This window comes from Nannobrachium achirus (assembly GCF_963921795.1).
Source record: "Nannobrachium achirus genome assembly, chromosome: 17".
Classification (NCBI taxonomy): Eukaryota; Metazoa; Chordata; class Actinopteri; order Myctophiformes; family Myctophidae; genus Nannobrachium; species Nannobrachium achirus.
Genome location: NC_137824.1, coordinates 8,267,614 through 8,555,971, shown reverse-complemented (window position 1 = coordinate 8,555,971; position 288,358 = coordinate 8,267,614). Strand labels below are relative to the sequence as shown.

Genomic DNA, 288,358 nt, shown 5'->3' with positions numbered 1-288,358 from the left:
TTCAAAACTTTTCAGTCAGACAAAGAATCAACAGTTGCAACAACATGGAAAATAATAAATGGGGGGCCCTTTAAAGGTTTTGTTCATGGGGAGAGAGGTCAGTTCAGTTCATTGGGATTGGGGCATTGGGATTGGGCTCAGTGTCTCAGTGAGAGAGAACTCAAGGGGAACACAACTTCCTACCAAACACCTTGGGAGGAGGGGTTCAAGGTCCAGCAGGTTCAATGGGAGGCTCGCCAGAGCTCCTCAGCTCGTGTCACAAAAAACCTGACCTGAAAAGGCCAGGTGAAATAAATATAATCAGTCTATTGTACAATACAATTCAATTAATTCAACATGAATGTTTACTTTTCATTTCATGGTTTCCATTAAAGTCAATATGTCAAGCTCATTATAGCATGCATGCATTAAGAAAAGAAAATATACATTTTCCTCAAATAAATCATTACTTTATAAAGAAACAAAAGTCATTACTTCAAAACTCAAAATCTTTCAAACTCAAAATCAGATACTTCAAAACCCAAATCAAATACTTCAAAACTCAAATCAAAATACAATTCACTTTAGTGAAATCAAATTTCAAGCAGTTTGAGCTTGTACATCATTTGTTTGGTCTGCTAGCAGTTTAGCACAGTCAACCCCATGATACAGTTAGCATTTGTGCCAAATCACCAACAGCTAGCAGACCCATTTAAACACACTTTAGCAAAACCAATCAACCAGCCAAGCCATTGACAAAAAAACAGTTGCAGTACTATTTAACTCACCGCTGAGTAGGTATGGAAAGGCACAGAAAGTACACAGCATGAGGGCAGCTGCAGCAGCATAGCATGAACCATGCTGCTTCCAAACACTCTGGGTTGGGAGGGAGTGGCAATCTAGGAAGTGACATCACCTCAACCTTTATTTATACTCCTTGCTTGACAAGGTTGCCATGTCTGGTTGGGTTGCCATGTTTGGTTGCAATAAGTAACCAGGGTTACATAGTAGTCGAACTTCAGGCCTTATCTTCAAAAGGTTTGAGTTGGGAGGCGGTCAGCCTGGCTGAGGGAAGACACCAAGAATGAAAGCAGGCCAGAAGAGCATCAGGCTATCAAACTAAAGATCTGCTGACCTGGCGAACGAAATTGCACTCTGTTGAGGTGGCAACTTGCACCGTGGTCCCATAGCCATTAGTGGCCATATACTCTATGGGGCCACGAGACCTGTGGCCATACATGGCACCCCTGTCATCTGTTGCTATAACATGATAACACACTTCAAATGATAAATTCATACATTATGGATGCTGTGATTGATTGATTGATTGATTGATTGATTGATTGATTGATTGATTGATTGATTGATTGATTGATTTCTTTCTTTCTTTCTTTCTTTCTTTCTTTCTTTCTTTCTCAGATCTCATAACAAATGATGAAGAAATTCGTATTGTGATGGTGGGGAAGACTGGAGCTGGAAAGAGTGCCACAGGAAACACCATCCTGGGTCGTAAAGCATTTACATCCGAGTTTACATTCGAATCAGTGACAAAGACCTGTGATATGGCCAGTGATAAAGTGGCTGGTATAAAGGTTTCTGTTATTGACACTCCAGGCCTGTTTGACACTGGGTTCAGTAATACTGAAACCATTAAAGAGGTCAGCAAGTGTATTACTTGTGCTGCTCCTGGTCCCCAAGTGTTCCTGGCTGTGATCAAACTAGGGAGATACACAGACGAGGAGAGGAAGGTTGTGGAAATGATTCAGAAAGCATTTGGAAAAAGTTCAGACAAATACACCATGATTCTCTTCACTCATGGTGACCAGCTTAAAGGTTCATTTGAAGAAATGGTGAAAAAATCTCCTAAGATACAAAAATTAATAAAAACATATCACGGCCTTTATCATGTCTTTAACAACGAAAGCAAGGATCCCTCTCAGGTCACTGAGCTGCTGGAGAAAATCAAGAAGATGGTGGAGAAGAACGGTGGCCACTACACCAACCAGATGTTCCAAGAAGAAGTAAGGAGACAAGGTGAGAGAAACAAGTCATTCCTCTTTAATGGAGATGTCAATTGAGGACTAACTGGATCTTGTCACAATACGATTTGATTAGATTTATATGTGTCTGTTTTGATTCTATGATGCATCTTAATTTTCTATATTACTGCACAAGTGTCTACTAGCCGGGGAGCCACTGTGCCAAAATGAGAGAAGACCTGTGATGTCAAGACATACTCCAAATTTTAGTTTTTCTTATTAATTTGGTCAATAAGGTACACAGAATGAGAGGCCTGCACTGCCGGAAACATTGCGGAAAAAAGTTTCCCATTGACTTCACTATACTGGAAAAAACACACCAAAAAAATATGCTTTAAGTAGCATGTGAGGGGTCAAACTAGGGGTTCTTTATCATTCTGAACCCATTGCAAGCATTTGTTTTGCATGAAAAACATTCCTTGGGCTAGATTTAAGCCTCTCAAACCTGTGAAAAGTGATGAGTCATCACTTTTCACTGTTATTTTGGTCCGTTTTCTAGCCCAAGGAATGTTTTTCATGCAAAACAAATGCTTGCAATGGATTCAGAATCATCAAGAACCCCTCACATGCTACTTAAAGCATATGTATTTTGGTGTGTTTCTTTCCTGTATAGTGAAGTCGATGGGACAGTGAATACAAATGGCCATAACTTTTTTTCATATGTTTCCGACAGAGCAGGCCTCTCATTCTGTGTACCTTATAATAATAATATATAATAATAATTTCAAACTTTTCAACATTCTTTAAATTGGCTCAAAACGTGACATGCAAAAGTGGTTATAGCAATGATTGAATACATTACAAATATTGTATCAATAAAAGTGTCTGTTTCAGAGCTGGTTTTACTCTAATATGAATTGTCTCATGTTTCAGAGCTGGTGACATTGATGGAATTGAACCTGACTGCAGCATCTTCAGGTGGGTCCTTTGTGTATTGAATTAACTGATATTCAGACAGACTTAGAATAAACTTTACTGTTTACTAGTGCAGGCCAACACCCAACCCATATGCCTGTTTCATTACTATTGTGCTGATTAGTGGTGCACGGATGGGCTCTGAGCGTCATCCGAATCCACCCGCAAAATTCATTATCCACCCATTATCCAACCGCATTAATTATATTATCCAATTTACAGATCCGCACCAACCGCAATCCGCGTCCTCCATAATGTCAAATTATTATCATTATTATCTGGTATTCAGAATGTTCTTAGTTGTGCCTACGGAATGTCCGTTTGTCTTTTTTTATTTTTTTATGAATCGGCGATGGTGCTGCTCTGCTCTTCTTCTTCTTTCGTGTATCATGATCATCGTCCTTGGTGATTGGTTGGCGACATTTTATTTCACAAGATTTCTGAACATACAGAGGTCGCTCTAATACCTGCACAACCTAATGAACCTAACCTATGCATTAGCATTCTATAAGCAGCAGTAAACACTAGTTGCCAACTAAGCCTTATATATGAACTAGTAAGCCGCCTCAGGGCGGCGAGCGCAGTTTTCCCAGTGAACCTGTGCGCAACGGTGGGGGCCGATGGGCAAGGAAGGTCGCAAGCTTATGAGAAACAACTAAAACAAGACCTTAAAATCTGGTGAAAACAGCTGTGTACATTAGCGCAAGATGACTATAAAGGAAGTCATTAAATGGAAAACATGAACTTCTGAAAAGCCTACTAGGCCCTAAAACCTGGCGAAAACAGTTGCGTGCATTAGCACAAGATTAGAGGAGGATAAAGGAAATCATTACCCCATTCTGGACGGGTACACAACACATTTAAATGTATTACCCCCAATATTACCCCCATATTATAATTTTCAGATTTTTTTTCTATGAAAGCCAAAGGTGTAAGCTATCAAATGGTTTTGGAATTGTGTTTCTAGCTGCTACAGAGGCTGAGTAATGTTTTCCAGAAAAACAGTGGGTAATTTTCAAATCGGACTTAAAGTTATACTATGTAATCTTAACACCTTGACGTCCGAAATAGAATGGTGGTTGGTAGATTAGCCGTGAAATTTCTATTATTGTATTGTGATCTGAGACATAATATTATGTTTATAAACATGACCCCGCAGCCCCTCCATCTTGAACAGCGCCGCTGTTTTTTCTTTTTTTTTTTTCCCCAGGCCAGTAACTCACCATGATTTTCTCGATTTCCGTTGGGATAGAATGGGGGTTTTGGCCGATCGTCGATGTCCCCGTGCGTTTCGCGTGCGCGATCTTTTCACGTAAATGTCCCCGCAAATAGTCCATGTGTGACTGAAGAACAGAACTGAAAAGTTTCGCTAGCATAGCCCCAAGCATGGCTGCTGTAGGAGCTCGAGTGTGCAGACAGCAAACGGATGGCTGGGAGTAGCCTTGGAGAAGGAGAGGCGCTGACGTCACCTCTGCTTCATGCACGGTCTGCATGAGCTATCAGTGCACGAGTGGTGACTAGGGAAGGTTAGACGATCGCCGATTTTCGGATCAAAAGCTTTTATTCCGGTTTTAAAGACAAAGTCCGGGAATGTACGGCGTGGCTGAGAGTCCCTGGGGGGATGTGCGATATAGTACGGTTTTAACATTAAGGGGCTCCCCGTGGCTTAGAAGGTGTTAAGTTAACTATATTAACTATTAAATCGCTAAAGTTTTAGAACACCCACTCCGTTAATTTCAGCCCCTAAAGCCTTCTGTAAATATGTTTTCCATGATCCTGGCCGGGGTCCGGATTTCGCGGCAAAATGACGTCATCTGCATCATCTGTATACGTTGTGTGTACGTTGGCCAATCACATCGCTGATCATACACACATGATACACTACCGGCCAATCACAGCGTGTCTTGCCGTCTCTTCAGGAAGTAGCCTCCCTCAGCAGCAGTGTTTACGATGGTGAAGGATTGTTGCCTCTTACTCCCCAAATCCTGGTCAGAAAATTACGTTCTACCCCTCTACGGATTCGTATCGGTCGCGGTGGGTCCCGCGGTGGTTTGCGGCCCCGCCTCGGTGGTCCGCGGCGACACCGGGCGAAAAACGTCCGAAAAAAGCAATACCGCTACTGACCACTAGTTTAGCAACTTACACAGTATAGCTTTAAGGTTTTTAAGGCTTTTTTTCTAATCGGACTTAGGCCTAAATGGGTTAAATAGAAAACATTAAATTAACTTCTGAAAAGGCTTCTAAGCCTACACTAGCCTACTAGTAAAACTAGTGGAACCGCGATCTTGCCACACGTGAATAATCGTGGTTGTTATCAATAACACAGACAATATACATTTCTAATAGTGAGTGTGATCTGAGAATGCCCATATATGGGCATGTCAGAACATGCCCATATATGGACATTACCAAATATGGGCATTCCCAGATATGCCCTTAATATTGATTGACACTGGGACAGGGTTCTCCATATATTGGCATAAAACGGACAAGGATGTAATACATTTGCAAGTGTCATCTGGGAATGCCCATATATAGGCATGTTCATGGGCATAACATATATGGGCATATAAGGGACATCAAGCGTGATGTCAGAGCAGCAAACACATTCTGTTAAGAGTGGTTCCCCTAAAATCACAGTGACATCAGAGCATGATGTCAGAGTGATGTCACAGTGACAAGGGAACCATAGACTGTAAAAATGTGTACAGACTGACTGAACAGATGGACGGAGACAAGCTGCAACATTTCTCATGGTATACTGCGACCTTCGGTCGCAATTAATGAGTTCTCACACAAAGACAGACATGAACGGGCAGGCAGGTATGCACGCAGGCAGGCAGGCACACGCGCGCTAGTGATGCGCGGGCCGGCCCGAACCCGCGGTCCCCCGCGGTCAGCCCGCAGGCCGGGTTGAGCTGGGCCAAGAAATGTACACTTTATTGGCGGGGCGGGTTGAGACGGTCTCGTTCAAATAATATAGGTCCATAATGCGCACCAAGTGTCCTTCCCTATGCTTGTCAGCCAAACTGGTCCGTGTCATGTAACTCTAATTAAGTCCATTACTTCCTGTAAGTAGACTTAAAAATAAAACCAGTTGCCTAATCATATTACGGGAGTAGCCAATCTTATTTTGAAATCCACCATTTGGAAAGGAAGTGCTTCTGCTTATATTGATTGGCTACTTGGTGCAGCCGCATGCAGCTCAATGTAAACAGAACTCACGTGTGGACCAGTGTGGATTACAAGCTTTTGTCCCTTTCTCTTTATAGTTGTTTATTTTGTCTTGCGCGGTGCGCCAGCGACTAGGCTTTACTGATCCTCATCTCTCTGTGATACAGTAGTAGTTGTGCTCCGTGTGTCATATACAGGAGTGTTATCAATTAAAATAAGCATGACATGCATGCTCACTCGCCATGCCGTCATGTAATTAACCCTAATTGTGCCTATCCCGTGCAAGTCCGGGATATAATTCAATCCAATACAATATTTTATTTGCTATTTTACTTACCCTGAGCTGCTTGGACCAACGTGGGTGGTCCTGGCTCGTCCAGCGCTAACCAACGAGAGACGCTAGATGGTCCGACAATTTATTCCACTGAAAATGGTTTAAAATAAAATTTAGAGCCCCCCAAAATAAACTCAATCTATACTGTCGGCGGCGCGACGTATTCCGGCGTGCCTATCCCGATCTAGTCCGGGATATTTAATAAAATGAATTAATTAATCGGAGGCCTCAACAAAGCCCCGGTCTAAATTTCCATCCATGGCCGGGGCCGAGACTCGGCCATCCACGGGCCGTAATCGCGCAACGGCGCCGCATCGCGCCGCCCACTCCAGTAATAAGTCACATCTTTAGAGAGGATTTTCTCTGAATTGTGTTCCCAGACCAAAGGGAACGTTTTTTTGCGACTGAAATAGCTTTAGATCGGGCTTCTAAAAAATAAAACAGTGAATAGCTAAGTGTTAGCTAACTTCCTCCTCTCGTCCCCCATAGCAGTGGCTGCAGTGAGAACACAAGGCAGTACTGTCTTCTTCTACGGCAGCTAGAGCGAAGGCCTATACAGATATTTCTGGCACTCTAGCGGCCACTTGTGGCCCGGGGCACTGTATGAGTTAAAGGACCAGGTCACCTCTGGGACAACCAGATCTTATTTTATTGTTGTGTGGGACACGATCAACACAATCCTGAGTTATTTTTTGTGTTCAATCTGTGTTTTTAGATATTTTAGTATTTCAGCCGATTTAACTGGTCATATGATGCAAAATGCATCATATGACCAGTTGTACCATGCTGAAATACTAACATATCTAAAAACACAGATTGAACACAAAAAATAATTCAGGATTGTGTTGATCGTGTCCCAAACAACAATAAAATAAGATCTGGTTGTCCCAGAGGTGACCTGGTCCTTTAACGGTTCATTGCTTTTAAATGCTTTTTAAATTGCACTGCACTGTTAAGCTATGTGCTCTAAATCAGAGCTGAAAGTGTCCCCTCCATTCTGTTTTTGCACAGTTGAAATTGGCTGCCCTAAAAATCCACATTCAAAGACGTATTTGACATGTATTTAATGACGACGGGCTGGGCTGTGAAAATTGATGCTGTGTTGCAGGGCAGAAAATGTAAATGTGTGGGGGTCCATAAAAGCCCTGACCCACGCATCACTAACGCACACACACACACACACACACATAGAGACAGCAACGTGAGGCAGAGAGAGAGAGAGAGAGGAATGAACACACACATGTTGCTAGTGAGAAGTTTAACTCTTACCGACTGTGCAAATATGTGCAATGGAGCTATGAGAGGTTTAACTTTTTAGCACGGTTTGGCAATGTGAAACACAGCGCAAGGCATGCTGATGGCTTAGGTGGACACAGCTGTAAGTTTAATCATGGACATTGCCTCTTGAAAAATGACGTTACGTTACACATTTCATCCGCAAATATTAATAATAATTATATTTGATTTACCCAAATCCGCCTGAACGGCAGTTAACCTTGGCAACAACGGCTAAAACCGGCATCCGCGCACCTCTAGTGCTGGGTAGTTTTGTTGCTGTTTTGTTAATTTTATAGATAGATAGATGCTTTATTTGTCCTTGCGGAAATTCTTTTTGCACCAAGCAGTCATCAGGACACAAAATCACAACAAATAATACACGATACATGAATGACAAGACAAAACTCATAATTCACTGACAACATGGTACACACCACAATACATGAATAACAAGACAAACTCACAGTTCACTAACAACATGATACAAAACAGGCTACCAGTCATAACACTTTATGCATGGAACTGAGCTGGGGCTTGTTTGTTCAGAAGCCCTATACTAGTGGGGACAAATGTCCTAGAGGCCCTCGCCTTCAACGCAGGTACTGTGTACCGTCGTCCTGAGGGCATAAGGTCGTATTGACTGTATAATGGGTGTGTTCTATCCCTAGAAATGGCTTTGCCCTTCCTGAGCACACGGGTCTCATACATAGAGGTCATACTCTCCAGCCGTACCCCAGCTATCTTGCTGGATACATTTATGATTTTATGGAGCCTGTTCTTGTTGACCAACGATAAGGAGCCATACCAGGCAATAAAACAAAAAGTTAATGCACTTTCCACAAAGGAGCGATGGAAAAGTAACATTAAACTTTTATCCACATTATACTTTCTCAGTCTGCGCATAAAATGCAGCCTCTGCTGGCCTTTCTTATAGATGGCATCGGTGTTCGAATTCCACGTATGTATTTGTGATGTTATGCATTTGTGTTGGTGTGTGGATGTGTGTATTTGTGGAGTGTCGTCCAGGGCGTTTTAGGGAAGGGAGAAGAGTCTGGGACGTGTGGAGCGTCGTCCAGGGTGTTTTAGGGAAGGGAGAAGAGTCTGGGATGTGTGGAGCGTCGTCCAGTGTGTTTTAGGGAAGCGTCGTCCAGGGTGTTTTAGGGAAGGGAGAAGAGTCTGGGACGTGTGGAGCGTTGTCAGGTTGTTTTAGGGAAGGGAGAAGAGTCTGGGACGTGTGGAGCGTTGTCAGGGTGTTTTAGGGAAGGAGAAGAGTCTGGGACGCGTGGAGCGTCGTCCAGGGTGTTTTAGGGAAGGGAGAAGAGTCTGGGACGTGTGGAGCGTGTTTTAGGGGAGGTTCAGACAGCTTCCCTGTGTTAGCTGATCTGAGTTGCAGGAGTGGTTGTAGGGTTGGATCAGGCTTTGAAGGTATGGTGGTCTCATACCTTTGATTGCCTTGTAGAACATCTACTGTAAGGGTATATTCACACTGCGGTCCGATTGATTCGAACTGTTCCCAAAAGGGTTGCCCTGGCCAGCATTCACATTGGCCAAGATTCTTCAGTGCCTGGAGTACACTTCATTCAACTGTAATTGTATTTATGTGACTCTTGACTATGGGGCTTTGGAAGCCATAGAATGTCATTTCAATAAAGAAGAGTATCACGTTGATGAAGAATGATTTATTACAGATTGAATAGAAAAATGAAATACATTTTGGCGATTAGACTCCATTAACATAAAACATATTATTAGCTTTTAATTAACATTATGCACATAGGATTAGATTTAATAGGGAGAGCCCCCCAATGGAGTCTAGACGCTGGTGGTGGCAGTACAGGTGAACCTCCGCCTTAACTCTTGACGGAGACAAGGAGGAGTTGGGGATGGAGGTGGGTTGCTTGTTGCATGCTGAAAAGAGAATGACATGGTTCAGAGGCAGTGGAGATATTTAAAGGCGGAGTCCAATCGCCTGATAGGCAGACTGCAGTTGACTGCAGATTGGCTAGAGGTGCACACCCTTTGAGCTGAGTGTCAACTTAGATCTTTTTTATTGAATTTACGCCGAAGCTACATTTCAATAAAGAAGAGTATCACGTTGATGAAGAATGATTTATTACAGATTGAATAGAAAAATGAAATACATTTTGGCGATTAGACTCCATTAACATAAAACATATTATTAGCTTTTAATTAACATTATGCACATAGGATTAGATTTAATAGGGAGAGCCCCCCAAAACTAAGTCTTGCCAATGCAGGCAAGACATGAAAATAAAGAATATGCTAATTATGCTTCGATTTAGCCAGCATGAAATGCCATACTGCTGACGAAGCTGATGCTTTAATTTAGTTAGGATGAGATGCATTAACCAACATATTGTTGAATGTTTCACACAGATACATAAACGTCTTATCTTGAATGGCTGACACGGGCTGATGCGTTAGAATAGAGGTCATCGTCTGAGGCCAGAAGAGATATGCCGTAGAAGACCTGTAGTGGGTTACAAATAGAATAAGGGCCTTCGAGGCCTTCAATTACTTTGAGTTCTCAAGCCATGATAAAAGCAGAACAGGATTGACAAGTAATGAGTTAGAAATATAGCAAGTTAGAATTAAGCTGGCATTGGAAGGTAATAAGAGGCATTCAAGCCGACAGTTTGAAATTAAGGTACGAACCACCACCAGCTATATGTAGGTGTATGAGTAACAGTTTTTAAGACATGAGATTGATTAAGCAGGATATATCGGAATAAGGGTAAGTAAACAAGAATGGGCACCACAAGGAAGACCATCAATCCATGAAGGAGAGGTATGATCATGATCAATATGAAAACGCTGGATGACGAATGTAATTAGCCAGGGATGAAAATGGAGAAATGCAACCTGTAGAGGAAGCTGCATATCAGCTGAGGTCTGTTGACTAAAACAAAGTATAATAACATTACTTCCCTACGCCATCGGCCACTAGAAAGCAAACGAGCCCACGTGAGCTTCAAAGCATGATGTGAGCTATCTGTAGCATAATAGCGACAATGGTGAAGCCGAAGACAATCGCTGCGATTGGGCCTTTTTCTGAGGCAAAGTTGAGCAAGAACAAGCAAAGCTTTTTGCTGGAACACCATAACCGACAGCCCACAACATGCCTTAACAAAGTATAGCAGCAGGTTGAAGAATTTGATTGGTTAGTAGATTTCCCGAATACAGTAATTAGTGAACGAGGGGATTCTGACAGCGAGGGACAATGGAAGTGATGTGGGCTATAGCAAAATGTGATTTAGAACCTCTCATTGAACTTATGCTTAAACTACATGACAATAGAGAGATCACACCAATTAGAACAAGCAAACATTGAATTAGAACAAACAAAATATAAATTAGACAATACTGAATGCGATTAACTCCATTAGCAAATATAATAGGAATAGGAGAGACCCCCAAAAGAAAGTGATTTAGCCATATGGTGATGACTAGCATTTAATTACCATTCAGCAAAAGATAGAGAATGACCATGCTAGGCCAGAGCAGAAATTAATTAATATGCAATGCAGAAATATAGAAAAAGCCACGATAGACCAGAGCAGAATACAATGTAGAAATGAAGGGAACGGCCAGGGCAGAATTAATTTGTTTGCAATGCAGACATATACGGAAAGGCATGCTAGACCAGAGAAAAAAATAATTTGCCATGCTAGGTAAAAGCAGAAATGTATAGGAAAGGGCCATGATAGGCCAGCGCAGAATTGAATAGGTTTGAAATGCCGAAAATGAGAAAGGCCATGCTAGGCCGGCACGGAATTGAATAGGTTTGCAATGCCGAAAAATGAGAAAGGCCATGCTAGGCCGGCACGGAATTGAATAGGTTTGCAATGCCGAAAATTTGAAAGGCCATGCTAGGCCGGCACGGAATTGAATAATTGAATAGGTTTGCAATGCCAAAAATGACAAAGGCTGTGTTAGGCCGGCGCAGAATTTAATGCAGAAATATAGAGAAGGCCATGATAGGCCAGCACAGAAAATAACTATTTGCCATGCTAGGCACAAGCAGAATGTAGCAAACGGCAATGCTCAAAATAGGAAAAATGCTCAATAGCAAAAATGCTCAAAATAGCATAAATGCTCAAAATAGCATAAATGCTCAATAGCGAAAACACTCAAAGCGAAAATACTCAAAGCGAAAATACTCAATACTCACCTCAAAAATACTAAAGAGAAAAAAAAAACTCAGGCAAAAATGGCAAAATACTCAATGGACAAGGCTCATGACTGACCTTGTGGTAAGCATGAGAAAGGCCATGATAGGCCAGCGCAGAAATTAGATATGCAATGCAGAAATATAGAGAAAGGCCATGATAGGCCAGCACAGAATAAATATTTGCAGATGCAGAAATATAGAGAAAGGCCATGATAGGCCAGCACAGAATAAATATTTGCCATGCAGGGCATAAGTAGAGATGTAGCAAACTGCATTGCTCAAAATGGCAAAAATGCAAAAAATACACAGGCAAAGGCAAACTACTCAATGGACAAGGCTCATGACTGACCTCATGGTATCACCAGTGGCAGCTGAAGCTGTAGTATCAATGCAATCTGCTGTGCTAGCAGTGTGCAATTCAACTGGCTGAAGTATTAGCTGTAATTAAGCAGCTGAAGCATGAGCTGAAAAAAAAAATGTTAGCAAAGCATAAAGCCGTAATGATAAAAGATGATAGCAGCAGCCATGAAGCAGCTTTAATATGATGCTGAAATGATAAAACATGTTAGCAGCAGCCATGAAGCAGCTTTAGCATGATGCTGTAATGATACACATCATGTTAGCAGCAGCCATGAAGCAGCTTTAGCATGATGCTGTAATGATATACATCATGTTAGCAGCAGCCATGAAGCAGCTTTAGCATGGAACTGAAATGACAAACATGATTTTAGCACCAGCCATGAAGCCGCTTTAGCATGAAGCTGAAATGATAAAACATGTTAGCAGCAACCATAAAGCAGCTTTGGCATGAAGCTGAAATGTGAACATGTTAGCAGCACCCATGAAGCAGCTTTAGCATGAAGCTGAAATGCTAAACATGTTAGCAGCACCCATAACGCAGCTTTAGCATGAAGCTGAGATGTTAAACATGTTAGCAGCAGCCATGAAGCAGCTTTAGCATGAAGCTGAAATGATAAAAATGTTAGCAGCAGCCATGAAGCAGCTTTAGCATGAAGCTGAAATGATAAAAACATGTTAGCAGCAGCCATGAAGCAGGTTTAGCATGAAGCTGAAATGTTAAACATGTTAGCAGCACCCATAAAGCAGCTTTAGCATGAAGCTGAAACGATAAGCATGTTAGCAGCAGCCATGAAGCAGCTTATAGCATGAAACTGAACTGATAAACATGTTAGCAGCAGACATAGCAGCGTTAGCATGATTAACATGCTAGCAGCAGACATAGCAGCTGTAGCATGATGGTAAACATGATGTTAGCAGCAGACATAGCAGCTTTAGCTTGATAAACATGATATTAGCAACATACAAAGCAGCTGAACTGATAAACATGTTATTAGCAGTAGACAAGTAGACAAAGGGGTGTAGTAAAAACAAACCCTCTGGCAAAACCAAACCCATAGGTGCCTTTGAGGACAAAGTCACCAGGAGACCACTGTAGCAGCTGTAGCATGAAGCTGTACATATAAACAAGCTGATAGCAGCAGACATAGCAGCTTTAGCATGGAGCTGTATAGACAACATGGTGTTAGCAGCAGGCATGTTGCAGCTTTAGCGAGGAGCTGAAATGATAAAACATGATGTTAGCAGCAGGCATGAGCAGCTTCAGCATGAAGCTGTAATGGGTAATGAAAAACATGATTTTAGCAGCAGGCATGTAGCAGCTTTAGCATGGAGCTATAATGATAAACATGTTAGCAGCAGCAGCATAAACATGTTAGCAGCAGGCATTTAGCATGAGCTGTAAAGATATAACATGATCTCAGCATTTTACTAGCAGTAGCATTAGCTGTAATTATTAGCAGTTATGATGGCAGGCAGCAGTAGTTTGAGTAGATCTAGCATTAGCTGAAATTATTGGAGAAATGAGACTGTAGCAGCAGCAACAAGAGCCACTATTATTAGATGAATCATTATAGCATTCAAGATGGCAGCACAAACTGATGAAAGTGGGTTAGACTGAAAGCCTGGAAATGAAGTCAGCCATGCGTCTGGAGCTTGATCCTGGGTGCTGAACCAGCTGCATGGTGTTTTGATGAGAGCAGGCCTAACCATGAAGAGTGAGGTAAAAGTCTTCACACAAAACATCAGTTTGGAACTTATCAAGCCCTAACTAAAATGATTAAGAAGAAAAGGCTGATGAGCTGCCTGCAGCTTGCAGACTCTGTGTGAAAGCTAGAGAGCACAGAGAGAGCACACCTTGCTTGTTGCATGCTGAAAAGAGAATGACATGGTTCAGAGGCAGTGGAGATATTTAAAGGCGGAGTCCAATCGCCTGATAGGCCGACTGCAGTTGACTGCAGATTGGCTAGAGGTGCACACCCTTTGAGCTGAGTGTCAACTTAGATATTTTTTATTGAATTTACGCCGAAGCTACATGTTGCAGAAGAAGAGGCTATTGTCAGAATTTAAAGCAAATAATAAAGTTTGACTGTGATCCTGACGTTATCTTGAGTTGTAATAATAACAGAACAATACACAACCAAAGCAGTGTGTGCTGACTGTCTTTGAAACATCACAATGTAACGCCGTCTGTAATCTTATAACAGTAACGCCACTGGTGCATCCTTGGTATCGTAATAGTGAGGTCAAAGACCAATCCTTGTTATTTTAGTTATTTTATCATAGTTACACAATGGTCAGAAATGGGACTTTGTGAGGATAGAAAGTGCTATTAGGACCCCAAAAAAGGTGAAAAAGTGAAAAGTCATGGTGTATCACCTTTAAGATTCAAAAAGAATATCAGCTCATTTAATTATTCTTACATGTGTTTTTGTTTTGTTATATATTTCATATCATCACATGATGACCCAACAACATCTTTCCTGAAACAGATGAAGAAAAAGGTGAGCTTTTCTGTCCTGTTCAATACTAGAGTCAACATTGAATGCATTAAAGTACATAAATGAATCCCTAGAGGTAACCAGTGAGTAGGTTGTTGGCTGCTGCTACATTTGGTTTACCAGGATGTACATCCTCTATATCTGGTTCCAAACCCATAAATTTACCAGTTGTTACACTTAGTGTGGGGATTTAAGGGGAGCAAATGCTAATTTCGTGCAAATTTGTCTTAAAGCGCAAAATTTTGCACAGATGTAGCCCAGGGCTTGCTCTAATGATTTAGCTAGGGCGCCCGAGCCGACGACCTTCGGGGTCGCCACAGCGGCCAAATCAAGTTGGGCTCCCATTGACTTTCTATATAGGAGGAAAATACCCAGAAAAACATTTTTTTTCTGGGTATTTAAGTAGGATCTGAGGGGTCTAACTTGGGGTTTGTCATGATGCTGAATCCATTGCAGGCATTTGTTTTGCACAAAAACATTCCTTGGGCTAGAAATGGCCTCAGAAAACGATGCATGTATGGGTGAGCATTCCTGTTAGTCGGAGGCCTTAGGGTTTTTTTTCTCGTGCTAATCAGTCTAAAAGTGCAAAATCTTGCACAGATGTAGCTCAGGGCATGCTCTAATGATTTAGCTAGGGCGCCCAAGTCTGCGACCTTCGGGGTCGCCACAGCGGCCAAATCAAGTTGGGCTCCCATCGACTTTAGTGATGAAAAGTGATGAGTCATCACTTTTCAGAGTTTTGTGGGTGTTTTCTGGAGCTGTGGTGACCCCGAAGGTCGCCGACTCGGGCGCCCCAGCTAAATCATTAGAGCAAGCCCTGGGCTACATCTGTGCAAAGTTTTGCGCTTTAAGATAAATTTGCACAAAATTAGCATTTGCTCCCCTTAAATCCCCACACTGACTAGTATTAGTGTGTGGATGTAGAGATGCAGGAGCTTTATTTTCTGTGATGTATTTATCTCAACCACTCTTATTTTTCTCTTCCTAACAGAACACTTTGTGACGCAGCACATGGAAAAGTTGGTTCAACTGGTTCCACCTTCCTCAGTCATGTCTCTAGTAGACAGACTAGGAGACAGGGTCTCTACTGAGCTCCATGATGAGATCCAAGCTGCAGAGAAGAGCGAGGACCAGATGGACCTCCTATACACATCACTGCTAGAACCAGGAGGAACATCTGTTAGAGCAGCCTTTTGCAATGCTCTTATACACTGCCTCTCTGAGACGCCTGGTAAGATCTGCATGTATTACTAAAGAATTCTTATGTATTTATTTTTCCAGGCACATATCACTTTAATTTTAAATAAAAAAGACAATACCATCTTATATCTTCTACTATAATTGGAGTGGCCAAGCATTGTTTTCTGTCGGGATGGCCAATGCAGGAGCACTAAAATTCAACTGGGTTTTGAATCCTATGGTCTGGACATAGGATAGGCTTCCTTCCCCACCTTGAATGGACTTACAGAATGTTTCTACCACTTTTTCGAGTCACGTGTTCAAATACTGGATTCTGATTGGCTAAATTCCGGAGGTTATGAGAGGACCACTGCCGCAAAGTTGTGTGTCCGAGATCAATGCGCCTCAGTGTACATCCGGGGACTTTCCCCCAACCAACAAATGAAGGTCGCAGCGGTCCTATGTTTACTAACGTGCGTACTATCGTCGCCGATTTATTTGGATCCAATGCAATCCGCCAACTTTAAAGCCCCTTTTCTCTGAACCTATGCCTTTCTGGAAGCGAACAGCCTCTATTTACGGCCGGAACGGTCCTTCTAACTGACGTTAGCTTAGCTGTATGCTAGACATCTTTCTCTGCATGGAGTTGGCGTCATCTGGTGGTGAGTAGAAGATGTTGTTTGTGGAACTATTTGCTGTCGTCGCGGAAGTTTTATAGGCAATAATGATTGTAACTTAAGATCCTTGCAAGTTACAACTATGTGTTTTCTTTCATGTATACGGGAAAAAGTGGTAGAAAAGCTATTTACCACTCGGGGTCGGACATTATGCTCTCATAATGTCCTGAGTGCGGGTGTTATCGGACTCGGCTGCGCCTCGTCAGATAACACCCGCACTCAGGACATTATGAGAGCATAATGTCCTCTCACTCGGGGTAAATTGCTTACATAGTGTAACCTTTGGCATCCTTATTTTATTTTAGCCCATATCAAAAGGTCAAATTGCCGCAGCACATTTTAGCAGTTAATTCAATAGACTTTTTCTGTAACCCCAAAAGTCCATTGAGTTTGATGGACTTTTTCCTGTAACCTTTTTTCTAAACCCAAAACCCCAAAAGGATGTGTCCAGGGTGTTTTAGGGAAGGGAGAAGAGTCTGGGACGTGCGCAACGTTGTCCAGGGTGTTTTAGGGAAGGGAGAAGAGTCTGGGACGTGTGGAGTGTCGTCCAGGGTGTTTTAGGGAAGGGAGAAGAGTCTGGGACGCGTGAAGCGTCGTCCAGGGTGTTTTAGGGAAGGGAGAAGAGTCTGGGACGCGTGGAGCGTCGTCCAGGGTGTTTTAGGGAAGGGAGAAGAGTCTGGGACGCGTGGAGCGTCGTCCAGGGTGTTTTAGGGAAGGGAGAAGAGTCTGGGACGCGTGGAGGGTCGTCCAGGGTGTTTTAGGGAAGGGAGAAGAGTCTGGGACGTGTGGAGTGTTGTCCAGGGTGTTTTAGGGAAGGGAGAAGAGTCTGGGACGCGTGGAGCGTTGTCCAGGGTGTTTTAGGGAAGGGAGAATAGTCTGGGACGCGTGGAGCGTTGTCCAGGGTGTTTTAGGGAAGGGAGAAGAGTCTGGGACGCGTGGAGCGTCGTCCAGGGTGTTTTAGGGAAGGGAAAAGAGTCTGGGACGCGTGGAGCGTCGTCCAGGGTGTTTTAGGGAAGGGAGAAGAGTCTGGGACGCGTGGAGCGTCGTCCAGGGTGTTTTAGGGAAGGTAGAAGAGTCTGGGACGTGTGAAGTCCTTGGTGCTTAGCGTTGTTCTGACATGCATTACTCCTATGTTGCGTTTGTCTGAATTACCCCATTACTAACCCTTCTCAAATATGGAGATGACTGATGTCTGACATCATAGATGTCTGACACAATATGTCCATAAATGGGCACTCCCATATATGATCACTCCCAGTCTGGTATATTGCCCATATGGACATATTGTGTCAGGCTCGTGTGGTCTATGACATCAGAGATCTATGTCAATTTGCAAGTGTCTTGGCCATATATGGAGCATGAGGTGTGACAGACAGACTGTCACAGACAGACAGACAGACAGACAGACAGACAGGCAGACAGACAGACAGACAGACATGAGCTGCAAGTTTTAATACTGAATAGCCACAGAAAATCTGGAGAAAAAAAAAACAATAGGAAAGATACATGGCAGTTAATCTACATTCGTTATGGCAAAACTATGGCAGCCCAAAGGGGACTTGACAGGCAGTGTGACATCACAAGTACAGTAGAAGCTGATCATACCTGGACACCACCATGTATTTATTGTCCTTTTATTGTCCTTTATTATCAATGGAATGATTACAAAATGAAAAGAAACACCCACAAAATGTTCCATGTGTCATTTTGTTATAGAGGGTATGCACATGCATAAAGTGAATGGTAAATCGAGTGGCAAAGTGGGTTTAATGTTGTTTAACATCGTTTAATGCAATCAGATAGGACTTTTCTGTTTGGATGTATGGGCTGTCAAGGCCATGAATTCGTTTTTGCCACTCAGTAGGTGTTCCTGCATAACTTCTGGGTATGATGATGATGTCACGCGCATACCCTCTATTGAGTTTGTCTTGTATTCATTTCTTACATTTCTTTTATTTGTGTTTTATTTCATACAACCATGTGATGACTGAACATCCCTCCATTCAGAGTCCCTGCCGACCGAGGTAAGAGTCTGTAGAACATAAATATTGTGATGGAGAGACACACATGTGACTCTCAGGAATGGTCATTTGGTGGACAGTGAGTTTATGGTTTCAGGTTGAAAACAAATACTGTAGTGCAAACAATACTGTACAAGACATACAGTAATGTATACTGTACAAGACATAATGTTGTTCAATAGCACGTATAACGATGACTGTGTTCTACAGGATGATGATGATGATGATGGAGATGATGGTGATGATGATGATGAAGTTGATGGTGAAGAAGATAAACACCAACTTGGTAAGATCCAAATGCACTATTATTATTTTTGAGCGGTGCAAACCGCTCCTATATTTCACTTTCGGTTTATTTAGTTAAAACATATTAGCACGGGACGATTCTTTCATTCTTCATCGATTGGCTAGTTGAGTAACTAAACATTAGAATCGACCAATCAGAAACCGTTCTACTCATGACGACATGTGTTAGCCAAACAGAACAGACCAATCAAATGCTGTGTTGTTCATGTTAATTTAGATCTGTCTTGGCCATTACACTTGCACTTGAGACCGGTTTAAAGTTCATGAAAGGTCCAGGCGTAATGGCCAGTTTGTTTCATATCCTGGACCTCTCCTAAACCTTAAACTAACAGATTGAACACCACACAGGATTTGAAACAGCAACCACGCTACATTACCCTTGCAGGCTATGATTACTGTTTCGAATCCTGTGTGTTGTTCAATCTGCCAGTTTAAGGTTTAGGAAAGGTCTGGGTTGCCCTCCTGTCTGTTTTCCCTCTGTCTTCTAATTGCTTTATAACCCTCAAGAAGATTTATTTGGCTCTATGCATACAAACTCATTCAAGACAGCGGCCACACTACATTACACTTGCAGATTATGGCCAGGCTGTTTGTCTGAACCTTAAACAGCAGAGATCCGACACCAACCAGGATTTAAGACAGTTTGTATGAGGCATTTAGGAGTTTTCCTGCATCTGGGTTCCATATTCTCGGTAAAGCTTATTCTCATCAGTTTGTTGTGTGTAATGGCCAGGCTGTTTTTCTGAACGCTAAACAGGCACAGTTGTTTGTCTGACCTCCTGTCTGTTTTCCCTCTGTCTCCTAATTGCTTTATAACCCTCTCTTCAGTTGCACTTCTTCTATAATATGTCTCTGTCTTGTAAGTGGAATAATATAACCTAAATTTCCCCATTTTATATACTGACCAGGGGTTCTGGTCTGACGTAACATATAAACATTCTTTTTTCGTTACGCTATTAAGGATCATGCATAATGAAAATCGCATTTGCACCGCTCACTTCGCACGGGTGTGATTTTTTGGAGCTGTGTGAAGCACAGGCTCCCTATACGTGGCCGTGTGGGTCTGTCTGTCTGTGTGTGTGTCTGTATGTAGCCTGAACTTCCTAAACTTCGGCACGCTACTAGTCCCACAGTTTTGCCACCACACACTCGCGCCATATGTCAAATCGACAGGCTTACTCGGGAATCGTGGGCTAGTAACTTGCTAAGAGAAAGGTTCAATAGTTTAATTGATATTAATTTATTAGTGAATTAATTTTCCCCATTGACTTATAATGGGAATCGCAAAAACTCACATTCAATTATTTGTCTCTCGCAAACCATAGGGGCTAGAGTTTCAAGACTTGGAGAGGAGGTTCATAATGATTTCAAGGATTAAATAAAAAATAATTGTGTCATTTGGCCGCATGGTGGCGCCATAACACCCCACTTTACGTTTTGGCCTGTAACTCTTGAACCGTAGGTCGGAAAATTAAAAATATTTTTTCCCTGGATTCCTTGGGTCATGACGCATCTCCCCATATAGGCCACGCCCATTTGCGCCATGATAGATTTTCCGCCATCTTGAATTTTCTCCAAAACACACTTTTTGCTCCTTTTCCTACATATTTTCTTCAAATGTCACAAAAATCGGTACACATGATCCACACACACACACACACACACACACACACACACACACACACACACACACACACACACACAGCTCCACTTCACACGGGTGTGATTTTATAGATATAGATAGATAGATAGATAGATAGATAATTTATTGATGTATTTACTTATTAAAAGCATGTATGACTTTAATTCAAAAGAAAAATATTAAAAGCATGTATGACTTTAATTCAAAAGAAAGATTTTAGTCTCATAGAGTGGACGTGTTTCTTCTTCAGCTGCCATCACGTTCATTACTAGACACACCTGCTATCAATTCCCCCATTAGAACAATACTCCTAAACAACATACATTATACTGAATAAATATGGAAAACTATGAAATACAATCAAGAAATTGTGTCCCAAGTTTTCCTTTGTGTTGTGTCTTTGTTGCATGACACAGTTTGTGTTGCTAGTGTTAATGCTATCAATTCTGTCCAAACTTCACCCAAATTGGTACACATTATCCCTGAAGTCAAGATATCAAGATTCATCTGGAAGTAAATCGTAGGAATTTGAAAACCTGACAAAGTGTTCAGGAGGGCAACGTTTGCACAGAATGCCACAAGCATTGCTGGACCCAGAGGTGAGAAACGCTCCCAGTAGGCCAAGGAAGAACCTCAATTCAAAAGTATTCACATTGTCAATGAGGTCCATTTTAGCTACCTGGCCTGGTGGAGACTGGTGCTCCGGGGAGCACTTTTCTAGTTTTATACTCAATTCATCCTATCTTACAATCCCAAAGGCCCATCCACGCTGCATGGATGCCGGGCCTGTCTCCAGTCTTGCACTCTTGCAGTTCATTGACTAGGCCACTAGAGGGGGCAAAGGTCTCTTAGTTACACACACACACACACACACACACACACACATGCACACACACGGGCACGCACACGATGGCTTGGAGCAGTCGTGCATGCAGAGCATACGAGCGGAGTGGAGTGCGAGCGGCGCGGGGAGCGGAGCGGGCCGTTTTTGACGTGAGCGAGCGACTTTTCAAATGGGTCTGAGCGGCTTTGGAGCGAGGATTTTCCTCCGCTCCTTGGAGCGCCAACCTCCTCCGCTCCTAGCCGATCCTGTTTGGGCCGCGCGCCACATGTTGCCAACAAACAGTTGGGGCACCGCGTAGAGGAGAGGAGACAGAGAATTCCCTTTATCAAGATTTCACAAAATGTATCTATATCATCCACACAAGTAGGCTAGGCTATGTTATAATAAGTAGCCTACCTTGTGTCAGTTAAGCCAGTCAAAGGATACGATTTGAAATGCAAGTGAGACTGGTTTGGCTGAATGAAAAACACACGCCGCAAGTCTCCTCCCTCTCTCGGTTGTAGTGATTACTGATTAGCCTAATCAATAACCAACAGGATTTAATATTGCCTGTCTTAAAATACAATGCCTTAGATTGCCTCTAAAGACAGATCTCCGTCAAGCCGAGGCTCACATTACCGCAGGCGTTTGTGTTGGGAACACACTGGCGAAGGAGAAAGTGTTTCGGACATGGTAGCAAACTTTTTCTTTTTTCCTTTTCTTTTTTTTATTTCTTTTTTTGCTGCTTTTTGACGACCCTGAGCGGAGTGCGGAGTGCGCGGTGAGCGAGCGATACGCAAATCAATGTGAGCGGCGGAGCGGGGGGGAGCGGAGCGGCGGGGGGCGGGCGACATGAGCGAAGAGTGAACGGTACCATAGTAGTCCAGTAAAAATAAAGCTGAGGTTGGAAAAAATTGTGTTATTTAGTTTCTCAACTGATTCTGACAGGAAATTAGGTCTACTAGCCAGGATAAAAAATCTACCATAATCTGCTCACTGCAAATACCCACAGTGGCCAAATCAAGTTGGGCTCCCATCGACTTTCTATACAGGAGGAAAATACCCAGAAAAAAATCTGCTTTAAGTAGGATGTGAGGGGTCTAACTAGGGGTTTGTCATGATGCTGAATCCATTGCAAGCATTTGTTTTGCACAAAAAACATTCATTGGCCCCAGAAAACGCCCACAGAACTGATGAAAAGTGATGACTCATCACTTTTCATCACTAAACCATCATTTTCTGGGGCCATTTTTAGCCCAAGGAATGTTTTTTGTGCAAAACAAATGCTTGCAATGGATTCAGCATCATGACAAACCCCTAGTTAGACCCCTCACATCCTACTTAAAGCAGATTTTTTTCTGGGTATTTTCCTCCTGTATAGAAAGTCGATGGGAGCCCAACTTGATTTGGCCACTGTGGGTATTTGCAGTGAGCAGATTATGGTAGATTTTTTATCCTGGCTAGTAGACCTAATTTCCTGTCAGAATCAGTTGAGAAACTAAATAACACAATTTTTTCCAACCTGAGTGGATTTTTTTCCTAGAATTACTAGACTAAGACCCCTGGAGCGCGGAGCGGCTTTCCGTCCCGCTCCTCTCCGCTCGTGTGCTCTGCGTGCATGTGAGCGTGCGTGTACGCACACTATATATAACACTATATATAATGTACTAATACATTTCTCTTGGTTTTGTTTGCCAGATCCTAACATCCAGCACAATAAAATCTGTGACGGCTGTCAGATGTTTCCTATAGTGGGGACCAGGTATCAGTGTACAGTGTGTCCTGACTATGACCTGTGCTCTGCCTGTCAGTCCACTGGCCTTCATAAGGAACACCCTCTGAGGTCCATCCAGCTCCCTGGGGTGCAATGTGACTGCTGTAAGAGGGATATCGTGGGGACCAGGTATAGGTGTGCAGTGTGTTTTGACTATAACCTGTGCTCTGCCTGTCAGTCCACTGGGCGTCACCAGTTTCACCCTCTGAGGTCCATCCAGCACCCAGTCCAGGTCAGAATATAATCATTGCTGTTGGCAGAAACCTCATTATTATGTAATTATGTAAATTCTTATGTTTCACCCCCACCGCCCACCCCTCCCGTAAATGAATGTCCTACTTTGCCATACTAGTGCACACAAAGATAGCATAAATAGACAATCTGCAAGCTCACAACACACAGCGTTGCAATGTGTTGTGAGTTTGTAGCTCTGCTATTTTTGCTTTTTTGTTTGTGTGTGAAAGTCTGTCTGTGGATTTTATAAATATTCAACCAATGAAAAGTATTAATATGAGCTTGGGTGAAAATAATAGCTATACTGGATCCATTGGAACACATTTATTCTTCTTCTTCTATGTCATTTCATTTTATTTTTTCATTTCCTGAAAAATAATGGTTTCAGACATCGAGGTATACACCTGACAGCAACAATAAACGTTTTCATCCAAAAACTGTGATGTATGTTGTAACCTTTAAATACCTTAGGGAATGTAGAAAAGGAACTAAAGGAACTAATGTTGAAAATAAAAAAGCAGTCACTGGCATTTCATCCTGTAATGTGGAAGCTGCTATACTGCAGCTGATGATGATGTATCTGTAGGCTACTTGTAACTGCCCTAGTTGCTGATGATATTTATATTTGACTGTCCCCCCAAAATGCACAGAAAACTACATTTGGCACAAACAAACACAACAGGTTACAAACACAACAGGTCCACAGATGGATACGGTAATGGCATTTGTCTGTATAACGGCATCAACAAAGAAAGAAATACTGATAGTCAATTCTCTCTCTCTTTTGTCTTTAAGAAAGCAGACACGTATGCAAGACCCCAGAAGGGAGGTGAAGGTATGTATCTTGCCAGAAGACATTAGGGTCTGCGTACTGCACCAGTGCGACGCCCTATTCAATATTTTTCCCCGGATTCCTTTGGTCATGAGGCATCTCCACATATAGGCCCGCCCATTTGCGTCAGGATAGATTTTCCACCATTTAGAATTTTGTTGGGCAACCACACTCGCAATTTCCCAAAATTTACATGTTCTAGTTAGTGTGGTTGACCTAACGCGGTAACCACACTATAGTACTTGTCCGACTTTATTAGTGTGGTGTAGAGCTGGGATCGGGCCCATTTTTTCAGTCTGGCCCGGATCGACGTCCAATCATTAATCATTAAAATGTGTCCGACCCGTGCCCCGACCCTTATATTTCCCACCGCTTTTTCCCCTCCTTTCTTTTTCATTGAGGAAGCCACTGATTAACACTGCTGATTGACTATCAAACTTGTTCTAATGTGCAGTGCATACAGCTTGCCTGCTTGTTACGATTATTATGAATATTAAGCCACGCTGTGGCTTGTGAAGTGTTTAAATTGGACGTCGATTATTAAATAATATAAATAATATACGTCTGACTGGAGTACTATAGTACTTGTCTGACTTTAATTTATTTATAATATTTTTCGTTCTGAAATGGAGGTTTCATGTCACTGCAGTGCAGACAGGCTCTGCTACTGTGGAGTGGAGTACTAAACTACAAGTGAACACACCTGTGTGGGATTGCATCATGGCCTCTCTGTCCTATTGGTTGGCAGTTGAACCCTGCCCTTCTGTCTCATCAAGTGCAGCTGGTCTGCCCTCTAATGCTTGCCTACAACAGTCCCTGTGCTTGTGTGCTTGTGCTTGAGTGCTTGTGTGCTTGTGCTTAAGCAACACCACAGGACTCTCACAAGCACTCAAACCATGTGACTTCCATCCGGAATGCATTGTGCTGTCTCTGCCCCCCGCTCCCCCCACACAACTCTCACTAGACTTTGTGCCTTTAGGTCTGTAGCCGGCCTAAGAGTTGGCGGGCTGAGAGGGGGATTATGGGATACGCTTGGCGCGGTGTGGTTGTTTTTGTCAGGGAGAGAACAGCGTGTGACGGATGTTACAAGCAGTGATCTATTTTGTTTTGTTACGAGTGATACTAAGTTAGAACCTTGGCTGTTCACTTTTCTTACTGGAATATATTTTGTTTATTAAACCACAAGTTCTCCAGCACGGACTCCTTGCTTCTTTTAACATAGAAGAACAAGTTAAGGATTACTCTGTCACGAAGTGGAGGACGGTGGTTATATTGGCGCCGGACTTGTGGAAAATGTATCGCTCCGTAATCAACAAAGAAGCCGATGGATGCGGCGACACGAGCCGCCTTGTCCCGTTTCGGGATGAAATGGAACAGAACCGAACGAGTGAGTTTGACCGTTCTTTATCTCAGCTTCTTAACGTGTCGTTTGAGGCACAAAATGTGGAAGGACCCGCTCGAAGGAGATCTTATAATCCATTCAGACTCAGTGATGTAAATGTAGACATGTCCGAGATGGTGGTGCTGGATGAGACAAGTTACACTGGAAATGATGCGCGTTCAGACGAGGATGTCTTTTCGGGGGAACTTGAAACAGGCACCCGTTCATACTGTGCACAGCGTATGGGGCTACAGACTGAGAGAAACTTTTCGGGGGGGCTTGAAACCGTCACCCATACACATGGTGCACCGAGTACGTCATGCACGGGGGCGGGGCTAATGACTGAGAGAAACCTGCCGGGGGGCCTTGAAACTGCTGCCCATACTACGCTATATAACGTGGACAGCTACGCGAGCAGTGACAGTGAATTGGAGCCACTAAAATACACTGCTGCAGAGAATGTGAGTGCTACTCAAATGTTTCACTGCATTTTGGATAAAATGGATGAACAAAACAAACACCTAACTCGCCTACAGTGCACCCTTGTACAGAATCAAAATACATTCAAGGAGGAAGTCAAGGAGCAAATTATGGGAATTAAAGCACACACAAAACAGGTGGAGAAAAGACTTAGTGGTTGTGAGAATACTGCAGCCGGACATGACCTTGAAATTGTTGACCTGAGAAAAGCTGTGTATGATGTCCAGGACTGTTTGACAGTGACACAATCAAACATGCACACATTGAATCAAGCTATTAAGTCTTGCAAAATGGACTGTGAGGATATTAAATATTCTCACCTGAGCGCCATCGACAGGGAAATGTCGATACTCAAGCACCGTGTGCATGACATTCAGCAGACTGAAAGTCAGGGAATGGCATCTGACATGAATAAACTCAAACCTCACCACCTGCATGGAGACAACCGTCGCACACCTACCCACCTTACTGTCCACACCGAGCCAGACCCCATAACTGAAAACTATATGACACCAACCGAGTCCATTCAACAGCTGCACAGTGACTACCTACATGCTCCACGGCACACCAGTAATCCTACATCCTTCCTTAAAGGCCCAACAACTGTACAAAACCCAGGTCCGCAGAGAATGGGGGCCGTGACTGACACGATTAATCTCCCATCTCACCGACAGCAAGGGGAAATGAGAACCTCTACCACTAATGTTGTTACCCGCACTGTAACCAACGCCATGCCCACTACAAATGTCACAACACCCCGCTACTGTCAACCCCTTCACAGTCCCCTCCCACGACCTCCACAGCACCCCAGTAATGCCACAACACAGACCATGTCCCACCTTAAAGGCAAGATAACCTTGCAAACCCCCGAGCTACAGGAAATGAGGTCTGGTGGAAAAATACACCCTCACGGACAGCATGGGGAGTTCAGAGTCTTCCCAGCCCAAATCATCTCCGGTGAACAAACCTCCGTAACAGCTCATGATTTGGCACTGCACAACGACTCCCAGCCATTCCACAGTACCAACACTCGCCTTCCACTACAACACGGTACTGCCACGGCACTTACTACCCCCTACCCTAGAGGCCCAACTTCCTTGCAAGCACCTGAGTTTGGAGGCAAGGACAACATAAAGCCCCTTGATTTCATATCTGCAACTGAACGCTACTTTGCCACACTCCCTTTGCCAGAACACCAGTGGCTGTTGCAGATTGATTACCACCTCAAGGGCACTGCACGGCAGTGGTGGAACTACAAACGGCCGCAAATACACAACTGGACTGAATTCACCTCTGCCTTCCTGTCATACTATGACAATCTTATCAGCCGGGAGGAACTGCAGCGGGATCTAGAGGTGCGTCAAAAACCACACGAAAATCTGGAAAGATTTGTTTGGAGAAAACATGAACTATATCATCAACTGCATCCTACCAGCACTGACAAACAGATGGCACAGTATGTCATTGGGCTGCTACAGTCCGATTTAAAGGTGCTATTGAGGTCCATGGAAATTTGCAACCTCGAGCAACTGGTGCAAAGGGGGAGAGTTCTACAGCAGGATTTGAAGGAGGCAGACAGCAATCAATATCGTGGGTCTACCACTAATCAGGGAGCCATGGACAAGGTTGGCCCCAACAAGCCACAAGGCAATGCTACCATGCCAAAAACGACAAATGATCAAAAACCAAAAAGCGGACAGGCACCTGTGAAATGCATTATATGCAACAAGAATGGACACACACAGTATCAATGCTACAGAAGAGAAGGTGGACCATTACAGCCTGCTGCAGCTACAGTATGAATTGCACCAGAGGAGAGACTGCCACAGGACAATTTAAATGCCATGGGGAAGGCCCCTTCTTCGGGGCAGGAGCCTTCCTGTTAGAAATCCCAGCCCCGCAAAAGCGTGCTGCATTTACCACAGACATTGAAAACCCTGACACTACGCTTGGTCAGTGGAGACTCAAACATGCTGCTGCCAAACTTGGAATACACCCTACCACGCTGAACCTTACAGCTTGGTCACGTTTTGGGGGTTTGCCTCTGATCGACATCCAGGTCAACAATGTCAGTACGCGTGCCCTTCTAGACTCGGGGGCCACAAACTGCTTACTCTCAAAGGCACTGTACGATAAAATGACGCAATGTACTATAGAGCCGTGGTCGGGCAGTGATGTGACTCTTGCAGCAGATATTAAATGCAGCCCTATGGGAACCGTTGCCATTGTACTGGACACAGGAAACCGGTCGTGGCAAGGCAGGGCTGCTATCATGGCGAACTTAGCTTCTGACTTTATTGTAGGGGCTGACTTCATTGAAGCTTCTCACCTTGTGATTGATCTGAAAAACAGGAGGGCATGGTACCAAGACGGCCTGATGGAGACAGGCAAAGTGAACGCAAACAATAACTCTAGTTCCTACCTGGGAGTCAACGACGAAACTATGCCTTCAACAAGCTCCCCGGTTCCACAAACAGAACGTACAGATCATGACAAGGTACCCGACTTGGCTGCCCTGGAGATGGCACAAACCATACCTACTCAAGGGGATGCAGAGAATGTCTGTGCTCTTGACTCCAGTAAGAAAGAACAACTGGATAATGTATTACATGGCTTCTCGGACATCTTCAATGAAGTCATTGGGAGGACTTCTACTATTCACCATGCCATCCGGGCCGAAGGGGCGAGGCCTACAAGACAGAGGCCATACCCTTATAGCCCAGCAAAGAAAGCTGTGGAGCAGGTGGAGGACATGTTGAGCCAGGGCATTATTGAACCATTATTGAACCATTATTGAACCATCAACCTCGCCTTGTATTGTTGATTGGAACAGCCAGGGTATTTGTATGTTGTTGTTAGGCCACCATTGTATTGTGACCTTAGTGGGGGGGATGTGTAACCCTATGCTATATACAGTATACACAGGGCCAGGGGTATGTACCTTTAATTTACCTTTAAGAGTTGGCGGGCTGAGAGGGGGATTATGGGATACGCTTGGCGCGGTGTGGTTGTTTTTGTCAGGGAGAGAACAGCGTGTGACGGATGTTACAAGCAGTGATCTATTTTGTTTTGTTACGAGTGATACTAAGTTAGAACCTTGGCTGTTCACTTTTCTTACTGGAATATATTTTGTTTATTAAACCACAAGTTCTCCAGCACGGACTCCTTGCTTCTTTTAACATAGAAGAACAAGTTAAGGATTACTCTGTCACGAAGTGGAGGACGGTGGTTATAGCGTGGAGACACTGGGTTTGGATTGGAGAGAGCCTGGAAGAGAGCAGAAAACAGTATTAGCATGGAACACACGGTAGCAAGGTTAGCCTTTAGTAACACTCAAGGAAACACTAGATAAATAACAAACAGCCGTCTATACTAACCACAGTAGTTAACGTTCAAGCGTCGGGCGCCGGCTCTCTGCGGTTTATGTAGGGCAGCCTCTGATGACGGTGACGAAGAGCAGCTGGGCTGATTGGGATCAGTCACACCTGCGCTGGCTGCTGGCTGAGAGAGACGCCCGGCCCTTGCCCTTGTATGGCGTGCAGGGGAGGGACTAGGAACGTGGGGCACAACACAGGGTAACCAAAAGTTTGGCACGCTACTCCTCCCAGTTTTTGTGCCACACACTCGAGCCTTTCCTTTTCATTTCCTGTAGAGAGAAGTTGTATAGTTTAATTGATATTAATTTATTAAGTGTGCCTGCCATGCAATGGCAAAACACTTATTGTAATCCGCCATACTTAATTAATTAATGACGATCCCACAAATTTGGTGCGCTAATAACTGCCGCACAATTTACGCCACCGCCGCAATATATACATCAAAACGTGGGGCTCGGCCGGGAATCGTGTGCTATTACTTTTCTAAGAAGAGAAAAGTTGTATCGTTTAATTGATATTAATTTATTAGTGAATTAATTTTACCCATTGACTTATAATGGGAATCGCAAAAACTCACATTCAATATTTCTTTTCTCGCAAACCATAGGGGCTACAGTTAAAGTAAAATTCCTTTTTCCCTGGATTCCTTGGGTCATGACGCATCTCCTCATATAGGCCACGCCCATTTGCGTCAGGATAGATTTTCCGCCATTTTGAATTTTCTTCAAAACACACTTTTTGCTCCTTTTCCTACATATTTTCTCCAAATGTCACAAAAATCGATACACACGATCTATGACTCATGCGATAAACATATTTAAACGATATTTTGATAGTCCATACCGTTCTTCCGTAACAGGGTTCCAAAGTTAGCGGGAGGAGCCCGTTTTGTAAGAAGTAGCCATAAATCACAAACGAAACATCCAGTCAACACCAAATTTTAACCACAAGTGGGGGGTGCTATACTGAACATATACCCAAAAGCATTTCCACTTCGACCCATAGGGGGCACCACAAACGCGCAGAACGTAACCGTTTCATGCCAAAACGTGTTTTTCAGGGGGAACGACCCTCTCAAAACGAAACACTAACACCAACCGCTACACAAGGTTGCACAGACTTAGCGAGCTGCAGGCACACTTAAAATTTCTTAGAAATTTTCTTTTCTAGTTAATTAATTAATTAATGATCCCACAAATTTGGTGCGGTAATAACTGCCGCACAATTTACGCCACCGCCGCAATATATACATCAAAACATGCGGCTCGGCCGGGAATGGTGTGCTATTACTTTTCTTTCCGATCCGCGTTACCATGGCGACGTAATTCGCAAAAAATGACACCCAAAAACCCCATTGACTTAGAATGGGGGAAATTTCGGCACGTAATAACTGCCGCACAATTTACGCCACCCCCGCAATATATACATCAAAATGTGCGGCTCGGCCGGGAGTGGTGTGCTATTACTTTTCTTTCCGATCAGTGTTACCATGGTGACGTAATTCGCAAAAAACTACGCCCAAAAACCCCATTGACTTTGAATGGGGGACTGAAAAAAACCCAGAAACTTTGGCGCAACATTACTCTGCCATACTTTTGCCTAGCAACGTCATTTAAAATGTAAAATGCTCACACAACTTTGGTCTTTTTCCGGCCAATAGGGATGAGCTGGAATTGATTAAGCCCCGCCCCCTCTGTATTCCTATTGGCTGGGCTTTAAACAGCCAATACTCCAGTTCACAGCATGGTATTGACTTGAAACTTGGTGTCTGGACTTAAACGGCCAATAGGGACGTATTACTTAAGCCCCGCCCCTATTAAGCCCCACCCCTATCTTCCTATTGGCTGAGCTTTAAACGGCTATATCTCCAGTTTGCAGCATGGTACCGTCTCGAAACTTGCTGTGTGTACTTAGATGACCAATAGGAATGACCTGTAATTGTTTAAGCCCCTCTGTCTTCCAATTGGCTGGGCTTTAAACAGCCATAACTCCACTTCCCAACACATTACTGGTCTCAAACTCAGTGGGTGGTCCCACAGTCCCAACCGCTACACAATGTTGCACACAAATAGCGAGCTGCAGGCACACTTAAAATTTCTTCGAAATTTTCTTTTCTAGTGTTTTATTTGAACTCTATCTTCTAATTATTATCAGCTTTCCCTCACAAATAGTCGCCCTGTCCGGCTGTCCCCTATTTATCTTAATTTGTCATGATGATTTGTCCCATGAACGGGAAAGAAAAGCTCCATAAGAATTCACCGAGTCACACAAGGCTTGTTCGTCCCGCACATGAAGCTCTCATCACGGCATGAACAGCGGACAGTGGCTGCTGTCCGCCTGGAGCGAAGTCAAGACCCGCCACTCGCGACTGTAGAAAGTATGCTCGTGCGAGCTCTGTTTCAGAATGAATACAGCGAAATCAGTCTGTTCAATTACAAAAAATAACCCAACGTGTGATAGCATTCATATCGTTGGTCATGGTCGCTGACAAAGTTATGTATTTACTTTATTATTAGAGTACATAATATCGTAATTCCAACAGCCAATTCTCCATTGACTTGCATAGGGTCACCTGACGAAGATTCTATAAGTGACGCGCTGTTTTGGCTCGTGGCTCTCCGAGCTCGTTGGGCGGTGCTTCGGGAGTTGGGACCTTCTTCATACAGCTCCCAATATTAACCCTTTCAGGGTATAGTTGCATTGGCAAATATTTTCACAATTATGTCACAGTTCTTTTGACACAAAGTAGAGCCCGTTCTGTTACCTTTCCTTTAAGTTCTGACGAGACCCCAAACCCAGCAGAGTGTGAGTTCATCTTGTTGTTTGGCTTCCGTTTGAAGCCTAAGAAGCTTGGCTCACCCTCTCCTGCCCAGGGAACTTTACGCCGTTTCATATCAAGGAATAATGAAGATCGTGCAAGTTCCCTGACAGTCCAGTCATCACTGTTCAGCATGTTGGTCAGATGGGACAGTGTGGTGGCGTTATAAATCCACTCCACGTGTGGAACACCCAGACCTCCCTCCTGCTTGGACTGGAAAATAATGTCCCTGGTGGAGTGTGTGTTCAGTCCAAACCACTTCCTCACTACGGAAACCACTTTGTTGTTCAGTTCCCGCAGTGTTTTGCTCATGAGGTGTACGTTGGAGAAGAGATGTTGAATTCTCGACAGGGCCACCTGTCTGATGGCCTCCAACTTCATGAGCAATGGAAGGGGTGAAGCATCGATCAGTTCCAGCTTGGTGGTGAATTCTGTGACCATATACTCAACCTGCTCCTTCCACTCACCTGCTACATTGAATTTGTGCCCAACGTAGTTGTACGTCTCATGTAGGTCGTACACACAGATCGGTTCCGAGTTGATTGAACTCTGGATTTCTATCCATTTTAGATTAATACCAGCGACTCCCGCCACTCCTTCTCTGGTACAGAACTGCACATTTAGATTGTTTTATCTCCAGACCGGACCAGTCCAGGAATGTGTCAGTTCTAGAGAGCATGTCCTTGATAACGCTCTCCTCCCGAGAAGCAAGCTGCACATAATCTGCATAGCCTTGAATAGGATTGGGGGAAATCACATAACCACCTAATCCACTGGTTGATGGCGAGGACAAAAGTTATAGCGCTCCACGGGCAGCCAGTCTTAATGCCCACCTGGAGGGGGACGGGATCTGTGAGTTCTTTCCCACAGATAACCTGAATGAAGGAAGAGCTGTAGACATCCTTGATAATGTCAATGAACACCCGAGGTAGCTGGATTTCCTCAAGGGCGTGGATCATGACATTGTGGGGCAGGGTCCCCTTGCAAGATTCGTGTTTGAAATCATCAATCCCAGTTTTCAGGCAAAATATGTGTTCGTTCATGCCCTGTCTGTTAATGTAAGCTTTCTGTTTAGATGACAGGATGTTATTGTCCACTAGCCAGGGTAACGCGAGACAGGATACACTTCATAAACACTTTGTAGATGGTCGGAAGGAGAGAGATGTCCCTCCAGGTGGATGGATCATCTGGTATATTGTCTTTTTTGGGGTTTCGATGAATCGGTGTTTACTTGAGCCTGTGTGAAGTAGGAGGTGTCTGGAAAGTCACTAGGTTGAATTGGTGGAAGGCTACTCCAAGGGGTTAATGGGAGAGGATCATTGATTGACGTTTGGCTTTGACATTTATTTTCGTAGTAGTGCTGCACAGCTGTGACGTCACTGGGACAGGGGGGAGTGTCCGGGAATTCACTGTTGTTAAGGATTATCTGGATTGCCTTTGATCTTCTATACAGCCACAGAGAAGCAAGCTTATTCCTGCTCACCTTATTACTGTGGCGCTCCTGCGTTCTAATGCAGAGCTGGGGCTGCACTGTATCTCAGATGAAACACAGTTGCCCCTTGATCCAGACAGCAGCAGAGGATGCCGTCATCGGCTCAGGGAGCGGCTGATACAGGGGAAACTTTTTCAGGATCCGCGTAACATATTTCATGAACAGGAACCCGAGCTGTTTTCCCCGGTGACTCACTGTTGTAAAAACACCATTCTTAAAGAATACTCCGTACAGCACTCTGATCAGACGTATCCACTCTCCTGGGTCTCCGGAACAAGCGAATCGCTTCTCCTGCCGTGGCCTGGTGTTGAGTCCGGCTCTGAAGGCTCTCTCGCTGTCCTGGAAAGCAGCCCAAAGCTGCGGAGACAGCGGGCGATGATACACAGAGAAATCTGTGTTAAAAGACAATGCGCCCGGCAGGGCTGAGTCGGCACACTCCGGTAGTCGATAGACTCTCCCACTGAGCAGCGCTTGTTTGAAAGAGAGTTTCAGTAGAGTGATCAACAACATGATCAAAATGAGTTTTCTAAACTGTTGATGCATCATCTACATTAACGATGGTAGTTACAACGGGTGTGCGCGTGGGGCTAGATGTTCATCTGAGACCGTCTAGGTTTTTATATTACAAAAAACTGTGAAAAAGCTCCCGCAGTTTACCTGCGGCCAACCTGACGCCACCAGGGACACACAAACGCGATAATTTGTACAACATTAATATATATATATATATATATATATATATATATATATATATATATATATATATATATATATATATATATATATATATCACAGATCGCGGTTTTGACCGTTTTTTTATGGCCAAGACCGGAAAATAAAATTCCTCCCGGACATTCTGACCGATTGAAAAACCAATGGTCATTTATCATTATCGCCGTCTGCTCCTCATGCGCAGGCTGCCTCTATCTCTCTCTCTCTCTCTCTCCCTCTCGCTCGCCCGCCCTCCCTCTCTCTCTCTCTCGCTCTCTCGCTCGCTCGCTCGCCCGTCCGCTCTCCCCCTCTCTCTCTCTCTCTCTCTCGCTCACTCGCTCGCTCATTTCAGTGTCAGTTTGCGACACGCACGGCATGTAAAGCCATGGGAATTAAGGAATGCACGCACGGTCAGCAATCAACCCATATGAACAAACATTATACACTTGTTTGAAGTTCTTTATGAGGAGATGGAATGGAGACAGTAGGAAGAGCCTTTTCAACTCTCCTAAAGTTGCATAACATGCGCACGGACGCACTGTCTGTCTGTGTCACCACTCGACAGTGAGTATTGGATTCATTGCTGGTCAGATCAGATGAATCTATCAACCTTTCCTTATGAAGCAAATGAATATTCTTAAGTCAAGACATGGTATTGTAGGCCTACTGTTGGCATGAAAGATGATGACAGAAAGACCTTGTTGTGAAAGCAGTGTGCCACATGCAGACAGCCTGCGCGATTAGTCCAATAATGAATTCCCTTATGCGAGATTGAAGCGTTTTTTTTTCTTTCTTTCTTTTTAGCCTACTTTTTCATTCAATTCGTTTTCAGTCCCAACTATGCAGTGAGTAGGCCTAATAGACTACTTTAACTGTTGCTATTGGCTGTTTGTACACCTGCTTGTAATGTATGCATTAAAATGATTATGTCCGGTATTTTCTTCAGATGTCCGGTAAATTTGTATCATGCCGGTCGCGGTGACCGGCTGTTAAAAATCCTAGCGCGACCTCTGATATATATATATATATATATATATATATATATATATATATATACATATATATAAACACTCATCTTGTAGTTGCTATTAAAGGTGATACACCATGCATTTAAAAAGTATTTATGTCATATTGTTTATGTCCCAAAAACGTTTTTCAAAAGGTTTGAGGCTAAATTACCACTCCTGAATAGAGAGCCTCTCATTTTTGAATGGCTCTCAGAGCATTTTCAGCTACAGTACCACCTTTGGCCTGAACTGCACGATCACGCCTGCACGAAGCATGAATGTTGCATAACAAGGAAGCGAATGTGTTGCGCAACAGGATACAGGGTTTTTGTCCCGCCCCCTGTTTCCGGTTCCAGAACATCAACAAATAATGGCGGATTGGCGATCATACTTTAATTGTTTTATAGTATAGCGATTAAAGCATATTGACAACTCATCATACTCGTCATTAGCATAAAGGACACACTTATATAACTAATTTAACTTGTCATTAGCAGTCAGTGAGTTAAAAAAAAAGGTTGTTGTCCTTGTTGGTGACAACATGTTGTGGGGCTTCAACGTTGATTTGTTTTAAGTGGTGATTGTAATGAAATATTACATTTCTTCTTTGCTTGTCAGCTGTGCCTCATCCAGAGAAGACCATGGCATCAGACCAGGTAGGTGTACTGGCTAATAGCAACTCAAAATACGGTGTCATTATAACAATTTTTGCATATTGAAAAACATAATAATACGTGCTACTCATGTCTATAGGGCTCGTCTGTGTACATATTGGTCGCCAACAAGGTGAAACTTGTCAAGTGGTTTGGCTCAGATAAACACATTGTACAGCACGCCTGGGCTGATGAAATTCTTGAAAGAAGAGTCTATGCACAACTGATGAATACAGCACAGCCAGAAGATGTTATGATTAAACTTATTGACACTGTGACTAATAAAGGAGAGGAAATTTCATCTCAGTTCCTAAAACTTCTTAGAAAAACAGAGATTCTCGACACATATCCACAACTCAAGGAATGGAATTCTTCTTTTGCGCTGCCAGGTAAAAAAAAAAAAAAATCATAATAATAAAAAATGGCTGATTCTTTATGCCGGATGGGTGTAATGTCTACTTACTTTGATTGCACAATTCATTGAAAGTATGAAAAGTTTTGATTTTAGTCTCATTTGGTCAGCTATTGCACCTTTCAACATTAAAAACGGACATTAACAAAATTAAAATGAGTACACTGCATTCTCTCTTCCACAGGACCATCTGAACCAAAGATCACAAACAGCCTTTCTGTTCGAGGTACAGACTCACTCTCTTTACAAAATATCCATAATTCCAGATATAGTATTATTATCATCAACATTGGCCATCTTCTTCAGTTTCAAAGTGCTTTATTGGTAAAGCACAATACAAAAGTGTTTTTCACACTTATACAAGCTTAAATTAATAGCCTAAGTATGTTTTCAATATAAACCCTGTAGCAACTCAATGTAATAAGGGCTCCTAATGTAATAAGGGCTCATAATGTAATAAGACAATTTTAATAAAAACTCATAATGTAATAATCATCTCATAATGTAATAAAAAACGAGCGCATAACGTAATAATGGATTTTTCAATAATGTAATAATGTGTTACATCAAGAACCTCCAAATAGGAGGCTCATAATGTAATAAAACTTCATAATGTAATAATGTATTTTTTATTACATTATGAGCTGATTATTACATTATGAGCTTTTATTACATTTTAATTATTACATTATGTGCTTGTTCTTATTACATTATGAGCTGATTATTACATTATGAGTTTTTATTACATGTTTTTATTACATTATGAGCCCTTATTAAATTATGAGTTGCTATACACCCTGCCAACTTTGTTGATGAAGAATGGAGCAACTATCTGCTAAACATGCAGCTAATGAATACATATGGGGATCATTTAGCTGTACAAATAGCATCCACAATGTTCAGCATACAGTTCGTGATTGTATCGACACTGGGTGTTGATGCAACATCGATAATATCCCCATGTGGTCAGTATGACGATAGTCTGCCATTGCTAGTTCTGGGCCACTTTGCCGAACAGGCATTGACACTACCTGCCCCCGGCAGGTAAATACAACTTTGGGGCAGGGGAAGTTTGCTTTCAGGTTGCCCAACCGTGTGAGTGCTCATTTGAGAGGGGACACGACCGTCTATAAACACAACACGAGATAGCTGTCTAAACACCTGAACGTGGCCATAAAAAAATATATAAAATGTGCCTCTTAGACCTTAGTGTCAACCCGACCGTGTCAAATCGACCGGCTTCATCGAGAATCATATGCTTGCATTTCCTGTAGAGAGAAGTTGTATAGTTTAATTGATATTAATTTATTGAACTTATAATGGGAATCGAAAAGTCTCCCGCTCAAGTATCTTTTTCTCTGAAACTGTAAGGCTTACAGTTACAACACTTGGAGGGGCGATTCATAATAATTACGAGAATTAAGTAACAAATAATTATATCAGTCGGCCTCATGGTGGCGCTATAAAAGCCCACTTTATGTTTCGGCCTATAACTCTTGAACCTTAGGTCGGAAAATGTAAATGTATTTTTGATGGAAAGATTTTTATATTCCATATGAATAGACAGTTTCCCCAAAATTATTGAATTCACTCCCACACGATAAATGAGACCACACAGTGTAAGTCAGTTTTTTCTCTTACTGCATATTAAATCAATGAGCATACAAAATAGATGTCCAGTGGTACAGTACAATAAACATGTTTCTCTTTTCTTTCTCAATCTGAATCTCCATACAATGTAACATCATTTCACAAATATACTTCAGTAGGCACAGGGAAAATAGATTTGTCAAGCCTTCATTGGACAGTTAAACATAACAATGGATCATGAGATGGTGTCGTGATCAGAAGCCAAGGATGTAGAATGTTTTGGCTTTTCATTATGCAGTGTCCTGGACACTTTGACATTTCTCTGGTCATTCTCTCTGTCCCTGTAGTGGGGCAGATTCTCGTCACGTGCATTAGTTAGTTGATCAAACCAAAATAACCTTGTCACTTTTAACACTGAAGTTGGTGTTTTAAATATAATAGATATTAAGATGTAATTTCACTATCAATTTTGCCCGGCATCTCCCCATATAGCGGACCATTTGCGTCAAGATAGATTTTCCGCCATTTTGAATTGTCTTCAAAACACTTTTTGTGTCTAGATCTACAAACATGTCACATTGCAACGTATTGTGAGCTTGTAAATCTGCTATTTTCAAATAATCAATGCATAAATGGTTTAAACCGGTCACACTGATTATGCTATTTTCTGTTTTCAAAACATCTTAAAGAATAAAAGTATTTGTTTAATTATAACTACATTTTAATTTGTGGGTACTTGACATGACATGAAAAGGTTTGAGAACAACTGGTCTAGAACAGATAAAAAGGATGCCACGTGACATCACTTCCTGTACTGACAGTCAGACAAGCTACGAGATTTCTCAGGGTATAAAAGTCCATATATGGTCATTCCCAGAAAAAGAAAAAAACCTTTTATGCCCATATATGGAGATTTCTGATGTCATAAATCCCAGGCTGAAAATGAGAATGTTAAGGTACACCATTATGCCCATATATGGAGATCCACAGGCATCAAACCAAGGCCATAACTCCCCAAGGCCCTGCTTGGCATTACTAATTAACGTACGTTTTATGCCCATATATGGAGATTCCTATATTGTCAATATTAAGGACATTATTAAGGATATTATGTTATCAATATTAAGGACATATATGGGAATGCCCATATTTGGCAATGTCCATATATGGGCATGTTTTGACATAACATAACATGAAGGGGTCTCCATATATGAGTAACTCGTCCCATATACATCACTGGCCAGATGGCCAAGAATTGGCACGACCTCGAGGTCGCATGTCACCCTGAGGTTGCAAGTCACCCTGAGGTGTCTTACTAGTAAGGCACTCAATCAACAACACCTACACCAGCAACGCTTGGAAAGAGAATGCACATTTTAGAGGGAAATAGTAGACTATTTCTCATCCACTGACTACTACAGTGATATATTATTACAGCATCACTGCACACCTTTTACTATTGTTACAGTATGTAGGCCAGGGCATATCTTCAACCTTATTTTCTCATTGAACTATAATTACTTGTTAATAGAATGTAAACTATAAAACTCTCATAGCATTTTTCACAGCCTTTATGCATTAATGCTGTTTCAAATGATACAACAATGCAGGGGTTCCATACAGAAGCTATAATGTTAGATTACTGTATATGTAGCCTATGGGATATAGGCTTTATAAAACATCTGGCTGTGCTCTCATCTTGCACATTCATTGGAGCCATCTCCACCATTCTATTTCCTTGAGAATATACTTATTTTCACCTAGAAGTACTTCATGTCCATATCTAACAAGTGTTGTGTTAGGTAGGCAATTCAAAAACATGTTGTCCCATCAACTAGCTCTGATGCCCATACTGTATGACTCCAGGGGGTCCTGTGTTGGCAGTGTCTGATTTTCTTCTTCTGAACATCGTATGAAAATGTAAAGAGACTTGTGGTATCCTACATATGTCTGAGTTCCAACGGTATCTAGAACAATGAATGGATGTGTTGAAACAACCAGGGTTTTATGCCAAAGGAACTAGCCTCCATGTTAATTCACTGCATGCTGACAAAAATAACCTGGTTGTTACAACCCATCAATGCATTTTGTCACAGCATCAGAACAATAGACATCTGTAGGTTACCATTACTGCCTTTACATTTTTCATACAATACCGAAAAAAATATCTTTGTATATTCTTGATACGGGGTGTGTGTGTGTGTGTGTGTGTGTGTGTGTGTGTGTGTGTGTGTGTGTGTGTGTGTGTGTGTGTGTGTGTGTGTGCGCGTGCGTGCGTGCGTATAAATATTGAACAAATGGAAAGTACTGTATAAACAACAGCTTTTTTTTTTTTTATTAGTAACCGTAACAGTTTGGGACATCTGTCTGTCTTTCTGTTATTCTCTCTCTCTCTCTCTCTCTCTCTCTCTCTCTCTCTCTCTCTCTCTGTATGAATGATGTTTTTGTTTTATCATTTTAATGTTCTTAATGTTTACTGTCTTCTTTTCTCATCATCAGATTTCCATCGTCCCAAACACATCATGGACCCCACTACAGCAAGCAGTTCAACAGAAAGGTGATATTAGTGTGGTTGCAACCAGACTATTAATAGCCATATGTCAATCAACCGGCTTCATCGGGGATATTGTGTGCTTGCATTTTGCTAAGACATAATGTTGTATACTTGCATTTATATGAATGTATTAGTGAATACATTTCCTCCATTGACTTGAATGGGAAAATGCAAAAACAATTTTGTATTCTCTCTGTTTCAATTCTCAGGAATCTGTCTCTATTCATTCCCTGTAAGTTTAAACATTTTAGATAAATTATATAATAGACAAATAGAATAATTATACCAAATAGAATTACAGGGAATGAATTAAGACCCCCATAGGGGATGTAGAAACAAAGCCTACAGGTGGATGCTGGGGAGGTGGTGGGATTACAAAACATCAGCAGCAGATAACAGCAGACAGTGAGCAACAGCGAGCAGAACAGAGCGACCGCACACAGCCAGGAGAGAAGCCAGATTGAGCAGTAGGCAGAGGGATTTAAATACCCGCCCTGATCAGGTGAAAAGATCATGTGACTGATCACCTGATCAGGGAGGCATGCCCCCTGCATGAAATAAGCTACGCAAGCTCTACCTCATTAATGATAATGAATGACATTCATATTTTCCCACTTGGGTCCCCCTCACACGCCCAACCCCCCTCGACCTACCGTAAATGGATTTTATAAGTATCAATGTTGTTGTCATCTTTCACCAGAACCATTAGAAGAAGCAGCAAGGAAGACCTAAAGATTTGGAACCTACTGTCACGCAAAGTATGTTTATTTACACACCACACTAACTGAAGACCAGAGTTCAGTGTTTAAATACATTAGTATTGTTTGGTGTCAGGCTTAATCGCCTACGTTTTTTTCGCCTACATGGATTTGGTCTTTTCGCGTGGCACTTTCGCCGTGGAGGAGAGTGTTTTCACCTAACCTGTCTGGCCATTTCGCCGCCGTTGAAGAGCCATTTCGCCTACGCTCAATTCTGCTGTCAGACTGTCCATGGTTCCATTACCCCTTTGTCATTTACATATTATATTGACTGTGACAGTGGTGTCAAACGGCAGGGGCGTCATTTGGGCCTCCAGGGTGTTACCTTGGCAACATCTTAGCATTTCTGAGCATTTAGAAAAAGAAAGTAAGTCTCTAGCTCATTCCTGTCAAGAGTTATGATTTTTTAAAGAATTAATACTGCTCACTGGAGTCTAGGTTTTACACAGTGACCAGGTGGCGAAAATTTAGTTGATTGATTGGAATGTTAAGTGATCAGCTCTTTCTCTCTGGTTGTCTGGCTATGAATATACCTGTACATACCTGCAATATCCAAACTGTACTCAAAGATTACTTGTATTAGGCTTGAAAATTAATGATGTTAAGAAAATAACTATTTTTTCAAGATTTTGAAAAATAATAATTAAAAAGGGGTTTAAAATGTAAAAATATAAATGTTAAGTATTATTAGGCTATTCACTGATATTCCCGTATTGCTATTAAAATAATTATTGTCCTGCATCAAACATAATGTTTTGTAGCCATTTAGAAATTATAGCAGAGATTATCAAATGGTTTATTCTTATTGGCACTTCTTAAACAAATATCTCTCGTACCAAACTGTGATACCAATAATGAAAGGGCAAATGTCAAACTAAGCCTATGGGAGTATTGTTTTTAATAATAAAACATTATATAAAAACTGTATGTGTGTGCATACCAAATAGTAACTATACAGTTATCTGCATCTCCTTGTTAAGACTGTTGTTTGGGGAATAAACACCCAAAACTGAAATAAAAAACATCCAAAACAGGATAAAACCCGACATTTTTCACACGCGTGGACAAACTCCATTCCTTGCAACACCCTAGATATTGGTCAAATTACGCCTCTGTCAAACAGTCACCATTACACACGGCTATCCTATGAACTCCATAGGACTCAGTCAGTCCCTCAGAATGTCCATGTTTGCCTCACCTGTCTGCTGTCGGTGACCATTACACTATCCTATGCACCGCTCTCCCCCCCCCCCCCCCCCCCCCCTCTCTCTTTCTGCGTCTTTTGTGTGAGGGACGCTGCGTGCATATACGTACACAGCTGCAGGGATGCATTTATTTTAACAAGCGCATGTCATCTCTGGTCGAATCCCGCACCAATTGACAAATATTAGAGGCAGAAATTGTGAAAATAGCTGATCTACATGCTCACCCCAGTTAAAATATGCACTGCACCTGCATAGGGCATATAACCATGCAACCATGCGCTTCACACTGCATATTTCCCATATGGCTAATTAATTCTTTGGACGCACCTGACCTGATTCCAATAACTATATGTATTGATGTGATTACTATGGAGTGTATTATGTGCATAGCCGTGTAATGGTCACCGTTTAACAGGTAACACCTGTCACAATCAATATAATATTTAAATGACAAAGGGATAATATGCAAACATGGACAGTCTGACAGCAGAATTGAGCGTAGACATACAGATTACAGCTTTGGAATCAGGTGCGTCCAAATAATAATTAGGCTAATTAATTGATACGTGCACTGCGCAAATAGGCAGTGTTGGGTAGCGTTACTTTTTTGAGCGGTGGTCACAACGCTCCTATACGTGGCCGTGTGTGTGGGTATGTATGTCTGTCTGTATGCGTCCGTCCGTGTCTGTAGCCTGCAGTAACCTTTTCTGACCACACATGTTAAGGGAGGGGCGCAGTTGTTCAGACTCACATTCACACACACACGCACGCACGCACGCACGCACGCACGCACGCACGCACACACACACACACACACAGCCTCCACCACTCAGTTCACACAAGTGTGATTTTTTGGTAATATATACTGATTACATGTTACCTTGATTTTAAAGTTACATTTCGTTACACATTTCGTTATATACTTTTTGGTAAAAAAAAATTAAACTGAGATAGATTGAGATATAAACCAGGCATTTGATAGTTCTCAGTATTGCATACATTTTAGTGTGTGTTTTCCCTTCAGTTGTTGAAATGTTGTGGAATTTAGTAGCTTACTAGGCTAATAATCATTCTAAACACCTGGGCACGCTGACTCGCTGTGCGCAATGGTTTCCAGGCACTCCAATCCACCCGACAGTGCCTGGCTCAGGCATGTACATACACGCGTAGACATCAAAGGGGGCTTGAGCCCTGCCTCAGCCCCTGCCTCTCTAACATGTCAGCCCCCTGCCTCTCTAACATTCTCTGCACGTCCTGCGTATATGTGCCGTTCTGTGCGGGGAAGCAGCAGCGCGCAGCCACAGAACTTGATAGGAAGGCTGAAGGCACAGGAGGTAAACCTGGGTCCCACGACAAAAATCCGTACCATATTGGCTTAAAACGAGACGATGGGACCCTGGTTGGTAACGCGGAAAGTAACGCAGTAATGAAGTTATCATTATAATAATATATTACCGATTCTTTTTCAGTAAAGCGTTATATTAGTGATTACCGCATTTCGGTAATATGTTAGTAATATGCGTTATGTTACTAACGTGCGTTACCCAACACTGCAAATAGGTCATGAGTCATGATGTCCCGATATACATCATAGCATTTGATTTTGAAGATTATAGGCCTACTGCTGTTACAGTATGCTTTATGGTGAAGAAGGTTTGTAAAATATAGTCTATAGGATATGCAGCAAAATTGTTCTGGAGGGAGGCGCGCAGATCAACCCCGCAAGCATAAACTTTCTGTGTCTGGTTCTGGTGCGCTCTCCTCTGCTCTGTGCCAAATTCTGTCTGTCTGTCTACCTGTCTGTCTGTCTGACACACAGACAGACATGTGGCAGCCCGGCCAGATAACCCCTATTGTGACAGAACATTTTTTTTTTCTTCATAATAAAATAAATAAAAAAAATTGGCTAAATATAGTTGAACAGGATAAACTTTCATTCTACATTTCTGGACAAATAGCCAATGTAATAGTAACACATTTATATAGCACCTTGCATAAGTTACAAAGTGCTGTACAACAATAAAAAAAAATATAGCATAACCTACAGGAGGGGGGAAATGCGTGGTGAAAATGGCTGATCTACAAGCTCACAACGTGACGCAAATGCGACGTGGTGTGAGCTTGTAGATCAGCTAGTTTCTGAGTTTTAGTCCCTTTTTGCCGGTCTTTTAGTCTGCGTATCAAGAACGCACTATAGGTGTGTTTTTTATATAGGCCTATAAATAAACAGTGACTGACGGGGGCTGTAGGTGGGTAAAACGGCATTCATTAGCTTTTATCAAACTACAATACAAGCCCAGCATTTGTTCTGTCTTTGCTGCCTGTATCAACGCGAGTGAGTGTGCGCTCTGCAGAGGTGTCAATTGGGTATGGCAAGCTATGGCAGCTGCCATACCTTGGCTACAGGGGGACATAATAAAATGTACTTTTCATCGTGCCTTTTGCTAAGGTATGGCAACATGACTGGTGTCACACCAGTCATGTTGCCATACCTTAGCTTTTTCTGAACTGACGCCACTGGCGCTCTGAGCTGCCCAGTCTGTGCTCTGCATGCGCCTCAAAGAGAGGACGCATCAGAGAGAAATTACATTGTGCTTTAGGAGGACCGGGTTGTGGACTTTTTGCCCAGTGCAAGGCCCTAATGATTCCAATAGTTCTAACTTCTAATCTGTATTAATGTGATTTCTATGGAGTGGCAGTGCATAGGATAGCCGTCACCGTTGTTTGACAGGTAACACCACTGGCATGCAGACATGGACAGTCTGAGGGTAGGCGAAATAGCTCTTCAACAGCGGTGAATTGACCAGACAGGCCTGGTGAAAAGGCTCTCCTCCACGGTGAAAGTGCCACGCGAAAAGACCAAATGTGTTGTGGCGAAAATGTTATAGGCGAAGACCGTATTGTTTATGAATCAGGGTTGGGACTAGATAAGCAAATCATAACTCTCGGACAGAGACCAGCTATCTAGATTGTTTTTTATAAATCAGTGCTATTGAACACCCTTTACTATTTATGTTTTACAAATATTGAACCAATGAAAAGTATTAAACCTCTTAACTCCACTTGAACTACATGTGCCTATATGTAAATACAGGTAATGAATCCAAATATGTTTTAGAAACGGTGCATGTATAATTGTACATTAGATTTAGGGAGTCTTACTGGTACTATTCGCTAATGAATATGGTTAAACTTGTGTTCAGTCTCTTCACAACCAAAACATTAAGAGAATGAAGCTGAGATGTTATCATCCTCTGTTTGTACCAGGCCTCAACCTTGGGGCCACTTGAGGAACGCATCTTGAAAACTCTCGATAAGCTCAAAGACTTTGAGTTTGAGGGCTTCAAGTTTCATCTGCGATGCCCCGAGGTCCTTGAAGGCCTTGATCCAATCCCAAAGAGAAAGAAGGAGGACAGGAGGACCATTGCTTGTCTGATGGTGCGGAGCTACTCCAGTGATGAAGCTCAGAAGATCATATGGATCATTCTGAACAACATCCACAGGATTGATCTACTGGACCAAGGTAGGAGGAGACAAGTTAACAATATATTAAACACAATTACAGGATATTGTAATTGGAGACGAGAAGAGGTACGTAGCGTTGTTCTGACGTCCCATTAATCCGACGGTACCTAAGCCTAAACCTAACCTTAACCCTAACCTCAGTAAAACTACTAAACCTAACCTTAAAGGTCTTATGACATCAATTTCATTATTTTTTATTTTGAGTGTTTCCTGACCTCAATTATTATTATTATTATTATTATTTTCTAGGCTAGTGAGTTCATTTGCCTCTGGACGTACGCATCATCATCCAGGGGAGGGTTTAGTTGTAGGGGAGGGTGAATTCCCCTACCACATCAACCCATCAACAACAAAAGTGATGCATGGTAAATGGTGCATTGGACTGATACCAACACAATGTAAAGTAACAGCAAAGGTGATACACCCTCCCCAGTGGTGTGATCTGGATTTTTGAAGTGGCCCTCTAAATTCATGACGTCACGTGCACGTCACGTGCGCGCGCATGTGTGCACGCATGCCTGCCGCTCAGTGCTAGTTGAAATACTGTATTCAACACACAACATTTTTAATGTAATTATATTTCTTATTATTTAGTTACATTTTTAATTTGTTGTTTTTATTTTAGTTTAAATTTTCCTTTAAGTTTTATATAAAATAACTTTACATAGACTCACCCACACAGTATGCTAGCTCCTTTCTCTCCCTCCGCTCTAAGCAGCTCTGACAAAATTAGTGATTAAAACTCTTTATTTCAACACACTGCTTCGATTTTCTTCCACGCTTGAGAAGTAAACAGATGAGGGACCTTTACTCTTTGGATAGGATGTTCACAAAAGGTAAGTTCGCAAATGGTGGAGCTTCCCCGCAACGGACCAATTGTGGATTGACAAGAGTGAGGAACCTCATCTCTGAGCCTTTTCTCTTCGCAGAAGAGTAAGCCTGGCTACGCGAGGCTATCTCGGAGCTGCATAGCGGAGGGAGAGGTTCCTAAGGGAGCTTAAAGTCTGCAAAGAATGCTAGGCGAACGACCCGAACGTCCTACTGGCCGTAAATACAAGTGTAAATGAGGACGTAGGTGAGAACTGCCTACCCAAGTAGGCCTAGTGTTATGCAAAACAGCCAGGTATAGTCAGGTTCAGTATGTTACTAAAGGTTTATTCGTTGGATTTTTTTGGAGATTTGTAAAACTATACATTTTTGGAATCTTCAGAGCATGGGGAATCCAAAAATCTTTGTTGGCATTTGCACGGACATGTGCAAAGCCGCCAATTTGGACGTTCAAAATGGCCGACATAAAATACATAATTTGTGCTATCTTGGCTTCTAGACAACCTAGAAACGTAATTAAACATGCCAATCCTATGTTTTCTGGGTCAAGGAATCGAATGAGTGAATGGTGGATGTAAAATGTTCTGGACCCCCACCCCCTTTCTGGGGGTTATCTATTTTGGGACCTCCCAGAACAGTACGCCAGCCAGTTAATGTCCGATTTTCATAATATTAGAGTTGTTTTGTAGGTTTTAAAACATCCTGAGTTCATTTATTAGACTTTTAAAGCAGCCAGAATAACCTTTCTGACTTTTGGTTGGGGTCTTTCCTCACCTGGGACCCCCGAGACAGACCCCTGAGCCTATCTCAGTAATCACTCTGCTCCTGCTCCAGAACAATGTTAAATTAGATAATCATTTAAGCATAAAAGCTGTTGTAGCTGGGCTCTGAAAACAAAAATGAGTAGTAGCAAATACCTCGGGGGGGTCCGGGACCCCGGGGGGTCCTCAGAGTTACTACAGGGGGCCCGCCAAATATTGATGGGATCTTTTTTTTCTTTTTTCTTTTTATATTTGAAACTGAAAATTTGAATGTTTTTATGTGTCCTGGGTTTATTGCAACCATAGGTCGCAGTTTATTATCAGAACCGTCACATCTTGACCGTATCTGTCGCTCTGTCTGGACGGGTAACACTTGTCTTTTTTGCTGATTGACTCTCACACTCTGACATCCCACTCTGACAACACTCACTGTGATGTCAGGGGAACCAAATCCCCTTTATGCCCATATATGGAGATCCCTGTGATGCCAGGGGAACCAAATCCCTTTTATGGACAACTAGGTAGTCCATAATCCGGCAACAGCTCACAGCTGTGAAGCCGGGAGGAGTTCAGATTGACAATCAGGTTCACAGGAGGGGAGGTTGGCGATCAAAGTGTGGTAGAACAGGGGAAGGGCAAGGGCCAGACCCAGAATTTGACATAATGAAGGTATGCAGAACAACATGTCCATTTATTGCACAGCACTCACACTGACAACACAACACACACACACGCAGACGCACACACACACACACACACACACACACACACACACACACACACACACACACACACACACACACACACACACACACACACACACACACACACACACACACACCTCTTTGTTATTGTCACCCCAAAACCCTCACCCTATGCTCTTGAAGAGCCCATGGTCAATTATGCCCAAAAGGATTCACTATAATGGAGTCATTTCAGACATGCAGGATCTATTTGTCTTCATCACTGTCATCTTCAATGTCCAACCTAATAGTGTTGACAGTGTCTCCACCATAGCATAGAGTGAAAGGCAGGTTATTTGAGCAGCTGCACCGTCCCTTGCAAACTGCTTTGCAGCCATATTTGATGAACTCAAGTACTGCGTTTGGAGCAGGGAGGGCAAGACACCTGACTGGAACATACCCTCCACTCTCTGAATTCCATCTATTTTCTTTGATTGGTGGAAGCTCAAAGCAATTTATCAGGTATGATTTATCCCACATTGTGACATAGTTGGCACAGAGGATTCTGTGGTAGCAGTGCAGCACAAGTTGGAGGTAGCCTCTCACCCTTCAAGTTCTTTGACAGAAATAGTTCCCATCTGAGTAATCGCAGGGTTGTTGGATCTTTTGAACCGTAAACATGGCATGCAAAATGCTCCAAAGACTGCAATGTTGAATAAGCTTGGGAGGAATAGAAACCTTGCCTAGGTCCTTGAAGTGGTTAATGGCTTGTATTGGTCAACATCATCAGGCTTCAAGTAGGCATTGACCCATGTCTTTTTGGAGATTCCAACAAATGCTCTTCCCCAGCCAGCACCAGAAAAATTGTGTAGGCCAAGGAACCCTTGACATTTGTGACACTTGAAATCGCTCGAATATATCTATTTCCTTTTTTTCAGTAACAGCAGGAGGACATAGGTGTTGGGTCACCAAACACATACTGTCTTGCAAAGCACCATAAGCTGCAGAGGCAAGGACTTGATGAGGAATCAGGGTATCAGCCTCTTCATGTGTGTGCACTTCCACAAAATCATGTCCCTTGATGAAGGTATCGTATTATGATGACTACTTTGTCATACTTGACAAATTGCCCCAAGCTTCGATCAATTGAAGAATAGATGGCATTTAGAGAGTGGAGGGTATGTTCCAGTCAGGTGTCTTGCCCTCCCTGCTCCAAAGTCAGTACTTGAGCTCATCAAATGTTGCTGCAAAGCAGGCTGCACTCCTCCCTGCACATGCTATGGTGGAGACTGTCAACACAATTTAGGGAGGACATGTAGTGAATCTCTTTGGGCATAATTTACCATGAGCTCTTTAAGAGGATAGGTTGCGGGTTTTGGGGTGATGATTAACAAAGAGGTGTGTGTGTGTGTGTGTGTGTGTGTGTGTGTGTGTGTGTGTGTGTGTGTGTGTGTGTGTGTGTGTGTGTGTGTGTGTGTGTGTGTGTGTGTGTGCGTGCGTGCGTGCGTGTGCGTGTGTTGTGTTGTCAGTGTGAGTGCAGTGCAATAAATGCGCACGTTAGTCTGCACGCCCAAAGTGAGAAGTTGCAAAACCTTAATTCTTGCAATCCCTGCAGTAACACCTGTCAACCATAACTGTCTAACACAAAAATGTTATAAATAATACTGAGAATAATAATAAATCATCGAAGTACAATACATAAACCCAGGATACATAAAAACAAAGTTTCAAATGTAAAAAAGAAAATCCTTCCCCATCAAGATTTGGCGGCCCCCTGTAGTAACTCTGAGGACCCCCCAGGGGTCCCGGACCCTCTGAGGAAGACCCCTGGTATTTTGCTAACCCATTTTTGTTTTCAGAGCCCAGCTACAACAACTTGTATGCTTAAATTATTATCTAATTTAACATTGTTCTGGAGCAGGAGCAGAGTGATTACTGAGATACTGTAGGCACAGGGGTCTGTCTGGGGGTCCCAGGTGAGGAAAGACCCCAACCAAAAGTCAGAAAGGTTATTCTGGCTGCTTTAAAAGTCTACTGAATGACCTCAGGATGTTTTAAAACCTACAAAACAACTCTAATATTATGAAAATCAGACATTAACTCTTTGAGTGCCACCCCGTTCACCACTAGAGGGCGCCCAGTGGCCATAGAAAATCCCATAGAGATATGCTGGTATATGCAGAAGCCCTGCAGCCATGACTTGCCTGAACACTTTCCTTTGTGCATGTACAGGAAGAGGATGAAGTTAGCTTGAAGTTAGCTATTGGTTACCAAGCATTTTAGAAGCCTTATTTTCGTCAACTTAGCCATGATTAAACCTTGCACACCTCATGCATGGGAAAAAAACAGAGAAGAATGAGCTCTAAAAAATCCAATGCAATCCTGGATTGCATTGAAGTGGATTTGTGCAGTTTGTTCACAGCTTTCAAACAAAAAAATCCGATTGGAAATCCGTTCAGGCATTCTTGAGATAATCGCCATTATGTTTTACATGTTATGTAAACAAACATGGCTGCCCTGTATGTTAGATGGGGTTGTATGGGGGTGGAACATGCAAAATCGCGATTGAAATCATGTTCACTAGATTTGATGGGGTCCAAAAAAAAATTAAAAAAAAATTTTTTTTTCAATTTTTTTTTTTTTTTTTTAATATCCCGAACATGTTCGGGATAGGCACTCTGGTATGCGATAATATATCCCGAACATATTCGGGATAGGCACTCAATGAGTTAATTGACTGGTACTGTTTTGGGAGGTCCCAAACTAGATAACCCACAGAAAGGGGGTGGGGGTCTGGAATATTTTACACCCATCATTTACTCAGTCGATTCCTTGACCCAGAAAACATAGGATTGGCATGTTTAATTAGGTTTTTAGGTTGTCTAGAAGCCAAGATAGCACAAATTATGTATTTTATGTCGGCCATTTTGAACGTCCAAAATGGCGGCTTTGCACATGTCTGTGCAAATGCCAACAAAGATTTTTGGATTCCCCATGCTCTGAAGATTCCAGAAATGTATAGTTTTACTAATCTCCAAAAAAAGCCAACAAAAATACATAGTGGACCTGACTAGTAGGGGATTGAAGTGTTGACTGCACCGTCACACACTGTCTGATGCACCTGCATCTTTTATTGTCAGTGTTGTGTTTTCTACTGCTCTTTTTACTGCATTGTATGTTTTGTTGCTTTTTTGTATCTTAGCCTTTAGTGTATTTAGCTGTGATTCTCTGTACAGCACTTTGTAAACTCTGTTTTTAAAAATGTGCTATATAAATAAAGTGGATTGGATTGGACACATAGACATACAAATATCTGTGGTCACACAACTTGACGACGTGCTTGCACGCACATGTGCGTACATGTGGGGCGTGCGTGTGTGCAGCTTGATAAGTCTGGGCTCGCCGAGCCCGATCTCACCCCTGACCCTCCCTTACAACCACAACCTCCCCTGGATGATGATGCGTACATCCATAGTAAAATTTCTAACCCTAACCCTAATCAAAGCCAAGTTTGAAGTGAGCGGTGGTGTGCGTGTGCGAGCGAGCGAGTGAGTGTGTAAGAGTATGTGTGCATGCATGCGTGTACATTTCAAGGCTGCTCAACAGCACCTCTCTGGTCACCCAGCGGTACTCAGGCTACATACAGACATACAGACAGACAGGCATACAAGCACGCACGCATGCATACACACACGGCCACGTGTAGGAGACGGTGTGACCACCGCTCCAAAACACTGAATGTTGAAAAGGTCAGATTTTTTGGAGTAATAGAGGTCAGGAAACATGAAAAAACCCTAAGAATAAAAAAATAAAAAATCTGATTTCACAAGACCTTTAACTCTAATCAGTGGTGTGATATGATCTGCATGCAGCTTGAAAAGAATGGGGACGTCGTACCTCTGCACTCCTATGGCATCTCACCCCTGACTCTAACCCTAACCTCAGTAAAACTATGCCTAAACCTAACCCTAATCTCAGTAAACCATGCCTAACCCTAAACTCAGTAAAACTTTGCCTAAACCTAACCTTAACCCTAACCTCAGTAAAATTATGCCTAATCCTAACCCTAACCCTTTACTGGTCCTACATCATATTGAAACATTTATAAGATAACTTTCCAACTGATGTCCAATTTTTAATACTGGAATAGACTAGGCATGATTTCTGAAAATGTATAGTGCTGAAGGCAAATCGGGTTAATTTATGACACGTTTTCTATAATTATGTGGTGCTGAATCCAAATGTAAGGAGTACCAATACCTCAGATTTGACTAAATAGGTGGAAAAATATTCAAATCAATATTGTAGTTTAGAAGGTAGAAACTTGCTATTTAGTTCAAAATGTGAGGAAACTTCCTGAAACTCATATGGTGACATTGTTTCATGTCCCCCTAGCACAGGTGTGGGCAACTTTGATGATGGCGAGGGCCGCTATATTTCCACCTTCACTCCAGAGGGCCACATTGCATATTGCTACGTCCTACCTTGTCATTCTAGTATCTCATACTACAAGCTCATGTACAAGCTCAAAACTCATCGCAGCGCGATGTGTTTTGAGCTCGTAGATCGGCTATTTTTGCTTCTCTTGAATTGGATTCCTGAAAAAAAATTGTTCTTTTTTCATTGGAATCCTGAAATGTAACATTTTGATTTAATTTCAAACGCATTTAGTTTTATACTCATGTAACTTTATGAACCTAAATACAAATACATTGGACATGAAAAAAAAAAGTTTAATACTACTATACTAGTAATAAGTAACTACTAATATAGACTGACGGAATTAAAGTTGGTCATGTTTGGAATTATAACAGTTGAAATCAATATCAATATTCTGGTATTAACCTGCAGGCTGCATTTGGCCCCCGGGCCGCCAGTTTCCCATGTATGCCCTAGTAGTTTGGTTAAATATTCTTATTAGTGAACACACACACACACACACACACACACACACACACACACACACACACACACACACACACACACACACACACACACACACACACACACACAGGTCCCGGCCAATCACATGTGCCCCCCCCCCCCCCCTCTTTTAATACCCCATTTGGATAATATGATTAGTACACTTTACTGCCAGCTTTATTTATGTATCTCTCTGTGCCAGGTTTTTAATTACTTTTGAAAAATTATGGAATAAATATTTTTTATCAGATCCAGCCATCGATGGTGCACATTGTTCGATAATCCCAAAATTATGATAAAGTTACATCATGTTGAATCTGGCCTGCTCCAGACATTTTTTTGAGCGGTGCAAACCACTCCTATGTCCTGCTTTTTTACCAAAATTATGATGTCACTAATGATGATGACATGAGTTAGCTAGACCAATGAAACACTTCGATTCTGTTGATTTGTCCATGATGTCACAGGCACACAGACACCCGATTGGTTCACCCTGATTTAGAACGCATTTAGGCTGGAGAAAATACGTCATAAAAAACGATGTCATAGACACGGAGGCACTCGATTGGTTCAGCCTTTAGGCCAGAGAAAATAAACATGGTGACCAATAAAATGCTTACTTGATTATGAATTGACCAAACTGAACAGACCAATGAATTTGAATTAAAAATTTGTATTAAATGATTATCACCCATAAGCAGAGAAAATAACCACACTTTTAGACAGACTGTGGATAATTTCACAGGTTATAAATGATAGGCAGCTAGTAAAATTTAAAATACAAATAAACAGCCTTTGAAAGAAAAATTATGTCACTAATGATGATGACATGAGTTAGCTAGACCAATGAAACACTTCGATTCTGTTGATTTGTCCACGATGTCATAGACACAGAGGCACCCGATTGGTTCACCCTTAGGCCGGAGAAAATAAACATGGTGTCCAATAAAATGCTTACTTGATTATGAATTGACCAAACTGAACAGACCAATGAATTAGAATTTCAAATTTGTATTTAATGAATATCACTCATAAGCAGAGACAATAACCACACTTTTAGACAGACTGGATAATTTCACAGGTTATAAATGATAGGCAGCTAATACAAGTTTAAAATACAAATAAACAGCCTCTTAGGTGTTTTGAGCTCTAGAGGCAAATAAGGTCACATATCGTTGTGACTTGGTTGTCTAACTGACGACAAGGACCACCAGAGTCCTCAGGCTCTGGTAGCAGAGTTGGTCCAAACCTTATAAGGTCTTGGTGTAGATGCGATATTACTAATATATTCATCTTCTGGCCTCTTTGGTTCTCGAATGGTTTTGCCTTCAAATACTTCGGCTTTGCCGAAATAATTAGTATAGTGTCATAAACAAAAATAACTACACTTTTAGATAGACTGTAGATGGGTCAGTGACGTGACGCCCCAAAAAATGTGTTTTAAAAAAACTTTAAATTGCAGGCATAAAAGTCAAAGCAGACTGAAAACATTATGCTTTGACTTTGAAAAGATATAGGCTCACACATAGACATTTTTTTAGCCTAAATTCATTTTCAAATGATTTTTAGCAATTCTTTTTCTTAGTTTTATTCAAGTTCCCACTTTGAGAAACAAGGTCAGGACAGTCACACCATATGAGTTTTGCCATGTTTGGTTGAAAATTCTGAAGAAATGAGGAATGAAATGTTTTAATCTTGAGTAAGTTCACATAAAGCTTAATGTCCTGCACAATATTCAGAAGGTTTTTGACAAATATATTTTTTATTTATACATGTTTGACACCGAGGACAGCGAAAACGTTACGTCACGTCACCCACCCAGATAACTTCACAGGTTATAAATGACAGGCAGCTAATACACGTTTAAAATACAAATAAAGAGCCTTTGAAAAACCTCTTAGGCCTCTTCAACCGTTTATCCGGAATCGGGTCGCGGGGGTAATAGTTCCAACTGTGACTTCCAAAACTGGTCATGTTATAAATTGACCAAACTGAAAGACCATTGAATTTGAATTTCAAATTTGTATTAGATGAATATCACTCATATTTTTTGAGTGTACATGCAGTATGGTGTGTGTGTACATACAGCATGGTGTGTGTGTGTGTGTGTGTGTGTGTGTGTGTGTGTGTGTGTGTGTGTGTGTGTGTGTGTGTGTGTGTGTGTGTGTGTGTGTGTGTGTGTGGGCAACAGTCCGCCATTCCGAAACACCGCTATTCCGAAGCAGGGTTAGGGTTAGGTTTAGGGTTAGGGTTAGGGTTAGGGGTAGGGTTAGGGTTAGTTAGGGTTAGGGTTAGGGTTAGGGTAAGGGTAAGGGTTAGGGTTAGGGTTAGGGGTAGGGTTAGGGTTAGAAGTCAACGTTCGGAATAGCGGTGTTTCGGAATGGCGGGGTGTAACCGTGTGTGTGTGTGTGTACACACAGGGTACAGTATGGTGATGGTGTGTGTGTACATACAGTATGGTGTGTGTGTGTACATACAGTATGGTGTGTGTGTGTGTGTGTACATACAGTATGGTGTGTTTGTACATACAGTATGGTGTGTGTACATACAGTATGGTGTGTGTGTGTACATACAGTATGGTGTGTGTGTGTGTGTGTGTACATACAGTATGGTGTGTGTGTGTACATACAGTATGGTGTGTGTGTGTGTGTGTGTGTGTGTGTACATACAGTATGGTGTGTGTACATACAGTATGGTGTGTGTGTGTACATACAGTATGGTGTGTGTGTGTGTGTGTGTGTGTGTGTGTACATACAGTATGGTGTGTGTACATACAGTATGGTGTGTGTGTGTACATACAGTATGGTGTGTGTGTGTGTACATACAGTATGGTGTGTGTGTGTGTGTGTGTGTGTGTGTGTGTACATACAGTATGGTGTGTGTGTGTACATACAGTATGGTGTGTGTGTGTGTGTGTGTGTGTGTGTACATACAGTATGGTGTGTGTACATACAGTATGGTGTGTGTGTGTGTACATACAGTATGGTGTGTGTGTGTGTGTGTGTGTGTGTGTGTGTGTGTACATACAGTATGGTGTGTTTGTACTACAGTATGGCCAGGGTCACATGGGCCAAGCTTCACTGAATTAAACTAGAAATACAGTTCCTAAATAAACTGCATGGGCTCGCTGAAAACACTCGCAAAGTATATTATCCTCTTAAGCCCCAGGGGGGTCCAGGGGAAAAATTCGCCTAAAATGCATGCCCAAATTGGAACAGTTGTGGACACAAAACTACAATGATTGTGGCTACTCTTGACTCACCAAATGTCAGCTAACCCCTGAAAATTCACAAATGCAGTGTAAAACATCACATTTCTCTTACCAAATTGTCCTAGGAAAATATGATTGAAAAAGACCTCCGCCTATGGAAATGTTGCCTTTTGAATAGTGAATGAGCCTCAAGACCTCATTGAACACTGAATAGAGAAATTGTTCACCAAGGTGTCATCAATTGATAGGCAAAATGTTATGAATATATTCCAAACTATGTAAACTCTACAGATGTTTTAGTGAGATTAGATTAAAATGATAAAAACAAGGATGGATGAAAAGTACAATGGCAGCTGATTACTATGCTGTAGGCCCACTGTAACAATAATCAACAATTAAATTGTAGTTTGATTTGGTCTCTATTGATTTATTGACATTTATTGACAGCTGTTCAGAGGTCAACACCTGTTGCCCCCGCCTGCGGGGGCAGTGGGGTTCAAGAGGCTAAGGGCTGTACAAAAAGTACACATCCACATTCTGTGACAACATTGCAGTAATATAAATGGTAAGACAAAATGTGTTTTTTCACAAAAAGTATAAAATATCATAGCAAGAAAAATAGCTTTACACATAACTGTAAAGCTGAAGTTTGAAAAAGAATGATAATAATAATTGGAGCTCAAAAAACAAAAGACCAAGTGCCCAAAAATGGAGATGATATAACTAAGTGTGCTAAAGCGAGCCATAAATTGCACCGCTCACTTCACACTGGGTGAGATTTATCCCTGATAGTTTGCCACCAAAACTGTGGGAGGAGTAGCGCGGCAAAATAAAGTTTATCTGGAAAGATGGAAGAATAAACTAGACTGCGCTCTTTCGAGGTGGCGACTTGCTCCTTGTGCACTCGTGGCCATATATGGCCTACCTGTGTGCCAGCAGAGTACTGCGATCAGTGCTGTATGTATGTATGTGGGGTGGGCAAGTTCGGTACTCTGTCGAGTAATATATACATTTTATATAGCAGGGCCATGTTTTAACTTTATTTACAACTTAATGCCCATCTCTCTCTCTCTCTCTCTCTCTCTCTCTCTCTCTCTCTCTCTCAGATGTCAGTGATGTTGGAGAGTCTTCAGGTCTCCTCACAGAATCCTCACATTCTTTACAGGAGGGTAATCATTATTTATTTTTGTAGATTAAGGCTAATCAGGCAAGTGTATTTAGTCAGTGAAGTACTCATTTTAATAATTGATAGAGGGAGTATAGGGAGTAATGAATTCAGAACATACCACAGCCTAAGCTCCAGTAAAAGACCCTCCAGTGCAGATCAATACACATGATTTTTTAACTCCAACGTTAAGTGTTCTCTCTGGTGTTTCAGAACTGAAACCATTGATGGATCCACCTGATGAGAGTGCAGCGTCCTCAGGTGAGTGCTCTGCTTTATGGCTGGACTACATATTAAACTGTATAGTATTATAGTAGTATAGTATTATAATGCACAACCTGTACATGTACGTATAAACTTTCTTTCTATATTCTATATTCTATGCCATATTACTTGTGAAAAGGTATTAAACATTGTTTGCAATGTATTTATATATTGTATACAAATTTTAATAATTGTTCCTTTTATGCAAATGTTTCACTGGATGAGGACAAAGTAATTGCATAGCAAACATTACAACAGCGGATCATTTCATATGTACATTTAATTTATAGTTGATAAAAAAGAAAAATAAACAGTATATTGAACAGAAGTTTTTCTTTACACCAGTAAAAGGAACATCAAGAAAAAGAGAAGAAGCCCCCGAGTCAAAAGAGACTGTACCATCTACAAACAAGGCTGCTGCTGGTGGGTTCTTAGTTCTTATACTATAGGCTATCACAGTCAACTCCTCAGTGTTAATGGAACTCAGTGTAAACGTGGATCTGCAAGGTCCCATGTAGAAACATGTTACCATAACTCCCTAACTCTCCCTAACTTTCACAGGCTCTAATATCGTCACAGAGAAGCAGATGATGCAGGTTGCTAACAAAATTGGAAAAACATGGAAGAAGATCGGCACCATGCTGGGCATCGATGACGTTAAGATGCAGCAGATTGAGGAGAACAATCAACGGGACCATGTGGACAGAGTTTATCAAATGCTGCTCTACTGGAGAAGAAGCCAGGGGAAAGATGCCACCGCTCTCTACTTACACTACAAGCTTACAGAAGAGTTAGACGCAGACCTGGTACCTGATGACATAGACTTCCTACTGGAGGAAGACTGAAGCCCTCACTGCCGGATACCAGCTCATTATGGATTTCAATTTTGGACATTCTATATAAGCACAAAAACATGCATTCTAGAGATACTTCCTTCCCCATTTAGGGTAGAAGTATTATACCAGTGTTTTTATGGGTTGTACTTGCGAGTAAATATCCAGTTTTTATTTCTATTGTTTTTTTGTGTGTGTTAATTCACAATTATTACCCGGTTTGGTTGAGTGCTTGATGCTGATTGGTCGAGCGCTGAAATCAGCGTTGGATTATAGACTCTATAATTCACAACACAACGGCTCAGAACACCTGCTGCACTCAAGCTGCGCCATGTGAATTTAGTACCGTATCCAACATGTCAGCCATGTAAACAAACACACAGCGTCATTTTCAACTAAACGTTGCCCTCAAGAATGTTTTTCAAAACATTTGAGACAGGAAATAGACGACGCAGTATCAGAAAATGGATTGTATTTGATCAGCACTTCCTTGTTTTCCAAGGCGACCGTGTTGCGCTGGGGGGACGCCCAGCGCAACACTTGTGGAATACTTTCAGCAGTCTGTAAACAAGGACATACTTTGTTTTGTTTTTAGTTTTGAGTCAAATTATTAATTTTATTTATAAGCCGGGTAATAAGTGCTATAACATCTTGCTGCTTGGTCATTATGGGTTATATATGGACACTTCAGGCTGATAATTATCAGCCTGTCGTGTCCATAGAACCCATAATGACCGCGCAGCAAGATGTTATCGCATACTTAGTAGAATAGGACAAACCTCCCTTTTGCTTCTAGATGTTGGGCCTTGCCCCCTTTTATCCTAACGTGTGTGATATGTTTTGTTTTGTTTAGGCGATGCCACCACTAGTTTGCTTAGACCCATCAGGTCTTACAGTACATCCGGTGGCCCTATTTTTATGCTTGGTTTTATTCTTTTCTTTGATTTGGAGCCCCTGAAATCCCTGGCCAAATCAGCCAGTCCAAAAAAAAAAAACACCTAAGAAATAGGACACACCCTTTTGCTTTCTTCACCCCTATTGTCTCTATTACAGTGACACATACTGTTCAGAACTAGCTAAGAAGTGTTTTGATTTGAGCTGCGATTGTCTTAAAAGTATGCTAGAGGATCAAAGGAGCTGACAGATTTTTTTTTTTACAACAAGGGTTCATATTTTAGATTGTAATTCGAGAAAAGAGTGTTAAAATGTTTTCATTTACTGCTTTCAGTGGGTGGGGGCAAGTGGCTAAATATGTCTTTTTAGAAACTCCAACCACCCAAACACAAACTTAAGAACTAGGGGGGATTTAAGCCGCCACATGGATAACACACTTGAGCTCTATGAACGACACCTTGCTGGCAGGACGCCAGCCCAAAGACTTGATGCTACGGAACCCGCAGAGAGCGCTGGGTTTTATGCTACAGTTAATACTGTAGAATATGTTGCATTGTTTAATCCTTTTTTTTACCTTTTTGTAACATCCCTTTTTTATACTCTGTTTTTATATGCTTTGTTTGGAGCTTTACCAGAACACATCAAAGGTTGGTGACTGTGAGACTGAATGTTTTGGCATTCTAAGAAACACAGTTAAAATTAACTATTAGATAACGCCTAAAGGCCTCTCCATACTTTGACCGAAATGTTTGGCGAGTTGGACTTTCCGACGTGCAAATTTCCGAACTCTCATTCGGTCTAATGCTTTTCAGAAGTCGCGAGTGACGTCATTTTGTAGTCGAACCTTACCTTTTAACCGAAAACAGCGGTTTCGGTCAAAGTATGGACAGGCCTTTACTCTCTCTCTCTCAGGCATGTGCACACATAGACATCAAAGGGGGCTTGAGCCCCTACCCTTTTTATCCTTCTGTAAAAGGTGCCCTTTCCAGACCATAAATGCAGTTTTCACTATGGTGAAAGAATTGCAATTTTCATACCTGAAGGCAACATTCCATTGAATGTCCTTGTCCAAACTCTCCTGAACTTGAATGCAGCATCTTATGTTGAAATAATTGCCCTCTCTGCGTAGAATCCATGCTGTTACGCCACATCTCCAGTATTGACTTGATTATGCTTTGTTCAGTGGTATCAAGCACTGAAAATAGCCGACCTCCAAGCTCACAACGTGTCGCGCTGTGACGCGTTGTGAGCTTGGAGGTCTGCTATTTTCAATATTTTCACCAAAAGGCCCTTTTAGAAATGTCAGCCACTGCCTCTCTAACATTCTCTGCACATCCCTGTTCTCTCTCACGCGCGTGCGCCGCAAAAGCTAATTCAACTGGGAGCTCCTTCCTCTTCCTATGTTCTTTGACTGTAAAGTTGGCCAAAGGGAATCTCCCCCTGTTTTGTTTTAATTATTTAATGCTTTACGGTTTAGTGACTGTGTGGAGTAGTGATTTTCATAGGTGAAAAGCCAGATATTCAGTTAGGCTTTCCACGCAGGATGTAAACTTTAAAGTGTAATATCTATCCCACAGCACTAAACGTTTGGTGAATGTGTCTTTATGCATGGCAATCTCACCTTGACGCGTCTGTTTCTTTACCCCTCGTACTACGAGGGATAAACAAACAGATTACATTCACTATTCAATCTGTGTGTGACTAAATGAACCATATTTTGCATTTGCTTGTACAAGTTTGTAATAAACGCATATATTTTTTTACAACTATAAGCGACTGTTTGGACATTGCTGATTTTTTATATTTCTATCGAATGTGGTGTATTACTGAACATTTAATTAGATCAATTATTTTCACTGTAGCTCGAGTCCTGGGGAGAAATTACATTTCTCTTTTGAGCAGTGGTGGAAAAAGTACTCACTTGTTTTCTTAAGTAAAAGTAGCAATACTGCAGTATAGAAACTGAGTTAAAATGTACTTACAAAAGCTTGGTATCAATATGTATTTAAAGTACTAAAAGTAGAAAGTAGGACTACTCATTATGTAGAATGTCCCATTTTCAAATGGCCAAAATGTAGGCCTATATGGGGGCTTTCAGTAAGCATCATGACCATTGTGAAGTGAGCATTGTGAGCTTGTGGACTGGCTATTTTCAAGAGGGCATGAAGTGGTTAATATGTTTTATAATATCAAAATGTTCAAAGTAGGCTAACTAGTTACTGCAAAATCGCTGCTGCTATATGCCTTGAGTTTGATATGGTAATGTGGATGAAAGAAATTATGAAAACAAGAATGCTTGCTGTGGTTCACAAATACAAGGCAAGTTGAATAGGAGATGGAGTGACGTGCAACCACAGTGCAGGAAACATTATCTGGGCCACGGCTCCTAAAAAGGATGGCAGGAAGTAACCAAGTAGGCCTACAGCACATCACAGACATTTGGTAAACTGCAGATGTCTAGAAAAACAAGTGTCAACAGTCTTTCTGAGAAACATTAGAAAAACATGGAAACTTATTGAGAAACACCGCCTGAACCATGCCACACCAGACAGTAGATGTCTCAGACAGGCCACAGAGATCACAGGAGGTCACAGGAATAAAGCAAGGATTAGAATGAACTGTCTAAGTGAGATTGCATTGTGTCTGATCACAACACTAAAGTTGTCAAATAATTGTAGTGGTCTAGTGGAGTAAAAGTAGGCTATAATATTTGCCTTTGAGATGTACAGTTTGATTGATTGAAGACTTTATTAGAAGTTTTTTATAAGAAAAGGTACAGTTTCATGACGGTACACTGTTACAAGGTCAACTAAAAGGAGATCCTAGTAGCCTAAGCACTTGAAAATTGGAAATATTCCAGTAAATTATAAGTACTTCAAAAGTACAGTAAGCACTTGAGTAAATGTACTTAGTTTGTTACTTTACACACCACTGACGTCACATAATGAGGTTTCCACCCGGACAACAACAACAGCGACGCACCGTTGTGAACTCGTCCCGGAACCATCGTCACTCAAACACCTTTCCTACCCGGAGCCATTTGACGGACGGACCGCAGCAAAAGGAAAAAAATAAAAATCACTTCTTGTTTTTTTTCCAGAGAGAAATGAATAAAATAATAAGTGTATTTCAGTTTAATTCAACCATGTTCTGTAAGAGGAAGGACAGCTGTAACTGTGTGTGAAACAGACAGAGCAGAAATGTCTTCACTGGAGGAATTTACGAGGATTTAAGGTTAGTTTCAATAACATCAATAATCTGCCTGAGCTCAACATGCTACGTGGACACACAGAACCTACCCGACATGTTGGATGACATTATTTATTATCATCTATTCATTAATACTAGTAAGACCCCTCAGGGCGACATGCGACCTTACCCTAAAGGGTGAGTCGGGCGACATACGAGCCAATTCTTGGCCAAATGGACATTGATGTATATCGGACCATTTACCCATATATGGAGACCGCTGGTAGTGGTACCCATATATGGAGATCCATGTACTGTATATGGAGATATGCTGTGAGAGCCCAAACATGCTTAGTCAGTTATTCGTTCATGTGAAAGTCCTGTGACGTCTATGACATCTGACATCATACATAGTAACAATCCCTTTTATGCCCATACAAGGAGATCCCTGTCTTTAGAACCAGCCACACAGACATGAGCTATCTTGACCATATATGGATTCTGTTAGTGTGGTATGTGGCCTCCATATATGGGAATTCCCATATGAAGTCCTGTTAGATATGGGCTTAATATTGATGACATCAGGGATCTCCATATATTGGGCATAAAAGGGATTCTGTTAGTGTGACATCATAGTGATGTCATTGCGTGATGTCAGAGCGGCAAACCCATTCTGTTAAGTTTTCTTTTTTCTTTTTTTTATCGGATGAATCTATGGTTGCAATACCTCAAATAGTTTTTTGCTATCTGATTGTATTAATCAACGACCAATATTGGGGCTGTATGGTATGCTTGGAGTACCATCTTTCTATTCTGCAAAGTGTTTGTTCCCACCGTAGACTTGTTATGAGAGGCGCTCGTCTCCTCTAAGGCCATGTCCCGCTGCCTCCTGCATTAGGCTATGTGAAATTTAGAACTAGCTGGTACACAGGACCGCTGAGTGACTTTCCACGAGCGCTTCCAAACTCCAGCACTTAGAAAAAAATATCACCTGAACTGAATATCTTGATAGAAAGTAGCTCATAACATGTCTACGCTGGGTTTTTATGAAACAAACACTTTGCAGATAGAAAGAGGACACTCCAAGCTTTCCATACAGTCCCAATATGAGTTTGTCGTTGTTTAATACAAACAGATAGGGAAAAAACTGTTTTGATGCATTGGTATTGCAACCCTAGATTCAACATATTAAAAGAAAATCTAGTGTTACAATTTGCGGCTAATAGTAATCATTGCTATAGAGTGTTTGTTCAGTAATAGGACAGACTCCATGTTTCTCCAGCTCTTAAACCAGTAAGACTCCCTAATCCAGAGATAAGCAACCGTCAGATCGCATACACAAACTTTAGAAGGCAATGGTAGGCAATCAGGAGGGAATATGGGAAATGGGACAGATCCATGTTGATGACATGACATTTGCGTGATTGTAGGGCAAAATCTGTAGGAGCAGAAAATGCATTTTCAGTTTTTTATCCAATCAGGACAGAGAACGCAGGCAGTATACCGATTAAGCAAGTGAACAAACAGGCTATTCTAGCAATGATTACTATCAGAATAGTGCTTTTACCTTTTTAACCAAACAACATCAATTGCACTTCAATCAATGTCATCGTTCTGACGTCCCATTAGTCCGACAGTACCTAACCCTAACCTCAGTAAAACTATGCTTAAACCTATCCTTAACCCTAACCGCCGTCGGAGTAATGAGATGTCAGAATTATGTGCAGTCCCCGACCGTTAGAATAGAGGACATTTTGTCAACACTGTTATTAAACATTTGAATAGAAAAATACGAGGATGAAACTAAGAACAGTTGAAATCTCGCAAGAAGACATTTATCTTTTCTTTTGAGGACGCACAGAGTTTTATTTTGAGCTTGTTTTACAGTATTGTTGTTTTCCTTCAGATCTCACCTTTGACTCCATGTGAAGATGATGCATTCATTCAGAAGGAAGCCCATCCTCAACTTCAAAGAGGACAGCAGGTCAGTGATAAAGGACTGTAATTGCTAGGAGTGTCAATGTTTACAGACATCGTCTGTCTACAAAACACTGTCTTATAGAGATTCTGTCTGTCATACTGAATGCAAAGACATTAGTCACGTTTCCATAAATCATCAGAAAGTAAAGAAGAAAATGCACATTTTGCCTGTTTCCAGTCACTAATAAGTGAGACACCTTATTGAACATGCACTCTAACCCAGGGCTCTTCAGCCTAGAGATTTCATATATAAGATAAGAAGAGAGAGAGAGAGAGAGAGAGAGAGAGAGAGAGAGAGAGAGAGAGAAAAGACACTCCACTCCACTCCACATACTGTAGGCTACTTCACCCCCGCAACAGTATTGTGCACGATAACAGCTGATATACAGTACAAGCTCATCACAGCTCGTTGCGGATGGAATGGGAGTTTGGACTTGGAGGTCTGCTGTTCTCGGCCGTTCTGCGGAACGGAGAATAATGACGAATGGTTTTACTTTGGAGCACAACTGCTTTGAACATAAGCAGGGCTGGGGCGGCCGGTGTTGGTAGGCGGCTGACCCCCAGCAGCCCTTCCCGCGAGTTCAATGCATTTTAATTCAAAACATATTCGCTTAATGTTTCCATTGCACTGTTACACATTACGTTTTTTTTTTAAGTGTTTCTATAAAAAGATTTATGCGTTTACGGCTTTATGTAAACGCAACTACTGTCTACAGAGACACTGTAGAGATGGTTACAGAGAGGTAACCGGAACACTTGCCTCAAAACGCACTCGCCCCCATTTTTTTCATCGAATGCTTGTCCAGAGCGACTTAGAATAGGCAAGGTAAACACATACTGCATGTACTGTACATAGAAAGCAGAGAGGCTGCGTAGAACTGGGAAATAATATTCTGTCAAAAATAATAAGATAAGATGTTTATTGTCACTATATTCAACAAACATTGAAAATGTCATTTAGTGAACCCAGCTAAAATCAAATAGCAGCATCAATGTAGAGATGCAGATAGAGCAACATTATGTTAGGTCTGTCTTTTTGTCTGTAAGACAGCCAGCCAGTATCTGTGTAGAGACAGACAGTCTCCATGTAAGACAGACAGGTGTCTCTGCAAGAGAGTTTGTGAACAAAAATAGTGATGTGACACAGCTTGTAGATCTGCTATTTTTCTGCAAATGTTTCCCTCAGAATAGGGATGTTAGGGTTCAAGTGGTTAATGTAAAAAAGAAAAAAAGGTTCCTATCACAGAAAGATTTGGCGGCTCCCACGTAGTAACTCTGAGGACCCCCTAGGGGTCCCGGACCCCTTGTTGAAGCCCACCTGACCTAAACAATTGAACTAATGTGTTTTGTTGTCTCTCAAGAAATGACTCTTCAAAAGTTCTTCATCTGGAGGAGAAGTGAGTCGGAGGTTTGGGAATGTAGACCGAGTGTGTTTGTGCTTGAACTTGATAGTTTATCGATAATATTGTTATTCAGGCTGCAGAATGTGAGAAAAGAAAACATGCCTCTAAAAATCTTAAACCTGCCTGATTTGGGCGGTTGATCATTCTGATAAATACCATGACAGCCCAGTCACACAAAAGTTGCAAAAATAGCAGATTTACAAGCTTCTAGATCTGTGCTGTACTTGATGAGGCTCTCACCTGACTGCTGTTTGTGCCACCTTCTGGAAAAGGGGGGAACTACAGTTATGCACAGAGCCTAGCAGTGATGTTATTTTAATCATAGTCTTTTGAATTGTAATTTTAGTCATATTTTAGTCATCTGAACTAGACTACAAAGAGCCTAACCATAACCCTGTTTGAAGTTGGTTACTGCATGGCCTGACGAAAACTCACCTGCTTGAGTTTGATATCTTTATTAATCATGAAATAAAACATACTGTATGTCACATATAACATATGTACATCTGACCCACCATAATTAAAAAAGGATAACTAACGCAAACCAAAAAAAGCGAGGGGGGGGGGGGGGGGGGGGCAAATGGCTTAACTCTTTCTCAGCCCCCTTAAATCTGGCTCTAAGTCTCTACTGCCGGATTTTTCACTCATTTTGGGGGACGATTACGCATCGTCTGTAGAGTGTATTGCACACCACACCCATATGACTGGAAAGGCCTGCTCGCGCTCTTTCCGATACATCAAACTAGAAAATCTGTATCTTGTTCTATAGTCTAGTAAATGGCAACTTTATAAAGATTGTTTTGCTATCAAAACAGCCTTTTTGCATAGACATTTTGAGATAAACGACTTTTTAGTATAATAAATAGAATATCTATTCATTCTACTGTGAATATACCAACTTCCATATACGTATGGAAAGATCAATTCGCCCTCTTTACAAATCCGCCAAGTAGTAAGTTGCTATCATTTTCTATTGTTTAGAAATAGGGCTGTTTGTAGGCGATGTAATCACCAAAACAGCTTTCTGAATACATGTTTTCGAAAGGATGCTATCAAACATAACTCTTTTCAGCCTTCTATTTTTGGCTTCAATGATGCATCAGGCAGTATGTTTTCAAACAAATGGGTAAACAAATACGTGTTTTACAGACTTTTCAAGTATAAAGGCACATTTCAGCTCAATCCCTCAAGTTATGTGGACAATAGACCTATAAGGGCTCTGGTCCATACTGATAGCAGTGGATGCAGGCACGCCTGTCATCCACACGGCGGCGCTGTCTATCTCAGAATGCAGTCTGATGCATGTCTTGAGTTTACATCAATAAACACACGCAACGTGCATGTGTTTACGTTGTGTCACTGTCTCTCTCTCTCTCTCTCTCTCTCTCTCTCTCTCTCTCTCCCCCCCCCCCCCCCCCCTCTGCAACGTGCAACATGCATGTGCACGCGAACATGGGCATGCGCACGCACACGTGCACTCTTACTGTTTTCTTTTTTGTTTTTCTTTACATATCTACTGCATAGTACTGTGTTCTATTTGTCTGTCATTCAATGTTATATGAGATATATGGTTTACTATGGAAATAAGCCTAGTATTTTCATGGATCTCCTTTTAGTAGACCTTGTACCAGTGAATGAAACTGTACCTTTTCCTATGCAAACTTCTAATAAAGTCTTCAATCAATCAATCAATCAATCAATCAATCAATCAATCAATCAATCAATCAATCTCTCTCTCCCCAACTTTCTCTCTTGTATCACGGCTGTGAGAGAGAGAGAGAGAGAGAGAGAGAGAGAAATTAGAGCAAGAGAGAGAGAGCAGTGTAACAGAGCGAGTGGGTCGAGAGACATAGAGAGTCTGCTACACACTCTCTCTCCCTTTTTTTTCCGCGAGAGGTAGAGAGACATATAGACACGGTGAGAGATTGCCGTCCATCCAGCAAGTCCTCAGTAGTATAGTAAAGCACTAAACTAAACCCCCCCCACCATACACATGGCTGCTGCTACGTGAATGCCGTCCATCCAGCAATCCCAGGCCTGGGGAGGACGGTCATGTACCAAATCACCATGGTAACACAAGGTAACACAAGCTGATTGGCCACACAATGGTAACCATGGTGATTTTAGTCATTCCAGGGCCCAGGACGGCTGAATCCAAGCGTCAGTGATACATATGCTCCTAATCTTGTAAAGACATTCCAGCGTCAACCTTAGCTTTTTCTGAACTGACGCCGCTGAGCTAAACGCCCTGCTCGATCGGCGGTGGTCCGCGGACCACGGCCGATCGAGCAGGGCGTTTAGCTCAGCGAAAAAAAAAGGTATGGCAAAAAAAAGGTATGGCAAAAAAAAAAAAAAAATAGCTGTCTTTCACGCGCGCGAGGCCCGGCGTGCAAGACACCAGTCATGTTGCCATACCTTTCCAACAGGCACGATTACAGTACATTTTATTATATTCCCCCTGTAGCCAAGGTATGTGAGCTGCCATAGCTTGCCATACCCAATTGACGCCTCTCTTTTAGCTTGGCTTGTGAGACCTGGCTCACACTACCAACAACAACACTGGATCTTACTTTTACTACTGTCTGTTACTACTACAAACTATGGATGGACTATACAAAAGGTAAATATAATTATGATGTGTTTTTCTGTGATCTGAGACAGTTTGTTGTGTTTGGGCTGGTGATTTGAGACTTTACTGTGATGATCACCTCAAACAATGTCAGCTGTTGGGGAAAAAAAAGAGAGAGAGAGAGAGAGAGAGAGTGGTCGAGAGACATAGAGACACGGGGAGTGAAAGATTGCTTACTGAGAGAGAGAGAGGGAAATTAGAGCAAGAGAGAGAGAGAGAGGTGTAGCAGAGCAAGTGGTCGAGAGACATAGAGACACGGGGAGTGAAAGACCGCTTACTAAGAAAGAGAGAGAGGGAAATTAGAGCAAGAGAGAGAGAGAGGTGTGGCAGAGCGAGTGGTTGAGAGACATAGAGAGTCTGCTACACTCTCTCTCTCGTCCTGGGCCCTGGAATGACTAAAATCACCATGGTTACCATTGTGTGGCCAATCAGCTTGTGTTACCTTGTGTTACCATGGTGATTTGGGTCCTCCCCAGGCCTGGGATTGCTGGATGTACGGCATTCACGGCAAGGATCAGCCATGTGTTTGGGGGGGGGGGTTTAGTTTAGTGCTTTAGTATACTACTGAGGACTATACTTCTACAGCCGTTACAAAAAGTTTTACTGGATCGTCATGGTTCTTACTTTTACTACTGTCTGTTACTACTACAAACTATGGATGGACTATACAAAAGGTAAATATAATTATGATGTGTTTTTCTGTGATCTGAGACAGTTTGTTGTGTTTGTTGTTGGGGAAGGCTTTGAAGTTGAAAAAAAAAAATACTAGCTCTTTCTCTTTTTTCCTCTCCTCAAACACACACACACACACACACACACACACACACACACACACACACACACACACACACACACACACACACACACACACACACACACACAGTGTCTCTCAGTGTCTCTCTCTCTCTCTCTTTTTATCAATCAGCCATCTCAATTGCTCTCACTCGGCTAGAATGCCAAGACGGTTCCCACAGCTCTTGTGTCTGGTGATTGTTGTGGTAATGTGATGTGATTTTCTCTGATCTGAGACAGCTGGTTTGTGTTTGGGCTGGTGATTTGAGGCTTTCCTTTGATGTGGTTCACTCCAAACAATGTCAGAAGTTGGGGAAGGCTTTGAAGTTTCAAAAAAAAAAAAAAAAAAAAAGTGCGTAAAAGTGCGTGTCGGCTGGGAGGCTCTTGCGCAAAATTGCGTAATAGTGCGTTCAGGCTGAGAAAGAGTTAAAAGAAGCAAATAGCTGATCAACAAGCTGACGTGTCACATCGAGACATGTTCGCAAGCTTGTTGTAGGCCTGCTATTTTCACTATTTCTGAAAGCTTTTGAGGATGTTTGAAAATTGGACGATAACGACGTACCCAAAAATGAGGTATGCATTTCCCCTCTCCGTTACAATTGGCGTCATCCACACTCCACAAACAACATTTCAGTCCACCCATTGAGATACGTTGTGTTTTGTTTCTGTTGTGTCCTACAGGTTCATGTTTAGGAGGTGCAGCGTCTACAAGATGTTTGCTGTGTGTGTGTTCCTGCTGCTCTGCTCTCTGCTCTGGCTGCAGATCAGCTGCTCTGGAGACATGGATGGAAACCAGCAGAGACCTGCACCACAGGTACTGTATGACCAGCAGGTCCTGGTAGGAGATAAAACCACCAGAGACCTGCACAGGTACTGTAGCACCAGCAGGTCCTGGTAGGACATAAAACCACCAGAGACCTGCACAGCAGGTACTGTACCACCAGCAGGTCCTGGTAGGAGATAAAACCATCAGTACTAGAGGTTAAGGCTGGACAATATATCAATATCGAGGTATCAACATGTGAGATATACACATCGACAAAGACAGCTTGAAATGAGGCAGGGGTTGACACTAGAGGTCTTCACGGGTCCAATTTGAACTACCCGAACCCAAAAGGACCCGGGGGAAATGGACCCGGACCCATATGGCCCCGTCTATCATTTGGAATTTGAGAACCGTTACCCGATCAGCCCCGAGACGTGATGGATCCGATCCGAACGGCCCCGCCTGTTATTAGAAAAATTGGATCCGAAACCCGAGCAGAACGGGAGATCCGAGACCCGAACCTGTCGCCCCGAAATGAAAGAATGCCAACGTTATTATATTAAGAGTTGTATCAGACATATTTCTTACCTAACGTCGCCACGGTGCTGCTGTTGCTGTCAGCGGCGCTGTGCCTCTCGCCAAAAGATGATCTTTTCCCAGACCAGTAAGTCAATGCGGACAGTTTGTAAATACAAATAAATCCATGTTTTTATTCCTTCTTCTTTGCCTAGCCAATGCTAATGCTATCGTTTTCTGTCGCATGTGTTGTTCATTATATCTTTCTGCTTTGAGTGTCCATTTTGCTCTGCAGAGCATGACAACACGCAATGACAACTCCATTGTAAACCGTTAACCAAAACGTTACGTTAATATCTTTGATAATAATAACAATCCAACAGTCAGTGTTGTTGTGACTGAGTGAGTTATACTTCTCAGTTCTCACAACCAATGCAACAGATTACATGCTGCATCTTTAGTGCCATCGTGTGGCGTTATCTATTTGGTGCAGTTGTTGCGTTCGCTTTCACTTCAATCTCGGCCTGTCTCGGCTCCACTCGGGTAACAGGAGATACCCGGGGAACCGGGGCAGACGGCCCGGCCCCGGCCCGCCCCGCGGTAAAAGCTCGAAAACGGCCCCGTTACCCGGCTCGGGGCGGTTCGGATCGCGGGTAATTTCGGATCTCGGGCAGGTCCGAAGACCTCTAGTTGACACTAAGGTCTCAGAGGCACTTGCCCATCGGGCAAGTACAGGTCATGTTTTACTTGCCCGAAGGTAATGCCCACTTGCCCGAAAAGTAAATCGTCCATTATAAAATGATAGGTACGATTTTAATTACCGCTCAATTTAACACTGTCTTAATTCTTTACTTTCTGGGGCTGTGCGATAAAATGTCATACCTCAATACCTCCAAATCCAAATACCAAATACTTTAGCTATGATTGAATATGTCTATGGTTTCACACTTGTTATTTTATATTTTTAAATGTAGCAACAGTAAAAACAGCACATTATAGGTAAATGGAGCTCTTATTTTACATTCCACAGACCAGAAGACACAGCGCACTGGCCACGTTCAGGTGTTTAGACAGATATCTGGTGTTGTGTTTATAGCCATTTGTGTCCCCTCTCAAATGAGCACTTGCCCTGTCGGGCAACCTGAAAGCCAACTTCACCTGCCCTGACGTTTTATTTACCTGCCGGGGGCAGGTGGGCAAGCCTTAGTGTCAATGCCTGTGAGGTATTGGCGTATGTGTCCAATTAATTAACAGACACACTATGCATGCAAGAAAGCAGTCCATCTGTAACCAGGTGTGGTTATTTCAATTGTTGGAAAATGGAAATAAGGCATTTACTTTCTTTATTCTATGTGTACTGTACAGTGTGCATGCATGGATATGCTATTCACTATCTGGGTTAGGCAGGCAGTGGACCTAAAGCAGAAAAACATTAAAAACGATATAATATTGTGAGTAATATCGATATATTCAACAACGTTATCAAATATCGAAGGTTTTCCTAATATCGCCCAGCCTTACTAGAGGTCCTGGTAGGAGATAAAACCATCAGTACTAGAGGTCCTGGTAGGAGATAACACCATCAGTACTAGAGGTCCTGGTAGGAGATAAAACCATCAGTCTAGAGGACCTGGTAGGAGATAAAACCATCAGTACTAGAGGTCCTGGTAGGAGATAAAACCATCAGTACTAGAGGTCCCTGGTAGGAGATAAAACCATCAGTACTAGAGGTCCTGGTAGGAGATAAAACCAGCAGTACTAGAGGTCCTGGTAGGACTAGAGGTCCTGGTGGGAGATCAGTACTAGAGAGAAGATAAAACCATCAGTACTAGAGGTCCTGGTAGGAGATAAAACCATCAGTACTAGAGAGGAGATAAAAGCAGCAGTACTAGAGGTCCTGGTAGGAGATACAACCATCAGTACTAGAGGTCCTGGTAGGAGATACAACCATCAGTACTAGAGGTCCTGGTAGGACTAGAGGTCCTGGTAGGAGATCAGTACTAGAGAGAAGATAAAACCATCAGTACTAGAGTTCCTGGTAGGAGATAAAACCATCAGTACTAGAGGTCCTGGTAGGAGATAAAACCATCAGTACTAGAGGTCCTGGTAGGAGATACAACCATCAGTACTAGAGTTCCTGGTAGGAGATAAAACCATCAGTACTAGAGGTCCTGGTAGGAGATAAAACGATCAGTACTAGAGGTCCTGGTAGGAGATAAAACCATCAGTACTAGAGGTCCTGGAGGGAGATAAAACCATCAGTACTAGAGGTCCTGGTAGGAGATACAATTCACAGACATCAAGTGTAATAGGGAGGGACATTCTGTATTCAATTATTTATTCATGCACCATTACTTTTTGCCATAGATTAACATGTTTCCTGCTTATACCTATAAAGCAGCGTATTAAAGATTTAACTCTTTCATCATGATCTCCCCCATAGCCTTGTGGACCTCCTTCCTCCTCTGAGAATCGGGCGTCCTCTGCGGACGACCCCTCCTGGGGTCCTCACAGGCTGGCGCTCATCGTTCCGTTCAGGGAGCGTTTTGACGAGCTGCTGGTGTTCGTTCCCTTCATCCACGCCTTCCTCAACAGGAAACGCATCAGACACAGGATCTACGTCATCAACCAGGTGGACCATTACAGGTACCATCACACACTCAACCAGGTGGACCATTACAGGTACCCTCACCACACACTCAACCAGGTGGACCATTACAGGTACCCTCATCACACACTCAACCAGGTGGACCATTACAGGTACCCTCATCACACACTCAACCAGGTGGACCATTACAGGTACCCTCATCACACACTCAACCAGGTGGACCATTACAGGTACCCTCACCACACACTCAACCAGGTGGACCATTACAGGTAGCCTCACCACACACTTAACCAGGAGTTAGGGGTGAACAGATGGTGAACAGATCGCGAACACAAAAAACACATCCGAGCTACGGTTCCCTAGTTAGCTTCAGCGGCAGGGCAGAAATTTCAGGGAGGCCATGAAGGCCATGGCCGTCGTTGCCCATCAGTTTGGCCTTGTGCCCCTCCAAAAGATGTCAGTGGCCTTAATTAATAACCCAGCCCAGCTGACTGTACTACTGTTGAGTCCCCATTTTTTAAACCAATCCAGTATCTTTGATTTGTGGAGGGCTGAGCAACAGATTGTAAATACCCATTTATTTATTCACAGCAGATATTCTACATATTAAATGTAACCCTTAAATTCAATTAATTATTTGATGGCCTTCCTACCCTGGCATTTGGACAAAGGCAAGTGCCCAAAGTAAGCAAACTGAAACAGAGTACAGAGAACTTAAGCACTACCAGAACTTAAGCACTACCTCTACAGTAGGTTACTTAGTACCCCAGAGTGGCGACCCGATTTTGGTTTATTTTTTATAAATTAGATAAAATTAAACGTTCTGGTTTGGATGGATGGATGGTGTCTATTAACACAGCTCACAAAGATTTTAATTCAGTTTTCCTAAGGGGAATCTGTGACAGCTGCTGAAACTCGGGGTACCATTAACTAATAATGCAGGAAATAAAATAAAAATAAAATCTGCTTTAAGTAGCATGGGGTTAGGGGTCAAACTAGTGTTTTTCATGGTACTGAATCCATTGGAAACTTTTATTTTGCACACTCATTGGGTGGCACAGAGTGCCGTGCTATGAGCTTGTAGATCTGCTATTTAGAAAAATCAAGAAATGTGTGCATATCTTTTGTAAGAATCTGCATCAGGTTGGTTTATTGTCCTGTGGTGTCTCTGTGTCAGGTTAATTAGTATTTTTATTGTCCTGTGGTGTTTTTCTCTCAGGTTTAACCGTGCCTCTCTGGTCAACGTGGGCTTCCTGGAGTCTCACAACGACACAGACTACGTAGCCATGCATGATGTGGACCTGCTGCCCCTCAACGAGGCTCTGGACTACGGCTTCCCCAGCGAGGGACCCTTCCATGTAGCCTCCCCCGACCTGCACCCCCTCTACCACTACAAGACCTATGTAGGAGGCATCCTGCTGCTCACCAAGAAGCACTTCAGTATGGTTAGTTATCAATACATCCTACTGATCACTACACTTCAGTATGGTTAGTTATCAATACATCCTACTGATCACTACACTTCAGCATGGTTAGTTATCAATACATCCTACTGATCACTACACTTCAGTATGGTTAGTTATCAATACATCCTACTGATCACCAAGAAGCACTTCAGTATGGTTAGTTATCAATACATCCTACTGATCACCTAGAAGCACTTCAGTATGGTTAGTTATCAATACATCCTACTGATCACTACACTTCAGTATGGTTAGTTATCAATACATCCTACTGATCACTACACTTCAGTATGGTTAGTTATCAATACATCCTACTGATCACTACACTTCAGTATGGTTAGTTATCAATACATCCTACTGATCACTACACTTCAGTATGGTTAGTTATCAATACATCCTGCTGCTCACCAAGAAGCACTTCAGTATGGTTAGTTATCATTAAATTTAAGGGGCACGATGGCACAGTTGGTAGCGCTGTCGACCTCACAGCTAGAAGGTCCTGGGTTCGATTCCCGCTGTGGGCACTGGGGACGTGTTCTCTCCTCCAAGTCATCAGCACCCACACCCTAGGCGAAAGGGCCTTTCTGTGTGGAGTTTGCATGTTCTCCCCATGTCTCCTAGGGTAGATACCCTCACAAAAAACATGTTGTAATCCTGGTCTATACTGCCAGCCGGGTGCCTGATGGAGGGTAAAGGAACTGGTTGGAATAACATGTTCTTTCCACGCTCTGTTACAGAATCGTGGTATAAAGAAAAATCATTCATTACCCTAGTACTCATCAAGAGACAGTTCAGCATGGTTAGTTAGATCCCAGTTCTTATCATGAGCTTGTAGATCAATTGGGCATTAATTCACTGGGCTTCTAGATCTTCAGGGCATTCGTTAACAGGGATACATGGTATACATATGGAGTATGTATACCAGTACATGATATTTGATGCTCCCCCTGGTGGTGCCTTCGTGTCAGCACCTGTCACACTAACATAATATGCCAAGTTGTGTTTTTAAGGTTTTCAGAAAGAAGAAAAATCATTAACTGCCTATTGAGATGAGAATCATGAGAAGAAAGCTAATTTTCATCAACAGAAGTATTAGAAATTATTATCAATTAAACACCATTTGCATAATTTCCTCAGTCACTTCTGGAATATAACGTTATTTATTCTTTTGTATTTGTTTTGTGCAACATATGCCTAAGGGGCGCGGTCACACCGAATATGAGGGTGTGTTCTGCCCATGCTTTTCAATGGGAACATAGTGATGGTTGCCATTAGTGGATTTCTGCGAAAAAGAACACTCCATTCCCATTGAAAAGCATTGGCAGGACTCACCCTCATATACAGTAGGTAGAACCCATTTAGGCCTAGAATTATTTAATGCTTTAGCCATTTAAAGATAGCAGATATACAAGCTCACAGCGCAGCACCGAGTGCTGCGCTGCGAGCTTGTAGATCTGCTATTTCTTTGGCCACGGACCCCCATCTCAAAATATCTAGTTCCAGGGACCACCCAGTAGCAAAATTTGAGTTACAACCGTTTACTTTGAAAATACATGTATTCAAAGATTTGCACACATTTTCACGACTTTTTCAAAAATAGCAGATTTACAAGCTTGCAGCGCGGCACTCGGTGCCACGCTGTGAGCTTGTATATCTGCTATTTTTCACTGGTTAAAGCATTCAATAATTCTAGGCCTAAATGGGTTTAAACATACTGTAGGTGTTACCGTGCCCTAACTCACCTGTCCTAACACTGCTGCTTCACCGTGCCTTATTTACCTAATGCCCCAGCTTATCAGAATGCTTGTTACATTCCAAAAGCATTTTAAGTCAACTCTTTGACTACTACTTAGGCATGATGTTATTTTGGAATGTAACAAGCATTCTGATAGGCTGAGGGCATTAGGCAATAAGGCTCAATGAAGCAGCAGTGTTAGGAGAGTAGAGTTGGGCAGAAATGTCAATGTGGCAACAAAAAAAGAAAAGAAAACATATTATTATGAGGCTAACGTGTGTGTGTGTGTGTGTGTGTGTGTGTGTGTGTGTGTGTGTGTGTGTGTGTGTGTGTGTGTGTGTGTGTGTGTGTGTGTGTGTGTGTGTGTGTGTGTGTGTGTGTGTGTGTGTGTGTACAGTGTAACGGCATGTCGAACCGTTTCTGGGGCTGGGGCAGAGAGGATGATGAGTTCTACAGACGACTGAGGAAGGCTCAGCTACAGGTAGGAATCTGTCTTACTGAGGTTATGTTTAGGGTTAGAGTTAGGGTTAGTTTTAGTGTCGGTATACCGGCCCGTCGGCACGCTGATGCAGACCCCAGGGTGAGACACAGAGTTTAACCTGTCTGTATAGCTCTGTCTGTCTCTCTGTCTGTGTGTCTAGCTGTTCAGGCCCAGTGGAATATCCACAGGCTACAAGACATTTCGTCACATCCATGACTCTGCTTGGAGGAAAAGAGACACCAAGAGAATCGCTGCTCAGAAACAGGTTTGATTTATTCACATTACAGATTTGTTTGTTTGTTTGTTTGTTTGCAGCAGTTTATTAAGGTTCAGGCCACACTACATCATATATCAGAATGGCTTCTGCTCAGACTGATCCTAGGTTTTGTTACATTTAACAAACATCAACAATATCAAAACACAAACAAAACCATATGAAATGAAAACTCAAAAGACCACAAAAATATAGAAATCATGACGCCAAAGCTAACTAACACATCTTCACATTGACAACAGAGCATTCAATCAGGAAGTGTCTACTCCTTTACCAAGCCTTGGTGATTGTTGTGTATAATGTAAGTTTCTCTGCCCTAGTACCCTTAACACAGTTTCATACCAGTCTGCTAATGAGGCTTGATCCTTAGCTATAACAAATGTACAATTTAGGCTCTTAATCCAGAGCGACTTACAATAGGACAGCACAAGGTTGTACATAAAATGCATTGAAATAGTTATCTAAAAACATAGGTAGAGCATGAATCTATTAAATAAAACCAATACAATCAAAACAGTCAAAACATCAATAAACTGTACATCAAAGCTATACACAGTATAGCTTCAATGTACGATAGGATGTTTTTTGCGAGGGTTCTTCTGTCCGCTTCCCTGTGATCTGAGTAAGCGGGAGGGGTTGATCAGGCTTTGTATAGAGGTACCATACTGTACCTTTGCTGCTTTGAAGGCGAGCATCAGTGTTTTGTACTGGTACCAGGCAGCAACCGGGAGCCAATCGGGTGGAGTTAGCTGGTTTGGCAGAAAGTGTGGAGTTAGGAGGATTTGTCCCAAGCACTTTTTACTACTTTCCATTGGTTCAATATTATGTTAACCAACACTCAGCTGTAAAGGGTGTTCAATAGCACTGATTTATGACACAAAATCTAAAACCTCAAAAATGGTGTTAAGAGGTTTTGGCCAGACAGTGACGTTATGTTTTCTATATTTCCTACATCAGCAGCAATACAGACTTCCTCCTTCACTCCCTCCCTAAAGTATTCAGTTAGTGGGCAACAGCTCCACAACAACCTGGATGGCAGCCAGCTACTCTACGTTCTGTGGATCTGTTTTGTCACTTCGCTTCTCAGGTGCCAGCTACACAGAGCTGGATATTTCTGAAGCTAGACATTTGCTAGACATTTATTTTTTGTGCGGTTGGGGCTTGCAGCCACACAAAGCTGGATATTTTGGCCGCAAAGCTGGATATTTTTGAAACTGGATAAATAAGTGGACAAAAAAGTGACAAAACAAATCCACGGAACGTAGCACAGCAGGCTGGTATCCAGGCTAGCTCCAGAACAAGAAGATGTGATTGATTAGTCATCAATTTAGGTGAACCCAGCAGTAGGGCTCTAAACCTTCACTGTATGTGCGTGCGTGCGTGCGTGCGTGCGTGCGTGTGTGCGTGTAGGAACAGTTTAAGGTGGATCCAGATGGAGGGCTCTCTAACCTGCGTTACGAGGTGGAGTCCAGACAACAGCTGCTCATCAGCGGGGCGCCCTGTGATGTCATCAACACGCGACTGCTCTGCGACCTGGAGCTGACCCCCTGGTGTCAGACAGACAGGTAGACACTCAGACAGACAGACTGATGGACGGACAGAGAGACAGACAGACAGATGGATGGAGAGAGACAGACAGTCCTGTCTCACTGACTTTCTTTTTGAGCCGAAGCCGAATGAAAAACCTGGGTTCCCGAGGCTACACTGGAGACAGAAGACTCTTCTTGTCTGTCTCTCTGATGGACTGCAGACATGAGAGACAGCCTGGACAGACAGAGAGACAGGAGACAACCTGGATGAAGTGAACTGTCTCGTCTCCTCCTCAGTGTTTAAAGGTTCACCTGGATAATAAGACTAATATGCCTGAAAGAGAGTAGATCACTGCAAAATAACGTGTTTCTGTTGATTACTCACCCCATGGAGACTTGAATTCATGGATACTTTTTAGTTTTTTTTCCACCGAGAACCGAGTTGGTTCCGAACCGTAAAAGTTTTTTTGCGGCCGGTTCACAAGAACTACCAAGGTTCCAAGAAAGTTGCCATCCCGAACTGGTTCTTTGCCGGTGGAAAAGGCCCCGATGAGCCTGCTTTGTTCCCTATGGAGACACAAAGAGTCTCCTCAAATTATTGGCTTAGGAATGCGACAAAACCATATCCATGAATTCTCCATGGGATGAGTAATAGAAAAAGAGTCAGTGAGGGTGAACTATCCCTTTAATACATTATAATTTCCCTCCATTACTAAAATATATTTTTTATAAAACACCTTAAAAATGAAAAAGTTCATCTTTTACCCAAGAGGGCAAATGCCTGTCGCAATATGATTCCATGTGGGATCTGTCCAGCTCTGTGGAATTTATAGAATGCATGTGTGGAAAAAAGAAAACAAAAAACATATTTAATATATTGATTTGATGCTCATATTAACATTTGGAAGTATTAATTTAAGTTTATTTAATTTTCACATGCGTTCCATAAATTCCACAGGGCCGGACCAAATGACATCAACTTGTGATGGTCATTCATTGCCCCTAGTGAGTGAAAGATTAACTATTTCTAAAATAAATAAATTATTGAAGGTGTTTTTAATTGTACATTTTAGTGACAGAGCACAGTTATAATGTGTCATATTTGTCTTATTTAATAAACGTGTAATTATTTATTTATGCTGTCAGTCTCCCACAGAGCACTGGTTCCCAAACAGTGGGTCGGGACCCATTTGTGGGTCAAGGAACAATTTCTATGCGTCACGACTCGAGGGGAAAAAAACACAACATTTCTTTTCCTACATATTTCTTTTTAAATATTATTATAATCATTTTTTCTTTTTTGGGTGTCGACCTGAAAGGTTTGGGAACCACTGCCGTTCAGTTTTGTTTTGGCGTGCAGAGAAAGCGTAGTATTTTTTTATTCAGACTTTTTAAGTCTAGAGCTGGGCTACCGCGGCTGTGAGCACAAGGGCTCATCATTGGTACCATAGCATTAAAGATGAATTCCTTCTAATGCTATGGAACAGAACAGCGGTACAAATCGGTACAACTTTACAACATAAAAATCATCTTTCTCTCGGCTACGTCCCAGGCAGGAGTCATCCGACCTGAATACACATTTTATTGTTGCCGAATGTGTGTAGTGTTTCTTCTTGCGAGCGTTAATGTATTTAGGGATGTAGTCAGGTTCCTTATGTATTTTTGTCGGATTTTTGTGAAGATTTGTAAAACTATACATTTTTGGAATCTTCAGAGCATGGGGAATCCAAAAATCAATGTTCCCATTTGCACAGACACCTGCAAAGCCGCCATTTTGGACGTTCAAAATGGCCGACATAAAATACATCATTTGTGCTATCTTGGCTTCTGGACAACCTAGAAACTTAATTAAACATGCCAATCCTATGTTTTCTGGGTCAAGGAATCAAATGAGTAAATGTTGGGTGTAAAATGTTCCGGACCCCCACCCCCTTTCTGGGGGTTATCTATTTTGGGACCTCCCAGAACAGTACGCCAGCCAGTTAATGTCCTAATTTCATAATATTAGAGTTGTTTTGTAGGTTTTAAAACCTCCTGGGTTCATTTATTATACTTTTAAAGCAGACAGAATAATCCTTCTGACCTTTGGTTGGGGTCTTTCCTCACCTGGGACCCCCAGACAGACCCCTGAGTCTGTCTCAGTAATCGCTCTGCTCCAGAACAATGTTAAATTAGATCATAATTGAAGCATAAAAGTTGTTGTAGCTGGGCTCTGAAAACAAAAAGGAGTAGTAGCAAATACCAGGGGTCTTCCACAGAGAGCTACTACAGAGTTACTACAGGGGCCCACCAAATCTTGATGGGATTTGAAACTTGAGTGTTTTATGTATTCAGGGTTTATGTACCGATGTTTCTGGTTGACATTGGCACATTTCACTCAGGTTTTTTCATCTCACTTATGTCACTTTGTCTGCTGACCTCACTCAGCAACGAAATATAAATAAACGAAAATAAAAATAAAACAATTCAGAGGAGGCAAGCAGTGATCACCGCATGATGTGCACTGCAATGTAGTTTCAAATGCACTACATTGCAGGTGCTTTTTGAGAATAAAAAACTAAAAAAGAAGAGGAAGACACGTGTGACATGCATGATCTGGGCAGATTGCCCCAGGAAATGTGCCAATCTCAACCCAAAACAACGGTATTGTACTTTGATGGTTTATTAGTATTCTCAGTATTATTTATACATTCTTTGTGTTGGACAGTTATGGTTGACAGGTGTTACTGCTGGGATTGCAATATTTAAGCTATTGCAACTTCATATTTTGGGACACGCAGACTAACATGTCCATTTATTGCACTGCACTCACTGACAACACAACACACCCACCTCTGTGTTATCGTCACCCCAAAACCCGCACCCATCCTCTTAAAGAGCCCATGGTCAATTATGCCAAAGGAGATTCACTACAATACAGTAATTTCAGACATGCAGGATCTATTCGTCTTTATCATCGTCATCTTCAATGTCCAACCTAATAGTGTTGACACAGTCTCCACCATAGCATAGAGTGGAAGGCAGGTTATTTGAGCAGGGAGGGCAAGACCCCTGACTGGAACATACCCTCCACTCTCTGAATTTCACCCATTTTCTTCGATTGGTGGAAGCTTAGGGCAATTTGTCAGGTATGATTTATCCCGCATTGTGACATAGTTGGCAAGGAGGATATGTGGTAGCAGTGCAGCACGAGTTGGTTGTTGGACCTTTTGAACTGTAAACACGGCATGCAACATGCTCCAATGACTGCAATGTTGATGGAAGCTCACCATTAATAAGCTCAGTAGAAATGGAACTCTTGCTAAGGTCCTTGAAGCGGTTAATGGCTTAATGTCATCATTATCAGGCTTCAAGTAGGCGTTGACCCATGACGAATTGTGTAGGCCAAGGAACCCTTGACATTTGTGACATTCAATAACTTGAACTCGCTCAAATATATCTACTTACTTTTGTTTTGTACCTTGGCTTTGACTGTTGCAAATTTACAGCAGTGTCAGAAAGTGGAGGGTATGTTCCAGTCAAGTGTCTTGCCCTCCCTGCTTCAAAGGCTTTTTTTATTGATTTGATTGAAGTATTTATTAGAAGTTTTGCATAGGATAAATTACAGTTTCATGACAGTACAGTTCACTGATACAAGGTCAACTAAAAGGAAACTAAGGTAAGGCATAAGACGTTGAGATCCTTCGCTTTAACTCATATAAATATAGGCAATACCTGAGCTCATCAAATGTGTCTGCAAAGCAGATTGCAAGGGATGGTGCAGCTGCTTAAACAATACAAACAAAGACTGTCAACATTATTAGGGAGGACATGTAGTGAATCTCTTTGGGCATAATTGACCATGAGCTCTTTAAGAGGATAGGGTATTGGTTTTGGGGTGACGATAACACAGAGGTGTGTATGTTGTGTTGTCAGTGTGAGTGCAGTGCAATAAATGGACATGTTAGTCTGCGCGCCTAAAGTAATACGTTGCAACAGGGACGGCTCCAGGGGGGGGGGGGGCTAGAGGGGGCTTTAGCCCCCCCTAAGCCCGCCCTACCCACAAATTCAATTAACACCTGTCAACCATAACTGTCCAACACAAAAATGTTATAAATAATACTGAGAATACTAATAAACCATCAAAGGTTACAGTTTCAAATCCCATCAAGATTTGGCGGGCCCCCTCCTGTAGTAACTGAGGACCCCCCAGGGGTCCCGGACCCCCTGTGGAAGACCCCTGGTATTTGTTACTACTCCTTTTTGTTTTCAAAGCCCAGCTACAACAACTTTTATGCTTCAGTTATGATCTAATTGGAGCAGAGCGATTACTGAGATAGGCTCAAGGGTCTGTCTGGGGGTCCCAGGTGAGGAAAGACCCCAACCAAAAGTCAGAAGGATTATTCTGGCTACTTTAAAAGTGCAATAAATGAGCCCAGGAGGTTTTAAAACCTACAAAACAACTCTACTATTATGAAAATAGGACATTAATTGGCTGGCGTACTGTTCTGGGAGGTCCCAAAATAGATAACCCCCAGAAAGGGGGTGGGGGTCCGGAACATTTTACTCCCAACATTTACTCATTTGATTCCTTGACCCAGAAAACATAGGATTGGCATGTTTAATTAAGTTTCTAGGTTGTCCAGAAGCCAAGATAGCACAAATGATGTATTTTATGTCGGCCATTTTGAATGTCCAAAATGGCGGCTTTGCAGGTGTCTGTGCAAATGGGAACATTGATTTTTGGATTCCCCATGCTCTGAAGATTCCAAAAATGTATAGTTTTACAAATCTTCACAAAAATCCGACAAACATACATTTCTTAACGTAACAAACCTGACTAATGGGACGATATGAACGTTTCATGTCATGATTATTATGACCAGAATAATAGCGATTTACGATATTAATTCCATAATCAAAATATCCCCAGCATCCATTATCCTGGGGCGGAACGTTTGCCAAAGAATAGCTGATCTACAAGCTCACTCTGTGTCGCAAGCTTGTAGATCTGCTATTTTTGTCAAAGAGACTTGGTAAAGAGTGAAATAAAGACTGTATCAAGCTCAAGTACGTTATTTACAGGTCAGTTTTTACCAATTATAGAGGGTTTAAGTGGTACCGGATATGCAGCTCTGCAAACAAGAGGTGAATTGATCCCAGTGCATGACGGAGGATCATTTCACGATACATTAAATCCCCACGATCATTGTGAGGGTCTTTTATCACGATAAACATAATATCAATTATCGTCCCATCCCTATAATGTAGACTGTACTGTAGCCCTAATATGGTCATCTTGACAGGCACCATATGGGTGGAACTCTGAATGTTGTTTTTCTTGTTTTATCCAGCGATGTTACCAGATATGTTTTTATAATGGCTTCCCTCCATGTGGGGAAGGAGCTGCACACACAATGTTTCATTACATGTCTCCAAATGCTGTTTGATCCATAAATAATATATAGGACAAATACTGTATGTTGCTTTGCAATCTTGGTAATGAGGCACACACACACACACACACACACACACACACACACACACACACAAAACTAGGGGTGGAGCTGGAAACAAGGGTTCGCTACAAAGTCGATAACAAATGTATTGAGTACCCGGTATCAATTATCGAGCATATATAGGGGCCCATGGCGTCGTGTTCGATAAAAGCCCGGCTCAATAAGCAGGACCGATGAGGTGCTCATTATCATCCATCCATCCAGCTTTGGTCGAAAACGTATCTAGTAACTAAAGTTTTCAATTAATTGTAGTGGAGTAAAACTACAGTATTTGCCTCTGAGTTGTCGTGGCGTTGAATTAAAAGTACTGAAAATGGGAAATGCTCTGCAACAATACGAATAAGGGTGCACACTGCACACACATCAAAATATGGTCGCCAGCGGATAAAATCTTTTGGTGCACGGCTGACTAAAAACACACAGAGCGCATTCTGTCCCAAAGCCAGCGACGCGCCCCCTTAAAGGTGGTTCTGGTCTGATGAGGTCCAGGTCTGGCTGTAAGATGCTGAGATTTCTAATCAGAAATAACAACAGAGTCAAGCATTCCCAGACGGTCCCTGACTCCCACCAGTCCTTAATTTCTTTACTGTAACATTTTATGTTAAAAAGGTTTATTTTCCACATATTTATTTTTTCATTGTGAACGTTTGTTTTGTAAAAGTCATGGGTCAAATATCTGAAATAAAGCTCTTTTTATGGTTTGGATTTAAGATCCAAAGAAATGTGTCTGACTTTTTAAACAAAGAGTTTAAATGAACACAGGTTTTACAGTGTAGACTGGGCTTCCAGAGCTAAGAAGGTTTTTAAAATTAAAATGGTTGAGATTTCACCCATAAACATCTTCTCTTATGATTCTTAGTAGTTTGCCAGTTAGTTGGGTTGAGAACCACTGCCTATATAAAACAGATTCTTGTCCCCCCCCCCCCTTTTTTTTTCTTTAAATAGTTTTCTAACTAGCCCCAATAAAGTTGTTTTATTGTTTCTGTAAAGCAATTGAGTACCTACATAATACCTTAAAGTTGTATGTAGGCTATTATTCTACCACAAGGTGGTAGTAGAGAGATGTGTTGAGCATCCTCCTGAAACCTTTGAGCATGAGCACCCTCTATTGGTCAGAGTGGTAATAGCATCACCTATGAAATGCATAGAGGCCATTTGATATGATTTTTATCCTCAGTTTTAATGTAACTCTTTGTCAGTGTACAAACAGAACCAAATGGACCCGTGAGGCTCTAAGCCGGGCAGATGCAAGGATAGTTGCAGACCTTTAAATGGTAAATGGTGATGATTTATATAGCACTTTTCATCCAAAGCACTTTACAATTGTTGTGCATCACATTCACCCATTCACACGGAGGAAACCAACCATAGGGAGCATTTAGGTGTTCAGTTCAGTGTCTTGCTCAAGGACAACTCCCCCAACTCTGGGGGAGCCCGGGATCGAACTGGGAACCTCACTTTTCCCATCCGGTAGCTCTACCTCCTTACTACCTCCTGAGCCATGGCTGCCACCTGACTGATTAAAGTAGTCAGGTCAACAAGGAGTAGAGGTGGTGGAAAGTAATTAAGTATATTTACTCAAGTGCTGTGCTTAAGTAGGCTACTATTCATGAGGTAATTTTACTTAACTTTTGGGGGTCCTTTTCCTTGACATTAAGGTGTTGTAGAGAGAGAGAGAGAGAGAGAGTGTGTGTGTGTGTGTGTGTGTGTGTGTGTGTGTGTGTGTGTGTGTGTGTCTAATCTTCTTGTGAACACACACGCTGTAATTAGAATGTCCTAATAATGCGTGAGGGGGCCTTGATTTTTCCATTACTTTTTCAATGAATCAATTAACTTCAATTTCTGTTTATTCTGTGTGAAAGTGAAATAGGAGGTCTGTCTTATAAACTTCAAACAAATCCCAAAAGGAAAGACATGTCTTTAAAGTTATGTTTGTCCTTTTGGGAATTGTAAACTAACTGTTTGATATTATTTTTATCCATATGATTTAGGGGAAAACTTTCCCCAATTGATTTCTTAGTTGACTTTTTATTTTAACTTTGTATGTATTTATTCGTAGGCTATTTAAGTAATTCGAAAGTAGCTGAACAATCGAATGCAATTGATTTGTTCATTTCATTTCATTCATTCATTCATTCATTCAAAAGGTGTGTGTAATGTCATCTACACGTGTGTCTCAGTAAGGTGTGTGTGGGGGGGGGGTCTCGTATAAATACTACAGGGGAGAAAAAAACTTGCGCTGCTTGCGCGTTGCACGGACATTGGTGACCTGTGGAATTCTGCATCCCGGCATCCATATTGAATGATGTTTAATCCTTCACACATGTGTTCGCAATTAAAGTTGTGTTCCATTTAGTGAGCCAACATGAACACACAGCAGAACACGGCCTTAATTATGTTATCATTGGAAACACCTGTGGAAGAACTATAGCGAGTAGTGATATAACTACACTACACAGTGACAATATATTACACAACTGTTCTTTGTCTTGTCTGATGGTGTCTGGTGATGTGATTTAAATGATGAAATGTTGCAAAGGGGAGGTTTGGAAAGCTAAAATATATGCTTTCTTTAATCTGATGGATTAAAATGTTTAACATAGGCCTAGGCCATACATGGGCAACTGGCAACTGGCAGCCAAAAATAGCAGATCGACAAGCTCGGCGTTGTGAGCTTGCAGATCTGCTATTTTCGGCAAAGAGGTTTGGTGTAGAGGGGGAAACAGAGCAGACTAAGTACAGAGTGAAAGGTCAAGTTTATTAAGTAGGCCTATTGACGGTTCAAGCGGTTAAATATCTGAAAACACAAATTGACATGAATCCAAAATACACTGATGATTGTGCTGTCAAACAATGCAACTATATGGAATCTATGAAAAGGTTGTGGGGGTCCCTGCTTCATCTCTCTCTCAACTAAGGGGTCCTTGGCCTGAAAACATTGAAGACCTCTGATATACAATATAGGCCTACAAGCCCATATGAGCTTGTAGATCTGCTATTTTATGAAAGAAAAAAATCATGAAAATGTGAGCTAATCGTCATACATACATTTGTAGCTCGATTGATTGAATACTGTATTAGTGGTTTGCATAGGAAAGGGTTTCATGACAGTAGCCTACAGTTCACTGGTACAAGGTCACCTAAAAGGATAAGAAAGCATATGGCTTATTTAAATTGAGACCCTTTTTTTACTCATACAGCCTAACACTGAATGACAGACAGATAGAACATAGTCTACTATGGAGAGAATATCATCGAAAAAGAGTGGTAAAATTCCAAAATAAGTGGTATTTACAATAGAAAGGTATGGGGCTAAAGTGGGTGCAACAGCGACACCTAGTGGACGGCAGAATTCTTCGGGTCACCGATGTGGCCGTAACAGCGTTGACGCCATTGACCGACAGTAACCTCCTCCTGTAGCGTGTGTGTGTGTGTGTGTGTGTGAGCGGAAACATTCTGCTACAGCTACTTTATAACAAACTGAGGTTGAGAGGAACGGAAGATTCTGTTCTGTCTGAGGTTGACTGTAGCGGAGCACAAAAAACTAACTGTCTGTAGCCTACAATAAAACCACAGAAAGTGTGTGGAACAACCTGGGGAACAATAGCAGTTTGATGACATGAGAAGGTGCATCTGTTTCTTCACACCACACAGAAGGTATGTCTGCAACTTTTTTTGATTTTCACCGTTTGGTTGTTTTTTGTTTGTTTCAATTTTTTTACGACGCGGACAAAGATTGGCTGTGTCTGTGATATGAGATGGTTTATTGTGTGTCATTTAAGTTAAATATTGACCAACACAACGATCTGTAAACTTTTATTTGCTGCGCGACAATTAAGACTTTTAATTACACTTATCAAAAAATTGACAGCAATACATTTCAGGTGTAGCCTACCCACACACACCACTGTCGGGTTTAATTTGATTTCATTTTGGCGATATATGCGTCGTCTAAAAACACTTGCAGTGCACTTCTGTCTAATATAGGCTATATAATATAAAAATACACCACAAAGACACATATATAACAATATTCTGGTTTTATACGGTTGAGGAAAAAAAACAAACAGATAATGTGGTTGAAATGGAAAAGAATGAGCACAAGCTGTAGAGAATCAATGTGATTTCATTTTATTAGTGTCTGTTTATTCTCGGAGTGATTTTCAGAACGTCAGTGGACACTGAGGTTTAATGATGCACAGATGATGCAGATGTTTCACCTTGTAATGGTGGCTGGCCAGCTGTGTGTGTGTGTGTGTGTGTGTGTGTGTGTGTGTGTGTGGGTGTGGGTGTGTGGGTGTGGGGGGGGGGGGGTTTTAAACATTTAAGCTATTTTCAGCAGTGCTGTCGTTTGGTAGACAACAGCACTGGTTCTCAAACTGTCAAAACCCCTAAATTGACCCGTTATTAGCCCGCGGACCCCCATCTGAAAAGAGATACCAGGGACCCCTGATTTTTAACCATTTTAATTTCAAGAAATGCATTAGGCTACAGACCGTCGGACCCCCATTTAATGCTTATTCTATCTCTGAGACCCCGATTGTTATTGTAAACTCAATATTAACTTCACTCACAGAGTCTATACAAATGGAACCAAATGGGACAATTTTTGGTTCCATTCGTACACTCTTGAGTTAAGGGTCCATTTGGTTCGTAAATATCATTTAGCTGGGGACCACCTAGAACTCCCTCAAGGAACCCTGGGGGTCCCCGGACCCCACTTTGAGAACCAGTGGTCTACAGGTCTACCAGTAGATCACCACAGCTGTGCAGGTATCTAGCCTACATGCCCTTGACAAATATATAATTAAAATATTTATAAACAAAACCCCTCTTTTTAGCGTCTGTCACTTGTATTAAAGTGACTTTATTGATTGACATCAAGAAGGGCCTGTCAGCCACAGTATCTCTACAGTCATGTCATAAACATGGATCTGTCCCATTTCCCATATTCCCTCCTGATTGGCTACCATTGCCTTCTAAAGTCTGTGTGTGTGACGTGACGGTCGCTTATCTCCTGTTTGGGGAGTCTTACCAACCTGCCTGAATGATTTCTACTTGCATCTGAATTCATTATTACCACCAGCCTAGCCGCAAATTGCAACACTAGATTTTTTTATAATCGGATGAATCTAGGGTTGCAATACCTCCCATAGGCAGCCAATGCATCAAAACGTTGTTTTGCTATCTGATTGTATTAAACGACGTCAAACTCACCAATATTGCGGCTCTATGGAAAGCTTGGAGTCAAGAAATCCGAGCAGACATGGTTTATTTTCTAAGTGTTGAACTTCGGAAGCGCTTGTCTTCTATAACGCCATGTCCCGCTGCCTCCTGCATAATGTGACATTTAGAACCAGGTGGTCACAGGACCGTTGAGGGATTTTCCACGAGCGCTTCCAAACTCCAGGACTTAGAAAAAATTATCACCTGAACCAAATTTCTTGGATAGAAAGTAACTCATAACATGTCTACTGTGGATTTTTCTGGAAAAAAAAACACTTTGCAAGAGCTTTCCATAGAGCCGCAATATTGGTGAGTTTGACGTCGTTTAATACAATCAGATAGCAAAATAACGTTTTGATGCATTGGCTGCCTATGGGAGGTATTGCAACCCTAGATTCATCCGATTATAAAAAAATCTAGTGTTGCAATTTGCGGCTACCACCAGCCTATGTATGCTGACCTGGGGGGTGTGGCATACTTTACATTGATTAACCCCCCCCCTGATTTAATCATGGATTGTTTGTGTGTGTGTGTGTGTGTGTGTGTGTGTGTGTGTGTGTGTGTGTGTGTGTGTGTGTGTGTGTGTGTGTGTGTGTGTGTGTGTGTGTGTGTGTGTGTGTGTGTGTGTGTGTGTGTGTGTGTGTGTGTGTGTGTGTGGCGTTTAGGTATCACAGTGTAAGCATTTAGCAGATAGACGGTGTTATCCAGATTCCACAGTGATTTGCAAAATGTGCGATGACGAGTCAGGAACTGAGGTGAGGTAATGAGCAAAGGGCACAAGTTCTATTAGTCAGCCAACAACAACCTGGGTAAATAAACCGTTAGCTAAATAAGAGAAAACAATCAAATGCATGCACTGCTGTGTCAAAAACAATGCAGCGACATTAAAAAAAAACAGTAAAAAGCTCTCAGTTCCTGCAAGTGTTCTGTGTGCGTGTGCACACACAGACACAGAAACATTTTCTCATGGCAATAAAGCCCCTTTGAGCTGTACAGGGTAGAGCACTGCACAATGGATTGAAGTTTGAAAATGTGTAGTCTAAAATCGGCACACACACACACACACACACACACACAGACCCATGTGAGGGAGATAGAGCGTGACCGACGGTATTGGAGTGACTGACAGACGGACATGAGGTGGAGGTTTTCACATTAACTGCGACCTAACGGTTGCAACAATCCTTTGGGGATTTTATCATTTATTTGTTTGCTTATTTTATCAGTGCTAGAGCCTAATTGCTTTTTTTTTACACGTCACCAAATCTAATCTAATCAATAAATCACATGTTTTACTCTCTCTCCGCTGCTATCTCCCCCTCCGTAAACATACTGTAGGTATAGAGCAGGGGTGGCCAACATCTCTTTCCAGGGGGCCATACTGACTTTGATAAAGTGAGTGAAGGGCCACACGTTGGACAATTGAAACCTGAAACACAGTGCTGAATGAAGTTAAAACTGCTTGAATTTGATAGACACGACAGACAATCAGTATTGCCTATTTTGTGTTGTTTCTTTAAGGCTTATGAATTCTTTTATAATTATGGATCCATGGCAGACTGTTTCACTGTTACATTATAAACATTTAACATTTGAGTACATACGGATGGAATATGGAATGCAGTACTACTTTAAATGGTACATATAGGTCTACGTATTAATTACTAATAATGAATTGGAGTTGCGTTGAATTGATTTCCTTAAAAGATCATAATGCTGCCTTTTAACATGTAGATTGTATGGGGGTAATTGTGTTTTTCTTGAGGATTCGAGGGCCGTATTGAGATGGTCGAAGGGCCGGGTCCGTCCCCCCGGCCGTATGTTGCCCATGTGTGGTACAGAGGGTATGCGCGTGACATCATCATCATACCCAGAAGTTATGCAGGAACGCCTACTGAGTGGCAAAAACTACTTTCTGGCCTTGACAGCCCATACATCCAAACAGAAAAGTCCTATCTGATTGCATTAAACTACGTTCAACTCACTCTGCCACTCGATTTGCCACTCACTAGTCACTATATGCATGCGCAGACACATCTCTCTCTGTATTAAAACAAAACAAAAATATTCTCTTTTATGGGCACAGAATATTTTCAAATGTCTGTCTGTCTGTCTGTCTGTCTGTCTGCATTGCGTGTATCAAAACAGCAACCCGGTATTGCCAGTGGAAGCTTGTGATTGGCTGAACCGGAGGTAGGGAGCGCTCCGTTGTGTTCTCCTGGACTGCGCGGAGGTGACAAAATTCAGGGGGATGAAGATTTATTACTCTGTCCATAATGGCAGATGGCACATAAGCCGGTAACGGCGCTGAGTCGGCTCATGCGACCGTCGCAGACTCGCAACGCTCGACTATGCGATGTTTCATAACATATATAATCATAAACATTCTATATTTACATCAAGGTCAAGTATTATACTTAATAATTGGGACTAATTAAGAACCATTATCATAGTTATAATAGGCCTACATTTACAGTAGTTTAGGCATTTTGGTTAGAACAATTTGTCCTTGTTTGTTATTTGACTATTTTTACTTTAATTATAATTAAAGACACTTCATAGTGAATTAGTGATTATAATAAATAGCCTATGTCATGATTGCTAGATCAGATTGTGTTTATAATATAATGCCGGCGTGCCTCCGTCATCTCCACCGAAAACAAGCGCTCCCCCCTTGTTCCATTGTCGAAACCGGGGTGCTGTTTTGATTCACGCGTCTGCATTCAGCAGCCTCATACATATCAATTTGGGGGTCCTTGACATTAAAGTGTTGTAGAGGGGAGGAGCTGGTGGTGGGGGGGGCAACACACAAAGCCACACGTTTCCCCTCCCCTCTCCTCTCCTCCCAGTTGAGTTCAGAGCAGCAGGACAGGTCATCTCGTCTTTAGTTCAGACTCTCGGAGGAACAGAAGCTGCTGGTTCCAGTTTGAGTTCCAGTTGGGATTGATTGAAGACTTTATTGTCAGTTTGCATAGGAAAAGGTACAGTTTTCATGACGGTACATTTCACTGGTACAAGGTCAACTAAAAAGGATACGCTCAGGAAAAGCACATGGCTTATTTATATTGAGATCTTTTATTTTTAACTCGTATTACAAAACAGCTTCTCAGTGGAGAGGAGAGGAGCTGAGAGTCAGTCAGTTCCAGATAGCAGCAGCGCACTGAGCGAGCAGTGAGTCAGTCATTGCAGCAACGCAGCGCAGAGCGCACTGAACGCGCAGCACAACACAGGTGTCAGCGCGCCCTTTAACCCCTTGCTGTACCTTTGAGCTGTGCTGCTGTGCTGGAGGCTGGGAGCCGAGGAGCACTGTGCTTTCTGACTGAGCTGACACCTCAGTCTGTTCTGGTGTAGCACTGAGGAGCACCTTCTGCTTCACTGCAGTCTGACTGAGCTGACAGCCTCCTGCCGTCTTCTGTTTCAGTTGAGGACCAGCGCTACGGGCGGACGGACAGACGGACAGAGGGTCCTGGACACTAGACCATGTCGACTGTCTCCACTCAGCTCCGTCTGCTGCTGTGGAAGAACTTCACCTACAGACGGAGACAGACGGTGAGAGCTTTTATCACTTCTAGGCATTTATACCGTGGTTCAGGCCATTTATACTGTGGTTCAGGCGTCATCGCCACGCTGGCTTGTGGTGGATCCATTTTTTGCCACGGACATACAAAATGAGAAGACAATAATATAACCAGAAACACAAAGAGATGGCCCTGAACGACCATTACAGGAATGCAACACTGAGAGTGAACAAATGGACCCTTATAGGTTCATTTGGTTGCATTCAGTGTTATGGTTGTGGCCTGAAAAGGTTGAGAATCACTGCTCTAGATAAACATCCCTGTCTGCCCTCTAAATAAACCATCGTTAACTAAGCACGCGGACATAATTGATCATATCCTCTCAAACTGCGCTGGGCAGCTACACTTAACTATTCCCTCCTCCCTTAGACACTAAGATTGAACAAATATCACCAATACTAATCCTGTTTACAATGACAAGGACGTGCTAATTGTGGCTCCCTTTGTTTTCAGGCAGACATTTCAGAGAAACATGGAAAAGCTTTAGAGACGCAGAGAGCTCTAGTTTTCCGTTAACTGCAGCTTTTTAAGCTGCTATGGCAGATGTGGTGATCAGCAGCAGCGATGGAAAAAGTACTCACGTTTATTTCTCACTTAAGTAAAATGATCAATACTGCAGTGCAGTAGAGGTTCTCTGTTACAAGTCAAAAGTCAGAAATTCTAAATGTACTCGGGTAAAAGTACCAAAGTATTGGTATCAAAATGTACTTAAAGTACCAAAAGTAGAAACTACTTGTTATGCAGAATGTCCTGTTTCAAAAGTTTGCACATGTGTGAAATGTGTAAAATAGCAGATCTACAAGCTCACAATGTGTTGCATCGCGACACATTGTGAGCTGGTAGATTGGCCGAAATGTACATAGGCCTAGGGCTAAATTAACTAATCAAAATCTACAAAGTAACTAAAGTTTACAAATAATTGTTGTGGAGTAAAAGTACAATATCTGCCTCTGAGATGTAGTGGAGAATAAAAGTATTGGAAATTGGAAATATGCAATAAAATACACCTCAAAATTGTAATTAAGTACAGAACATGAGTAAAAGTTACTTTACACCACTGGTGGTAATCAGACATAGTAAGACAACCACACGTGTTCCAAATCAAATACAGATGTTCTGTTTACTAGAATTAGAGTTTTTTCTCCATCAACCAGAATCCTGGTGCTTGTTGTTGTTTGTTCTGAACCTGGTCTTTTAGTGCAGTGGTTCTCAACCTGTGGGTCGGTAACCCCCGGGGGGGTCCCTGAATTATTTTGGGAGGTCCCCAGACGATGAGCTTAATATGAAAGATTGTTTTCTCACTCAACAGTAAACAAACCAACATAACGTTTAAGTGTATAGAGGGTATCTGCACATTTCTAAAGTGGCAATTTAATGACTTTTTAATACCTCTAAAATGACAAATCAAACACTGGCCAAATTGTCAAATATTAGAGGCAGAAATTGTGAAAATAGCCGATCTACATTCTCTAGCCGAGAAAATAGCTGATCTACGTGCTCACAACGCCTCACAACGATCTACATGCTCACAACGATCTACATGCTGAGCCTGTAGATCTGCTATTTTCACAATAGAACCGTGTTATACAAGATGCAATGCCTCAACTTTTAGTGCTCGTCAGGATAGGGGGGTCCCAACCCAGTTCAAATATGATTATTTTGGGGGTCGCGGCCTGAAAAGGTGTAGAACCACTGTCTTGTTGTAGGAACGTGTTGTTGTTTGTTGTGAACCCTGGTTCTTTAGTGTAGGAACGTGTTGTTGTTTGTTCTGATACCTGGTCCTTTAGTGTAGGAATCTGCTGATGAAGCAGAAGATGCTACAGTATATTGATTCCATCTCCTCTTCCCTTCCATCTATTATGAATGAGTTCCTAATAATAATGTTTAAAAACAGATGAGTGATGTTAGGAGGAGGATGTGCTGCAGACCTTTCTCTACCAGGAAGCTGAGAGTTGGCTTTAAAAGAGAAAAGCTTCCGAGACTGTTGGCCTTCAGTAATATTGAGAGTTGTGTGTTGTTTTACTATACCTGTGCGGACAAAACATGTCCACAAGTATACCGTAGAATTGGGAGTGTAAAATGAAACCAAATTTGGTTTCATTTTACACTCTCAAGAGTTACATTATTGTTAATCTGCAGTTCCCAGAAGATCTTTTTTTGCCACTATAGGGCGGCGAAAATAACTTCGCTTGTAGATCTACTTTTTTTAGGCTTGCAGTAAAAATGCCCACCCAAAAAAGGTACAAAATTGCATTGATGAAGTCTCTGTTCTAAAAGTGTTCCTCACAACTATCGTAATATAAACGTGTGTGTGTGTGTGTGCGTGCGCGCGTGCGTGCGTGTGTATGTATGTGTGTGTGTGGTGGGGGATGGTAAAGTAGGTCTTAATGGTTCCCACTCTGATCTCATGCACCTTTAAGTGCAGACCGTCCTTCACACAGTGGCTCTGTCTGTCTTTAAGTGCAGACCTAAAAGATATATATCAAATATAAATATATTTATATTTTAGGTTTTTACCTATGTTTACAACTGCTCTGTATTGTTGATTCTTCTTTGCTTTGTTTTGTCTCTGTACAACACGGCAGTCCTTTTTTTCTTTTCATACTTCTCTGCAACTTGTAACCTTAACTGCTGTGCTGCCTCTGGAATATTAAAGGTATCTATCTAGTGCAGGGGTCTTCAACAGGGGGTCTGGGATCCCCAGGGGGTCCTCAGAGTTACTACAGGGGGTCCTGCCAAATCTTTGAGTGATAGAAACTTTTTCACCCTTTTTTTATATATGAACCACTTGAACCCTAGTGTCCATATTCTGAGAACTTTAGCCAAAAATAGCAGATCTACAAGCTCACAACACCTTGTGCTGCGAGGCGTTGTGAGCTTGTAGATCAGCTATTTTTGGCAAAGAGCTTTGGTGTAGAGGGGAAAAACAGCAGACTAAGCACAAAGTGAAAGGTCAAGTTTATTAAGTATTGACGGTTCAAGTGGTTAAATATCTGAAAACACAAATTGACGTGAATCCAAAATACACTGATGATTGTGCTGTCAAACAATGAAACTATATTGTGGAATCTATGAACTGGTTGTGGGGGTCCCTGCTTCATCTCTCTCTCAACTAAGGGGTCCTTGGCCTGAAAATGTTGAAGACCCCTGATCTAGAGCGTCCCTCTCACAGTGTCTCTGTCTCTGTGTCTTTCAGCTCCAGCTGCTGATAGAGATCATCTGGCCTCTCTTCATCTTCTTCATCCTCATCGCTGTGAGGACCAACTACCCTCCCTATGAGCAACATGAATGTAAGTAACGCACGCACACAGTTTACCTGACGACGTAGCCATTTAGGCCAGTCAATCTAAGCAAAAAAAGGGCCTGACCCAAAAGAAATTGCAATAGTAATGGTTCAGGGTTTTTTATGATCCTAAGGGTCATAAAAACATATTAAAAGTGGATCAAGGTGAATTCAGGGGGTTCAAGTTTGGGTCCATTCACTTACTATACAGGTAAAAAAGACCCCCCCGAAACATCTTCTTTAAGTAGCATGTGAGGGGTCTAACTAGGGTTTTTTCATGATTCTGAATCCATTGCAAGCATTTGTTTTGCACGAAAAACATTCCTCGGGCTAAAAACGGACACAACAAAACTATGGTTTAGTGATGAGTGATCACTTTTCTGGGGTCAGCTCTGTTTTGTGGTGTCCGTTTTTAACCCGACGAATGTTTTTTGTGCAAAACAAATGCTTGCAATGGATTCAGGATCATGAAAGACCCCTAGTTAGACCCTTCACATGCTACTTAAAGCAGATTTTTGGGGGGCTCTTTTTTTCCTGTATAGTAATGGACCCAAACTTGAACCCCCTGAATTCACCTTGATCCACTAAATATATAATTCACAACTTTTACTATGTTATTTGGATGACCCTAAGGATCATTAAAAACCTTGAACCAGTACTATTGCAATTTCTTTTGGGTCAAACCTTAGATTGACTAGCCTAATTCAGTTGGTTTCTCTCCGTTGTTGAGGCTCAAAGCATACTGTTTCCTCAAGTCCAGGCAGGCGGAGAACTTTTTAGTACCGTACTCTATTTCAGGGGTTCTCAATTTGTGGGTCAAATGAGTCCCCCCCCCCCCACCCCCCCACCAAATGACAGTTGAGTGACAATTTTAGGAATTGTAAAACCTTTTTTAATACCTGTTAAAAAAAAAGGACAGAAAAGAAAAGGACCATTACTGCATCTAAAGTAACCAACAAACTATAGGCTACTATAAAAACTGGTCAAAGGCACGACATTTTCAGACGCCGGCGTCCGCGGTCAAATGCATTATACTTTTGAGGGTCCTTGACATGAAAAAAGCTTGAGAACCACTGACTTGGCTGCCTAATACGCTAGCCTCCTAACTAGGGACGTATTAATGGCACGTGGAGAGACCGCTCAGAAATGCACGTGTTGAGATTCCTAATCGTTATGGTTTATGGTCAGCGATATCTGTGATGCTGAACCCTGGAACCTGATAGGACAGTAGTTTGACACCGAGTTCGTGACAAGTTGGCCAAGGCAGGCAGTGCTTTCTCTGAGGGCATCTTATGTCAGCTTGAGTGGAACAATAATTGAGTACCTGAGACGATTATCAGTCTAAGTCCATATTTAATTTCTTTGAATATAAGATATTTTTTGATTTACCAGACTATAAACCACAAACGAGTCATTTTTAATCTGTTAAATTGTTAATGCACTCCCCCCTCATTTTGTTGAATTGTCTGTTTTAATGTTATCTGCTCCCTTTGTCTGCTGAATATTGCTTGTACGGACTTATACTGTTGTTCCACAAGCTGTTGGAGATATACTGTTTTTCCACTTTCCATAAGTATTATGTCTTATAATTCATAATTATATATACATATATGAGTTACGTAAAAAAAATCGAATTCAACAAAATGAGGGGGGAGTGCATTAAGAATTTAACAGATTAAAAACTTCTAGTTTGTGGTTTACAGTCTGGTAAATCAAAAAAATATCTATACTCAAAATGGTAAAATATGGACTTAGACAGTTTTTCGTCTCAAAGGCCTCAAAGTCTCTTCCAGAGTGGACTGTTGTTGCATTGACCCTGCAATTTCAAGCGATGTAAATGTTTCTTAATGACCTTGGACTAATTCCATGCCAATGCCCTCCGCAACATTGTCTTTACACCTGTTCTCCTCTCTTCCTCTTGATTTATCAGTGGTTTTATTGGTCTTATTGGACTGTTTAGCGCTCATGGTTGTTTTATTGCCGGGTGTAATCTGTCATTTATCAAGGCTGTGTTTGTGAAGAGTGGTTGAAGGGTCAGTGAAGCCCAGGGCAGATTGATAATCTGTGGGATTACGTCACCGGGCGGTTCCCAAGCACTGGGTCAGGGCCCGTTTGTGGGTCGCAGACGGACCAAGGCTCAGGAAGGAGACTGAGTCAATGACCGAAACGTTGCTCTGTATTGATGAAACCAGGGGTCTTAAACGTTTTCAGGCCAAGGACCCCTTAGTTCAGAGAGAGAGAGATGAAGCAGGGAACCCCACAACCTGTTCATAGAATCCATATAGTTTGTGTTTTCAGATACAAATTTAACCACTTGATTCATCAATACATAACTTAAAGGAGCTATAGTCAACTTTTTCTTGAAAAACGGATGCTAAAATAAAAACAATGTTTCGAAAACATTTTATAAAAAACTAAGCTTCATATGTGTTTCTATTCAAAAATGACCACAAAAAGCGTAAAATAATGATAAAATAATCATTTTGGCCATTGTCGGACCGACACTTTGTTTACATTCTAGTAGGATGTAAACAAAGACTATAGCTCCTTTAAATGTCTTTCCACTACAGTGGCTGTGAGTCACAGCCACTGTAGTTGTTCTCCAGTTTGTCCCTATATTGTCTCTTAGCGTCTTTGATCGCTTTTCTCAGATCATATCTGGATTTTTTGTAGCGTTCCTCATCCCCAGATTGAAAGGCGACGCGGCGCTCTCTCAACTTCAGACGAGTATCATTGTTCATCCAGGGCTTCTCGTTGGGATAAGAACGAATGGTATGCGCTGAAGTTTTGGATATGTTATCTGTGGACCAGCACTGTACAGACCTCACCGTGGGCTGCTCGCGCTTTACTCTCTGCTTGTAGGCTGGTAGTAGGAGCTCAGATCGGTGGTGGGACTTCCCAAAGTGAGGGCGCTGGATCGCTCTGTAGGCACTCTTGATAGTGGAGTAACAGTGATCGAGCGTCTTGTTTTCTCTTGTTGGGCACTTAACGTGTTGGTAGCAGGGACATGCTGGCCATTGGGAAAAGCGGGACAACTCCCGAACGTTCGGTTCATTCCCGGCCGGTCCAGGCCGGCCATTAGAAAAAAATAAAAAATAAAATGTCGTCCTTTGTTCCATTTTGGGGGCTGGGCGGCCAACAAAGTAAATCGTCACTGTCGGGCAGAAACCTCATATCTCCAAGTTTCAAATTTGTAATTTTTTTGTAAAACAGCAGATCTACAAGCACAGTGCTAGTAGATCGGCTGTTTTCACTAGTTTAAATCATTTTTGAAATGATAAATACAAAACAAATGTTTTCCAGTCGACAACAGCAAAATATAACTCATGTAATTGGCCCACTGGCTTGTCACTTTGTCACAAATCTTTGAGTAGCAGCAGCGCTATGGAGAGAGATCTCTCTCTATAGCGCGCAATGAGGGCCTCTCCAACTCTTTTTCCTGGGCTGAATCAGAGGCCCAGCATGTCCCTGGTTGGTAGAAATGTGGTAACACAGATTTCAAGTTGCAGTGGTTAAAGTCCCCCGCCATGATTGATATGGCCTCCGGGTACACGTTCTCCTGCTTGCTAATGACTTCACTCAGCTCTTCAAGAGCCTCTGCTGCTCTCACTTCTTGTGGAATGTAGACCGGTGTTAGCAACACGCAGGGGAACTCCATGGGGAGATAGAACGGTCTACACATTCACCCATTCACACACACATTCATACACCGATGGCAGAGGAAACCATGCAAGGCACCCACCTGCGCATCAGGAGCAACAAGGGGTTCAGAGTCTTGCTCAAGGACTCGTCCACACTAACTCTGGGGGAGCCCGGGATCGAACTGGCCACCTGTTTAAAAAGCTTTAATATAAAGCCTTGGCCATCCTTGAACTATTATCAAAAAACCAAGCCAACCATAACCACTTGAACACCAGAACATTCTGCCAACAACAGCTGGTTAAATCAGCTGTTTTCGGTGAGGTAGATATGGTTTATAGATTGGGGGGAAAAAAGGGGTTCAAGTACAGATGCAAAAAACAAGTCCTTGAGAGCTTGCTGCTACATTCACTAGTTTCTCGAGCTAAAGTATCAAGCTGAAAGGTTTGGGAACCACACTGGACTATAGAGGGTTTCAGTGGTAAAATAATAGCATTTAAAGTAACTGTTTACCCTGCTATTTGATACCAATATGGCTGCCGTGAAAAAGCGGTGCTATTTACGAGTTAATTTCATTAAGCGTCCTCGCAAAGCTTGGCCAACGTGTGACCCTGGGCGTACACAACAAACTTTGAGCACACTGTGCCAAGATGTTGTTGAATTCCTCCTAAAAAAAAAACGTGTTGTCATCCTGTTTTAAAGATGTGAAAGCAGAAGTTGTTCTGTCTGTGTGTTGTGTGGATGACGTCAGAACAGAGAGAGGAATAGTCAGAGTGTGATTCAGCCAACATGTGAGCTGAGGCATGTTGTAACCTGGGAGAATATAGAGTCTGTCTGTTTGATACATGTTGTAACCTGGAGCATACAGAGTCCTTCTGTTTGATACAGAAAAGGACCAAGGACAGGGATCTTAAGCCCTTTGCACACAGGACAGTTGCGTTTTTTTCGTTTGCTGCATAATTAAAACGCATTGGATTTGGTGTGCAATGCTGTGCGGAATCGGCGCTGCGGATCCCAAAAGGAGTCATAAAAGGAGTGATGAGTTTTTTACCGCATGCGACAAGACGCACGAATCGAACTGGGTTCGATCGAGAAAAAAACGCACGGCCGCAGCCACTCGTCGCACGGCTAATTCGGATCCGGTGTGCATGAGGTCGTAGAGAATCATTGTTTTCTTTTAAAAAAATGAAATTGTCTGTTTTATCCGTGCGGATAAACGCGCCTGTGTGCAAAGGGCTTAAATCGTGACAATACGGCATCTAGGGATGGGACGATATGAAAATGTCATATCACGATAATCAGAATATCCCCAACATCCATTATCCCTAGCATTGCGACACGTTGTGAGCTTGTAGATCGGCTATTTTTTGGCAAAGAGATTTGGTTGGGACAAAGAGTGAAAAAAAGACTATCAAGTACGAACAGTATATTATAAGTACGTTTTACCAATAGATGGTTTAAGTGGTACCACATATGCAGCTCTGCAAATAAAAGGTGAATTGATCCCAGTGCATGACGGAGGACGATATCACGATGAATCAAATCTCCACGATACGGAACTGTTTTTTATCACGATAAACGATAATATCGCTTATCGTCCCATCCCTACCGGCATCACCAAAACATGACGGGACAGAACGGTAGATGTTGTAAATGAAGCCAACAGGACAAGCATGGGAGAGGTTAACATTCCTGTCCCACTGATCACTGGTTCTCAACCTGTGGGTCGGGGACCCCCTGACATGATCTAGGGTGAGGGGTCCCCCAGATGACAGTGAAAGTGACAATTTAAGGACTTTGGAGACCCATTTAATACCTCCCTCAATAACAACAAAAGAAAAGAAAAAATCGCACCCGTGCGAAGTGAGCGGTGCAAACTAATTTCTGCGCAAATCAGTGTTGATAGGCATGCATGGCAATATTCTTTTTGTTGTGTATGATGTCAGTCTAGAGGTCTGCTCAGACTATATAAGTCTTTATTGTCATTTCTCATCAGTTAGTTGACCAAGCTACGGATTGTAGCGAGAAGAGGCCAGAAGATGAATATTTTAGTTTTTCAAAGTCTGTTCATTTGTATTTTAAACTTGTATTAGCTGCCTATCATTTATAACCTGTAAGATGTTCCACAGTCTGTCTAAAAGTGTGGTTATTTTATCGCTTATAAGTGATATTCAATATAATTTTGAAATTCAAGGTTAGCACCGCTCAATAATTTTTTATGACGTATTTTACGTGGCCTAAACGCGTTATGACGTATTTTATGCGGCCTAAACGCGTTATGACGTATTTTACGCGGCCTAAACACGTTCTAAATCAGGGTGAACCAATCGAGTGCCTCTGTGACTATGACATCATGGACAGATCAACAGAATCGAAGTGTTTCATTGGTCTAGCGAACTCATGTCATCATCATTTGTGACATCATAGTTTTGGTAAAAAAGCGGTCTATAGGAGCGGTTAGCACCGCTCAAAAAAGATCAGTATTGCATCGAAAGTAATCAAGAAAAGTATCCACAACTTTCCAACGTCCTATCTTGCCATTGCGCAGAAGGAGTGCAGCAGCTTCCGGTGCCACAGCCAAGAGTGATCTACAAGCTCACAACGGTTGCATCTGCGACGCGACATGAGCTTGTATGTCTGCTTTCTCCGGAAGTGTCCCGCAGATAATTCTACAGTAAATTCTCACGGAAACAGGTGGATAGGCTACTATAAAAACTTTTGAAACATTGCCCACATTGTCAAATAATATAATAAAGGGCCAAAACATGTGAGAATCGACAAGCAAAGCTAAGCGAGCCGTTAGATCGACTATTTACACAATATTTATCTTTGGAACTGAAAATGTAACTCCTACATTCCAAGTGCTTATCAGGGGTGGGGGGGGGGTTGTCAGATATCAAGAGAGAGAGAGAGAGAGAGAGAGAGAGGGGGGGGGGGGTACATAGATGGATAGATGGATCATAGATAGATGGATAGGTTGGTTGTTGTTGCTTTTAGCAGTCTTGCCACAACAGCAAAAAAAGCTACCAAAAGTTAGTAAAGACTTGCAAAATTAAACATTTAAATGTACAAGGCGGTAGAAACTCTTTTAACTTATTGCTTGAATGTGCTCAGATCTTAACTGTGTGTGTGTGTGTGTGTGTGTGTGTGTGTGTGTGTGTGTGTGTGTGTGTGTGTGTGTGTGTGTGTGTGTGTGTGTGTGTGTGTGTGTGTGTGTGTGTGTGTGTGTGTGTGTGTGTGTGTGTGTGTGTGTGTGTGTGTGTGTGTGTGTGTGTGTGTGTGTGTGTGTGTGTGTGTGTGAACAAATGCAACAACAGACATCAAGATACACATAGCAGCAGCACTTCTAGTGGATATCTTATCACCTCTTGGCAGGCAGATAGCAGGCCTACTTGTTTTCTGCTAATCAACTCGAATAATTACCGTGTGTGTGTGTGTGCGTGTGTGTGTGTGTAGGGGGGTAAAGGTTGACACATAGCTGTGTTGGGTAATAAACAGACTGTAAGTGGTCCTCTTGTGAGGATGTGGTTTGTTGGACAGCTGGTCTGATAAGCCAGTGGTTCTCAACCTTTTCAGACCTTTGCCACAATGCCTCGCATTGCGAGGCGTTGTGAGCATGTAGATCTGCTATTTTCACAGTTTCTGCCTCTAATATTTGACAATTTGGCCAATGTTTAATTTGTCATTTTAGAGGTATTAAAAAGTCCTTAAATTGTCACTTTAGAAATGTGCAGATACACTTAAACTTTATGTTGGTTTGTTTACTGTTGAGTGAGAAAACAATGTTGCACATTAAGTTAATCATCTGGGGACCCCCCCCCCCCTGGGGTCGATCCACTGTGATGAGGAGATAGACAGTGTTCAGGATGATCAGGGTGGGCTGTCTCTGCCTAGCCTGGGGCCAGCCTATATACAATGCAGCTAACTAGTAACTGCGTATATGTTTTAACCATAGGTTTTAACATGTGTGGGGATGAAGTCTAGCTCCAGCTAGGCTAGTCTCTGCCCCCAGCACCAGTGGTGGAAAAAATACTCATCTTTCTTTACTTAAAGGAGTAGTTCACCACTTTTCAACCTGTCTTCATATAATAGGTCCTCACTAATGTTCATGATAAAATATCACATTTTTTTCCCACTCAGTCCAAGTCTCCTAGGATAGCTGTGGGAAGTTCAGAATCCATCGTCTTGTGACATCATCATTTTCAAAAAAAAAAAAAAATCAATATTTTTGAAAAAAATATTTAGATTTTTATTATCGCGAGAACAATGGCTTCCACTTTAAAATTGCAACTTTTCAGGAATAGAAAGCCTGCAGTTTCTATAAGCTGGATTGGCAATCGATGATGTCACAAGACGATGGGTTTCTGACCCACAACCGCCCTCTTAAAAAGAAAAAAAGAAAAAAAAAAGAAAATCTATTTTTGAGTGAGGACCAATTATATGAACATAGGTTGAAAAGTGGTGGAGTGCCCCTTTAAGTAAAATTTGTGTAATCTGTGTTCATGTTGAGGTGTGGGTTTGTCCATATGTGTTGTAATATAATGTCCATGTATTTGCTAGAAAATCACAGTGTTTACTTATTTATATCCATAATAATAGATTTTTCCCTTAAAAACATGCACTATTGACACATTTCACGATAAATAGTTACTATATTGATTTTAAATCAATGAATCGGATCGTATCATAATGCCTCAACTCCTACAATGCCAAGTGCATGTCAGGGTGGGGGGTCCCCTGTTCAAATAGGATTATTTTGGGGGGTCCCCAGTTCAAATAGGATTATTTTGGGGGGTCCCCAGTTCAAATAGGATTATTTTGGGGGGTCCCCAGTTCAAATAGGATTATTTTGGGGGGTCCCCAGTTCAAATAGGATTATTTTGGGTGTCCCTAGGGCCGCCAATAAGTGTCAAGTCACGACGAACCAGTTCTGGAGATAAGGACAGAGATTCCTGGAATTCATTGCTCGATAGATAAATGATACATCCACCATAATCAAAGCCAGTTAATGATTGTTTATGCGTGTCCTTCCTTGCAGGTCACTTCCCCAACAAGGCCATGCCCTCGGCGGGCACGCTGCCATGGATCCAGGGCATCATCTGCAACGCCAACAACCCCTGCTTCCGCAGCCCCACGCCCGGGGAGTCGCCCGGGGTGGTGGGCAACTTCAACGACTCCATGTGAGCTGTCACGATTATGACATTTTACATGACGATTAATTTTCACTAACGATTTAATTGTGTATTTGTCGTTGACAATTACATTTCTGTTTGGCTTTTAGGCTTTGAAGTTGCACCTGGCAATTATGACACATACCTTGAATATAAAAATAATTTACTGACATATTTGACAACTTTATACTTAAAAAAGAACATTGATAGTGGAAATAGCCGATCTACAAGCTCACAACGCGTCGCGATGCGACGCGTTGTGAGCTTGTAGATCTGCTATTTCCACTACTTTTTGAAAGTGTTTGAAACTACAGTATATTAACATTTCTCAACATGGCAACGATTATGCAAAATAATTGCGATTACCTAAAATAATTGCGATTAGACGATTATGTAATAACCACATTCTGTTTTCCACTCTCTGTCTCTCTCTCTCTCTCTCTCTCTCTCTCTCTCTCTGTCTGCCTGCCTCTCTTTGTCTCTCTCTGTCTCTGTAAATGAGGGGTCTTCAACGTTTTCAGGCCAAGGACCCCTTAGTTGAGAGAGCGATGAAGCAGGGACCCCCACCCACAACCTGTTCATAGATTCCATATAGTTTCATCTTTTGACAGCACAATCATCAGTCTATTTTGGATTCTTGAACAGTCAATACTTAATAAACTTGACCTTTCACTCTGTACTTAGTCTGCTCTTTTTCCCCTCTACACCAAACCTCTTTTCCAAAAATAGGTGATCTACGAGCTCACAATGCCTTGCAGCGCGAGGTGTTGTGAGCTTGTAGATCTGCTATTTTTGGCTAAATCTTTCAGAATATGGACGCTAGGGTTCAAGTGGTTAATATAAAAAAGGAGAAAAAAAGTTTCTATCACACAACGATTTTGAGGACCCCTTGTAGTTACTCTGAGGACCCCTTAGGGGTCCCGGGCCTCCTGTTGAAGACCCCTGCTGTAAATGGTAAATGATGCATTTATATAGTGTGTTTATCCAAGGTTCTTTTCAATGATTGTGCATTAGATTCACCCATTCATACGCACATTCATACACCGATGGCAGAGGAAACCATGCAAGGCACCAACCTGCTCATCAGGAGCAACTAGGGGTTCAGAGTCTTGCTCAAGGACTCTTCCACACTAACTCTAGGGGAGCCCGGGATCCAACTGGGAACCTTCCGGTTGTAGAGCATTCTGGGTATCTTCAATCATGTCAACTTTGAATTGGTTTAATAAGTGTGCGTGCTTGTGTGTGTGTTTGCAGAATCTCCCGGCTGTTCTCGGATGCCAAGAAGATCCTGTTGTACAGTCAGAACGACAAGAACCTGGATGGGTTTAAAGACCTGGCCCAGGCTCTGGAGAACCTGCACGCTAACAGCTCCGGTAAGAACTCCTCGTTTAGTGAAAGACATGTATGATAACATTACAGTACACCATGGGATACAACTGGTGGTGGGACGATATGAAAAATCACGATTGTTGTCCATTATCCTGGGGCGGAACATTTGCCAAAAAATTGCAGATCTACAAGCTCACGACATGTTGTTTGATTGATTGAAGACTTAATTAGAAGTTTGCATAGAAAAAGGTACAGTTTCATGACGGTACAGTTCACTGGTACAAGGTCAACTAAAAGGAGATCCTAGAAAAGACTAAGCTTATTTCCATAGGAAACCATTGAAGTCTGAGCTTGTAGATCGGCTATTTTATGGCAAAGACATTTGATAGAGTGAAAAAAATACTTTATCAAGTACGTATATTATAAGTACTTTTTTACCAATTATAGAGGGTTTAAATGATACCGGATATGCAGCTCAGCAAATAAAAGGTGAATTGATCCCAGTGCATGACGGAGGACGATATCACGATATATTAAATCTCCATGATACGTATATCGCTTATCGACCCATCCCTAGATGCAACACACATGTACGCTTCAAACCTCAAAGGAATGAAACACTCTTGCATTGTGGTCCTTCCTTGTTCAGCAGCTTGTCAAGGATCAGCCCCCAACACTGTCTATTCTGTCTGTCTCCAACACTGTCTCTCTTCGTCTCCACTTTCCTAATGTCTGTCTCTCCTACACCGTCTCCCTCTCAGCTTTCCAATTCCTCCTTACAAATGAGTGCTGTGTGTGTGTGTGTGTCTGTGTGTGTGTGTGTGTGTGTGTGTGTGTGTGTGTGTGTGTGTGTGTGTGTGTGTGTGTGTGTGTGTGTGTGTGTGTGTGTGTGTGTGTGTGTGTGTGTGTGTGTGTGTGTGTGTGTGTGTACGCTCCTGCTCGCACTCTTTTGAAGAACGCGGAGACAATGCAACGTGTTTGAGCAGGTAGAAAAAGAAAGGGAACGGCCGAGCCACGTCCCCCACGGTGTGTGAGTGAGGATCAGGGGAATCGGAGTGAAGTCTTTATTTGTGCCCGGCCAGGCAGAAAGTTGAGTCCAGTTCAGTACATTGTACAAGTTCACTACACTACACTACACTACAAGCAGGGCTTGACATTAAGGCTTGTCCTGTTGTCTGGGACAAGTAATAAATCCTTCCGGACAAGTGCATTAACAATGTACGATGTCCGTTGGACAAGTGGCTCTTGGTTTCACTTTTTCTGTGATGCTCCTGGCAGCTTTGTGCTGAATGCAGACTATGGATGGAGGGAGCAAGAGGGGTCGTTAGCAGTCCTTTTATTATTCATTCTATTTTAATGTCTGACTGCTATGCATGCATTTAAGAAAGAAATCACTGTCAGATGACAAGTAACCTTTGTGCCCGTCTAAATATCATTTTCATCCACGGCACCCCTGTATTACACTGTTACTTTATAGAACCTTACATTTCTTTTTTAATGTTTTTTATCCCACGGTTTTGCAACCCATTTTTTCTCACCCGGTGACTACCTAACCTGTGGTCCTAAAATACAGAATGTGTCGCGTGGAAAACTGTAGCAGAGAATAGCAGTTTCCATTATATGACACATTGAAATAACGTCATACTTGGCGTTTAACCACTTGAACCCCAGCATCTCTGTTCTGGGGGGAAGGTTCACCAGAAACAGCAGCAGGTCACAACGTGTCACAACGTGTCGTGTTGTGAGCCAGGAGGTTCGGTGGTCTGTCTTACTAAGTATAGAGGGTCTTAAGTGGTTGAACTGAAGTGATATTGATGGATTCCAAATATTATTGCAAACGTTATCAGGGCTTGACTTTAAGGCTTGTCCTGTTGTCCGGGACAACTAATACATCTGTGGACAAGTTCATTAAAAATGTTGTACATTGTCTGTGACAATCAGCTTTGTGCTGTATGCAGACTGTGAACTGCCCATGCTACGGAGTGGAGGGGGCCAAAAGCGGTCTTATTTATTTGTCAAATAAAAAAATAAATTACTGTGATATGGCAAATTTTATCTGGACAAGTTACTTTGTGCCTGGACAAGTGAATGGGAAATGTACTTGTCCAAAGGGCAAGTGCCTCAAAATGTCAAGCCCTGCATTATCACAGTATTGAGGCACCCCTGGACTTGCACCACAGCACCCTAGGGTGTCATGGCACCCACTTTGAGAAACCCTGCAGTACAGTGAAGTACAGTACAGTGAAGTACAGTACAGTGAAGTACAGTACAGTACAGTACAGTACAGTACAGTACAGGGTAAAGTGTCTTTATGTCCACATCTCAACCTTTGACAGATCTGTTACTTACAACTATATGTTTATGCATTTCTGGCAATAATGATGTCCATCAATCAAAAAAAAAAAAATGCCAGTCCAGTGGTTGCTGTCCAAGGTTTCTTGTTGAAGAAACGCAATCATAGCCACAATTCATCCTTTGTCCTGTATATATATTCCTAAAGCATTTGTTCATCTGTTTATATCGCTGTGTGTAACATGATAACAGTATCGTATTGCACGATTACAGTATCGTATTGCACGATTACAGTATTGTATTGCACGATTACAGTATTGTATTGCACAATACAGGGCGGGACACAGTAAAAGGTGTTTATTTTAGTAGATTGTGCCAATACATTTAACTTGCATTATTAGTCAGACATTTGAACAGTACATGGTACAGTAGGCCAGAAGGATAACTCTGACCGTCGCGTCTACATTGCCGTCGGTGTCGTTGCAAAAATTGCTTTGCCACCGGATATGATTTCTTGAGTTTGAGTCTTTCATGTTGTGCTGAACATGTGTGGGGGAAGCAAATGCACTTTGTGTCAAGGTTGCATGCTAATCGGGCCTCCAGCCACAGGCTGTGACTTGTTTAACCTTTCGTGGGCTGAAGTTTATCTGTGGATCCTGACAAGACAGCAGAAAGAGTTTGTTCCTCTGCTACGGCCCTGTGATGTGGTGGATCCGCTAGAAGTCATTATGTAAGCGCTGTTTTTTAAACAGTGGATGAGTAACATTGTAGATAATCACAGCTGTGATGAAATAGCTTCTGAAACACGTGAGAGTGCTTTCTCCTGGAGCTGATCTCCTGTTGAAACCTAATCGCTGTGCTGAAGTGGGAACAGGTTTTACAGATGAAAATGAGGAATGAATTAACCCAGCAAGCACGGTCAGGACCTGGACCAATCAGTGACGTCTCAGATCACAGCCCATACGGGGATGATCTTGACGTCATTACCACAACGTCATATGGACTTATTGGATTATTGTTTATTTATTGTTATTGTTTGTAATGTTAGTTGAAATATGAGCATATAAGGTTATATTCTGGGACATATCTAACTAGTTATGATATTTATCTGGCCGAGAATATCACCTGATTTCAACCAACATAAATCCATATGAAGTCCTGGTAATGACGTCAAGATCATCCCCATATGGGCTGTGATCTGGCCCCAATCGAGACGTCACTGATTGGTCCAGGCCCTGACCGTGCTTGCTGGGTAAAAATAAACTTGGATCCTATGTTTCTATTGCATGGAATACCTGACATGGCACTTCCCAATGCATCCGTTTTGAGGTCTTGCCCTCTAGCTAGGTGCTGGCAAGATGCCTCCAAACTACGTCAAACACCTAATCAGGTTACGGCATGGAAAGCTGTGAAAGCAGTGATGTGCTGAACTCGGGAGAACATGGGTTGAAAGATCATTTAAGGCGCTGGCTCTTTCTGCTGACGTTGCCATCATGTACCTTTCTTTACATTCATATTTAACTTTTTAAATTCTAATAACGACTGTGACGAGTTAAGTACATTTTATCTGACTCATTCTGAAAGACTGTTGTGGTTGATGGTGGAAATGCATTGACCGGGATCGAACCTGTGACCTTTGAAATGATTGGCTCCGATTGAACCTGCGACCTTTTAACAGGACGGGACAAGTCTCTCTAAAGTCCCGTTCATACTTTGTCATAGTAGGACAGAAGTGTCGATCGCTGGGAATATTATCTGACCTACAACAAGCTCATGGCGACAAGTTGTTTCGGCTATACGAATTACGTATAATTACTAGGGGTTTAACTATATATTTTAACAACGATATGATACACTTCACGATACATGGTTGACGATACAATACATGGACGATATTGGTTCATTAATGGTGATACGATACGATTTGATTCAAGGATTTAAAATCGATATAGTAACTATTTAGCAAAGACATTAAATCTTTGTGGAACGTGTCAATAGTGCATGTTTTTAAGGGAAAAATCTGGATATGGATATAAATAAGTAAACACTGATTCTCTAGCAAATACCTTGACATTATATTTCAACACATATGGACAAACCTGCACCTTGACATGAACACAGAGAGATTACATACATGTATCGATAGACCAAGAGTAGCTATATGGAATGGAAAAGTAGTTAAACCCCTCTTTTTCATTTTCCTTCTTAAAATTGCCAAATACAAGGCACAAATACTTAGTTTCCATACAATCAATTATTTGCACTGCAAAACGATTCGATACCGATTATCTGCATTGCAATACCGATAAGATACAAAACCAAACAGGTACAATATATCCTTTTGCATATCGATATGGTAGATCATTGCAAATTAAAATTGATTTTTGATTCAGTTACTATATTGTTACACCCCTAATAATTTTAACTTGGAAGACATTAAGACCACCCTGCTCTCTCTCTCTCTCTCTGTACCTGTCCTGTTCAGCTCCTTGTAATCGCTGCTCATTAAATAATAGAGGTTTGGTTGATTTTGGCAAAGCATTCAGATGCCAATAAAAGGAGTCACGTAGTGTGTGAAATGAGTCACTCCTGGTTGGTAGGTAGGAAGGAAGAGAAGGCACGTGGGAGCCTGTGCAGAGTAGAGTTATGCAACTCTTTTGGATGTCGAGGCTTTCGAGCCAGGATTTTCACAGTGACATACAGTATAATAATACAAATAGTAATGAGTCAGTCATTATTCAGCCTGGTATAAAATGATCCCTTATCACTTTAGCCCGTACACCTGTCCACCTCCCACTCAGCCTTCCATCTACCTGGTTTCCCTTTAATTGCTGTGGTATGTGAGACTATAACCCACCCCTTTAATCAGTTTATATCAAACCCAGGTGTGTTATTTCTTTCCACAGAGTTGTGAAGCTGGACTAGAGAACTTGATTGCAAGTAACAGGTGTGTTGTTTCTGCAGCCTGGCCGGGAACTACTTTCTTTGTAGCCGGGGACTAATTTCTTGCAGAGCAGACCTTATAGTGAATTATTATTATTAGTGACATAGAACAGTTTTAATTGGTACATGTCTATGATTTTTCATGTTGCCATATCGTAATCGTTTTAGGAAAGCAATAAGCCACGCGAGGCTTGTGGTTACCTGTATTTTACACCGGCTGAGAGGGTTGGAGACACTCGGCTGCGCCTCGTGTCTCCCTTCGCCTCTCAGCCGCCTCTCAAAATACCAGGTAACCACTCGCCTCTTGTGGCTTATTGCTTCAATCTACCTACCTACAGTATCTCTACCTACCGCCTCTTTGTCAGCTCTGAGAACATACTGTATTTATTAAACACACACAGCTTTGACTGCAAATGATCTTTAAAGCATTTGACAGTCTAGTTACAAACAGTGGTCATCGCCATGTTGGCTTGTGGCGCATTTGCATTTTTGCCACAGACGTACAAAATCAGCCAACACTAATATTTCCATAAACACAAAGAGCCCTGAATTACCATAACAGGTCTGTGACTCTGTGTCCTTGCAAATTAAACATTTCAGAACCACTAGCATCCTGCTAGTTTGCCATAGTTGCCATAGTAAACAAACCTCTTCCTCCACAACAACACCCATGAATTACATTGTTACTTTATAGCAGCCTACATCTGTTATAATTACATGTAAATCTGTAAGTCCAACATTTTATGACATGCGGCACTGCCAAATGACTTGTGACTATATACTGTGAATTCCACATGGTGGTGTATTACGTATTGCAATATCCCATATTATCTCATATTGTCCCATGCAAGCCCAATTGTACATTATATTACAGATGTCTCTTGGCTATAGACTATACAGTCTTCTAAATCCTTCTTCTAAATCAGTGGTTCTCAAACTTTTTCAAGTCAAGGAGCACCAAAATTACATGTATTTGGCTGTGTACCCCCCTTCTCAAAATATGTTGTTCCAGGGACCCCCCAGAAGCAAATATTTGAGTTACAAATGTTCGCTTTTAAAAAGATATATTCAAAGAAAAAATCATGATTTTTCCAAAAATAGCGGATATACAAGCTCACAGCGCAGCACTCGGTGCTGCGCTGTGAGCTTGTATATCTGCTATTTTTCAATATTTAAAGCATAACATAATTTTAGGCCTATAAAATGGATTAAAATGGAGATCCGAGTGTCAGGCTTTGGCTTAGCCTAGGGAGCAGAACCCGGCTTATCTCAGCTGCTGTGCTTATCCTGACGTCTGAAAAGTAACGTGAGTTAGAAGAGGAAGAGGAGGAATTCAGTAAAGGTTGTATTTAGATGTTCAAGAAGGTCTAAACAAACTCAGAATGGCATGAAATTTCCTCCTGTGTTCTCCATGTCACACAGGTCCTTTTTCCAGTGTGTTTGAAGCTTGTTGCCAGGTATTGTTTTTTGTCTTTTCCTCACACTGAGTTCAGCTCTGCCCGGATCCCTGCTGGGTGGCTCCGGCCGCGTTGCCATGCCTGCTCATTATAAGCAACTTTGGGCTTGTTTTTCTGTTGCAGTTTTTTTTGGGGGGGGCTTGTGTAGTTCAGGGGTCTTCAACGTTTTCAGGGCAAGGACCCCTTAGTTGAGAGAGACATGAAGCAGGGACCCCCACAACCTTTTCAGAGTTTTCATATCGTTTGACAGCACAATCATCAGTGTATTTTGGATTCATGTCAATGTGTGTTTTCAGATATGTAACCACTTGAACCGTCAATACTTAATAAACTTGACCTTTCACTCTGTACTTAGTCTGCTCTTTTTCCCCTCACCAAACCTCTTTGCCGGAAATAGCCGATCTACAAGCTCACAACGCCTCGCAGCGTCTTATCACACAAAGAGGACCCCCTGTAGTAACTCTGAGGACCCCCTAGGGGTCCTGGACCTCCCGTTGAAGACCTTTGGTGTAGTTGTTTATTTGGGCTTGTTCACAAATGAATATATATGTGTCCACAAGCTTAGTTGTGAGCTTATAGATCAGGGGTCTTCAACGTTTTCAGGCCAAGGACCCCTTATTTGAGAGAGAGATGAAGCAGGGACCCCCCACAACCTTTTCATAGATTCCATCTATGATCCATCTTGACCTTTCACTGTACTGCTCTTTTCCCCCTCCAAAGCTCTTTGCCAAAAAATAGCAGATCTACAAGCTCACAACACCTCGCAGTGTAAGGCGTTGTGAGCTTGTAGATCTGCTATTTTTGGCTAATGTTCTCAGAATATGGACGCTAGGGTTCAAGTGGTTAATATAAAAAAGTGAGAAAAAACAGGTTTCTATCACACATAAGATTTGGAGGACCCCCTTTTGAAGACCCCTGTTATGGATGTAGGCCCATGTGGCCTAGTATTGTGGCTCGTTTCTCCTGCACAATCTGGCAACAGCGCTCTGCTAGGCTGGGCTCCCCTGCTGGGTGTCAACGGGTTCGAGGCCCGGCCTCCTGCCAGAGTCCCCTGGATGTGACTGCATGTCAGCGGCCCCCCCCCCATGTGACTGCAGCTGGATCAACTGTACTCTGACATGCATGAGAGTGTGTTGGACTCCTTTATGGAGGGTCAGAGCCCTCCCTCCCGCTGTGTCCTCGTTATCTACAGTTTTTGATCTCTGGTCCCTTTTTTTACATTTTTATTTGAACTGATTTAACCACTTGAACCCGAGGCTATAGGCGGCTAACGTCCCCGTTTCGGGCTGCGCGAACCTTGCAGCAAAACTATAGCAGATCTACAGGCTTGCAAAGCTTTGTGGCTCCAATGTGTGTTGTGAAGGTTGCCTTTTAGATCAGCTAAACAAAGTGGAATGCAGAGAGACTGTGTAGTGCTTCAGTAAACTACAGTATATAGGATCATAGAACCCAGAGAGACAGCGTAGCGTCTCAGTAAACTATAGGATCATAGAATGCAGAGAGACAGCGTAGCGTCTCAGTAAACTATAGGATCATAGAATGCAGAGAGACAGCGTAGTGTCTCAGTAAACTATAGGATCATAGAATGCAGAGAGACAGCGTAGCGTCTCAGTAAACTATAGGATCATAGAATGCAGAGAGACAGCGTAGCGTCTCAGTAAACTATAGGATCATAGAATATGCAGGGGTTAAAGCAAAAAAATCCCAAGACCCAATATGTGATTTTTGAAACATGGTGCGTGCAGCGCACACCAATATTTGAGGTGTTTCCCTGAAGTTCTGAACTGCCTTCACTGAATGTGTGTGTGTGTGTGCCAATCCATGCTTCATTTTATAGAAGTATCTTCTGGAGTTCAGTTGTCTTTAATGCTAGTCTGGTCAATTCAATACTCATATCTTGAAATTATAACAGCTTTTTAGTTTGGAGATCACTTGACTAGCGTTTTAACGACGACGTTGTCATTCATCGCTACACCTCCCCCTTATGTATACATTTTTTTGCAGATCTGCACTGATCTCAGAAACGGCCTCTATGGAATCCTCGAGACTGAAATCCGTCCCCAGGACTGAGAACTTTAACCCCTGCAATCTGCTGTCACAGTAATAAGCTGTATTTATAGCTTTCATTGTCTCCACCAGCCGAAGGCTGAGGGAGAGTATGTTTTCCCCTCCGTCCGTCCGTCCGTCCGTCCGTCCGTCCGTCCGTCCGTCCGTGCGTGCGTCCGTCCGTGCGTGCGTCCGTCCGTGCGTGCGTCCGTGCGTCCTCGCAGTTTGTGAGCAGCTAATCTCAGTCACCGTTGGCCCGATCGCTGCCAAACTGAGCACACACACTCCCTGGATGCCAATCTAGAACCTCTGCCCCACATTTTTCAAATCAGCCTCATGGTGGCGCTATAACAGGCCGATTTGTGTGGCCTGGTTACCAGCTAATCTCCGGCGCCGTTGGCCCGATCGCTGCCAAACTGAGCACACACACTCCCTGGATGCTAATTCAGAACCTCTGCCCCACATTTTTTAAATCAGCCTCATGGTGGCGCTATAACAGGCCGATTTGTGTGGCCTGGTGGAGACCTGTGCTCGGAAGAGCACTGCTTCTAGTTTTGACCATGTGCTGAGTCATGGTTTAGAACTGAGGGTTCAGGCAATGAGATGACTTCTGTAACTATTGAAAAATAGCACATATATTATACAAGATATACTTGTAGATCTGCTATTTTTGAATTATTATTATAATTGTTTTTTACAAGGCTTTGAATGTATCTTTTTAAAAGCGAACTTTTGTAACTCAAATATTTGCTTCTGGGGGGGTCCGTGGAACGACATATTTTGAGATGGGGGTCCGTGGCCACAATACATGTAATTGTGGGGGTCCTTGACAGGAAAAGGTTAGAGAACCACTGATTTAGAAGAAGGATTTAGAAAGACATTTATAGAATCGGGTGAAAAAAATATTCAAAGACTTGCACAAATGTTCATGATTTTTCAAAAAAATAGCAGATATACAAGCTCACAGCGCGGCACTTGGTGCCGCGCTGTGAGCTTGTATATCTGCTATTTTTTAATAGATAAAGCATAAAATGTTTAAAGTGGTTCAAATCTAAAATGACACAGATTTGCGTTCAGGCCTAAATTGGTTTATTGATTGATTGATTGATTGATTGATTGATTGAAGAGTTTATTAGCAGTTTGCAATTAGAGAAAAGTACAGTTTCATGACAGCACAAATCGCAGGTACAAGGTCAACTAAAAGGAGATCCTAGAAAGCCTTGCGGCTTATTTACACAGGAACCACACTGTATGTATCTCATAATATTGAAAGACAGACGGATAGAACACAGTACTTGACCTTGGATAACAGCAATTTCAAAAGCAGAAAAAGTATAACATCAATTACAAAGGCATAAAAAAGTCACAAGTAGCAGCCGCCCGAAGGTGACTTTTCATACCAATTCTGAAGGAGGCTAGGGATTTGCTTTCCTTTAAGGCTTGCGGAAGGGCATTCCACATGTTGGTGGTATAGCAGGAGAACAAATTAGAGCCTTTTATAGTGTTAAATCTAGGTTGAACTTGATTAGTGGAGTTGCCCTGGTGTTGTGATAGTGAACATCCTTGACCTTTAGGAAGTAGTTTGTCAGGTACATGGGTATCTTGGAGGTGTAGTGTATCTTGTAGACCAGGCCCATTGCAAGATGCTGTACTCTGTACTCTGTACACCATGGGAGTTCTTTATCACACCTTGATTGAATGTCATCTCAACTGATTAATCTTTATCACCGTCAGTATGACCTGCAGTACGTGAGTTCATTCATAGTCAGTGGTGTAAAGTAACTAAGTACATTTACTACTATAAGTACTGTACTTAAGTAGCCAACGGTTTTGAGGTATTTGTATTTTACTTGAGTACTTCCTGTTTCCAATACTTTTACTCCAGTGCATCTCAAAGGCAAATATTGTAGCCTACTTTTACTCCACTACAATTATTTGAAAACTTTAGTTACTAGTTACTCAGGGTTGCCAACATTGGACATTTTCCTGTGTTCTGTTTAATTCTGCGTGTTTGATACTTTTATCAGGCTTGCTTTAAGGCCCATTCCCACTGGGCCATGCAGATAAACAGATACAAAAATATTTTTCTCCGTTGAAGTGGATGGAATGATACAGATACAAAATATCTGTGACAGATATTTTTTTAATCTGTATTTTAGCATCCACTTGAATGGAGAAAACATTTTTTTTTATATCTGTTTATCTGGCCCAGTGCCTTTAGCATGGAAGATGATGGGTACATTTCAAGCCATTAAAACGCAATTTAAGTAGGCGTACATAAATTGATTTGATTACTGAAGCAATGTAAGACCTATCTTTAATAATAACCAGTCATTACTTAAATGAATATCTCTGTGTGATTGCTTGCACTGGCCTCACCCCTCTAGCGGGGTCCAGCAGGGCAACCACACTATAGTTCTGGGGAAACTTTATTCTCTGTTTCTAGAGTAACTAAAAGTTTAAAGCCTACTCCTCCCACAGTTTTCACGCCACACACTCGTGCCATATGTCAAATTGACCGGCTTCATCAGGAATTTGCATTTTGCTAAGAGAAAAGTTGTATCGTTTAATTGATATTATTTATTTATTAGTGAATTAATGTTCCCCACTGACTTGAATTAAAATTTTTACTTTTCCCAAATATGGAGATGACTGACATCATTGGGAAATTCATTTCCCAAAACTCAAATATGATTTGAACCACAGGGCAACCACACTTGCAATTTCACAAATTGCACATTTTCTAGTTTCCAGTGTTCTGGTGAATTTTGGGAGTTTGATAGCAAATCCAGGAGAAATTCAGGAGAAATGACAAATTCAGGAGCACCGCAGGAGATGGAGTCAAAATTCAGGAGACTTATTATTTGTATACCAGGGGTCTTTAACAGGTGGGTCCGGGACCCCTAGGGGGTCCTTAGAGTTACTACAGGGGGTCCTCCAAATCTTTGTGAAACCTTTTTCTCCTTTTTCATATTAACCACTTGAACCCTAGTCAGTGTCCATATTTGGAGAACTTTAGCCAAAAATAGCAGATCTACAAGCTCACAACGCCTCTCGCTGCGAGGCGTTGTGAGCTTGTAGATCGGCTATTTTCTGCAAACATAGAGGGGGAAAAGAGCAGACTAAGTACAGCGTGAAAGGTCCAGTTTATTAAGTATTGACGGTTCAAGTGCAAATATCTGAAAACACAAATTGACATGAATCCAAAATACACTGATGATCGTGCTGTCAAACAATGAAACTATCTGGAATCTATGAACAGGTTGTGCGGGGGGTCCCTGCTTCATCTCTCTCTCAACTAAGGGGTCCTTGGCCTGAAAATGTTGAAGACCCCTGTTGTATACATTTGAAAACGGGAAACGGGACATATTGCACAATGAGACACTTTTGATACCACTGCACACATCATGGAAAGATTGGACATTCGGGGTTAATTGCCCGTGTGCGTGCGTGCATACGTGTGTGCGTGCGTGCATGCGTGTGTGTGCGCGTTAATCCACTGTCCTGTTGACTAATGAAACATGCTGGCACTCTGCAGGGGGTCCCCTTTACAGTACCCCTCAAACACACACACACACACACACACACACACACACACACACACACACACACACACACACACACACACTTCACGCTATCCTTTCTTCAAAAAGACAGTTCAACCAAGAAAGGGATTTACACCCCCCCTCACCCTCCCCTTCATGTTTGAAAAGGCTTGATGAAGCCTGAGGAAGCAAGAGGGGTGTGTGTGTGTGTGTGTGTGTGTGTGTGTGTGTGTGTGTGTGTGTGTGTGTGTGTGTGTGTGTGTGTGTGTGTGTGTGTGTGTGTGTGTGTGTGTGTGTGTGTGTGTGTGTGTGTGTGTGTGTGTGTGTGTGTGTGTGTGTGTGGTGTAAAGGTTTTTGACACCATGTCCCAGACGCGACCTGGCGTTTCACAATGAACCTAAGCACAACGGTGGGGGCCAGTGGTGGGCAAGGAGCGCTTCGCTGTGTTCACTTGGACCGCACGGAGGTGCCGAAAGTCGTGGAGATGAAGATTTACTATTCTGTGCACATAACTCAGTAACGGCGCTGAGTCTGCTCATGCGACCGTCGCAACGCTCGACTCGCTCGCTCGGCGGTGTCTCACGTGGCTCATGGTCGCCTGAGAGGGCGCGCCTCCGTCGTCATCACTGAAAACAAGCGCTCCTTTCCCTTGCAGCCCCCCGCGCCCCCACTGTTGTGCTTAGGGTCATTGGCAAAAACGCGCACGCGTCCCAGACAGTCTGCACAGCACAGACCACTGACTGACTGAACGTACATTTAAAGGGTCCTCGTCAGCATGAGGAAACACACGTTTACATTGTCAAAGCAAAACTGGAAGAAAACAATGTATGTACAGTAAATGGGACTAACAAGGACAATACCTGTTGCATTTATATTGAACTTTTATCCAATGCGCTTTACAGTGATTGTGCTTTATATTTCAATTTCAATTCAAAGGGCTTTATTGGCATGAGAAAAACGTACGTTTACATTGCCAGGGCAGAGGTGTACACAATACAATACGATGAGTCAATAATGTATGTTCACCCATTCACACACACATTCATACACCGATAGCAGAGTAAACCATGCAAGTCACCAACCTGCTCATCAGGAGCAACTAGGGGTTCAGAGTCTTGCTCAAGGACTCTTCCACACTAAAGGTCGGTGCACACTGCTGCTTTTCTTCGGCCGAATATAGGAGCGAATTTCAGAGCACGTAAATAAAGAAATCAACCTCTCATTATGTCAATCACGTTTGCACCCTGCCGCCTGTTTCTCTCTCTCTCTCTCTCTCTCTCTCTCTCTCTCTCTCTCTCTCTCTCTCTCTCTCTCTCTCCCCTTGCCCTGTGAGAGCCCAAACATGCTTACTCAGTTATTCGTTATGTGAAAGTCCTATGACGTCTATGACATCTGACATCATACCCTTTTATGCCCATGCAAGGAGATCCCCTGTCTGTAGAACCAGCCACACAGGCCTGAAAGTATGGTAATTGTTGGGGCCGGTCCGTTAGGGTCGGGCCTTAATCTTCAGGCCCGTTGAGAACTCTAATATCTAGTTAGTTTTTGTCTGCGATGTCTTCTCTGTTCGTCTGTAATAAAACAACTCTTAAGGTCATTTTAGGAGCCACTGTACTGTATGTATGTATGACAGTGCTGCGTTGCCAGTTTGCATGTGAGGTTTGCGGCGTGGCTGTAGCCTCGTCTGGCTAAAACACAAACCGTGTGGACTGTCTAAATACTAAAATACAATGAGATTGAGTTGATCTGCGCCAACAAGCAGATTCAGTGGCGTCAGTTCAGCAAAAGCTAGGGTATGGCAAAGATGGGAGTCCTCATGGAAAAGAGGCATTACATTTTGTATAACACGGTTCTATTGTGAAAATAGCAGATCTACATGCTCACAACGCCTCGCGCTGCGAGGCGTTGTGAGCATGTAGATCGGCTGTTTTCACAATGTCTGAAAAAAAACTAGTTTTTTCAGTTTTTTACACAGGTTTCTACGGTTTCTTGGGCTGGATATGGCAGCCTGGAACGGTTGTTCAAGTGCAGCTAAACTTGGCATGTTAGTAAACGTGCCACAATTAACAATAATGCATTGCACCTGTGCAACTGACCTGCGGAACCTGGGAATATAACATTTTGTCAAGATGGGAAGAATACAAGTCTGGAGAATATAATCATAATACCTTGTTAATGTGTCCGTTTTGTAAAATTTTGCATTTGTAGTTATTTTACTGTAATTTAACAACATAATAACCAGCGCAGATAGACAGCTAGCCGCTGCATACCCCTGCCATACCCAATTGACGCCCCTGAGCAGATTACCTCTGCTTCAAAACTCCCTCAGCTTTGCTCGAAGCTTGCTTTGACTTTATGAGGTCTCAACACCTCCGTATGTGTGACACAGAGCCTGCGGCTATAGATGGGGCTCCTTGACATGTTTATGTTTGTGCAGGTGTTTGTGTATTGTGCGTGCGTGCGTGCGTGGGTGTGAGAGGACAGGTGAGGACATACCACCATACGTAGCCTCCGGGGTCTTCCAGGGCACTGTGTCAGATCTGTAGCCTAGTTTTCATTTTCTCCCCAGACTTCCTCCTCCTTTCATGACGTTCCCAGAACTGACAGGTTCACTGAAAGCACAGCTTTGTCTCAAAAAATGAGAATGGCCCATTGTGGAAAAGTCCATTATGTTTCCGTAAGTCTGTGAAAGAATTACACTTTCATATATTCTGGAATACATTGCGCATGCATTGAAATATTCAAAACCTTTTATTTTCTATATTTTATGGCATAGAGCTTGTGGAATCTCAAAAATGTACAATCTTACACGAGACCACTCAGACCAATTAGAGAAATGTCAACCTTTTGAAGTCAGAGTTGTTGGGGTGTTGTGACATCTGCTGCTTCCAGTGCTTTTTTTTACACAATATTCTAATTATTTTAGAGCTCTCGCCTTTGCACCACAAGGTCATGGGTTCGATTCCGGGCACCGCCAACTCAGCGTATGAGTAGCACGGCTTGGCAGGCTGTGCGGCAAGTACTGGGAGCTGATGGTAGGTGTGGCGCTCCACCTCAGCAGTCCATCTCCCAGGGGTCTAGCGCATTGTAACGGGGACAGACTCCCGCGTGTTACCGGCTGATACCGACAATAAGCCACTCCCGACCTACTTGTTGTTAGACAAAGCAGTACATATGGGTACTTTGAGAACCATTGTAGTAGATTATATTATGGCTATTTGTATTGTCATCCACAGTTAATCTGTATTGTTGTGAGTACTGAGTACAGTATGTGACAACAACAGAACACAAACAAAACCCCTTTCTTGTAAGACACAAACAAGCCAACCTGCTCAGTGAATGTGTGAGTGTGACTGACTTCCATTCCTCCGCAACCACGTCTCTCCTGCACCCTTTTCCAACCTGTTCAGACACGACGCGCTTCCCCAAACAACAGAAAAAGTGGGGGGAAGAGAGAGAGAGAGAGAGAGAACAGAGGCCTTATCCAAATAATCCTAACAGATTAAGACCTGAAATTATTTTATACTTAAACTATTCAAAAATAGCAAATCTACAAGCTCACAGCACGGCACTCGTGCCGTGCTGTGAGCTTATTGTGTCCTTATTCTGAGTGAGAACTTTAGCCAAAAATAGCCGATCTACAAGGTCACAACGCCTAGATCTGCTATTTTTGGCAAAGGGGTTTGATGTAGAGGGGGGAAAGAGCAGACTAAGTACAGAGTGAAAGGTCAAGTTTATTAAGTATTGCCGGTTCAAGTGGTTAAATATCTGAAAACACAAATTGACATGAATCCAAAATACACTGATGATTGTGCTGCCAAACAATGAAACTATATGTAATCTATGAACAGGTTGTGGGGGTCCCTGCTTAATCTCTCTCTCTCTCAACTAAGGGGGCCTTGGCCTGAAAACGTTGAAGACCCCTAATTTAAAGTAGTAACGTGTTCCCGATCTAAATGGGCTAAAGTGGAGTATAGTTTTGTGTGTTTTACGTGCACGAGGCGGCCCCCCCTGGCCCCGCCTCAGTGGAACACTCCAGAAACAGCGTGTGGGCACATGATGAGCGTCTGTGCGTGATTACAACACAACCTGGGCTTTTCAATGGAGAAAGAAAGAAAGTTAACCAATTTAGGCCTGAACACATTATGACGCAATATTTTATGCTTTAAATATAAAAAAATAGCAGATATACAAGCTCACAGCTGCGAGCTTGTAGATCTGCTATTTTTGAAAAATCGTGAAAATTAGAATTTTGACCCGATTCTATAAGTGTCTTTTGAATCCTTCTAAGATTTTTGGAAAAAAACCTATGTTTCTATGTCAGCAATCTGGCTTAGCCATCGTCAAAGAAAAGGTCCCTTTCACTTAACTGGAGCTCAGTTAGCCTGTTCTTGAGAGACTACTATGTCAGAGATTCTCAAACCTTTTCATGTGAAGGACCCCCAAAGTGATATTTATTTGGCCACGGACCCCCATCTCAAAATATTTGGTTCCAGGGACCACCCAGAAGCAAAATTTGAGTTACAAACGTTCGCTTTGAAAATACATATATATTCAAAGATTTGCACACATTTTCATGACTTTTTCAAAAAATAGCAGATCTACAAGCTCGCGGCACTCGGTGCCGCGCTGCGAGCTTGTATATCTGCTATTTTTCACTGGTTAAAGCATTCAATAATTCTAGGCCCTAAATGGGTTAATACAGGCGCTTAGAGAGAGAAAAGAAAGAGCGGCGTCGCAGAGAGAGAACGGCGGCGTTGGGTTTCAACCCAACACGCCTCCTTTTCTTAACCACTTCTTGAACCCCAGCTTCCACATTCTATTCAGGAGGGGGTTGAACTTGTAGTGCTGTTTTATTGGCAAGCGATTCGCAGTGCAAGTATAGAAGCCAACTCGGGCAATTAACCCTCTATACCAGTGGTTCCCAATTAAACACTGGGTCTGGACCCATTTGTGGGATTTATTTTCTACATTTTGATTTCAATAATTATTTGAAACATTTTCATTAATTAAAAACAAATTCAATATTTTTTCTATGTCATTTCATGAATGAATAAAAGAAAAATAAATAAATCCCATGAATTAGAAAACAAATGTTGAAGTAGTGAAAATAGCCGATCTACAAGCTCACAACGCATTACTTTGTGCACGTTATGAGCTTGCAGATCTGCTCGTTTCTCTACTTTGGTTTCCTGCATGGGCAAACGCCTATTTTCTCTTTTGGTTTCCCAGACAGACTGTCCAGGACCAATTATTCTGGGTCGCAAGTAAATATCCCCCTTTTTGTTTCCTACACAAATATGAGTTTAATAAATATAAAATGAAAAATGATCGAATCATTTCCATAAATACTGTACATTTCACCCATGTCAGGTGAAAAGAAGCAGCTTAGACTCCTCATGCATAGAAGGAAGCATTAGGTCAGTCCGTCACTCTCCGCAGGTTGGCAGAGGAAGTTTAGCGCCCAGGATTACATTAGAGAATTGGCACTGGATGAAAAATGGGTTACAAAATCGTGAGAAGACAAAAAGAGAAGCATAAAGTAGAGAATATAAGGGAAGTTCTGAAGTGACACTAGGCTGTAAAGGTTTCAGTGGTTTAACATGTTCTGTCTCCTCTTCAAGTTAACCCATTTAGGGCCTAAAATTATTGAATGCTTTAACCAGTGAAAAATAGCAGATATACAAGCTCACAGCACGGCACCGAGTGCCGCGCTGCGAGCTTGTAGATCTGCTATTTTTGAAAAAGTCCTGAAAATGTGTGCAAATCTTTGAACATACCTGTATGTATTTTCAAAGCAAACGTTTGTAACTCAAATGTTGCTTCTGGGGGGTCCCTGGAACTAGATATTTTGAGATGGGGGTCCGTGGCCAAATACATATCATTTTGGGGGTCCTTCACATGAAAAGGTTTGAGAACCACTGACATAGTAGTCTCTCAAGAACAGACTAACTGAGCTCCAGTTAAGTGAAAAGGACCTTTTCTTTGACGATGGCTGGCCAGATTGCTGACATAGAAACATAGGATTTTCAAAAAACCTTAGAAGGATTCAAAAGACACTTATAGAATCGGGTCAAAATTCTAATTTTCAAGATTTTTCAAAAATAGCAGATCTACGAGTGCCGCGCTGCGAGCTTGTATATCTGCTATTTTTCAATAGTTAAAGCATAAAATAATGATACACTATAATATGTACCCGTTCTGAATGGGTTAGGACTAAATGTTTCAGTGGTTTAACTCAGGGGTCTTCAACGTTTTCAGGCCAAGGACCCCTTAGTAGAGAGGGGGATAAAGCAGGGACCCCCTCTACATATTGTATAAATGTGTGATGGAGAGTCCAGTCGATTTCATAGATAGATTCATTGACGTGTTTGACACTTAACCACTTAAAATCATAAATCGTCGATACTTAGTAAACTTGACCTTTCACTCTGTGCTTGTTCTGCTCTTTTTTTACCTCTACACCAAACCTATTTGCCAAAAATAGCCGATCTACAAGTAGTGTTGGGGAAGTTAAAGTTACATGTAATTGGGTTACGTAACTAAGTTACATTTTGCTGTAACTTGCTGGCAACTGAGTAACATTCACATTTCTGTAACTCGTCAAGTAACTGAGATATTTTTTGGGAAATCTTTGGCTCAAGTTACAAGTTACAAGAAGTTACTAGCAAAGTTATAATTTTACACTTAAGTTTTGTTAAGATTGGCGATCAAATGTCATGTAACAGTTTAATTAATATGTATAGCAAAGGCGTAGCTATCACTATACAAGGCACCAAGCAGTCTTTTTTTCAATTTTTTTACAGTTAAGTTAGTTTTACAAGAGATTAAAATTAAAGATCAAATGTCATGCAGTATCCTCAACAAATCCTCTTTTTTTGTGGAATTTTATTTTACAAACACAGATGTTTACAAAAGAAAACCCTTTGTTAAATAAAACATAAAACTCAGTTGAGAGGCATATTTCTGCTGGCATGTGACTTTTGTAGGATATAATATTTTGTTTAATTTACACCAATTGTCCATTCTCAATTTAACGCTGAAAAAAAAAGTAACTCAAGTTACTCAAGTTACATTTCCAGAGGTATAATTTTAACTTGTTCAAGTTACTGCCATGGTGAGTTACTTGTAACTGTACAAGTTACGCTTTCAAAGTAACTTCCCCAACACTGTCTACAAGCTCGCAGTGCCAGGCGTTGAGAGCTTGTAGATCTGCTATTTTTGTCTGAAGTTCTCCTCAGAGTATAGGGATGCGAGGGTTCAAGTTGTTCATTTAAATAATTATCCTATCACACAAGGATGGTTGGCGGCCCCCCTGCAGTAACTCTGAGGAGCCCCTAGGGGGTCCCGGACCCCCTGTTGAAGACCCCAGGTTTAACATGTTCTTCTTCTCTCTCCAGGCTTCAAGTTAAAGGACTTCCTGCTGGACCAGGAGTCCTTCAGCTCCTTCCTGCTGCACAACGCCTCCATTTCCCAGCATGCAGTGGGGGAGATCCTGGAAGCTGACGTGGACCTGGAGAGGGTGAGCGTCAGAACTATAGACTCTATAGTATAGAGCATCGCAGCGGAAGTGGTTTACTGGTCCCACTAAAAAATATCCCTTTCATTTTCCCCATAGACTTATACAAAAATATTCATACAATTATGTTAAACCTAGAACCAAGCCATCCAGGATGGCAGTGAATCATGACAACATATTTTAATATTTCATTCCGAGCAATCTTCGTTCCCTTTCTCACCTATGGTCATGAAGTGTGGGTCATGACCGAAAGTATAAGGTCTCGGGTACAAGCGGCCGAAATGAGTTATCTCAGAAGGGTGGCTGGTATCTCCCTTAGAGATAGGGTGCGAAGTTCAGTCACCCGAGAGAGACTTGGAGTAGAACCGCTGCTCCTACACTTGGAAAGGAGTCAGCTTAGGTGGTTCGGGCATCTAGTACGGATGCCCCCCCGAGCGCCTTCCTAGGAAGGTCCTCGATGCACGCCCCACTGGGAGGAGACCCCGTGGCAGACCTAAGACCAGATGGAAGGATTATATCTCCAAACTGACCTGGGAACGCTTCGGTATACTCCCAGAGGGAGTGGAGGAAGTTGCTCAGGATAAGGAAATCTTGAAGTCTCAGTGTTGTTACCCCTGCGACCCGATTCCGGATAAGCGGTTGAAGATGGATGGATGGATGGATAGATATACTACATTTAACTAACCCTAACCCTAACTACCTTTTGTAGTACCGATTTTCAAAATGTTCTTTTCATAGAAACAAAGGTTTTATGGTCATGATTCACTGCAATCCTGGATGGCTTGGTTCTAGGCTTAACATAATTGTTATAAATATTTTCATGAAAGTCTATGAGCAAAATGAACAGGATATTTTTTTAGTGGGACCAGTAAACCACGCCCACTGCGATGCTCTATTCTCCAAAACTGTTGTTATTGTCATGATTGTCATCTTTCACCACCCGCACAAAGGCAGGTAATTCAACCAAATGATCACTTCGCTATCAAACTAGAGGTGACCTTTGACCTTTGTCCAGTAAGGTTAATGGAGATAACAGGCTGCCTGCCTGGGAGATAAACAACGTCACATGGACCTTATCCTTAACCTCCTATCTCCATATGAGAACCTTTCTTTTTCCTCCCGTAAATTATCTCCCTACTTGATCATATACTGCAGCGTCACAAAATATTTTGAGATGGGGGTCCAGGGCCAAATACATGTAATTTTGAGGGTCCATTGACATGAAAAAGTTAGAGAAGCACTGATTTTAGAAGAAGGATTTAGAAGACTTTTATAGAATCGGGTCCAAATATTCAAAAACTTAATAGCAGATCTGCTATATCTGCTATTTTTTCAATAGTTAAAGGATAAAATAATGGTTAAAGTGGTTAAAATCTAAAGCGACAAAAGACACGTTCCCCGGCTCCCCGCCTTAGTGGGTCAAGTCGTTGATAGCGGTGAATGTCTTAACCATAGACATGGAAAGGTAGACGCCTCCTTCAGCTCTGGGGCATATGCATGGAGGAACCCAGGGAATCTGCATGGCACACATATGCCATTATAGCTCTGTTGAATTGATAAGTCCCAGAAAAGACGCACTGTGATTTGTCACTTTGACTGGCAGCGATCCCTCTGTTTCTCCCGGACGCCCGGACTCAACTAGTGTTTCACATCTATGGTCTTAACGACTCTTAAAGCTCATTTCTCCCTGCTCTCCTCTCTCTGCAGGTCCTGACCAGAGGCTTCGGGGTCCACCTCAGAGACATGTGTCCCGGCAGGGGGAGGAAGGTGAGGGGGGGTCCCTCCTCTCACAACATCAGCCTGGGAGACTATGTGAACATCTCGGACCCCCGGGTCTCCACGGAGCTCCAGGAGATGATCTGCAGGGCCCCGCCCCTCTGGCTGGACCAGGCTGAGAGCTTGTTCTTCAGCAGCCTGGACTTCCTCAAGCCCATCGTGGTAAAATAACACATCATCTTCTGCTAGGCCAGGGGCCAATTCTGATACCTTCACAAATTGGTACCACCCAAGGTGACTGTCTAGTTTACATTTTGGTAATGATACCCTTTCTGAGACCCAGCTTAATTGATGTTATCAGCCGCTAGAGTCGGTGTCCCATTAACTTTACATTACAGGGGGAAAAAAATCTGCTTTAAGTAGCATATGAGGGGTCAAACTAGGGGGTTTTCATGATTCTGAATCCATTGCAAGCCTTTGTTTTGCATGTGTTGCACATGTTTTGACTCATCACTTTTCATCACTAAACCATAGTCTTGTGGGTCCGTTTGTAGCCCAGGGAATGTTTTTCGTGCAAAACCAAATGCTAGCAAATGCTTTTTTTCCCTGTAATGTAAAGTTAATGGGACACCGACTCTAGCGGCTGATAACATCAATTAAGCTGGGTCTCAGAAGGGGTTATCATACCAAAATGTAAAGTAGAGACATGTAGGAAGTCAAAAATGTAAAAAAAACGTACGGTCACCTTGGGTGGTACCAATTTGCGAAGATATCAGAATTGGCCCCTGGCCTATGCTTTATGTCAGTGGTTCTCAACCTAATGGACCCCCAGGGGGGTGCCCAGAATGATTAGCTTAACATGAAACATTGTTTTCTCACTCAACAGTAAACAAACCAACATAAAGTTTAAGTGTACAGACTGAGGGTATCTGCACATTTCTAAAGTGACAATTTAAGGACTTTTTAATACCTCTAAAATGACAAATTAAACATTGGCCAAATTGTAAAACATTATAGGCAAAAATTGTGGTTGCAAAGCGTTGTGAGCATGTAGATCTATTTTCACAATAGAAGCGGGTTATACAGAATGTAGTCTTGTGTGGTCAGACTGTTGACTCAGCGATTTGCAACGGCTCCCGTCGTACAGTCTGGGAGACAGAAGTTCTGATGATGAGAGCTCGGTTAAAGCGGAAGTGAAGCCTCCTCCCCACTTCTGTTTCATTTTTAACATCGCGCACATTTATCCTAATATAAATAAAAATCATCTAAGCATATTTAGGTTGCTGGCTGCTTATCAGAAATGACATTTTGAAATATATTTTAATGAAGGGAAATGCCAGCATCCAGTACTCGCCGTTCAGGAGCTGTAGTTCCAGACTCTATATAGCATTCAGAGATTGTAGAATAGTTGTCTGGCTACGCGAGGCTATACAAAATGTAATGCCTCAACTCTTAGTATTATTATTTTGGGGGTCGCGGCCTGAAAAGGTTGAGGACCACTGCTCTATGTTGACATAGCTCCGTCGTTTTTTTGGTTTTTGGTTTTCAGGAAGAGAAAAAAGAAAAGGAAGAAGAGAGGGTCTGGTAGGGAGAGAAAGAATAAAGTGAATCAAACAGTAAATAGAAACATGTCAGGGATACGTATCTACATATACATAAAATAATCTAGCTGGTACATAAGGTAGGTCCACATAGCAGGTATCACGATACATGGACAATATTGGTTCATCCATGGAGATACGATACGAATCAATGATTTAAAAATCGATATTGTAACTATTTAGCAAAGAAATCAAATCTGTGTGAAAAGTGTCAATAGTGCAGGTCTTTTAAGGGAACATCTATTCTTATGGATATAAATAAGTAAACAATGTGACGCTCTAGCAAATACATGGACGTTATATTTCAACACATATGGAGGGTCCACAGCTAAAGCAAGAGGAGGCTCTTTGCAACATAAAGCGGCCTACAAAGAGAGAGAGGAGAGAGTAGATTTAGTGATCAGTGGTCAGATTGAGGTGAGATTTTTGGCGAGTCTCAGGGTGTTCCTGTGAGGTCTGAGGCAGTTTATCAAGCAGCCTGCTGGCTTTATGGTCAGGAGAGGAGAGGAGAGTTTAATGGTCCAGAGAGGAGAGGAGGGGAGGGGAGTGAATGAAGAGGAGGGGTGTGAATGAGACCGTTGCCGAGCAGAGTATGGCCTCCAGGATTGCTGCTGCTGTTTGCACACACGCACGCACGCACGCACACGCGCACGCACGCACGCACGCACGCACGCACGCACGCACGCACGCACACACACACACACAAAATGTACTTAAAGTACCAAAATTATTAAAAGTACTCATTATGCATAATGTCCTGTTTCACAACTCCTCAAATGCATAAAATATATAAAAGATATTTAGAAAATAGCAGCTGTAGATCGGCTATTATCAAATGGTTGAAATGTATTAAGGACTCAAGTGTTTAATGTATGTTTTGTAATAATACTTTAAATCTGTAATCTGTAAGTAACTTAAAGTTTTCAAATAATTGTAGTGGCGTAAAAAAAGTACAATAATTGAGATGTAGTGGGAGTAGAAGTTAAAGCACTGAACATTGGAAATGACTCCAGTAAAGTAAAAAAGTACCTCTAAAATGGTACTCAAGTACAGTACTTAGTTACTCTAGTACATATACTTAGTTACTCTACGACAGTGGTTCTCAACCTTTTCAGAATTTCAGGCCGCAACTCCCAAAATAATCATATTTTAACTGGGGACTCCCCACCCTGACAAGCACTAAGAGTTGAGGAATTACATTTTGTATAACATGGTTCTATTGTGAAAATAGACAATCTACATGCTCACAACACCTCGCGTTGTTTTTTACAATTTGTCCAGTGTTTAATTTGTCATTTTAGAGGTATTAAAAAGGCCTTAAATTGTCACTTCAGAAATGTGCAAATACAGTACCCTCAGTCTATACACTTAAACTCTATGTTGGTTTGTTCACTGTTGAGTGAGAAAACAATGTTGCACATTAAGTAAATGATCTGGGGACCTCCCAAAATAATTTGGGGACCCTCCTGGGGGTCCCGACCCACAGGTTGAGAACCACTGCTATACACCACTGCACGCGCGCGCACACACACACACACACACACACACACACACACACACACACACACACACACACGTACGTCTGCGGACGGTGACATAGAGAAAGGAGGGTTGGTTTGTTGGTTTCAGGGGTGTTTCCAGCATAGTGTAGGAGGAGGAGAAGAGGTTGAAAGGAGGAGAACAGACACATACATGGTGACATGTCTCTGCATGCTCAGTCCCTTGGAGACACAGAGACACAGGGACGCCCAGGCCTTTGTCTCTCTCTCTCCGTCTCCCTCTCTCTCTCTCTCTCCCTCTCTCCCTCTCTGTCTACGCCTGGACAGAAATACTGCTTTTCAGCGACTCTGGAGAGAGAGAAGTCCAAGAAGGGTAGTTTTTCTTTTAAAAGAGTTTGACCTGAGTTGAGTTTTTAGTTCACTTGGTTCGCTCTACAAACAACCTGGTTGTCCTCACCCACTTACAACTCTCCAGAGGTCATAGACCAGTACAGACCAGTACAGACCGGTACAGACCGGTGCAGACCAGTACAGACCAGTGCAGACCGGTACAGACCAGATATGGACCGGACACATCACAGGGCATGACATTAAGGCTTGTCCTGTTGTTCGGGACAACTAATAAAACTTTATGGACAAGTTCATTAAAAATGTACTTGTCCGTTAGACAAGTGGCTCTTGGTTTTCACTTTTTCTGTGACGCTCCCAGCAGCTTTGTGCTGAATGCAGACTGTGGAGTGGAGGGGGCCAAGGGGGGACTTTTTTATTTGTCAAATAATTGAAATGACCGTGAAATGGCAAATGTATATCCGAGCAAGTGACTTTTGTGCCTGGACAAGTGAATGGGAAATGTACTTGCCTAAAAAATGTCAAGCCCTGCAGATCAGTATCAGAACAAAAGTGAGCAGATCATTATGGTGATCTGCCTCTGATTGACTGTGTTTACATGAGATGAGACCCTAATATTGTCGACATCACAGCTACAGCTTACTATGTATCATAATGATCAGCATTATAAGACCCAGATCTAATGTACAGTAAGCATAATGCAGGGTTCATATCAGATCTAAAATGTCAAAGCAACAGTTGGGTGATACATGTGACAGTCTCAAACTGATCTGGCAAAGGGATCTGGGTATGGATGGGTAAGATGAACACTGGGAAGGACTTAAAGCAAATGCAGGACATGGGATCAGAGAAGCAAGGGGGAAATGTATTCAGTATAATAATTCATAGATATTACTACACACCAACCAGATTACAGAAAATAGGAATTACAGAGAACAATATATGTTGGAAATGCAAAGAAGAAGCTGGCACATACTGTATATCCATATGATTTGGGAATGTCACATGGTGTACACACCTTCTGGTGTAAAATCCTTGAATATTTATCGAAATGGTTAGGACTCACCCTACCCCCACTACCACTGCTCTGTCTTTTAGGAGACAGGACAGTGGTCTAAATAAAAAAGCATTTACAATAGTAAAGGTTGGACAGCCAGAATTCTGTTACGGAACTGGAAAGTTCCAAGAATGCATGGGTTCAAAGAGTGGAATGAGGAAATGATCAAAATGACATCATTCATACTGGGAAGAGTGAATGGTATGGGGAAAATAAAAGAGATATGGGATACTTTTCTAATGCATATGAATCTTATATGAAGATGTGAGGGGGTTCCTACTTTTATTTATTTATATTTATTTTTATTTGTTTTAATATCTTGGACTGACTGTGTGTATTGTGCTGCATTATACAACAGGTAGTCGGGCTCTCAATGGAAAACAGGCGCTCCAACCGTGCATACAAGCACAGATGCACTGTCTCTCATCAAGTAAAGAAATCAGCTGCGTTGGTCACGAAAGACAGCAAGCGCGCCTCTCTCCCCACACTATGCTAGGCGGCTAGGCTAGCGGTTTTCATGTGACATAGTAGCTAAATGTGGCATTACAAATTACAAATTCCTATCGAATATCTTAATTACAATGAAATAAAGTTGACGTGTTTTTTTTTTTAAGGGCAACAGTTGTATAATCGCAATATTACACTCGAGGGTCCAGCCCTACCTACGGAACTCACCTGTCGGCTCGTTCCTGCGGTAAGGCTGTCGTGCAGGATAACCGTGTTATATGCACACCCTCTCGTGTAATATTGCTTAACTGTATCATAACCACTTTTTGTACTAAGAAAATAAAAACATTTGAATTATAATGTAAGCATAATGCAGGTTCATATCAGATCTATAATGTAAGCATAATACAGGGGTCATGTCAGGTCAGAGTGTTCCTGGTGTTGACAGGACAGCCTGGGTCAGGAGGAACCGCCTTCCCTTTTTATCCTTCCTGTTTTGCAGACATTTTAAGGAACCGTGACGACGCAATGCGTCTGAATCTAATCAAAATAAATGAATTAAGTTTTAATCGTTCATAAGAGCTGGCAGGCAGAACACTGAAACATCTCGATAGTCCAACGTCCCATTAGTCCTACTGAGGTTAGGGTCAGAGATAGTGTTAGTCCAGTGTTTCTCAACCACTGTGCCTGGGGACCTTTGGTGTGCCCCTGAGAAGGGTCAAGTGTGCCCCTTGAACCTGCTTGAAAGCCAGTATTGTATTTATCATTTTAAAAATGATTTAAACTAGTGAAAACAGCCGATCTCGCTTGTAGATCGGCTGTTTTCACTACTGTTGTGCAACAGCCTTGTATGATGAAGCAGGGCTTTACTTTGCGAAGAAACGTACACATTTGAAACTTGGAGATACAAGGTTTCTTCCCGACAGTGAGGATATTTACACCCCTGTATTATGTTGGTGTGCCCATGGATTCTTGGGACATGAAAAGTGTGCCCATGCAGAACAAAGGTTGAGAAACACTGTGTTAGTCAATGGGGAGAGTAGGACCAACGCACTGTCGGACTAATGACACATCTGAACAACGCTACGCACCCCGCAGAAATCCATTTTAACTCCTCGTGTTTTTATTCGTATTTCGTGAATTGGCGATCACACCACAGCGTCACACGGAAGTAGCAGATCCACAAGCTCAACACGTTTGGCTCTCGTACTTGTAGATCTGCTACTGTTGGTGCTTTCTGGATTTGTATCCTGAAAAGCAACAGTTTTGGACACTAACTGAAGCATGTCTCTCTATCTCTCTCTCTCTCTGTCTCCCCCTATCTCTGTCTCTCTCTGTCTCTGTCTGTCTCTGTCTCTGTCTCTGTCTCTGTCTCTCTCTGTCTCTCTCTGTCTCTGTCTCTGTCTCTGTCTCTGTCTCTGTCTCTCTCTGTCTCTGTCTCTGTCTCTGTCTCTGTCTCTGTCTCTCTCTGTCTCTGTCTCTCTCTCTCTCTCTCTCTCTCTCTCTCTCTCTCTCTCTCTCTCTCTCTCTCTCTCTCTCTCTCTCTGTCTCCCCCCCCTCCAGAAGGATGTGAGGTCAGACCCAGAATCCATCAAACAGGTTGCCATGGCAGCAGACAATCTGCTGGACAGTCTGGGCTTACTGGCTGTGGAGGTACGTACTGTACACAAAATGGTAAATGGTGCATTTATATAGCGCTTTTGATCCAAAGCGCTTTACAGAGATCGTGCATTACATTCACCCATTCACGCACACCTCTTCCCTCTTTTGGTTTCACTCTCGGTTCATAAACGTCCATCTGACCATTCTGAACATGTAAACAGATGCTACAGTAGGTTTATCATGGCCAGATGCTATAGTTTTAGACTGATACTAGGTTGATGTGTACCTGCTGTCCTAGTAGACTGATTTTTCCAATTTTTATGTATTTGTTTGGTGTCCCACCAGCACGTTCTATCCTCACAAAGTCCTATTTCTGACCATTGTTTCTTTCTCAGTTTATGGGCAGATCTATGTAAGCAGGTCTCAGAACGGGCTGTCTGATTTTAGGTCCGATTGTGTCGGGACCTACTGCTGTGCTGAGTGGGGGTTGGGGAGGGGTGGGCAGGACTGTGAAGGAGGCAGGAGGAGCTGGGAGAGGGTTGGGGAGGGGTGGGCAGGCCTGAGAAGGAGGCAGGAGGAGCTGGGAGAATGTTGGGGAGGGGTGGGCAGGCCTGCTGAGCAGGAGGTGGGGAGGAGTGTGGGGCCAAAACTGGCTCAATAGCGCAGTCCTCCCACTCAGGACAAGGTGGTACTGCAGCTGAAAATGCTCTGAAAGCCAGGCAGAAATGACAGGGGTTCTGTATTCAGGCGTGGTAATTTAGCCTCAAACCTTTTGAAAAACGTTTTTGGGACACAAACAATGTTATATAAATTATTTTTAAATGCATGGTGTATAACCTATAAAGGCCAGTCCACACCAATGCAACTACTCCCAACCATTCTCCTCAATGGCAGTGGCAAGGCGTATCATTGGTGTGACATGGCCTTAAGCAGGGCAGGAACTTCATGGGGGCCATGAGGGCCATGGCCGTCGTTGCCCCTCAGTTTGGCCTTGTGCCCCTCAAACCAATGACATGACCTGAGTGACCTTAATGCCCCAGCTGACTGCACCACTTTCTCCTCTGTCTCTGTCTTGTCGATATGTAGACACCAGTGTCTCTTTCTTGTCATGTAGTGTCTTTTGTTGAGTCTCCATTTTAAAACCAATCCTGTATTTTTGATTGGCGCAGGGCTGAGCATGGATCAGATTGTAAATTGTAAAAAAAATATTGTAAAGATAGTCTACATTACATTTAAAATCATCCTTAACCCTTACATTCAATTAATTCTTTCAGTGGACTAAAATCTTGCAAATAATCATGTTTTTTCTACTTTACCTTTTAGTAGTGTGTGTTACATCTTGACGGTGTCAGTGTATTATTCAGTTGATGTGATGTTTTGAATGGACACCAGCGGTGCCTCTGGTATTTCCTGCTATTATGTGGCTTTCACTCTTTGATGTCTCCTATAAATGTGTGAAACACAAGAGCTTTTATATACCATGTCTGAGTCTCTCTGTTGAAGACAGGGTGTCAACATGTCTGTCTCTCTGAGTCCCCCAGAGGACCACCTGTCTGTCTGTCTGATAGACAGACAGGTGGGTGACAAACTCTGACCTACACACAACATACGCTACAAGCTTGTTTGTGACACGCTGTGAGCTTATAGATCTGCTATTTTGTAATGGCCAAAGTATACAAAAATACACATAAGTGGCGTTTCCATAAAGACACTTTTTGCGCATTAACGGCTTATTCGCAAAATGTTTTTATGGAAACACTTCAAAATGCGAATAAACTTTCATTATCCGTAAAAAGAATTATCCGCTTGGAGGAGGAGGATTTTGAGGCTTTATCGAATAAACTAAATGCGCTTAAGGGAATGGAAACGGGTCAGACAATAAATGCGAATAAAATATGACGTTCTGGTCCATATCATCCTCCTATAACACTTTCCCCCGCCGCTTAATTAACGTCCATTGTATAGCGTTGGCCCACAAAACAAACCGGTTGTTACACACGGAGTGACCCTTCGTCATCACACCGTGTTGCGCGTGTCAAAAGTGGCCGTACAAGCTCACACAGCAGCTCGCATCTGCGATGCTGCAGGATGCAGTCTGCCCGGAGGACTCAACCGGGCGGCGGGGCGGCCGCCTCGGCTCGGGGACGCCGCTCGGGGCGCCCCGGCCGGGCTCGCTTGCTTTGTGCTCCCGCCGGCCGCACTTTCTCCGCGGCGGTGCGTCGCGACCGGCTCTGGTCGGGATGCGTGTGCAGCGAGTCACAGCAGTGCCCTCACGTCTCTCGGTCTGAAAAAATCAGCCCCATCCCAGGCTCCCAGCTCTGTGCACTGTGTGCAAGCCCGCGGGAAGTGTTTACAGCACGTCGGTTAGACGAACCCAGGCACGGCAGGCAGGATCTCCCAAGAATCGCATTTCACCAGTTTAATGGAAACGGGCTAAATTCGCTTTGTCTTAATGCGTATTTCTGATAATTCGCTTCCCTAATTCGAATAAGTTTATGGAAACATGGCTATTGACAGATTCTTTCCCTCTCTTAGTGGGTTCAGCCAGCCGGTCTCCACGTTCAGCTTCACTTACTAGTATGTTTAGAGTCGGTGTCACCACAGTCCACTATTATGTCCACTATAATGTCCCCTGTCTGTCCACTGAGCTTCTATCTGCCAAGAGGACACTTGACATGTCTCTATTTTCCTATGAATGAACTGCCGTGTTAAGCTGTTCCAACTGAACGCACGCATGCACGCACACACACACACACACACCCCCTCCTCTGGGTAGGTACAGGTATGAGACACAGACACTGTGTGTGTGTGTGTGTGTGTGTGTGTGTGTGTGTGTGTGTGTGTGTGTGTGTGTGTGTGTGTGTGTGTGTGTGTGTGTGTGTGTGTGTGTGTGTGTGTGTGTGTGTGTGTGTGTGTGTGTGTGTGTGTGTGTGTGTGTGTGTGTGTGTGTGTGTGTGTGTGTAGTAGGTATGAGACACAGACAGTGTGTGCTAGTTGGCAGCAGCTGTATGCATGGCTCTGTGTCTGCTACAGTGGGGTTTGGTTCCCCTAGCTTCCAGTGGCCTAAAGTAACTAATACATGTACTCAAGTAAGACATACTGTACTTTGGCTAAACATTTTGAAAACCTGCAAGTGGGACACTCTGCTTAACGAGTGCTTTCTTTTTGCTACATTTTGATGCCACTGCTTTTGTACTTTTTACTCAAGTAAACTTTGTACTTGTAACAGAGTTGTTTTTCTACACTGCAGTCAGTGTTGATACTTTTACTGAAGTAAAACCTTTGAGTATTTCTTCCAGCAGTGTCACTAGGTTTGACTTGGCAGGCTGTGTATAGCAAGCTGCTGCTGCCCTGCAGATTGAAGAGCTTGTTTTGTGCCCAGATAGACAGACAGACAGATAGGTGGATAGATTTACAATTTAGGCATTTAGCAGACGCTCTTAATCCAGAGCGATTTACAATAAGCAAGGTAATACATCAATACATCAACATCAATACATCAAATGCATAGAAATAGTAATCTAAGAAAAATAACTTGGGTAGCCCAGCCCAGCCCTACCCTCCCCTGCCCCTTCAAACAAACCTAGCCCAGCCCAGCCCTACCCTCCCCTGTCCCTTCTTTGCATATACTTACTGGTTCGTTCTTTCATTTTTTTTACTGACTATCTACTGCATAGTACTGTCTACTGTGTTCTATTCGTCTGTCATTCAATGTTATATGAGATACTTAAATGGTTTCCTGTGGAAATAAGCTTAGTCTTTTCTAGGATCTCCTTTTAGTAGACCTTGTACCAGTGAACTGTACCGTCATGAAACTGTACCTCTAACCACAAGACCACTGAGCTGGTATAGATATATGTCTGAGTCACAGCTGAACAAAGACAATGTTTTATCTAAACAAGAGACTCTGCTCTCTGCTCTGGCAGGAGGGGAACAGAAAGCAGCGACTGAGACAACAAACACTGAGAGAGCGCTGGACTCTGTGGTTCCTTAATGTGACCACTAGACCAGAGGTCGTCGATGTGACCACTAGACTAGAGGTCATCGATGTGTCCTCACACGGACAGACGCGTCCGTACGTGGCAAAGACTTGGCCTCGTCTGTGTGGGAAATGGATGTTTGTTTGTAAACACCTGTATAATGTTCTTATTTTGATCATGAGACCCACCAATTACTAGTGTCAGTCTCTAGGTTCTCCACATTTTGGGGCCAGGAGGGCAAATTGTCGAGGATGAGTGGATTTTTGTCCTGGGGTTTTTAGCGAGGGTTCTGTCAGCATCCCTGTGTTGGCTGATCTGAGTGAACAGGTGGGGTTGTATGACACTGACTTTACTACCACACTATGACACTATGTGCACTATTTTGATTGTCTTAAGTCCCAGCTCTTATGCCTTAACTTAAAGGCCTGTCCAAACTGTCTCCGACCACCAAACCTTTCTGGTTCAACTACAAAATGACGTCACTTGCATCTTCTGAAAAGCATTACCCTGGATTAGTTTGGAAAGATGCGCATCAGAAAGTTGTAAATCTCCAATGAAATTGTTCGGTGGTCGGAGACAGTATGGACAGGCCTTTAAATTAAGTTTGGCACATTAGGAGTCCACTAGGACAGCAAACTTGTTCTTTTTTATATAAACTATGCACAAAAAGAAAGGAAACTCGACTTCGGTCCATTATATATCCCCTTTAATAATAACAATTTGTATTGTGTTTTATATCATTTTTATCATTGATTTGTCACCTTTACAACGAGCCGAGGTACAGTTTGTAAGCATCAGGCATTCGTGGAATGAGCACCACAGCCAAACGTGTGGGTAGCACCGACCCAACATTTGCCAACATTCGATCCATTATATCTCCCTTTTAATTATGCCAAATGGTATTGTTTTTATATCATTGTTATCGTTGATTTGTCACCTTTTCAACGAGGTACAGCTTGTAAGCATCGGGCATTCGTGGAATGAGCACCACAGCCAAACGTGTGGGTAGCGCTGACCCAAAATTTGCCAACATTCGATCCATTATATCTCCCTTTTAATTATGCCAAATGGTATTGTGTTTAATATCATTGTTATCGTTGATTTGTCACCTTTTCAACAAGGTACAGCTTGTAAGGATCTGGCATTCTTGGAATGAGCAACACAGCCAAACGTGTGGGTAGCACCCCTCCAAAAAAATGGCCTGGCAGGCCTGCAATACTGTTCTTTTGGTGTTCACCTTTGTTGCTTGGAGCATTGAATTATTGCACTCTCCCACAGTAATAAAGGAATTTAAAAAAGCAACACATATTGGCCATTTTTACACTTTGTTAATGTTAAGCTCAGTTTCTGGGAAGTCCAAAACAAGAGTAAATGCCAGCAGAACAGTATTGCAAGCCATTTTGGCAAAACTTTGGTCAGCGCTACCCACACGTTTGGCTGTATAGCTCATGCCTCAAAGGCCCGTTGCTTACAATCTGTACCTAGTTGTAAAGGTGACGAATCAACGATAAAAATGATATAAAGCAAAATGCAATTTGGTATTATTAAAGGAGAAATATAATGGACGAAAGTCAAGTTTCCTTTCTTTTTGTGCTGAGTTTATATAAGTGTACACGCCAGAAGAATTGTCTAAGTCCAGGTTCTCTTTTCATTCATGGCGGTTTTGAAGGAGGTTAGGTCGTAGGTAGGGAGCTGTTCTTTCTGATGACTGACGGCAGAACATTCCACATGTCGCTGGCATAGCGTGACTCACTGGCCTCTCACCTCCTTGTGTTGCACAGAATGAGTTTTATTTTGATGACATTTCGCTGAGACGGTGAAAACACAGGTTGTTATTAAAACCACTTCTATTCTGGTCTTTACCCTCTGCTCTAGTCAGGATGTTTTTCTCTCTCATTGTAGATCAGTGGTTCTCAACCTTTTCAGGCCGCGACACCCGACATAATCATATTTTAACTGAGGACCCCCCACCCTGACGAGCACTAGGAGTTGAGGCATTACATTTTGTATAACACAGTTCTATTGTGAAAATGGCCAATCTACATGTAGATGTAGATCGGCTTTTCACAATTTCGGCCTCTACTATTTGACAATTTGGCCAATGTTTAATTTGTCATCTTAGAGGTATTAAAAAGTCCATAAATTGTCACTTTAGAAATGTGCAGATACCCTCATACACTTAAAACATTATGTTGGTGTGTTTACTGTTGAGTGAGAAAACAATGTTGCACATTAAATTCTGGGGACCCCCACAAAATGATTTGGGGACCCCCCCTGGAGGTGCCAACCCACAGGTTGATAACCACTGTTGTAGCACATGGTAAAGGCGTCACATGGTCAGAAACCTTTATCATATTTAAGAACAAAACACATTAACGTTTATATAAAAAGTGTGTAAAAGGTTCATTGGCCCTGCAGGCTGGTATTATTATTTTAACTCTCAAATACCTGGAACGCGCCCGAGTCGCGTTAGATTTTAACCACTTTAACCATTATTGTATGCTTTAACCTTAGAAAAATAGCAGATATACAAGCTCACAGCGCGGCACCGAGTGCCGCGCTGCGAGCTTGTAGATCTGCTATTTTTGAAAAATCTTGAAAATGTGTGCAAGTCTATGAATATCTTTGACCCGATCTTTGACCCGACTTCTAAATCCTTTGGCTAAATCAGTGGTTCTCAAACTTTTTCATGTCAAGGACCCCCAAAATTACAGGTATTTAGCCACGGACCCCCATCTCAAAATATGTTGTTCCAGGGACCCCCCAGAAGCAAATATTTGATTTACAAATGTTCGCTTTTAAATAGATATATTGCAAGACTTGCAAAGAAAAATCATGATTTTTCAAAAATAGCAGATCTACAAGCTCGCAGCGCGGCACTCGATGCCGCGCTGTGAGCTTGTATATCTGCTATTTTTCAATGGTTAAAGTAGTCAATAATCCTAGGCCTAAATGGGTTAAAAACAAAACACATTAACATTTATATAAAAAGTGTGTAAAAAGTTCATTGGCCCTGCAGGCTGGTATTATTATTTTAACCCGCTTTGACACCATTTGACCCGCTTTGACACCATTCCCCCCGGGGTTCTGAACTACACAAACAGTCCTCAGCAGCCATGTGCACACATAGACATCAAAGGGGGCTTGAGCCCCTGCCCTTTTATCCGTCTATAAAAAAGTGCCCTCTCCAGACCATGAATGCAGTTTTCACTATGGTGAAAGAAATGCAAATGCCCCCTCTTTCCATGCCATACCTGAAGGCAGCTTTCCAAACTCTCCTTGCTCTTGAATGCAGCATCTTATGTTGAAAGAATTGCCCTCTCTGTGTAGAAAGCCATACCGTTACGCCACATCTCCAGTATTGACTTGATTATGCTTAGTTCAGTGTGGTATCAAGTACCGGAAATAGCCGACCTCCAAGCTCACAACGTGTCCCAGCGCGACGCGTTGTGAGCTTGGAGGTCTGCTGTTTTTCGATATTTTCACCAAAAGGCCCTTTTAGAAATGTCAGCCCCTGCCTCTCTAACATTCTCTGCACGTCCCTGGTCCTCAGACCCCCACAGAGAGAGAGAGAGAGAGAGAGCACGCACGCACGCACGCACGCACGCACACAGTGCTGACTACATATGACCATAATGTGTCACAGTGTTCAGTGCTGATGAGGCTGCTTTGGTCGGAGCAGGAGAAGAGGAAGAGGAGCAAGAGGACTTCCTCCTCTCAGTGACTCCTAATAAACTCCTTGCTCTTCCTCCTTCCTGGCTCTGACCTCCAGATTGTGATGAAATATCGGTTTCATCATGTGTGTGAAATCCTAGCGTTTTCGTGGCAGGATCGGCCCTCGCCTCGCCGACCATCTTCCCACAACACACGACGTGACGTCACTCGGTCATCTGCTTGAATATTGTACCAGGCTGACTGGTGTCTAGTTTCATGTTTAATGTGTCAGTCAACAAGTGAGAACAGAGCCAGTCTGATGTTCAAGGCAGTGTGAAGTGGACAGATAATGCTGAGCTCATCAATATAAAATATAATAACACGACCGCATGCTTTTATATGAGTAATGCTGCTGCAGACACAGTGTTTTATATCAGTAATGCTGCTGCAGACACAGTGTTTTATATCAGTAATGTTGCAGACAGAGCCTGGAGTATTGATGCAGTCTAGAACCCTGACGTGGATTTTTTATTTTTTTATTTTATGTATTTATCCCTGATTCATCGTCGTGAATAGAGAGGGAATGTATAGGCTATGTATATAAAAAGTAGGAATTAAAAAAATATAATAATCTAATTAACGGAGAACAAACTACTCCCATTTCCACTTTTTTATTTTTTTGGCACACATGCTAATAAACCAACTCTTCTACCTTCCATGCTCTGATGGCTCGTCATGCCCATACCAACACACAGAATACAAACATGCACCTTGGAAATGAAATGAAATTGCAGTGTATTCCAAACCGATGTGGAGATGGCTGCTGTCCGATGTGGAGATGGCTGCTGTTTTTACTATTTTAGAATTAGTAACCGTTGTTTTGGACGAATTAGGGTTATTTCCAGCCCACAGTGCGGCCTGCTGTGCTACATTTACAGTGTGTTAGACTGTATTTATGAGCTGATAATACACCACTTATTGGGGGGGGGGGGGGGGGGGTCATTTTAACCACTTAAACCCCAGCATCTGTTGTGTAGGGAAAGAAAGCTTTAGCGGGAAAATAGCCGATCGACAAGCTCACGGCTCTGCATGCGGCGCACTGTTGTGAGCTTGTGGATCGGCTAGTTTCCCCGCGAAAGCTTTCACCACCATAAGAGAAAACTGAAAGTACACTAACACAGAGCCCTGGGGTACTCCGCTCACTCAGCCATGAAGGGGTTTAACCCTTTAAGACCCGGAACGTTTTAACCAGTATTTTATGCTTTAACTATTGGAAAAATAGCAGATCTACAAGCTCACAGCGCCGCGCTGCGAGCTTGTAGATCTGCTATTTTTGAAAAATCATGAAAATGTGTGCAAATCTTTGAATACATCTGTTTTAAAGAGAACATTTGTAACAGATTTATTTGCTTCTTGGGGGGGGGGTCCCTGATTCATTAGAGATGGGTGTCGGCGGCCAAATACATATAATTCTAGGGGTCCTTGACATGAAAGTTTGAGGACCACCGACTGCGTTTTTAAAAAAAAACTTTAGGAGGGTTTATAGAATCGGGTCAAACATATTCAAAGACCTGCACAAACCCAGTAAGCACGGTCAATACCTGGACCAATCAGTGACGTCTCGGTCAGATGTGGCCTAGAATATCACCTGATTTCAACGTTGAAATCCGGTGAGTCTATCTTTCAAAAATAGCAGATCTGCAAGATTGCAGCGTGGTGATGCAGCGTTGTGAGCTTGTATATCTGCTATTTTGTAATGCTTACGCATATAGTAATGGTTAACATGGTTCAAATCTAAAATTACACAGATTTGAGTTCCAGGTCTGAAAGTTTAAAAGAGTAGTTCACCCCATTGGCATCAGTTCAGAAAAAGCTAAGGTATGGCAAAATGACTGGTGTCTTTTTTTCGCACGTGTGCAAGACACCAGTCATGTTGCCATACCTTAGCAACAGGCATGATTGATACATTTATTTTAAGAAGTACATTTTATTTTTTTCCCCGTTTCTACGGTTTCTTGGGCTGGATATGGCAGCCTGGAACGGCATGTTAGTAAACGTGCCGCAATTAACAATAATGCATTGCATCTGTGCAGCTGACCTGCGGAACCTGGGAATATAATGCATTGCACCTGTGCAGCTGACCTGCGGAACCTGGGAATATACCATTCAGTCAAGATGGGGAGAATACGAGTGTGGAGAATATAATTATAATACCTTGTTAAAGTGACCATTTTGTTAAATCTTGCATTTGTAGTTATTTTACTGTAATTTTACAACATAATAACCAGCACGGATAGACAAAGAGACATTCATGGATTTATATTTAAAAGTACTTTTATTTCCCCCCCCCCTGGACCCAGGGTATGGCAGCTGCATACCCCTGCCATACCCAATTGACGCCCCTGGTACACCCCTAAATGGCTTTTTTTCTATTGATTACTCACGCCATGGAGACTTGAGTTCAATAATATTTCTTTGTATTCTTTGCATTCCTAAGACAAATATGTGATTAAATGTACCCCTCGGGATTGGGATCCCGAATCAATGGGGGTAAATGTATTACTATGAAAATGTTGTCTTAGGAATGCGACTAATACCAAAACATATTATTGAACTCAAGTCTCCATGGCGCGAGTAATCAATAGAAACAAAGTCATTTTGGGGGTGAACTACTCCTTTAAGTGGTTAACTCATTCAAACAGGATGCCAGTCAGCCTACATTCCCACGGTCCTTCTGGGTTCCTTTTCCCCCACATCTGTACATTAAACCTTTATTTTATGATCAACACTTTATGAGTTTTCCAAAAATAAATAACTCTCTCTTTCTCTCTCTCTCTCTCTCTCTCTCTCTCCCTCCCCCCAGCTGGCCAGCATGAAGAGTTGGAGCGACCTCCGCAACGAGATCACCTTCCTGACGGAGAACGCCACGTCCTCGCCCAGCGCCATGTACGCGGCGGTGTCGCGCATCGTGTGCGGCCACCCGGAGGGCGGCGGGCTGAAGATCAAGTCCCTCAACTGGTACGAGGACAGCAACTACAAGGCTCTGTTCGGGAACTACAACAGCAGCGAGGAGGAGGCCGCCTCGCACTACGACAACGCCTCCAGTAAGACAGACACCCCCCCCCCCCCCCACCTCGCTAGTTGTGTCTGTGTGTGTGTGTGTGTGTGCGTGCCAGTGGTGGAAAACGTACTCTATTTACTTAAGTAAAGGTAATCATTACTGCAATGTAGAAGTACTTTGTTACAAGCAAAAGTCTGGAATTCAAAATTTACTTGAGTAAAAGTTTCACGTTTTCAAATCTTGTTTCAAAAAGATCTTTTGAAAATGGATGGAACTACAAGCTCACAATTTGTCCCATCAAGATGCATTGTGAGTTTGTAGATCTGCTGACCGAAATGTATATAGGGCTGTTTTCAAATAATTTAAAGTAAAAGTGCAATGTTTGCCTCTGAGATGTAGTGGAGTAGAAGTAAAAGTACAGAAAATGTGGAAATACTTTATTAAAAGTCCCTCAAAATTGTACTTGCGTACAATACTTGAGTAAATGTACTTAGTTACTCTACACCACTGGCATGTGCATGTAGTGCGTATCTGGCTGAAGACTCACCTCAGCCTGTATGAACCTGACCCAACCTTTTACAACCATACAGTCTCATGCAGAGATTAGACATGTCATTTAGATTAGCATGTTGTTTAGACTGACACCAGGTTCATGTGTTAACCTGACATCCTATAGTTTGTATAGTTTGTATAGCCTACTGCTGGTCGCACTTGTCCTTTGGACAAGTACATTTCCTAATCACTTGTCCGGGCACAAAAGTCACTTGTCTGGATGAAAATTAGACATTTCACATGTATGACAAAGGTACAAATGACAAACACTGCAAACAAATACTGCAACGATTATACTTGGGGTGAAAAAAGGTTGTTACTCCAGGTCTTCAAATAACAGTGTGGACTGTCCAGGTGCGTGAGTCATATCTGCAACGTGACTGGTCTATTAATTGTTCACAGTGAGTGAACGACCTCCCTTGCCACTCCATAGTATGGTCAGTCCACAGTCTGCATTCAGCACAAAGATTTTAGAGCGTCACAGAAAAAGTGAAACCAACAGCCACTTGTCCAACGGACAAGTACATTTTTGTCCGGAAGGATTTATTACTTGTCCCAGACAACATGACAAGTCTTAATGTCTTGCCCTGGCCCTGCCGTATATTACCAAATAGTAGCCCGGGCGTTTAATATGCAAAATCGTTTTGGAACCCCCAGCGTTTAAAAGTAACACTTTGAATGGTGTTTGATATGCAAAACGGGGGTCAGACACCCAGATAATATTAGGTACCCGTACCCGGCTACTATTTGGATATATACGCTAGTTTCAATGTTGATTCTTGTTTTGATAATACACTGTTATAAACGGATGCTATAGGTTCCTGGTCTACCTGTGATCCTAGTTTACTGAGAGGCTTTGCACGGTCTCCCTGCATTTGTTTACTGTAATTCCCTCAGGCTCTGGATAAAGAGTGTACCTGATAAAAGGCCTATGATGGTAAACAGTACATATGTTGTGTTGTAGCTCTACTGTAACCGGTTGTATACATGTACAATATGTTTGAGCTCCTTACTGTAAATAAACTGTACATACGTTGTGTTTCAGCTCCCTACTGTAACAGCCTGATGAAGAACATGGACTCCAACCCCATGTCCAGAATGATCTGGCAGGCTCTGAAACCCCTGCTGGTGGGGAAGATCCTCTACACGCCCCATACACCCGCTACCATGAGGATTATACATGAGGTAAATATTGAGAACATTTTGACGGAGCCAGGAGGCTGCAGCTTGTATTTCCAGAAGTACAATTTCAAAATAAAATGTGTTGAATGATCGCATTTACAAATATCCAATACAAAATACTTGAAAACCCTTTTTGACGATGGGTTCCCAGATTGTTTGTGGGAAGGGGAGACATCACATCATGCATCTCTGGGGTCTCTCTGTTCTAAACCGGCCCACCGTTTCTGTGTTCAGGTGAACCGGACCTTCCAGGAGCTGGGGGTGTTGAGGGACCTGGGAGGAATGTGGGAGGAGATGAGACCCAAGGTCTGGAACTTCCTGGAGAACGGCAAGGAGATGGACATGGTCAGGGTATGTACATGTTTAAAACTCATTTACTGCTATTTTAAGACCCTTCTAATGGTCCACACCGCCAGGATTTTGCCTATCTTTAACGTGGGCGCGTGCACGCATCTCGTGCGGCATGGTTCACCGACTGCGTTCCCAATGCGATCCAGTCATGGTAAGCAACAAAACACAACAGCCTTCCATTGCCCAAAACGAAACCGATTGAGCGCCACGTGGGTGTTGCGTAACATTGAACCGGATGGCATTTCGGCAGACCGGATACAGGCGTCATTGTCCTGCCCCCCCATTTCCGGTTTGGAACATCCGGATCCGTTTTTTGTGAATAGCGCCCGTCCATAGAGAATGAATGACGGCGAATCGGCGATCATACTTTAATTGTTTTATAGCGATTACAGCATTTTGATAACTCGTCATAGGCAGTAAATGAGTTTAATACTACCATACTGTACAAGGAGATGGACATGGACATGGTATGGACATGTTTAATACTACAATACTACCATACTGTACATTCTACCAGACATAATAAATGGACATGGTCAGGGTATATACATGTGTAATACTACCATCCTACCATACTGTACAAGCTACTATACATACTAAAAGGACATGGTTAGGGTATGAACATGTTTAAACACTTGGACACTCTGTGCTTAGTAAAACTGACCTGATTTGCACTGTACTTGATGAGTTCTTCTTGACTTCTTCCATCTACTCCAACTCTCTTCACCAAAATTAGGCGATCTACAAGCTCACAATGTGGCCCGTTGTGGCACGTTGTGAGCTTGTAGATCGGCTATTTTTGGTGAATGTTCCTCCCAGAATAGTGATGCTGCCCAAACCTCATTGATACACATTGGGATTATAATGTCTTGACACCATAGAAGGTGATATAGCGACATCTGCTGGGCCATTAATAGGAACAGCAGGATCAAGTACTGTACAATTTTGACTCATTTATACTTTAATGAGGTATTTCTAATGTCCACTACTTTTACTTCTACTCCAATACATACCCCAGACAAATATTTTTCTTTTAGTTTCCCTACAATTATTTGAAAACTTTAATCACAAGTCACTTAGTAGGCTAGATTTTGATTTATTAATATTACAAAACTTGCATCAACAACGTGAGCTTGTCATCAGCTATTTTGGGCAAAGAGGTTTGGTGTAGAGGGGAAAAAGAGCAGACCAAGTACAGAGTAAAAGGTCAAGTTTATTAAGTATTGACGGTTCAAGTGGTTAAATATCTGAAAACACAAATTGACATGAATCCAAAATACACTGATGATTGTGCTGTCAAACAATGAAACTACGGTATATGGAATCTATGAACAGGTTGTGGTGGTCCCTGCCTCATCTGTCTCTCAACTAAGGGGGTCCTTGGCCAGAAAACATTGAAGACCCCTGCTTTAATGATTGATTTTTGATTTTATTTTGATAATTGATAACATGTGAGTACTGTCTCCTCCCACAGACCATGCTAGTAAACAACGCCACCGCTAGCTTCTTCCACGCCAAGCTGTCGTCCACTTCCTGGACGGTGGCGGAGCTGGCCAGCTTCCTGTCCAAGACGTCCCAGGACCCCCGGCCGCCCGGTAGCGCCATCACCTGGCGGGAGGTCTTCAACGAGACCGACCAGGCCATCATGAGCATCTCCAGATTCATGGAGGTGTGGAGACTGACGCACGCACGCACACACACACACACACACTCTCACACACACACACACACACACACACACACACACACACACGCACACACTCTCACACTCACTCACAGCTGAGCAACTACTAACAGTGCTGGCAGTTAGGGATGGGACGATACGCGATATTATCGTGATTAAAAAACACTCACGATAATCATATTGTGGAGATTTAATTTATCAAGATATCGCCCTCCGTCATGCACTGGGATCAATTCACCTTTTATTTGCTGAGCTGCATATCCGGTACCACTTAAACCCTCTATAATTGGTAAAAGGTACTTGTAATATATGTACTTGATACAGTCTTTTTTTCACTCTCTATCAAATGTCTTTGCCAAAAAATAGATCTACAATTTTGATTATCGTGATAATATGGTAAATCGCGATTTTTTTTGTCACAATAATCGTGATATGACGTTTTCATATCGTCCCATCCCTAGTGGCAGTGTGATCTGTCTGTACTCTGAACCCTCTCAGGTTTCCCTTTTCCCGTCTTCCCTTTGTTTCTACCACTCCTACACACACACACACACACACACACACACACACACACACACACACACACACTATCTCTCTTGATACAGTTTTCATTCAGTATCAGAGACAGAAATCAGAGCCGTTTCTACTTCCTGGTTTAAAGGAGTGATTCACCCCCAAAAAGATTTTTTTTCTATTGATTACTCACGCCATGGAGACTTGAGTTCAATAATATTTTTTGTTTTTTGAATGTGACGGAAAACTAAAAATATTATTGAACTCAAGTCTCCATGGCGTGAGTAATCAATAGAAAAAAAGCTAATTTTGGGGGTGAATCACTCCTTTAACATGAAAGCAGGCAAGAGTTGGAGGTGTTACAGTCATGATTACAGACTGATTGGAGGGCAATTGATTGATTGAATACTTAAAGGACCAGGTCACCTCTGGGACAACCAGATCTTATTTTATTGTTGTGTGGGACACGATCAACACAATCCTGAATAATTTTTTGTGTTCAATCTGTGTTTTTAGATATGTTAGTATTTCAGCATGCTACAACTGGTCAATGGTCATATGATGCATTTTGCATCATATGACCAGTTGTAGCATGCTGAAATCGGCTGAAATACTAAAATATCTAAAAACACAGATTGAACACAAAAAATAACTCAGGATTGTGTTGATCGTGTCCCACACAACAATAAAATAAGATCTGGTTGTCCCAGAGGTGACCTGGTCCTTTAATTAACATGTTTTATAGCAGAACTGCAGTACAGTTAAAGCAGCTTTGCTAAAAGGATAACACAAAAAGGCCTGTTGTACTCAATTAATCAACAAGATAACACATTGCTTAACACCAATAGCGGCGAATAATCTATTTACAGAAAAAAAGAGGGGTGGGGGCACATATACAAGCTTGCAGCGATGCACCGAGTGCCGCGTTGCGAACTTGTATATCTACTATTTGTTTTAAATCGTGAACATTTGTGCAACCCGATTCTATTCTATTCTTCTAAATTCTTCTAAGGTTTTTGAAAAAACGCAAGTATCTACGTCAGTGGTTCTCAAACTTTTTCATGTCAAGGACCCCTAGAATTATGTAATTGGTCGCCTCGTTATTTTTCAACAGTTTAAAGTATAAAATAATTCCAGGTTTTAATGGGGTTAAGTTCTAATAATTTCATTGTATGTCATTTGTCCGTCTGTGACTGTGTGTCTCTCTTTGACCGACAGTGTGTCAACCTGGACAAGCTGGAGCCGGTGGCCAATGAGGAGCGCATGGTCAACAAGTCTATGATCCTATTGGAGGACCGGAGGTTCTGGGCAGGGATAGTGTTCCATGACATCACGGACGCCAACAGCTCCGACCTCCCGCCAAAGGTCAACTACAAGATCCGCATGGACATCGATAACGTGGAGAGGACCAACAAGATCAAAGACGCGTAGGTTCACGCACACGCACACACACACACACACACACACACACACACACACACACACACACACACACGCACACACGCACACACACACATACGCACACGAGCACACACGCACGCACACACACGCACACACACACACACACACACACACACACACACACACACACACACACACACACACACACACAAAGGTACATCTGACCTTGCGTCGCCAGACTTTCCGAGGAAAGCCTGGTATTCGTTCTAAAATGTGATTAGTGTGATCTGGTCTAGGCATTTTCTTCTCCCTTTGTTTATCCCACATTTCTTGTTTGGTCAAGCCATTTTCTATGGACTGTATCTCACTCATGCATCGCCGTGGTTGTATTTTTTCTTCTCCGTGTGAAAGAAGACGTACCGAAAATCAGGTTAAAACAATAGGAAACATACACAGCGTTAATTAGTTATGACAAAATGATGGCATCTCAAGTGTAAATGCTAGAGAAGTGTAGTCTTGCCAGTCGCTGCAAGTTGGACTAAAAGATGGATATACCAAACAATCTATTCCAAAATAAGCAAAACTACACCGCATCAAGTGGTTTATTGGGCAGGACCTAAAAGTATGCCCTTGAGGGCAGGGAAATATTTGAGGTTAAAACTGTTTCCGGTTTGATATCAGAAACCCAAAAATGCTACTGATCCCAAGCTAACGTACATCACATGTTGATTGTATGTTGTTCATGTGAATTGACTGTGTGCATGGGCGTGTGTGCTGTCTTCCTGTAGCTACTGGGACCCGGGTCCTCGTGCGGACCCCTTCGAGGACATGCGCTACATCTGGGGAGGGTTCTCCTATCTGCAGGACGTCATCGAGCACAGCATCATCAGAGCCATCACCGGAACCAAGGAGAAGACTGGAGTCTACATCCAGCAGATGCCTTATCCCTGCTATGTGGACGATATGTAAGATATATACATATATACTGTACACACTGCCTTATCCATGATATGTGGACGATATGTAAGATATATACTGTACACACACTCTAGGGCATTAACGACTTGTGATTTTTGCAAGTCGAGTCGACTCAGTAAAAAGTGTAGTTGAAGTCGCCTGTATCGTTTGATGACGTCATCACATCACACATGATCCCCCAATTATTTCGGGGGGTCCCCATCTCACTCAACTGTAAACAAACCAACATAAAGTTTAAGTGTATAGAGGATATCTGCACATTTCTAAAGTGCCAATTTAAGGACTTTATAATACCTCTAAAATGACAAATTAAACATTGTCCAAATTGTCAAATATATATAGAGGCAGAAATTGTGAAAATGGCCGATCGCAATGCGAGGCGTTGTGAGCATGTAGATCTGCTATTTTCACAATAGAAAGTATTTTCGACTTTCGACTTTCTCTGGTGGGAGTCGACTTGTGTAATGAAGTCGACTGATTCGTTAATGCCCTAACACACACGCACACACATACATACACACAGTGACACACACACACACACACACACACACACACACACACACACACACACACACACACACACACACACACACACACACATTAACACACAGTCACAGTTAATTCACCGCAGTGGCTCAGGAGGTAGAGCTGGGAACCGGAAGGTCCCCGGTTCGATCCTGGGCTCCTCCAGGCTTCCTGACTCCTGGGTTTAACTAAGTGCCTCTGAGCAAGAAAGAGCACTTAACCCTCGTTGAAGCGCTGCCCTCCCCTGTGAGGCCCGCTGTCATCTCCCTCTGGGGATCACAGGGAGCCTCCATATCCTGCTGCCAGATAGCTGAGTGTGTAGACCAGGGGTCTTCAACATTTTCAGGCCAAGGACCCCTTAGCTGAGAGAGAGATGAAGCAGGGACACATCGCAGCGTCAGGTGTTAGCGATGAGCTATTTTGGGCTAAAGTACTCAGAATATGGACGCTAGGGTTCAAGTGATTAATATAAAAAAGGAGTAAAAAAGGTTTCTATGACTCAAAGATTTGGAAGAGACCCCGTAGTAACTCTGAGGACTCCCTGTTGAAGACCCCTGGTGTAGAGAGGCTGTCTGGGACACAGACGCTCCCTGATTCACTCAATAGTTGGGTTAGGGCTCTGCTGCAGCGAGTAGGTTGCATTTAGTGGGAAAACCTGCAGATCATGTCTGTTTGTCCGTCCGTGCATCACACCTCATGTCACGCTCCATGTATGGCCAAGATCCCTGATGTCATCAATATTAAGCCCATGTCTGGGAATGCTCATATATGGACATATTGTGTTAGTCTCGTGATAACCAGTGTGGTTGTCGCGACGCGGGTCACACTTGCAAATTAATTCCGTCCTTGTCCCTTTTGTGTCCATACTTTATATGGAGATCCCTGATGTCATCAATATTAAGCCCATATCTGGGAATGCCAATATATGGACATATTTTGTAATTCTCTGTTGTTAGGGTTAGATGCAGAGGACAAATTTCACTTATGTGCAAATGTACTGTGACAAAAATAGCCCCGTTTCCCTTTACATCACATATGAATGAATGAAAAATGTATTTCCGTGTCATGCCACAATTTGGCCCATCCCATATGGGATTAAATGACACATTAAACAGCAAAGAAAACAACTGACATCAACAGTCAGCAGCAGCCTGCTGTTCCTGCTGCTGACACATGAGTTTCCATCTGTCAAATTCATTCCTATACTCTAGTACCAGTAAGACACCTAAGGGCACCCTAAAGGGTGAGGTCGCGCCATCTGTCTTGGCCATCTGTCTTGGCCATATATGGATTCTGTAAGTGTGGTTCTCCTAACAGGCGTCATCTGGGATGCAATCCTTTTATGCCCATATATGGAGATCCCTTACAGAATCCCTTTTATGGCAATGGAGATCCCTGCTCTGAGTATCTGACATCACTGTGATGTCACCTCTGAAGTCACAGTGATGTGTCAGGGGAACCACAGTGTCAGGCGTTATCCGTCCGGGCAGACGTCTACGGACACGCTGTGACTGTTCTGATAATAAACTGCGACCTATGGTCGCAAAAATGTTTATACAAACTTGAGGATGATAAGGAGATCAAACCTGTGATGTAAGTAACTGTGCAACTGTGCTGTCTCTCTCTCTCTCTCTCCAGCTTCCTGCGTGTGATAGCCCGCTCCATGCCTCTGTTCATGACGCTAGCGTGGATGTACAGCGTGGCTCTCATCATAAAGGGCGTGGTCTATGAGAAGGAGGCGCGGCTCAAGGAGACCATGAGGATCATGGGATTGGACAACGGCATCCTGTGGTTCAGCTGGTTCATCAGCAGCCTCATCCCGCTGCTCGCCAGCGCCGCCCTGCTGGTGCTGCTGCTGAAGGTGAAATACATGCACGCACACATGCACGCACGCATGTACGCATGCACACACACAGTTTTGTAAAGCACCGTTTCCCAAACAGTAGGTTGGGACTGATTTCTGTTGACTCGTACTAACCTCCTAATACGTGAGCAGGCCTTTTTTTTCAATAACTTTTTTTCGTTTATTTTTAATAATTATTTGGGAAAATGGAGAAAAAAAAATATCGAACAAAACAGGACCTGCTCCAGAAAAAGAAAATGAATCTATCATGGTTAAAATGGAGTTTGAAGTTGGGTGAACAATGGGTGTGTATGGGGAGAAGCCCTGGAGGAGGGCCTGGTAACATTGCATCAAACATATTAAAAACTGTCCAGGGTGTTCATAACAGCCTGACTAGACGATAAAATGACCCAAAGTGTTTTTGAAAGTGAAATATCCTTTAACTAAAAGTCCACTAACTAACCTCTCCTCCATCTCCTCCTCCAGCAAGGGAACCTGCTGCCCTACAGTGACCCAGGCGTGGTGTTTGTGTTCCTGGGCTCCTTCGCGGTGGTGACCATCATGCAGTGCTTCCTGATCTCCACCGCCTTCTCCAGAGCCAACCTGGCGGCGGCGTGCGGAGGCATCATCTACTTCACCCTCTACCTGCCCTACGTGCTCTGTGTGGCCTGGGAGGATTACATCGGCTTCTCCTCCAAAGTGGTGGCGGTCAGTTCAGTGCAGGGCACATCATCAACATGTCTGTACTAGGGATGGGACGATAAGCGATATTATCGTTTATCGTGATAAAAAAAAAACACTCACGATAATCGTATCGTGGAGAATTTATTGTGATATCGTCCTCCGTCACGCACTGGGATCAATTCACCTTTTATTTTCTGAGCTGCATATCCGGGAACACTTAAACCCTCTATTGGTAAAACGTACCTATAATATACATACTTGATGATACAGTCTTTTATTTTCACTCTCATTCAAATGTCTTTGCCAAAAGGTAGCCGATCTACAAGCTCACAACGCGTCGCAGCGTGTTGTGAGCTTGTAGATCGGCTATTTTTTAGCACACTGTTCCACTCCAGGATAATGGATTTTGATTATCGCATATCACAATAATTGTGATATGAAATTTTCATAATGATATTATCGTCCCATCCCTGGTCTGTACACGGACAAATGTGTCCGTGGAAAAAGACTTGGCCATTTTTGGAGCTGTGTGAAGCACAGGCTCCCTATACGTGGCCATGTGGGTGGGTCTGTCTGTGTGTCTGTCTGTCTGTCTGTCTGTATGTAGCCTGAACTTCCTAAACTTCGGCACGCCACTAGTCCCACAGTTTTGCCACCACACACTCGCGCCATATGTCAAATCGAACGGCTTACTCGGGAATGGTGGGCTATTACTTTTCTAAGAGAAAGGTTCTATAGTTTAATTGATATTAATTTATTAGTGAATTAATTTTCCCCATTGACTTATAATGGGAATCGCAAAAACTCACATTCAATTATTTGTCTCTCGCAAACCATAGGGGCTAGAGTTTCAAGACTTGGAGAGGAGGTTCATAATGATTTCAAGGATTAAATAAAAAATAATTGTGTCATTTGGCCGCATGGTGGCGCCATAACACCCCACTTTACGTTTTGGCCTGTAACTCTTGAACCGTAGGTCGGAAAATTAAAAATATTTTTTCCCTGGATTCCTTGGGTCATGACGCATCTCCCCATATAGGCCACGCCCATTTGCGCCATGATAGATTTTCCGCCATCTTGAATTTTCTCCAAAACACACTTTTTGCTCCTTTTCCTACATATTTTCTTCAAATGTCACAAAAATCGGTACACATGATCCACACACACACACACACACACACACACACACACACACACACACACACACACACACACACACACACACACACACACACACACACACACACACACAGCTCCACTTCACACGGGTGTGATTTTTTTTTACACACTGGTTAACAGCAGATACTAAAGTGGAAGTGGCTTAATTTCCTGCGAACGAAACGTGCCCCTTGGTCTGACCCTCATCCCTCCTCTCTGTCTCTCTCTTCTCTCTCAGAGCTTGTTGTCTCCGGTGGCGTTCGGGTTCGGCTGTGAGTACTTTGCTCTGTTCGAGGAGCAGGGAGTGGGCATCCAGTGGAAGAACCTGTTCTCCAGCCCACTAGAGGGCGACGACTACAGCCTGAAGACGGCGCTCATCCTCATGTACTTCGACTCCCTGCTGTACGGTCTGCTCACCTGGTACATCGAGGCCGTCTTCCCTGGTGAGAGAGAACGTTAGCGTAGCATGATAATAAATGATAATGAGTTCCTTTAGATAGATGTCATAGTCTCAGCTACATGGTGATAGTAGAGTGCAGAGTTCTCTAATTCTGGCAGAGCCCGTCACTACGAGACCCAACGTTTTCGGGACGGCCCCAAAATGTATGCTAATTAGTTGGCCGGGCCGAGCCTCAGGCTGGCCCAGTTAGGGCTGGGCGCTGGGCCTTAATTTTCAGGCCTGTCGAGAACTCTAGTTACTAGAGTGGTTGAGAAACTAGAGTGGTTGAGAAACACTGTGCCTGGGGACCTTTGGTGTGCCCCTGAGAAGGGTCAAGTGTGCCCCTTGAAACTGCTTGAAAGCCAGCATTGTATTTATCATTTTAAAAAGGATTTAAACTAGTGAAAACAGCCGATCTACAAGCAACGCGAGGCGTTGTGTGCTTGTAGATCTGCTTTTTTCACTACTGTTGTGCGACAGCCTCGTATGATGAAGCAGGGCTTTACTTTGCGAAGAAACGTACAAATTTGAAACTTGGAGATACAAGGTTTCTTCCCGACAGTGACGATATTTACACCCCCGTATTTGTTGGTGTGCCCATGGATTCTTGGGACATGAAAGGTGTGCCCATGCAGAAAAAAAGGTTGAGAAACACTGCTCTAGTAGAGTGGTTCTCTACAATTATTGTCAAGGACCCCCAAATCTATTTCTGACGGAAAAGAGTTTGTGCCTCGAAATGCCCTTCAAGACAAAATGTATATTAGTCCTGTGGGGGGAGGTGCAGAGGCGTGTGCACAGTATCTGAGGGATTGAATGTAGGAGTCTCAGAAGTAGATCGTTACGCCCATATATGGTGTTCCATGTTGGAGTGCCTGTTGGGCAGATCTTCATGCCCATGCATGGTGTTCCGTGTCCAAGCCAGTCTGTGATGTCAGCACTATGATGTCAGAATATGACGCCATAGTACTGCGGACAGACGGCGGACAGACATTGGCTAAATAGTTAGATATTTCATATAATAATCCAGATGTACAAGCTGTTGACGTAAACGCGTGGTGTTGTTGGTTCCAGGTCAGTACGGCATCCCGCGACCCTGGAACTTCCCCTTCACCAGGTCCTACTGGCTTGGAGAGAGAGACGGGAAGACCTCCAAGAAACTGCCTCTGGGAAGGAGGGGAAACCGTGGAGGTGAGAGCCTGTGTGTGTCCACACGGTGGCAGTGTTGAGACATTTTCAAAAACACATAAGCAGGAGCCTTCTTATCCGGCTGGTAGATTGATTTGAAGTACAGTACAGTTTCATGAAATCACTGGTACAAGGTCAACTGAAAGGAGATCCTGGTAAGCTGTTCAGCTTATTTAGACAGGAACCACTTCATGTATCTCATACAACTTAGAAAGACAGACGGATAGAACACAGTGCTATGCATAGTATATTATCAATAACAAAAGGAGAAAAAAAGCAGTCATAAAGAAGAAATAACTAAAATAAAAGGAAAGAAAAATAAATAGAATATATTTACAGTGGAGAAGGGGAGTTAAGTATTGGCTTAGTCTATTATTACAAGTCACGAGTAGCAGCCACCTAAAGGTGACTTTTCAGACCGATTTTAAAGGAGGCTGGGGATTTGCACTCCTTTAAGGCCTGCGGTAGGGTGTTCCACATGTTGGTGGTATAGCAGGAGAACGAATTTTTAAAAACCTTTTTTTGCCACAGAATTCCTCCCACAGTTTTGGTGGCACGCACTTGGACCATATGTCAAATTGACCGGCTTCATCATTATATAAATGTATTTGTGAACACATTTTCTCCTTTGTCTTTAATTATTGTTGTTGTTGTAGCGGTGTGCATGGAGGAGGAGCCCGCCCATCTAGAGCCAGGCGTGTACATAGAGAACCTGGTGAAGGTTTATCGCCACGGGAAGAAGCTGGCCGTGGACGGACTGACGCTGGGCTTCTACGAGGGCCAGATCACCTCCTTCCTGGGACACAACGGAGCCGGCAAGACCACTACTATGTAAGATATATTCACTTAATACATTTAATACAAGACCACTACTATGTAGGTTATATTCACTTAATACATTTAATACAAGACCACCACCATGTAGGTTTAATTAACTTAATACATTTAATACGAGACCACTACTATGTAGGTACTACCCTGCGCCAGCAGAGCGTTTAAGTACTGCGTTCATCTGCGTAGGTAGGTAGGTAGGTAGGTAGCTGTGTGTGTTTAAGCCCGTAGCCCAGGGACCAGCATTTCTGGCAACGTCATCATTAACAGCCAATGAGGGACCAGCATTCCTAGTGATGCCACTGGTGATGCCAGTGGTGAGTGCACCTCATTGCTCTGCTGGCGCACAAGTAGGCCATGTAAGGCACAAGTTGGTACCTCGACAGAGTGCAGTTCTTGTTCACTTAATACATTTAACACCAGACCACTACCATGTGAGTTGTATTAATTTAATTCAAGACCACGACCAAGGTATGTGAGCACAACCTCTAGCAATTTTAAACATTAATGAATGGGCCCAAAATGAAGAATGAAACCTTAAAATGCTGTACAACTGCATATTAGTATTACAACAATACTAGTGCTGCAGTAGTAGACATCGTGCTCACATGTTTTGCCTCTCTCTCTGTCCGTCTGTCTGTCTCTCCGTCTCTGTCTCTCCCTCTCTGACTCCTCTGTCTCTCCCCCTCCCAGGTCCATCCTGACAGGCCTGTTCCCCCCCACCTCTGGGACAGCCTACATCATGGGGAAGGACATCCGTACGGAGCTGAGCGCCATCCGCCAGAACCTGGGGGTGTGTCCCCAACACAACGTCCTGTTCAGCATGTAAGACTTTAATTTACCTGGGGGTCCCCAACACAACGTCCTCTTCAGCATCTAAGACTTTATCATATATTATATATAGAGATGTGCCAATTGATCGGTGAGTGATCGCGTTCGGGCGATAATGCCTCTATCGGCTTTGATTGGTATCGACTAGATCCGCTATTTTCACAATATTTATCTGTGGGACTGAATGTAACCTCAGCTTCAACTTCTACAAGTTGAATTGGATACTAAAAGACCTCGGCCTGCAATCTCCTAACTCATCTGATGCCAATGACTTCTCATGACTTATTTTTTCCAATATACAGTACAATGTCAATGTTTTGTAAGAAGAATCATTAAATATATAAATGCTGCTACAGTAACACAATAAATAGAGGAATTTATGGATTCGATGCTGTGATCGGGAATGTTGTTATCGGCAGATACTGATTCCAGTTGATCGGTGACGCAATCGCAGCATCTATCATTTATCATATCATATCATATCACCCTGGGGGTCCCCAACACATTGTCCTCTTCAGCATGTGAGACTACCGGTATATTTAACACTTATGTTGCAGTGATTTTTTCTCTTCAATGTCCCGCGATGCCATGGTCTCCATAGACTTCCATGTAATTTATAGTGCACGGAACGTGCACGCCCATGCCTAGATGATGCACCATGTGTGTGCACACTGTTCACAGCTTTCAAACAAAAACATCCGCTTGGAAATCCGTTCAGGCATTCATGATTTATCAGCCATTATGTTTTCTTCAGATGTAAACAAACATGGCTGCCATGTTTGAAAGAATGGGTTGGTATGGGGGTTAAACATGCAATTTCGCGATCGCAATCATGCCTAATACATTTCTGTAAAACATTTTTTTTTTTTTAAAGATTTTGAAAAAACAAAAAAAACAAAACAAAAAAAATCTTCAAAAAGGCCCAAACTCGGGAAACTCAGGGTTGGCACAGGGGTGGTACCTTTTCAAACTCGGGAAACTCGGGGTTGGCACCAGATGTGTTAACCAGCTGGTTGTTTTGTCCCCCCAGGCTGACGGTGGAGGAACACATCTGGTTCTACGGGCGTCTGAAGGGCCTCCCGGAGGAGCAGGTCCAGGGGGAGATCAGTCAGATCCTGCAGGACACCGGCCTGCCCCACAAGCGCTCCTCCACCACGGGCACGCTGTCCGGGGGCATGCAGAGGAAGCTGTCCGTGGCGCTGGCCTTCGTGGGCGGCTCCAAGGTGGTGATCCTGGACGAGCCCACGGCCGGAGTGGATCCCTACGCCCGCCGGGGGATCTGGGATCTACTGCTCAAGTACAGACAAGGTACAAAAGACACACACGCACCTCTGCTACTGTGGCTGGTAGTTTGATTTTAGTTGCATTCATTCACCTAAAACAGTGGTTTTCAAACCTTTATGGCCAAAGGTACAAATGGTAAAAAATTGGTAAATGGTGCATTTATATAGTGATTTTATCTAAGGTGCTTTACATAGATTGTGCATCGCATTCACCCATTCTCACACACATTCATACACCGATGGCAGAGGAAACCATGCAAGGCACCAACCTGCTCACCCGGAGCAACTAGGGGTTCAGAGTCTTGCTCAAGGACTCTTCCACACTAAAGGCTCTTTTCCACTGGCAGCGATAACGATGACGATAACGATTTAAAAAAGTGGGTTTTCAATTGAAGTGGATCGGCAGCATCCACCCAACACCGATAAAGACAACGATAGCCGACAACTACATCGTTAGGATCAACAACGATGTGGTTAAGATCACAGTGATATGGAACTGGGTCTCTGACAAACAGCTCGAGGTGCGCTCTGCGCGAGCGGCTGTTAATTGGCGCCTCTTCACATTGATGTCCGATAACTTTATCGGACATCAATGTGAAGGCATAATTATCGCTGTGATATTTTATGGCTATCGTCATCGTTATCGCTGCCGGTGGAAAAGGGCCTTAACTCTGGGGGAGCCCGGGATCGAACTGGGAACCCTGTGTGTGTGGAAACGAGTGTATGTCCGAAACGGCAATGCTAAGTTAAAACGTATATTTATATTTTTGCACATAGAATTTGCCTCCGTATTGGGAAATGAGTTTGCACAAAGTAGTGATACTGTATATAGTAATTAAAAAAACTTGGGTAGCAGTGGCTCAGGAGGTAGAGTGGCCGTTTGGCAACAGGAAGGTTCCCAGTTCGATCCCGGGCTCCCCCAGAGTTAGTGTGGAAGAGTCCTTGAGCAAGACTCTGAACCCCTAGTTGCTCCTGGTGAGCAGGTTGGTGCCTTGCATGGTTTCCTCCGCCATCGGTGTATGAATGTGTGTGTGAATGGGTGAATGTAATGAACAATCATTGTAAAGCGCCTTGGATAAAAGGTGCTATATAAATGCACCATTTACTATTTAATGTTCACTAATTAACTCTCTGTAATGACCAGGTCGTACCATCATCCTCTCCACGCACCACATGGACGAGGCTGACATCCTGGGCGACCGCATCGCCATCATCTCCCACGGCAGGCTGTGCTGCGTTGGCTCCTCCCTCTACCTGAAGAACCAATTAGGAACCGGCTACTACCTGACGCTCGTTAAGAAGGAGCCGGAACCTTCCCTGAGCTCCTGTAGGAACTCCTCCAGCACCGTGTCCTTCTCCAAGAAGGTAAGAAGAGTTTTACACACGACTTTAAGATCAGTCCTGGACGGCTTTTGTCTTTCTGCGTTGCCTGCCGCGATTTTCTTACCTTTTAACGTGGGCGCGTGCATGTCTGTCATGTGGGTGTGCAGGGGCGACAATTGGGTATGGCAGGGGTATGCAGCTGCCATACCCTGGGTCCAGGGGGGGAGAATAAAAGTTACTTTTAAATATAAATCCATGAATGTCTCTTTGTCTATCTGTGATGGTTATTATGTTGTTAAAATTACATTAAAAATAACTACAAATACACCATTTTACAAAATGGTCACTTTAACTTCTTTAGTGCCATATTTAAAGTGGGACCTCTTATATTGCCGGTTCGCCAACAAAGGGTTAAAAAAATAGTGTGCACGCTGGTGCACACATTCGTGCACAGATCATGCACTATGCATGTGCATGCTTTTCACAGCTTTCAAACAAAAAAATCCGCTTGGAAATCCGTTCAGGCATTCAGGAGAAGGCAGCCCTTATGTTTTCTTCAAATGTAAACAAACATGGCTGCCATGTTTGAAAGATGGGGTTGGTATGGGGGTTAAACATGCAATTTCGCGATCGCGATGATGGCTAGTACACTGTTGGAGGTCCAATTTTTTTTTTTTTCAAAAACATTTTTTTTTTCTTTTTTTTTTTTTTTAAAAGACGTCCAGAAGACGTCTGGCAGGGAGGTCCATAATTAAAAAGACGTTTTTATTATCCACGAGTTTCCTACGCCCTATGCATTGCGCAAACGTCTGCACCGAGGTTCCGCCGCCGATTTACAAGCTCACAACGGGTTGCATCTGCGACGCGACGTGAGCTTGTATGTCTGCTGTTAAACCCGGAAGTTTGGTCCTGATAGTCTCCAGTAAACTCCCGCGGAAACTTGTGGATAGAAAACGTCTTTTTTGGCAGGGTATGAGTTAACAAGGTATTATAATTATATTCTCCACACTTGTATTCTCCCCATACATCTTGACAAAGTGGTATACTGCCAGGTTCCGCAGGTCAGCTGCACAGGTGCAATTCATTAGTGTTAATTGTGGCACGTTTACTAACAAGTTTAGCTACACTTGAACAACCGTTCCAGGCTACCATATCCAGCCCAAGAAACCGTAGAAACATGGGGAAAAAAATAAAATGTGCTTCTTAAAATAAATGTAGCATGCCACCAGTCATGTTGCCATACCTTAGCTTTTTTTCTGAACTGACACCACTGTGTGTGTGTGTGTGCGTGCATGTGTGTGTGTGCAGGAGGAGGATGGAGAGTCCCAGAGCAGCTCAGATGCAGGTCTAGGCAGTGAGAACGAGAGTGAAGCAGCCACCATCGGTAAGAACCTGCTGTCTTTATGCTGTGTGTGTGTTTCTGTACTGTGTTTCTGGATTCTTGTTGTTGTCTCTCTCTAGAGAACTTGACTTCAGAGACTCTTATTATACAGGCATAGGGTTTAAGTCGTTTAACTTGAACCTGGGAGCCTGTCTAAGACTAAAACTAAGACTAAATATATTGACAATTTCTAAAAAGACTAAAAAGTTATGGGGGGACTAGTGGAGAAGAGATCCAGTAGAACTATAAGATGAGTCATTGTTATGTTTGGCTGCGCTCGGGTGTTCTGCTCTGAAAATAGCCAATCTGTAGATCTGCTATTTTCAGAGAACGACCAAAGTGTAAAATCAGGCATTACGGCACCATCCAAGCCCTCCAAATCTTTTTGATATTTAGTTCAGATGACTAAAACATGGCTAAAACTAAATGACATTTTATTCAAAAGAATATGACTAAAACTAAATGGAAATATTGCTGTCAAAAGCCCTCTTTCCACTATGAGACGGAACCAGAACTTTCAGGAACCTGAACCTATTTTTTGGTTCTGGTTTTGTTTCCATATTCAGACAAGGATCTGGAAACCTTTTCTAGCTTCAGCTCTTGATGTAGAACTAAACTTGAGTTCCTGGAACCTATGGACGGGGCCAGCGGCGCTGCTGGTCTCGATTCTGGACATTCCCGGTTAGGTCTGGTTATATGGAAACATAAGCAGAACCTGGTCCGTTTATCAAAACAACATCCCGGTTCCAACAATGGAACAAGGGCGGAGCGCTTGTTTTCAGTGGAGATGACGGAAAACAAGCTAGATCAGATTGTATTATAAACACAATCTGATCTAGCTATAACCAGTAAGACTCCCTAATCGGGAGATAAGCGACCGTAGGTCACTTATCTCCACAAATAGAGCAAAAATGTGTTTTTCCAAAATCTTCCTGATCCATGTTGATGACATGAGTGTAGACATACTGTGTAGTGATTTTCGTGATTTTAGGGCAAAATCTGAATCGGCCTCATGGTGGCGCTAGAGGGCCATGTGAGAAATGTGGGGTGGGGTCTCCGCGCCGCCAAGGCGGACGAATAGGTACCGGCCCCGGCTCTCCCGGTCGCTCCTAGCCCGAGTTACGGCATTTTATGTGAGCTGCAGTGGCAGGGGGTCCTCCACTGGGGGCGCCACCACTTTTGCATCCGTTCTGGAGCACCAGGAGTGGGTGGTCCCCGGGAATGCCCCGTGAGCAGCCCCGTTGGGGTGGTCATTTGGTAATTTTTGCACATGTGCTCATTTTTTACACTTGGGGGTCCCCGAGGGAGCTGGGGGTCCCTGGAGCTCCGGGGGTCCTTGGAGGTTGTAGTTTGGCAGGTAAGGAGTGTGTGTGCAAAATCTGGCATGGATCGGGGCAACGGTTGCGGAGATATGAGCAGGGCAAAAGTGTGACGTGTGACGTGTGTGACGGACGGACGGACGGACGGACAGACGGACACCTCGAGCAGCTTTCTGTAGTAAGTGCGACCTACGGTCGCAACAACAATCATGACATAGGCTATTTATTATATTCACTAATTCACTATGAAGTGTCTTTAATTATAATTAAAGTAAAAATAGTCAAATAACAAGGACAAATTGTTCTGCCCACAACCTTATCAAACCAAAATGCCTAAACCACTGTAAATGTAGGTCTATTAATTTATAACTATGATAATGGTTCTTGTAAGTCCCAATTATTAAGTAGAATACTTGACCTTGTAAATATAGAATGTTTATAATGTGTTATGATTATTTCTTGTGTTCTATGTTATGAAACATCGCATGTAGGCCTATTATATTACCTATAACCTATACACGAGTGATCTCTCTCGGCACCTCAGTGCGGTCCAGGCGAACACAACGGAGCGCTCCCTACCTCCGGTTCAGTCAATCACAAGCTTCCACTGCTGGAAGCGGGATGTTGTTTTGATACACGCAAACCTGATCCCAGGAACTTAACATGATCTTTTTGGTTCTGGAACGTTCTGGTTCTAGGTCTGGTTCGGCCCTGTAGTGAAAAAGAGGCTAAAATAAAATCATCACTGATCCTGGGCTCTTGTTGTCTCTCTCTCTCTCTCTCTCTCTCTCTCTCTCTCTCTCCCTCTCCCTCTCCCCCTCCCCCTCCCCCTCTCCCTCTCCCTCTCCCTCTCTCTCTCTCTCTCTCTCTCTCTCTCTCTCTCTCCCCAGAGAACGGCCCGGCCGCCTCCATCTGTGACTCGGTGCCCTCCTCGGTTCCCTTCGTGCCCCCGGACGTGGCCCTGATCACGGGCCAGGTGTGCCGCCACGTGCCCAGTGCCCGCCTGGTGGAGGACCTGGGCCACGAGGTGACCTACGTGGTGCCCTACAGCGCCGCCAAGGACGGGGCCTTCGTGCAGCTCTTCAGACACCTGGACCACAACCTGGCTGAGCTGGGCATCTCCAGCTATGGGGTGTCAGACACCACCCTGGAGGAGGTCAGACCAAAGATGTTTTCTTTTTTTTCTTTTTTTTTTTACAATAATATTGTAAAAAAAAACAAGGGTTATTATGTTTATTTAGTTTTTTTTTTTCCTTTTTTTAAAGACACACAAAACCACATATACAATACAATAAAAGACCACAATCAAAATTCAGACAAAACAAAAAAGCATACAATATACAAAAAGAAAACACAAAAAGCAAAACACCTGACATCAACACAACACATAAGAATATAAAATAACTATGATGCAGAGAGCACATACAACACATCAACATCCAGACTCCTATGCCACAAGGCCAGACAAACGACCGTAGAGAGAGAAAAGAAGAAAAAAAAAGCAGTTACCCTACTCCCGGTTCCTCCATCAAATAGGAAAGATCATTTCCCCTAACATACTGAATGAAATTCCCCCATATTTTCTCAAATAGCTCTTGTTTGTTTTTAAGAGTGTATGTGATTCTTTCTAAAGGAAGGCACAAAGATAGTTCCTTAAACCACTGAGCGATGCTAGGTTTCCCTTTCTTTTTCCATGAAAGGGCGATAACCCTTTTGGCTTGTAGGAACCCAAGGTCCAAAGATTTTACCAAAGATTTTTATACTAAAGATAGGGAAACCTCATTGGATCCACTAGATTGTGACATGGTACCCAAATCCTACAAACAGCCTCCTAAGTGGGCGCTGGCTCTGATGGAAAATCTCGTGCAGGTCCCGTTTACTGTTGCTATGGATCCCGCGAGAGTGTGTTGCTGGGACAGATAAAGGGCGATAATAAAGTTGATTTTCTCCTTTTTTGTGTAGCTGAAAAAAGCCACTTTAGTATGACAACTTTGTTAACTCATTCGTAGTTAACGGCCGAGGAGCCCGAAGTTTTTTCTATGTCTTTCACTGCTGGCTTCTCCTACCTGTTAAAGCGGCCGCTAATCCAGTTCCCATCGTGCGTGATCGAACACTGCTATGCATGGTGTGTTCGCGTATTCCATCAGCTTCTCAAATCCTTTTATTTTTTTTCAATTGATCCATAAGTTCTCCGTCTGTAAGCTGCCGTGTTTACACAGAAAGCCAACGAATAGAGGATAGAGGACCGCTTCCGGTTTACGGTCTCAATGTTAACTGTTCCGCTCAATAATGTGTCCGTGTAGAAACCGATCACGGAGCATTAGTTCCGGCCTATTTTAGTTCCGCCTCGATACATTTTTTTTTTAATTAAAGCTTATTAAATCTTCAGGTTCCTCGGGCATGGCAGGGAATGGGTACAAAGGGGTATTTTTTTGGCAGGGGTTGAGTTAATATTATGTGGTTTTTGATGATCGGGTCCAATATTTAGTTCAGTGACCATGGAGAACAATAATAGTTCAGAAGCTGTGTTCATGTTAGCTCTCTCACTGTAAATGAATAGACTCCAAACATGCTTCCGCCTCCTAAAAAGGTATCCACCTACATCACACAGAAACAGGACGGGTCTGTTCCGCCCTCTTGGGTGAGACTCTTTTGGCAAGCTAGAAGAATATTTGTAAAATATGTTCTCTATATCCACTCATTTCATGCAACACTTAGTTCTAAAAGTAACAACATTTGGAAGGGTTGACAGTTGACACGACAACGTGACAGAACAAGCTTTGAGTTTATGTGACCGTCTGGAAGATGAGACGCTACATTAACATGATAAAATGATAACATGATAAAATGATAACATGATAAAATAATAACATGATAAAATGATAACATGATAAAGACATAACGCTGTGCTTTTGTCATGTGGTTGTAGATTTTCCTGAAGGTGGCTGAAGACAACGGAGTCGACACTGAAGTCCCCTCAGGTAAGCCTGACCCCCCCCCCCCCTTAAAAGAATACTTCACCTGTGGTGTAATGTTTGCGACCGTAGGTCGCATTTACTACCAAAACCTCCCCGGGCTGTCTGTCTGTCTGTCTGTCTGTCAGTGAGTGAGTGAGTGAGTCAGTGAGTCACACTTTTGCCCTGCTCATATCTCCACAACCGTTGCCTCCATCCATGCCAAATTTTGCACACACACTCCTTGACTGCCAAACTACAACCTCCAAGGACCCCCGGAGCCCCAGGGACCCCCAGGTCCCTGGGGGACCCCCAGATGTAAAAAATGACCAAATGTGCAAAAATGACCAAATGACCACCCCAACGGGGCTGCTCACGGGGAATTCCCGGGGACCACCGACTCCTGGTGCTCCAGAACGGATGCAAAAGTGGTGGCGCCCCCAGTGGAGGACCCCCTGCCACTGCAGCGCACATAAAATGCCGTACCTCGGGCTAGGAGCGTCCGGGAGAGCCGGGGCCGGTACCTATTCGTCCGCCAAGGCAACGCGGAGACCCCACCCCTCATTTCTCACATGGCCCTATTCTAGCGCCACCTTCAGGCCGATTTTTAAAACACATTTTTGGACACTGCTCCTACAGTTTTTGCCCTAAAATCACGAATATCACTACACAGCATGTCTACACTCATGTCATCAACATGGATCAGGAAGATTTGGGCAAAACAAATTTTTGCCCTATTTGTGGAGATAAGCCACCTACGGTCGCTTATCTCCCGATTAGGGAGTCTTACTGGTACTACTGTTCATACATTTAGGGTAATCCTTCCTCCAATCATGATCAAGTGGGGCAGGCCTTGGTGTGCGTAAGGCCCGTCCCCACTCGACCATGCCCGGAGGAAAACTTGTCACCCATAGGTTTTTGACACTGCTTTTGACAAGGCTTGAATTAAATGAAATCACTTCATTCGTGTGTGTGTGTGTGTGTGTGTGTGTGTGTGTGTGTGTGCGTGTGCGTGTGCGTGTGTGTGTGTGTGTGTGTGTGTGTGCGCGCGCAGATGGAACCCTGCCGGTGCGTCGCAGAAGGAGGGCTCATGCGTTCGGGGGAGGGGAGCCTCAGAGCTGTCTGAGACCTCACACTGATGACCGGGATGACCAGGACTCTGAGAATGATGGTACACTCTCACACACACACACACACACACACACACTCTCTGAGACCTAGATATGAGACGACCATGCAGACTTCCTTGGTCGTTGATTTTTCTTGACCAACATGTTAAAATCGTATTCAGACCGTTTCATTGTTCACCCATGGTGTCCTATAGTTTACATCTGATCCTAGGTTTACTGAGGCACAACACTGTCTCCATGCATGCATTTAGTGTCTGCTAAATTCCTGAATTGTAATTGTAAATGTGAATATAGACACACGCTTGGATTCAAACTTGCTTACAGGCGACCATGTAGACCTGTAAGGCATAGGTGTCACTTTAGATTTTATCCATCTTAACCGCTATTTCATACCTTAGCTGTTCAAAAATAGCAGATGTACAAGCTCACAGCGCGGCACTAAGTGCCGTGCTATGAGCGTGTATCTCTATTTTTGAAAAATCATGAAAATGTGTGCAAATCTAAATATTTTCAAAGCGAACATTTAAAGCTTTCTATGGGACCCTGGAACAAAATATTTTGAAATGGGGAGTCCACGGTCAAATACGTATTATTCTGAGGGTTCTTGACATGAAAAGAGTTTTGAGCTCCACTGAAATTCACTTAGAAACATTTAAAATGCATTTTATAAATGGGTTAATATGGTAAACATGTGTCTGTCTGTCTGTCTCTCTCTCTCTCTCTCTCTCTCTCTCTCTCTCTCTCTCTCTCTCTCTCTCTCTCTCTCGCAGAAGCCAGGGAGACAGACTGGTTGAACTGCTCTCATGGTAAAGGCTCCTATAAGGTGCAGGGCTGGACTCTGATGAAGCAGCAGTTTGTAGCTCTGATGTGGAAGAGGCTGCTGTACGCCCGACGCTCCAGGAAAGGATTCTTCGCTCAGGTAAAAAAAAAAACACTGGTTGGTCCGAAGAGGCTTCCAACAACCTGGGAGAAGCTAAATGGCTTGCAAAATCCTGTGCAATCACTCCCATCATTGTTAGCCTGCAATTATGACGAAAAGGCTATAGTTTGGGCATTTGTCCAAGATCAGCGGAGTGGACAATATTACCAGAAACACACAAAGAGACAGCCTTGAATGACCATGAAATATGGTTCTGTAACTCTGAGGGTTTGGACACATGGAACCAAATGGACCAGAGTTAAGGAGGTCCTTGCAGATGAAACATTTGAGAATCACTAGCACTAGTTACAAATGTGCCATAGTGTCGTAGTAAATCATTGTCATAGATAATCTGAAGAAAACCTGGACTTAATTAGTAAGTGGCTCTCTAAGAACATTGTAATGGTGTGTAAAAAAAAAACATTTGCCACGGACGAGACCAAGTCTTTGCCACAGACACATTTTTGATGACCCCTGTACACTGTGTACATTGTTTGTCCTTTTTGTATCTGTTATGTGGACATAAATGAATGATTAAACATGTGTGTGTGTGTGCAGATCGTTCTCCCTGCGGTGTTTGTGTGCATCGCTCTGGTCTTCAGCATCATCGTTCCTCCGTTTGGCGTCTATCCAAGTCTGGAGCTGCAGCCCTGGATGTACGAGGACCAGGTCACCTTCCTCAGGTTGGTAACATTTTACTGTGTAACACCAGGTGACCGTTCTCAGGTCAGTAACATTTTACTGTGTAACACCAGGTCACCTCTCTCAGGTCAGTAACATTTTATGGTGTAACATTATAAGACCAGGTCAGCTTTCTCAGGTCAGTAACATTTTACTGTGTAACATTAAAGACCAGGTCACCGTTCTCAGGTCGGTAACATTTTAATGTGCAACATTGCTTCCTGCTGCTTTAAACCTGACATGATGTCTTTGTTCCGCCCCCACAGTGACGACGCCCCCGATGACGTCAACATGCAGAAGATCATGAACTCTCTGATGGACACGCCTGGCTTTGGAACGCGATGCATGGACGGATACTCTATACCGTACGTTAACCCTACATTGATTGATTGATTGATGAATTATTAGAAGTTTGCAATAGGAAAAAGTACAGTTTCATGACAGTACAAGTCACTGGTACAAGGTCAACTAAAAGGAGATCCTAGTAAGCTTTTCGGCTTATTTACACAGGAAACCTTCATGCATCTCATATACCATTGAAAGACAGACGGATAGAACACAGTACTATGCATAGGATAACATCAATTACAAAATCAGAAAATTGAGAATAAAAGGTAAATGAAATAAACAGGAGAAGCAGATAGTCACAGTGGAAAGGGGGAGGTGAGTATGGCCTCAGTCTATTTACAAGTTGCGAGTAACCCTAACTCTAAACCAGGAGTTTTCAAAATGGGTGACGGGGCAGTCTTGTATGATGAAAGCCCTGCTTCATCATACAAGACTGTCGCACAAAACTATTGAAAACAGCCGATCTACAATGCTTGTAGAGCTGCTGTTTTCACTAGTTTAGTACATTTTATAGATGATAAATACAAAACAAACGGTTTTGGACATACAAGGTTTCTTCCCGACAACAACAATATGCTATACATATAAGGTGCTGGGAGTGAAAATTATAATGTAGGGGTGCCTCGGATTAAAAATAAAAATATTCATGGGGTGCCCTGAGACAAAAAAGTTTGGGAACCCCTGCCCTAAACCTAACCCTAGCCCGATGCATGAGTATACTCTCTACCTCTCTCTCTGGCCCCTCCCCTCAGAGACGTCCCGTGCACCATGGGAGACGAGGACTGGACGGTCCCGGACGTCCCGGACAGCGTTGTGGAGATGTTCAGCCGCGGGAACTGGACCATGGATGACCCGTCACCAGGATGCTCCTGCTCCTGTGATGGCAAGAAGATGATGTTACCTGAATGTCCTGCTGGAGCTGGAGGCCTGCCCCCTCCTGAGGTACTGCTACTACCCCTCCATAACCTATAAATATAGAAGATGATGTTACCTGAATGTCCTGCTGGAGCCGGGGGGCTGCCCCCTCCTGAGGTACTACCCTACCCCCCCTCCCTTTATAACCTACTGTATAGATGATGTTACCTGAATGTCCTGCTGGAGCCGGGGGGCTGCCCCCTCCTGAGGTACTGCTACTACCCCTCTATAACCTATAAATATAGAAGGAAGATAGATAGATAGATAGATAGATAGATAGATAGATACCTTTATTATCCCAAGGGGGAAAATCAGTTGCCCAGAGGCAGCCAGTGTTGGGTATCGTTACATTTTGAAGTAACTCGTTAGAGTCGTTATGTTACTTTAGTTACTGACTTGAAAAACTAATCCGTTAAGTTACTCCGCTACCCAATGACAATTGTAACTTAACAAGCTACCGTACCGTTACCGACCATTAAAACCCACCAGCGTGGAAGTTTGGTAAACATAAAAAGACAATAGTGCAGCCTCCTTTTAGCTCATGCGTCCTCTTCAAAAGACCAACGCTCCTCAGCATTAAACTGTACAGTACCTCGGTGCCGTGGCGTTGTTATGGAGTCTCTATACCGGAGTTAAATGGCCCGGGTCCGAATCCACCGTTGTCCGCCGTCCAGATACGATCCGATGATGTACAGTAAATCCATTGTAATACCCTACCGACACGGACTTTTACACACGGTCAACTAAAGGCACGGGCGCTACTAATATCTCCCCGTTGTGAGGAACGATCAACACGTAGGCTATATTACAGACGGACGCAGCAGCTTCTGTCGTTGTTTTGTGGGACATGGATGGAGAGCACCAAGTCAACAGTCAACAACAGTGAGTGAGTTGATTTCCTGGTTTCAACATGACGCACGTTGCAGAGCTGCTGTAGAGATGAAAGGAATGTGATTGGCTGACATACGAGGGAGGCAGACAGACAGGCAGACAGACAGGCAGACAGACAGACAGACAGCTACACACGTGTATTTGTTGACAGAATAAGACAGGAGGAGGAAATGTGACTCGGGGCTTCTTTTTTAATCGGTGGCAACAAAATGAACAGTGAAAATGGGACACTTTTTTAAAAAAATAACGAGATTACTTTTTCGAAAATATAACTAAGTAACTAACCGTTATATTGTAAAATGTAACTCGTTAAGTTCCTCCGCTACCGCCAAACTAACGTTGTTACGTAACGTTGTTAGTTATAACGACGTTACACCCAACACTGGAGGCAGCACAGCAGTATAAGGTTATTTACAAAGTTACAGAGAAGTAAGAAAAGGATAAAAGAAAAACAAGAACAGAGTACAGTAAAGAGCAAGGTACATCAAGAGAAGGAACAAATAATATATAAATATACATACAGTGTCCTTAAGCACAACTATCAAAATAGTACAGTGTCCAAATCAAAAGTTACCATAGCAGTCAATGCTAGTTAGTGCAACAAGTATCTCACGGTCAAGCAAAAATACCCAAAACTACTAACACAACCTAATAGTGCAGTATCAAAAAAGTCAGTGCAAAAAAAAAAAAAACTCAAAGGGAAAGAAACTAGAAAGGGTGTCACAGCCAGACGCACATGAGTACCCTCCCTGGAAGGTCCTTATATTAGAGGTCAGAGTCAGTACAACTACAGTTCCGTCGTCCTAGGTTAGGAAGGTAGTCCTCCTCAAGAAGATGATGTTTCCTGAGTGTCCCGCTGGAGCCGGGGTTGCCCCCTCCTGAGGTACTGCTATTCGATTATTCGAATATTGGGGAATGCCCTAATAGAGGGGTACTCTATTAGGGCATTCACCGAATATTCGAATAATCGAATATCAATATCACTATTCGACGTTGTTCACCGAAGTCGAATATTTGCTTATTTTTATTTTCTTTATTGTTTTCTCTTTATAAAATATATATAGTTTATAAAGCTTGGCTATATAGGAAGTAATAAGAATGAGTTGTCAATGCACCTGCTGGATGAATTTGTTAATGCTCTATACCAGGGGTTCTCAAACCTTTTTAGGCTGTGACCCCCAAAATAAACATATTTGAACTGGGGACCCCCACCCTGACAAGCACTTGGAAGTGTAGGTATTACATTTAATGTGACTCGGTTCCACAGATAAATATTGTGTACTACCCCCCCCCCCTCTATAACCAATATGATGAGTGTCCCGCAGGCAATGAACAGATTTTGGGACAAATGTCACTGGGTACGGTACGGAACCGATCTGTAAAGAAAAAAAGATAGAAAGTCGGAATGGGGCGGAATCGGACAAGACCACTGAGGGGCCACTCGGGTTTGGTTTTGCCATTTTGATTATTATTTTGGAATTGGAAGACATTTTTACGGTCCATTTCGTTTTTTTTTGTTTGTTTTTTGACCCGTGAAGAGCTGAGCACGAGCATGTGTTAACTTAGGTTTACTGTCACATGAGTTTCAACGTGGTATGCCTATTTGGTAGCCTGACACTCAGCCTGAATTGACATTTCGTTTCACTTCATTATTCAGTCTGAAAGTTCTTCCCTTGGGGGCGATTGCAGGGATGGGCGTTGCCAAAAAGAGGCAGTCTTCAGCGATTGGTTCACCAACCAACACATGACATAGTGTTGTTATCATGGTTATGTGTGGCTGGCTAGTGGCTAGCTAGCCTGTTGCTTGCTAGTGCTACTTGCTAACCAAAGAAACAGTCAGAATAGGAGCACTACGAACTAGTAATCAAACACAACATAACATGCCTGCTACTGGTGTTTCATAGCGAGATCGATACGATCGCAATTTACCGCATTTTAGCGCGACGCGATGCGCGGTACGGTACGGCGGCAGCGCTGGTGTACTTGGAAACACACATGAGTTCTGGGAAACCCCCACCCACGCTGATCACATGACGCTGATTCATGACGCTGATTCGCCGTACGGATTTTCAACCGAGGGAGGCCTCTTCAATGAGAGCACTTCTAGACCCCTGAATCGCCAAAACAAAAAATGTAAAGGGGTGTGGCTAGCGATTCGGGGTCTGGAACTAGGCTAGCTATTTGGGGAATACCTTATAGAACTAACATTGTGTCATGTTGTGGTTCCCCTGTCTAGATGAACCTCAGTGCCTCAGACTCCCTCCAGAACCTGACAGGTAGAAACATCTCAGACTACCTGGTGAAGACCTACGCTCAGATCATCGGGAAAAGGTAGGAGCTTTCACTCTCATGGTCTACGAAACATAACAAATAAGATTCAATGAAATATAAAGAGCCCTGATAAGCATGAACTAAACTTCTTTTCTCTTCACAGTTTGAAGAACAAGGTGTGGGTTAATGAGTTCAGGTGGGTCTCTTTTCAATTCTTTTTTTATGAATAATAATCATTTATAAATATCTTTAATGTCTTATTTTATCATTTGTAGATGTCTTTAATATCATATTGTATCATTTATAGATGTCTGACATTTTTTCTACTGTTTGCTTTTGTTTTGTTTCTTTCAGATATGGAGGCTTCTCATTAGGCGCCAGGAGCACCCATGTCCTCCCACCAGCCAATGAGATCGATGATGCCATTGAGAGAGTCAGGAAGATCTTTGAAATGCAGAAGGTTGGTTTGGAAGAAAAGAAAAGAGAGAGAAAAAAAAAGAAGACATTTATCAAACATGTTAACTGAATGCCTGACTTTATATGTGACTCAGCGTGACTGAGGGGCAGTCATTTCGGAAGGCAGGGTTTTTCACTACTGCTAATATGATTTTTTTTTTTTTTTTTTTTTTCTAAAAATGAAAAAAGCCACAAATGCATCTCGAAATATCTAGGCTACATTTCACTTAAACGCCCAAAATGACTTTTTTTCTATTGATTAGTCATGCCATGGAGACTTGAGTTCAATAATACTTTGTTTTTTGTCACATTCCTAAGACAAAAATGTGATAACAATAAATTTACCCCCATTGATTCCGGATGGTGACCCGTTTCAAAACGGGTCACCAGCCGGAATCAATGGGGGTAAATTTACTCTAATCAAATTTTTGTCTTAGGAATGTGACAAAAAACAAAAAATATTATTGAACTGTACTCTCCATGGCATGAGTAATCAATAGAAAAAACGTCATTTTGGGGGTGAACTACTCCTTTAACTCTGCATGTAAATAAGACTTTTTTTAATTAATGTGAGAGATCGTCAGGTCATTTGCAGGTTAGACATTTATTTAGAACTTGAATATCTCAAAAGTAGTATTTCAGCATGGCATCATTCTATAAGCCATATCTTCAAAACTGTTGGGTCAATCTCCACAACCAATATATCATTTTGTAGCTATGATCCCCAGCTTTCAAAAAATGAAAATGAGAAAAAATGCAATGACTAGCCGTCAGCCGCGCTGGGACACATATTATTTAATGGCCCTTGTTGCCAGCCATTTTGTTTAATTTCGGCTAAACGGCTAACGTGCACGAGCGTGCACGGCCGGGCTATAAACATAGAACGGTTGGGTCGGCGATTTTTTTCTGTCTACATACATAGCAAAAAAAAGTAAGACGATCCGATAAACGGTTATGGAGATATAGGCCAAAACGTTTATAATATAATCTGGTGTAAAACAATAACAGAGGAAATATGTCATATTTGAAATACGCGCAAAATTGATATGATATGATATGACACATTCATACAGTAGGATGTCCTCTTTTGTTTTGAGCAATAACCCCCCATGCAGAGTGAGTGGTCTAACATCTGTTTGTGTCTGTCTGTCTGCTCGCTCTCTCTCTCTCTCTCTCTCTCTCTCTCTCTCTCTCTCTCTCTCTCTCTCTCTCTCTCTCTCTCTCTCTCTCTCTCTCTCTCTCTCTCTCAGGGTAAAGCAGCAGACAGGTTCCTGGACAGTCTGTCAACGTTCATCAACGGTCTGGACACCAAGAACAACGTGAAGGTGCAACCCCATATATTATAGCTCCATCTAACACCATATATTGCAGGAATAGAATATATATTTTACTTGTTTTATGATTTCTTTGGTCCCATAATTAGATATCAATATCAGTATCATGTCTGTATTTGGCTAAAGGCCCTGCACTGATCACCCTACCCGTGGACTCTGCTTGCGCACATGTAGGCCATTGGCTACGAGTGCACAAGATGCAAGTTGGCACCTCGACAGAGTGCAGTCTAGTTAAATTTTGTGGTTGAAAAGGTTTTGAAAGATTCCCAGAAACAGTGACACCAGAGTTAATGTGGTTAAACCTCCTCTGTGTGGTCTTGTAGATCTGGTTCAACAACAAGGGCTGGCACAGCATGGGCTCCTTCATCAATGTGATGAACAACGCCATCCTCAGAGCCAACCTGCCCCCTGGTGCCGACCCCCAGAAGTACGGCATCAGTGCCTTCAACCACCCTCTGAACCTCACCAAGGAACAGCTGTCCCAGGTTGCACTGTGAGTACCTGACTGTCTGGCTGGCTGGCTGGCTGGCTGGCTGGCTGGCTGGCTGGCTGGTTGTCTGTGAGTTTTTAAGCGGTGACTCAATGCTCCAATGCTTGACTGTGTGTGTAGATAGGTATGTATGTCTGTAGGCAGTGTGTGTAGGTATGTCTGTATGGCGAGGAGTGAATTCGCTGCAGGTTGTCGCCAAAGTTCATGCCCCCCCCCCACAGTCACTGCGTCAGACCCAAGGTGGAGGTGCCGAAAGTCAGGGGGACGAAGATTTATTATTCTGTCCCCCTGGTTTATAACTTCCAACGGTGCCGAGTCTGCTCATGTGACCTTCGCAGCGTTCGACACGGCAACCCGCTCGCGGTGTCTCACGTGGTTCAAGGTCGCCAGAGACGGCGCGGCGCGCGCACCTCCGTCGTCTCCATTGAAGACGGGTGTTGTCTTAACTGAGCCGCTCCAAGCCGCGAGGGGCGTGAACTTTGGCAACAACCTGCAGCGATTCCCCTCCTCGCGTCCGTATGCAGTATGCAACAGCTGCAATACCGCTGGGTGACCAAGTGGTGCTGTTGTATGGACAAACACAAATACATATCATAGCACAATGAAATGAACTGCTCAAAGCCTTCACATGGCCAATGGCCAATAAAATACTCAGTCAATATTCAATAACGATGCTCTCTTCCTCCTCAGTATGACCACGTCGGTGGACTGCCTGGTGTCCATCTGTGTGATCTTCGCCATGTCCTTCGTCCCGGCCAGCTTCGTGGTCTTCCTCATCCAGGAGAGAGTGTCCAAGGCCAAGCACATGCAGTTCATCAGCGGAGTCCAACCCTGGCTGTACTGGGTGGCCACCTTCATCTGGGACATGGTGAGTGTCACATCAAACTGTATATCACTTGTAAGACACCTCAGGGCGACAAGCGAGAGGTCCCGCCATGTCTTGGCTGTCTGGTCAGTGACAGTGATGTAATTTATGCTAAGCAGCAAGCTATATGCGCACGGCTGTAAAAAACGATACGGAAGTGGTGAGGAGGCATCACATGTGCTTTATCGCTTACTCATGATCAGAGCTTACGTTGCTCCAGACTGTATTAAAGGTATCATTTACAAATTACAGTCTGGACACTTGTGGACTGGCCTTTTTAAGATCAAACACTGTCGTGCCCCCTCTGCGTACAGAGGATGTCAACAGAGGCCTCTTTGACTTTGTATGTACTGCATGTTCTTGGAATGATCTCCAAACGAAGGATCTCCAATTAATGATCTCCAAACTAATGATCTCCAAACTCGCCTCATCTTCATGTGATGTTTACAGGTTAACTACATAGTTCATGTGTTCATATTAAACAGGTTAACTACATAGTTCATGTGTTCATATTAAACAGGTTAACTACATAGTTCATGTGTTCATATTAAACAGGTTAACTACATAGTTCATGTGTTCATATTAAACAGGTTAACTACATAGTTCATGTGTTCATATTAAACAGGTTAACTACATAGTTCATGTGTTCATATTAAACAGGTTAACTACATAGTTCCTGCCACCCTGGTGATCATCATCTTCATGTGTTTCCAACAACAAGCCTACGTCTCTTCAACCAACCTGCCTGTCCTCGCCCTGCTGCTGCTGTTGTATGGGTAAGACACACACACACACACACACACACACACACACACACACACACACACACACACACACACACACACACACACACACACACACACACACACAGGGGTAGTTGCTGTTCTAAGACAGCAACTCTACCCCTGTGTGTGTGTGTGTGTGAGTGAGCAGTTTGGTGCCTTGCATGGTTTCCTCTGCCATCGGTGTGTGAATGTAATGAATGTGTGTGTGAATGGATGAATGTAATGAATGTGTGTATGAATGGGTAATGCACTCTGCATCTCTGTAAAGCGACTTGGAAAAATCCGCTATATAAATGCACAATTTACCATTGACATTGTTGTACCCTGAGCCCTGACTCACTCACAACGACTCTGGTTGTCTCTTCCAGCTGGTCCATCACTCTGCCTCCTTCTATCACTGTTTCTTATTGGTTATCTCTTCTTCTGACACTGTTTCTTATTGGTTGTCTCTTCTGACACTGTTTCTTATTGGTTGTCTGTTCTTCTGACACTGTTTCTTATTGGTTGTCTCTTCTTCTGACACTGTTTCTTATTGGTTGTCTGTTCTTCTGACACTGTTTATTATTGGTTGTCTCTTCTTCTGACACTGTTTCTTATTGGTTGTCTGTTCTTCTGACACTGTTTCTTATTGGTTGTGTCTTCTTCTAACACTGTTTCTTATTGGTTGTGTCTTCTAACACTGTTTCTTATTGGTTTCCAGCTGGTCCATCACTCCTCTGATGTACCCCGCCTCATTCTTCTTCGACATCCCCAGCACAGCCTACGTGGTTCTGACTAGCGTCAACATCCTCATCGGCATCAACGGCAGCATCTCCACCTTCGTCCTGGAGCTGTTTGGAAGCAATGCAAGTTCTCTTCTCTTCTCTTCTCTTCTCTTCTCTTCTCTTCTCTTCTCTTCTCTTCTTATTCCATCCATCTTTGACTGTCCCCTGTCCTGTCCCGGGCGTCCAGCCTCCAGTTGTTACATGTCGCTCCAATAGAGCATCGCAGTGAGGCAGGGACATGCTGGGCCCCTGATTCAGCCCGGGAAAAAGAGTTAGAGAGGCCCTCATTGCGCACTATAGAGAGAGATCTCTCTCTATAGCGCTGCTGCTACTCAAAGATTTGTGACAAAGTGACAAGCCAGTGGGCCATGAGTTATATTTCGTCGTTGTCGGGTGGAAATCTTGTATGTCCAAAACCGTTTGTTTTGTATTTATCATTTTAAAAATTATTTAAACTAGTGAAAAAAGCCGATCTACAAGCACACAACGCCTCGCGGTGCGAGGCGTTGTGTGCTTGTAGATCTGCTGTTTTCACTACTTTTGTGCGACGGCCTTGTATGATGAAGCAGGGCTTTGCTTTGCGAAAAAGAAATTACAAATTTGAAACTTGGAGATACGAGGTTTCTGCCCGACAGTGACGATTTACTTTGTTGGCCGCCCAGCCCCCAAAATGGAACAAAGGCCGACATTTAATTTTATTATATTTTCCTAATTGCCGGCCTGGACTGGCCGGAAATGAACCGGCAGTTCGGGAGTTGTCCCGCTTTTCCCAATGGCCAGCACGTCCCCTCTTCTCTTCTCTTCTCTTCTCTTCTCTTCTCTTCTCTTCTCTTCTCTTCTCTTCTCTTCTCTTCTTCTGCCATCCATCTTTGACTGTCCCCTGTCCTGATATGATACACTACATGTATTTTCATAAGTCTAGAGTACTGTATATTAATGTTGTTGTTGGTTGCCGTGGCTTCCAGGAGATTGGAGGAATCAACGACGTCTTGAAGAACGTGTTCCTGATCTTCCCTCACTTCTGTCTGGGTCGAGGACTCATCGACATGGTGAAGAACCAGGCCATGGCCGACGCTCTGGAGAGGTTTGGTAAGAGATATAGTATTAAACTAAACTACAACCTGAAAATGCATGTTCTGTTTAATAGAGAGCTGGAGAGACAGGGATACTGAACCAACACACTATAGCAATGAGTACTATCAGAATATAAAGCTATTTAACACTTCTTTTTAACAGACAAATATCACTTACCCTACCTTTAGTCTTACATCATGAGTTTTTCAATGAACCCATTAAGACCAGGTTAGGAACGCATTATTACTTTAACCATTATTTCATGCTTCAGCTGTTAAAAAATAGCAGATATACAAGCACGCTGTGAGCTTCTTTTCAAAAACCCTCCAAGGTTTTTGAAAAACGCATGTTGTTCTAAAACCTTTTCATGTCAGTCAAGGACATCTAGAAGTATGTGTATTTGGCCGCCGACCCCCATCTCAAAATATTATGTATCAGGGTCCCCCCAAAAGCAAATATTTGAGTTGCAAATGTTGGCTTTAAAGTCATATTCAACGATTTGCAAAAAATGTCAAGATTTTTCAAAAATAGCAGATAAACAAGGTCACAGTGCGGCACTACCATATGAACTGGTATTCTATGCATACAGTGAAGATACAGTATGTTGTGATGGTGTGTGTGTGTTCTAGGTGAGAACCGTCTGCGCTCTCCTCTGGAGAGAACCTGTTTAAATATAACTTTAATGTGTGTTGTAGGTGAGAACCGCCTGCGTTCTCCTCTGGAGTGGGACATGGTGGGGAAGAACCTGTTCGCCATGGCTGTGGAGGGAGCCGTGTTCTTCATCATCACCATTCTCATCCAGTACCGCTTCTGTATCAAACCCAGGTGTGTATGGAGTTTAATAACCATGTATTTATGTCCGCACGCAGGGAAAGCTTACAGGGACACGATACATTTTAGGTGCAGTAAAAGTTACATTCACAGACTCATGTCCTCACTCCTCACGATACAACACGCATGGCACAAGTAGTGGCGTCAACGCCATATATGGCAGCAGAGAAGGCACAATAGTTAGCCAGACTTAAAGGGCTTCCAGACGGTACACGTCACCGCCTCCTAGTAATTCATTTTCAATGAAAGGCGGGCGGTTATTTAGGCCGCGCGGAGAAGTTTAGAGGCGGCGAGGTGAGCGGGCGCAGTCCCATGAAATCCCCGCGAGCGTGCTCGTTCATGCATGCGCACGCGAGCGGCGAGAGATGGATTGTGTTCATCTTTGTGAAATACCGCGCAGCGTTTACTCATTGAGCGAGTGTGTTTGTGTTTTACGGCGGTGCGGCGCGGCCGCCACTTATCCTTGCGGGAGACCCTACGGCAACCGCTGCTCATCTGAAGAGCCCTTAAATTTCTGCCTGGTCTTTGGGCGTCCCAAGTTCTCCTAGGTTGGATCAGTGCCTTGTTGCAAGCTTCATAGTCCACAGAAGTTGCAAATGCATCCACTGCACCCCCTTACATTGAGTTACAACGGAGCCGTTTAATGTCATGCCCAGAACGCACACACACATACAATATGACACACAGGCCATGTGTAATGCCTGTCAGTAACCTCATAATCTTATTGATTTGTCTCTATGTCTCTGTTATCTATGTATCTGTCAATTATAACCTGTCCGTCTGTCTGTCTGTCATTCTGTTCTGTCCGTCCGTAGGCCTGTCAGCAACCTGATCAAACTGACCCCTCTGGGTGAGGAGGACGAGGACGTAGCGAGAGAGAGACAGAGGATCGTCCACGGCCTGGGACACGGAGACATCCTGGAGCTCAGACAACTCACCAAGGTATCATACTATATACTGTACATACTACTGTACATACTGAGACAATATGATATATTATATACACCTGCATGTCCAAAACCTCTTTAATGACAGAATAAAACAAGCTAAATAGTGAAAAACAGACGATCTACAAGCTGATGCATCATGCTGTACACATGTTTAATGTGTACCATGGGTCTATAATGTGATTTAATGTGTTGGTTAATGCATATATATATATATATATATAATATGATGTTTCCAGGTGTACAAGAGGAACCAGAAGCCAGCAGTAGACAGGCTGTGTGTGGGAATCCCTCCTGGAGAGGTGAGACTGAGACAAACATCATGTGTCTGCTGTCAATTACATTTACATTAAAAGGAGCTTTATTGGCATGAGAACACATATTATGTTTGTGTTGCCAATCAAGTGTCAACATGTAATAAAAACTGTTGTAAATGGAGAACTTAAAGTAATATTTTGCTCTTGCAGTCACTTTGGGACAACTAGCAGCATTAATTCTCAAAGCTATTCAAATAGAATACCAAAACAAAGCTTCAGATTTAAAATGTGTTCAAAGGTAACAGCTCTGTTTATTTGTGCAGTAGTAGGGGTGTAACGATAAATTTTAACAGCGATACGATACGCATCACAATACATGGTTGACGATACGATACATGGACGATATTGGTTCATTCATGGCGATACGATTCAATGATTTAAAATCGATATAGTAACTATTTAGCAAAGAAATAAAATCTGTGTAAAACGTCTATACATTATTATGGAAGTAAACACTGATTATTTAATACATGGACATTGTATTTCAACACATATTGACAAACCCACCTTGACATGAACACAGAGACATTTATCGATAGACCAAGAGTAGCTCTTTTTCATTTTCCTTCTTAAAATTGCCAAATACAAGGCACACATATTTAGTTTCCATATAATCAATTATTTGCATTGCAAAACGATTTGATACCGATTACCGCATTTTAAAACGATACGATACGATACAAAGCCAAAACGGTACGATATTTTGCTTTTGCAAACGATATAGTTGATCATTGCAAATTAAAATTGATTTTTCAATTCAGTTACTATATCGTTACACCCCTTTGCAGTAGGTCTAGATGTCTACTCGGGACAATGGTTAGTAGTCCTTAGGGTTGTTGTGTTCCATTGGCTAACTGTGATGTGTGAATAGTAGGACACATTATTTATAAACTCCTCTCCTCAGTGTTTTGGTCTGTTAGGGGTCAACGGTGCAGGGAAGACCACCACCTTTAAGATGTTGACAGGAGACACCGTGGTCACCAGTGGAGAAGCTTTCCTGAACAAAAAGAGGTAAGTACAACTAGAACTGCACTCTGTCGAGGTGCCAACTTGCGCCTCACGTACAAGCAGGCCACACACATGGCTAACTTGTGCGCAAAAAGGGCCATCTGCATACTCAGCCGATTACAGTGCTTGCGCAGAGCGCGAGGTGCCAGCAAGTAGGCCATGATTAGATGTTAATTTCTTTGCTAAGTATTGTATATTGTGTAGCATCGACTGTATGTTCAACACGGTATGGACTGTATGTTTCCAGTATTCTGAAGGAGATAGATGAGGTCCATCAGAACATTTTGTATAGTTTTATGTGTGTTTCTCCAGTATTCTGAGGGAGATACACGAGGTCCATCAGAACATGGTATATCTTTTATGTATATTTCCAGTATTCTGAGGGAGATAGACGAGGTCCATCATGGTATATATTTATGTATATGTTTCCAGTATTCTGAGGGAGATAGACGCGGTGCATCAGAACATGGGGTACTGTCCTCAGTTTGATGCCATCAACGACCTGCTGACTGGCAGAGAGCACCTGGAGTTCTACGCCATCCTGAGAGGAGTCCCAGAAGACCAAGTCTGTGACGTGAGTGCTTCATTAGAGTTATTACACAGCCTGGTTGAATGCTTGTGAGGTGGGTCGTAGACCGCCATACAGTGTGATGAGTCGCAGCCCCAGCCTGAAGCCTCAATCTGCTCTCGTTCCATAGGGATGTCCCTTTGGAGTGATGGTTAAGATATTGGACTTTCACGCGGGAGACCCTGGTTCGAAACCGGGTGGGGAGGTTCGGACCACCTCCGTTACACTTGATTCTGATTGGTCAATCGCTGAAATCAGCTGTGTGTTATTTCGCTCCGCTCTATAACAGACCGATGCCTAATGAAAGGGTCAGAGCACCTGCTGCACTGCATGAGTTCTATCCCGTATCCAACATGTCAGCCATGTAAACAAAAACATAGTGTCATTTACCACTAAACGTTGCTCTCAAGAATGTTTTTCAAAACATTTGAAGCGAGAAATAGACGAAGCAGTAACCGATAATGGATTTTATTCGATCAACACCGTGTTGCGCAACTTGCGCTGGGCGGGCGGCCAGCGCAACACTTTGGGAGAAAAAATAAATAAATTGTTAAGTTGTAGATTGGCTATTTTCCTTTTTTATTATCCGTTTTGTTCTGGAGCTGAAAGGTTTGGGAAGATATGATGTTATCAGTTAAACCTTAGTAACATTATTACACGTGGTTGTGTGTGTCCACTAGGTGGCAGAGTGGGGCATTCGTAAGCTGGGTCTCATCAAGTACGTGGACAAGGAAGCAGGAAGCTACAGTGGAGGAAACATGAGGAAGCTGTCCACTGCCATGGCCCTGATAGGAGGACCCCCTGTGGTGTTCCTGGTACGTACTGTACATGCACGTACGCACGTTTGAAATGTTTATTTATGTCCACATAAACAGAAGTACAAAGGAGATAAACCAGGGGTGGGCAACATCTCTTTCCAGGGGGCCAGATTGACTTTGATAAAGTGAGTGAAGGGCCACACGTTGGACAATTGAAACTTGAAACACATAGTGCTGAATTAAGTTAAAACGGCATGCATTTGGTAAGACACGACAGACACACTTATTGCCTATTTTGCGTCGTGTCTTTTCATCATTATGAATTATTTTGGATAATATGGATCCGTGGGGGAATGTTTCCCTGTTACATTATAAACATTTAACATTTGAGTACATACGATGGAATATGGAATGCAGTATACTACTTTAAATGGTACACATAGGTCTACGCATTAATTACTAATAATGAATTGGAGTTGCGTTGAATTGATTTCCTTAAAAGAACACAATGCTACCTTTTAACATGTAGATTGTATGGGGGTAATTTTGTTTTTCTTGAGGATTCGAGGGCCGTATTGAGATGGTCGAAGGGCCGGGTCCGGCCCCCGGGCCGTATGTTGCCCATGCGTGAGATAAACACTGCCAGTGCAGCCTCATACTGTGCATTCACTCACTCGTTCCGGGAAGGAGGAATGAGTGATCACAGTATGAGGGATGGCCCGCCAGACTAAGTGCAGTCAGACAATAGAACAGCCAGTTACAAAGTGCCTATAAGGCAGTGTTTCTCAACCTGGGGACCTTTGGTGTGCCCCTGATAAGGGTCAAGTGTGCCCCTTGAAACTGCTTGAAAGCCAGTATTGTATTTATCATTTTAAAAATGATTTAAGTGACAGACAGCCAATCTACAAGCACACAACGCCTCACGGTGCGATGCGTTGTGTGCTTGTAGATCGGCTGTTTTCACTACTGTTGTGCGACAGCCTTGTATGATGAAGCAGGGCTTTACTAGGTTTCTTTCCGACAGTTAGTGATGATATTTACCCCCCCGTATTATGTTGGTGTGCCCATGGATTCTTGGGACATGAAAAGTTTGCCCATGCAGAAAAAAGGTTGAGAAACACTGCTATAAGGGAGAACATTGTTACCTACAGTACAGTTGACATGCATGACAGTAGGACATTGCTGATGTAAGTCATGGGTAAAGGAAACAACGCCTCCTTCAAATTGAGTGGCTTCCTATAGCGGCTGATACTGAGCAGATACTGAGCGATACCTTGCTGGCAGCGAGAGAGGCAGAGCAGAAGGTAGAAGATGGACGTGAAGCTCTGGGCTGGACATGCCTCTGCTCCTGACCTCCTCTGGTGCTTCCAGACTGATTCCTCCCACAGTGTTCACATGCTTCCACCTTATAGTCTGGAGCAACGGAAGCTCTGATCATGATTTTTTGTTTTTACAGTCGCACACATGTATCCTAATATAAATACAGAGGAAAATACAAATATATTGCTGCTTATCAAAAATTATTAAAAAAAAATATATATATGAACGGAAATGCCAGTTTCAGTTACTTGGATTTCAGGAGGCGCAGTTCCAGACTCTATATAACATTCAGAGATTGTTAAGCTCACAAACCCTGTGTTTCCTGTTTGTTGACCCCATGTTTCCTGTTCCTCAGGACGAGCCCACCACCGGCATGGACCCCAAGGCCCGCCGTGCGCTGTGGAACTGCATCCACTCTGTCATCAAGGAGGGCCGCTCTGTGGTGCTCACCTCTCACAGGTAAACACCATTGTTCTTGTGCTAATAGAAATCTAAACAACAAAAAAAAGTTTGAATCTGCCTAAGAGACAACAGGCTGAGTCTAAGAAGAATTGTACCCGATCTTTTAAAACTTGGCAGACTAGTAAGTAACACAGCTCCACCAAACAAATGAATAACGAGTGTGTAAGCTTTTCATAGGTGTGTCCAGAGATGTGCACGACAGTATTGACACACCTAAAATCCGAAGTCGGACTTTGGAGCTCTATACAGTGTGTTTTAGTGAGTGTTGTCTTGTCGCTCCAGCATGGAGGAGTGTGAGGCGTTGTGCACGCGCATGGCCATCATGGTGAACGGGAGGTTCAGATGTCTGGGCAGCGTTCAACACCTGAAGAACAGGTAGGTCCTCTCCTCGATGGAGGAGCTATGTCACATTGTGTCGCTATGTATACACACAGGGTATAAAGCTTCTTGAAACAAATGGCAGCAATCTTTTGCAGTCGCTTTGGAACAAAATGGCCAGCATTTCTTTGATCTCAGTGCGATAACAACCACGTCTCCTGTTCTGTTCCTCCCGGTCGGGTGCAGGTTCGGTGACGGCTACACCATCATCCTGAGGGTTCTCGGTCCAGATCCCGACCTGCTGCCGGTGATGAAGTTCATCGAGAGCGAGCTGCCGGGCAGCACGCTGAAGGAGAGACACCGCAACATGCTGCAGTACCAGCTGCCCTCCTCGCTCTCCTCCCTGGCCCACATCTTCTCCATCCTGGCTCTGAACAAGGACCTTCTGTTTATAGAGGACTACTCTGTCACACAGACCACCCTGGACCAGGTACAACCTAGCCTTTCTCTCTGGACCAGGTACAATCTAGCCTTTCTCTAGCTTCTTGCCACACAGACAACCCTGGACCAGGTACAACCTAGCCTTTCTCTCTGGACCAGGTACAACCTAGCCTTTCTCTAGCTTCTTGCCACACATACCACCCTGGACCGGACCAGGTACAACCTAGCCTTTCTCTAGCTTCTTGCCACACATACCACCCTGGACCGGACCAGGTACAACCTAGCCTTTCTCTTAGCTTCTTGCCACCCAGACCACCCTGGACCTTAGCTTCTTACTGGACCAGGTACAACCTAGCCTTTCACCCTGGACCAGGTACAACCTAGCCTTTCACCCTGGACCAGGTACAACCTAGCCTTTCACCATAGACCTGGTACAACCTAGCCTTTCTCTCTGGACCAGGTACAACCTAGCCTTTCACCATAGACCTGGTACAACCTAGCCTTTCTCTAGCTTCTTACCACACAGACCACCCTGGAGCAGGTACAACCTGACCTTTCTCTTTGCTTCTTATGGTAAAAATGGTCGTCGACTAAGTTTTTTTCACTGACGAAAACTACATACAGCCAGGGCTGGACTGGGCATCTGGCATCGGGCCGACCTTACAAGTGGGCCTGGGTTTTTCCTCGATTTTAGGATAGTTACCGTAATTAACTATTATTGGCCCACTGGCTTGTCGTCATCTGAATACTGGCCTAGTAGCCCAATCACAGGCTACTGTGTCCCACCCAAACATTTAACAGCTGATACAAGCCCACAGCGCATCGCTGCCTCGACACGTTGTGGGCTTGTAGATCTACAATGTTCGGTTCGCGCCGGTTGTGATGGCCCGGTCTGGGCCAAGATGCCAGGGCCGAATATATGTCCCAGTCTGGCCCTGCATACAGCTATGAAGACTAAATGTATTGACAATTTCGTCGACAAATTAAAATCTAGACTAAAATGTCAGGGAGGGACTAGTGGAGAAGCAGTCCAGTAGAACTAAAAGACAAGTTGTTTTATGCTTGGTTGTGCTCTGAAAATAGCCGATCTACTAGCCCACAATGTGTTGCGCTGCGACACATTGTGAGCTTGTAGATTGGCTACAATCAGCCATTACGACATCATCAAGGTCCGCCAAAATACATTTTTGGCGGAAAAGTCTACTGAAGATTTAGTCGACTAAAACTCGACTAAAACTAAAACATCTCAGATAACTAAATTATGACTAACTAAATGAAATGTTATTCAAAAGACTATGACTAAATGAAAATGTCCTGTCAAAATCAACACTGGACACTAAAGGCTTGTCCATACTTGACCGAAAGCGAGCTTTTCGGTCAAAAGGTCCGGTTCGACTACAAAATGACGTCACTCGCGACTTCTGAAAAGCATTGGACCGAATGAGAGTTCGGAAATCTGCACGTCGGACATCGCAACTCACCGAACATTTTGGAGGTTTCGGAGATACTATGGACAGGCCTTAATGGTGTGTTTCTTTATGTTGTCAGGTGTTCGTCAACTTTGCCAAGGACCAGAGCGACGACTACCACTCTAAAGACAACTCTGTGAGACGTAGGGACGCTCCGGTGACCTCTAACCCCGTGACCTCCGTGTCCGTGACCTCTGCCCCGGCAGCGGCAGCATGCAGCCTGGTCGCCATGGCTGCCCCGCCCACCCTGCAGAAGCTCCGCCCCCTCAACGAGAGCATGGTGTGAACCACGTCAGAACTACCTAAAGCTAAATGACGAGGACAAAAAGAACTAAACTGAAAAACTGGGAACTTGAACCTTGAACAACCTGGGAGAGTGGAGTGGTTTCTCCTTCCAGTAGTATTGTTTTAATACTGTCGTGTTGTTAATTCTTCCCTTTGTGTCTCGCTCGGACCGGGAAGCGCGATGCCGAGTCAATGCAAACCCACTGTGACTCCCAGCGGCTGGAGGGCGCTAGCTCACAGCTGAGAGAGAGAGAGAGTTGAACTTGAATAAACCGCCGTGATTCTGCTCCAAAGCGCCACCCAGTGGTGGTGGTGGTGGTGGTGGCGCTGTGATGATGTGTCGTATTATGCTGATGATATCAGGGTTTAAACGCCTGCTATACCGGAGTCCTGACGTTCCTCCCGCTAAACCCCTGTGTCGTAACTGGAGTTTTTAGTTTTTTTTACTAGTGGAATTCCCATAGGGAAATATAAGAACCGTGTTCCGAGAAATAAACAAATCGGCCGGGCGATATCGTCTGGTATTTGAGTCACTATGTGTCGTTTATGACATCGAGTTATATATTTGATAGCGTCTATGTTTGGAGAGTTTATTTTTTCTTAGGAATTAGTACTTTTTCACCATCAGTTGATGATGTAAAATTGTCTGGCTGATTTGGTAATTCTTATTCGACGTGATCTTAAGATTTCCCTATGGTATTCCTAATCGAAAGAAAACTACTCGGTGACCCAGGGGTGACAGCGGCCTCTAGTGGCTTCTAGCGGCAGTGGCGTCAGACTCAAGTGCTCTATTTGTTGTTGTTTCCAACGTCCAAGACTAGAACTTATGATGAAGAATCAAAAATCATTTCAACGGCCAAGGGCTAAACTGCAAAAGAAAAAGAGAAATCAGTTTTTTTTTAAACATTTGATTTTGTTTATATTGTTTTTTATTTATATCTGTAGAAGATATCATGTCAATTGTTTTTAGTGTGGAGACCTTGGGAGGGCATTATTATTATTATTATTATTATCCCACTGAGAGAGAGAGAGGTTTGAATGAGTGAGAGGACTCCGATTAACTTTAAAAAAAGAAAAAGAAAAAAAAAAACACTCCAATCAAAGTGCTCCAACTATGCAAAAAAGTACTGTAACCACAACTGTTAATGAAAGACGTTAATTATTTTATAGCTTTTTTTATAAGAAAAATGCGTAGTGAAAAAGATTTGTTTGTGAGGTTTTTAAACTTCCCGCTCTTTTCCTCCATTCTGCCACAAATACCTCAAAGAACCGGGAAACCAGGGGCTGTCAGACAGCCCGTAGCGCATCAGTATTGTCCTCGCCGCCTTAAACGACCACTAGAGAGCAGTACAGAGGCGCTCTCGTAACGGAGAGTCCATCAAATATTAGAAACACAAGGCTTATATTATCCGGGGATCCTTTTTTAAAAGTAGAGAATCACCTGAATGTGAATAAATGCTGTAAATCGGACTCTATCTATGCTGATGACTGTGTTCAAAACATTTCAGTCGGTTGTATTGTTTTTCCACAGAGAACCAAAGTGCCATGTTAAGCTTCATGGAGCTGCTGTGGTCTAAAGATGTCCTCCTGAACGTTGAAAAGAAAATACAATTGTGTGTTTGTTCCACATTCCATCCAAGCACTTTATGTTGCGTTTTTAAATAATCTGGAATAGTTTTATTTTGCACTGGAATCTCCAACAGATTTTATCCTGCGATTGTAGCTTTTATTCTTTGTCTTTTTCCTTCTTTTTTCATGATATAAAAAAAGAGAGAGAGAGAGAAAAGTTGATCTTAATAATAGAAGATAATAGTTGTTTTATTTAAAAAGCCGTTTTACATTGTGATGTCTGGAGGGCTGTTGGGGAAGCTGTTACTGGTCCAGTTCAGCACACAATAAAACTGAACAAATCAAACGGACAAAGACTCCTGAGTTTTAATCTTTTACCTTTGCTTACTGCAGGGGTTTTCAAACGTTTTTTTGACTCAGGGCACCCCTGAAAATAACTTTTTCATCCACGGCACCCCTGTTTTACACTGTTGATTTTTAGAATCTTGCATCCTATTGAAGAAATATCGGTTTCCATCAGAACTGACTGAAAATAACATTATACTTGACGTTTAACCCCTTGAACCCCAGAATGCCTATTCTGGGGGGAAGGTTCACCAAAAATAGCCAATCTACAAGCTCACAACACGTCGCGTTGTGAGCTTGTAGATCTGCTATTTTTGGTGAAGAGAGTTGTCGTAGATGGAAAAAGAACAGTACAAAAAGTACAGTGCAAATCATGTCTGTTTTACTAAGCATAGTGAAGTGATATTGATGAATTCCAAATCTTATCAAATTATCTCTCGGCACCCCTGGACTGGCGTCACGGCACCCCAGGGTGCCCCCTGGCTTACTGTAAATGGCTCTGGATTGAGAGCATCTGCTAAATGCCTACAGTGGCAGGCATGTGCACACATAGATATAAAAGGGGGCTTGAGCCCCTGCCCTTTTACCACGTCTGTAAAAAGTGCCCTCTCCAGACCATGGATGCAGTTTTTACTATGGTGAAAGCCATGCAAATGCCCCTCTTTCCATGCCGTACCTGAAGGCAGCATTCAAGAGAATGTGCCTTGTCCAAACTCTCCTGAACGCAGCATCTTATGTTGAAAGAATTGCCCTCTCTGTGTAGAAATCCATGCCGTTACGCCACATCTCCAGTATTGACTTGTTTGCGACCGTATAGGTTCGCAGTTAACTATGAAAACCGGCACATCTTTCCGTATGTCTGTCTGTCTATAACGCCTGACACTGTGGTTAAAAGTCCATATATGCGTATTCCCCAGAATCCCTTTTATGCCCATATATTAAGATCCCTGATGTCATCGATATAGTATTATCACTGGCCAGATGGCCATATGGGCATGACCCATATCTGTGTGGCTGGTTCAGATAGGGATCTCCATGTATGGGCATGAAAGGGATTGTATGTTGTGATGTCATGGGAACCACTCTAACAGAATCCCTTATATGCCGATATACATGGAGATCCCTGATATCATCAATATTAAGCCCCTATCTAACAGGACTTCATATGGGAACGCCCATGAAGACTGCCCATATCTGTGTGGCTGGTTCAGACAGGGATATCCATGTATGGGCATAAAAGGGATGTCCCATATACAGTACATGGATCTCCATATATGGGGGTCTCCATTGGAGTAGATGACTCAAGAGTCATTAGAGACACACGACCCCCCAGTTATTTTGGGGGGGTCCCCAGATGTGAAACATTGTTTTCTCACTCAACATTAAACAAACCGTCTAAGTGTATAGAGGGTATCTTCACATTTCTAAAGTGCCAATCTATGGACTTTTTAATACCTCTAAAATAGCAAATTAAACAATTTGTTTTGCACAAAAAAAAACATTCCTTGGGCTACAAATGGCCGCAGAAAACGATGGTTTAGTGATGAAAAGTGATGAGTCATCACTATCACTTTTCATCAGTTTTGTGGGCGTTTTCTGGGGCCATTTGTAGCCCAAGGAATGTTTTTTGAGCAAAACAAATGCTTGCAATGGATTCAGCATCATCACAAACCCCTAGTTAGAGCCCTCACATCCTACTTAAATACTGCCCCAGAAAAAAAAAAAAAAATCTGGGTATTTTCCTCCTGTATAGAAAGTCGATGGGAGCCCAACTTGATTTGGCCGCTGTGGCGACCCCGAAGGTCGCCGACTCGGGCGCCCTAGCTAAATCTGTGCATAATTTGTCGCTTTTAGACTGATTAGCACGAAAAATCCCTAAGGCCTCCGACTATATGGCCTACATCCTTTCACAAACAGGTTTGTTGTCCAACATTTGCTTTAAAAATGGGTGTAATCAGTGGTCCTCTCGAAAAGTAACACTATGCATACCGAGTGCATATTAACACAAAAGCCTGCACATACAGTAGTTTGCCTGCACACATCTCCGGGTATGGACTGGATTTAATGCAGAAAATATCCAATCTGCCCCTTGTTAGATGGATTATTTTCACAGTGTTCACACTACAACAGGGTGCTTCAAAAGTCAGCTCTTTAATTCAGTTAATTGTTTCAGTTTATTCATGGAGAGATCATTATTATTAAAGTGTAAACATTCATGTTGTCATCATTCACCTTCACATTGACCGGAATCATTATTAAAAAAAAGAAAGATTACAAATACAGAATCACACAATAACATAACATTGTCCTCAGTCTGAGTTGACCCTGGTCGTGTGCGTGTGTGTGTGGGAACGCTTGTGTGTGTGTGCGTGCGTGCGTGTGTACATAACTTCAACAGCATCTGACTGACTGACATCACCCTCGGCGTGAGCACGGCAGAGCACCCGAGGGTGCGTTGTGCCGATTGGAAATTGGGTCCGACTATAACGGTTGTCCAGAACCGATCCACCATATGTGTGTACAGTATGTCTGTAGCGTTTAATACTCATACATGTATGGAGATTCCTGATGTCATGATCAATATGGTGTCAGAGGCTGCTCTCTATGTACTCTAACCCAGTGGTTCTCAACCTTTTCAGGCCGCGACCCCCAACGTAATCATATTTTATCTGGGGCGAGGCGTTGTGACCATGTATATCTGCTATTTTCACAATTTCTGCCCCTAATATTTGACAATTTGGCCAATGTTTAATTCATCATTTTAGAGGTATTAAGAATTCCTTAAATTGTCACTTTAAAATGTGCAGATACCCTCTATACCAGGGGTGTCGAACTCATCTTGGGGTGAGGGCCGCATTGGATGAAAGGCGACTTGATGAGGGCCGAACCAGTCGCGGATCGGATGGCATGCACACTTGCGCACATGTTCGCTCTGTTTTTCTTCCTGTCGTCTCAGCCACTGCTGTAGCTAGCAGTATAGCAGTATATCATTTTACAAATTGTGTTCATTATTAAGTAAAATAGCTACTTTCATTATTGGTATTACAGTTGCAGTTAGGTACGAGAGATGCTATTTGTTTAAAGGAGTAGTTCATCCCCAAAATTACTTTTTTTTCTTTGATTACTCACGCCATGGAGAATTGAGTTCAATAATATATTTTTATTTTATTTGTCGCATTACTAAGACAAAAATGTGATAATAGTACACTTCCCCCCATTGATTCCGGATGGGGACCCAAATGCATTTGGGTCCCCATCCGGAATCAATAGGCATGCATTTATTGTAATCAAATTTCTGTTTTAGGAATGAGTCTACATTGGCTCCATGGCATTTTGGGGGTGAACTACTCCTTTAAGAAGTGCCAATAAGAATAAACCATTTGATAATAGAATAATTCAATTCCTGATAGTCTCCAGTACGCTATAATTTGTAAATGGCTAAAAAAAATATTATTGATGCAGGACAATAATTATTTTTATTGTATTTTATAATAAAAAAAATAAAAGTAATGAACAATAATGGCATATTCAGAAAATATCGGAATAATAAAACTTTTACATTTTTATTATTAATATATTTTTTAAATAAGTTATTTTTTTAACAACATTAATTTCCATGTCTAATATGTGTAATCTTTGAGTACAGTTCGAATATTGTAGGTATGTTCAGGTATTATTCATAGCCAGACCAACCACCCTATTCCTAGCAATGCTGTCATCTTCAAAGAGAGAGAGAGAGCTGGTCACTTAACATTCCAATCAATCAACTCAATCACTGCCAGGTGGGAGAAACCTAGCCTGCAGTGTACAGACATTAGTTAGGTTAATTCTTAAAACAATCATAACTCTTGACAGGAATGGGCTAGAGACTTACTTTTTTTTTCTAAATGCTCAGAAATGTATGCTCTATCATCTCGCGGGCCGGATTCGGCCCGCGGGCCGTATGTTTGACATCCCTGCTCTATACACTTAAACTTAAACTGGTTTGTTTACTGTTGAGTGAGAAAACAATGTTGCACATTAAGTTAATCATCTGGGGACCCCCCAAAATAATTTGGGGACCCCCCTGGGGGTCCCGACCCACAGGTTGAGAACCACTGCTCTAACAACGGGTACAGAGGTTCAGAAATACAACAGGTGTTGGTTGCATAGGAGGGCCAAGTGTTCCCAACAGATATTGGCCTTAAACATTGTGTATGTAATAATACTGTAATTATACCCTCTAAGACATGTTATTTGATGTCAGAAGTTGTTATCTTTTCCGTATTAAGACATTTTATTTACTAAAGTTTTACTCGTTAATTGGTTCTGTATTTATTAAGACGCACACGTTTTAATGAGTGTTAAAGACTGATAGAGTGAAGTGAAGAAACACATCTCTGCACTCTCTGTAGAAGTCAACTGCTGCTAGGCTCCAGTCGCACAGTTGAGGCACCTCTCCTGTGCCTCCACAGGTTTTGTTTTGCCTCTTGGCTTAAGGCAAGCTTGCCTCCCCCCTCATCCCCCAAGGAGAAGCACAGGTGCCTCAACTGTGTGACTGGAGCCTAAGACCTCTACAGGGAGAGTGGATTTGTAATCTTCACTTTATGTTTCATCAGAATCTGCACCCAGTTTATTATTCAAGTCCTTCTCAAAGAGCTTGTCCAGGTGTTGAGCAGGCCTTGGTACCAACCAGGCCAGGGGAGATGAAGGTTCATGAGAGGAGGTAGTGGTAGTACACTGTCTGTCTGGCACCAGAGGAGCTGAGGTTACTTCAGAGGAGAGAACGCACACGGAAACATCAACTTGTTCCTATGAGACACCAGCAGGTCCCCGCTCTCCTTGGCTGGAGGGAGGGAGGGAGGGAGAGACAGACATAGAGAGAGATCGGGAGAGAGAGAGACATAGAGAGAGAGGGAGAGTTAATACTGTTGACGCGATCGAGGACACTGTCCAATGCAATGGATGGATGGACATTCTCACAATGCTAAATGCGATGCATTAATCCTGTTATTTCCGTGTTAGATTATAGTTTGTAATAACCAATATGATCTTGTATATTTCCCATATAATTTATAACTTACAATGTAGTCATTTTAGCACTCTAATCTAGAGTATAACTGACAAAGTGCGAGGTGAGATTAACATCATTTCTATAGTCCACTAAACCTGTGGTTCCCAAACCATTTAGCCCCTGACCCAATAGAGAAATTTTGCCCGGTACACAGGATAGTGAAAACAGCAGATCTACAAGTTCACAATGCGTCGCGAGTGTAGATCAGCTACTTTCACTACTTCTTAAACATTTGTTTTCTAATTTACAGTATGTAATTTCTTTGATTTTTCTTTGATTTATTCATGAAATTAGTTGCATATCTTACCAGTGGTCAACAGTCTTGTATATAATATAATAATGAGTTGTATATCTTACTAGCGGTCAGCAGTCTTGGGTCTCGGTCAGCAGCAGCTCTCTGGTCAGCGTTGTCGTACCACAACAGAGCGTGAACTGTGTGAGACACAAACACCAGACATATTATCCATTATGATCACCTATCTATACAGACACAAACACCAGCCATATTATCCATTATGATCACCTATCTATACAGACACAAACACCAGCCATATTATCCATTATGATCACCTATCTATACAGACACAAACACCAGCCATATTATCCATTATGATCACCTATCTATACAGACACAAACAGCAGACATATTATCTATTATGATCATCTATCTATACCAGGGGTTTCCAAACTCTTTTGTCTCAGGGTACCCCATAAATATTGTTTTAATCCGAGGCACTCCTACATTATGATTTTCACTCCCAGCACCTTATATTTATAGCATATTGTCGTTGTTGGGTGGAAACCTTGTAAGTCCAAAACCGTTAGTTTTGTATTTATCATCTATAAAATGTACTAAACTAGTGAAAACAGCAGATCTACAAGCACACAACGCCTCGCATCGCGAGGCGTTGTGTGCTTGTAGATCGGCTGTTTTGTGTGACAGTCTTGTATGATGAAGCAGGGCTTTGCTTTACCAAAAGACGTACACATTTGAAACTTGGAGATACAAGGTTTCTGCCCGACAGTGACGATATTTTAGTGATTATGTTGCGAGGAAAACATTGAGATAATAACCATTTTGTTAGAACTGACTGAAAATAACTTTGTACTTTAAGTTCCAAATGATACTAAATATTTTTTCAAGTGTTAAATAAATTCCAAACATTATCAAATTATCTCGCGGCACCCCTGGCCTGGACTGCCGTCACGGCACCCCAGGGTGCCCCGTCACCCACTTTGAAAACCCCTGATCTATACAGACACAAACAGCAGCCATATTATCCATTATGATCACCTATCTATAGATTCCTCAAATCTCTAGGTTAGGCATGTTGATGTTGTTCCCCTGGGGTGTGGTGTGCTACCTGTGTCCAGGAGGCCAGCCTGGGTGTTGAACACCCCCACCAGGTGAGCTGTTCCTGGGCCTGCTGAGCGGAACGCCTCCTCCCAAAGACCTGGACCTCCAGGACGCATGTGGAAGGTACACAACTCATACACACCTAACACACACACAAACGTGTGTGTGAGACTAATGTAGATCACTGACTCAGACAGGCAGGCATTACGTATATTACATATATTAAAGGAGTAGTTCACCCCCAAAATGACTTTCTTTATATTGATTACATATGCTGATTCCGGATGGGGATCCGTTTCAAAACGGGTCCCCATCCGGAATCAATGGGGGTAAATTTACTCGAATCAAATGTTTGTCTTAGGAATGTGACAAAAACCAAAAAATATTATTGAACTCTACTCTCCATGGCATGAGTAATCAATAGAAAAAAAGTCATTTTGGGGGTGAACTACTTTAAGTAGCAACTGAAAATATAAACAAAATGTATTTCCTTATATCAATGCATATCTTTGCAATTTATTAAAGAAATACATTACCGGTATTTATATTTTTGCCCAGATATATTTTTGTATATTTGTGTGTTTTTAAACATTTTCATTTCACATGGGCCAAAATGACATAAGGCTTAACATCAGTGCCACTGTGTGGCCAGACGGAGGCATTACCTCCCTGCTTGGGGGGGTCCCTGTATGGGGGTCCACAGAGCTTACCTCCCTGCTTGGGGGGTCCCTGTATGGGGGTCCAGGGGGCCAGGGAGGTGACCTCGTTGTCCTGTAAGGTCAGCATGGGCATGGCCACTGAGATGTACTCCTCCAGCCACTTTGGGTCCTGTGCCAGGGCTGCCCGCACGCCTGCCCGCATGGAATACCCGTCTGGGAGGCGGAGGAGAGCAAACACCTTTTAGAGCACTGGACCGCAACCTCCAAAATAATCATATTTTAACTGGGGACACCCCCACCCTGACGAGCACTAAGATTTGAGGCATATCATTTTGTATACATAGAGGAAGCAAGCACGACTCCATTTCTCTTCTCTTTGAGCAATTTTACCGGGTGCACGGTCGGAACGTAACTTTAAACCAAGAATACCAGCACTCACGGAACTGTCATTTACAGTTTTTCATGATTGTTAAAGCACAAAAATCTAAAATTCGGCACAATTTTCACAACCTTAACTGCATGAACCTATTGCTTGCCCCAATTTGGCACTACTTCACACTCCCTTTTCTGCATTAGACTCGGATTTTCTTTCTTTACACTCCAATTTTTGGTTGTTGCACACACTTCTCACGTCAAATCTCAAAGCATCATCCTATAACACACGGATGTCAATTACAATTCACCTTGTTGTCGAAACACTATACACAATGTTCAGTTGCTGCACACACTTCTCATGTAAAATCTCAACGTATCAACACACAACACACAACTATTCAAAACTCTACACATTCAAGTCTGATGTCAATTACACAAGTACCTTGTTGTCTAAACACTATACACAATGTTCAGTTGTTGCACAACTGAACATTGAGACAGGAACCGGAGGCAGAGATGGGCACAAAGTACAAAAATGATTTGAAATACAAAGATAGGCCTACAAATACCAGCCCAGGATATTGTCACCAGGATAGTATCCTGGTCAATATTAGACCAAATACTGACCAAGTATTTAGACTTTTTTCAAAATACTTTTTTGTATTTTGTGCCCATCTCTGACCAGAGGCATGGTGCCTAAATCTACAGTAAATCATGTACCCAAATACGTAAAACTTTTTGGATGCATATTGCCATATTGTGTGCTGTTTTATGTTTTACAAATAAAAAAGTAGGCCAAACTGAGTAATTTTACAAAAGGAGAAATAGCTCATTCTCCCGAGTCAATGTCATTCATATGGTGTGTTCCAATTCAATGGTGTGTTTTCAATTTTGCACTCCAGTGTGCTGTAAATGCTAGGTAGTGTGCAGCAAACGCTTAGTTGTGTGTACTGAATGAATGGTATGTGTCATTTGAAAATATGGCAGTGTGTACCAAATAAAACATGAGTTCCATTTTGTGAACACAGTTAAGTGATTTTATGGCAAAGAGTCATCTTGGGAAGGGAGTGTCAGGTGAAATGAAAACACAAGTTCCATTTTGTCAACACAGTTAAGTGATTTGATGGCAAAGTGATCATCTTGGGAAGGGAGTGTGAGGTTTAGCATTTTGTGTGTGAGGTTTTCAGTTTTGTGTGTGCAGTTTTGAAAAAGCCGTTAGTGTAGTGAAAAACGTGTGTTAACAATCATGAAAAACTGTAAGGCATTTTATTTAAGTACATATAAGTTGCCGTGGCACGCCGCAGAGCAAACAACAAACGTAATTCCATAGAATATCAGAGTACTTTGTGAAAATCCAAGGGTACACTTAATGAAATTTAAGTTCATAAAAGTTCATTAAGTGTACCCTTGGATTTTCACAAAGTACTCTCATATTCTATGGAATTATGATACTCAATGTATAATTAATGTAATTGATATTCTATGGATTTACTGATACTCTAAGTATAATGAATTAATTTTGAGCTGTATGAATTTGCTTTATGACTGCACTTGGCTATAAGTTGGTCTGAGGTTGGGAGCGTCTACACAGACACGGGAAGTGTCTTTACTGCAGACTATAAAAAGTGACACTTTCGGGTGACTGTTTTATACAACGCTGAAAAAGGCTTTACACCGAAACGCGTACGCTGTTTGCTCTGCGGCGTGTCACGCCAACTTATATACTTAAATAAAAGTGCCTTAAATCTGACAGATCCGTGAGTGCTGGTATTCTCTGGTTTAAAATATTATTTTGTATAACACGGTTCTATTGTGAAAATAGCAGATCTACATGCTCACGCCTCGCAGCATGTAGATCTGCTATTTTCACAATTTCTGCCTCTAATATTTGACAATTTGGCCAATGTTTAATGTGTCATTTTAGAGGTATTAAAAAGTCCTTAAATTGTCACTGTAGAAATGTGCAGATACCCTCTATACACTTAAACGTTATGTTGGTTTGTAAACTGTTGAGTGAGAAAACCATGTTGCCCATTAAAGGGATATTCCACTTTCAACAGGGAGCAGTGGTAGGGCCTCTCTCCACATACACACCCATTGTAACTTCAAACTCCATTTTAACCATGATAGATACAAAAAAATAATTATTAAAAATGAATGAAAAATGTTATGGAAAAAACACGGCCTGCTCACATATTAGGAGGGTAGTATGAGTCACCAGAAAAAATAATGTGTGTTTTTAATGAATCTATCATGGTTAACATTAAGTTTGAAGTTACAATGGGTGTGTGTGGGGAGAGGACCTGGGCCTGGAGGGCCTGGTAACATTTACATCAAATATCTAAATATTCAATCAAGCTAATTAAAAACTGTTCAGGGTGTTCATAAAAGCCTGATTAGATGATAAAATTACCAAAAGTTTTTTTGAAAGTGAAATACCCCTTTAAGTTAAAGGACAACTCCGCCCTAAATCACTTCTAGGCTCATTTTCCTACTTATATTGATCCCAAAAGACTGACCATGGGGTCTATTAGGCACAACTGCCCCTTTTGTCCAGTTTCCCCAGCAGAACCCAGCAGCTCTCATAGCATAGAGTGGAGCCTAATAAGCCTATCGTTTATACACTATTTGTTGTGGTCAAAAGTATTTTTATTTTTCATGAATGTGTTACTAGTTGTCATTACAAACACATCCATGTCATTGAATGTCCCACAAAAGCCATCACACTCTGCTAAACAGATGTTATGCTTTTATGTGTTTTACCAAGTCCCGGAAAAGATGCCCTGTGATTGGCCAGTACCGTCACTTTGATTGGCAGTTGTGCCGAATGCTCACCCCAAAACAGGATTTATGAGATTTTGGTGGCTTGTGTGGGACTAGCCTGATACTTCAGTGTGGACTGAAGCTGCACATATTTTAATCTATTTCGAATGCGCCTAAAGAGCGGGCGCATTGAATGGGCCAATCAGGGTTGTATGCTTGGGGCACGCCACGTCGCCACCGGAGGCTCTAAGCGTGTGTGTGTGTGTGTGTGTGTGTGTGTGTGTGTGTGTGTGTGTTTGTTGTGTGTGTGTGTGTGTGTGTGTGTGGGTGACGTCAATAGGCTTTACCCCGCCCCCGGCGAAGTAGAATCTCCGTCCCCAGTTTCAGACTCAAATCCCAAAACGAAGTGTGTGATTGAGACTGACGCTAGCAGTCAGGCTAGTGTGGGACAACCAAGGCATGGATGTGTTTGTAATGACAAATAGTAAAACATTAATGAAAAAAAAAACACTTTTGACAGCAACAAATAATGTAAAAGCGATAGGCTTATAAGCTCCACTCTATGCTTGAGAGCTGCTGGGTTCTGCTGGGGAAACTGGACAACAGGGGAATTTCTGCCTAATAGACCCCATGGACAGTCATTTTGGATCAATATAAGTAGGAAAATTAGCCTAGAAGTGATTTAGGGCCTGTGGCCTTAAGGCCACAGACCCGTTGGGAAACGAGTTTGGGTCGAGTTTGTTTTAGGTCGAGTTTTCCTGTTGAAATGCCAGTTTCCGTTACTGGGATTTCAGGAGCTGTAGTTCCAGACTCTAACATTCAGAGATTGTGGAGTAGTTGTCTGGCTACACGAGACTACCCTTCAATTATAGCTGGGAATCAAGGACTGGTTTTGGGAGGCGGGAAGCTTTCTCCCTCCTGCTCTGAGTGTGTTTAGGGCAATGGTGGCAGTGACACACACACAAACACGCACGCGCGAGTCTCACCATACTTCCATATATGGACCACTTGGTTGAGCGCTCCGTACTCCACGCTCCAGTAGCCAATCAGCTGGGAGTGGGCGGTCCTCAGGTGGATCTTCTCATTGGTCAGCTTGAGGAAGGAGGCGTTCTTGTCCGGGCGGATGCAGTAGGTGCGGAACTCGTAGAAGGTTCCCTGTTGCTGCTGGGGCCCAGTTGACAAGCACACCCTGGACTGTTGCTATGGTGACACAAAGCACACAATACTTTCTTGTTTTAGGGCAGGGGTTCCCAAACTTTTTTGTCTCAGGGCACCCCATTAATATTTTTTTTTAATCCGAGGCACCCCTACATTATAATTTTCACTCATAGCACCTTATATTTATAGCATATCGTCGTTGTCGGGTAGAAACCTAGTATGTCCAAAACCTTTTGTTTTGTATTTATCATCTATAAAATGTACTAAACTAGTGAAAACAGCAGATCTACAAGCACACATGCGAGGCGTTGTGTGCTTGTTGATCGGCTGTTTTCACTAGTTTTGTGCGACAGTCTTGTATGATGAAGCAGGGCTTTGCTTTACCAAAATACGTACACATTTGAAACTTGGAGATGCGAGGTTTCTGCCCGACAGTGACGATATTTTAGTGATTATGTTGCGAGGAAAATGTTGAGATAATAGCCATTTTGGTTAGAACTGACTGAAAATAACGTTGTACTTCAAGTTGACACAATATTTTTTCAAGTGTCCAAATAAATTCCAAATAAAAATGATCTCGCGGCACCCCTGGACTGCCGTCACGGCACCCCAGGGTGCCACGGCCGTCACCCACTTTGAAAACCCCTGGACTAAAGCATCTGTGTCACTTTAGATTTGAACCACTTTAACCATTATTTTATGCTTTAGCTGTTCATAGCAGATATACAGCAGATATAGCAGATATACAAGCTCATAGTGTGGCTATGAGCTTGTATATCTGTCATGAACATTTGTGCTAATCTTTTAATACATATATATATATATATTTTTTTTTTTAAAGCAAACCTTTGTAACACACATTTGCTTTCGCTTTTAGGATGGGGTTCCGCGTCCAAATACCAATGATTCTGGGGTTCCTAGATTTTAAAAGGTTAATTGAGAATATAGAAACATAGGTTTTTTAAGAGAACTGTTAGGTTTCAGAAGACATTTTTAGAATCGGACTCAGGTCTTAATGGCATTATGTCAAAGAGCTTTTGAATGTGTAACTTTTTATTATTATCTTGTGCCAGCAGAGTGCGCAAGTGCTGCGTTCGGCTGCATATGTATGTCGGTGTCCTTCTTGCTGTCCAGGGACCAGCATTTCTGGCAAAGTCATCATTAACAGCCAATGAGGGACCAGTACAGCATTCCTGGTGCGTGGTGAGCACACAAGTAGGCTATACAGTACATGGCCTACTTGTGCACAAGGCGCAACTTGGCACCTCGACAGAGTGTAGTTTTAGTTATATCTTATTTAATTATTAAGTAGAATGGACAGGAATCAAACCTTCATATAATACCAATAGTGATAAAAACAAATGCAGTAGGCCTACAATGTGCTACGTGTGTTTTAATCGACTGCGCAACCATATATCAATAAACTTAATTAATGATTAAACCAGTTTTTAATTTAAAGGCTGCAGGGATCTTTAAAATGTGTCACCTGGCATGAACATAAGCATGAAGCATACATACTGTATATTGAAGGCAGTGCCTCAACGCAATGCAGAGCCTAAAAAGGGATTTAACAACGTATTTCAGCCTAAGGACCCCTCAGCTGAGAGAGAAGTGAAGCAGGGACCCCTGTGGAGCTTCGGTGCACAGCAGCCTAAAACAGTTCTACAGAGAGACTTCCATGTTACTCATTAATACCGTGCTTCTGATGCATGGTGACTTGGACTCTGTTAATTTTAAACTATTCTCCCTATGTGCAGCTGCATCTTTTCACCATGTGAACTCTGCATGTACTGCATGTCCAAAGGTCTGTGAAACTAGACAGACAGAGACAGACAGAGATAGTCTACACAATTATCTTTTATTATACATGTCTCTAGACTGTAAAGGTCTATATGTGTCTGCTTGTTACACTGACTGTGCGTAGCTGTAATCGTTAATTCTAGGCTAATGCACAACCAGGCCATGTCACCTTTACAGTCATGTTAAACTAATAGTTGAGTGACCTGTAATGAATGGTGTAAAGTAACTATACATTTACTGCTGTACTTGGCTCAGGGGTAGAGTGGCCACTTGGCATCAGGAAAGTTCCCAGTTCAATCCCAGGCTCCCCCAGAGTTAATGTTGAAGAGTCCTTGAGCAAGACTCTGAACCCCTAGTTGCTCCTGATGAGCAGGTTGGTGCCTTGCATGGTTTCCTCTGCCATCGGTGTATGAATGAATGGGTGAATGTAATGAATGTGTGAGTGAATGGATGAATGTAATGCACAATCTATGTAAAGCACTTTGGAATAAAGGCGCTATACAAATGCAGCACCATTTATTTATTAACTGGAGTATTTCCAATCGCCAATGCTTTTACTTCTACTCCACTACATCTCAGAGGCAAATATTGTACTTTATACTCCGCCACGATTATTTGAAAATTAAGAAATGTAATAATGACTTAATTCATTGTAATGCCTGGGATTCAAACCCCTGTCTCCCATGTGAAAGTCCAACATCTTAACCATCAGACCAAAAGGATATCCCTAGTGACTGTGGGAGACACTACTTTGAGGCAATCAGACTGAGGAGGCAGTGAATCACTCTGCTAGATAAATACATTATAAAACATACATTAACCACTTTTCACCTAGTATAACATATCTGAGTACTTCTTCTGTAATGGGTATGCAGAACTCCAGACTAGCATGAATAGAAGTTTAAAAGCACATCATGTATCTCATAGTCTAGCTGTGCACATAGTTTATGTCATCTATGCAAACTCAAAAGGTTACTTTTATAATTATTGTACACATGTTTTTATAACAAAAATAAGAACTCACCACCAGAGTCTTGCTTGCTGTTGTTTTTGCACCAACACTCTGCACCATCCTGGCTGTTTGGACAAACGTGTTCCTTAATGAGAACATTGTGGTCAAGTAGGGGTAATAATAATAATAATAACAACAATAAATAAAAAAGTAATCTGTGAAACAGTGTCAGTCTGTCTGTCTGTCTGTCTGTCTGACAGTTCAGTCAAACTGAACTTGGGGAAGAAAAAACAAGACACACACATCGAAACCGTGACGTCACAGTAACGCCCCTTTACAGTTAATGAAAATATGTATTTCGAATTTATTTCCGATTTTATTGTTGATACATTAACGACGGAAATAATTCCTGATTTAATTAAATATGAGTTAATAAAATAAAAATAACTTTATTTACTTGAACAAAAAACTGAAAATCTAAAAACTAAAAAACAACAACCTCACGTAACGTTAGCCTTGCGTCATTGCGTCATATCCGTTCCGACCAGGAAACAAGATGGCGGCGCCCTGCAGAACGTGTGTTTATGTTTGTTGTCATTCAGAATGTGAACTTTCAGACATTCTGCATTCATTAATTTAATTCACAATATGTAGACTACTCTTTATTATAATAAACATGTTAACTTTAATCAGAGCTCGGCTTCTCTCCTCGCTGAGAGGCTGTGGTTCCACACATGTGTTGTTGTTGAGCCACGGCAGACAGCGGGAGGCTGGCTGGACGGCAGCCCGGCGAGCTGCCTCTGTCCCCGGGCACAGTGTCCACCCGGAGGCCGCTCTGGGGGTCTGGAGGACCGGGGGCTTCAGGTAGGATGGGACGATTATCGTTTATCGTAATAAAACACACTCAAGATAAGTTTGCATAGGAAAGGGTACAGTTTCATGACGGTACAGCTCACTGGTACAAGGTCAGTTGCATCTGGTCGAACTAAAATAGTATATTTGTGTGTTTTCATTTTTTCAATGTATCTCTCTGAATAACTGTATAACAGGCCCATAATCTTTCCTCTTCTAAAGACAAGTTCACCTCTGGTGAAGTAATGATGGTTACCTCACGTGTTAGCAAAGAAGTGATGACTTCACTATATGTATGGTTAGTGTATGTATTGATTATCTCTCGAGCCTGCTCTTTAGGATCCAACCATAACTTTAGTACCATGCACTTGACATGTCACATACATCATGATGTGTCATGTATGCATGTCCTCAAATTTCCTTGTAAGTTACCGGTTAAATGGGCTATCATCTAGCGTTTCGGTGGCCTTCAGCAGAATTGGTTCTGGTGGTCCCTTCTGAGCACCTCATAACTCAGAAGCTAAATTCCAATGTTAGGAAATCACTCAATTGAGACTTACAGTGATTTTCAATAGTTGAGAAGAGAAGTATGCTATTGACTGAGAAGATGCATCTGTGAACATTGCGAATAAACAAGAAGACATGTTGCAACTGAGAAGCACTGGACAATCCCTTTCATCATTTTTCCTGTCAGATGTAATAGGTCAACTAAAAGGAGATCCTAGAAAAAAGCACTTGGCTTATTTACATATGAAACCATTGAAGTATCTCATATAACATTGAATGACAGATGGATAGAACACAGTATGCAATAGATATAGTCAGGAAAAAAGGGGGAAAAAACAGAGTAGGTAAAAAAAAACAAAGATATTGTCCTCCGTCATGCACTGGGATCAATTTAACTTTTATAACTTATTTTATCTGCATATCCGGTACCACTTTTAAACCCTCTATTGATAAAATGTAATATACATACTTGATATAGTCCTTTTTTCACTCGCTATCAAATGTCTTTGCCAAAAAATAGCCGATCTACAAGCTCGTTGCAACGCGTTGGGAGCTTGTAGATTTGCTATTTTTGGGCAAATGTTCCGCCTCAGGATAATGGATTTTGATTATCGCGATAATATTGTAAATTGTGATTTCTTTTGTCACAATTGTCATCCCTAGCTTCAGGTGCTACAGCGCCCGCAGAGCCGGAGCAGCAGCCAGGGAGGCTGTGGACAAGAGCGGGTAGGTCTACTCATTTTTATTGATTGAAGTATTTCTTAGAACATTTGCATAGGAAAAGGTACAGTTTCATCACAGAAGGTCAACTAAAAGGAGACCGAAGAAAGCCTTACGGCTTGTTTACATAGGAAACCTTTTTTTAAAACTCAAATAAGACAGTACTAACTATGTGAGGATATCATCAATAGGAAAAACGGTTGTAGAAGGAAAGATTTGAGTTACGAAGATGTTTGCTTAAAAACATGTATTCAAAGATTTACGCACATTTTCAAGATTTTTCAAAAATAGTACATCTATCAGCCCTGCACTACAAGCTTGTATATCTGCTATTTTAATTAGCTAAAGTATAGAAAAAGATGACAGAAGAAGTTCTATGTGAATGAAACACATGTTTTACCTTATTTCAAACCATTTCCCAAAGCATTCAGACTTCTCATGTGCCCACTCTTCTGGTTGGATGGTTACCCAGTACTACTAGTCATAGTTAGCATACAACTAACTTAAAGGGATATTCCACTTTCAAAAAACGTTTTGTCATTGTATGGTCTAATCAGGCTTGTATGAACACCCTGAACAGTTTTTAATTTTCTTCATTCAGTATTTAGATGGTAAATTGGTAAATGTTATCTGGCCCTCCAGGCCCAGGGTCTCTCCCCACACACACTCATTGTAACTTCAAACTCCATTTTAACCATGATAGATTCATTCAAAACACCCATTATTTTTTCTGGTGACTCATACTGCCCTCTTAACTCATTTGCTGCCAAAAACGAGGAACCCGAGAATTTCGCGATGTACCTCCCTGCCATGCCCGAGGAACCCGAGAATTTTGAAAAAAAAAGAAAAAAAGAAAAAATCATTTTTTTTTTTTTTCAAAAACGATAGTAGGCATGATAGCGATTGCGAAATCGCATGTTTAACCCCCATAGCAACCCCATCTTTCAAGCATGGCAGCCATTTTTGTTTACATTATAGGAAAACATAGTGGCTGTTAACTCATGAATGCCTGAACGGATTTCCATTCTGATTTTTTTGTTTGAAAGCTGTGAGCAATGTGGACACACGTGGTGCATGATCTAGGCATGGGTGTGCATTATCCGTGCACTACTGATTACATGGAAGTCTATGGATACTCATGGCAGGATTGGAGTACGAAGGTATTGTTAAATGGCAGCAAGTGAGTTAATACGTGAGCAGGCCGTGTTTTTTCAATAACGTTTTTCATGTATTTTTAATAATTCTTTGGGAAAATGGAAAAGATTACATACAATAAAAATGTATAAAAAATACATGAAAAACGTTATGGAAAAAACACGGCCTGCTCACGTATCAGGAGGGTAGTATGAGTCACCAGAAAAAATAATGTTTTTTTTTAATGAATCTATCATGGTTAAAATGGAGTTTGAAGTTACAATGAGTGTGTGTGGGGAGAGGCCCTGAGCCTGGAGGGCCTAGTAACATTTACATCAAATATCTAAATACTGAATGAAGAAAATTAAAAACTGTTCAGGGTGTTCATACAAGCCTGATTAGACCATACAATGAAAAAAAAAAAAATTGAAAGTGGAATATCCCTTTAAGTAACAACAACCGCAGTTGGGATTTATAAACAAAATCAAAATGCTTACGTAGCCCCCATAGTTAGTCCAGCCATGAAACAGCCCACAACAGCCCTTCCAATCGGGCTCAGCCCTGTTGGCACGACGGGTTGTGCGTTGGTCTGGCGAGTGGGAGCCCCGGGTTCAATCCCTGCTTCCGCGCATCACTACACTTATTTCACACACAGTACTACCATCACGTTAGCCTCTGAGTTCGCTTGGCGAACAAGGCACTGTGTCAGTGCTCCCTGGCTTCTATGCTGATTCTCACTTCTCACCCGATGAACACCTGTTTATGTGCAAATTATGCAGCAGTCTGTGCCATTTCTGTGTGTAGGCATCTTCTGCCACACTTTCTAGCCACTCTTATTTTTGTGGACGTTGATATGAAAATGGTTGAAAAGCACTGCTTTAAACATGACACTTCTGCTCTGAGCGGAGGTACCGTAGTGGCGTCAATCCATGCCTGTTTGTTGTGTTTTGAATGGAGTTACTGGGAGGCAACACGCTGTGGCATCACAACGCATGCATCGTAATCGAGACACGAGTCGTAAATAAACGTGATGCTGATTGTGATGTCATGTGTTCCAGGCCTAACAGCTACACCTCCATGGTGGACCCAAACACAGAGGAGCAGTTTGTCTTCCTGGACGTGGAGGAGGATGAACATCTGCCCCAACCCAAGTAGGACGCTCACAGTTATATAATAATCGTCTAATCGCAATTATTTTGTCATAATTGTTTCCATGTTGAAAAATGTCATGTATTTTCAAACATTTTCTAAAATAGTGGAGATGGCAGATCTTCAAGTTCGCAACGCGTTGCATCACCATTGTGAACTTGTAAATCTGCTATTTCCACTATCAATGTTCTTCTTTTATAAGTTGTCAAATATGTCAGTAATTTCTTTGTATATATTTAGGTTATGTGTCATATCTGCCATGTGCTACTTCAAAGCCTACAAGCCAAACAGAAATGTAATTGTCAGCGACAAAAAACACAATTAAATTGTCGCAATTATTTGAGTGACAATGGTCATGTGAAATGTTATAATTGTGACTGCCCCAGATCCAACCCCACCTCCACCACCATAATGGAGGGACACCTGACCCCACCCAAGCCCACCTCCACCACCCTGATGGAGGGACACCTGACCCCACCCAAGCCCACCACGACCACCACCATGTTGGGGGAACATCTGACCCCACCCAACCCCACCTCCAACTCCACCATGGTGGCTGCACAACCAGCACAGGTGGGGAAGAAGTCAAGTCATCTTTGTATTCATAATGGTGACAGCCGTATTAAACCTGTGGGTCGGGACGCCCTCGGGGGTCCTCACAACGGCGTTGTGAGCTTGAAGATCGTCAAAACATTTATCTGTGGAACCGAGTCGAACTACAGGCCTCTATCCCGAAAAATCTGAATATTGTGTAAAAGTCAATTTTCTTGAAACTTTCATATATCTTTTGAAACCTTCATATATTCTAGATACATTGCACATTCATTGAATAATTCCAAACCTTTTTTGTTCAAATTTAGATTTTTTTTAATGTCATGAATACCAAAAGTCCATATTTCAAAATATTACAATATTACACGAAACCACTCAAAACAAGGATTGTCTTTGTCCCAGGTTGAGGTAACGTTGACTAGAACAGGACATGTCTTTGTCCCAGGTTGAGGTAACGTTGACTAGAACAGGACTTGTCTTTGTCCCAGGTTGAGGTAACGTTAGCAGAGAAGCATCGCAGGACTCTGGAGCAGCAGCTGAGGTCTCTACGGTCAGAGACGGAGGGGCCGTTGGAACCGGACCCGTCCTCCATCCAGTTCACCGACGTCCACTTCCCTCTGGACCCAGAGCTGCTGAAGACCTCCAAGACAAGGTACGTGTAGCGCAGCGTGGAAGCTGGATGCTGTCATGGACAACCACTGAATATCCTCTTCACTTGGAGGGAAGGTGGGAAGGTTTAGCAGCAAGGATAATGATGGATGAATCTTCAATAGTGTTGTATATATTGTTGCGACTGTAGGTCGCATTTACTACCAAAACCTCCACCGGCTGTCCGTCTGTCTGTCTGTGAGTCATACGGGCAGCCATAGTTACACCTGGAATGTTGAATCTCCATATATGGAGATAACCTACCCATCACACAAAGTCTGACCTCACCAGCCCATACTTGGGCATGGACGACTTATATCTCCATATACGGAGATGGCCATATATGGAGATACGATGACATCACAGAGTCCACAGCTGATGATGTGGCGTGATGTCATACAATACACAAACAAGCCCTATATAAAGGGGCAATTCTCACCAGGGAAGAGAGCATTCCCCACTAGCTGAGTATCTTAAGATGGTTGGATGTGATGATAAGCCACAAATAGGCCAAAAGTTTGTTTTACCAATTATCAAGACATACGGGCAGTTGACAGTTTGCCATTGTTACTCATTGAAGTTGAATCTCCATCTGAATCCCTTTTATGCCCATATATGGAGATCCCTGCTCTGAGTATCTGACATCACTAATCCCTTTTATGCCCATATATGGAGATCCCTGCTCTGAGTATCTGACATCACTAATCCCTTTTATGCCCATATACAGTATGGAGATCCCTAACAGAATCCATTTTATGCCCATATATGGAGATACCTGCTCTGAGTATCTGACATCACTGTGATGTCACCTGTTTATGCCTAAATATGGAGATCCCTGCTCTGAGTATCTGACATCACTGCGATCTCACCTGTGATGTCACAGTGACACATCACCTCAGTATCTGTGATGTCACAGTGACACATCACCTCAGTATCAGGCGTTACACGTATACATTGAGCAGGGCAAAGGTGTGACGTGTGTGACGGACGGACGGACGGACGGACGGACGGACGGACGGACGGCCGGTGGAGGTTTTCATACTAAACTGCGACCTTACGGTCGCAAAAACCTCCACCGGCTGTCCGTCTGTCTGTCTGTGAGTCAGTCACACTTTTGCCCTGCTCATATCTCCACAACCGTTGCCCCCATCCATGCCAAATTTTGCACACACACTCCTTACCTGCCAAACTACAACCTCCAAGGACCCCCGGAGCTCCAGGGATCCCCAGGTCCCTGGGGGACCCCCAGGTGTAAAAAAATGTCCCTCCGTGAGTCAGACGTCACACGTCACACTTTTGCCCTGCTCATATCTCCACAACCGTTGCACCCATCCATGCCACATTTTGCACACACACTCCTTACCTGGCAAACTACAACCTCCAAGGACCCCCGGAGCTCCAGGGACCCCCAGGTCCCTCGGGGACCCCCAGGTGTAAAAAATGACCAAATGTGCAAAAATGACCAAATGACCACCCCAACGGGGCTGCTCACGGGGAATTCTTGGGGACCACCCACTCCTGGTGCTCCAGAACGGATGCAAAAGTGGTGGCTCACATAAAATGCCGTAACTCGGGCTAGGAGCGTCCGGGAGAGCCGGGGCCGGTACCTATTCGTCCGCCAAGGCAACGCGGAGACCCCACCCCTCATTTCTCACATGCCCCTCTTCTAGCGCCACCTTCAGGCCGATTTTTAAAACACATTTTTGGACACTGCTCCTACAGTTTTTGCCCTAAAATCACGCAAATCGCTACACAGTATGTCTACACTCATCCCATCAACATGAATCTGTCCCATATAGCGCCACCTTCAGGCCAATTTTTAAAAACACATTTTTGGACACTGCTCCTACAGATTTTGCCCTAAAATCACGAAGATCACTACACAGCATGTCTACACTCATCTCATCAACATGGATCAGGAAGATTTTGGAAAAACACATTTTTGCCCTATTTGTGGAGATAAGCGTAGGAGTCTTAGGGAGTCTTACTGGTATATATTGCATGTTTTCATATCTTAGTACTTGCGCAAGTACATCATACAACTGGTTTGTGGTCCTGGCACCTGACCAACAGATGACCTGCACTCCTTTGACCAGTATTACAGACTGCTGTACTGTACTGTCTTTGGCAGTGGTCATCGCCATGCTGGCCTGTGGTGGACATTTCTGTTAACATTCTTTTCTTTTTTTTTTGCCACAGACATACAAAATGAATTGACAATAATATTACCTGAAACACAAAGAGCCTGCCCTGAACGACCATAACATGTCTGTAACTCTGAGATTGTACACATGGAACCAAATGCACCCTTACAGGTCTGTAACTCTGAGAGTGTACACATGGAACCAAATGGACCCCACTTGGTTCCATTTCTACACTCTCAGAGTTATTGGTGTCCTTGCAAATGACACATTTGAGAACCACTATTACTAGTGTATGACACTAGTACTGTGTTGTACATATTATGAAGCAAACCTGGAGATTTGACATTCAGTAATTAGGTCTCATGATCAAAATAACATCATTTAAATGCGTAAAACAGAAAACCTAAAACATTTGCAACGGACAAGAACAAGTCTTTGGCACGACACATTTGTCCGTGCACGGACATTTTGATGACCCCTGGTCTTAGGCGACTGAATTTCCCTTCTAAGTCCTAAGGACTGATTTCAGTCTTGAGGATTCCATAGGGGCGGTTTCTGAGATCAGGGCAGATCCTCAAAAAATATGATAAGGGGGGAGGTGTAGCGATGGCAGCGGCATGAATGACAAAGTCGTCAAAACGCTAGTCAAGTGATCTCCAAACTAAAAAGCAGTTATAATTTCAAGATATGAGTATTTGAATTGGCCAGACTAGCATACTGGGGCTCTTAAGTCTGACATCATTTTGTAGGCAGAGGAGAACTTTTGGGGCCAAAAGGCCCCAGCGCCCATGCATCTTTTTACTATTTTTACTATTTACTAATTTGTCTTCTCTTTCTTGTTGACAGGAAAGTGGTAGAATTATACTTTAGTCGTTATTTTTTGTCTCGGATCTGTTGAAATAGCGAGGGACACATATTGACAATAAATCTGCTTGGAGGTCTGACTACAAAATGATGTCACGGCTTAAAAGCCCCTGAACTTCAGAAGATACGTCTATAAAATGAATCATGGATTAGCACACACATTCAGTGAAGGTGGTTCTGAACTTCAGGGACGTAAAGAAGACTTATTTGGGATGCTCCTTTTAGGCAGGGTGTTTAACTACTTGTACTGTACTACATTTCAGTTGTATTGACTAGACTATACTTGTACTGTTCTCCATTTTGTCTAATAAAATAATCAATCAATCAAAGGGAAACACCTCAAACATTGGTGTGCACTGCGCGCGCCATGTTTCAGAAATCACATATTGGGACAGGGTCTGAAAATAAATGTCAGTCTTTTTCTTTTTTTTTGCTTTAACCCCTGTATCGTCTTTTATCCAGGGGTTTTCAAACCTTTTTGACTCAGGGCACCCCTGTAAATAACTTTTTCATCCACGGCATCCCTGAGTTAAGCCCTTTGCACACATACACATTTGTCTCGCACGAAAAAACGGACGATTCCATTTTTTAAAATAAAACGATGATTTTCTATGACCTCACGCACACCAGCTCCAAATTTGCCATGCGGCAGGTGGCTGCGGCTGTGCGTTTTTTTCCCGATCGAACCCAGTTCGATTTGTGCGTCTTGTCGCATGCGGTAAAAACCCAATGACTCCTTTTATGACTCCTCTTCAGATCCGCAGTGTGGATTCCGCACAGCCTTGCACACCAAATCCAATGCGTTTTAATCATGCAGCAAGCGGAAAGAAACGCAATGGTCCTGTGTGCAAAGCCCTTTACACTGAATCTTACATCATATTGGAGAAATATCCGTTTCCATCAGAACTGACTGAAAATAACGTTATACTTGACGTATAACCACATGAACCCCAGCATGCCTATTCTGGGGGGAAAGATTCACCAAAAAATAGCTAATCAACAAGCTCACAACGGATCTGCTATTTTTGGTAAAGAGTGTTGTCGTAGATAGAAAAAGAACTCATCAAGTACAGTGCAAATCAGGTCTGTTTTACTAGCATAGTGAAGTGATATTGATGTAGTGATATTGATGAATTCCAAATACAGTATTATCAAATGATCTCGCGGCACCCCTGGACTGGCATCACGGCACCCCAGGGTGCCCCGGCCTTCACCCACTTTGAAAGCCCCTGTTTTATCCCAACAGGAGGAAGAACATGAAGCCCAGAGGAGAGCACAAGGTGTTTGGCTCTCCTGATGTGGAGGAACCGTGCAGCAGTACCTGCTGCTGTGGCTGCGGTGCCCTGCTGCACTGCACGGACCCGGACACGGCCGGGTACATGCCCTCTGAGAAGTTTAAACCGCTGGTCCAAGAGGACCAGGGCCTGAGGAACGCTGTCTGCCAGCGATGCTACCTCCTCACGCACCACAAGAAGGCGCTGGAGATCAAGATGTCCAAAGAGGACTACAGGTTGGAGTTGTTCTCATACCGATTATACAGTGGTGGAAAAAAAGTACTCACATGTTTTACTTAAAAGTAAAAGTATCGATAATGCAATATAGAAATACTCTTTTGCAAGGAAAAGTCCGGAATTCAAAATGTACCTGATTAAAAGTATGAAAGTGCTATCATCAAAATTTTACTTTCAAGTACCAAAAGTAAAAGTACAAAATGTTTGAAAATAGCTGATCTACAATATTGTAGTGAACTTGTAGATCGGCTTTTTTCAAATGGCTAAAATGTATGTATGGACGGTGGTAAAGTGGTTAATGTACAGTATGTTTTGTGATAATAATCAAAATCTACCAAGTAACTTTCAAGTTTCAACTAATTGTAGTGGAGTAAAAGTACAATATTCTCCTCTGAGATGTAGTGGAGTAGGATTAAATGTACAGAAAATATAAAAGAACATTGATAGTGGAAATAGCAGATCTAGCAGTAAGAAGTAAAAAAAAATACCTAAAAATTGTACTTGAGTACAGTACTTGAGTAAATGTTCTTAGTTACTTTACACTGGTGGTTCTCAACCTTTTCAGGCCAAATAAATATCATTTTGGGGGTTGTTCACATGAAAAGGTTTGAGAACCACTGACATAGTAGTCTCTCAAGAACAGACTAACTGAGCTCCATTTAATTGAAAAGGACCTTTTCTTTGATGATGGCTGGCCAGATTGCTGACGTAGAAACATAGATTTTTCAAAAAACCTTAGAAGGATTCAAAAGACACTTGTAGAATCGGGTCAAAATTCTAATTTTCACGATTTTTCTAAAATAGCAGATCTACAAGCTCACAGCGCGGCACCGTCTGCTATTTTTCAATAGTTAAAGCATAAAATAACTAGAAGAAGTGCTCTTCCGAGCACAGGTCTCCACCAGCCACGCATCCTGGTGGTGGTATAATAGGCCAATGTAAAAAAGGGTGGCATGTGTTCTTTACCAATCTTAGGCCTTTCATGGCGCCACCATGAGGCTGATTTGAACATTTTGTAGTGTATTTTCTTCCTTGGACTTTTGCGAATGTGCGTGCACAATTTCATTACAATTGCACGCTGTGTTTGATTTGAGGCATTTTGTTTGAAACGGATCAATCCTGCAAAGTTTGGAGGCCAATCTTAGCCAATCAGGATGGAATATTTAATACAGGACAGATCCATCTTGATCATATGACTGTAGAGATACTGTGTACTGATTTGTGTTCATTTTGGGTAAAATCTGAAGGAGTAATATCCAAAAATGTGTCTTACATAAGTCGGCCTCCAGGTGGCGCTATAAAAGGCTGATGTGAAAAATTCAAGGAAAGGGTTTTTCCTTGGCCTATAGGGAGTGCACTTACAAAGTAAGAAACTGATCAGTGGAGTTATGGGTAAAACCACGAATCGGCCTGTTATAGCGCCACCATGAGGCTGATTTAAAAAAATGTAAGTGGCATTTCTTCCTCAGCCTAGTGGGAACCTATGTGTGCGATTTCATGTTAATTGCACTCTGCGTTTGTGATTTGAGGCATTTTGTCCAAAATGGACCAATCTTACAAACTTTGAAAGCCAATATCAGCCAATCAGGATGGAATATGGACAATCAGACAGATCCGTGTTGATCACATGACTGTAGAGACACTGTCTACCGATTTGCGTGATTTTTGGACAAAATCTGTAGGAGTAGTGTACAGAAATGTGTTTTGCAAACATCGGCCTCATGGTGGCGCTAGAACAGGGAAAAAATGTGGGGCAGAGGTTCTGAATTGGCATCCAGGGAGTGTGTGTGCTCATTTTGGCAGCGTCCAGGCCAACGGTGCCGGAGATTAGCTGTACACAAACTCGGAGGACGGACACACGGACGCACGGACAGGGGCGAAAACATACTCTCCCCCGTCCTTCGGCTGGTGGAGACAATGATACACAATAAATGTGTACCCGTTCTAAATGGGTACATCATGTGTGCCTCCAGGAGTGTGGTGAGAGGGATCCGGTCCCGCAAGGCTCTGGTGCTGCTTATCGCGGACCTCCTGGACCTGCCAGACTCCATGGTCCCAGACCTGCTGGCTCTGGTGGGCCGCAACAAACACCTGGTGGTCCTGGGGAACAAGGTGGACCTGCTGCCCCAGGACGCCCCCAACTACCTGCAGAGGATCCGACGCCAGCTGACACAGTACTGCACCGAGGCTGGGCTGGGGGACAACGTTAAAGGTAAGATTTACTGTAGTTAACACCACTACTGCTCTATGAGGCCCGGCTGGGGGACAACGTTGAAGGTAAGATTTAACACCAGCTGAGCCACTAGTCCTCCGAGGCTGGTCGGGGAGATACTGTTAAAGGTAGAGTCAACGGATGACGGACAACTTTTGATAATTTAAACTAGTAGTTCACCCTGTATTTTCCGGACTATAAGGCGCACTTAAAAGCCTTTAATTTTCTCAAAAAACTACAGTGCGCCTTATAGTCCAGTGCGCCTTATATATGGATCATTCATTGACATTGACATTCCCTTTAGCACAGCTCCATCTGTTTGATGCATAACGCAACGGTAGCGTCTATTATGTGCGCCTTATAGTCAGGTGCGCCTTATAGTCCAGAAAATACTGTACTTATATCCTATCAATTACTCACCCCACTTGAATTCATGGTGATCTCTGTGATCTAGGAATGCAACAAAAACTAAAGAAATATCCATGAATTCAAGGCCTCTACTGTTAAAAGTGTAAATTACATGTACTAGTCCTTACCCGTTCAAAGATATGAGCTCCGAAATGATGTGCAGTGTGTGGGTTATGGGATGTGCACTGTGCACACGGTATATGAGGGATGGAAAGTAACTTTAACTGGTACTTGCATGATAATATGTAGGAGCATCAATGTAAGAAATACCCGTTTCGTTTAATGGCTATGTGTGTGTGTGTGTGTGTGTGTGTGTGTGTGTGTGTGTGTGTGTGTGTGTGTGTGTGTGTGTGTGTGTGTGTGTGTGTGTGCAGCGGTTTGGACCGTGAGACCATCCGCAGAGTGGTCTGTGTTTCTTTTTGAGAGGGTCGGTCCGCCTGAAAAACGCGTTTTGGAACAAAACGGTTACGTTTTGCGCGTTTGTGACGCCCTCTACGGGTCGAATTGGAAATGCTTCTGGGGATTCGTTGAGTAAGCCACCCGCAACCTGTGGCAGAAATTCAGTGTTGACTCGACGTTTTGTTTGTGATTTATGGCTATTGTTTGCAAAACGGGCCCCTCCCGCTAACTTTGGAGGCCCGTTACGAACGAACGGTATGGACTATCAAAATATCCCTTGACTATGTTCATTGCATGGGTTCAGAGATCATGTGTACCCATTTTCGTGACATTTGAAGAAAATATGTAGGAAAAGGAGCAAAAAGTGTGTTTTGGAGAAAATTCAAAATGGCGGAAAATCTATCCTGACGCAAATGGGCGGGGCCTATATCGGGAGATGCGTATTGACCCAAGGAATCCAGGGAAAAAAGAATTTTAATGTTCCGACCTACGGTTCAAGAGTTACAGGCCGAAACGTAAAGTGGACTGTTATAGCGCCACCATGAGGCCAATTTGTGAAAGTGACAAACGGGCTTCACAGTTATGTCAGGTGTGTTCATATGCTAATGGTGATGCGATTTCAGATCAATTGCTCCAGCCACTGAGGAGAAACGCTGTTTCAGACACTCACTCAGACACTCACTCAGACATTTGGTGAATTATATGTTAGATAGATTGGTATAAATATCCTTGTGTTTGTTTATACAGTGTACAGAGTTTTACCACTTCCTCCACTGCTGGCATCACGGCCAGGGCAGATGTAGCTGCTCCCAACATAAAATAGATTTATTTTTGTCCCCCACATTATTTGAATATACTAGTACTGTGCCCGGGGGTGTTTTTGATTGATTGATTATTTTATTAGACAGAAATGGAGAACAGTACAAGTATAGTCAATAGAATAAAATGTAGTACAGTACAGGTACAGTTAAACACCCTGCCTAAAAGGAACATCCCAAATAAGACCTTTTACTGTCTTTTTTCTTTTCTTTTTTTTAACTTTGGAAGTCCTTGGTATTTAATACATGGATATAACAAATAGCAAGCAAAGAAAACATTCAATAATATTGCAGTTATAAAAAACACTATTATGTACACTATGCCCAGTTTATGAGGGATTGAAACATTGAATGTCCCTTAGTAGTCAATGTTGCATGGAGAGTGCAGACCCAGACGTCCAGTTGTTTAATACCTAGGGATGGGACGATATGAAGATTTCATATCACGATTATTGTAAAAAAAAGAAATAACAAGCTTGTAGATCTGCTATTTTTTGGCAAAGACATTTGATAGACAGTGAAAAAAAGGCTGTATCAAGTACGTATATTATAAGTACCTTTTACCAATTATAGAGGGTTTAAGTGGTACCGGATATGCAGCTCAGCAAATAAAAGGTGAATTGATCCCAGTGCATGACGGAGGACGATATCATGATATATTATATCTCCATGATACGATTATCTGTTGTAATGTGATGTCAATCATCTCCAAATTTGGTCACTTGTTTCATCATGTCAGACTAGGGTGACCAGATCCAAAACAAAGGCAGAGTGCAGTAACTACGTTTTGGAATTTCACTAAAAAATGGGTTTAAAAGTGTTACAGCTTATCAGCCAAATGAGATAAAGACATAAAAGTGATATTACACTGATTGTATATCTGTTCTTGAGCTAATTGTTCCTCCCCCAATATCATGAAGGCTAATTTGACCTTTGGGCGACACAAATAAGTTGGTGTGTCCGAAAACGTAGTTACTGCACTCTGCCTTTGTAGGGCAGTGTTCATTTGAGGGACAGAAGTACCACACTTGTGTGGGACAATGTGGGACTGTCCCTCGCAAAAGGGGGATACCTGGTCACCCTACAGACAGACATTATTCGGGCATTGTTTCAGCATGCGGCTGGTACCATGGTGGCGACACTGTTTAATATCAATGATGTCAGCATGCTGATAGTCGGTGGACAGACATTCTGTAAATCAGTGGTTCTCAACCTGTGGGTATTTTGGGGGGGTCCCCAGATGATTAATTAATGTGCAACATTGTTTTATCACTCAACAGTAAACAAACAAATACAAGATTTAAGTGTATAGAGGGTATCTGCACATTTCTTAAGTAACAATTTAAGGACTTTAAAGATTTTTTAGTACCTCTGGTTAAAGATTGGCAAAAATGTCAAATATTAGAGGCAGAAATTGTGAAAATAGCATATCTACACGCTCACAATGCCTCACGTTGTATTTTCACAATGGAACAGTTTGAGTCAAACTAAATGTAATGCCAACTCCTACAATTCCCAAGTGCTTGTCAGGGTGGGGGGGTAGGGGTCCCCACTCCCCACTTGAAATATGATTATTTTGGGGGTCGCAGCCTGAAAAGGTTGAGAACCACTGCTGTAAATGAATAGCTAGCATGTAAAATGATCCGTTGTCCTGCCCTGCCTTCTATGTTCCATAAAGACGTCCACCTGATCAGCGCCAAGACGGGCTACGGTGTGGAGCAGCTGATCTCTGCCCTCCAGAGGTCCTGGAAGTACCAGGGAGACGTCTATCTGGTGGGCACCGCCAACGCTGGCAAGTCCACCCTGTTCAACACCCTGCTGGACTCTGACTACTGCAAGAGCAGAGGCTCCGAGGTCATCCACAAGGCTACCATCTCACCCTGGCCTGGTGAGAGAGAGACACGCACGCACACACACACACACACACACACACACACACACACACACACACACACACACAGAAATCTACATTACTCTGAACAAGAGCTCTTCACAGGCCCACTGATTCCGAAAATACCCGACAGGGTTCGATCCGTGTGTTATCATAATATCACTCGGTCGCATTACCTGGGAACTCGGGTCTGTCTATCATTATATGTAATACCCAAGTGGATTCGAGAAGACCGGTACTACTGTGTGTGTAGAATGGGCCCTAACTGGGTTGCCCTAAAATGGCGGTACGGGCAGAATTTGAGAACTCTTAACTGTGTGTGCGCTGTGCGGTGAACTGCATTGATGAGGAGAGAAACACAATGAAGTGCTGTTTAACTTGTGCAATGTTTCAGTCTGGTTTAGGATCAGATTACTGCATCGCAACAAAGAAAAAAAAGTTTAGCTACTCTGCGCAATGCATGCATACCATACTGCAAGGCAAGGCAGCTGCCAGGCTGTTTTTCGTTTTTCTGAAGGGGTGTCTGGGTCGGGTCTCTCGGAATCTCGGAAATAATCGGATTTCAGAAAGCAAATTTCACAGGTTGCGGTACGGAGCCTTAAGAGTCGTAGCGGCTTGGAATCAGACTAAATGTTACAGGCCACCCGAGTTTGGTTTTGTCATTTGATTCTTTTTATATATACAGTATATAACGGGTCGGAATCGGAACAAATTTGACAGGTCCATTTCATTTCACGAGACATGTGAAGAGCTCTACTCTGAACCTCTTGACCACTTTTATTGCGACCGCCAGGTCGCAGTTACTATCAAAACCTCCACCGGCTGTCTGTCAGTCAGTCAGTCAGTCTGTCTGTCTGTCTGTCTTACACTTTTCCCCTTCTCATATCTCCGCCACCGTTGCCCCTATCCATGACAAACTTTGCACACACACTCCTTGGCTGCCAAACCACAACCTCCACCCCTCATTTCTCACATGGCCCTCTTCTAGCGCCACCATGAGGCTGATTCTTGCAAAACACATTTTTGGACACTGCTCCTACAGATTTTGCCCTAAAATCACACAAAGCGGTACACAGTATCTCTCTAAAGTCATCAACATGGATCTGTCCCTTTTAGCGCCACAATTTGGCACCACCATTAGGCCCATTCTTGCAAAACACATTTATGCTCAACGTTGCCCATATCCATGCCAAACTTGGCAAACACACTCCTTGCCTGCCAAACCACAACCTTCACCCATTTCTCATATCACCCCATTTCCCGTATTCCCTCCTGATTGGCTACCATTGCCTTCTAAAGTTTGTGTATGCGACCTGACGGTAGCTTATCTCCCGATTAGGGAGTCTTACTGGTTGTGTTAACAGGAACCACTCTGTTGAAGATACCTTTATTGTGTTGACCACAGGAACCACTCTGTTGAAGATACTTTTATTGTGTTGACCACAGGAACCACTCTGAACCTGCTGAAGTTCCCCATCATCAACCCGACTCCGTACAGGATGTTCCGGAGACAGGAGAGGCTGCAGGCGGCCTCCTCACAGACAGAGGGCGACCTCTCCCCTGAAGAGCTGAAGAGGCTGCAGCACTTCAGCAAGCAGGGCTACTTAGTGGGTAAGAATGCAAAGATCTTTTCATATACAAGATAGGGCATCCTGGTTGGAGCCACTAGAGTGCAACATGGTACACAAAGCCTACTAAAGTACAAACGCTGGCGTCTTACGGCAAATCTCACAAATGTCCTGTTATAGATCCTGTGAGAGTGTGTTGCTGGGGCAGATAAAGGACCATAATAAAGTTGATTTTCTCCTTATTGTGTGCGTGTTTGCATGCAGGTCGTGTAGGCAGGACGTTCAGGGTCCAGCAGGCTGACCACAGCAGACGGCTCATAGAGTTTGATCCAGACAGTCTGGCCTACGGTGGAGAGGACAGTGAAGAGGACAGTACAACAGGTCAGTATTATTATTATTACAGTGAAGAGGACAGTACACCAGGTCAGTATTATTATTATTACAGTGAAGAGGACAGTACACCAGGTCAGTATTATTATTATTACAGTGAAGAGGACAGTACACCAGGTCAGTCACCTAAACACTGACTTCAACACTTTATCAACTATTATAACACGCCTGGTGGTCTCATGCACTTCTATATGTGCATAACTCATGGGTTAAAGTTCTCAGTCGCTCCAATGTGACTTTATTCATTTAGATTTCATAGAAATGGTAAAAAGAAATGGTAAATGGTGCATTTATACAGCACCTTTATCCAAGGCACTTTACATAGATTGTGTGTGCATTACATTCACACACACAGTCACACACTGATGTCAGAGGAAACCATGCAAGGCACGAACCTGCTCATCAGGAGCAACTAGGGGTTCAGAGTCTTGCTCAAGGACTCTTCAACACTAACTCTGGGGGAGCCCGGGATCGAACCGAGAACCTTCCTGATGCCAAGCGGAGAGCATGTTGCGCTCTGAAAATAGACGATCTACAAGCTCTCAATGCGTCACAGGCGCTTTGAGACACTGCTTTACAAATCACACATTAGGGCGTTGTCATACAAACATGTTCAGTGGTGAGATGTATTATCCTTCAACCCTTCTCCTGTCACTCTCATAGCCCTCATCAACAGACACCTTTAGCTGTTGAAACATTTGTCATTTTGATAATACCAGGGTTCCCACAGTCATGAAATTCCTGGAAATATTTTGAAATTAGAAAGATATTTTTCCAGTACTGGAAAAGTTTTGGAATTGATCAAGGGTCCTGGAAGGTCCTGGAAAAAATACTTATGCATTGTCTTTGGTTATTGATTGTGTTAATACCTCTGAAATTACAAATGAAACATGGTAGAGGCAGAAATTGTGAAAATAGCCGATCTACATGCTCACAAGTGGTCCCCAGTTAAAACATGATTATTTCGGGGGCCACGGCCTGAAAAGGTTGAGAACCACTGGCATACACTACCTGTCTTTGGGCATTGAGCATAGGAGTAAGCGACCTGTTATTGAGCTGAATTATTGTTATATAGTCCTGGAAATTGGGTTAAATATTCTGGAAAAGTTTTGGAAATTAATTGGAACGAACCCTGTAATAAACAACTTTTCTGTGTTCATGGAAGCCCTGAGCTTGTATCCATTATTAAACAGCACTTGCTATTTGCTGTTTGAACATACATTCTCCACAGTTCATCCAAACAGGACATGAAAACATGATTTGTATAAATTGCAGGGTTTCCTGCAGGAAAAAGTGTTGACCAGGGGGGGATCTCATGGCGCACGCGCGAAGCGCGTGCGCCGAAATTTTTTGATAATTAATTAATTAATTCGAGTAATTAATTCACTTAATTTTTTATATTAATTCTTATTTTTGCCCTATAAAAACACATGAATGTGCCCATGATGACGGAAAACACAACTACATGCTATCATTCACATTTATTCAACATTGAATAACTACGTTTTTCACAGGACAGTGTAACTTGTTTTTTTCCCCCAGGTTAATCAACCAGCACTCGTGCCATATACATAGAAGTCTACAGCACAGTAAAAAAAAAGAAACATTGGTGTAAAGTAACTAAGTAGATTTACTTAAGTACTGTACTTATACTGTACAAAGGAGATTTTCAGGTATTTGCACTTTACTTGAGTATTTCCTGCATTCAGGAGATACCAGCCCTTATGTTTTCTTCAAATGTAAACAAACATGGCTGCCATGTTTGAAAGATAGGGTTGGTATGGGGGTTAAACATGCAATTTCGCGATCGCGATCATGCCTAGTACATTGTTGGAGGTCCAAAAAGTTTTTTTGAGAAAAAAAAGTTTTTTTGAAAAAAAATTTTTTTTTTAATACCCTTGGGGGGGCGGGGGGGTTTTCAGGCCGGGCGGGGCGCCTGGCCTGTAAAGTGCTGCAGGAAACCCTGAATTGGTGACCCATCCTGTAATCCTGGCAGTGGTGGCGTTTTCAATTGATGCTAGCAGCTGACCTAGATGTGACCTTCATTCATTTTCTAGACCCGCAATGTTTAAAATGTAATTTAGAAAGCATGCTATTTAGACAGACATGCCTGTGAGCATGTAGATCGGCTATTTTCACAATAGAACTGTGATAAACAACATGTAATGACTGGAGGGGTCCCCAGTGCAAATGTGATTATTTTGGGGGTCGCAACCTGAAAAGGTTGAGATCCACTGGTGTAAATGGCAGTGTTGCTCTACCCATAGCGCACCCTAGTGGACAGTGTTTCAAGTGTTGTTGTTTAGAGTAGTTTCTATTGTCAGGTTCCAGTGGTTTATTGTTCTTTGTGCTCTAAGGTTCCAGTGAACCAGCGGTTGCGTTCACTCACAACGAGCTGAAAGATGCTCACTGGCTCTATGACACGCCTGGAATCATGAAGGAACGCGACGTGAGTTCAACTTTAATCTATAATGATTTAATATGAAGAGAAGACGTGAGTTCAACTTTAATCTATAATGATTTAATATGAAGAGAAGACGTGAGTTCAACTTTAATCTATAATGATTTAATATGAAGAGAAGACGTGAGTTCAACTTTAATCTATAATGATTTAATATGAAGAGAAGACGTGAGTTCAACTTTAATCTATAATGATTTAATATGAAGAGAAGACGTGAGTTCAACTTTAATCTATAATGATTTAATATGAAGAGAAGACTTGAGTTCAACTTTAATCTATAATGATTTAATATGAAGAGAAGACGTGAGTTCAACTTTAATCTATAATGATTTAATATGAAGAGAAGACTTGAGTTCAACTTTAATCTATAATGATTTAATATGAAGAGAAGACGTGAGTTCAACTTTAATCTATAATGATTTAATATGAAGAGAAGACGTGAGTTCAACTTTAATCTATAATGATTTAATATGAAGAGAAGACTTGAGTTCAACTTTAATCTATAATGATTTAATATGAAGAGAAGACGTGAGTGAGACTTTAATCTATAATGATTTAATATGAAGAGAAGACGTGAGTTCAACTTTAATCTATAATGATTAAATATAAAGAGAAGACGTGAGTTCAACTTTAATCTATAATGATTTAATATGAAGAGAAGACGTGAGTTCAACTTTAATCTATAATGATTTAATATGAAGAGAAGACGTGAGTTCAACTTTAATCTATAATGATTTAATATGAAGAGAAGACGTGAGTTCAACTTTAATCTATAATGATTAAATATGAAGAGAAGACGTGAGTTCAACTTTAATCTATAATGATTTAATATGAAGAGAAGACGTGAGTTCAACTTTAATCTATAATGATTTAATATGAAGAGAAGACGTGAGTTCAACTTTAATCTATAATGATTTAATATGAAGAGAAGACGTGAGTTCAACTTTAATCTATAATGATTTAATATGAAGAGAAGACGTGAGTTCAACTTTAATCTATAATGATTTAATATGAAGAGAAGACGTGAGTTCAACTTTAATCTATAATGATTTAATATGAAGAGAAGACGTGAGTTCAACTTTAATCTATAATGATTTAATATGAAGAGAAGACGTGAGTTCAACTTTAATCTATAATGATTTAATATGAAGAGAAGACGTGAGTTCAACTTTAATCTATAATGGTTAAATATGAAGAGAAGACGTGAGTTCAACTTTAATCTATAATGATTTAATATGAAGAGAAGACGTGAGTTCAACTTTAATCTATAATGATTAAATATGAAGAGAAGACGTGAGTTCAACTTTAATCTATAATGATTAAATATGAAGAGAAGACGTGAGTTCAACTTTAATCTATAATGATTAAATATGAAGAGAAGACTTGAGTTCAACTTTAATCTATAATGATTAAATATGAAGAGAAGACGTGAGTTCAACTTTAATCTATAATGATTAAATATGAAGAGAAGACGTGAGTTCAACTTTAATCTATAATGATTTAATATGAAGAGAAGACGTGAGTTCAACTTTAATCTATAATGATTTAATATGAAGAGAAGACGTGAGTTCAACTTTAATCTATAATGATTTAATATGAAGAGAAGACGTGAGTTCAACTTTAATCTATAATGATTTAATATGAAGAGAAGACGTGAGTTCAACTTTAATCTATAATGATTTAATATGAAGAGAAGACGTGAGTTCAACTTTAATCTATAATGATTTAATATGAAGAGAAGACGTGAGTTCAACTTTAATCTATAATGATTTAATATGAAGAGAAGACGTGAGTTCAACTTTAATCTATAATGGTTAAATATGAAGAGAAGACGTGAGTTCAACTTTAATCTATAATGATTTAATATGAAGAGAAGACGTGAGTTCAACTTTAATCTATAATGATTTAATATGAAGAGAAGACTTGAGTTCAACTTTAATCTATAATGATTTAATATGAAGAGAAGACGTGAGTTCAACTTTAATCTATAATGATTAAATATAAAGAGAAGACGTGAGTTCAACTTTAATCTATAATGATTTAATATGAAGAGAAGACTTGAGTTCAACTTTAATCTATAATGATTTAATATGAAGAGAAGACGTGAGTTCAACTTTAATCTATAATGATTTAATATGAAGAGAAGACGTGAGTTCAACTTTAATCTATAATGATTTAATATGAAGAGAAGACGTGAGTTCAACTTTAATCTATAATGATTTAATATGAAGAGAAGACTTGAGTTCAACTTTAATCTATAATGATTTAATATGAAGAGAAGACGTGAGTTCAACTTTAATCTATAATGATTTAATATGAAGAGAAGACGTGAGTTCAACTTTAATCTATAATGATTTAATATGAAGAGAAGACGTGAGTTCAACTTTAATCTATAATGATTAAATATGAAGAGAAGACGTGAGTTCAACTTTAATCTATAATGATTTAATATGAAGAGAAGACGTGAGTTCAACTTTAATCTATAATGATTTAATATGAAGAGAAGACGTGAGTTCAACTTTAATCTATAATGATTAAATATGAAGAGAAGACGTGAGTTCAACTTTAATCTATAATGATTTAATATGAAGAGAAGACTTGAGTTCAACTTTAATCTATAATGATTTAATATGAAGAGAAGACGTGAGTTCAACTTTAATCTATAATGATTAAATATAAAGAGAAGACGTGAGTTCAACTTTAATCTATAATGATTTAATATGAAGAGAAGACTTGAGTTCAACTTTAATCTATAATGATTTAATATGAAGAGAAGACGTGAGTTCAACTTTAATCTATAATGATTTAATATGAAGAGAAGACGTGAGTTCAACTTTAATCTATAATGATTTAATATGAAGAGAAGACGTGAGTTCAACTTTAATCTATAATGATTTAATATGAAGAGAAGACTTGAGTTCAACTTTAATCTATAATGATTAAATATGAAGAGAAGACGTGAGTTCAACTTTAATCTATAATGATTAAATATGAAGAGAAGACGTGAGTTCAACTTTAATCTATAATGATTTAATATGAAGAGAAGACGTGAGTTCAACTTTAATCTATAATGATTTAATATGAAGAGAAGACGTGAGTTCAACTTTAATCTATAATGATTTAATATGAAGAGAAGACGTGAGTTCAACTTTAATCTATAATGATTAAATATGAAGAGAAGACGTGAGTTCAACTTTAATCTATAATGATTTAATATGAAGAGAAGACGTGAGTTCAACTTTAATCTATAATGATTTAATATGAAGAGAAGACGTGAGTTCAACTTTAATCTATAATGATTTAATATGAAGAGAAGACTTGAGTTCAACTTTAATCTATAATGATTTAATATGAAGAGAAGACGTGAGTTCAACTTTAATCTATAATGATTTAATATGAAGAGAAGACGTGAGTTCAACTTTAATCTATAATGATTAAATATGAAGAGAAGACGTGAGTTCAACTTTAATCTATAATGATTTAACATGAAGAGAAGACGTGAGTTCAACTTTAATCTATAATGATTTAATATGAAGAGAAGACGTGAGTTCAACTTTAATCTATAATGATTTAATATGAAGAGAAGACGTGAGTTCAACTTTAATCTATAATGATTTAATATGAAGAGAAGACGTGAGTTCAACTTTAATCTATAATGATTTAATATGAAGAGAAGACTTGAGTTCAACTTTAATCTATAATGATTTAATATGAAGAGAAGACGTGAGTTCAACTTTAATCTATAATGATTTAATATGAAGAGAAGACGTGAGTTCAACTTTAATCTATAATGATTTAATATGAAGAGAAGAAATGAGTTCAACTTTAATCTATAATGATTTAATATGAAGAGAAGACGTGAGTTCAACTTTAATCTATAATGATTAAATATGAAGAGAAGACGTGAGTTCAACTTTAATCTATAATGATTTAATATGAAGAGAAGACGTGAGTTCAACTTTAATCTATAATGATTTAATATGAAGAGAAGACGTGAGTTCAACTTTAATCTATAATGATTTAATATGAAGAGAAGACGTGAGTTCAACTTTAATCTACAATGATTAAATATGAAGAGAAGACGTGAGTTCAACTTTAATCTATAATGATTAAATATGAAGAGAAGACGTGAGTTCAACTTTAATCTATAATGATTTAATATGAAGAGAAGACGTGAGTTCAACTTTAATCTATAATGATTTAATATGAAGAGAAGACGTGAGTTCAACTTTAATCTATAATGATTTAATATGAAGAGAAGACTTGAGTTCAACTTTAATCTATAATGATTTAATATGAAGAGAAGATGTGAGTTCAACTTTAATCTATAATGATTAAATATGAAGAGAAGACGTGAGTTCAACTTTAATCTATAATGATTTAATATGAAGAGAAGACGTGAGTTCAACTTTAATCTATAATGATTTAATATGAAGAGAAGACGTGAGTTCAACTTTAATCTATAATGATTAAATATGAAGAGAAGACGTGAGTTCAACTTTAATCTATAATGATTAAATATGAAGAGAAGACGTGAGTTCAACTTTAATCTATAATGATTAAATATGAAGAGAAGACGTGAGTTCAACTTTAATCTATAATGATTAAATATGAAGAGAAGACGTGAGTTCAACTTTAATCTATAATGATTAAATATGAAGAGAAGACGTGAGTTCAACTTTAATCTATAATGATTTAATATGAAGAGAAGACTTGAGTTCAACTTTAATCTATAATGATTTAATATGAAGAGAAGACGTGAGTTCAACTTTAATCTATAATGATTAAATATAAAGAGAAGACGTGAGTTCAACTTTAATCTATAATGATTTAATATGAAGAGAAGACTTGAGTTCAACTTTAATCTATAATGATTTAATATGAAGAGAAGACGTGAGTTCAACTTTAATCTATAATGATTTAATATGAAGAGAAGACGTGAGTTCAACTTTAATCTATAATGGTTTAATATGAAGAGAAGACGTGAGTTCAACTTTAATCTATAATGATTTAATATGAAGAGAAGACGTGAGTTCAACTTTAATCTATAATGATTTAATATGAAGAGAAGACGTGAGTTCAACTTTAATCTATAATGATTTAATATGAAGAGAAGACGTGAGTTCAACTTTAATCTATAATGATTTAATATGAAGAGAAGACGTGAGTTCAACTTTAATCTATAATGATTTAATATGAAGAGAAGACGTGAGTTCAACTTTAATCTATAATGATTTAATATGAAGAGAAGAAATGAGTTCAACTTTAATCTATAATGATTTAATATGAAGAGAAGACGTGAGTTCAACTTTAATCTATAATGATTAAATATGAAGAGAAGACGTGAGTTCAACTTTAATCTATAATGATTAAATATGAAGAGAAGACGTGAGTTCAACTTTAATCTATAATGATTAAATATGAAGAGAAGACGTGAGTTCAACTTTAATCTATAATGATTAAATATGAAGAGAAGACGTGAGTTCAACTTTAATCTATAATGATTAAATATGAAGAGAAGACGTGAGTTCAACTTTAATCTATAATGATTTAATATGAAGAGAAGACGTGAGTTCAACTTTAATCTATAATGATTTAATATGAAGAGAAGACTTGAGTTCAACTTTAATCTATAATGATTTAATATGAAGAGAAGACGTGAGTTCAACTTTAATCTATAATGATTAAATATAAAGAGAAGACGTGAGTTCAACTTTAATCTATAATGATTTAATATGAAGAGAAGACTTGAGTTCAACTTTAATCTATAATGATTTAATATGAAGAGAAGACGTGAGTTCAACTTTAATCTATAATGATTTAATATGAAGAGAAGACGTGAGTTCAACTTTAATCTATAATGATTTAATATGAAGAGAAGACTTGAGTTCAACTTTAATCTATAATGATTTAATATGAAGAGAAGACGTGAGTTCAACTTTAATCTATAATGATTTAATATGAAGAGAAGACGTGAGTTCAACTTTAATCTATAATGATTAAATATGAAGAGAAGACGTGAGTTCAACTTTAATCTATAATGATTTAATATGAAGAGAAGACTTGAGTTCAACTTTAATCTATAATGATTTAATATGAAGAGAAGACGTGAGTTCAACTTTAATCTATAATGATTAAATATAAAGAGAAGACGTGAGTTCAACTTTAATCTATAATGATTTAATATGAAGAGAAGACTTGAGTTCAACTTTAATCTATAATGATTTAATATGAAGAGAAGACGTGAGTTCAACTTTAATCTATAATGATTTAATATGAAGAGAAGACGTGAGTTCAACTTTAATCTATAATGATTTAATATGAAGAGAAGACGTGAGTTCAACTTTAATCTATAATGATTTAATATGAAGAGAAGACTTGAGTTCAACTTTAATCTATAATGATTTAATATGAAGAGAAGACGTGAGTTCAACTTTAATCTATAATGATTAAATATGAAGAGAAGACTTGAGTTCAACTTTAATCTATAATGATTTAATATGAAGAGAAGACGTGAGTTCAACTTTAATCTATAATGATTAAATATGAAGAGAAGACGTGAGTTCAACTTTAATCTATAATGATTTAATATGAAGAGAAGACGTGAGTTCAACTTTAATCTATAATGATTAAATATGAAGAGAAGACGTGAGTTCAACTTTAATCTATAATGATTTAATATGAAGAGAAGACGTGAGTTCAACTTTAATCTATAATGATTAAATATGAAGAGAAGACGTGAGTTCAACTTTAATCTATAATGATTAAATATGAAGAGAAGACGTGAGTTCAACTTTAATCTATAATGATTAAATATGAAGAGAAGATGTGAGTTCAACTTTAATCTATAATGATTTAATATGAAGAGAAGACGTGAGTTCAACTTTAATCTATAATGATTTAATATGAAGAGAAGACTTGAGTTCAACTTTAATCTATAATGATTTAATATGAAGAGAAGACGTGAGTTCAACTTTAATCTATAATGATTTAATATGAAGAGAAGACGTGAGTTCAACTTTAATCTATAATGATTAAATATGAAGAGAAGACGTGAGTTCAACTTTAATCTATAATGATTTAACATGAAGAGAAGACGTGAGTTCAACTTTAATCTATAATGATTAAATATGAAGAGAAGACGTGAGTTCAACTTTAATCTATAATGATTTAATATGAAGAGAAGACTTGAGTTCAACTTTAATCTATAATGATTTAATATGAAGAGAAGACGTGAGTTCAACTTTAATCTATAATGATTTAATATGAAGAGAAGACGTGAGTTCAACTTTAATCTATAATGATTTAATATGAAGAGAAGACGTGAGTTCAACTTTAATCTATAATGATTTAATATGAAGAGAAGACTTGAGTTCAACTTTAATCTATAATGATTTAATATGAAGAGAAGACGTGAGTTCAACTTTAATCTATAATGATTTAATATGAAGAGAAGACGTGAGTTCAACTTTAATCTATAATGATTTAATATGAAGAGAAGAAATGAGTTCAACTTTAATCTATAATGATTTAATATGAAGAGAAGACGTGAGTTCAACTTTAATCTATAATGATTAAATATGAAGAGAAGACGTGAGTTCAACTTTAATCTATAATGATTAAATATGAAGAGAAGACGTGAGTTCAACTTTAATCTATAATGATTTAATATGAAGAGAAGACGTGAGTTCAACTTTAATCTATAATGATTAAATATGAAGAGAAGACGTGAGTTCAACTTTAATCTATAATGATTAAATATGAAGAGAAGACGTGAGTTCAACTTTAATCTATAATGATTAAATATGAAGAGAAGACTTGAGTTCAACTTTAATCTATAATGATTTAATATGAAGAGAAGACGTGAGTTCAACTTTAATCTATAATGGTTTAATATGAAGAGAAGACGTGAGTTCAACTTTAATCTATAATGATTTAATATGAAGAGAAGACGTGAGTTCAACTTTAATCTATAATGATTTAATATGAAGAGAAGACGTGAGTTCAACTTTAATCTATAATGATTAAATATGAAGAGAAGACGTGAGTTCAACTTTAATCTATAATGATTAAATATGAAGAGAAGACGTGAGTTCAACTTTAATCTATAATGATTAAATATGAAGAGAAGACGTGAGTTCAACTTTAATCTATAATGATTAAATATGAAGAGAAGACGTGAGTTCAACTTTAATCTATAATGATTTAATATGAAGAGAAGACGTGAGTTCAACTTTAATCTATAATGATTAAATATGAAGAGAAGACGTGAGTTCAACTTTAATCTATAATGATTTAATATGAAGAGAAGACGTGAGTTCAACTTTAATCTATAATGATTTAATATGAAGAGAAGACGTGAGTTCAACTTTAATCTATAATGATTTAATATGAAGAGAAGATGTGAGTTCAACTTTAATCTATAATGATTAAATATGAAGAGAAGACGTGAGTTCAACTTTAATCTATAATGATTTAATATGAAGAGAAGACGTGAGTTCAACTTTAATCTATAATGATTTAATATGAAGAGAAGACGTGAGTTCAACTTTAATCTATAATGATTAAATATGAAGAGAAGACGTGAGTTCAACTTTAATCTATAATGATTAAATATGAAGAGAAGACGTGAGTTCAACTTTAATCTATAATGATTAAATATGAAGAGAAGACGTGAGTTCAACTTTAATCTATAATGATTAAATATGAAGAGAAGACGTGAGTTCAACTTTAATCTATAATGATTAAATATGAAGAGAAGACGTGAGTTCAACTTTAATCTATAATGATTAAATATGAAGAGAAGACTTGAGTTCAACTTTAATCTATAATGATTTAATATGAAGAGAAGACGTGAGTTCAACTTTAATCTATAATGATTAAATATGAAGAGAAGACGTGAGTTCAACTTTAATCTATAATGATTTAATATGAAGAGAAGACGTGAGTTAAACTTTAATCTATAATGGTTTAATATGAAGAGAAGACTTGAGTTCAACTTTAATCTATAATGATTTAATATGAAGAGAAGACTTGAGTTCAACTTTAATCTATAATGATTTAATATGAAGAGAAGACGTGAGTTCAACTTTAATCTATAATGATTTAATATGAAGAGAAGACGTGAGTGAGACTTTAATCTATAATGATTTAATATGAAGAGAAGACGTGAGTTCAACTTTAATCTATAATGATTTAATATGAAGAGAAGACGTGAGTTCAACTTTAATCTATAATGATTTAATATGAAGAGAAGACGTGAGTGAGACTTTAATCTATAATGATTTAATATGAAGAGAAGACGTGAGTTCAACTTTAATCTATAATGATTTAATATGAAGAGAAGACGTGAGTTCAACTTTAATCTATAATGATTAAATATGAAGAGAAGACTTGAGTTCAACTTTAATCTATAATGATTAAATATGAAGAGAAGACGTGAGTTCAACTTTAATCTATAATGATTTAATATGAAGAGAAGACGTGAGTTCAACTTTAATCTATAATGATTTAATATGAAGAGAAGACTTGAGTTCAACTTTAATCTATAATGATTAAATATGAAGAGAAGACGTGAGTTCAACTTTAATCTATAATGATTTAATATGAAGAGAAGACGTGAGTTCAACTTTAATCTATAATGATTTAATATGAAGAGAAGACGTGAGTTCAACTTTAATCTATAATGATTTAATATGAAGAGAAGACGTGAGTTCAACTTTAATCTATAATGATTTAATATGAAGAGAAGACTTGAGTTCAACTTTAATCTATAATGATTTAATATGAAGAGAAGACGTGAGTTCAACTTTAATCTATAATGATTAAATATGAAGAGAAGACGTGAGTTCAACTTTAATCTATAATGATTAAATATGAAGAGAAGACGTGAGTTCAACTTTAATCTATAATGATTAAATATGAAGAGAAGACGTGAGTTCAACTTTAATCTATAATGATTAAATATGAAGAGAAGACGTGAGTTCAACTTTAATCTATAATGATTAAATATGAAGAGAAGACGTGAGTTCAACTTTAATCTATAATGATTTAATATGAAGAGAAGACGTGAGTTCAACTTTAATCTATAATGATTTAATATGAAGAGAAGACTTGAGTTCAACTTTAATCTATAATGATTTAATATGAAGAGAAGACGTGAGTTCAACTTTAATCTATAATGATTAAATATAAAGAGAAGACGTGAGTTCAACTTTAATCTATAATGATTTAATATGAAGAGAAGACTTGAGTTCAACTTTAATCTATAATGATTTAATATGAAGAGAAGACCTGAGTTCAACTTTAATCTATAATGATTTAATATGAAGAGAAGATGTGAGTTCAACTTTAATCTATAATGATTAAATATGAAGAGAAGACGTGAGTTCAACTTTAATCTATAATGATTTAATATGAAGAGAAGACGTGAGTTCAACTTTAATCTATAATGGTTTAATATGAAGAGAAGACGTGAGTTCAACTTTAATCTATAATGATTTAATATGAAGAGAAGACTTGAGTTCAACTTTAATCTATAATGATTTAATATGAAGAGAAGACGTGAGTTCAACTTTAATCTATAATGATTTAATATGAAGAGAAGACGTGAGTGAGACTTTAATCTATAATGATTTAATATGAAGAGAAGACGTGAGTTCAACTTTAATCTATAATGATTTAATATGAAGAGAAGACGTGAGTGAGACTTTAATCTATAATGATTTAATATGAAGAGAAGACGTGAGTGAGACTTTAATCTATAATGATTTAATATGAAGAGAAGACGTGAGTTCAACTTTAATCTATAATGATTTAATATGAAGAGAAGACGTGAGTTCAACTTTAATCTATAATGATTAAATATGAAGAGAAGACTTGAGTTCAACTTTAATCTATAATGATTAAATATGAAGAGAAGACGTGAGTTCAACTTTAATCTATAATGATTTAATATGAAGAGAAGACGTGAGTTCAACTTTAATCTATAATGATTTAATATGAAGAGAAGACGTGAGTTCAACTTTAATCTATAATGATTTAATATGAAGAGAAGACGTGAGTTCAACTTTAATCTATAATGATTTAATATGAAGAGAAGACGTGAGTTCAACTTTAATCTATAATGATTTAATATGAAGAGAAGACTTGAGTTCAACTTTAATCTATAATGATTTAATATGAAGAGAAGACGTGAGTTCAACTTTAATCTATGAAGAGATGATGTCTATGAAACCGTCAGACAGGCCTTGTGTCTTTCACTAATAAAACACAATACAGCTTTAATAAGTATGAACTGAAGGAGTGTGCCTGCGTGTCAGAAACTGAATACGATCAGAGACAAAACAAAACAAAAAAATCCATAAGAGTGAAACAGGCATACAATCTGTGTACACAACATTTAATGTAGCCTGAGTAGTGTTGTCAAAAATATCGATTTATCGAAAAGTATCGATTTTGAATATAGTATCGATTTTCAATATGACTTTTCAATAGTTTCAATAATATCGATATTATCGATAATATCGATAATATTGACCAGTTTTTACCTCTCTCGTTGGTTTACACCAACATTAATTTTATGTGTGTCCTTCCTACTTTGGCTTATTACTAGTTATTTTAAAGGCCTATTTCTACTTAAAATGTGAAAAAATCAAAGTCAGGCCTTTAAAAAGTGCACTACCATGTAACTTAAGAAGTTCTGTATTTTTCCTCAAATAAAAATAGACATTTTTGCACTGAAATCGCTTTGGTTGCGTGGTATCGAAAATGTTATCGAGTATCGAAATGTTTCAAAATATCGTATCGAAGTTAGAAATCCAGTATCGTGACAAGCCTAAGCCTGAGTATGATTTCATTTCATCTTGGACAGAAATAGCATGAATCTGTCTGTGGTGTTGCCTGTGTGTCTGGTCTGACTCTGTGTCTGTGTGTCTCAGCTGCTCAGCCTGCTGACAGAGGAGGAGGTGAAGGTGGTGGTTGCCAGCAAGGCCATCGTTCCCAGGACGTACGTTCTGAAGCCTGGGATGAGCCTGTTCCTGGGAGCCCTGGGGAGAGTCGACTACTTACAGGTCTGTCTGTATGTCTGTGTGTCTCCTGAGGTGCACGTCAGAAACGTGTACCTCTATGGCAGTGGTTCTCAAGCACTTAATACCTCTAAAATAACAAATTGAATAGAAAATTCACAATGTCTTAACTTTCTCGTTGCAATCACTTAAATCTCTTTGAAGGTCCATGGTCTCCATAGACTTCCATGTAATTCATAGTGCACGGATCATGCACGCCCATGCCTAACCATGCACCACGTGTGTGCACGCTGTTCACAGCTCTCAAACCAAAAAAATCCGCTTGGAAATCCGTTCAGGCATTCATGAGATAGCAGCCATTATGTTTTCTTCAAATGTAAACAAACATGTTTGAAAGATGGGGTTGGTATGGGGGTTAAAAATGCAATATCGCGATCATGCCTAATACATTTTTTGAGGTCCAAAAAACTTTTTTTTCCTTCAAAAATGGCCCAAACTCGGGAAACTCGGGGTTGGCACTGAAAGTGTTAAGTGGTTAAACTGATGGCTATATTGACACATTTTGCTGGAACCGTTCCATGGACCCCTGGGGTCCCAGGATCTCACTTTAAGAAGCACTCTGCTAGACAAGGGTCGAACGGTGACAGTACAGCAGCATCAGAATGATATATTTGTATTATTTAAAGGTCTTATGACATCACATTTTCATTTATCTTTAGGCTTTTTTTCATGTTTCCTAATCTTTCAATTATACCAACAAAAACAACACACACACAATGCACTCACAACGCATCGCAAAGAGCTTGTAGATTGGCTATTTTTTTCTCTATCAAAGACATTTGATAGAGAGTGAAAAAAAAAATACTGTATCAAGTATGTAGATTATAAGTACCTTTTACCAATTATAGAGGGTTTAAGTGGTACCGGATATGCAGCTCGGCAAATGAAAGGTGAATTGAACCCAGTGCATGACGGAGGACGATATCACGATAAATTAAATGTGTTAAAAGTGTTTTTTATCACGATAAACAGTATATTATATTGTCCCATCCCTAACAGGGAGAGAAGTTCTGTTGAGAGAGGGCGAGATCATTTAGCGACCTACAACTGGGTTGCAACCTGGTCGGTAGTTTTCACCGACTGGGTCGCTAAATCTACCGACTGGGTCGCTAAATCTAGATTTAGCGACCCAGTTGGTAGATTTAGCGACCCAGTCGGTAGATTTAGCAACCCAGTCGGTAGATTTAGCGACCCAGTCGGTAGATTTAGCGACCCAGTCGGTGAAAACTACCGACCAGGTTGCAACCCAGTTGTAGGTCGCTAAATGACCTCGCCCCTACTGGTTCTGTTGTTCGTTGACTGTTTCATTATGTTTCTACAGGGAGAGAAGTCGTGCTGGCTCAGTGTGGTGGCCTCCAACCTGATTCCCGTCCACATCACCAGTCTGGAGAGAGCTGACAGTGTTTACCTCAAGCACGCCGGACACGCTCTGCTGGGGGTGAGAAACATACTTTTGTGTTTTTTGGTGTATTTTTATGTTCTCCCCGTGTCTCCTAGGGTTGTAGTAGAGGAAAAAATAGGCCAGAAGTTGACCATACCCCTACCCGGGGTAGAACAAAACGCGACATAGTTTTTTCATATCTTTAGGATGTCCCTTTCATGAAATGGATTGTCCCGAGTTTTGCTTTTACTGCAAAAGTCATGAAATTGATCCATGAAGGGACTCACCACATAAGCAAAAAAACGCCTATCCTGAAAGATGTCAAACCTTTGTCATTTTCTACCTGCTGGTTGTTTTTACCTCATACTTGCACAGATGGTCTACAGGTAGTGTCCTTACATCCCAGAACAATCAGAATGCAAAAATATGGTTCTGTTTTGAATCTGCTGCCTTTTATATAAGGACTTTCTATAGGCGGAAATGACATTCCTAAGGAAAATTCCCCTGTAATCCTTCTATAAGGGGTAGTACAAACTATGACAAAGTTTTTTCATAACTTTTACTTGTCCTCTTCATGAAATGGATGGTCAGTAGTTTTGCTTTTACTGCAAAAGTCATGAAATTGATCCATGAAGGGACTCACCAATAGGCAAAAAAACGCCTACCCTGAAAGATGGAGTTCCAAGTCAATCCTTTGTAATTTTCTATTGCTGGTTGTTTTTACGTCATTCTTGCACAGATGGTCTACAGGTAGCGTCCTTAAATCCCAAAATAATCAGAATGCAAAAAAGTGATTTACCAAGAAAGTGCAGAAATATCCCCACAAGTTAATCATACACCATTTCCACTTACTGGTAGGGAAGGAGCTGGAAACAAGGGCCTACTACAAACTTGATATCCCGGTATCAATAAGCTTTGGGCTTATCAAGCTTGTTATTAAGCATAGCGGCCCATGACATCATGTTTAAATAATCAAGACAAGAGGCGATCAATACATTGTTACAGTACTATTCATAATATATAGCCATTTAACACTTACTGCACACTAATGAATGATTTTCTAAAGATATTAAATGACAATACTTTTTACTTTTGTCAATTCTCATTCTCATAGACAAACTCAGACTCACAACAACTGGCCAATCCAAAAATATACCAGTTCTGTTCAGAATCTCACATCTCACATCTTCCCACAAAATATTATAAAGCGCTCAACAGTGGGCTCGATAAAAGCCCATGGGTCAATAAGCAGGATCGATAAGGTGCTCATTATCAATACAAATTAACGAACTCCATTCAGATTGTCAATAGGGAATACACCAACAACCAAAAGAAACCAGAAGAATATGTCATAATATGCTTGTATTGTGAATCAGGAGTTTTTCTATGTATGTGTGCCATTCTTACTGCATGCCAAATGATCAAATAGCAGCTTTTTCTCATTTTAATTTATTTCGTTTATTCTTTTTCAATATTTTCATATCAACAACTAATTTGAGTGTGAGGGGGACTGACCAATTTGCAAAGCTGGTCAATGGATACAAAGCTGTGATCTCCCAAATTCGGACATAATTTTGTCAGGAGATTTCGTGACGTAATCGGCTGTGTATCTATTGGTCAATGGCTGGTCAATGGATTAATTGAATTCCGTCTTACTATTTATGGTAATAAATATGGTATGATGGTATATATTATTATAATATAAACGGTAAGAAGGAATTCAGTTCCCAGTGGATTACAACCAAGGGCCACTACAATGCTCTACAGTCAAGGCTGGTCCACAAGGCACAAGCTGGTATAAAAGTATTGTGTCATTTCTTGTTTATTTTAGTTTACAGGCAATGTACTGTAAATACAGGAGCAATATTATGTACAACACAATCCCACAGAGAGACATTGAGGCACGTACTACTTTGACTGCAACAATCCTTATCATAGCAGTAGAGTTGGGTGAGGTCTCTTACTGCTTGGTGCAGGCTATTTTTTGAACAGGACAGGCTTTAGTGATCCTTTAGCATCCAACCCTTCCCAACTGGATTCCACAAAAGGGGTTTGGGGACATGATTGTGGCACCATATACTGTACCAGTTTGGTACATAGCCTGTTGAACATTCAAAAATATCCTCAGTGGGAGGCAGATGTGAGACTGGCATGTCTGTCGTTGATGCTAGAATACAACGGAGCTCATCAAGACTAGAACACACCTGGCCCTTTGCCTTCTTTTTTAGGCCATAGAGAGTGAGGGCATATTGTCTTGAACATCCTGAAGCCTCTGGTAGACTATCTGTCAAGCCAAAGGTTCTCAGACCCTGACCTAATTTATATGTACAGTACTATGGATATACTTGTGTTGCTCGTCTACTATGTCAGTCAACAACTCCTTGGAATAGCTGCCATTTTCATGCATGCTGGTCATGGGATAGACAACGATACATCCCAATGTCTGATATTACAAATACATTGGGAGTGGCTTTGTGTGAGAGTCTTCTAGCATGGCACGCATTGACTGGATGCAATGCAACGAGCAGCCTGTTCAGAATAAGCAATAATAAAGCTTTCAACAAGCTGGCGAAGCACATTCATGAACTTCAGGATCTGAGAATCTTTGGCTTACTGCATGCCAAATAATCAAACATTGGTCAGTCTCCCTTACACTGCTCAAAATAGTTGTTGATTGAAAAAGAAATAAATGAAAATGAGAAAAGGCTGCTGATTATTTGGCATTAAGAATGGCGCACAAAGTGTAGTGTATTCTACTGAATATAGGCTTACATACATACTATACTGCATTTAAGTCTGAATACCATAGACTGCTTATAGAACAATATGTTTGCTGCTTTTGAGGTGAAGAGAATTAGGCCTTGGGATGTAGGGACACTACCTGTAGACCATCTGTGCAATATGAGATAAAACAACCAGCAGGTAGAAAATGACAAAGGATTGACTTGGAACTCCATCTTTCAGGGTAGGCTTTTGTACTGCATTTAAGTCTGAATACCATAGACTGCTTATAGAAGAATATGTTTGCTGCTTTTGAGGTGAAGAGAATTAGGCCTTGGGATGTAGGGACACTACCTGTAGACCATCTGTGCAATATGAGATAAAACAACCAGCAGGTAGAAAATGACAAAGGATTGACTTGGAACTCCATCTTTCAGGGTAGGCTTTTTTATGGTGAGTACCTTTATGGATCAATTTCATGACTTCTGCAGTAAAAAAGTAAAACTACTGACCATCCATTTCATGAAGAGGACAAAACACTGTCAGGGTTTGTACTACCCCTTATAGAAGATTACCTCCAGGATCACAGGGGATTCTTCCTTAGGAATGTCATTTCCGCCTATAGAAAGTCCTTATATTAAAGGCTGCAGATTCAAAACAGAACCATATTTTTGCATTCTGATTGTTCTGGGATGTAAGGACACTACCTGTAGACCATCTGTGCAAGTATGAGGTAAAAGCAACCTGCAGGTAGAAAATGACAAAGGATTGAATTGGAACCCCATCTTTCAGGGTAGGCGTTTTTTGCCTACGTGGTGAGTCCCTTCATGGATCAATTTCATGACTTTGGCAGTAAAAGTAAAACTCGGGACAGTGCATTTCATGAAGGGGACATCCTAAAGATTTGAAAGAACTATGTCGCGTTTTGTTCTACCCCTTATAGAAGATTATCACCAGACTTACAGGGGAACATTCCTTAGAAATGTAATTTCCGCCTATAGAAAGTCCTTATATAAAAGGCTGCAGATTCAAAACAGAACCATATTTTTGCATTCTGATTGTTCTGGGATGTAAGGACACTACCTGTAGACCATCTGTGCAAGTATGAGGTAAAAACAACCTGCAGGTAGAAAATGACAAAGGATTGACTTGGAACTCCATCTTTCAGGATAGGCGTTTTTTTGCCTATGTGATGAGTCCCTTCATGGATCAATTTCATGACTTTTGCAGTCAAAGTAAAACTTGGGACAATCCATTTCATGAAGGGGACATCCTAAAGATATGAAAAAACTATGTCGCGTTTTGTTCTACCCCGGGTAGGGGTACCTCAAAAACTAAGGCTCTTTTTTAGGTTTTTTTCCTCCTCTATTGATACCCTCACAAAAACATGAACATACTCCCCCCCAGAATGACAACAACTAGAATCGTCAGAGAAACGCTGTGGTTGGCCATATGGCCAAGAATTGGCGCATGTCACCCTGAGGTCGCAAGTCACCCTGAGGTCGCAAGTCACCCTGAGATGTCTTCCTAGTATTTATAATTTTTCTTTTTTTTGTAAATGAAGGCCAGTATACCAGTAAGACTCAACAGACCCAAATCAGGAAATAAGCGAGCTCGCTTACACAAACTTTAATAGGGAATGGTAGCCAATCAGGAGGGAATATGTGAAATGGGACAGATCTATGTTGATGACATGACTTAAGAGATACTGCGTACCGCTTTGCGTGATTTTAGGGCAAAATCTGTAGGAGCAGTGTCCAAAAATGTGTTTTGCAAAAATCGGCCCGATGGTGGCGCTAGACGGGACAGATGCATGTTGATGACATGACTGTAGACTAGAGATACTGTGTACCGCTTTGCGTGATTTTAGGGCAAAATCTGTAGGAGCAGTGTCCAAATGTGTTTTGAAGAATCGGCCTCATGGTGGAGCTAGAAAGGGCCATGTGAGAAATGAGGGGTTAGGTTGTGGTTTGGCAGCCAAGGAGTGTGTGTGCAAAGTTTGGCATGGATCGGGGCAACGGTGGCGGAGATATGAGTAGGGGAATAGTGTGACGCGACGGACAGACTGACTGACTGACGGACGGACGGACGGACGGACGGACGGACGGACAGACAGCCGGTGGAGGTTTTGATAGAATCAGGGTTCCCCAAAGTGGGGTGCCGTGATGCCAGACCAGGGCTAACCTGCAACCGGACGAATCCGCCGGAGCAAAAAATTGCCCTTGGCAGATTTGGGTTCTGGTCCCACTCATCTGTGAATCCGTTTCCTCACCCCAAAGAGTTGGGTGACCCAGGGCCCATATTGAAGTACCAGACCGCAAGGAAGAGTCCTTTTCGCAGCCCCGGCTCGCGGCTTTTGATGCTTTTTGGAATTCAACAGATCTTGGACATACAAGAGACGATACGCTTTCAGTGGTTCAGTTGTTTCCTCTAGTATCTAGTACAGGGTGTCCCAAACGTTTTGGGCTCAGGGCACCCCTATAAATATATTTTTCATCCCAGGCACCCCTACATTATATTATAATATTACCATTCCATACATTCATGATTTTCACTCCCAGTATCTTATATTCATGGCATATTTTAGGGATTATGTAGCAAGAAAAATTGAGATAATTACCATTTTGGTCAAAACTTAAAAAAACAAACAAAAAAAAACTCTGTACTTCAAGTTTAAAATGATACAAAATATTTGTTTAAGTGTTCAAATAAATTCCAAATATTACCAAATGATCTTGCGGCACCCCTGGACTGCCGTCGCGGCACCCCAGCGTGCCCTGTCACCCACTTTGAAAACCCCTGCTCTAGTATGTATTACTAGTATCTAGTATTTATTACTAGTATCTAATATGTATTACTAGTATCTATATGTATTACTAGTATGTAGTATGAATTACTAGTTTCTAATATGTATTACTAGTATCTAGTATGTATTACTAGTATCTAGTATGTATTAGTAGTGTCTAGTATGTATTAGTAGTGTCTAGTATGTATTACTAGTATCTAGTATGTATTAGTAGTGTCTAGTATGTATTACTAGTATCTAGTATGTATTAGTAGTATCTAGTATGTATTACTAGTATCGACGACTAGTGTCGACGTTCTGGTGACATCGTCCAGACGTTCTGGTGACATCGTCCAGACGTTCTGGTGACATCGTCCAGACGCCAGTCAGTTGGAGTAACGTCATTGGGTAATTCTACGTAATGACATCATCACTCAACGACATCACCATGTCATCATCACAACCCGGCCCTTTAAAATGAATCCACAAACGACTTTTACCACAACAACTCCAGCTGCCCCTAGTGTCTTATTTTGGAATGTGTTCGTCAACGCTGTTGAACAGTGTTCAAGGATCTGCTCTGTAGCGCGGGAGGATTCAGTTTACCATATTAGGAGATCAACAGTCATCAACAGTCAAGGAATCAAGGAAGACCTCCAACTGATCGGCTGTGTGGATTGGTCAAGCCTTGCGTGACGTTTGTGCCACTGTAGCAATATAAGCGATAACGCCCTCATTAAAACTTCTTTGTTTCTCAGAGCATTATTCATAAAGTTCTTTTAACTGTTCTGCTGCCGTTGACAGTCCTCACCGTCATTGAAAGGGTTAATACCATGGCGCCGTTGACGGTGAGGACTGTGAATCTTACTGTATATACAGTAAAGATATGATTACTTACTTAATGTCGCTCCGGTCCCGCCCGCATCGGTAATGTCGGCGATTTGTTTACAACGCACGTTGGGCGTGCACGCGAAGTGAAGCTCCTCAATGTTAAGTCAATGGAGAGGCCCATAAAGAAACTTCATTTAAACAAAATAGCCATTTTGAGACATTTTGCAGCAGATCTAAATGTAAACAAGGCACAAGGCAGGGCGCAGCCATCTTCCTCTTCTTGTCCCACACTGTCATGTGACTAGATGACGTAATCGTTGCCGTCAAGTGATAATCCAAAAAAACAAAAACAACCCCCTTCCAGCCCTTCAAAATAATAGCGGCGGCCTATGGAGGAAACGGCGTGGCACCGAGGCACCAAGCAACCTTCAGATTAAGAGGCACTAATTGTGTTAAAGTGATTTACGGTGTGAGAAATGTCTTACTGGACGGTTCGTCTGACTGGAAAACCAAAACAAAGGCCTGATGCTGCTGTTACCGTTGGAGACAAGGTGTACCTCTTTGGACGACTCTATGATGGCAACAAGGCTCAGATGGACGTTGGTGTTTTCAACACAGTGTCTTTATCCTGGAGGAAGGTTCCCCTGGTGACAACAGGAAAGGGAGAACTTCACTGTGAGGTTCCATCAAGGCGCAGCGGCTACACAGCTGTGCTGTTAGAAGATATCACCTACATCTGGGGAGGGAAAGACTACGATAGACTTGAGTGGTACAACGTGCTTTATGGATTTGATGTGGACGCCCACAGATGGTTCAAACCAAGGGTTTCTGGGTCTGTTCCAGATGGAAGGTGGTTCCATTCAGCCTGTGTCTTGGGGAAGTTCATGTTTATCCATGGAGGAGACACCCTGCTGACTGAACAGACTAATGACATGTACAAGTTGGACACCACCACAATGGTCTGGTCTGTAGTTAACACCAGAGGCTCTCTGCCACCTGCTTCAGAATTGCACTCAGCCACCATCATCGGGACAAAGATGTTTGTATTTGGAGGCCGGGATGGCTGGGGTCAGTACTACAACACCATCAGAGTGTTTGACACAGAAACCAACTGCTGGACAATCACACCTTCACCTTCTGCACAGATTCCTCCAGAAGGACGCTGTGATCATTCAGCTTTTACCTACAATGGAGAGCTGTACATATTTGGTGGTTGTCGCTACTATGACCAGCCCTTCAGTGATCTGTGGAAACTCAACCCAGAGAGCTTCTTCTGGAAGAAGGTTCAACTCAAGAGGAAAGGACCTGGTCCAATGTGTGCCTTGTGCCGTTGCATGGTGGGAGATCGTATCATCCTCTTTGGCTCTGACCTGTTCATCCTAGACTTGAGTCCTAGTCTCAAGACGTTATGCAAGCTAGCGGTCATTCAGTACGGTCTGGAGCAGGCAGAACTCACGCACGACATCAGGTGGGAACTGGCAGCCATGACTACTAACAGAAACTGACGATGAAAAGCAGTCCACTAAAGAATACAAAAAGATAAATGTCTCACTGGCACAGATTCATAAACCACAGATCAGTCCATGATGTGTGTCTGCTGTATTTTAAAGTATGTTGTGATGCACGGAAGCAGGGATTGAACTCGTGGCTCCCACTCGGAGCCCGATTGGCAGGGCTGTTATAGGTTGTTTCATGGCTGGCAAGCAAGCACCAGCGAGTGAGTCGAGCGTTGTGAAGGTCGCATGTAGGCCTGGGGCGGTATCGACATTTTGTTACCGCGATTACCGTCTTCCCATTTACCGCCGGTACTGCGGTAATTACCGCACCCCCGTATCTATTAATTAAGGTTCGGCGATAAGCCAAAATATTGCAATCATCTTCCCAAAAGTCGCCTCTCCACAGCCTGACTGCCCGAGTTATACTTCTCCGTACAGCACAGCGGGTATGGCTTTGAAAGGAGCAGATCTACAAGCACACAACACATCGCATCCGCGACGCGTTCTGAGCTTTTAGATCTGCACTGTCGGGTTACCATAGTAACGTAGGCTAGCTACTTGGGCTTTTCAGACACAAACAGCTGTGTGAACAAACCAGAAGAGGAAGGGTAGTCAGATCGTGTACAGTGATTCTGTAAACTCACGTTACGTCTCAACTCTCAAATCGCAGTGATTGAGTGCTGCTATATACAGGTTTTAGTTACAAGACTTGACAGAAAAGGTTATAAAATCGCCGACGCGCCGCCAGACGGGGCACAACGTGCGACGCGGTGGAAAAAGTAAAATAGTTTCATTTTCGGTTTTAGTCCACGCGGCCCGCGCTCCGCCAGTAATCCGTATGAATAAAAAAAGATATGCCACAACACAAGATATGTATTAACATCCTTGTGTCGAGTGGATTACAGAGAAAGTTTATGCTGCTCCGTCATAGAGTTGTGCTCCGTACTCTCCTGCCCTGTGCACTGTGTGCAGGTCTGTGTCTGAGTGAAGTATGTGGCTTCCAAACATGTGGTACACGGCCCAGAGCAGAGCGGCATGGAGCGCATGCGGTCCTCGCTTCTCCCCCGTTTTAAAACTCGCTTGTTTTCCAATAAAAAATAGACCTTTTTTTTGTCTTTTTACCGCGGTAAGCACACTGACACCGCGGTAGTCCTCGGTATACCGCGGTGCGGCGGTTACCGAGCCCAACCCTAGTCGCATGAGCCAGCTCAGCGCCGTTAGACGTTGTAAACTAGGGGGCCAGAATAGTAAATCTTCATCCCCCCGACCTTCGGCACCTCTGCACCGTGTACCGCTACGCCGGATAGACGCCCGAGGCGGTAACATGTCATTAGGTCGAACACCCTTTGGATCGACCACCAAACTCTAACCTTAACCTTATCCTCATAAAACTATGCCTAAACTTAACCCTAACCCTAACCTCAGTAACCGTGACGCGGGTGATTATTTAACCTGCCGACACTCGTGGGTGATTATCTAACATGTCGACGCTGTTCGACCCAACGGGAGTTCGACCTATGGGGCAGTCCCCTCCTGAGGCTGACGGCCACACTGGTATTGGGTAAAACCGAATCCATCCTCTTTGGGTCAATTCATAACCTCAGCTAAGTCGATAACTTCACAATCAAAGTGGGTGATGCTGTAATAACAAAGAAAACATGAAATCACCTACCTGGGATGCATCTCGAAAAAATGACGACCAAGTTAATCAAAGAAATCAACCAACGAATGTGCTTCTTACAGAGGATCGCCCGCTGGTCAATAACAGTACATGAAAGACTAGAAGGTGTACTCCCCAAATGCCTTTAAAAACACATTGGCCGCCATTTTAACATACCTCCGTACTCCCACCTGCCATTCGTCTCCATAGACTTCCATGTAATTCATAGTGCACGGATCATGCACACCCATGCCTAGATAATGCACCACGTGTGTCCACATTGCTCACAGCTTTCAAACAAAAAATCCGAATGGAAATCCGTTCAGGCATTCATGAGATAGCAGCCATTATGTTTAACAAAATGGCTGCCAAAATGGCTGCCATGCTTGAAAGATGGGGTTGCTATGGGGGTTAAACATGCAATTTCGCGATTGCTATCATGCCTACTCCATTTTTTGGGGTCAAAAAAGTTTTTTGAAAAAAAAAGAATTTTGATTTTTTTTTTTTTTTTTTCTAGGGACTATCGGGCCTGGCGGGGAAAGACATTGGAATAATCTCGGAACTATCGGGCCTGGCAGGGAATGAGTTAAAACAAAACAAAAAAGTGATATAAACAACAGCATATTAATAAACATGAATTCTCAGAGCAGAAACATTTGAACTGTGTGTGTGTGTGTGTGTGTGTGTGTGTGTGTGTGTGTGTGTGTGTGTGTGTGTGTGTGTGTGTGTGTACGCATGCGTGCAGGTCCCCATGGGAGGCTCAGAGCGCATGCAGAAGTTCCCTCCTCTGCAGTGGGAGGAGTTTACCCTGGAGGGGCGTGGTCACATGACCGCCAGCGCTGACATCACCATGTCCTCCGCAGGTCAGAGGTCATCCGCGTCTTACATCAGCAGTTCTGATTGGATCATCTTAAATACTGTCTATACATGAGCAGTTCTGATTGGATCATCTTAAATACTGTCTATACATGAGCAGTTCTGATTGGATCATCTTAAATACTGTCTATACATGAGCAGTTCTGATTGGATCATCTTAAATACTGTCTATACATGAGCAGTTCTGATTGGATCATTCACCGTCCTGCAGAGATTCACTGATGAGGCGGTTTAGATGATAGAAACACTTGAATTCACATGAAACCCTTCTCCCTGTCTCTAGTTTATATGCATGTCAACAGGTTTCAAAAGGCCACCAGATGGTGACAATGTCTGCAAAACAATATTCAGATTCAAAATCAGCTTCAGTTTTATTGTGACTTTGAGGCACTTCTAAAATATATGTATTTGTATAATAATAATAATAATAATAAATTTTATTTATAACGCACTTTATATTTGGAACAAATCTCAAAGTGCTACATTGATAAAATAAAATAAAAATAGCGAAGCAGAAGCAAAACACGGCCAACAAAAGATAAAAAAAAAAAAAAACAGGACTAGCAAGGTAAAAACTGTTAAATCCGTAACTTAAGAACACATCTCATGGCAGATTAGAAGCACATATGTTCAACAATGAAAAAAGAAAAAAGAAGGATTAAAAACACAAGGGCATCTAAAAGGACTTCCTAGGCAAATGCCTTGTTAAAAAGAAAGGTCTTAAGTCCCCTTTTAAAAGAGTCAACTGACTGTGGTGCTCTAAGATGGTCAGGGAGAGCATTCCACAGCAGAGGAGCCGCAGAGCAAAAAGCCCGGTCCCCCATAGTGCGTAGGTGAGTCTTTTTTGTTTTAAGTGAGTTGTTGTGTCCAGAACGGAGGGAGCGTGTGGAGCGTGTGGAGGTTGGGGGTTCGATGAGTTCTTTGAGATATGAGGGGGCGTTGCCGTGGATGCATTGGTGGGTGAGGAGGCAGACCTTGAATTCAATCCTGGAGGAGACGGGGAGCCAGTGGAGGGAATGGAGTATGGGTGTGATGTGATCAAATTTTCGCACTCTCATCAGTATCTGTATATAGTGTATGCATATTTAAAACAAATTGAAAACATAAAAGCATACAATTCATGACTACCGGGAGCTCCGCCCCCACCTCTCCGCCGAGACCTCCGACGAGAATCACAGCCGCACCATTCACTTGAATGGATATACAGCGGATTTTACACATTAAATATTAATTCCGTTTTGGACCCAGAGCTTCGAAATCTCGTCCAATCCATCAACAAAGGCCTGGATATGCATTGGAAAAATATGTAGACCTTTAAACTTTTAAAACAATACGACAAAGGAATATATGGACGCAACAGCAGAATGAGGAAATCGCCTGTCTGCTGGACCTATACAGAGCCGTTTTCACTTTTCACTGATTAGTTTAGAGGCTATTACTCTCCATTACACAAACAACCAACCAGAATAAACTGCTTCAAATGTAGGCTACATGTTTCTTATCATGCCGATTGCTTATAAATCTTATCTATAACATTTGATATCTCTGGCGTGAAATGTTCGCGATTCCTGACAAGTTTAGCTGCCGAGCCGCAGAGGGAGAGGGTGTCGCATCAAATTCTGGGCCCTGGGTACAAGGATTCGCTGTGGGCCCACATGAATGTTCTTCATCGTGGGATTTCAAAAATAGCAAATCTACAAGCTCGCAGCGTGGCACTCAGTGCCGCGCTATGAGCTTGTATATCTGCTATTTTTCAATCGATTAAGTCTAAAATAATTAAGGCCCTTCCACCGTGGGCCCTGGTAAGTCAGTCCCACTTTTCCCCCCCTTGTGACGCCCCTACCCACAGCCTGCAGTCGAAAGCAGAGTTGAAATACAACACTTCGCGTCGCTACCCCTGTTCATTCAGACATTCACAGACGTACATTACATATCAGTTGCTATTTAACATAACAAATAAGGTGTTTGTAGTCATGGGTTATTGTCGTTTAGGCCAATACAGTCCATTCATATTTAAATTGGTTTGAAACGGCTTTCTGTGGTCCAGCAACCATGGACCATATATATTCCTATGTGTTCTTATATATTCCTATGTCGTATTGTTTTAAAAGTGTAAAGGTCTAAATATTTTTTCCAATGCAGATCCAGGCCTTGTTGATGGATTGGAAGAGATTTCGAAGCTCTGGGTCCAAAACGGAATTAATATTTAATGTGTAAAATGTGTGTACAATCCGCCGTATTTCCCATTGAAGTGAATGAAGCCAATAGCGGCGCGCTGTGATAGTGGCGGAGGCAGCTTTTGGAGGGGGCGGAGCCGGTAGTCGTCCATTGTGGACACTAGGACTTTGACATTTTACAGGGGCAGCCACCTGTGTATTTTCAGAACAGTTTTAAAGGCGGTCAGGGATTAACACAAGGACTATTATTATTATGAAGTTGTACCCTTAATTGTGTTTTTGTCGTTGTCAATTACATTTCTATTTGGCTTGTAGGCTGTGAAGTTGCACATGGCAGATATGACACATAACCTAAATGAATGACAGACATATTTGAAACTTTATTCTTAAAAAAAATAACATTGATTGTGGAAATAGCCGATCTACGAGCTCACAACATCTGCTATTTCCACAATTTTTTGGGAAATGTTTGAAAATATATGAAAAGTTTTCAACATGGAAACGATTATGACGATTATGTCAAATAACTGTGATTAGATGATTAATTAATCGATAAAGATGATGTGTTTGTGCTCCCTGCAGGGTGGGTGTCAGTGACCGGGCTGGAGGGGGAGCGCATGCTGCTCCGGGCCCACCGGCCCCAGGGCACCGGGGGGTCCCTGAGGACCCCTCCTCTGCTGCCCCACATCGGCAGCGTGAAGGGCGAGCGCCTCCGCAAGTCTGCCGCCTACAAGACGGCCAAGCCCCCCGCGCTGGTGGACACCACGCTGTCCCACCAGGGGGCGACGAGGCTCACCGTCAAGAAGAAGAAGAAGAAGAGACAGAAGGACGGGGTGTGAGTCAAGGAAGTTCAGATAAGGAAAGGACGCTGACGCGTTTTTTGCTATGCGCCATGACACTCTCGGTGGCAAAACTAGCACCGAAAGTTCTGTGAATAACATTGGAGTCTATGAGTGCCGGCTGGGGCAGCTCATGAACAAAACATGATTACGATATATAACGAATAACGATAAAGACCTTTATAAAATACTCAGCTCAGAAATGTCACACAGTGTTTTCTGCTGTGTTGCTTTTCGACGTGTACACGGTATGACTTTATAGAGGCATCTAAAGAGCACAAGGTACGTTTCTGAACTAGCTAGTATCGCGAGACTCCACCATTCCCTGTCTGGAATCCAAACTTTGCGATATCTCCAACTACACTTGCCGCTGTTTAGCTGCCTCAATAACGAAAAGCAAGTGATTGTAAAAATACCTGTGATGCGTCTTTTATATTCCTGGAGCGATTACATAACAAAGGTCGCAATCGTTCAGAATTATCTTTTTGTTCTTGAGCTTTCCCAGCCGGCTCTCATAGACTCCAATGTTATTCATCGAACTTCCGGTGCGAGTTTTGCCACCGAAGATGTCATGGTGCTTAGCCGTGGTCACTGAGTGTCTTCTCCTAGTCTTCTTGGTGTGAGTAGGGCAGGAGATCTGGAACCGGATCCACTTGAAGCAACCGGATCCGACGTTTTCCATCACGTTTTGGAAACCGTTTCCTGAAAGCATTATTGCGACCGCAGGCGCCGTTTAGTAAGAAAACCTGCAGCTCCTGTCCGTCTGTCACACCGGTGACCTGTTCTGACATCACAACGATAAGTCTCATGCGGTCTATGATGTCAGACGTCAGTCATATCCATATTTGGGGAAAATTTGGCCACATTTCGTCCAACTTAAACAACCAACCGCAACTTGCAAATGAATTCCGTCCTTGTCCCTTTTATGCCCATATATGGAGATCCCTGATGTCATCAATATTAAGCCCCTGTCTGGGAATGCCCGAATATGGACATATTGTGTCAGTCTCGTGTAAGTTTATGACATCAAACATCTATGATGTCATCTCCATATTAGGGGAAATCTCCATCTCTATCTCCATATTAGGGGAAAATATGGCCAGCGCTCGCCCAGCAGTCTGCTGTCACCCAGGTGGGTGCATGAACGCGCCCTTTAGGGCGACGTCGCTTACTGGTTTATCTTCACAGTCCGAGTTGGTCAAGTGGACTTCAGGTCTGCTGTACAATTACAATACCAGTGGTTCTCAAGGACCAGCCATTACTCTGAGACAGACCAAATGGAACCAAATGGACCCTTAACGGTTCTGTTTCTTGGCACAGAGCCCTGGTCGCTTCAAGCCTGAAACAGTTCCAGTGTTGGAGAGAAGGTGCTGCTCCGTCTGACGACCCGGTAGTTTAACCCATTCAAAACGGGTACACATTATTGTGTATCATCATTTTTTGCTTTAACTATTGAAAAATAGCAGATATGTAGATCTGCTATTTTTGAAAAATCGTGAAAATTAAAATTCTGACCTGATTCTATAAGTATCTTTTGAATCCTTCTAAGGTTTTTTGAAAAAAAAAACTATGTTTCCATATCAGCAATCTGGCTATAGCCATCGTCAAAGAAAAGGTCCTTTTCACTTAAATGGAGCTCAGTTAGTCTGTTCTTGAGAGACTACTATGTCAGTGGTTCTCAAACCTTTTCATGTGAAGGCCCCCCAAAATGATATGTATTTGGCCACGGACCCCCATCTCAACATAGTTAGTTCCAGGGACCCCCCCAGAAGCAAAATTTGAGTTACAAGCGTTCGCTTTGAAAATACATATATTCAAAGATTTGCACACATTTTCACAACTTTTTCAAAAATAGCAGATCTACAAGCTCGCAGCGCGGCACTCGGTGCCGCGCTGTGAGCTTGTATATCTGCTATTTTTCACTGGTTAAAGCATTCAATAATTCTACGCCTGAATGTATGACCTTCACACTACATGAGAACTCCCATGTTTGTTCCGTGTCGTGTTGAGTTCGTCGACAAAAAACATGACAAGAAATGTTTGTCGACTACCTTTTTTCACTGGTAAAAACTAAGCTATGATGACCAAAACATATGACAAAATATATTGACAGTTTTGTCAACACATAAAAACTAGACTAAAATGTCAGGGAGGGACTAGTGGAGAAGAGATCCAGGTGAACTGAAAGTCATTTTATGTTTGGTTGTGCTCGGGTGTTCTGAAAATAGCAGATCTAAACTAGATTTGGCTATTTTTCAGTATGAAACCAAGTGTAAAGTCAGTCTTTACGACGCCATCAAGGCCCGCCAAAATATATTTTGTCTACCAAATCATCTGTAGATCTGTTGGTAGGTTGGAACCGCAGTACCATCACACTGTGTGTGAGCACTATGGACATGATGATGATGATGCCGTAGCTGACCCTTTTATTTTAGTTGAATAAATCAGTGCTGGTGAACAAGCTTTACGTCTGGTTGTGGCGTTTTACAAATATTGAACCAATTAAAAATATTTAAAACTGCTTCTGACTCAAGCTTTTGTTCTTTCTGTTGTCTAAACCGTCTGCATATCATTCACGACTTACCACCACACTTCCCGTCTGACTTGGTCATTCTAAAACGACATTCTCCACATTCTCTCAGATTGTCTATTTTCAGCAACCAAGTGTAAAATCAGATCGTTGCGAGGCCATCAAGGCACCGCCCAATGATATTTGGTCGACTAAACTAGACTAAAACTAAAACTTTCAGATGACTAAGATGTGACTAAAACTAAATGAACATTTATTCAAAAGACTACATTTATTCAAAAGACTAAATGACTAAATCAAAATGTCTTGTCAAAACCACCAGTGGTTCTGTGGCCCCGGTCCAAGCTTGAAGATCGGCTGCTTTAGCTATTTTTGCATTTGAAAAAGTAACAGTTTTGGACGTAATGAGGGTTTTTTCCACCCCGACAGACGATATCTATATCTAGTGTCCATCCATACACATCCATCTTCAACCTCTTATCCGGAATCAGGTCGTGGGGGTAACAGTTCCAACTGAGACTTCCAGATTTCCTTATCCTGAGCAACTTCCTCCACTTCACCAGGTAGTATACGGAGGTGTACAGCTTTCGTTTCTGATGACTTTGTGATTTCTGATTGTTTCACCTGAAAGAATGGATTTGGGATGAAATCATCCAGTCTTTCTGCTTTTATCTCAAAAGGTTCAAGAAGTGTAACAACTTGATTAACTCATACAGTGCCAGGCGACTTTTAGGGCGACTTTCTCACTATGGGCTTCCCTGCCAAGCGACTTTGGGCGACTTTTACTTAGAAAAAAAAAAATATATATATTTTTATTTTTTTATTTTTTTTTGGACCCAATTAAATCTAGTAAACATGATTTCAATCGCGATTTTGCATGTTCCACCCCCCATACAACCCCATCTTTCAAACATGGCAGCCATTTTTGTTTACATCTGAAGAAAACATTATGGCTGATAAATCATGAATGCCTGAATGGATTTCCAATCTTTTTTTTTTGTTTGAAAGCTGTGAACAGCCTGCACAAACATGGTGCATGATCTGTGCATGGGCGTGCATGATCTGTGCACTATAAATTACATGGGAGTCTATGGAGGCTTCTGGCACTAGTGCCACTCGAGGGGCATTTTAAATTGGCAGTAAGTGAGTTAAATTGCTATTTGCTATTGAATTATCCGGACTGTGTGAATTCACATGAGAACCGACGCTCTCAAGGTGAGTTGAGAGGCAGTCAACAAGACCACACGGTTATGCTTCAGCCTCTGGAAATGCACACATGACAGTCATGAGTGACACCATGGCATGTCTGCATTGGCCATAGAATTTGTGTTTCTATTACTGTGACACTGTTGCCACCTACTGGCCATGTCCCATATGGTAGCTGTTGATCAGACGCCTTACCTTGTTGTTTTTCATGGGGATGAAATGACACAATCAAAAGGTTCACATCATCTATACTATAATTTTGCGAATGTCTGAGTGAGTGTCTGAGTGAGTGTCTGAGTGTCTGTCACAGCGTTTCTCCTCGGTGGCTGGAGCAATTGATCTGAAATCGCATCACCATAAGCATATGAACACACCTGACATAACTGTGAAGCCCGTTTGTCACTTTCACAAATCGTATGCTGTATATTAGCATTTTTATGGTGTATCTATTATCTGTTCTGCATCTAGCTTGAGGCAAAATGTTTAACCAGCTCTGTGTGTGTGTGTGTGTGTGTGTGTGTGTGTGTGTGCAGGCAGGCAGGCGGGTGTGTGTGCAGGCGGGTGGGCGGGCGGGCGGGCTGGGGGGGGGGGGGGAACAGTATCTCTGTAGCCATTAAACGAAACGGGATTCTTACATTGATGCTCCTACATCATGCAAGCACCAGTTAAAGTTACTTTCCATCCCTCATATACTGTGTGCACAGTGCACATCCCATAACCCACACACTGCACATCATTTTGGAGCTCATATCTTTGAACGGGTAAGGGCTAGTAGCTATAATGCTTTGCTTCTTTGTACTATGAAAAATTGTTTAACTTTTGATACACAAGTACATTCTAACACCAGATTCTACATAGAATAGCTACCTTTAAGTAGGGCATTCACGAATAGTGATTTTCTTTTGAGAACCCCTAAACACTATATATATATATATATATATATATATATATATATATATATATATATATATATATATATATATATATATATATATATATATATATATATATATATATATATATATATATATTTTTTTTTTTTTTTTTTTTATATATTTGAATATTTGGTGAATGCCCTACCTTTAGACTTTAGACGCCACTTGATTAAAACCAAACAAAAAAACAGGGTTTCAGTTTGCCAAGCTTTATTTAAAAATGTACAGTGGACAGTATGACGCAAAGTGTTTTGTGTTTTTCCCCTCTAATGGATTAAAGTACATCAGTAAAAACACATTATTAGTCAGTGGTTCTGTTTAATCTATATTTACTACTAATAAACTATGGCAGTACAAGCTGTTAAAAAGCTAAATACATAACAATGGTTACAACAACTCATTTTGAAAAGTCACATTGATTTTAAATGACGGTGCCCATTTTCTCACTCAACCAAGATCAAAGCCGACGAGACGGACGACATTAAAATAACTGAATGGACATTGTTTACAATTGAAATGCAGTATTATACTGTTTATAATCCCACATGTCAGTATTGTCATGAACCAAGCACAACTTCCCCAATCTCTGAATGCTATAGAGTCTGGAACTAGAGTAACGAAAGCTGGCATTTCCGATCACGAAAATATATTTCTTATTTCCATTTCTGCTAAGCAGCAATCTATATTTGCTAACGAAAAAGTCGACAAGTCGACTTCATTACACAAGTCGACTCCCATCAGAATAAATACTTTCTATTGTTAAAATAGCCGATCTACATGCTCGCGAGGCGCGTTCTGCCTCTATATATGTGACAATTTGGACAATGTTTAATTAGTCATTTTACCCCTCTTAAACTTTATGTTGGTTTGTTTACAGCTGAGTGAGAAAACAATGTTTCACATTAAGTTAATCATCTGGGAACCCCCCAAAATATTCGGAGGGACGTGTGTGATGTGATGACGTCATCAAACGATAAAGTCGACTTCTTCAACTCAACTTTTTACTGAGTTGAGTCGACGCCCTTCTCTAAAGACGAAACCGAAGTGGGGAGGAGGAGGCTTCGGCTTTATATATTTTACGCTTCCGTTCTCCAGACTGTGACCGTAAGCATTAGAACATTGAGGGAGGCAACCAGTCTGGCCACAACATGACCACTTCTAAATGGTTGGTCGGTCTGTCTGTCTTTTCAGGCTACTGCTTGGTTTGGTGACATTTCAAACATTGACTCGGGTGCCAACAGCACCGGTTCTCTGGCAGTAACACAGGACCCAAGGGAGAGAACAGCTTACTGGCACGCTTGGAGAAAAGGAACCACTTGCCCTGCTAAGTTGACATTTGAACAGCTTAAGAGATTAAACTTATCGTTTTACTTTGCCGTTTAAGTGGGCACCGTCCTTTAAACTCCTAACAAGTCCCATAAACCACTATTAACTAACAAAAACATTAGTAAAACATCAAATACAAACATGACAGTCTGGACATCTAAATGACTACTAGAGCCTCTTTCTTTCTTTCTTAGCTCAACATTAACTTTGGCATCACAACTTAAAAGAGCAAGAACAAAAAAAGTAAAATATTGCACAGATCGTTTTCTACCAGGGAAGCAAGATAATTATGTACAACTGATCTCCAACCTCCGTGAACAGGGGACGCTCTGTAGGGCTTGGGTGTCACGAAGACCATGTAGATCTGCTATTCCCCCCCCCTGCTTTCATTAACCCATTTAGGCCTAGAATTAGAAGGATTCAAAAGACACTTATAGAATCGGGTCAAAATTCTAATGTTCACGACTTTTCAAAAATAGCAGATCTACGAGCAGCGCGGCACTCGGTGCCGCGCTGTGAGCTTGTATATCTGCTATTTTTCAATAGTTAAAGCATAAAATAATGATACACACAATGTGTACCCGTTCTAAATGGGTTAAGGACTTGTGGAGCCACCGGCCTTACAGAGGAGAAGCTTTGGGATCTCCAAAGTTTTACAAACCACTTCTCACAACTTCTCTCTAGGCCTTTGAAGTCTGATCCAATATTTATGCACTTTTAGTTCTAAACATAAGGGAACTTAACAGAAAACATTTGTACACACACAAAAAAAGAATAAGTACAAAATGATTGTCAAAGGCACAGAAGATGTTTAAAACAAAACATGCTGAGTTTCTAATTGTAGAAAGAAATCTTTGGATGTGATATAACCGTCTCAAGTGAAAAGAAAAAATTACCATCTCACCAACCTCAAACCATTACTGAATAATTCTGTCAGTCTGTAAGCGCTTTTCTCTCATGTTAACATGTTGTGTTATGGAGACTGAACAGATCAGCTTCTCACTGAGCAGCCATGGAGTTGCATGTTAGACGGTTTACAACTGGTCTAAAAGTGAGCGTTTTTTCACCGGCTAAGGCTTAAGTCTAGACCAGTGGTTCCCAAACCTTTTAGCTTGAGACCCCAAAGAAAGTTCGCCCGGGACACAAACTAGTGAAAATAGCAGATCTACAAGCTCACAACAACGCGGCACTTCACGCCACGTTGCAAGCTTGTAGATTGCCGATGTACTTCTTTATTTTTAATTCATGGAATGTCTTAGATTTTTTTGTTTTAAAATGATAATGAAATGTCAAATTTGTTTATTTAAAAAATATATACATCATTTTAGGGGAGGGGGAACATGTTTTGAAACGTATATATTTCTTTATGTTGAAAAAGAAATTGGAATTTTTACTATAGTGGGGACTAGGGCTGTCACAATTGTCATAATCGTTTCCAAGTTGAAACATTTTCCGATATTTTCTCAAAAGTAAAAAATAGTGGAAATAGCAGATCTACACGCTCACAACGCGTCGCGATGTGACGCGTTGTGAGCTTGTAGATCGGCTATTTCCACTATCAAAGTTCTTTTTTTAAGTATAAAGTTGTCAAATATGTCAGTAATTTCTATGTATATTTAGGTTATGTGTCATATCTACCATGTGCAACTTCAAAGCCTAAAAGCCAAACAGAAATGTAATTGTCAACGACAAAAACACAATTCAATTGTTAATCGCAATTATTTGAGTGACAATTAATCGTCATGTATAATGTCATAATCGTGACAGCCCTAGTCGGGACCCACAAAAATTGGTCCCCGACCTACAAGCGGGTCCTGACCCACCGTTTGGGAAACGGTGGCCTAGACGTTGATTAGATATTTTTTAAGTGTCTAGATACAAATATATTATAAATAGCCGTTGAAATGACATTGTTTCAACATCTGGGCTAAGCCTAAAAAAAACCAAAAAAAAAAACCGTTTACTTTTAGACCAGACTTGGTGACCATTTAGACGAAGAAATGCTCAGTGTGTAAATGTACATGGCATGTTACTGGTTAATTAGTATAGTACACCTCCCACTAACCTAAACCACGCATTTAATGATGAAAATTAAACGTAACAACCTAGAATATCCCAGGAAAGAAGTCCTGTGTCTGTTAAAGAGATACGTTTGTTGTTAGTTTATCGTATTTCATAAATCAATCGATACAATGAGAAACAAAGTCTTTATGCCAAGTTCAACTGATTACTTTAGTTAAAAGGAAACGTAGATAGATGCCCCGTCATCACTGAACGGATTTTCTTAGTCGATATGCTTTATACAAAATAATTACAATGTGGAGTATGACCATGTGTTTCTGTCTATTAAAAAAAGAAGAAAACACGAGGAGGGGAACTTGATAGAAAGGAGAACAAATAAAAAGGGCTTGGAAGCTAAAAATGTCCACAGCCATCATTCAATGAATTAACCAAGTCCAACTAATCTTTCTTTAGAGCGGAGAGCGTGGATGGATACACTGGAATAGATACAGAAACCCCAAAATAGCAGATGTACAAGCTCACAGCGTGGCACTCTGCGAGCTGAAAAAGTCATGAAAATGTGTGCAAGTCTTTGAATATTTCTATGAATGTCTCCTAAATCCTAACAGGTTTCTGAAAGTCCTGTTTCTATGTCAGTTGAAGGACCCCCAAAATTATGTATTTGGCCAAGGACCCCCTCCAACTAAAAATATTTAGTTCCAGGGACCCCCCCGGAGCAAAATTTGAGTTACAAATGTTCGCTTTAAAAATACATTATATTCAAAGACTTAGACAAATTTCCACGACTTTTCAAAACATAGCAGATCTACAAGCTCGCAGCGCAGCACTCGGTGCAATGCTGTGAGCTTGTAGACCTGCTATTTTTTCAATAGCTACAGTAAAGTATAAAATAATTCCACGCCTTAATGGGATATAGAAACCAAGAGATCCCATTGGCCGCTGCAGTTCATTGGAGCAGCCTGTATCGCCCATATTAGGGAAGGCACACTGCCGCTCCAAAAAAAAAAAAAACGTCTCCTGGCCCAATCACAGTGCCATCTTGTCAGAATCTAGTTGTATAAAACGTCTCAGTTACATTTTTTATACAACTACATTCTGCCCAAGTCCTGGGAAAGACACACTGCGATTGTCTACTTTGTTCAGGCAAAGAAATACATAATAAAAAAGTATGATAACCACTGCCCTACTGTAGATGCTTCCCAAGTGCCATAGTACCATCCTATTGTGGACTCTTTATATCAGTCAGTCTTGGTCGTTGGGTTGTCCATGTAGTAGACCAGGGTTCCCCAATAGGCGGCCCGTGGGCCATTTGCGGCCCGCGAGGGGCTACTGTCTGGCCCACACCAACCCCAGTAATAATGGTGGTATAAGAGCAGCAACAACACTAGTACATCGTCGTTGTCGGGTGGAAATCTCGTATCTCCATATTTGTACGTTCTTTCGCAAATCATACAAGGCCGTCGCACAAAAGTAGTGAAAACAGCAGATCTACAAGCACACAACGCCTCGCACCGCGAGGCGTTGTGTGCTTGTAGATCGGCTGTTTTCACTAGTTTAAATCATTTTTAAAATGATAAATTCAAAACGAACGGTTTCGGACATACAAGGGTTTCACCCGACGACGAAGAAAACTGTCGCTGGAGTAGCGGGAACGCCACTCGTCGCCCCCTGCAATGTTGTGGCCCTCGGCTTGGTACCCAAGACATAATTCGGCCCTTGGGGAAAACTAATTGGGGAACCCTGTAGTAGACACTGACCAGGTGTTCATTGGGTGGTTGGGTTGTCCATGTAGTAGACATTGACCAGGTGTTTATTGGGTGGTTGGGTTGTCCATGTAGTAGACATTAACCAGGTGTCGGTTCAGGTGTCTCCGGTACTCCCCCTCCATGGGGAAGGTGTTTATTGGGTGGTTGGGTTGTCCAAGTAGTAGACATTAACCAGGTGTCGGTTCAGGTGTCTCCGGTACTCCCCCTCCATGGGGAAGGTGCGGTCGCAGAAGATGCATGTGTGGCACTTCATCTCGGTGGGCGTGGGGATCTCCTCGGTGGGGCTCTCCGGGTCGTTGGCCGCCTTTCCTTTCAGGTTGTTGTTGTTGTTGTTGTTGAGGCCCGAGTCATCGCTGCCCTCCGAGGCGCTGTCGCTGATGTCGCTGCCCGCCTCGTGGCTGCTGTGGATGCCCTCGTCCTCCTCGGCGTCCGCTGGCCGGGTGGAGGGAGTAGGGGTGGAGGTGGGGGTGGTGGTGGAAGGCCGGCGGGGGAGCTTCAGGGGGGGAGATGGAGGTTTGAAGGTGTCCGGAGCCTGGTTGTTGTCCTTGTTGTCCTAAAGGTGAGGGCGATATGGACAAATATTACGTCATGATATTTGTCCAAGCGGTATCAGGATACACGATCTTATCACGGTTCTTTTTCATGTTGGTTTATATAGTCATTTTTCAAGTTACAGTCAGAGTTCCAACACATCTTAACCAATTAATTTTCAAAACTTTTTCAAAACGTTTCCAGAATATTTAACCCGATTTCCAGGACTATATAACAATAATTCTTCTCAATAATGAGTCGCTTACTCCTATGCGCAATGCCCAAAGACAGTGGTTCTCAAACTTTTCAGGCCTTGACCCCTGAAATAATCATATTTTAACTGGGGACCCCGGCACTAAGAGTTGAGGAATTTAAATAGCCGATCTACATGCTCACAACGGCGTTGCTATTTTCACAATTTCTGCCTCTAATATTTGACAATTTGGCCAATGTTTCATTTGTCATTTCAGAGGTATTAACAAAACCAATAACCAAAGACAGTGCATAGCAAATTTGTCCAGGACCTTCCAGGATCCTTGATCAATTCCAAAACTTTTCCAGTACTGGAAAAATATTTTTCTAATTTCAAAATATTTCCAGGAATGACCGTGTACAATACAGTACAATACAACCACCTACAAGGTAACAACAACTAAAAGAAAAAGGGAGTAACAGACCATTTATACCTCCTTTCGGGAGGTCTAAATTGACCCTTACAAGTATGTAACTCTGACAGTGTACAAATGGAACCAATTGGACCCGTAAGGGTCCATTTGGTTTCATTTGTACACTGTCAAGAGTTAAGGGAAGACGTTGACATTGTACAGTTTGAGAACTACTGATTTAGACCAAAATGCAGGTTTAAACAAATTCTGCAATGAATCTCTGCATTAACAATTCAACAGGATTTTTTATAAGGCTCTCCCTCATTGTATCACGATATACTGTATATAGGATATCTCTGAAAAGGCATATCGTGGAGACACTGCATCGTCTCAACGATATTTATCACCATATCGCCCAGCCCTACCTTGTCCTGGCTTGCAGTCATGGGTGTGGATGCTGGCTCTACGGGGCTGTTGTTCTGCTGGGGTTTGGTGGAGGTCTGCCCAGCATCGGGCACCGCTGTGGGGTCGCTCTGCTGGCTCTGCTGGGCCTGTGGGAGCTTCTCTGCCACAGAGGAGGAGCTCTGGCCGAGCTGCGGAGCCTCCTTGCTGGGAACCGGCACCTCCTCCTGGAGGCTCTTCTTGTTGCTCCTCCTGGTCCTCTTGGGTTTGACCGGAGGAGGAGATGGCGACGACGTCGTCGTCGTCTCGGTGTCGCCGTTGGGCGGAGGACACGCCGCCGCAGACGTGGGCGTCTCGGAGCCGGCGGCGCTGCCCGGGAGGAGGCCGGCGTCAGAGGGTCTGGTGGAGGACAGGTCCAGAGCCTCCGACGCTTTCCTCTTCACCGCCTTGGTCCTCCTCGGCTGGCTCTTAGCCGGGCTTTTAGCGGGACTGACTGTAGAGGGATGGTCTTTAGAGGGACTGTCTTTAGCGGGACTGACTGTAGAGGGATGGTCTTTAGAGGGACTGTCTTTAGTGGGACTGACTGTAGAGGGATGGTCTTTAGAGGGACTGTCTTTAGAGGGACTGTCTTTAGCGGGACTGTCGATAGCAGGACTGTCTTTAGAAGGACTGACTGTAGCAGGACTGTCTTTAGAAGGACTGTCCTCAACAGTTTCTTTGACCTTCTCCGCTTTCTTCCTGGCCCTTTTGGGACCTTTGTTCTTTGCGGCGCCGTTTTCGTTCTTCTGACTCCCTCTCTCTTTCTCCTTCTCCGCTCCCTCCTTCTCTCCCTCCAGTTTCTCCTGCGCTCCTCTCTCGTCCTCGGCTCTCTCCCTCTCAGCTCGTCTGGCCTGTGGCGTCGTCATCTTCGCGGCAGGCTCCGTCGTCGTGGCGTTGGCCTTGTCCTGAGCGCTCTTCTTGGCGGTGGCGGCGCTCTGCTGCTTCCTGGAGCTCCTCTTGGTCTTCCTGTCGGCGTTGGTTTCCGCCGCCTCGGCGCCTTCGTTTTTCGACGCGACTTCGGCAGTGGCGACGACGACGACCGCCTTCTCGGCCTTCTTCTGTCTCGTCGACGGCGTCGTCTTCTTCTTCTCCGCCGCCTTGTTGTCTTTGGTCGGTTTGGCGGAGGGTTTGTCCTTCTGGGGAGCGAAGCCCGTCTGGGTGGTCTGGGAGCTCTGTGTGGTCTGTGAGCTCTGTTGGCCGGTCGGTTTGATTCCCTCCTTGGTGGACAGGTTGATAGGCTGCTTCTCTGGAGCCTCTTCCTCCGCTGGTCCCTCGTCTATGGATGGGACGACAAGCGTTATTATCCTTTATGTATGCGATAACGTCTTGCTGCTTGGTCATTATGGCTTATATGGACACGACGGGCTGAATTATCAGCCTGAAGACGTTATAGCACTTATTACCCGGCTAATAAATAAAATTAATAATTTGACTCAAAACTAAAAACAAAACAAGGTATTAGGTAATATGTTTACAGACGTCTGAAAGTGCGTCCCCCCCAGCACAACACATCGCCTTGGAAACAACAAGGAAGTGCTGATCAAATAGAATCAATTTTCTGTTACTGCGTCGTCTACTTCTCGCATCAAATGTTTTTAAAAACATTCTTGAGAGCAACGTTTCGTAAATGATGCTGTGTGTTTGTTTACATGGCTGACATGTTGGATACAGCACTAAATCCACGCAGTGCAGCCGACAGCAGGTGCTCTGAGCCTTTGATGAGCAGCGGTGAATTATAGAGCGGAGCGGTCATTATACACCATTAATTCACCACTGATTTCAGCGCTCGACCAATCAGAATCAAGCATTCAACAAAGCCGGGTAATAACGAGATATAAAACACTGGTTCTCAACCTTTACAAGCCGCGACCCCCAGAATAATCATATCCTGACGAGCACTAAGAGTCGAGGCATTACATTGTGTATAACACGGTTCTATTGTGACAATAGACGATTTTTTCCCACTATCTATCAAATCTCTTTTCCAAAGAAAATAGCCGATCTACAAGCTCACAATGCGTCGCAACGTAGATCGGCTATTTTTTTGGGGGGGGGGGAAATGATCCGCCCCAGGATAATGAATGGATGTTTGGGGATATTTTGGATTATCGTGATAATATCGAAAATTGCGATTTCTTTGGTGACAATAATGGTCTTACCTTCGTCTTCCTCGTCCACTTCCATCAGGTCGTCCATCAGCTCCTCATCCTCTCCGCAGTGCGATGGCGTCTTGCCAGACTTGGCGGCGGCGGCGTTGGGTCCTTCGTCGGCTCCGTTGGCCTCGCTGCCGCTAGACGACTCCTCCTCTTCCTCCTCGCTGTCTGACTTCCTGATCGGCTTCTTCTTCAGCTTCACCTGAAGACAGGGAGGAGAATGAGCTGGTTGTACTTTACTCCAGGGGTTCCCAAACTGTTTTGTCTCCCCATGAATATATATATTTTTTTCATCCGAGGCACCGCTACATTAAATCGCCGTTGTCGGGTGGAAACCTTGTATGTCCAAAACCTTCTATTTTTGTCTTAGTATTCTAAAAACGATTTAAAATTGTGAAAATAGTAGATCTACAAGCACACAACGCCTCACATCGCGAGGCGTTGTGTGCTTGTAGAACACTACTTGTAGATTCACTACTTGTGTGACACTTTTGTATGATGAATTATTTTACCCAAAAACATACACATTTGAAACTTGGAGATACAAGGTTTTTGCCTGACAGTGACGATATTGATAATGTTCACTCCCAGCACCTTATCTCTACGGTGCATTCGACATACATACATACATACAGACGACCCAAAGCAGTCCAATTGGCTAGGACTGATCACGTGGCACACGTGCCGACGTCCTCACGTCACACCAGCGCCATACGTGCTGACGTAGAGTCAACACCAGGCTAACAGTTAGCTAAACAAATTATGTACTCACGTACTCACGTTTGCATAGTCAATAGCACTACTGTCCACATTCCAGTACATTCCATCACTTAGGCACGAGTCCCGATCACATTAACATAATCTTCATGTATGTACATCCCATTACAGCAACGTAACGTTACTCTTTTTAATTCGCGGAGTTCTTCACCGGAAGTGCGTCCGTCCGTCAAATATGTCCGACCGGAAACGTGCTGCGGCACAATAGTTCCGCCACAATAGTCCCCCCCCCCCCCCCCCCCAATTTTTTTTTTTTTTCATTTTTTTTTTTAACTTTTTTTTTTTTTTAAACTTTTTTTTTCAAAAAACCTTTTTTTTTAACCATATGAACTTTTCACGTTAACAACGAGGCGAGGGGGCGTAGATGTGAGCGGCGCGTAGTGCCGCGAACCTCTAGTATTTATACATTTTGAATTCTGGTACATTTTGCTTGTCAACAGAGTGTTTCACGTCGCCGTATCCCACACTGACCTTGGAGACGTCTATGGCCACGGCAGCAGCGTTGCAGCCGGCGTGTCTGGACTTGATGTGGTACTGCAGGTTGCACTTCTTGGAGGCGGCGTACTTGCACAGCGGGCAGAGGAACTGGCGCGGGTTGAGGTGCAGCTCCACGTGCTTCTTGTAGTTGGAGCGGTCGGCGGTCTTGTAGGAGCAGTACGGGCAGCCCAGGGGCTTGGGCCCGTTGTGCACCTGGCGCGCGTGGCGCGTCACCTCGTGCTGGTTGGCCGCCAGGTAGTTGCAGCTCTCACACTTGAAGGGTCGCTCGCCTGGAGCGAGGGGAGACAACGGGACGATCGGGTTTAACAAGAGACCATTGTGTTTGACGATACCGTTGTGTTGTTTCGGGGGAGGTTTTGGAACACGTTTGGCTCTTTAGGCTTCGTAAGTAAAAAATAGCACAGTATTACAAATGACATAAATTCAATTTACAAACGGGTAATCAAAATATACAATATACATTTAAAATAGGCCATATTTAAGACAATTATACTTTCAAAATTAATTAAAAGATTGCGCAAATAGCTGATCTAAAAGTACACAAGGCGTCACATCGCAAATTCTTTTTGGAAATGTTTTAAAATGTATGAACATTTTACCAACATGGAAACAGGCAATAACATTTGGGATTATCGCAAATAAACGTGATTAGGTGAATCGTGGCTTGTATGTATGCATACTCTCATGCATCAAAATAACAATAACAGAACATACGGCCACACATGACCGACCATCACAGCACACATAGACCTTACACACTGTGATGTCACAACATCACAGCACACATAGACCTTACACACTGTGATGTCACAACATCACAGCACACATAGACCTTACACACTGATGTCACAACATCACACATACAGTAGACCTCACAACAACACTTTACCAGACTGATCCAACAGCAGCTGCTCCCGATGCAACAGAGAACACAGGAATTACAGGTTAATGAGACAGAGACACACACACACACACACACACACACTAACTATCAAGAGGTATTAATCTTGTTAGCCTAATAGCTAATTCTACTACTGCCGCTATTAAACAGCTAACTCTAGTGTTAATGTGTCCCTGAAAATGTAAACTTGTTGTCTATGTGCAGAGTGAAGTGGTGACAGTGAGCAGAGTGTTCAGAGTGAGGTGGCTAGGGTTAGAGATAGGGTCAGGGTTAGTTGCTTAATAAAGTCTGGAGCTTCTTGAGTTACGAGCCCTTCCTGTCTTTCACTTTATCATATTGTTGCTTTTGCAGTTTGGAGAGGACGAGTGTTGTTTAGACCGCTAGGTTGAAACATACTGTCATAGTGATCTGAGTAGAGGGTTCATAGTGAAGTTGTATGTGTTCATACTGACCAGAGTGAGTTCTCATGTGTCGGGTCAGGTGAGTCTTCTGGGAACTGGAGTAGTTACAGTAGGTACACTGGAACGGACGCACACCTAAACAACACAACAACAACAACACACTTACAATGCTGTACAGCAGCTGTATACAAAAGAACATGGATACAAGACAACAAATGTACATGTGTACATCACAATAAGGCGAGGTCAGGGAAAGAACGGTTGGAGTGAGCTGGTAAATGAGCTTTGTGTGTGTGTGTGTGTGTGTGTGTGTGTGTGTGTGTGTGTGTGTGTGTGTGTGCGTGTACCTACCAGTGTGTGTGCGGATGTGTTGTATGTAGTTGCTCTTGCGGTCGGTGAAGTAGGAACACTGGTCACAGGTGTGCAGCTTGGAGGGGAAGTGGTTCCTCAAGTGTTTCCTCCAGTGGTACTGGCTGACCGTGGTGTACGGACACAACGTGCACTTAAACACCCTGAGGAGACCATGGAGATTGATACATTAATTTATTGATCCATTGAATACTTAATCAGTCAAGACATGTAACAGCAGGTGATAGAGTAAGACATTACAAAGTGATGTTTCAATTTTGGGGGGTAATTTTATTGTTTACCCTGACCAATCAGAACCAAGCATTCAGCCAAGCCGTGATTGGTCAATCACTGAAATCAGCTGTGTGTTATTTCAGTTAGTTCTATAACAGACCGATGCCCATTTAAAGGGTCAGAGCACCTGCTGCAGTGCTTGGGTGTTATGCCCTATCCAACATGTCAGCCATGTAAACAAACACATTTCACGTCATTTACAACTAAACGTTGCGCTCAAGAATGTTTTTGAAAACGTTTGAAGTGAGAAATAGCCGACGCAGTGACAGAACATGATCAACACTTCCTTGTTTTCAGAGGCGATCGTGGAATTGTGAAATACTTTCGTTACCCTAAGCAAGGAAACACTTGTTTTGTTGATACTTTTGGGTCAATTTATGAATGTATTTACTGAGTTACTAAGTAGCCGTGTAATAAACAGGTTGGCGGTCATTACAGAGAATCAAATCCCTTCAGGATGATAAAGGCACCTCCGCAGGCCTTATCATCCTGTCGGGATTTAATTCACGTTTATTATCCTTTACACCAGTAAGACTCCATAATCGGGGGATAAGCGACCGTCAGGTCGCATACACAAACTTTAGAAGGCAATGGTAAGCAATCAGGAGGGAATATGGGAAATGGGACAGATTCATGTTGATGACCGGACTTTAGAGATTCTGTGTACCGCGTTGGGTGATTTTAGGGCAAAATCTGTAGGAGCAGTGTCCAAAAATGTGTCTTGCTAGAATCGGCCTCATGGTGGCGCTAGAAGAGGGCCATGTGAGAAATGAAGGGTGGAGGTTGTGGTTTGGCAGCCAAGGAGTGTGTGTGAAAGGTTTGGCATGGATAGGGGCAATGGTGGCGGAGATATGAGTAGGGCAAAAGTGTGACGTGATGTGTGAACATGTTTCTACCTGTGGTCCTCCCCCTCCTTGCTGTGGTGCTTGAGGTGGGCGATGTAGTGGTCGTAGCGGTTGGTGTTGTAGCCACACCTCTGGCAGCGGATCATGCCCTTGTTGTCCAGGTTGTTGTTCACTGCCTCGTCTCCGTCACCCTCTCCTCCTCCTCCCCCTGCCCCGGCGGTCCCCTCGGCCCCCGGCGGACCCCCCGGGGTCCCGTTGAGCTTGGCCTTGTTCCTCACCTCCACGCGGCTGAACATCAGCAGCTTGTTGGAGCTGTGGGTTCCCAGGTGCTCCACGAACTGCTGCTCATTGTGGGCCTGGAGGGACATAGGAAAGTTACAACCACTAACTAACTATTAACTAACTAACTAACTTACTAACTAACTGCTGCTCATTGTGGGCCTGGAGGGACATATAGGAACGTTACAACCACTAACTAACTATCTAACTATCTAACTAACTATAACTAACTGCTGCTCATTGTGGGCCTGGAGGGACATATAGGAACGTTACAACCACTAACTAACTATCTAACTATCTAACTAACTATAACTAACTGCTGCTCATTGTGGGCCTGGAGGGACATATAGGAACGTTACAACCACTAACTAACTATTAACTAACTATTAACTATGTCTGTCTAACTAACTAACTAACTAACTAACTAACTAACTGCTGCTCACTGTGGGCCTGGAGGGACATAGGAAAGTTACAACCACTAACTAACTGTTAACTAACTATAACTAACTAACTAACTAACTTCTGCTCACTGTGGGCCTGGAGGGACATAGGGAACATTACATATCACCACTAGCTAACTAACTAACTATTAAATAATGGCGATTAACATGATATTATCACAAATCATCAAAATATACTTAAAACTGTAAATGCTACTTTTGTTAAACCACTTCTCTTCTTCTAAACCAGAATCCCCAGTATCCCTATTCCAAATAGCTCACACGAGAGAGCTTGTAGATCTGCTTCTTTTTTTTTTCATCCTAGTGTATGACGGAGGAAAATTTCTCGATAAATGTAAATCTCCGAGATACAATTATTGTGAGACTATAAACGGTAATTACCTGGAAGCCGCAGGGCTTGCAGAAGAAGGGTTTCTTCTTCTTGGCAGCCTCGATGCCCTGCAGAGGGAGAGAGGGCGCCCCCTGGTGCTGGTGGACGGTGCGGACCACAGACACCCTCTGCTGTCTCTGTCCTGCTGTAGTTGTTGTTGTTGTGGTTGTGGTGGTTGTTGTTGGTGCTGTTACTGCTGCTGCTGCTGAGGAGAGGTCAATGACATTATAGTTATATAAAGGGTGAGGTCGCATGTCACCCTGAGGTCGCATGTCACCCTCAGGTGTATAGCTAGATACCTCTTCCTCTGCAGCAGTTCGTTGGCGCGACTGGTAAAAAAGGACTGGCGGAAATGTGAAAGGCACGCTGCCACTCAAAGTGACTACTGGCCAATCACAGTGTGCCTTTTCCGGGACTTAAATTCAATCCAAAGGAGCTTTATTGGCAGGAGGAGACAAACGTTTACATTGCCAAAGCAAGTGCCTCTGGGAAAGAGGGAGTCTCTAATTGGCCTACAGAACGCCTCCTTCTGTGACACACGTGGAAGCGTCCTTCAAAATTCCAGAAGCTTGCCTTAAAAAATGCCAACGCCTACACTTTCTTAAGTACCTGCTCTTATGCCTTAACTTAAAGGCCTGTCCATATTGTCTCCGACCACCAAACCTTTCGTCGGAAAGGTCCGGTTCAACTACTAAATGACGTCACTCGTATCTTCTGAAAAGCATTACCCCGAATTAGAGTTCGGAAAGCTGCACGTCGGAGAGTCTGAACTCTCCAACGAAAAGTTTGGTGGTCGGAGACAGTATGGACAGGCCTTTAAGGCATAAGAGCTGGTACTTAAGACAATCAAAATAGAGCCCTATAACTCAAATTAAACAAAAAACTAGAAAAGATTATACTATAATCTATGCCAGGGGTTCCCAAACTTTTTTGTCTCAGGGCACCCCATAAATATTTTTTTAATCCGAGGCACCCCTACATTATAATTTTCACTCCCAGCACCTTATATTTATAGCATATCGTCGTTGTCGGCTGGAAACCTTGTTTGTCCAAAACTGTTCGTTTTGTATTTATCATCTATAAAATGTACTAAACGAGTGAAAACAGCCAATCTACAAGCACACAACGCCTCGTGTGCTTGTAGATCGGCTGTTTTCACTAGTTTTGTGCAACAGTCTTGTATGATGAAGCAGGGCTTTGCTTTACCAAAAGACGTACACATTTGAAACTTGGAGATACAAGGTTTCTGCCCGACAGTGACAATATTTTAGTGATTATGTTGCGAGGAAAACGTTGAGATAACAGCCATTTTGGTTAGAACTGACTGAAAATAACTTTCTACTTCAAGTTTAAAATGATACTAAATATTTTTTCAAGTGTCCAAATACATTCCAAATATTATCAAATTATCTCGCGGCACCCCTGGACTGCCGTCGCGGCACCCCAGGGTGCCCCGTCACCCACTTTGAAAACCCCTGATCTATGCAGACCTTGTTGTCTGGGCTGATAGCGGGAGGCTCTGGACAGGTCTTGGGCCCTCAGCTGCTCTTCATCCTCCTCCTCCTCCTCCTCGCCGTGTCTCCGGTGGGCGTGGTTCTCCGCCACCGCGAAGCCGCTGGGAGCCGGGGATTCTGGGTACTCTCTGGGAGCCGGGGATTCTGGGTACTCCACGATGCAGACCTCGCGGTGGTTGTGGTCGTCGTAGCTGTACCTTTAAACAAGGTTTACGCGCACATTTTTAAACGATCAATAGATAAAAGTATAAAATAACTGTTAACCCATTTAGGCATAGAATTATTTCATGCTTTAACTATTGAAAAATAGCAGATATACAAGCTCACCATGCGGCACTCGGTGCCGCACTGCAAGCTTGTAGATCTGCAATTTAAAAAAAAAACATGATTTTTTTGGCAAGTCTTTGAATATATCTTTTTAAAAGCGAACATTTGTAACTCAAATATTTGCTTCTGGGTGGTCCCTCCCTGGTACAACATATTTTGAGATGGGGGTCCGTGGCCAAATACATGTAATTTTGGGGGTCCTTGGTATGAAAGAGTTTGAGAACCACTGATTTAGAAGAAGGATTTAGAAGACATTTATATAGAATCGGGTCCAAATATTCAAAGACTTGCACAATTTTTCAAAAATAGCAGATCTACAAGCTTGCAGCGCGGCACTCTGAGCCACGCTGTGAGCTTGTATATCTGCTATTTTTCAATAGCAGATCTACAAGCTTGCAGTGCGGCACTCGGTGCCACGCTGTGAGCTTGTATATCTGCTATTTTTCAATAGCTAAAGCATACAATAATGGTTAAAGTGGTGTGACAGATTCCAGATGGTAAATGGGTCTAATTGAACTGAACGTACCTGATGATCCCTTCGTCCTCGTCCTCGTCAGAGTAGCTGCAGCCCTGCACCGTCTTCAGCTCCATCATCTCCTTCTCGGCGGCCGCTCCGCCCGCCTCGGGCCCGGCTCCGCCCTCCGCCCCCGTCACCACGGCCACGTTGGCCAGCATCACCAGCTGGGGGGCCGGCAGAACGTTGTGGGGGTCCTCCATCACCGGCAGCCCCAAGGGGAACATGCCCACCGACAGCACCGTCTGAGTGGACATGGGGACGTCCTGGCACCACTCTGTGGGCAGCACAACGCCGTTTATTACTAAAAGCCCCTTTTCCACTGACATGGCCCAGGCCAGCACCACACCACTCCACATGGTGTCAGGAACATTCGCCTATGATTTTTTCGCCTACACATGCATTTGGTCCTTTCGCATGGCATTTTCGCCGTGGAGGAGAGTCTTTTCACCTATCCTGTCTGGCCCATTCACCGCAGTTGAAGAGCCAGTTTGCTTGCCTTAGACTGTCCATGTTTGCATGACAGTGGTGTTACCTCACCTGTCAAACAGTGACCTTTACACATAACCCAGTTCGCAAATACCGCCATCTTGGATATTTCGCGTTGCATTGGGGGTAAGCGCAAAGCTATCTGGGAGTAAATGGGTCCATGAGCGTCTCAGCTGCTTGGGATATGCTTTGAGTGTACGCGTCTTTGCTCTCTACGTGCCGATTATTAAACTGTTTTATGTTATAGCGCTGCACTTCTTCCACTTTATCACAGATGCAATCTGTTACTGTTTTTATAATTAACAAAATAATGTCTATATTAATCTACTCGTGCAGACTCAGAGGGCTTGCCAAAAAATAAAATGAATAAAGTGGGCGCAAGGGAACTGCTTGCGCGATGCGGTCGCACAGTAGCCTACCAATTCATATGATTTGGGCTTTTACATCTCATTCAACCTTAATATGCAAACATGTTTTGTTTTGTTAATGTTATGTCATGATGGCGCAAGCAACTTGCCTGCATCGTCACCAACTTTCACCACTTTTCTTGGCACTTAATCCATCCATTGCTGTGATCAGACAGTCACTGTTCTTGCTCGTATCCAAGTGGCACTGATTCCACGACCCATAGAAGTTTGTATCCCTGTTTTATTATCCTTAACCGGGTCCGGTTCAGATCACGCCCGGTTCTGTTTGTCATAACAGTAAACCTAAACCCCGACTCCAAGCGAACCAACCGCGCTGATAAATTGGAGAAAATGTGCTTCGAGCCTTCGCCGTACGACGGTGTTTCTGCATATCTAAATGGCAGATATACAAGCTCTCAACCTGGCGAGTTGAGACGTGTTGTGAGCCTGTAGCTCTGATATTTTCAGCGCGCAACACCATCGTACGACAACTAGGCTGATCTATAACAGCAGCAGCAGCTGTCAGGACAGAGAGTCCGAGCACGATACAAACTTTAAATGATTATGAATTTTTAATGGTTGTTCTACTTTATCGAAATAATAATAATAATAATAACAATAATAGGCTTAAATTATAAAATAGCCTAATAACAGCATTTGGCCAGGCCAGGCGGCCACATAGCCGGTGGTCTTTATAATTAAGAGCCAATTCAATATTTTAACAGTCAATGGCATATATGCCTATTTATTGCAGCAAACGTGATTTGATTCTTATTAATATACTTAATATTTATGTGTTTGTTTGTTTTGATCCCACGATGTTGTAACCCATGTTCGGTGTCAATTAATTATATTATCTAATGTAATCCTGGGCGCTACCTCTGCCAACCTGGAGACAATAACGGACTATTAGACTTACTTTTATAGCACTTTGTAACAAACAACTGTGGATAGCATGACGTCTTCCCAGCCGTTTCGGAGGGTATCAGGATCGGGAAGACAAATTATACCCCCATCTAAAATTAGTTTGGACCTCCTCTGGTCCTCTATTTCTGTAATCTGTAGCGTATTGTTTTGGTGGTTGCAGATTTAAAATACATGCTGCACGGCAACAGGCAACTAAATCCTTCTTTAATGCATTTGACACAACAATGTCACGGTCTAATAGATAGCGTCTTAGATGAGGAACATTTAAATTACTAAATGGGTCATCTGCGTCCGTCATCCTCCAAGACTATCATCAAACCCAATTGCGGCTCTGAGATGCGCCCCTAGCGTTGGATGCGCATGGACCCAAACAATCCCAGAGACCTTTGCGAATACCCGGAATGCATTGTGCCATATCCAAGATGGCGCTATTTGCGTACTGGGTTATGGCTATCCTATGCACCACCCATAGAAATCACATTAATACAGATTAGAGCTATTGGAATCAGGTGCGTCCAAATAATTAAATGGGTTAGATAATCACCCGCATCACGGTTACTTCTTCTTCTTTCGTGTATCATCGTCCTTGATGATTGGTTGACAACATTGTATTTCACAAGATTTCTTGTTACTTAGGGGAGGCCATGGGGCTGGCTGTTGTCTTCCCCCCTTGCTGACGTCGGCTTAGGCAGGGTTTGAACCACTCACCTTCTGCACGAAGGGCATATGCACTAACCACTACACCAACGTCATGCCCCATCACGGTTACTGAGGTTAGGGTAAGGTTTAAGGCTAAGCATAGTTTTACTGAGGTTAGGGTTAGGGTTAAAGTTAGGTTTTGGTGGTCGGACCAAAGCAATTTTAGGGTGTTCGACCTAAGGACAGACGTGTACCCTGTTTGACACCACTGTCACAGTCACTATAATATTTAAATGACAAAGGGATATAATGCAAACATAGACAGTCTGACAGCAGAATTGAGCATAGGCGAAATGGCTCTTCAACGGCGGCGAAGCGGCCAGACAGGTTAGGTGAAAACACTCTCCTCCATGGCGAAAGTGCCATGTGAAAAGACCAAATCCATGTAGGCGAAATAATATAGGCGAAAGCGCTGGTGACCCTCCACACCACCGCCCACTTGTGCCAGGTTTTCCACTACAAGGACCTGGGTAGAGTGGTGTGAAAGTGGTACTAAACGTGGTACTAAAAAAAGTATCCAATCTAGAGTAGGTCTGAGCTAGGCCAAACAGGGCCAAACACTTCATAATGACTGATCACTCACTGACTTTTAATTTAGACCACCAGGATATAGTTGTAATGCATGATAATAGAGTATATTGTGTTATAACCACTGTTATAATCTATTATAGTGTATTATAATTATCATAGTAGTGTATTATAATCACAGTTATAATCCATTATAGTGTATTATAATTTAGGATAGTTGTAATACCAATTTATATTGTATTATAATCACAGTTAAAAAGGTCAATGTGTTTCTTACTGATAGGGGTACTATTGGGTAATGGAAAATGTAGATATTTAGGCCTAATTATTGAATTAGTCATCTTTGTGAATGTTTTCAAAAATAGCAGATGTACAAGCTCACAAAACGTTGAAAAGGAGTGCAAATCTTTGACGATATATAGTTTTAACCCAAAGACTTGCTTCAAAATAGTTTGAGAAGGCAAAATAGTAAATACATAGGCTATACTTTTTGGGGGAGTCTTTGACATGAAAAGGTTTAACATAGGATTTACTAAAAATGCAATGTGTCTGAGTTTATTTTCTCTCTTTTATTTCTCCTATAATGACATGATGTCTAGACTATGAAGACAGCAGGCAGGCCTTTCTGCAGGCCAGAGGTTTGATAGCAGTGGAGGCCATTTTGAAACAGCACCACAAGCTAGTCGACAGCGACCCCACACACACACACACACACACACACACACACACACACACACACACACACACAATTATTGTGTGTATCATAACAGCAGCACACACAGCAAATTATAATTAAGGCGAACAAAGACAAAAACAAGCAATGGAGACGCGTTCCTAGTCTGTCGGCATTTAGATACAGAAGGAATTCGTACGTTAAACTTTCTTACGTAAATAAATAAGACACTACCAAGTACATTTTTTTAATTTAATAAATCAGTTTAATTCGTGCTGAAATGCAGCATAATGTGGACTGATTCAATGTGTCTTTGACTAATCTGTTATGATTATAAATAAAAACGGGTTGATTTGTATTTATTTCTTGATTTTAGAGTTCACTTTGAGTTGTTTTTTGTTTGTAATCTATCTTTTCATTTACCGCTACAGTTTGATTGTTAAAAGGTAATGATAATTAGATTAAAACAAAAGTGTGAAAAGTTTAAAGTTGAAAAATAAATCAAACATCAGACATCAGTCGCTGTCCAGCACGAGGAGGCCTGGTGCTACACACAAACCGGTGACCCATCTAATTCAGACCTCAACCCCAAAGTGTCAGGTTACAAAAACGGCTTTTTTATTACTTTATTTTACTTTCATTGACATTGAAAATTTGACAAAGGCCAAATCATAACAGTGTCTTTCATAAGTTATCTGATGCAACGAGAAAAACAACTCAGAAGTGTTACTTCTCGCGCATTTGATTCATAAAACAGCGACCCCTGCGGTCACCGCTTTCCACGGGACATCAACCTCGGCACAACAACCACCAAAACTTGAGGCGGAGGGGAAAAAAACTTATTTTCCGGAAGCGAAAAGTAAAAGTCGGCAAAGACTTGAAAATAACGCAACAACGACTATAAAAAGTAAAAAACCCGTGTCCGCGTCGTCCGGGCGTCGAGTTCACGTCGACTTCTCGTCACAAAGTGCGCGTTTTGAGTGTTTTAATCAGAGTTTTTCGGCGTTGGGGAAAAGTGTTAGCCGTGGTGCTGAAAAAATCAGCCCTGGACAGCGCCTTCACGCAACCCCCACCACACACACACATTAGAGACTCCATTTTACCAACACTAAAAGTTCACTTTGTTCACTCAAATCTAAACATCTTATGCACTTTTAACAAGGCTTTTAAGTGAGATTATGAGTTGGTCTTACCGTTGGAGCGACTGTTTTAACCCCACTCTTCCTCGGTCCTGTGGTAAAGCAGTGTTTTTTTCGCAGAGAGAACAGAGAGAGTGATAGAATGTAGGAGAGAAGTTTCTCTACATTCCAACACACTGAAGCTGTATGTATGCTGGGTGTGTCAACATACACTCTGTAAGGGACAGCACTTCCGCCGGGGGACTACACAATAAAAGCTCAAGGTACACACACCCATCCCACTAAAGTAGGGTGACCATATTTCCAGCCACTCAAACCGGGACGCAAAACACTGTTGCCTAAAACTGGGACCCTAAAATCAATGCGCACGTTACCGCGCACGCACGTGCCCATTCTCTAACGTTCGTGCACGCGCACACATGCACCGCAGGGTTGCATACAGGCAGTGAGTGATTGACAAACAGCCTCAGCGTTGAATTCAGACACGCAATGAATTTGTTCATGTTTTCTGATTGGTTAGGTGAACACGTTTTCATGAAAAGAACATAATAAATGTCTATGTAACCACTGAAAACAGCTACTATTATTTTAATTCTGGCGAAAACCGGGACAATTTTGCAGTGAATGTTGAAAAGCGGGACATATCAGTGTTTTAAAGATATTTGTCGGGACACCGGGACACGCAGCTTGAAAACGGGACTGTCCCGGGTAAAACGGGACGTCTGGTCACCCTACACTAAAGCACTAGGCTAAAATTGATCTAAAAGTGAAAGTTTTTTTAGACGTCTAAGTTTAGATTTGACTATATAAAGCCGCTGAAATAACATCTAAAAACGTTCAACCCTTTTGGTCCGTTATTTATTGGGCATTTGACGATTTGAGGACCACCATTTGATGCCATTTAGCCTCCTCTCGCACACTCAAATGTCAAAACTTAGAATATTTAGCAATTCTTCTACGTTCTCTTCTTGTAAATTAAGTAATGCAGATGTTTCACAATAATTGAACTCTTGATAGTGTAAAATAAAACAAATAAAACAAAAAACAAAAATATTCATTTTACACTCTCAAGAGTTAAAGGTCAATAAGTGTCCATTATTTGGTTACCAACTCTCCATCATTTAGCTGGGGACCACCTGGAACACCCTCAAAGGCCACTGGTTGAAAACCACTGATCTGAGAAGGAAAAAATAATAATAGCGGTGTAAGAACTAAACACACACATACTGTTATTTTGAAGGTAGACAGCAGCCACTTCCTGTGCTTGTGCAGCTTTCTGCTCGTGCGCAGACAGCAGACTGATGACGTTTTACTGAACTTTTACTTCATGATTCAGGATTGTTTTATAGAAGTGTGGAAATACCTTTTTTTGGCAGTTTATTTTAACAGGGCGGGGCGTTTGATCAGAAACAGATGATTTAACTCTGACTTATTTCATACAGAGTTTGTACAGCCAATACATTAAACTATGTGGCCACTGACACAGTGCTTATAACCATAATGACTGTGTTATAAGCATAATGCATGTATACTCATGTATACCTTATGAGTAAACATACAATGTTTTAGCCTATCATGTGTCATCATTATTGTTATAACGCATTATGAGCATTTATGAGTGCTTATAACTTAATTATACGGTGTTAGGCTATAAGTAGACCTAGATTATTAAAGGTGTTTGACACGCAGCCTGTTACCAAAATAAGATCAAAGGGACACTGTAGTGTTGCTGAGGTGTTGAAGGCAGCTATCAAAGACTCCAATCATGAATAATTGCTTTAACCAACGTTTCAACTACAAAGTCTTCAAGACAGCACTGCAAAACCCGACTAATGAAATTGATTACAATGACATTCTCCCTCCTTTAAGGGAGGGTATGTGATTTTCGTTGGTTAAAATAAGTGTTAGCTCTATATTCTGATAATAATCATTTCAGGTTTAGGTTTTGTTCAGTAACAGTGTATAGCTCTACATATGGTGATAGTAATCATTGTTGCTATAGTGTTTGTTCAGTAACAGTGTTAAATAGCTCTATATTGTGACACGACAGTAATCATTGTTGCTATAATGTTTGTTCAGTAACAGTGTATAGCTCTACATATTGTGATAGTAATCATTGTTGCTATAGTGTTTGTCAGTAACAGTGTTAAATAGCTCTACATTGTGACAGTAATCATTGCTATAGAGTATTTGTTCAGTAACAGTGCCATGGGTTACTAGTTTAAGTAGTATTAACATGTCATGAAAAGCTGAAAATAGACTTGTCGGTTGTTTTAATAGATGTATTAACAGTGAACATTCCTGCAGTTGTGTCACAGTTCTATTTTTACACTCCCAGAGATGGTTGGGTTCCATTTGTACACTCTCAGAGTTGCAGACCCTGTAAGGGTCCATTTGGTTCCATTTGTACACTCTCAGAGTTGCAGACCCTGTAAGGGTCCATTTTGTTTCATGTGTACACTCTCAGAGTTACAGACCCTGTAAGGGTCCATTTGGACCCCTGGTTGGACCCCTGACCAGACTTTTTTGAGAACCAGTGCATTACAGAACCTGGCAGTAGTGATTACACAAATAGGAAGTGGTCTGTGTCTTTTTCACAAAGCACAATTTCACAGTTACAAGTCTCTATGTGTAGCCAGACAACTATTCCACAATTCTCTGAATGCTGGAACTACACCTCCTGAACGGCGAGTATCGGAATCTGGCATTTCCGTCCATGAAAATATATATTTTAAAATATAATTTCTGATAAGCAGCAATATTTATGCTTAGGTGATAGTAGGATAAATGTGCCAAACTGTAAAAACAAAACGGAAGTGGGGAGGAGGCTTCAAATTCGCTTTATCGCTGTATGACGGACAGACAGACAGACTGTATGACGGGAGCATTTACAAATCGCAGGAGTCAACAGTCTGGCCACGTGAGACACTTCACAGTTCTATTCTCCAGAACAAACCAGCATCAAAGTGATCTGTATCAGATTAAACACAGGGGGAAAGCATCCCATAAAAACAGCCTCAAGACAAGTAGGCTTCGCAGACACAACTTCTTTTAGCGTAACGAAGGCTGAAAAAGGCACTTTATGAACATTGTCACGTTGTAACAGATAATAGGTTCATTGTGCTGTTTAGCTCCGAGCTCTGGAAAACTGAACCGTTGAAGTCCAGCTCCGGTTTCAGATGATCCATGCAGTGTCTTCTGCTTGGCTGGGTGGGTGGGAAAACTGAGTAAACTGAGTAAAAGTATCAATACTGCACCATAGAAATACAAGTAGAAGTCTGGGATTCAAAGTTTACTAGAGTAAAAGTACAAAGGTTCTGTCATCAAAATCATGTGCTTAAAGTACCAAAAGTGAAAGTACTCATTATGCAGAATGCTCCATTTAAAGTTAGCAAATTATGTATAAAACTGTTTGAAAATAGCAGATCTACAAGCTCACGATACGTTGCGATGGCCAAAATGTATATGGGGCTGAAGTGGTTAATGTACTTTATGTTTTGTAATAATAATAATCAAAATATACAAAGTAACTAAACTATCTAAAGTTTTCAAATAAAAGTAGTGGAGTAAAAGTACAATATTTGGATCCGAGATGTAGTGGAGTATCAGTAAAAGTAGTACTTGTGTGGTGGGGTGATTAAGCGGCTGCTACAGTGGTGTTGTGTTCTAGTGGTGTTTATGTCCAGACTCCCGTGGGTGCGGTCACAGTTTATTGTTAGCTAAAGTAGCCCCACACACAATAAATATATATAGTCTGACCCCCCTGGCTGCATGACCAGCGGCCTGTGAGAACACACTGGGGCCTTTTCCACCGGTTCAACTTTCTTGGGACCTTGGTTCGTTCTTGCGAACCGGCTTGCGTTTCCACCAGATTGAACCAGAGGAACCAAGGATTTTTGGGGTTCCGGTTCGGAACCAACTTTTACGGTTCGGAACCAACTCCGGTTCTCGGTGGAAAAGCTCACCTCTGGTTCATCCCATAGGCGGGAGAAAGAACCAGAACCGGTTCTTTGCCGGTGGAAAAGGCCCTACACAGTAGGTTGAAGGTCATGAGTACAAGTTCTGGCACCGCCGCCCCAGCGGGGGAAATCCCGCTATAGTGGGAGAAATATGTGAAAAAGGTGTTCACTTCCGGCAGAAAGTGTGAAAATTTGCACCTACGGGTATTTTTGTGCGCTGAATTCAAAAATTGACGGTCCCAAGCACTTTTCTCAAATTCACTTTTCTCTAATTCACTTACCATAGGGTTAGGGTTAGGAAAAAAAGACCCCCCAAAAATCTTCTTTAAGTAGCATGTGAGGGGTCTATCTAGGCCCCCTAGATTCTAGGGGGTTTTCATGATTCTGAATCCATTCCAAGCATTTGTTTTGCACAAAAACATTCCTTGGGCAAGAAATGGACCCACAAAACTATGGTTTAGTGATGAGTCATCACTTTTCACAGTTGTGTAGGGTCCATTTCTTGCCCAAGGAATGTTTTTCGTGCAAAACAAATGCTTGCAATGGATTCAGAATCATGAAAACCCCCTAGATAGACCCCTCACATGCTATTTAAAGAAGATTTTTTTGGGGGTCTTTTTTCCCTAGTATGGTAAGTGAATTAGAGCCACCAGATCCCATGGGAAAAGTGCTTGGGACCGTCAATTTTTTGAATTCGGCGCACAAAAATACCTAGGTGCAAATTTTCACGCTTTCTGCCGGAAGTGAACACATTAGCCTATTTTTGTTACATATTTCTTCCACTACTAAGGCAAACGCTGATAAGGCAAACGCCGATAAACCAAACATCAGTAAACCAAACGCCGATAAGGCAAACTCAAATGTACTGCCCGGGTCTCCTACCGTAGGTGATCTCCTTCTGCCGTCCCGTTAAGGCAGCCTTTTGTTATGGTGAAATGTGAATCGTGTTTCATCCCATGCATGCACTATGACTGCAGCGTATGGGTGCAGCAAGTCATATGGCAAGTGCTGTGAGCTGATGATAGGTGTAGCCGATCTACAAGCACACAGCACACCGACCCAGAATAGGGATGCTGGGGTTCAAGTGGTTAAACATCAATAAAGTTATTTTCAGATCAGTTCTGATGGAAACGGATATTTCTCTGTGACACAGCCTACCGTATCTCAGGTTGAAAGATGTGCATATTTACGTTGCGTAATATGATTGGTTGATTGAAGACATTATTGACAGTTTGCATAGGAAAAGATACAGTTTCATGTAGGGCTGTCACGATATGACATTTTACATGACGATTAATTGTCACTCAAATAATTGGCGACAATTTAATTGTCTATTCGTCGTTGATAATTACATTTCTGTTTGGCTTTTAGCCTTTGAAGTTGCAGATATGACACATGACCTAAATATACAAATACATTACTGACATATTTGACAACTTAGTACTTAAAAAATAACATTGATAGTGGAAATAGCCGATCTACAAGCTCACAACGCGTCGCGATGCGACACGTTGTGAGCTTGTAGATCTGCTATTTCCACTATTTCTGACATTTTTCAACATTCACGGTTATGACGATTATGACAAAATAATTGCGATAATGTCAAATAATCACGATTAGACGATTATGTAATAATTGTGACAGCCCTAGTTTCATGACGGTACAGTTCACTGATACAAGGTAAATAACGGTGTAAAGTTTTAAAAACCTCGCTATAGAGGTTGTGCGCATGCATAAAATGAGTGGCAAAGTGAATTTAAAGTTGTTTAACGTAGTTTAATGCAATCAGATAGGACTTTTCTGTGTGGATGTATGGGCTGTCAAGGCCAGAAAGTAGTTTTTGCCACTAAGTAGGCATTCCTGCATAACTTCGGGTATATATGATGATGATGTCAGTCGCATTCTATACCCTCTAGTCTATAGTGTGTATAGTTTCCATGCACAGAGTATCGATGTATTGGTTATGCTACTGTTAGATGATAGGTTAGTTTGGTTTACCTACGATCCTATAGTATACTATTTCTATGCTTTTGGTGTAATTAATACCTGTGATGTCCTTGCTTATTGTAAGTCACTCTGGATTAAGAGTGTCTGTTAAATGCCTAAATTGTAAATTTACGCCTCGCAGTGCATTGTGAGCTTGTAGGTCAGATATTTTCACAATGTTTTGCCTCTTTCTTAATAATATTTGATCAACCCCTACACCCCCACCCGTTCACTTAGATCAGCCAACACAGGGATGCTGACAGAACCCAGGGCAAAAATCCACTCGTCCGAGACAGTTTGCCCTCCTGGCCCCCAAGTTGTGGAATAAACTCCCTGTCGCACTTAGAACAACGGACTCACTCGCTAGCTTTCGCCGTGGACTGAAGACTCAACTTTTCAGACTCCACCTAAACCCTTAGCACTACTGGATAAATCAATGACCATACATGAAGCTAGTTAGCATTTGTTTTTAGGTTTTTTAGAAACCTTTTTTCTATACAGATTTTATTGTTTTCTAGATAGATATTCATTTGCATTTGTTATATTGCTGTTGATGTACTGACATATTATCTTGTTTATTATTGTGATGTTTTATCTGCTTATTGTAAGTCACTTTGGATTAAAAGCGTCTGCTAAATGCCTAAACTGTAAACTGTATGCATCCACATACATAACGTCAGCCATGTGTACCCGTCTGTCTTCAAGTCAGAAACCTCTCAGGCGTCTACAGACAGGTATCACTCCTTCAACTTCTCTCCAAAACTCTGGAACAACTTGTTTCTAACCATCTTTCTCTCCATCTCTCAGAATAACCGGTTGTGGATCCCCTCAACCAGTTATAGGATTCAAGCCAGCCGACTCCTTTAAACGAAAAAAATAAATAAAACCACTCCATGCTGCCCAGGCTGCCTCCCACTCCACAGTCCTCAGCCTCAATCTAGACCAGGTGAGCGTCCCAGCACCCTAGGGTGCTATGCAGCCAGTCCAGGGGTTCATCAGTATCACTACATCAATATCACAACATGCTTAGTAAAACAGACCTGATTTACACTGTACTTGATGAGTTATTTTTCCATCTGCAGCCAACTTTCTTCACCAAAAATAGCAGATCTACAAGCTCACAATGTGACACGTTGTGAGCTTGTAGAACGGCTCTTGGTGAACCTCCCCCAGAATGTTTAAGTTTATGTTTAACCATCAAGTGGTTAAACATCAAGATTAAAGTTATTTCCAGCCTGTTCTGTCGGTTATTTTCAATGTTTTATCGTCTTTTATATATATATATATATATATATATATATATATATATATATATATATATATATATTATTTGACATTAATTGGCCAATGTTTGACCAGTTTTTAGAGTATAGTTTGTTGATTACTGTTGATGCAATAATGGCCCTTTTATTTATTTATTTTTTAGGTCACTCAAAAAGAAATAAGGCGTTGTGAGCTTGTAGATCTGCTATTTTTGGCTAAAGCTTTCAGAATATGGACGCTAGGGTTCAATTGGTTAATATAAAACAAAGTTTATAGCACACAAAGATTTGTAGGACCCCCTGTAGTGACTCTGAGGACCCCCTAGGGGTCCCGGACCCCCTGTTGAAGACCCCTGCAGTACAGAACAGGACACTGATGATGTTATGCTACTCTTTGTTTGTGATGATGATGGCTAAAGGGCTGGGTAGGAATAACAACTGATTGATTTGATTGCATTTATTTGGTGATAAAAAGAAAGTGCATCATCAGTTTACAGTTTACAGTTTCGGCATTTAGCAGACGCTTTTAATCCAAAGCGACTTACAATAAGCAGATACAACATCACAGTAATAAACAAGATAATAGGTCAGTACATTAACAGCAATACACAGCACTTCCATAAACAATCACACACACACACACACACACACACACACACACACACACACACACACACACACACACACACACACACACACACACACACACACACACACACACACTCAAACATTATCTCGGAGGATTTCCACGTGTGCTCGTCTACAGTCAAATAGGACAACAAATCACAATAAGATAAGATTACAATATTACTTTATTATCAGCTCTCACTGAGTTTGGACTCAATCAAACACAGAGAAACAAAGACGGGGTAACGGGCTGCAGTGGCTCAGGGGTAGAGAAACCGCCATTAGAACACGGAGGGTTCCCAGTTCAATTCCAGGCTCCCCCAGAATTAGTGTCGAAGAGTCCTTGAGCAAGACTCTGAACCCCTTTTGGTGCCTTGCATGGTTTCCTCTGAATGTAATGCATAATCTCCTTGGATAAAATGCACCATTTAAAGGTGCAGAAAGTACTCACATTCTTTACTTGAGTAAAAATATCAATACTGCAATAATGTAGAAATACTAGTTACAAGTAGAAGCCCTGTATTCAAAATGTACTTGAGTAAAGTAGAAAAGTATATTGGTACTTTAGGTAACAAAAGTAGAAAAGTAGCCTACTCGTAACCGTTTCACAAGTTTCCAGCTATATGAAATGTAAAAAAATAATGTGAAAATAGCAAACAAAACTGACTTTTAAAAAGCTTGCCTTGATCAGCCCTCTGCTTGAGTATTGGTTGCACTTACAATGAGCTGCCACACTATGGCACTGTTTCATCATTCTTTTGGGGGTTTCTGTTCATTCATTGTAGGCCAAGTAGGAAGTTTAATAATTTATGTGGAAAACGTGGAAACTCAACATAGCAGTTAATTGAAGGCTCTGTATGAGGATGTTCCTTAATTGGTCTGTAATATTAGACGGAGACAATTAAGGAGTAGCTTGCATTGTACATCGTTATTACATTATATCGGTGTGATCGGTGGCTCAAAGTAGATGACAGAGTACAGCATCTTGCAATGGGCCTGGTGTACAAGATACACTACACAACTAAGCTACCCATCATGTACCTGACAAACTACTTCCTAAAGGTCAAGGATGTCCACGATCACAACTAGGGCATTAACGACTTGTAATAAGTCGACTCGACTCAGTAAAAAGTTGAGTTGAAGTCGACTTTATCTTTTGATGACGTCATCACATCACACACGACCCCCCAGTTATTTTTGGTGGGTCCCCAGATGATTAACTTAATGTGAAACATTGTTTTATCACTCAACTGTAAACAAACCAAAATAAAGTTTAAGTGTCAAATATATAGAGGCAGAAATTGTGAAAATAGCAGATCTACATGCTCACAACGCCTCGCAATCTGCTATTTTCACAATAGAAAGTATTTTTTTTTTCAACTTTCTCTGGTGGGAGTCGACTTGTGTAATGAAGTCGACACTAAACAAGGCTCTAATTCGTTCTCCAGCTATATGTACTTAAAGTACCAAAAGTTGAAAGTACTCAATATGTAGAATGTCCCGTTTCACAAGTCAAATGTATACAAATATTTGAAAATAGCAGATCTACAGGCTGAACAATTGCTTCGCATCGACACATTGTGAGCTTGTAGATCTGCTATTTTCAAAAGGCCAATATCGGGCTGAAGTGGTTAATGTAGCCCATGTTTTGTAATAAACAAGATCTAACAACTAATTAGTAACTAAAGTTTTAAAATAGAGCTAATTGTAGTGGAGTAAAAGCCTACACTATTTTCCTCAGAGAGGAAGAGGAGCAGAAGTAAAAGTACAGAAAATTGGAAATAGGCTACTTAGCCTAAATTAAA

The 288,358-nt window shown here is 42.0% G+C and overlaps 5 protein-coding genes across 7 annotated transcripts; 3 read left to right on the top strand and 2 right to left on the bottom strand.

The window, feature by feature from the left end:
* Positions 1-62,857: 62,857 nt before the first annotated feature.
* On the top strand, positions 62,858-83,543 carry b4galt7 (xylosylprotein beta 1,4-galactosyltransferase, polypeptide 7 (galactosyltransferase I)). Its single transcript, XM_080746480.1, has 8 exons — positions 62,858-63,016; positions 64,878-64,955; positions 70,457-70,589; positions 73,501-73,703; positions 74,885-75,110; positions 77,261-77,344; positions 77,505-77,609; positions 79,029-83,543. The coding sequence occupies exons 2-8, from the start codon at positions 64,903-64,905 to the stop codon at positions 79,185-79,187; spliced, it is 963 nt and encodes a 320-aa protein (XP_080602606.1). The 5' UTR covers positions 62,858-63,016; positions 64,878-64,902; the 3' UTR covers positions 79,188-83,543.
* Positions 83,544-88,168: 4,625 nt separating this feature from the next.
* Positions 88,169-191,525, top strand: LOC308302143 (phospholipid-transporting ATPase ABCA1-like). The gene is made up of 49 exons (XM_080746358.1): positions 88,169-88,302; positions 93,293-93,420; positions 96,646-96,739; positions 105,410-105,551; positions 106,797-106,915; positions 126,555-126,676; positions 128,381-128,611; positions 134,905-134,994; positions 145,441-145,681; positions 147,236-147,375; positions 147,607-147,723; positions 149,198-149,392; positions 151,139-151,347; positions 152,110-152,286; positions 154,463-154,685; positions 155,154-155,375; positions 156,748-156,952; positions 158,020-158,136; positions 158,790-158,964; positions 159,658-159,789; positions 160,826-161,103; positions 162,223-162,443; positions 163,710-163,785; positions 165,992-166,257; positions 168,031-168,082; positions 169,110-169,226; positions 169,956-170,104; positions 170,663-170,787; positions 171,052-171,150; positions 171,886-172,075; positions 175,176-175,270; positions 175,374-175,406; positions 175,565-175,670; positions 176,917-176,991; positions 177,324-177,493; positions 178,181-178,358; positions 179,016-179,131; positions 179,841-179,985; positions 180,870-180,993; positions 181,674-181,803; positions 182,625-182,751; positions 182,996-183,058; positions 183,978-184,084; positions 184,514-184,655; positions 185,330-185,464; positions 187,083-187,186; positions 187,472-187,564; positions 187,754-187,997; positions 189,497-191,525. Exons 2-49 carry the CDS (start codon positions 93,352-93,354, stop codon positions 189,701-189,703), a joined length of 6,987 nt encoding a protein of 2,328 aa, XP_080602484.1. The 5' UTR covers positions 88,169-88,302; positions 93,293-93,351; the 3' UTR covers positions 189,704-191,525.
* A 3,373-nt stretch (positions 191,526-194,898) lies between these two features.
* Positions 194,899-205,975, bottom strand: nipsnap3a (nipsnap homolog 3A (C. elegans)). Its single transcript, XM_080746453.1, has 6 exons — positions 205,806-205,975; positions 202,810-203,023; positions 198,737-198,898; positions 198,034-198,168; positions 197,027-197,101; positions 194,899-196,441 (listed from the first exon to the last, which is right to left on the bottom strand). The coding sequence occupies exons 1-6, from the start codon at positions 205,890-205,892 to the stop codon at positions 196,365-196,367; spliced, it is 750 nt and encodes a 249-aa protein (XP_080602579.1). The 5' UTR covers positions 205,893-205,975; the 3' UTR covers positions 194,899-196,364.
* A 328-nt stretch (positions 205,976-206,303) lies between these two features.
* On the top strand, positions 206,304-254,635 carry LOC308301773 (nitric oxide-associated protein 1-like). The gene is made up of 15 exons (XM_080745877.1): positions 206,304-206,597; positions 207,756-207,818; positions 210,005-210,097; positions 210,482-210,668; positions 211,136-211,299; positions 215,550-215,813; positions 217,788-218,026; positions 221,330-221,539; positions 222,989-223,153; positions 223,375-223,491; positions 225,858-225,949; positions 237,901-238,032; positions 239,369-239,485; positions 249,667-249,784; positions 252,557-254,635. Exons 1-15 carry the CDS (start codon positions 206,410-206,412, stop codon positions 252,811-252,813), a joined length of 2,406 nt encoding a protein of 801 aa, XP_080602003.1. The 5' UTR covers positions 206,304-206,409; the 3' UTR covers positions 252,814-254,635.
* A 7,755-nt stretch (positions 254,636-262,390) lies between these two features.
* On the bottom strand, positions 262,391-278,885 carry rest (RE1-silencing transcription factor). Of its 3 annotated transcripts, none has more exons than XM_080746183.1 (11): positions 278,774-278,885; positions 273,870-274,134; positions 272,993-273,213; positions 271,514-271,707; positions 270,444-270,748; positions 269,257-269,417; positions 268,957-269,040; positions 267,577-267,872; positions 266,335-266,530; positions 264,160-265,451; positions 262,391-263,151 (listed from the first exon to the last, which is right to left on the bottom strand). In XM_080746183.1, exons 2-11 carry the CDS (start codon positions 274,112-274,114, stop codon positions 262,732-262,734), a joined length of 3,414 nt encoding a protein of 1,137 aa, XP_080602309.1. In that variant the 5' UTR covers positions 274,115-274,134; positions 278,774-278,885; the 3' UTR covers positions 262,391-262,731. The 3 variants fall into 3 exon arrangements, with proteins under 3 accessions (XP_080602309.1, XP_080602310.1, XP_080602311.1); XM_080746184.1 differs by having other exon boundaries at positions 271,514-271,704; XM_080746185.1 differs by having other exon boundaries at positions 271,514-271,701.
* Positions 278,886-288,358: the final 9,473 nt, after the last annotated feature.

Bases quoted from the DNA above. Each gene is read 5' to 3' on its own strand.
- LOC308302143 (XM_080746358.1), top strand. From the start codon at position 93,352: ATGTCGACTGTCTCCACTCAGCTCCGTCTGCTGCTGTGGAAGAACTTC. The intron at 134,995-145,440 runs GTACGTACTGTA...CCCTCCCCCCAG, and splicing joins TGGGCTTACTGGCTGTGGAG to CTGGCCAGCATGAAGAGTTG. The intron at 152,287-154,462 runs GTAAGATATATA...CTCTCTCTCCAG, and splicing joins CCCTGCTATGTGGACGATAT to CTTCCTGCGTGTGATAGCCC.
- b4galt7 (XM_080746480.1), top strand. From the start codon at position 64,903: ATGATGCATTCATTCAGAAGGAAGCCCATCCTCAACTTCAAAGAGGAC. The intron at 64,956-70,456 runs GTCAGTGATAAA...TGTGTCCTACAG, and splicing joins AACTTCAAAGAGGACAGCAG to GTTCATGTTTAGGAGGTGCA. The intron at 70,590-73,500 runs GTACTGTATGAC...TCTCCCCCATAG, and splicing joins AGCAGAGACCTGCACCACAG to CCTTGTGGACCTCCTTCCTC.
- LOC308301773 (XM_080745877.1), top strand. From the start codon at position 206,410: ATGTTAACTTTAATCAGAGCTCGGCTTCTCTCCTCGCTGAGAGGCTGT. The intron at 223,154-223,374 runs GTAAGAATGCAA...GTTTGCATGCAG, and splicing joins CAAGCAGGGCTACTTAGTGG to GTCGTGTAGGCAGGACGTTC. The intron at 223,492-225,857 runs GTCAGTATTATT...TTGTGCTCTAAG, and splicing joins TGAAGAGGACAGTACAACAG to GTTCCAGTGAACCAGCGGTT.
- rest (XM_080746183.1), bottom strand. From the start codon at position 274,114: ATGTCCACTCAGACGGTGCTGTCGGTGGGCATGTTCCCCTTGGGGCTG. The intron at 269,041-269,256 runs GTAGGTACACGC...TGTGTTGTTTAG, and splicing joins ACACATCCGCACACACACTG to GTGTGCGTCCGTTCCAGTGT. The intron at 266,531-267,576 runs GTCAGTGTGGGA...CCCTGTCTTCAG, and splicing joins TGGCCATAGACGTCTCCAAG to GTGAAGCTGAAGAAGAAGCC.
- nipsnap3a (XM_080746453.1), bottom strand. From the start codon at position 205,892: ATGTTCTCATTAAGGAACACGTTTGTCCAAACAGCCAGGATGGTGCAG. The intron at 203,024-205,805 runs GTGAGTTCTTAT...GTGTCACCATAG, and splicing joins CAGCAAGCAAGACTCTGGTG to CAACAGTCCAGGGTGTGCTT. The intron at 197,102-198,033 runs GTAGCACACCAC...TGTCTCACACAG, and splicing joins GGCTGGCCTCCTGGACACAG to TTCACGCTCTGTTGTGGTAC.